The 288,358-nt window shown below is 40.6% G+C and overlaps 1 protein-coding gene across 4 annotated transcripts; it reads right to left on the reverse strand.

Moving 5' to 3' along the window:
* Positions 1 to 75,993: 75,993 nt before the first annotated feature.
* LOC148025130 (embryonic stem cell-specific 5-hydroxymethylcytosine-binding protein) lies at positions 75,994 to 210,477 on the reverse strand. Of its 4 annotated transcripts, none has more exons than XM_087694853.1 (8): positions 210,227 to 210,477; positions 200,878 to 201,034; positions 178,706 to 178,791; positions 171,284 to 171,396; positions 134,432 to 134,497; positions 121,829 to 121,941; positions 121,679 to 121,744; positions 75,994 to 76,984 (listed from the first exon to the last, which is right to left on the reverse strand). In XM_087694853.1, exons 1-8 carry the CDS (start codon positions 210,352 to 210,354, stop codon positions 76,592 to 76,594), a joined length of 1,122 nt encoding a protein of 373 aa, XP_087550979.1. In that variant the 5' UTR covers positions 210,355 to 210,477; the 3' UTR covers positions 75,994 to 76,591. The 4 variants fall into 4 exon arrangements, with proteins under 4 accessions (XP_087550979.1, XP_087550975.1, XP_087550977.1 ...); XM_087694849.1 differs by having other exon boundaries at positions 75,994 to 77,026; XM_087694851.1 differs by having other exon boundaries at positions 75,994 to 77,023; positions 210,227 to 210,474.
* Between the last annotated feature and the right edge of the window lie 77,881 nt (positions 210,478 to 288,358).

The raw sequence follows: 288,358 nt of genomic DNA on the forward strand, positions 1-288,358 counted from the left end.
TCCTGCAAGGGTTTTTTTAACGTATGGGAGGATGCCCAACGGTTTGACTCTACTTTGGTCTACCAATCTGATAAGCCACTGTGTAGGTTGAATTCCTTGCAACCCTAAATCTTTCATTGTGACATCCGTCATTATGTTGACTAATAAGCCTCCATCAATCAATGCATCTGAAATGAAGCATCCTTCTATCCATACACTAATCTCTGGGGTTCTAGGATCTAGGAAGGCATTAGCCACATCTACTTCCTTTATAGGCTCTAGGGCCTTTTTGGTCTTGGTCGCTGTTGAAGGAGCGATCCTTAGTCCACACCTTCTTGTCAAGATGCTTTTGAATCTCTTTCAGCAGCTGGGAGACAGCATCAACACAACTGCCAGAATGTTAAGTTTGGTTTAAAAGTGTCTAGGTCCTTGACCAAGTCATAATCTTTGATAGGATCCACAGGCTTCTCTAGCCTACTGGGGAATAGGGATACACCTATTTTCATCTTTTCTTTTTCTTCTAATAATTGCAACATCGGCACTTTTTCTATTTCTGGAAGTGCTTCTGGCTCTTCTATCTCCTGGACCTCTGGTCCTGTCTTTGGAACTATCTCTGTAACTCTCTGTGGAGCTATAGTGCTCTGTACTATACTGTTCTGTTCTGTACTGCTCTGTCCCTCTGTAGGTAGGTTGAACTTCATAGTCTTGGCAGGAGAATCATTTTCATTCTGAACCACTGGTTCCTTCTTCTTTGTGCATGTAACAACAGAAAATTCTAACTCTACCAAATTGGAGGCAGGCTCTTGTACCTTCTGTTGGCTATCAGTGGCATTGGCCTTTATAGGGGCTGGACTAGGGTCCTTTGTAGTGTGGCCTTCTCCTTTGCATTGGCTGCATAAGGGCTTGTAATCCACATATCGGCTAGGGTTTGGAAAATTCGGGGAGATATGTCCATTTTCTCCACACCTATAACATTCCACCTCTGATCTCTGACCACTGCCACACCGTCGGCCTCTGTAACTTTGAGAGGGAAGCCTCCTCGGACCAAAATTAGGACCAAACTCCCTAGGCTTTGGTCCAATATCCTGTGTTGTCATTTTGGATTCTAGCAAGTTGAATCTTGCATTTTCATCCTTCTGCCTTTGTTCATGCATCTCTTTCAGAGAGCAAATATCCTCTGTATGGTTCTTCCGTAAACAGTAGGAACAGAAGGCTCTAGGAATGGTTGGTTTTCAGGTGCATTCTGTGGCTAAATGTCCCGCTTGATGACACTTTTCGCACCATGTATTAGAGCACATCACATCTCTTCCAGCTCCCACAGGAGTGGATATATTGGCGGTATTCACCTTCAGCATCTGTAGGCTCTGTAATCACATCCATAAGCTCTTTCTTGATACTTACAAACTAAGTTGGATAAGTAGTCCTTCAGATTTTCACCTCCTGAAGTACTTGTAGTAGGGTTTTGGGAAGCATCTGTAATTACTTCATAAATTGATTGGGTCGATCTAGAAGGTCCTCTGTTCTGACTTTGATTCAGAGCTCCTGTTGAGACTTAGGGTTGTTGATTCCAGTTGGCAGGGTTCCACTGTTGTTGAGTCGCCATTGGGGGAATTGTTTGAGGCCACTATTGTTGTGGTTGAACCATCATTTGAGGCACTGTCGTCTGCGGTGACTACACTGGATTAGGTGCATTATACTGCGGTACTGTTTGCATCTGGGGATAGGGGTAGGGAACTGTCCCTGGGACTACATTTGGTGGGTATACCATTCCTGGCATGGGAGGAGGTAAGACTCCTCTTCCCAGGGTCATTGAGAGCCTTGCTTCAACTTCATCATACAATCTTGCACCTTCCACTTCAGCTTGCAGATTGACTGGTTTTCTCAATTCTATGAACTTGAGAACTTTTGGTTGTAGGCCCCTGAGAAACACTCATTTTTGGATTCCCTCATCCAAATGATGGTTAGTCCATCTCTTCATGATGGATTCCATTCGCGAGACATAAGCTTCTACTCTTTCTCCAGAGAACTGACTTAAGTTCATGAACTCCTCTCGCATTCGCTCTTCAAAACCTTCACGCTTGAATTTAGTGAAGAAGACCAACTTCAGGTCGTCCCATGTGCCAAAAGTTCTTGTTGCTTGTCTCTCATACCACTGAAACGCCGCATCCTTGAAAGTGGCGGGGAAGATTGCTAACCAATGCTCAGGGGTTCTGGCATTGTTAGCCACACATGCTACCATGAATTTTGCTACATGAAGATCAGGTTCTTCATTGTACTCTTCCTTAAAAACTGGCAATGGGACTACATTTGCTGGCCTGTCATCAATATTTTCAGGACGAATCTGACTCGGAAGGGGACCTTGAGTCGCCATGGGGACTTCTGTAAAGAGTGCTTTTAGGGCATCCAAGGAGGCTTCTGCTACAAGCTCGTTCTCAGCTTTGATTTTTGCTTTCTCTCTTCTCACGTACCTCTGGACTCGTTCTAATGCTTGCCTTTTTATTGCGTCATTCATCAGGGGGTTGGCTCTAAAAAGTGGTTATGTACTCGATAGGATAGTATCAGAGAGGGCTTCAGTCTTTGATGGATTCTCTAGTCAACATCTCTTCTACTTCCTTCTTTTCAACATCTCTGAATTCAGCTTTCAAACCACTACAGAGGGGAAGATATTCTGTTCTGAAAGTATCAAAACTCATTCTTCTTAGGATTGTTGTTGCGTCATTATAATAATGCCAGCTTCTGAGGGTTTCAATAGTGTATATTGTGAAAAACACTCTGTCTATCAACTTCCAGTGGGTTGCTAATTGGACAAACAGAAGATTGTCAGTGCACCAAGCATTCCACGTATCTTGCAGTTGAGCATCCACGAACAAATTCCAACTCTTTTCCTTCTTGTTTTCATGAACCTCTATAAACCAAGACTCCTGAAGCTTCTTCACAATCTCCCACTTGATGATGTGTGGAAACTTCTCAATGAATGCCAAATCTTCCATGGATGGTCATTCTCTCTGTTTCTGCTCTTCAGTTTGGTCCCAAACAGTTTTCCACCAAGATGCAAGTTTGTGCTGCTTCAACAGGAAGAGGAAACAGTCCACCACATAGAGCATGCATCATGATAGTGATATGTTTCCACCATTGTGGGATGAACTTCTTGTGGAAAGTGTCTTTGATTATGAGAAATTCCAACTCTTCAGTGGAAGAAGGAACTTAGAAAACATCCATTGAATTCTCCTCTTCTTGACAATGCCATTTCCTTTATTTTTAGCCCCTTTTGGTGCTTGTTGATGGCAAGTTTCCCCGGGTTCAGTGGAAGAAGGAACTTAGCAAACATCCATTGAATTATCCTCTTCTTGACAATGCCATTTCCTTCATTTTCAGCCCCTTTTGGTGCTTGTTGATGGCAAGTTTCCCCGGCTGCGCACCAAAAAAATGGAGCCCTAAGAGGAACACCAAGGAAAAGGGAATTCTCTTGCAAGAAAATATATCTTGTAACACCAACAAGATTTTATTTCATTCTTTTGATCATCAAAACAAAGAAAACATCAATTCTTCACGCAGCATCATAGTAGGTATCTCCCACGGATTTGATAGAATCAACCATAATCTTCAACATCTTCATAAAATCCTTCAATAGAACAAAGAACACAAAGGAATACACCATCTTTGAATGGAAACCAGTCACATATTATTCATCTTCAATGTCTTCATAGCTCTCTCTCTCAATCTCTTATATACAGTTATACTGTTTTGATAGAATTGGCTATCTCTAGCTCTCTCTCTCTCTCTATCAATAGTACATCATCTCCTCACTACAATAATCTCATAATAACCCTCAATAATCCTTCTTAGGTCGTGGATGCACCTCCCAAGAGGTATATCTGATATGAAGAGTCACCAGAGCCACTACAGTGTCTTTTCACAGCTCACTACTGTCACTATCACTTAGTCTTCTCTTCAGTCTTCAGCAAAAGCTGCTTCTTCCACTTGTTTTAGCTCTTTTGAACTTAGATTCATCCTTTCCAAAGGTTAGAAAACTTTCCCAAAGTCACACATAATTTCTACAGAACACTTACAGAAGGTCTACAGAACAGTTACAGTACAGTACCAGAGCAGCTATAGTACAGTTATAGTATAGAGACAGAGCAGAGATAGAGGCTCTACAGAAGGTCATCAGAACCTCATAACTCATACTCAAACCATTCCAAACTATAAAAAACTATTCAATAAGCTTTCAAAAGATTTCAATCTTTATCAATCATCAATCCATGCTTCATACAGAAGACAATGAGAACAAAACATAAGCTATACAGAACCAATCAGAACCTATCAAAACATCATAGAACTTCATATCTCGATTGAGAATCATCATGAACTTCCAAAACATAATCAATATCATCCAAAACACTCTCAAATACTTCCATTATCAACCATACATCACTCTAAATTCATCAAAAATCAATCATTCAGACCTCAAAAACAACAAAAATCAGTCAAAAATTTAGTCTTTTTCCACTCTCAACAAGGGTACTAGGAAACCATGGCCGAGCTGGAGAAAATGGTGGAAGTGAAGCTAGAAGAGCAGAAAAGGCTAGAAAGAGAAATCAAAGAGCAAGAGTGGAGAATAAGGGCCTTAGTCCAAGGACATAATGAAAGCCTGGAAGGGATGAAAAGAAGAGTAGACAAATGGGCTGGCAAGAGTAAAGGATGCATAAGAGCCCTAGCGAGCCACCTAGTCCTTGTAGAAGGAGATAGAGTGTTAGCGGAGAGTGGGGCATAGGCTGCTAAACAATACTAGAAGCCTAACAATATGCCTTCCTCAGCACTATAATGGATGTCACAGAGGAAAAGGAGGAGGAGGCCATTGAATTCTTAAAGAAGAAATTGGAGATCACCTACAAAGTAATAAGGTATGGGCTGTGTGCTCAACTGCACGAAGAAGGGACCAACCAGCCTAAGCCGAGAAGAGCAAAGGGATTACTTGCTAAGGGAAGGGCTAACGGTTGAAGAGGTGGACCTACTAAGATTCAAGGAAAAAGAACCACAAGAGCCTAGGAGTGTAGCTAAAAGGCAAAGGCCACTTGCAGAAGCTAGGTTGGAGTTTGAAGAGGAATTAGGACAGCAACCTCCCTCTCCACAACTAGAGATGTAGCCAGAAACTGCAGAGCAAAGAGCAGAACTCAAGAGGAAAAGGGTGAGGATGTTGGAGCAGGCAAGGAGAAGATTAAGAGCCCAACCAACAATGGCCACTCAAGCACCCATCCACCACAAGCGGATTGCTTCCCAATGGATTGGAATGCAAAACTCATAGTGTGGAAGCAAAAAGAAAACTTCACCTTCAAAATCCCCTCCACCTTATACGGAGTGCTATTGACCAAAGTGGTGGAGGAGGTAATAAGCATGGGAGGAAGGCTCGATAGTAGTAGGTGGCACTAGGAGAGGGAGAAGAACCCGACACAATGGAAAACAGAGGCACCCGAATACTGGAAATATAAAGTCATGGAGGTGCCCTGGACAGTCCAAGGCTACAAGTCCCAACCAAAGTGGCAAAGGAGAATTTAGGATGGCAACATAGATGCCTGGATGTTATTTTGCAACACACTACCCTTCGAGAGAGATGACCCCACATATATGCTGTATCCAAGAAGGTAGGGGTGGATTTCAACCCTGACATCCATGGCAGATACGATTTTCCAAATATATATAACATAAATGCCACCAGGCCAGAGGATGCCCTTAAATTGATCTATGGGACTCAATTGTCCATTTTCTCAACAAGTTCACTTTTTTCCTAGATCTTGCATTTATTACTACTTGTAATTACCTAAGATTGCTTAGGGTGCTACTTAGACAGGAGCCTATGCCACAGGAGTGCCACCTCCCACCACTCTTTTGTTATCTCAATGCCGGCATAGATAGTTGTGTAATGGCTAGGCTAATAATGCACACTGCCCTCCTATCCTCTTTTTATGTAGCCCTCTTGGAGGATATGAGTGATAGCCATTTCACTAGCTGCAACCATCCCTTCCTATCCACCACTCCTCTTAATACTCGACTAGGTCTAAAAGGACAGATCCAAAGTAGACAATTTCTTAGCAAATCCATTAAGCCTCCAACCCCTCCCTCTCATATCTCTAATGACGAGGACTAAATCTTCGTCTATTTATTATTATTTTTTTTAAAAGAAGAAGAAGAAAAAGGAAAAGAAGAAGAAAATAAAAGAAAGGCCCAGAAGAGAAAAGACAAAGAAAAGAGAAAAACAGAAAAAAATAAGAGATCACTAGAAGAAAATCACAAGGGAAAGAAACCACATCATTTCACTACATGTAGGCCACATTCACTGCCCCTAGGGGTCCTCAAGTTGGGAACACACAGTGGCTTCAGTAGGCCGGCTCTGTCCCCAACCTCTAGCCCATTTTGATTTCCCACATCACGCTTAAGGCCCATTAAGGGCAGGACATACCTAGGGAGGTCACCCTCGCCTACGATTAGTTAGACCTGTCTCCCTAAGCCACATTCACCACACCACCCTTATGCACAAACTGGGTCCTCAAGTGTGGGATAACACCCAGGCTTGACCCAACTCCTAGCTCCACTTGCACGAGCACAAGGCACCACATGATTAGATAGACACACCCCCAAGTAGTGCACCTTCTTTTCTTTATAGGTAACTCCACACAATGCAAGCCATTGACGTCGAAGGCCCCATCATCATCAACACACATGACCACCTATCAATCTTCCTCAATTTAAACCCGCACGTGCCATGGGATAGGCACTCGTCTTGGGGGGGGGGGGGTAATGTTACAACAATACAAGACATGTTATATACAAGGATCACAGAACCAAAAGAAGGCAGAGAAAGGCCAAGGAAGCCCAAGTCAAAAAGTGAATGAAGAAGCTCATTCTGCCCAAGTAGGAAAAGTGGAGGAGAAGGCAAGCTCAAAAAAAACATAGGAGACCACTGAATATTCTAGCAAGGTGCTCTCAAGGATGAAAGCACTAAAAATTCTAGTAAGGTGCTCTCAAGGACAATGAGGGAGAGCACCAAATATTCCAACAAGGTGCTTAGAAAGAATGTGGGAAAGCACCGAATATTCTAGCAAGGCTCTCTCAAGGATGAGGGAGAACCTTGCAGGGCTCTCACAAGGAAAGTGCAGGGCATAATGTAATTCATTTTATAAGAGTGCCGAGCTCTCTCCTGTGTAAGTTGTAAAGTCTAAACAGACATAGGTGAAGGGATAAGGCAACTAAAAGGAAATAGAGAAAGAGAACCTTGGCAAGATTCCCGATCATGTAAAAAAGGGGATGGGTGCCCAAGGGATTTAGGGTTTTGTATATAAACTCAAAAATTGAATGAAAGGCTCATTCTTTGGTGTGTGGCAAAAGTGATATCTTCTTTTCTCATTCTTGCTTGCTTGTGTGTGCTTGAGAGAGGGAGTGTGTGAGTCTGTGAGGGTGAGGCATCAAGGAGAAGAAACTCTCCATCATCTGATCTCTTCTTCTCTTCTCTTCCCTTCTCTTGTCTCGCGCACGGCTATGGAGGATGGAGCTTGAAGGTGGAGGCTTAAGGTTGCTTGCACTTGCATCTCAAATCATGGAGCTACGAGGTTGCTTAAGGGAGGAGGCTACTTGTTTGGGCATCAAGGTAATCTCACTACACCCTCATAGAATCAAAGGTGCATCAGCTAGGTGAGAGATATCCATTTGTGCTTGCCTTAAACACTTGAAGCAATAAACGGTACGTGAGTCTTGGTGGTTAAGCGTGAGCTCCCACTACACCATAACAAAGGGAAGTTGGATAATTATGCAACCAAAAAAGTGAAAGAGATCCTCAATAACCAACCCTTTCTTATCATGCTAAAAGGGTAGGGCAAAAATTTTTAAGCTCGATGGCTCCAAGAGAGCAATCGAAGAAGTGCATAAGGAGATTCACCTTAAGCCCAATGCCTTCAATCTTCCTCTACATATACCCAATTGTAAGTGCAATCTTGTTGAGTTTACTTTCCAGTATGAATGAAGGCTAATGTTTTTTTTTCATCTTGTAATTGACAAAACCATTCGATGTCAATCGACTTGTATCCATCAAGCCTCGACGAGAAGTGGCAACTAGTGGAATGTGTGGTAGATGTTCTAGATGTCATCCACGACAGCGTTGGTGAGGAGCTTTACATGCGAAAGGACCAAAGTGGCACTGGTTGAGAGAGGCATATTCTTTTACAATCATTTTTACATACCACTTTCCTCCAATGAGCAATGGGGAACCTATTCTAGCCTTCCTCTTCCAAATTTAAAGATCAGAGAGTGGATGCTAGCAAATTCAAGGATAAGCAAGAGTTATATGTGCAAAATTTTTAACGAGGTGCAAAAATTTCTGAAGCCCAACATTGCAAGTACGCAAAGTAAAATATCCATATTTATGCCTATAGCAATTTTTGTGGATTTCTTCTCTAGCAGTGAAGTCCAAACCTCAAGAAGCATATTCCTAATGAACTGGCCATACGCAAATAGCATCGTAGATTTTGTGGGTGCATGCTAGGATACAAAGGTGCAAGATAGAATCTCTTGCAAGGTACAACTAGATTATGTTGTCTGCAAGTATATGATTACTACTCAAAAATTCATCATGACATTCTCGTACAAAAAATGGTACTATGTTTGTGAAAAATTGGTGGCACTAGACCAAGACATGAGTGACTTTTATGGAGATTCAATACTAGACATTGATGTTTGGCTGAATGGTGAACTATTGATCATTATGAAGCCAAGGTCAACATACACATTATGATAATTGAGAATGGACCTACACAACAAAGACATTTGACTTACTACTTCATTTAACTTCTATGTTAATGATAAAAAGGTTCATTGCTATTTGCATTGCTTGTTTTGCTTTACATACACACAATCAAATGTTTGCATCACATTATCTCTAATAACTCTCTCTTGATGTCTTCCAGGGCCCAACAAGAAAGGAAAATAGAATTACATGTAAAAAGACAACAAACAATGTTGCATATCTGCATTAGAAAGCCATTAGGTCAACTTGTGTACATGTATTAGTAAAGGCCATTATATAAACCTTTTTCTCATAGAAACACAAACATTTTAGGTGCCTTTTGGAGACAAGAAAGAATTCTATCAGGAAATTGTAATCAACATGTCTAGCAATATGAATGAGAATTCTTTTTTTGCATTTCCATTTTCTCATTACAATGTTAAATTGTACAATGTGATGAATGGATGACCCATTGCAAAATTACAAGTCCCTCGAGAGTAGGGGCCAAAATATCAAGCACGGGGCAACTGCAACCTACATAGCAAGATTGTCATGGGTGGTAGGGTTGGGTTTGGGATTGCGGCAAGGTTGGGATTGGGATTTGGTAGCAACAAGGATAGGGTTAGGTTTGGGCTTGGGAGGGTTAATGTGCAATGGTGTCCTACATATCACACCACCACAAAGCTTCCAATCTTGACCCACTCATCCCCACCCCATCTAGCCACTCATTCAATGGTTGCGATCCGCTCTCCATAGCATGCCTCGATTGTACCCATCTGCCATATTAGCTTCAAATTGTTGTGTGGCTTGTTTATACTCATGCATGACCACTCATGCTTCTTCACTTTGCCATCGCGCTTGTGCCTGTGCTCTCTCTCTCTCTCTCTCTCTCTCTCTCTCTCTCTCTCTCTCTCTCTCTCTCTCTCTCTCTGTGCTTTAGTAACTACCCCCTCCTCACAGTATATACAAGATACAATGAACTGAAGGTGATGATCTTGAACTTTTTAGCATTAAAATGGGAGTATATTCATATATTAATATCCTATGCCAAAAGAAAGTTACAAAATGTGAGCTTCAATTGTAAGAATAAGGTTGCATTATACAAACCACTCACATATGGAAGATTAAATATAGTGTTGAGGATTAGAAACATGTTGACACACGTTTTCCACCCACAAATCGCATCTTAATCGGGCTATTATGAGACTCACATAATTTGGCTACTCTTGTATGCATAAGGTCTTGCTGATTACCATGAAGGGTCTCCATGTAGACAACAAGCTTGCATGTAGACATAGGGACACAATCCCCAAGCTTATTCTCGATTATACCTTCAAATACTCAAGCTAACCTTTAAAAAAAAGATGTAGATACTTACTATCAAGCATTTTTGTGGTAGCCTCTGCCAACAATATTTGCAAAGTAACATATTTTGCTACAAATGGTATAATATAAGGCTCCAATGATCCCTATTCAATCATCAAAGAAGATAAGAATTCCAAAGCACTAGCATCAAAACTAGGATAGAAGAAGCCAATGAACACAAACAAGAAATGCTCTTGATCAAGCACTTATTGCTCATGATAGGAAATGAAAGTGACTCACAAATCATCAATCCTCATGGAAGGAAATCCTCTCAAAATAAAGGGGTATAATTGTCTATCATCTTGTAGTGCCATCAACAACACTAGGGGATCAAGACAATGTACATAGTAGAGGCAAAGGATAAAGATTGCGTGAAAGAGGCAAGGAGGTCTAGCACATCTGATGGATCTTGATTGGGGATACTTAGGGTTGGGGGCTAAGGATCTTGGAGCAGTGGTACTTGGGGTTGGCGCTAGGTTTGGGGCTAGAACTAGGGCTCAAGCTCTAGCTTGTGTAGGGCAAGGGCACTTGGGGCTCCAGTTGGGCTCATGGGGTAGGGCACTTGAAATTAGGGCTGAGGCTTGTGGGGAAGGGATACTTGGAGCTAACATTAAGTTTGGGGCTCATGCTCGGGCTTGTGGGGAAGGGGCAGTTGGGGCTCAAGCTCAGACTCATGGTGTGGAGGCACTTGGGCCTGGGTCTAGGACTCGAGCTCGAGCTCGTAGTATAGGGGCAAATTGGGGCTAGGGCTCATGGGGAATGGAGGCATCTAGGCCTAGGGCTTGAGCTCAAGCTCCTACTCAAGCTTGGGCTCAATCCTAGAGCCTAGAGGCTCAAGCTCGTGGTGCAAGGGTACTTAGACTTGGGCTTGATCCTAGAGCCTAGAGGCTTGAGCTCATGGGGCAAGGGCACTTAGGCTTGGGGCTGGGGGCTCGGTCTCAAGGTCATGGTCGTGGGGCTCAAGCTTGGCATGGAACTTGAGCTCAGGCTAGGCTTGGGACTTAGGCACATGAGGCTTAGGAAAGTGGGGCTTGTCAAGCCGGGCTTTGAGCTTGGATTAGAGCTCAAGCTCTAGGCCTCAGTGGGCTTGTGGGGCTCAACAGGCTAGGCAAACTCATGGGGCTCAAGAGGATAGGGCTATGTTCAAGGGTCAAGCTAGGGTACTACTTGTACTCCTCTTCGCAAGCGTTGACATGGCCTGCTAGGCTTTGTCTTGGGCATGAGCTCTTATGCTACTAGTGCTCTCTCTGTAAGTGTATATCTCTCTTATGTCTATTAGGGGATCTTGACTTAGGTCCTCATCTTGATGAAGAGATAGGGTAGTAATAATTTTCCGCATGCAAGGTTCTAAGATCTACATAAGATTCAGAATCCTATCATATTGCAATCACAAGTGGCACAAGCTATTGAAATCTGTAGGCATGACCATCACCCTATGGGCATGGGCCAATGTCTTTGAAAAATTTGATGAGAAAGTCTTCAATAATCTCCTAAACTGTGAGAATTGTTGAGATGGTCCATCACATGTCTATGGCCCAACAATCACAAATTTCTCAAACCAACCTTTGAAAGGGCAAGCTATTATTGTAGGGTGCATTTGCCTCTCTATCTTTCATAACTCACTAAGAATTGTGCTACGAGCATGATATCTTCTACACTTTCCACAGGAGGAGGGCGATGGGCATGCCATGAACCTTGAATCATAGACCCTAAAGAGTGACCACAAAGCCAGAGAGACTACTACATTACATTTATGGACCAGTTGTTGGTGGTGACCCTCAATGACAAGGATACTAGATGAAGGCCATCACCAAGTGATAGAGGCAGCCCTTGGGCAAAGGGTAGCCATGAGCCACTTGCTAGTGACCCTTGATGACAAGGACACTTGATGAGGGTCACCACTGAGCCATAGAAGTTTCCCTTGGGAAAAGGGTAGTTACAAGTCACCTGATGGCAACCCTTGATGGCAAAGATACTAGATGAGGATCACCATCGAGTGATAGAGGCTACCCCTAATAAAAGGGTAGCCACAAGCTACTTGGTGGTGATCCTTGATGACAAGGACACTAGACAAGTGTCACCACGAGGCAATATAGGGTTGCTCTAGGAAAAGATTTGCCACGAACTACTTGGTGGTGACCATCAAAGACTGAGACACTAGATGAGGGTCATCGTCGAGTGATAAAATCTACCTCTAAGCAAAGGGTTGCCATAAACTACTTAGTGGTTTCCATTGAAGGCCAAAACATTGGATGAGGATTACAACTGAGTGATAGAGGATGCCCCTAGGTCAAGGGTAGCCAAGAACCACTTGCCAATGACTATCGAAGGCCAAAACACTAGGTGAGGGTCACCACTAAGCAATATAGGCTACCCTTAGGGAAAGGGTAGCCAGGAACTGCTTAGAGGTGACCATAGAAGACTAGAACACTAGACAAGGGTCACCATTGAGTGATAGATATTGCCCCAAGAAAAGGGTAGCCTGAAAGACAATAACAATTAACATGCAGTGAATAGGTCACAAACAAAATAGCCTTTACCTGTCAATAGGTCATAGCAGGATTGGCACTATCGTCATAGATTCACTTATTTTAGGGTGGCCTCATAGTGTTGATGAGCCTAATGGGGAGGGTAGGAAAGGTTTAGCAATAGAAAACTAGCAAACTCATAGCAGCGGTAGGTTTGGTGGACCCAGTGGAGGACATAAAGGCTCAACAAATAGCTGGTTGGGTGAGCGTTAGAACAGAGAACCATACAAAATAGGGCATAGAAAATATGCATGCCTTTCACAATACATTGGGAAATTTGATCACATTAAGATAGATGACATGCATATGCACAACTACTATGTCCTGCAATTTATTATAGAGAAAGATTGTATTAATTTGAGTGAATGATGAACATTATGCTCATTATTACATATTATAACTTTTCACAATGAGCATTCCCTCGACGATTCAAGGTTTCCCCTTTTTGTGATAAAGGTGCTAACTAGGTTTTATGGAGGCTATCCCCTTCTAACGAATGAGAAGGAAATAATTTTGGTTGGAAAAATATTTGCATTATGGGTGTTTGGTATCGAGTATGGATGCCAATATTTAAGGGCTTCTTACCACAAATCATGTGTTGGAATAAGCAGTCCATGGGTCTTAGCGATTGAGCGTGAGCTCCGTCTACATTTTGATTCCATTGCCAAGACCAACGGATTCAAGCTTGAGCACTTGCGACCTCAAATCAAGCATCGAAGTAAGGGTTTCATCCCCAAACCAGAGCTTGAGTTAGATAGGAGGTTTCGGGTTTTTAATTTGTACTACAAGTAAGTATTTTTGGTTTTTGATGATTAGTTGAGTGGGAGAAATCATTTCAGTACTTTGCTTTTGATTTTTTTGCATTTAGAGTAGATTAGGATCGAGAAATTAGAGTGGAAACCTTAGGGTTTGCTACTATAAAACATGCCCAAACAGGGCATAAATAGGGAAAAAAATAGAAAAAATGAGTGATTAGTTGTGTTGAAATCACAAGGGGAGTGATCAGGAAGATTAAGGTTGTGTCCAACAAGGGTTTAAGACCCTAAGAGGCAAGGGAAAGCCTCATTTGCAATCCTAGCTTTGAGAGAGAGAGAGAGAGAGAGAGAGAGAGAGAGAGAGAGAGAGAGAGAGAGAGAGAGAGAGAGAGAGAGAGAGAGAGAGAGAGAGAGAGAGAGAGAGAGAGAGAGAGAGAGAGAGAGAGAGAGAGAGAGAGAGAGAGAGAGAGAGAGCTTGGAGGCCATGAGCTTATGTTGGATTGATCAAAATGTGCCAGATGATTCGGGTATATGAGGCCTTTGCCCTACACCCATAGTTGATTTCTAGAAAGTCTTGCTAGCTATCATAGCTCGAGTCACTTGATTTAGATCAAATCGTAGTTAAGAGTGTGTTTCAGTTGTCAAAATTGGACAAGTTTACCAATCGATTCCTAGAATTGAAAGTCTGATTCCGTAGAATCGGACACTTGGACCAAAGACCTTGTACGATTTTGAAAATCGGACATTGCCATGTCACCACTCAGATCACCTCCTCTTGTCTAATTTTGAGAATCAAACCCATTGCCTAGCCGATCGACCCATCCGAACTCGTCTTTCGACCCACTGCCTCTGGCTGATCGGATGCTCGACCCATCGTTCGACATGCTACCTTTGGCTGATCGGACAGTCGACCAGTTTGATCCCAAAAATCATATATCCAAATCAAACCAGTCACCTTGTCCGATCGGACACACCCTATTCTATTGTGACAATTGGACATACCTAAATCAAACATACTTGAATCAGACCATTGGTAAATTGGACCCTGCACAATCGAACACACCCCAATAGACAAATTTTGAAATCTGACACTTCCTGGGGATGATGTAGAGTGTGACCTGCACCAAGAGAATTCACTGAACACATTACAAGTAATTCTAGACCTAAAAATCATAGCCGAACGGCCAGGAACAATGCTGACGTACTTAACAACAAATTCGACACGCTTAGAGCCATAGGCTGACCAACAAACCCCAACTTGAGCCTGAACAAACTGAAGGACACGTCACAGATCCTAGCAAGCAGCAAGAAAGGCCAGGAATCGGCGAGCTTAGAGCTGGTCTATACTTAGGCAATATAAGAGAAGGACTTGGTACACAAGTCTAGATGCTACTGAGTGAGCCAACTTCAATAGCCATCGGGAAGAGAGTCTAGAAAGCGTCACCTGGCACTCACAAGGAATGTCATAGGGGTTACGATCTAAGTCTTTTCGAGTCTGCCCCGAGCGGAAGTATCCGGCCGTTCCCACTTAGGATCGACCTGAAGTCAGGGTTCCTTTTCTATCAGCAAAGTCTCTAGGAAGTAGCTAGCATCGAGCTCCAGATGAACCACTTTGAGTAGGAACAACAGAGTCGAAGCGGATTTACGCTACACTTGGTTCATGGAGAATGGGAAACGAGAGGGATGAGAAGCTCGACCTCTCTGCCCCTAAGGCATAGTCCCATTCCACTCCCCTAAAATAGCATAAATCGGGGTTCTAACTCTACTGACTCTAGGGTCTTCACAGTATTGTTTTTGCGTCTTTTGAGAAAAGTTCCTAGCTAACCAGGACCACCCTTCCGTAGGACGGACCCAAGTCACGTCCATCGCACTTTCCTTGCTTTGCTTAGTTATCTATTACCTACCACATTAAGTTTGACATGCAAAAGCAGCTTCCTTAATTAATCAATTTAAATATAGGTTCCTTCACGTAACTTAGGCACTGACACAAAAACAATATCAAGCAAGTTCCTTTTTCAAATATCTGATCTTCATTTATCATAGTCTTGGAATACATCAAGTATCATGCCCGAAGGCTATCCCAGCAATCAACAGGATTGCTGCTCCAAGTTCTGCCCGTAGACTAATACACAGACCTCGAGATCCCATCTTGAGTCACGTCGGCCTCATGTGTGGGATCCGGAGGCAAGGAATTTACAGCCAGAGCCTCCCCTGGCACCCAAGCGTCCTCCCAGCACCCACGGAGAGACCTCTCGCGTGGGATCAGTCCAAATACTCGGTGCAGCTAACAACCCCCTTGGATAGGGCCAGTCAGATAGTCGGAGGTAACTGAACCTGCCTCTCCCTCCAAGCTTTTAACCTAAAGCATTAAGTGTTTTGCCTTGAATTAGTTTCTTGAGCAAAGAAGTTCAAAGAATGTACCTAAGTGTACAATCATGATCATTTCAGAGGTTGTTTGTACGACCAATTGCTAAGGTGTGATTCCTTCTTCCCGAATGCTCCCAGCATTCAATCCTGGATCGTTCGCGACTTGGTGAGATTCCAAGGGCTTGGCAAGCTAGGTTGCTTGTTTCCCCTTTATCTTTGGGTTAGGATTTGTACCCTGCCGACCCTAATTATCCTCACCTTAAGTCTCCTTGCAAGATAGCTCATGGACAACCCCATTGTCCTTGGTTGGTCAACTTGCTAGTTATCTCCTAGATCCCTTGTGGTACTTATGTATCTTTATCTTTGATCTTAATTGATCAAGATTGTCTATCCCCTTGACCATGGTTGGTCAAGATGTTTCTATTTAGAACAATCCTACTCCATCTTAGGTATAATCTTCTTAATCCCTCTTAATAATTCTCACAGGCGCCTAAGATTTTACCTATCCCTCTTGAAGTCACCAAGGACTTTGACATGGGACTCCTGGATCTCAATCCCATTTGGTAAATTACAAGCAATGCTGAATTTTCCCAACAACTTTAATGCATGCAATGTAATGCCATGCCTTCTTTCAAATGCTTACAATTTTGATATAATCCACATGATATTCTATGCCACACATGCGAAGGTATTTTCTATGCATGCAACCTTAACATTATCCTCTATGTAATTATTTACACGATCTATAACCTTCTTGAATGATCTAACTTTATGTGATCATTGTATGAGCCTAGCTGTACTTTTATCTTTTCAACAGATTATTACATGTGCCTTAGAATCCATCTTGTGATATGGACATGTACTTTGCTTCTTTCAATGTCCTCTGGAATGCTTTTTAAGCAAGAACTTGTGCAAGGAACAATGCACTTTATGCAAGAATTCTTGCAAGAAATTTTTGGTAATTTACGATGCAACTATCTAATCAATTTCACCTATTATGATGTCATCTTACAACAAAAATTATCTTGTTCGTTGCATACATCACAACTAAGTTCATACCTAAGAAATTATCAATCGCGCAATTAATGTGATGCATGTGAGTATGATTTTCACTACGATAATTATAACCTATGATTTAATAATAGAGCAACCTGGGTTTGGAGTGATGCCATGATTCCTGTGGTATTGATGCTTGATGAACCATTTGCGGTTGCAGTGCCACCATGATTCGAACCTCCATCCACACTTGCAGGGTTTCTAGCCATCTTTGTGGAACTATGCTTCGGGGCCATACTCGAAGACACGTGTACAAGTGATACAGTTCTCGCACTCTCCTGTGCAAGATTGTCACCGCCTCTCCTTGCGTGGAAAAAATATATAATGAAGGGGGAGGGGCATATTTTTGGAAATTCTTCTTCTTCTTCTTCTTCTTCTCTTCTTCTCCTCTCTCTCTCTCTTCTTCTTCTTCTTCTTCTTCTTCTCTTCTTCTCCTTCTCTCTCTCTCTTCTTCTTCTTCTCCTCCTCCTCCTCCTCTTCTTCTCTCTCTTCTTCTTCTTCTTCTTCTCCTCTCTCTCTCTCTCTTGTTCTTCTTCTCCTTCTCTCTCTCCCTCCTCCTCCTCCTCCTCCTCCTCCTCCTCCTCCTCCTTCTTCTTCTTCTTCTTCTTCTTCTCTCTCTCCCTCTTCTTCTACTACTTCTTCTTCTCTTCTTCTCCTTCTCTCTCTCCCTCTTCTTCTTCTTCTCTTCTTCTCCTTCTCTCTTTTCCTCTTCTCTCTCTCTCTCTCTCTCTCTCTCTCTCTCTCTCTCTCTCTCTCTCTCTCTCTCTCTCTCTCTCTCTCTCTCTCTCTCTCTCTCTCTCTCTCTGTGTGTGTGTGTGTGTGTGTGTGTGTGTGTGTGTGTGTGTGTGTGTGTGTGTGTGTGTGTGTGTGTGTGTGTGTCACACAGCTAGGGGGTGCTGTTCACGGGGTAGGGGAGGGCGCTGTTGTGACGATGACGATGGCCACAGGGGGGGCGCTGTAGCGGACCAGGGAGGGGGCTGCCTCCCCTTATATGGTGGGGGGAGGTGGTAAGGGGGGGGAGACGGCCGTTAACGACTGCCACCCCCTTCCACCTGGGGGGCTGCATGCCCCCCCTTTTCTTTCTTACTCACTCACTCACTCTCTCTCCACGCCATGCACACGGAGGGGGAGAGAGAGGGAGAGTAAAAAAATTTGTTTTAGAATTAAAAAATTTTAGGGGGGGGGTTCTCATGGGGGGCACGAGGGATATTACATTGACGATAGGCACAAGACCACCTTTGACACCAAGTGGGGAGCCTTTGCCTACATATTCATGCCCTTCGGGTTGACTGACACGCTAGCTACCTTCCAGAGGCTCATGTGTGCTATATTCAAGGATATGCTTAGGAAGGAGTTAGAGGTTTTCATCGACGATCTGTGTGTTCACTCTACTTGGAAGGAACACTTAGACAAGCTTCGAGCTATCTTTGAATGGTTTCGATTATATTGTCTCTCATTGAACCCTTTAAAGTGAAAGTTCTGGTTGAAGCACGGATGCATCCTAGGGCACGTGGTGTCAAAGAACGGCATTGCCATTGAATTCTTGAAAGTCAAGGTTATTGTCGATCTTCCACCACCAACTAATTACAAGGGACTTCAATGCTTTCTAGGTCCTACATGGTATTATTGGTGGTTTGTGTTGAACTATGCATTGATTACTAGACCTCTATACAAGTTGCTGATTATATTCGAGTGGATCGGAATGCCAATGCGCATATGAGGAGTTGAAAAAGGCTCTAAACACTACACCAATTCTACAAGCCCCAGATTGGACAATCACTTTTCATGTTCACATTGACACTTCTAAATTCGCTGTAGGAGCTGTGTAGTGCCAATGTGGTGAACACAACTTAGACTGTCCTATGAGCTTTGCTAGCAGACAGCTCACAGATACGGAAATGAATTACTCAAAAAAGGAATGAGAGGGTTTATCCATGGTGTTTTTTAGCACTGTGACCATGCGGGAGGGAGAAGAAACTCGTCATGTGCAGATTGAATTGACCCCAGAGTTGGTAGAAATAGCATTGGGCTTGGCAAACAAAGTGGAGAGAAAGCTGAAAAGAGATGTATATGCCATGCTGGGGATGGATAAGGTGAAGGTCCACACTTCAGCTTGGCGGATATTTTAGATCTCGAAATCCAACTCCAGGCCAAGATGGTGCATGTATTGTTCTTTAGTCAGAGATATAACACAATCATGAGCTGCATTAATGTTCCCCTTGCTAGAGAGCATTGGAGCACGATCATTGGATGAGGTGAACCTTAATGGCTTTGTGAGAAAGACCATCGAGACCTCGACAAAGATTTTAGCAATAGGAGGACAGCCCACGGGAGGATAGTCCCCTACCACCAAGGCTAAAAGAAAATCTTCATATTCAAAGGCCTCAACCATTGGATTCGGTGGGGTCCTTACCACCATCATCAGAGAAGCCTTGGGACAAGGGCAAGGAGAAGGGGAAGGAGTTGATGAAATACCAAGTAGGTCATCATCTCACCATGAACAAGAGGCCGCTTAGAGTGAAGGGCCGGGCTCGAGTACCCATGTGCCAGAAATCATACCACGTGCAGTACAAGAAGGCAAGGGCAAGGCCCCAATCACCCCCATTCCTACTCTCTTGGTGCCCACCACTACCACCACCATATCCACACCTAGCTCTATGACCCAGGTGGATGCTAGCAACCTAATGGCCTGGACACAATACTTTATGAATAAGGAAATGAGCCAAGGAACAAGAGAAGGGACCCCTCTGGCAGGAACCAAAAGATCAGCAGGTAGTAGCAGATGCTAAGTCTAGATAAGACCTGAAGAAACAAAAGGTGGCAACTCTACAACCTCTATCCCTGCCAACAGAGTTGTCACCTGCCAAGTACAATGAATATGTCAAGAAGCTTCTCTCTCAACTAGAGAAAGCCAAGGAAGAGAAAATGATAATAGTTTGGCAAAGCTAGAAGGAGAAAAAGAGGCCATGGCTGCATTTCAATTGGAGAAAACCCGCGAAATAGTCATGGCCCAAAGGGAGATCAGTGAGCTCAAAGAATAGCTATAGGCTAAAGAAGAAGCAAAAGTTGATTGGCATGCAAGATTGGATGAAGAGACTGAAGCCCTATTGCGCCTGCAAAGACACAATGACAAGATTGTAGGGCTTTATGAAGGCTTGCAAGTAGAGATGGAGAAGATCATTAAAGCCACATAGGAACTAGAGGTGCTGAGGGAGGAAAGAGCACGCAGATATGAAGAAGAAGTGGAGAAATTGAAAAAAGAGGCAGTCTCAGAATAGGAAGAGCCTCAGAGACTGAAGAGAGAAATGGAAAATTAAAAATAGAGGCTAACAGTACTAGTTCAAAGGCAAGTAAAAAGCCTTGAGGAGATGATGAAAAGAGCACATGAATGGGAAGCTCATAATGAAGGAAGAGTCAAAACCTTGGCGCATCGTCTGGCTTAGGTTGAAAAAGATAAAGGTTGCCCAATGGGATTCAAAACATAGCAACGTGTCTTCCTCAATACACTACTTGATGTTACTCAAATGGAGGAAGGGGAGGTCATTGAAACCATAAAAAATAAGCTAGGGATTACATGCAGGCCTTGAGAGCAGGTCTGCAGATGCCATCGCAACCTATGGGAGTCAGCTTGACCCTTGAAGAGCAATGAAGATACCTATTGTTGGCAGGCTTGACCCCACAGGAAATAGGTGCAATAGGGTTCATGGAAGGGGTACAATAGGAAACCCAGCAAGGAGATGAGACTGGCACAAGCTTCAAGATGGGGCCTCATGAAGAAGAGCTAGCCACACAGCCTCCCTTCCCACCATGGTCGGAAGACCAGCAACAAGCAGACATATCGCAAGAAAGAAGGGCCGCACTTAAGGAAAAGAGAAAAAAAATGGTGGAGGAAGCAAGGAGAAGATTGAATGCTAAACATGTACAAGTGCCACCCGCACCTATTATTCCACCGAGCTAGGATAATTTCCTAGTGAGATTCCATGCTAACTCGAAAATCTGGTAACAATAGGAAACTTCCAAAAACCCCTCTGATCTAAACTTCCAATTCCCTGCCAATTTGCACAAGGTTCTACTGATCAAGGTGGTGGAAGAAGTGATTAACATTGGAAGCATGCTCGGGGAGGAATGGTTAGTTGAGAGAGAATGGAATCCCACCCTTTGGGGCACCGAGAATGTAGAATTTTGACAAAACAAGGTTTTTGAGGTCTCGAGATCAGTGTCGGGCTATGAGTGCTAGCCTACATGGAGAAGGCATATCTGTGATGTAAATATGGACACTTGGATGGCTTTCTGCAATACCCTCCCATTCGAATGAAACAATCCGACATTCACGCCATACCCCCAAAGGATGGGAGTGGATTTTGACCCCAATGTCCACAGCCGATAGAACTTCCTCATAATCTACAATGCGAATTGTACTAAGCCTAAAGAGGCCCTTGCCTTCACCCCAGAAGATCTGTATGACTCCATAGTCCGTTTTTGTGGATGAATTCTCCTCGTGCCTCGACCCTGCATTCATCACTACATGTAATTACCTTAGACTACTTAGAATACGACTTAGGCAAAATCCCACTCCGCAAGAACGCGGCCTTCCACCCCTCTATTTTGATCCCAATGCCATAGATAGTTGCGCCATGACTTGACTAATAATGTGCACTACTCTTCTCCCTTCATTTTGTTTATCCCTTCTAGAAGATATGAATGATAGCTGATTTACACGTTGCAATCATCCATTTCTCTTTACTACCACTCAGCAAGTCTGCTTGAACCTCAAAGGGTACTTGTAGAGTTGGCAATTCTTGAATAAATCTCTTAGGCCCCCTTCTCCACCCCACTTGAATGACAAAGCTTAGCTCTCATCCTGCCTATGTAATCCAAAAGAAAAAAAAAAAGAAAGAGAGAGAGAAAAGAAATGAAAAGAGAGAAAGACAAAAAGAAAGAAAGAAAAAAACAAAGATGAAAAGAGAAGAAATCACAACGAAAAGTAGTTTACCCCACATAGGCCACAATCACTCCACCCAGGGGTTTTCAAGTTAGGTGTGTCTAGTGGCTTTGATCAACTAGTTCTGCCCCTAACCCCCTAGCCTCATTTTAATAATTCTCCACTTCACACTTAAGGCACATCAAGGGTAGGACATACCTACAGAGGTAACACTCGTCTATGGTTAGACATGTCACCCTAAGTTACACGCACCGCATCTCTCTTATGCACAAATTGGGTCCTCAAGTGTGGGACAACACCGAGGCTTGCAGACCCAACTCACAGTTCCACTAGTGTGAGCACAATGCACCACATAGTAAGGTAGACACTCCCCCTAGGTAGTTCACTTCTTATCTTTTTTAGGTAATGCCGGATGCTGCAAACCACCAACATCGGAGGCCCCACCATCCACTCGATATACCCTCGGCCTCCAACAACACAATCATTGCCAAGCCTCTCAAACAGCAACAATGCACACAAGGCCCCATCACCAACTAGACAACCACCCTTCCAAGAACCAAGCCCTCATCACCAAAGACTTGCAAGTGCCATGGGACTAACACTCGTCTAGGAGGGGGGTAATGTTAACCCCAGCTTGAGATAGAAGAAAAAGAAGTAAAATACAAATGCAATGGAAGAAGCAAGTCAGAGAACAAGCAAGGCACAAGGGCGGCCTAAAAAATTAATTCAAAGGAAAAAGTGCATTTCTAAATGCAAGGTTCCCTAAAAGTTATTGTAAAAGAGCGCTAGGCTCCCTCCTGTGTAAAATGTAAAAGGTAGGCGGGCATAGGCTAAAGAATAGGGCAAGTAGAATGGAAATGGAAAAGAGGACCTTGCCACAATCGCCAGTCATGTAAAAAAGGGATGGGTGCTTGAGAAATTTTAGGGCATGTATATAAACTCCAAAAAGTGAATGAGAGCTCATTCTTTGGTGTGTGGCAAAAGTGGACTCGTCTTCTTCTCTCCTTCTCTTCTCTTTTCTTGCTTGTGAGTGCTTGAGGGAGAGAGTGTGAGTGAGTGAGGGAGTGAGTGTGTGAGGGTGAGGGATCTTGGAGAGGTGAAGCTCTCCATCATCTCCTCTCTTCTCCTTCTCTTCTCTTCTCTTCTCTCGTGTCGCACATGGCTATGGAGGCTTGAGCTTGGAGGAGGAGGCTTAAGGATGCTTGAGCTTGCATCACGAATCATGGAGCTATTGGAGTGCTTGAGGGAGGATGCAACTCATTTGGGCATCAAGGTAAGCTAACTACACCCCGATAGGATCAAAGGCATGTCGGTTAGGTGAGAGATAGCCATAGGTGCTTGCTCTCTATGACAATCAACAAGTCGCAGAGGCAGACTCTATCCATTGTGCTTTATCTAAAAATCCTAGTATTTATGCATGGTCAGTTGTATGTTGCATTTTCAAGGGTGAGATCTTTGCATGGTGTGAAAGTCCTATTGAGTGACAAGGATGGAGACGTGACCACAAACATTGTGTGCAAGGATGTACCTTGAAAGGTACAGTGATGTGTGTTTCTGTTGTTGACCACGTAGGGTCATTGGTTTGGCATATGTGTGAATTGCTCTTCATGCCATGTTTGGTTAACACGCACTCTTTTGGAAGTAGATTATTTTTCATATTTCAATATTTATTCAACTTTTACAAATGTCTACCCTAGAGTGGGGCTATTACCTGGTTTTTGAATATCAAAAGGAGCTATAGTGCACATTGTATGCAATAACAAGCGATGATATCTTAAGAAGGATACTTGCAAGAGTTGTTGAGCATTTACGTGATGCTGTCAACATAGAAATTAAGCTATTAATTTTTATTAAAGTTGCACATTGTGGATACATGCAATGTTTTTGGGTGCATAGGTACGAGGTTGACCACAAGAAGAGGTTTCAGCGCTCTCACACAAATAAGATACCAAGGTTTTGATGCTCTCACTTAAGCAGTCCAAAAATAGTAATCCTCCAAAAAATAGTAGTTGGACTTGTGCCTTGAACTTTCTTTGACATTCTTTGACTTGAGTCTTCTAAAAATAATGTTAATATTATCCCCCTTTGAGAGAGTGCTAGTCCCGTGGCATTGATGTCAAAGATAGATGCAAAATGTTGAAGTTGCGATGAAGGAGTAATGCATGCTATTGATGAAGAATTGTAATTTGCTAAAGAAGATATTGTTCCTGTTGATGGCACATAGAGTTTTATAGGGGCGGTTGTGGATGACAACTAAGGATATTGTTGGTGACAAGACTTGCAAATGAGTATTTTGGCTTGTAGTATATGTGATTGATGGTCCTTCTTTGGTTCTTTGGTTGATGATGGCTAATGAAGCAAGGAATCTTACACTATTAAAGATGCAAAGTAGTAGCATGGTTGAGGGAAAGTAAGTTGTTGAGGAAGATGTGGGAGAGACACCATAGATGAGATGGATAAAAGGTGGAGTCCAATCCAATAAGCTCTAGAAACACATGGTTCTCTGTTGGATCAAATGCAAGTGGTAGTTGATGAAATTTCAATCCTTTGATCAAAGTATCTTTTCTGGATTGCCTCAAAGGTGACTTGTTGGCATTGGGATGAATGAAGTGGAAATGAAAAAAATGCAAGTGAATCAAGAAGGCATGTCTAACCAACCCTAGGTATGTCCCAACCTTAATGTGTTGGGTAAATGTGGGGGAAAGTGAGAAATGAACTAAGGGGCTAGAGATGAAGCCAATCGACTAGGATCATGGCCACACATCTAACTTGAGAACCCCTAAGTGCGGTTTGGTGTTCCTTTTCTTTTGCTTTTTCTTCATTTTTCTCGTTTTTTCCTTTTTGCCGCATTTTCTCTTTTTTTCCCTTTACCTTATGTTTCTCCTTTTTTTGCCCCTCTTGCTATAAATAATCACACTGCCATATAGCAAGGCATATAGTCTTACAAAGATAAAGGGAAGTATGAGAAAAATGAAGGTGGATAAGAAGATAGTAAACATGGCTCACAAGAATGGAGCTATGCACATGAGCGTACATGATGAATATAAGTAGTGAGTTGGGACATGGAAAGCCCATTGCTTTATTATTGTGATAAAGTGATGGTTGAAGAACCCGAGGGGGTCCACTAGGGTTTACGATATGGTACCACGTGCGTGTAAGGGAGGGGGATTATTTACGGGAAGGAAGGTACATTTTATAAGGTAGGGTCCCATAAATAGGGGGTAGATAAGGGGTATTTTCATATATTTCTTGCACGCAGGTGACGTCTCCTTATTACTACTAGTGAATCCCCCGTGTTGAAGAAGAATTATGTGGTGGTTGGTGAAGTAAGTTGCAAGTCCTCATATGGCAGTATATGGTCAGCAGATGTTGAAGTCAAGGTATACTATTGTTGAAGAACCTTGGACCTTGTTGATGATGGGTCTATGATGTCATTATCTCTTGTGTGAAGCTCTAGAAAATTCTTTTTATTTGGATGTATCTATAGCTTTGGATTGGTAGAAGAGCTTCAATTGGAGATGTTGCCATATTGTTTGGAGTTGGGCATCGCTAGACTTTGTCATCCATTGTCACATGTTGTTATTCATGGATTCACTTGGTGAAACTTTGAGAGTACCATGCAATGAAGAATATAGAAAGAATTGATGATAGTGCAAAGGATAGAAAGAATTGATGAAAACTTTTCTAGTTTTTACAAGATGTAGTGTTGTTCCAAAAGTTAGATGGTTCTAAAGATAAAACTTTAAAATTTAAAGGCCTTACCCTACTTAACTACAACGTCAAAGTTTATCTTCACCACCCACCATCATGCAATGACGAGTTGCCATCATGCGACTTCCATTGAATAGGCATGCCACCACCATCACCACATTAAGTCCCTAGTACAACATAGAATTGACAGGCCTTGCCATTTTGACCAGATATGTCGAACTCAATAATATTGGGCAAAGGAGAGAGATAATTTGATTTTAATAAGGAGAGAGAGGGAGCAATAACCCCCCTAAGGCTATAAAAAGCCTTACGCTTTAGACTATCAGTATATTTTTGTCAAGGCCATCACATGGAGAATTTGAGAGAGAGAGAGAGAGAGAGAGAGAGAGAGAGAGAGAGAGAGAGAGAGAGAGAGAGAGAGAGAGAGGCCTTCCTTTCTTTTTGCTGACTCCTTGGACATTATGGAGGTCATCCTCCCTTTCCTTTTAAGACTCACTCTCTTAGTAGAAGAAATACGGAGGGATCATCACACCTCAAGCATGACTCAATATGCAAAATTGAGAAAGGTGAAGAAAGCTCTGTATAGAGACCGAGAAGTTGAACTCAATGATTATGCTGATGCAGTGTGAGGGGAGGTGGTAGGTGATGTAGCTGGTGTCTCAATCGCTCCATATCAGAGGCTATTTTCCCTTTGGCACCATAGGCATCATTTCTTATTGCTCACACACTCAATGGCCAGGACCAAGCTAGTGCAAGGAAGGTTTATGTACAATAGCCACCCCTAAAGGCTTTTGATGCATTTGTAAAAGAAAATGTTGGACTAGCTATCCCAAAAGGCTCTCCAGTGTCTGATGAGATTCTTGTTTAACCTTTAGTTGAGGCCACATAATCAAATGATAATCAAATTCTAGCTTATCCTAATCCTCTACTTTCAAATCGTCCTACTGTTCATAACCATGGAAAACATTCACCTCTTCGAGATACTTTTGAACATGGTTAACCTTCAGTTGTGCTAGCCAAGGAGTCTTCCAAAGCAGCCCTAATGAAGAAAAAGAGGAAGTCAATGTAGTTTTATATGTAGAGGTGCTTTAAAGAGATTAAGAAAGCTAAGATGGCAACCAATCAATTCATCCCAAAGGCAATATTTATCAAAGTTATCAAGGATATTTCAAGGAGGCTACATAGGGCTTTATCATTGATATCATGAATGATGCTTATATTGCTATTGCCTATGCACACATGATCACATTGATAAACAAGGACTTCAGTATAGTGAGCAAACTAAGGTATAGGTTTGACAAAGTATTGAATCCCTTACCCTTTACTAATCATAAAGCCTTTGAAATCCTCAATATTTCCCCAAAATTGTTTAGAAAGGAGAAAGAACCTATTGTTAAATATGCTACTTATATCCTACAAGAATTATAGCTAAGAGAGAGACTACCATGGAGAAGAAAAGTAAAGAGAAGGTTGAAAGTGAGGATGTGATTTGCAAGAGAAAGATTGAGTCTCTAGGTCCTATTAACTATGAGAGGATGAGCAAAGTGTTTGGCCAAATGATTGTTAATGTTTCTTGGCATACAAAGAAAGAGGATTACCTTAACATATCTTCAAAAGGCAAGAGCATGTTATAGAAGAAAGATATTTTGCTATCAAATTTGGCGGTTTGTTGTTGTTTGAGGTAAGGCCTCTCTTTGTGTTTATTGACTTTTTCAAAGTTCATTGCACATTTATTTTCTTATTTTGGAATTTATTTCTATACAAGGTATACATTGCTTCTCTCAACAATGATATTGCTACAAAAATATTTATTGTTGATCCACTTCTCTCTATGGATCTAATTTCAAAGTCTGGTTCAAATATTGCATGCTTTTTTCAAAATTTTGATAGTGCCACACACTCCCATATCTTTTTTTCGTATGTTAAAAGATAAATCTCTTAATACATACTTACTTTTGGTGATTTATTTTCATATTTGTTGTTGCTGACTAATGTTTACTTTACAGAGGACATTCGAGTCTAATCTACTTCGATAATCTTGCTCAAGATGTCATTCTTTTGAATTCATTTTTGGAATTCATGGCATGGAAAAAATGTATCATCAATGGTTTTGTTTTACTTTTTATTTTTTCTTATTTTCTAAATTTATTATAGGTAGGCTCTTTAATGATTGGCTAACAAGTTTTCATTTACAATGATGCTAGACTTGTTACTATCCACTTGGATGCTAGTTTTGAAGACATTGCTAACTCTTAGAAACCTTTCAAGTTTCTTCTTTAAGAGGTTCCACTACAAAGTGACACACACATTTGCAAATGGAGAGTCATTGTGTATGTTTGTAGGATAATGGACTCAAAGTTACTCAACATAGATGGGGTAAATGTAAGTCTTTTGTCTTTTTCTTTTAAGTTAAAATTCTCTTGTGATTTCAACTTAGTTGTAGCATGCTTTGTTTTAGTGCAAATATTATCCTTAGTCATACATGCGGTGGGTAAGGGAGAGGTGTATTGTGATAATTTTGGACAAGGCAATAACATTAGTGGACCCTGACTCCCCTCTTCCACCTAAATCTTCTAAGGATAAAGCAAAGAGATAGGTGAAAGTTACAAGTAAGGGTAAAGGTACGGCCAAGTCAACCACCGAAAAGACTTCCGTTGCCTGTATAAAGAAATGTATACCTAAGCTTCATCATTTGAAGTTTGTGTAAGAGCATGAAGAGATTGAAGCTCAACTGAGAGTGAAGCAGATAGTGTAGAGTGTAAGAGCACGAAATCCAATGCAATAATTTGAAGTGTAAGGTGCAAGTAAAAAGTACAACCCTTAAACCTTAGGGTTGTGAGAGGGTGTTCACACTCGAAGCATGTGAAACATGATAAAGTACCTAAAACTGTGTAACATAGGCACATAAAATAAAAGGAATAAATCTGGGGGAAAAACCTCTCATACGAAGAGTAAAAAGTGCCTCAATGTCCTATTGAAGATCACCGACACTCCTCTGTGAGCATAGGCATGAGTCAAACCCAACAAACCCCCCTAGAGTGAAGAGTGATCAAGATACAAGGGTCATCTACCAAAGGAGAGAAAATTTATAGCATTGCGAAATGCTTCAAATTTGTCACAAGAAAGAGCTTAGGTGAAGATGTCTGCCACATTACTAGTGGTAAAACAGTAGACTAGGTTGATATCACCTACATGTAGACTCTCTTTGACAAAGTGATAATGGATCTCAATGTGTTTCCTGTATGCATGAAATACTGGGTTCCGTGTCACTGCAATGGCACAATGACTGTCAGTGAACAAAAGAGTAGGTAGGCTCCATGAGCCAAATATATCTAAATCAGCTAACAAGCATCTAAGCCATACGCATTCAACTCTGGTAGTGAAAGTTGCCTTCTTGTATTCATCTTCACATAACGATGTGACAATAATGAATTGTTTCTTCCTAAGCCAAGAGATGCAAGATGAGCCAAGAAAGAAACAATTGCCACCACTATTTGAATGATAAGAATCATAATCACCAGCCCAATCAAAATCACTGTAAGCATGTAAGTGCAGTGGTCCCCCCTTGTCTAAGTGCAGTGGTACCCTATAAGTAATGGAAAACACACTTAATAGCTTGCCAATGTGACATGCGTTGCTGATGCATATATCTGCTCAACAAGGCTGAAATTGCAAACTATATGTCTGGCCTAGTGTTGCATAGGTAGATAAGACATCCAACTTCTAGAGCATATGTATGGATATCAAACAAGTCACTGTCATCATGCAATGACAACTTTAGTTCAAGTTCCATTGGTATACAAACTAGCTTGCAATCCTGTAAGCCAAACCTCTCAAGAAATTTACCAATGTATCTCGACTGTGACAATCCAATGCCTCTAGCATCATGAATGAACTGAATGCCCAAGTAATAGTGCAAAAGCTCCAAATCTGACATCTCAAAAGTTTTCTGCAAATTTTGTTTGAATGCTGAAACTTGATCAACACGTGTCCTTGTAAGTAAAAGATCATCAACATATAGACATATGACCAATAAGGATCCCCCCTCTTTACATATGTAAAGGGTAGACTCTGATGAGCTATTTATGAACCCTTGGCTGCATAAAAAGGCATCAATCTTTGCATACCAAGCTTGAGGAGCTTGTTTCAAACCATATAAAGCATTTTTTAGCTTACAGAACAAGTATTCGGATCTTTCAACTACAAAACCAATGGGATGCTATACATTCACTTCTTCTTGAAGTTGCCAATGTAAAAATACAGTCTCTTTATATCTAGCTAATGCACAGTCCATTCATAATGGGTTGCCAAAGCAACCATAGACCTAATGATAGTAATTCGGGAGGTAGGAAAAAATGTCTTCTCATAGTCAATGACTTTCTTCTATGCATAGCCCTTGGCCACAAGCATGGCCTTATATTTGTCAATGGATCCATCTGCATTCCTTTTCACCTTATAGACCCATTTTGTATGAATGGCTTTCTTCCCAATAGGCAAAGACACTAAATCCCATGTTTGATTCTTTATGATGAAATCAAACTCAACTTGCATTGCTGCCATCCAATGCACACTATGTTGTGTATCCCCAAAACATTCAGGCTCCTCATTATCAAATGTATTCATTGCCATAACAAACTCCATGGTATGTGCTTGCATTCTAGTATGAGCTTGCCTTCTAGTACGACCAGCAATAGGAGCATCCAAATGACTATATTTCATAGTCTACAAATACCATCTAGGCATTTGTCTAGCCTCCTGACTGTGTACAAGCTCTTGCTAAATTTCAGATTCAGCACCTTGTTGAATATTTAAATTAGCCATGAGCTGATTTTTTGCATTACCTAATCGAGCAGTTGGTTGAACATTAAGTTCACTTGGTGAAGCTCCAGCTATATCACTAAAAGAAATGGGCAATAACCCTTCAAATACGTCATTGGCAGCTTGATACGTGTACAAAACATCAAGGGATAATTCTAACTTTCATCCAAATCCACATTCCTACTAACAAATACCTTTCTAAAGATAGGATCATATAATATATATACTTTTCTCTCATTGTTTACCCCACAAAAAAGTATTTGACAGCCTTGTTATCCAACTTCTTCATGAGTACCTCGAGAATGTGTGCATATGCAAGACACTCAACAGTACGAAAATGCCCAACATAAGATTTCTGGTTGTTTCAAACCTCAAAAGGCATGATATTTTTTAATGCCTTAGTGGGGCGCCTATTATTCAAGACATGGCAAGCACACATAACTGCTTCCATCCAAAAACTGTGTGGCAAGATCTTTACTTTCAGCATACATCTAGCCATCTCCATGAGTGACTGATTCTTCCTCTTTGCAACCCCATTCTGCTGTGGAGTATAAGTAGTGTACTGATAGTGGCTCTGAAAGAAACATCATGGGAAAATAAAAAACAATGTGTTTTTTCCAAAATACATCCTTCACATAAGTGCTCAGAAAATCTCTCCAAGAGAGGTAAGCCATCAAGCATCTGTGTATGCTGCGAAAGCATCAAGTTACCATAGTTTACATGCCCTATGCAAGCATACCATAACTCTGCCTGTGACATAGCAAGCATCAAGTTACCATAGTTTACATGCCCCATGCCCCATGCAAGCATACCATAACTCTGCCTGTGACATAACAAGAGTAAGAGTGGATGCTAAATAGACCTTCGATTGATCAATTGAAAAAACATCCAACTCATATAACCCATGACATAGTGTGCCAGTCAAAGTCATGTGTTCCTTATCTCTCACCATGTGTGCCAGTCAAAACCAAAGTCATGTGTTCCTTATCTCTCACCATGTGTGCCAGTCAAAACCAAAGTCATGTGTTCCTTATCTCTCACCATGCATCTGTCATCATCAAAGGTTACTTGCAAATCACACCTTGCCAAATAAGAAATAGATAACAAATTCTTATTTATACTTGGCACAAACAAGCCATCCTGCAAGGGGAGAATAGAGCCATCAATGGCTGTCAACACAATCTCCCCAATACCTCTAATAGTGTATGATGCATTGTTGGCACACTATACAGACTTGCCAGACGAGGCTACAATAACAAAAGCAAACAAATCTCTGCAAGAGATGTGATGTGCTTGGAAGCACCACTATAAAAAAACCATGTGCCTGCATCCTTAGTAGAGCTAAATGCTCTATCAGCCCAAGAAGAGTCATAATTGCATGTGTAAAAACAATAGTCCCTATCTACAACAAAGGACGTTGACTCAGTAGTAGTAGAAGGTGCATCAAAAACATACATCCCTGATTCCTTCTCCTTGGCTATGCACTTTCTACACTCAGTGATATAGTGGTTTGGCTTCTTACAATAGTGGCACTTGCCATTTTTGGCTTGCGTGCCCCTTGTTTCTTATTGCCATGTGAAATACTTGAAGTCCTGGAGCTCTATGGAGCATTCTTTGCTTTGGCTGCCCTTGCCCTCGACCCTTGCCCTTCTGCCGTGCCATAAAAGCCTACTTAGAGGCTACAACATGCACACCACTATTCTTTTGTGTCTCCTCTTCCTCTAAGAACAAGCTGACCAGTTGAAGGAAAGTAAGTGGCTATAGGGAAATCCTCGTGGTGAGGTTCAAGGTCATATGAAGGCCAAGTACGAGGGTGGCAATGAATTCAAGATAGTAGAAGTAGATATCATATGTGTATCTTACTAATACTCATCTACATTCAGAAGCTGCTCGCACAAGTCCTGAATTTTATTTAGATAATCATGAATAGAAAGACATGTGCATCTCATTCTTTCCAGTAAACATCTGCTCTAAGGTCAACTATGTTTCTCGTGAAGAAGCTGTAAATTGAATGTGAGGGATAATAGACCGTTGAACTGCCAATGCAATTAGCGATAAAGCCTATGCATCCAATGTATCCCATACCTTCTGTGCTACTTACCTTTGGGGAAGTAGCTGAGTTGGAGCACACTGAATAGGCTGAGTTGCCCGTTGTCCACGTCCTCCTAGAGGCGAAGTAGCAGGAGTCACAACTCCAGGCAACTTCTTCACCACTGTTGACATAATCCCAAAGATTCTTCGTTGCAATCAGCACATTCTTCATCATGAAGGACCAAAGAAATAGTTGTCACCATCCAACCTATCCTCTTTGGATATGTAAGCAAATATGATAAATAATATTGATCAAAGAACAAAAGAACAATGTGTCAAGCTGGATCAACCTAGAAATCTCAAAATTTCCAAAAATTATAGTAAGTACTTTGCTTTAATTAGAAAGTTGAAGCACACTCTGCCAGAACTATATGAAATGCACGCTATCCAAGGTACAATAAATGCTCAATAACACTGAAGATGCAAAAGCCCCAAAATGTATTATCCCAAAATGTACCAAATCAGTCTATTTCAGACTATCACAGATGTACATGTGTCAGCCAGTGAGCTAACTGCAAAAGCCCCAAATGTCTTACCCAAATGCATGAAAACTCTGCTGTAATCGTGTCCCCCACATGTATTGAAGCTCAGAATGCCTGCCCAGGCAAAAGCCTCACCCAGAGAATTAAAGGGAATAAAAAATTGATAAATTTTTCTTGTTTGTTACCTCTGATATGGATTGAGCTGGCTGTGAAGGTGACTAAAGACCAGTGGTGGCGGGCGGACCTGGTGGGCTCGAGCAGATTGCATAGGAGTTAGAGCAGCTGGCAGGCAAGATAGGCCAGGCCAATGGCGACTGCAAGCAGCAGGCGGCACCTATCGGAGCTAATGGTAGATTGGGGCAGTGTAGAGGGCTACACGGACAGCCGCAGGAGGGAGCTGCCTGGTAGCGCCTATAGTGGAGTAGACGCAAGAGGCGAAGGCGCTCCTCCTTAGGCGGACTTGGTGGTGCGTAGCAGGTGCCGTTCGACGGACTTGGCAGACAGGGAGCGCTGCTAGAGGGCGGCGCAGTCAAGCACTGCCTGTAGAGGGTGGCCTGATTAAGTGAGCGACTGCTACAGTTAGAAGCGCTGCAGATGCACGTTGGAGGTAGACTAGTTTGCTGGTGGTGCCTATGGGCAAACTAGTTATCGGTGATGCCTATGGCTGAATGCCAAGACTTCTGGAACTGTGAGCTCGCGGCTCACTGGCAGTGGCGAAGAGCTGAGCTGAGTAGAGTGGAGCTCTGACACCAAATGTGAGAGGAGGAAGAGATTGAAGCTCAATTGAGTGTGAAGGGGACAGAGTGTAAGTGCACGATACCCAATGCAATAATCCGAAGTGTAAGATGCAAGTGCAAAGTTCAACCCTTAAACCTTAGGGTTGTAAGAGGGTGTTCACGCTCAAAGTATGTGAAATATAATAAGTGCTTAAAATTGTGTGATATAAGCACATAAAATAAAATAAATAAATTTGGGGAAAAAACTAATACGGAGAGTAAAAAGTGCCCATTGTCCTAACTAAAGATCACTGACACTCCTTTGTGAACATAGGCATGAGTCAAACCCAATAGTTTGATCCATCTATAAGAAGGTGCTTGTAAAATTTAAATTTTTCTAGCAATGAGAAAAAATAGCCTATTGTAAGGAAAGTAGTGATGATGAATGAAGGTGACCAAGAAGAAATTGTGCTAAGAAAGGAGAAAGCTAAAGACTAGCCTTGTATTTATTCATTGTACATTTGTACTATAGTTACATTGCCTTTGTACATTTATACTTTCGTTTTGTAACTTAGATATAATGAAATTTGTGGTTCTTGCTCACATGAATTTTGTATAATACTTATGAGTATCTATTGTAGAATACCTTCGGTAACAATTTTTGTGAGCAAGCGCAAATCCAAGATTGTTTATAAATTCATAGTTCAAAACTCAAAATGTTAGGAGGAAAATACCTCATACAATAGAAAGAGCATTCAAACCTCCTTCCAATTGTAGTCCCATTAATTTTGAACTTATACCTAGGAGTTGCATTATCTAGAAAAGTTGTCTCTACATCCTTTAGACTCTAGTATTGAGTTAGATTAACCTCTTTTGCTTCTTGTCCAATTACTTGCACCTCTAGTTTTAATGGTGTTAACAGTATTTTGAGAAGGCAAATTGAAAGTGCAAGTGCCAGATCCTATTTTTTGGTGGATATTTATTTTGTGAAGCTTTAGTGTATTATTTTGGGTGCTTGTGTATCATGGACATCATCAGAATATCATGGATGCATTCCTTTGTGAGAGCTAGGCTCATTCTCGTGTATTTTTCACACCCGCAAGTTAAATTGTGGAGAGTTGGGTTCTTAAGTGTGAGTATATGTGCAAAACGAAGGTGTGTGTGTGTGAGTATGGTGAGTGAATGAGTGTGTGTAGTCAGTATGTGGGTAGATGTAGGGTGTGGGGGTGTGTAAATAGAGGCGTGTGAATACAAGTGAGTGAATGTGTATGTAATGTGATGGTGTAGTTGTTGTGTTTGTGTGAATGTGTGTGTTTTTGTACATGTGCGTTAGTGTGTTTGATGAGTGAAGTGTGCTAGTGTGTGTGTGTGTGTGTGGACTTATGTGTGTGTATATGTGTGTAGGATGAATGAGGGTTAAGGAAGGATTTTTAAATTTAAAAAAAGTAAAAAAGAAGAAGAAACTCACCTGACGTGGAGTCACGCCACACTACCGCCAATGCTGTCGCTGCTAGCCTGTAGCCGCCGTGTCGCCAAACGCCAACCCAACACCACCAGTCATGTCACGCCGCCGATCTCTTGAGCCACGCAGCCGTTGGCAGGCTGTGGCCGCCTCCAGCCACAACCTGCGCCAATGCAGCCTACGCCAGGCTGTCGCCAACCTCCACCCACAGCCCGCGCCAATGCAGCTATCGGCAGGCTGTGGCCGCCACCAGCCTGACTATTCGACGCCAGGGTGAGCAACCAAGTGGAGAAGGAGAGAGAGAAAGGCTAGTCACCAGGCTCCTGCCAGCCTCCTTCGCTCCTGTGCCAATGCACATAGAGAGAGAGAGAAAGAAAGAAAGTTATATTAACGTCTTCTAAAGACCAAAACTGGCCTATGAAACAAACTCTGATATAACGGATGAGGTCTAGCTATCTAAAATAAAAGTGCTGAATGAAAAGCTAAAAACTAGAAACTGAAAATACGGTGCTGTGAGTGTGATAAGTGTTGTGTATGTATATGTGTGTATGTAGCTCTGGTACTCCAGATAATGGTTACAAAAGGGGAACAAATATCGGCTGTGATAGGGGAACAACTGTCGGCTGTGATAAAGTGGTGCGATGTGTATATGTAACAGATGCAAGGAGATATACTATCCTAGGATGTAGTAACAGTCATTGAAGTCACTAATAGCAGGTGATCCCTCTTGGATACAGGATGTGGTACATCGGCGGTGGAGAAAGAGCAAACTAGAGAGAGAGAAAGAGAGAGAGAGAGAGAGCGCGCAACACTGAGCATGTTAGATATATATATTTTATCTTTTACGTTGACCTCCCCGCCCCTCTTTTTTCTTCCCTCTTCCTCTTCCATTTCTTATTCTTCCTATTTATTCTCCTTACTGACTTATCTTCTTCTTCTTCTCTTCACTTCTCCTTCTCTTCGTACTCTTCTTCCTATCCTTCTTCTCTTCTCCTCTCTTTCTCCATCTACCTCTTCATTACCTTCTACTTCTTCATTACCTTCATCTTATCCTTATTTTGACTATCCTTTGCCAACGAAAAGCTTAACAACCAAGAAGAGTGCAAACAACAAGGGCTTGAGTTTGTGCTTTGTGTTTTGCATTGTGTTTTTGAGTTTGTATTTCTATGTTTTTCTTCTACTCTACCCTATTTCAATCTCAATCCAACAAACTGGTTCCTTCCGAGTTGGCTTTCCTAACCTAGTCGCATGGGTTTCGGAATGCTAGCTACAAACACGGATGATCGGTACCCCGTCGGTCCCATCCATGCCCATGCACAAGCCTCTTATTCTACCACACGGTGGGAGTGTGAGAACCTCGGCGGTTGCACCGTCTTAGGTCCCGGTTCGTGCACAAGTCAAATAATGATATTGGTTTGGGAGATGGGTGCCTGAAGTGCCATCCCACACTTGAGGACCCAATACCGTGAATAGGTTATGGTGCAAATATTAAGTGAGTGCACGTGCTTACATAGTCTAATACATAGTTAGAAGACTTCTCCATGGGTGCTTCTGTTGATGATGATGCTTGATGAAGCAAAGAAAATTGAATAGATGATAACGGGAAAAATTGTCATGGCTAAGGGAAAAGGAGTTAGTAGGTGTCCAATCCAATAAACTCTTGAAGAACACGGGTCTTTGCAAGATCAAGCACACATGGTAGCTGATGCAATGGTTGGCTTTATGTTGAATAACCTTTTCCACCTTGCTATAGGAAGTGAGGATTGATGACATTGGATAAATCAAATGAAGGGATGAAATATGTAGGTGACTCAAGGAGACATGTCTAACCTAGGCAAGCCGAGACTCCCTTGGTATGTCCCGACCTCAATGTGCCCTAAGCAAATGTGTGGGAAAATGGGAAAAGGGCTAGGGGGTTAGAGACGGAGCCAGCTGACCGAAACTATTGGACGCATCCAACTTGAGGACCCCTAGGTGCAGTATAGTGCATGTGAGTGCATATTCCTTGTTTTTTTGTTCCCTAAAGAAAGGTGGATGTACAAGTGAGTCACTCCTCAAGGAGTGGCTGCAAGGTGAGTGAAAGACACCCTTTGCTCAAAAGATATGGCTTAAGAAAGGTTCGGAGATAAATGGGTGATTATGGATAGAAAGGATGGGTACATGGGCAAATCTGTTATCCACCATATCCTCAAGTAAGGCTACATAGTAAGAGGGAAACAATATAGCTCGAAGAAGAAGCCTTGCCATGGTAATGAGGTCAATCCATGTGTTGATGTCAAAGAATAAGTGTGGCAAGCCATCCTCATAGGGAGTCGGTGGCTATTGTAAGAGCTTGACTATGAGGTAGAGATAATTGCAAGTGACTATGAATGCAGGATCTGGACAATTTGAATACAGTTTAAGAAAACTATCAAAAGAGGGTAGCAGATCACACAATTGGAAGTGATAGATTTTACTCTCATGAGGAGCATTGATATGGGAATTTTGGGAAAGTTATGTTTGCCATGCTTTGCAGCATCATAGTCCCTTCCATAACTTCTTCGGTAAGGGAAATGGAGCATATCTGTCTTTTGATTTGAGTAGCAAAAGGCTAAATGGGCCATTTCATTTGCTTCAAAGATAGGATATCTCCATTCTGGTTGAAGATTCCACACCCCTTGTGGCTTCTAAGTGAGATACTCCCTCTTGTTCTTCTACTTGGGAATCTTACAAGCTGCTTTTAAGGCTGACCTATCCTGTTTCGTCAACCACTACTTAGTGATCTTCTCTCCTACTTTAATAAGATTTTTCACTGTACTGAGTGGTAAGGGTGTTTTGAATTTTGCATCTTTGTAGACATTGAAATAAAAAATGATGGTCTCCTCCTTCTTTTGCATCTCATGATAGGTCTTAATGGGCTCATCTAGATCCTCTCTTTATGCCTCGACACCTTGCATGTCAATGGGATACTCTAGCACATCCTAAGGGATAGCCCTAAGAACTTGAAAACAATCCTATCAAAGTGCTCTTGGACCTTAGGTTCCTTGTCCGACATTGTTGGGGGTTCTTGTGTTTCCTCTGCTACTCCCGCTTCCTACTCTGCAAAATCTTGAGGATCCATGTAATCATTAGAAGGAACCATACCTTCAAGAGACTCTACTACAATAGGGTCTTCGGCAAGCATCTCATATTGTAAGTCACATGGCTCCCTAGATACTGGCCGCACCATTCCTACATCCCTCAATTCTTGATCATTATAGCCCATGTCATGCAAATGATTAAGTATCTGGTTTGGGTTGAAGGTCAACAACATGAGCTCCTTTCCTTGGTCAAAAGTGGCCAAGGCACCAATAGTGGTTAGACTAGGCTTTGAGTTCCTCCACATCATCTGTGCTTTTGGATGATATAGTCCAAATAGCCTATTGATAAAGCCCATGCTGTAATGATAATGCATGTTTATAGGCAGTTCCATGAAGCTTAAACTGGCGTTCCTTGTGAAGGGAATGAGCCAAGTCTATGAATAGCTATTGCAACATCTCCTCATAAGTTTGGTTAGCTTTCTCCTCAACTTGATTAACAGCAGTAGTCAGACTCGTGACGATTGTATTGTGCAAACCTGTGAAGGCCATCTTCATCTGTACTTAAGTCTAATGTGCTTCTGACAACTCTCTGGTGAGAGAGCTGCTATCCTTGCATGTTTCTCCTCTAGTTGGACCATAAGATCAGCAACCTGAGCATGGATAGTTTCTTTCATTTTCCTTATGGTCTCGACTTCTTGCAAATGTTCCCTCAACCTCTCCATCTCCTTGTTGTTCTCCACAATCTGAGTTTGTAAGTCGTGTAATTATTGGGCCGAGTGCTTAAAAAATTCTTGATGAGATGATCTCTCTGCCTCATACTTCTTTTGGAATTTCAATTTCTCCAAAATTGCTTGGTCCTTGTCCTGTTTCAACTCCTCACATAAGAGCTCTAATGTGGAAAGACCACCCAAATTCAATGATGTCCTTCTTGGGCAGTCTTTTGAAATAGTGGTAGTCTCAACATGTCGTAGCTTCTCCACACTAGAAGTAACTATAATTTCTTCATTCTGTCTACCCAATTCCAACTTGTTTATCTTAGTTTGCATGGTTTGTAAAGTGGTCATGAGTATCTGAAAATTTCCTGGATCAATCACTGATTGTTCTTCTCGAGTCTTCCCCTTCCCTTTATCAGAGTCTCCTAGTTTCCTAGCAACGTCTTCCTCATCTTCCTATGGAATGAAGGCTTTCTTCCTTCTCATGTCCTTATCGGGTGATTCATATATGGTTGTGGCTCGATTCCCCTTTTCCTTCTGGAGAGCTTCCTTCAAGTGTTGTGCATCCTTTAGAGACTCCTTGATCACTGTGTGGTGCTCTTTTTGGAATTTTCCTTTCTTACTCCTCTTTTGACCCATTTTCGTAAGTGACTTCTCAAAACTTTGCCCTTTTTCCTCTTGTGGTTGTTTATCTTCGGTGAACCCATCTCAGCAAGCAGGTGCCACCTGTAATGGCTTGGAGAGTCCCAAGGTTGACTGATGACCTTATTGAGCGCACCACCGTAATTTATCATGCATAGCTTGGTCTCAACAGTGGTGAGCCTCCCTTCAGGAGTTTTGGGAAGAGTCTTATGTGCCTTGGCAAGGGATTCACAAATCTGATCCAACCAAAACTTATTCAAATCCTCATTAAGTATCATGTCTGATAAGATATCTTCCATGAAGCTCTTGGGTATTCTTCATGCACGAGTGCTGGTTTTGTTGTAGATAAACAAGAGGTGAAACACATGTGCAGTGACTCTAAGATCCAACTCCTCAATGGTAGAGAACAATATTGAGGAGGTGCTCATTCGGTTACTCAAGGAGTTCCGTGATGCATTTGCCTGTAATTGAACTCCCTTCATTCTTTGAGTATTTGTTCATTATACCTTGCTTATGTAGTCATTTGTCATTTAATTTCATTCTTATGAGCATAGATTCGCTCATTGTGTACATATATTGTGTGCATTTTGTTAACCTTAGTTTTTCGCTTAGAGTGTTTGATCATCAAATGGTATCAAGGTTGGTGCTCTTGACACCTAAGTTTGCATAAACTTTTAGTCTTTCAAAAGTACATGAACTAACATTTGGTGTCTCAATCAACCTTATTAAAGCAATCTCCATGAGAGCCTTGATACAAATGTCCAAACCATTGATGAACTAGCTAGTGATACCATTATCCTTGACTTTGATAGCCACTATTGAAAGGTGAGAAGGATCGAAGCTTGCTTGGAAGAGCTTTGGTGGGAGAGCAAGAGCAAGAAAGAGAGAGAGACCAAATGAGAACTCCAATAGTCACAATGTGTGACCAGGCCTTCCTTTATTCAAAGTGTCACTAAAAGAATAAAGAATAAAGTGACAGTGAGGAGTGCCCGCCACCTGCAGTGTGTAGTGGCATGTACTATTAGTATAGTAATACACGTGTGGCTAGGTAGAGGTACCTTTACCCCCAACAACCTCCCACTTAAAGGAAAATCTGCCCCAGTGAGGCGTGAAAAGAAAAAAGAAAAGACAGTATAAGTACACATGTACAACGAGGAAAAACGACAGCTATCCAATGCCCATTAATTTGTTGAGGAAGGAAAAGTGCTTAGTAGTGAGGCTTTTCGTGAGCAGATCTGCAAGATTTTCATCAATGGAGATCTTAACAAGGTCAACAAACTTATCCTCCACGACCCCACATATGAAGTGATACCTCACCTCAATGTGTTTCGTCTTCGCATGGAAGATCGGATTCTTGGCTAGCTAAATAGCACTCATAGAATTCGAATGCAGCGTAGGTATAGAATCAATCCCAAGGTCATGAACCAAACGGCCCAACCATATAGCCTCCTTGCAAGCCTCAGTGGTTGCAACATACTTGGTCTCAGTGGTAGTAGAGAGAGCCATACACTTCTGAACCCTGGAAATCCAAGAGACAACACCTCCAACATGGGTGAATAGATAGCCAGAAGTGGACTTCCTACTATTTGCATGTCCTGCATAATCGAAGTTTGTATAGCCCACAACTCGTGTAGCTTGGCTACAATAGCAAATACACATATTTGTTGTGCCCTTCAGGTATCTCATGATACCTTTGACGACATCCCAATGTTTCTTGCTAGGTGTAGCCATGTAGCGTACCACACCACCAACTGCAAAGGCAATATCTGGACAAGTGGCTATTATGGCATACATCAAACTACCCACGGTTGATGCATAAGGGATCTTGGCCATCTCGACCATTTGCTCATCTGTCTGCAGACAATTGTCTGCGGACAATCAGCCTATGAGACCTTCACATAAGAAGGTAATGGATAGCCAATAGGCTTCACGTCCTGCATGTGGAAATACTCAAGGACTTTATGAATGTACTCCCTTTGCGAGAGGTAGAGTAGTCTCTGATGCCTGTCGCGCTTAATGCGCATATATCAAGAATGTGAGAGGCCTGTCCCAAATCCTTCATCTCAAAGATCTTCTTCAAATGAGATTTAAGAGCATCCAACTCATCATGAGATTTCCCCGCTATCAGCATATCATCCATATAAAGTATCAAAATAACCAGTGAGCCATCACAGGTTTTCTTCCTGTAAAGACACAGATCCATAGCACTCTTGCTGTAGCCCTGTGACTGCATAAAGGCATCAAACTTATGATACCACTCCCTAGGTGCTTGCTTCAAGCCATAAAGACTTTTCTTCAACTTGCGCACTAGGTGCTCCCTGCTAGGTTGTGCAAAGCCCTTAGGTTGCTCCATGTAAATCTCATCATGCAAATCCCCATGTAAGAATGCAATCTTAATATCCATTTGATACATGTCCAAGTCAAGCTGCATGACTAAGGCTAAAATCAAGCATAGAGTGATCATCTTGACCACAGAAGAAAAGACTCCATCAAAGTCAACTCCATGCTCCTATTTAAAACCCTTAGCAACAAGTCTTGCCTTATAAGCTGGCTTGGGGTGACCAGGGGTACTTTTCAGCTTGTACACTCACTTGCATGGTAGATCCTTCTTGCCAGCATGCAAGGAAACCAAATGCCAAGTCATATTCTTATGTAGGGAGTCCATCTCAGACTGCATAGCCCTCTTCCAGGAGTCATTGTCACCCCTACACATAGCATCATTATAGGTGAGAGGCTCTCATGCATCTGTAACCAAGACATAATGCATTGAGGGCTCAAATCTATCAGGTGGACGTCAAGCTCTAGTAGACCGTCTCACTGCAGGTTCTGTTGCATGTCTAGCATCTTGTCCAATGCCCTAGCCATGTCTACCAACTGTTGCTGCAAGCTATCCAACTAGCTATGTAGGAGCACATGGCTCCTCCAAGAATATAACCTTGAGTATCTCTACCACCTTCTCAGGCTGCCTATGCCTCTTGTTTTCATAGAAGACTACATCATGACTACAAATGACTTTCTATGCTTGCGGATCCCAGAGGTGGTAACCTATCTTGCATGCATCTCCATAGCCAAGGAAAATGCATTTGACAATCTTGGGATCCAACTCAATCCGCTTGTCCTTGGGCACATGGCAAAATGCCTCACATTCAAAGATACGTAGATGTGCATAAGGCGGACCATACCTCCTTTGTGACCTGGAAATCCAAAACACTGAAAGGTGATCTATTGATGACATGCATAGTTGTACTGACTGCCTCAACCCAAAAGCTCCATGGTAGGCTTGCATGGCTAAGCATACTACGTACATGCTCCTGGATGGTTCTATTCATCTGCTTAGCCAAACCATTCTAGGGTGATGTAGAGGGGGCAGTCAACTAACACTTAATACCCCTCTCGTTGCATAGCTGCTCAAAGGCATGTGACACATATTCTCCCCCATTGTTAGTCCTAAGGTATTTCAGCCTCCATGCCTAGTCTGGTTCTCAACCAATGCAAGCCATCTCTGAAACATAGCCAAGACATCTGACTTAAGCTTAATGGGGTATGCCCATACTTTACGCGAAAAAACGTCAATGAATGTCACAAAATACTTTGCACCACCCATAGACTAACAGGGCACGGGCCCACAAGCATCCGAATGTACCAATGCTAGGGGCTCACTCATGCGTGCCCTACCAGACTTCTTATGCATATTCCTAGTTTGTCGGTCATAAAGACAATGCTCACATGAATCAAAACATGCATAGTCAAGGGGAGGTAAGTACTGCAAACAAGAAGGCATTTTCATTCCCTTCAAGGACATATGGCCCAAATAGACATGCCAAAGAGATACATGTGGGATATAACTAATTGACAAAACATGGATCAACAGAGAACCCATCAACTACAAGAGGATAGAGGCTGCAAGCTTGGCACCTCTAGTAAGGACAAGTCTACTACAGGTGATATTCCAGGTAGAATCCCAAAATGAAACATGAAATTTAGCATCATCACGCTGCCCTACTGACATAAGACTACATGTAAGCATAGGTACATGACGTACATCTTGTAACAGAAAAGTACTACTAGTAGAGAATTGCAGCCGTATATCCCCAATGCCAACAATAGCAAGTGACGTGTCATCACCCTAGTGAACTAAACCAGAAACAGTGTGGTAGGAATGGAACCACTCACGGCATGGTGTAACATGAAATGAAGCACTAGAATCCAAAAGCCAGCACTGCACATACATAGAGTGAACCTCAGTCAACGGCGTAGCATCACAAGAACTAGCTGCAAGTATGTACTCCCCATTGGAGTCATCAGTCTACATGGCATTTATCTCCTCGATTTTCACACTGGATTTCATAGGCATAATGCTGCAATCAAAGGACTTTTCCTGTACTTTGTCTTTCCCCTTCTCTTTGCACTTCTCATGCGCAACTCATGACATTATGGGTGTATATGGCCCTTCTTACCGCAATGATGACATGTCACATTAGTATTTCTCCCACCAAACTTGCTGTGCGACTTATCACACGACTTAGACTTGGACTTCTACAAGTCACTGCCACGTCCATACCCATGGTCATTCTTTCCATTACCATCTCTTCCTCTAACAGTCAAAGCATGCGACACACGAGAGGCATCCAAGTTCTTACGGTTGATCTCTTCCTACAGAAGAGCACTCTCTACATCAGGTAAGTTCAAAATAGTAGCAGGAGCACATAAGGCAGTGTGGAATACATTCCATGACTCACTCAAAGTCCCAAGAAAAAAACAATGGAGTAACCTCATCATTAAAGATAATGCCTTATGAATTCAAGTTCTTAAGAATATCATGGAACTAGCTCACATTGCCATATTCTCCTTCATGCGTAGGTCCATAAGCTGCTTTAGCCAATACACCTGACTTGCTAAACTTTTCTTGTCCCAGAGGTTCTTAATTTTATCCCAAAGGTGCCAAGCACTCTGTGCTTCCTCAACCACATTGTAATGCACATGTTCAGTGAGAGACAAGATGAGGGTGGACTTACATAACTCATCAAGCTCATCCCATTCGTCATCAATCATAGTTTTAGCCTGCTCGCCATGCATCCTTAGTGGCTTGATTTGATATTTCTGCACCAATGCCTACCAAACTTGGCTCTTCCAATAGGCATTATGCCACAATCTTGAGTGACTCAAACTGAAAGTTCCATTCTCCTTGAAAAAAGTGTCAACCAAGTACATGCCTTTATAGCTTTTTGGATAGTATCACTGTACCTCACTGTGCATATGGGATTTTGGACATCTCTTCCTAGAGCTTCTAGAGCATACATCTTTGTTATATCTCCCATACAAAGCCACTTATGGGCAAGCCTCTTTTGGGCACACATTTGGCCTCTATGGGCATACATACCAATCATTATTTGCTAATCTCAACACCCCCCCTCAAATGATGAGTTCCTACACTTGCTGGCTTTTGCCGCCCCTTCATGATGACATGGTCCAGGAGACTAGCTCATAGGAAGCCTAGTCAAGTTAAAGCTCGAAACTTTACATCTTTGGCAAGGGTTTTGTTTTACAAAGCAAATCCACTAAGGGAAACAAAAAAAAATCCACTACGAAAAATAAGGATCCACTATGGGAAGGTTTTGTTATCGGCGGCGGAGAATATTTTCTTCATCTTCTTTGGCATCCTTTGGTCCTTTGCTCGATCTTCTTAGTCTTCTTTGTCTTCTTGCTCTTTTCTTCTATTGTGCTCTTTATCCCTTTTGTTGATGTGTGGTACATGATACTTCTCTTTTTGCTTCAGTCTTATTGGCACATTTTTTCTGCTTAATGAACTTGAGATGGATACACATGAATACATTGATTTGGCTTAGCAGATTCTCTCTGACATACATGGCTTGATGATTCATTACATTGGTCTTGGGATACATAGGATTTATTTTTGGCTTATCGGCTATATAGCTTATCATTACATTGACATTGGATCTTCTTTCAAAACCACACATCTTCTTAAGGTGATTACATAAATCAATTCAAGTATGGAGTGAATAGGGTTGCTTGGACCACTTTTGAGAGCAATAGTGTGAACACACATTAAAAGAATTAGCTTGAGTGTGAAAGGAGAGATTGAGTTAGGTCCTTTTTTTTTTCAACTTAAAGACTTAGACTTCAAGAAATAATAGAAATAAAAAAAGAAATGGAGAGAATATCGAGCTACAGGCGGTGAGCTGCTTCAGAAGGTTTTTTTTTTGTCTACTCCTCTCGGTCTGATCTGCAAGCATCTACGATGGTAGCATCAGCCTCTCTCCTCTGTGGACTCCTGTTTCAAGGATTGCTACAGGCATACTGTCACTTTGCCACATGCAGGGGGCGCTTCAATCAGGGAAATGAGCTTAGCTAGACTCATCTAACGGACCTCCTCTTGCAATAGCAGAATCAGAACTTGCCGCTTTCGATTCACAGAGCCCTTGTCTTCTTCCACGCTCACCTATCTCAAATGCTTCAGGTCACACTCGTTACCGAGGAGCATAGTCACGATGCTCATGTTTGAGTGGAGCCGGAGTTATTCCAGCCATCTCTGAATGCTCTCGAAGGTGATCTTTCTGGTTATGTCGTAGACGAGGAGAGCTCATATGGCTCCCTTGTAGTACACCGAGGTCACAGCCCAGAAAAGCTCCTGGCTCACTGTGTCCTAGATTTGAGCCTTGATCTTCTTGCCATCGATGATGAGGCTTTGCAATTGAAACTCAATACTTCTCAATCTATTACACCCACTTCTTCTTTCTCTTCTCTCTAATGTGAACTCCAAACTGAGCTTCTTGAGGAGCATCGGAGCACCTTCTTTCCCTTCACATTCTTTCCTCCTGATGCCTGATACAGACTCCTTTTTCTTGAGCTAATCGCTCAGCCCACGGTCAGCTTCTTGGCCTTTGCGGGGGTTCCTTTCTTACCTTGTTCTTGAAAGGTCTTTTGAATAAGCTTCGGTCTATTTTTGCCCTTTGGAGCAAGTCTGAAATCCTCCTTGGACTCCCTTGACAACAAAGACGAAAGATTGTAGATTTTTTCCTGGGCTGTTGGGTAGATTCTTCGAGTGGACAATGGAAAACTAAAACCAAAATCTGTTTGTTCATCAAGCCCAATAGAGAGAAGGATTTCTAAGCCTCTTTCTTGGCCATAGGTGGCCTAAGATATGGATATGGTAGAGGGCCTTAAAGTAGGTTCAACTCCTACTATCCATTTACATTAGAATGTGGCTAACTAATGATGCTAGAACTAGCTCGCCATGCTAGCTTGCCATGGCTCTGATACCATGTTAAAAATGTCGGATCTAAGCTAGTTGGCTATGGTGGACGCAAATCATAGAACCGATACATGATAGAGAGAAGAGATTGTAACTCAAGTGAATGAGGTTCCAAGATAGATTAGCTTGGACTCATAAACACAATCTTGAGTGAGTCAAACTAAAAGTTCCATTCTCCTTGAAAAAAGTGTCAACCAAGTACATGCCTTTATAGTTTTTTGGATAGTACCACTGTACCTCACTGTGCATATGGGATTTTGGACATCTCTTCCTAGAGCTTCTAGAGCATACATCTTTGTCACATATCCCATACAAAGCCACTCATGGGCAAGCCTCTTTTGGGCACACATTTGGCCTCTATGGGCATACATACCAAGCATCATTTGCTAATCTCAACATATAGGTCATTTCATCTCACGTATTCAAAAGATTGAGCTTGCAAAGTGCATGTAGCAAGGAAAGTTAATTGCACCTAGTTACATATGACTTATTCATTGATAGAGAAATTACAAGGAAGAATTGGTTAAGGGTTATGAATGGCATAATCATGACATTAAAAATTGTGCATCCAAGAGTTAAGTAAATTTTACATAGAATCACTCTTTGATCCCAAGGGGAAGAGCAGATATGTGATGGAAATATTATCGCAACTATTCTTGCATTCTTTGTGAAGAATACAATTGGGTTTTTTTGTTGGTTGATCGAACAACATACTAAATGCTTTTACATTCAACTGGTTGTTAGTTTGTTGTTTGGATGATTGTTCCAAGTGCTTGTGATTTATGCTAAATGCATGGCAAGGGTCTGGATGACAAGTTGCCATGGGGATAAAGGAATGTTTTCCTAGAAACTGATATTAGGACTAAATGCCTTGTTGTGCTGGATTCTTAAAGGATTTAATTAAGGAAGGATATATTGCACGGGTGGATCACCTCCATGATCGCACCACAAATTAACGTGAGAGGGCATTGCTAGATCCAGGGGCCAAAGGTCGAGTGGTGAAAAGGCCAACTACAGGAATGATGTTTCGCTCCTAGAAAGCTTGTGGGTTAGGTGGAGCTCTGTCCCCCTTGCTAGGTCTAGAATGGAGTTGAAGACCTCCGTGGCTCCCAACATCTGGGCATGTTGGGAGATCCTATTCTAGATAAAGGATTAAATTTGTGGTGCCATGAGATTTGGACCAGTTACTTTTGCAGGGCAGAAGAGATACTTCTGTTGGATAGAAGGGATACATAATTTCTCCTGTATGGGCAGATGATAAAGATTAACTTGAAGATAAGTTAAGGAACTTGTTTGAACTTGTTTGTTAATAGATTGCTTGCTCTATTTTCATGTCTGTGCTATAAGTTATGCAAATGAACCCTATTCTCTAAAAGGCTTAGTTAATGAAGTTGAATTTAAGTGTCACACATAAATGTGGTAGGACCTAATTAGAAAACTAAAGCTATTATGGGAAGCGGGTGGGTGGAACCTTCAACGGATCTATCCTATGGCAGGGTGGTCCCAAAGAACTGGGAGGCTTCTCATAATATTTTACCGTCATTCAACCTTTAGGTATTGTTAGGCTAAAATCCGATTCATGCTATTTTAGGGGACCGGAATGGGACTATGCCCTATGGACAAAGAGGTTGAGTGGCGCATCCCTCGTTTCCCATTCTCTTTGAACCAAGTGCATCATGGGTCTGCTTTGGCTTGGGTATCTTTGCGTAAAGTAGGATGTCCAGGATCCGTGCTAGAATACTGTTAGGAGACCTTGGCCACTAGGAGCCCAAAATTCAGGTCAATCCTAGTGGGTTCGACTATGAATGTTCTGTTGTGAGGCGAATTTGAGAAACCCTAGGTGACAAAACCTGGAACATTCCATGGGAGTGCCGAGCAGCAACACTTAGATTCATTTCTCGATAGACCACTAAAAGCGTGCCTGGACAATCGATGTGGGCGGGCACCTTACAGTTGGTATTAGAGCAAAACTCCATGATAATGCAAGATTGATGTAAAGTCTGTAGGCATATTCTAAACAGAGTAACCTAAGTGGTATGACTTGATTGTCAGGCACCTCCTGCACCCACAATAGCTGACATGCAAGAGAAGAAATTTCTTCTCAAGAAAATTAAGGCACCCAAGTTTGATGGAGAAGAAATAAACGTCACAATAGAGGCAGAGATATGGATTGAGTTGATGGATGATTATTTCTCTGCTTCGGGAACTACTTCTACCAATCAAGCAATGATAGCCAAACTTAAGCTAGTTGGTTGGTGGAAGCAATGGTGCAAGGATCAAGGTATTTTATAGCCATTGTCACTTGGGCTCAACTAAAAGATGTTGTACGTGGACAATACCTTCTGCCAACCTACCAGACTTTGAGGATGAATGAAATTTTCAAGCTCAAGTAGTTGGAATTAAACTTGAAAGCTTACTACTCAAAGTTTGTAACCCTACTAAAATATGCGCCACCTATGGATATTGCATAGCAAGTATCCAAGTTTTTCCATGGCCTAAACACTCCTCTGAACCGCCGTCCTGAAGCAATGCGTCCAACGGACTTGCAAGATGCATTACTCCGAGCGAATCCAATAATCCAAGGACTTAAATCGGGCAATTGTAGTAAAGATGGCTCTCGAGATTAGGGTAAGAGATGCCATACATGCGGAGAGATAGGGCATATCCGTAGAAAATATCCCTACCGTCAGTGATTCCATTGAAATGAGCTAGGACACATACAAGCAAATTGCCCTGATCTAAGTCCAGGAGACATTGAACCTCCAAGAAAATGAAGCTACACAGGTGCAGTCTATGCATATATAGAGGAATCAAATGAAGACGAAGACCTAGAACCGACAACACCTCTTTAGGATGACTAGAAATCCTAGAAATTTTGTCGACATGAAATACAACTTGTATTGGAATAAACTTTAGTCTTGTAACTACAGTTAACCTGAGTAATATGAGTTACATCTATTTTGAGTCTAGAACTTGTAAATGATTAGAGATACATTGGCAAGGAATGTCAGTTATAAATTGCAATGAATTTTTATTTAGTCGTTCTCAACTAATATAGATTGGGTCTTACTAGAATGTCGAAGCTTGGAAAGTATTCTTTAGTATTACAAGAAATGCCAATTGTCCAAGGAGCTCAGTCCCGAACTAAGAAGAGGACAATCAGGAAACGTAGTTTTTGAGATAAAGGACCACTCCAATCTACTAAAAGAATCCTAGGACAATTTGGTCTAAAGAAGAAAATCCTACCAAAGACAACCAAGAATCTTGTGACTACAAGTGATAAAGTTTCGCGATGTTTCTATTGCAGGGAGTTAGGTCATTTCAAAAGGGAATGTCCAAAGCACCCTAAACACCGATGCTCCGAGTGCCACAACATTGGACATAACTACATCAATTTTCCCAACAGAGCTCGAAGAGAACTTGAGCTTACAAGAAATGAGGTTGTACAAGCTCCAGTGATCGAGAATATACCGGGTGCTTAGGAAAAACCTAGAAGATATCCATGAGATGTAACTACAATAAATTTTCTATTGTAATCAAGACTCCGATATATCAAATACAATAGGTTGTTGTTTCAAAAGACCACATGCCTATGAGTAATAAGAGTAGCGCAGCGGAAGTGTGATGGGTCCATAACCCACAGGTTCCATAATGATGCCCTTGGTTTCTCTCGAGATGAGGACATCTCGATTTCTCTAAGGGGAGGAGGATGTAATATTTCCACAGAATAAAAGTTAGTTGGTTAGTTTGAAAGTTAGTTAGTTGATTAATTAGTAAGATTACTAACTAAAGACTAACTAAATTAAAAAAAACTAACTAACGTTAATAATTAAGGTTTTTTATTTAATTAACAATATATATTAAAAAATCAAGAGTCGTAAATTTGATATTTTTCTCGAACTGACAAGGACCATAGCCACCCTTCATGGAAGTGACAACGTGAACGAGACTTATGAGCTATATTAATCACTAGTATTAATGTGTATAGTTTGGATGGTCCAAAAATATTAGGTTTTAGGCAAAACTAGTATATTTTAGATATTATCCTAAAAAAGATATAGAGAATTCTAGAACTGAATGTCATTTAAAAGAAAAGACAAGTGATGTTATAGTTAGTTTTGGAGATTTTATAAAAAGAAAAAAATAAAGAGAGGTTTGTGAAATTACGCACACCACAATCGTAGTCTACAGACAAAAAATAACACTTCGAACAGAGAAAAGAAAAATGAATGAACTAAGAGCTTTCTAAGCAAGTGTCTTGGGATTTTACCTCCCTTTTGAAGCTAGTGGAACCATCAGATTTATGATCTAAGCATCAGATCACTGATTTTTCCAAGATCCCCCTCCACAAAGAGCTTCTCTTCTCAGCCACAAGCCTTTTCTCTAATTCACTATAAATATGAGGCATGGGGAGGCACAAGAAGCATAAGGAGACCCCGAAAGGCTGCGAGAGAGAGGTAGAGAGAAAGATATCCCTCCAAGAGGTTACGAGAAGGAGCTTGAGAGCGATAAAGAGATAGAGAGAGAGAGAGAGAGAGAGAGAGAGAGAGAGAGAGAGAGAGAGAGAGAGAGAGAAGGAGAGAGAGAGAGGAGTTATCTCGAGAGGCTGCGAGGGAGAGAGTTAGTTTAATTTTTCCCTATCTCCGTCTTTGGCAACATCCTAAATGCTTTTACATTCAAGTGGTAGTTGTTAGTTTGTTGTTTGGATGATTGTTCCAAGTGCTTGTGATTTATGCTAAATGCATGGCAAGGGTCTGTGATGACAAGTTGCCATGGGGATAAAGGAATGTTTTCCTAGAAACTGATATTAGGGCTGAATGCCTTGTTGTGCTGGATTCTTAAAGGATTTAATTAAGGAAGGATATATTGCACGGGTGGATCACCTCCATGATCTCACCACAAATTAACTCGAGAGGGCATTGCTCGATCCTAGAAAGCTTGTGGGTCAGGCATAGCTCTGGACACCCCTTGCTAGGTCTAGAATGGAGTTGAAGACCTCCGTGGCCCCCAACGTCTGGGCATGTTGGGAGATCCTATTCTAGATAAAGGATTGAATTTGTGGTGCCATGAGATTTGGATCAGTTACTTTTGCAGGGTAGAAGAGATACTTCTGTTGGACAGAAGGGATACATAATTTCTCTTGTATGGGTGGGAGACAAAGATTAACTTGAAGATAAGTTAAGGAACTTGTTTGAACTTGTTTGTCAATAGATTGCTTGCTCTGTTTTTGTGTTTGTGCTATAAGCTATGCGAACGAACCATGTTCCCTAAAAGTCTTAATTAATGAAGCTGACTTTAAGTATCACACATAAATGTGGTAGGACCTAATTAGAAAACTAAAGCTATTAAGGGAAACGGGTGGGCAGAACCCCCGACGGGTCTATCCTATGGCAGGGTGGTCCTAGAGAACTAAGAGGCTTCTCACAAGATTTTACCGTCATTCGACCTTTAGATATTGTTAGGTTAGAACCCGATTCATGCCATTTTAGGGGATCTGAATGGGACTATGCCCTACAGACAAAGAGGTTGAGTGTCGCATCCCTCTCGTTTCCCATTCTCTTTGAACCAAGTTTGGCATGGGTTTGCTTTGGCTTGGGTATCTCTGCATAAAGTAGGATGTCCAGGATTTGATGCTAGAATGCTGGTAGGAGACGTTGGCCACTAGGAGCCCAAAGTTCAGGTTGATCCTAGTATGTTTGGCCATGAACGTTCCGTTGCGAGGCATATTTGGGAAACCTTAGGCAACAAAACCCGTAACATTCCATGGGAGTGCCGGGCAACGACGCTTAGATTCGTTTCTCAATAGACCACTAAAAGTGTGCATGGACAGGATGGGCGGACACCTTACACAATGGAAGAATATGCCATACTGTAGTCAAAAATGGTGCAAACAGTTTAAAACTACTTGCTATTTTCTGCTATAAATAGCCAAAATACCACCAAAACCAAGGTAAAATGACCATGAACTGATAGCTAATGATGCTGCCTACCAAGTACCATCAAAAGTACATAAAATTAAGATGATTCAACATGAAAAATCCACATCGGTCCATGCATAACTGTTTGCTGTAATAAATTACAATCAGGTACAACAAGAGAAAACTGTAGGCAAAATGAATGCATCAAGTCAATTGTTGACTGTCAAAGCAATCTAGCGTCAAGCGGACATAAATCAGCATCATGTGACAGTCATACGGACATCGAGCAAACACCCAAGCATGTCAAATGAATCCGTCAGTAAGCCGGCACACCTCCTTTGTGATAGGGCAAAGTGTACACAACATTGGCAAAACCTGACACAAAGAGGTGTATGCTCAAGGAGTGCAAAGCCCAAATCAGCCCAACTACATCTATGAGGACCATGGCATATCAACTATGCAACATCCAAGTGAAGATCCCAATCTCAAGTATCTAAATGCCCAAGTAGCATAAACCGCCTGCTCAAAGTTTGTCAAGCATATCAGGATGCTCTTAGTAGAACAAAAGCCATAAATATCAAGCAAAGAAGCTCAACAAGGGCATATAATAGCACCACTCCAGAAGATCCAAGATCAAGCATCAATAAGACCTCATGAGCATATAAACCATGTAGCATCTATACATAGCATCCATAGACATCAAGTACATCCAAACTGTAACTCTGGCAAGTTGAGAAATAGCCAAAGTAAGCTCCACGCAATCAAATGTCAAGCCAAAGCAAGGCTCAGTAGCATCCAACTCTAAACAATGTAATGAGCATGTAGTAGTGGCATAGGCCAAGCGTGTCAAGACCGGTCCAGACATAAGCAAAGTACATGCCATAGGTATATCAGAGATGAAGATCCAAATGCTATGCGAAGCGAGTTCAAGCTCAACTAATGATTCGAGAGAAAATCCAAGCTTTATGTCAATCCTCGAGAGTCACTACATCAATGTATATATCCAAGACATAGCCTGAATGCAATAGGCATATCCAAACATAAGCAAAAGAGCTTCAGCCCTTAATATTCCGACAACAAATAAACGTCCAAAATTGAGCAAACAGTGGCTCAATCCAAGCTCAAAACCATAGACAAACCATAGGCATCAAACCATAGGCATACTTTCCCATATGTATAGGCACCAACCGGGAATAATCGGGCATCAAAAGACTATGTAGCATGAGCATAAAGTGTAATGACAGGGGGCTATCTGTGGACTATGTAAAATAGTCAATGACTAAGAAAATTCATCCCCAAAATCATCTCACATCATAGGCATACATTCCCCTAGCATTCGAGGTGCATTCGGGACCAACTGGGCAACCAATGTCAATGCCAAAGTGGTCCAGACATAAAATGCTAATGTAGCATTGTTGTGGGCTGCCTGTGAACTATATATAACAGTCCCAAACCTAAGTAAATCACATTAATGCTCAATTCCAAGGCTTGGGATCAAATGCCAAGCATAAACCAAATGTATAGTGCCCAAATGAGACTGCCAATGATCGGAATGAACTAGAGGAGATCAAACAACTGATCATATCCTGTAAATGCACATGGAAAAATGGCACAAATCTTCTTGGGTTGTTCATGTTTTTGAGCTGGGCAGAGTGCTAGGAAGCTCAAGTGGGTGCCAAAGAAGGCACACAATAAGCCTAAGGTGCCCCAATAAAGCCTATGTCAAGATATGGAGCACTGGAGCTTCAATCCTGCTGCCCCCTTTCACTTCTCAGACTGGTAGACCTGTAACTAGCATGAAACCCTAAATAAAATGAAAAAATATCTTGTTGGAATGCCCTGAGGGTGCCCAAAGGGGCCAAGTAGGTGCTCGGGAAGCTGGTGAGTGACGGGAGCTCCGGAGAGTCAGCTATGGCTGCCGAGAAGGAGACCCAATGAGTGTAGGTAATCAACAGGAAGCTAAAGGAGTCATGAACTAAGTTGTAATGCTCAAGCAACCATACCCTAATACCAATTGAAAGATGAGAAGGATCGAAGCTTGCTTGGAAGAGCTATGGCGGGAGAGCAAGAGCAGGAAAGAGAGACACCAAATGGGAACTCCAATAGTCACAATGTGTGACCGGGCCTTCCTTTATTCAAACTATCACTGAAAGAATAAAGAGTAAAGTGGCAGGTATTGTCAGTGTAGTAATACATGGGCAACTAGGCAAAGGCGCCTTTACCCCCAACAATTATAAGGGCTCAAAAGTGGTGTATAGTAAAATTTCACAAATAGTCTTCATATTTATCCAAGTATACACTTTAAATTCTACTCATGAAGAGCTTCAATGTGATATATGGGCCAATAGAGTTCAGATATGAGGTAAGGATGTTATATAAAGATTCCTCTTATCCTTAGGAAGATTACCATTACGATTCTTGGTTACCCTAGGGAAGATTGTTGTTATGGTAATCTCCCTTAGGGTAAAAGGGATCTTTTGTATAGCATCCATGTCTCGATATCTAACCCTATTGAGACATATATCATTATGAGGCTCTTGATGAGTATAACCCAAGGATGCAAGCTTTGATAAAATTGGAGCTTGCCTACATAGAATTTATAGTACCCAACTTTTTGAGAATATTCTACCATTGAATTTCATAGAGGGTCCATTATTACACCCAAAAAACTCAAATGAAAATATCCTTAACATATGTCTTTCTCATTGCTATTAACACCATTGACCTAAGTTCTTGTAAACAGGCATCTCAATTGAGGCAAGCAATTTATGAGAATAAACAGCTCTCAATTAGGAAATCATTAGGAATTTGAAGCCTTTATCATAGCCTAGATCAAGGAACGTTTTTATAAACTTCTTATGATTTGTAGGAGTGATATTCTCTATGTGAGCTAAGAATCTACACATAAGCAATGAGATATAAATAAAGCAATAAATATCACACTATATCCACTTTTTAAAAGCAACTAGTCAGTTAAAAGAGTAGAGAAAAATCATATATTTCACATCTTTCCCCACAATAGGAGCTAGAATCATTGCCACGAGTCTTTTCTTCTTTCTCAATTCACTTTTTCATATGGTTAATTTTACATTTTTCATCTTTTTAATTAAGTGCTTTAGTTACTTGGACCTAATCAAGATAACAAAGTGGATCTTTGATGGGTGTAATTAGTGTACGTATTTCCCTACACTGATAGATTTTTAATCTTCATGAAGCCTCACAAATGCACAATTCACAATCTTGTCCTTTGATATGCTAGCCACCAAGCATGTGTGTTTTAAGTTGCAAAATTTAAAACACATACTTAGGCACCCATACATCAAGATAGCACTAGAAAATTGAAACCATGTTTAGAACTAAACCACTTAGTGATATTTTGCAAGCTTGATAGAGCATAAATTTTACTCACTTTTGTAGATTCAATTACAATACAGTGGACTCATATATGTTTTCTCTATTTTTGTCAAGTCTATCATTGATTGCTTATATACATTATATTATAGGATGATTTCCCTTCCACAAGTAGCACATCCCTCCTTGACATTCCATGTTAACCTCATGCCATATTCCATCCATTGTGAGACCATCTCATCTATCACCATCATATCCTCTCTAGAACATTTTATAAAGAAAGAATGAAAGCATCCTTCTCTACAAGATACACCCCCCCCCCCCCTCCCCCCCCCTTTTCCAAAAGTTTTCTTCAAGTCCCTAGCTATAGCTTAAGATATCATTCTACAAAAAGGGATCGTTGGAAAATCAAAACAACTAAACATTTAAGTTCTTTTAAAATGCCCTCCCTCCTATCCATACACTCCTCTTGATAGCATCCACAATTGCTATCAATGGATTGAGTGTATGTGGGACAATATGCAAGCATGCTTCTTCATATCCTCTAGGTTGGTGATCTTCGATGCCCCCAATCTATCTCAAGGTTGGCTTTCTATCTCCATCCATTTTCCACCACCAATGTAAAATTGAATTTGCTTCATGCTCACATTATAAAGTGTACTAGAATTCAGAAGATGGCAATCCAATGGAATAAAGAAATATTTCTTGACTACTTGTAATCTTTCTTCCCTCTCATGAGATTTCAATTTTGACTAGGTTCAAAAGTCTTTTGTATTAAAACCCAAGAGAATCAAGCACATGCAAATAAATTTCTATGTTGAACATATACATGTATAAACATACATTTATGGGTGATTTGTAAGAGGCTTAGGGGCCATAACTACCATTGTCCCAATGCATACTGACACGACCTCCCTTCATGGTGTCATGCACAAATAGCAAACATGGAAAAACTAATGGTTTATAGATGCCACAAATATCTAAGACAATTTGGTAAATTTTCCAAGTTACTGAGTTTAAAGGGAGAACCTTTTTCACTATAAAATCCCCTTAGACTGATATCAAAATGGCACATGAACAATGCCAAGCATATCCTATCTAGATTACTACATCAATGGATTAATTTAACATCATTTGTATTACACTTTCTTCAACCTTTCAATTTAAGACCCTTTCAATCATACACTCATATTTTGACATCTGCATAGAATATATTTTTATTTAACAACGAGAAGTATATAACTACCATAAAAATCATTATTTCCACAAGTATAAGACTCAAAAAAATGTTGCATATATTCAAAACATTTGTGCATGAAATGTTGTAATTATTATTAAAATCTACATCTATTACTAAGATTGGCATAAGGTTGGCTATGCCTTCCACGAGCATGTATGACCATCCTCTACTATATGTATTAGGTAATACAAAAACATTTTTGGACATAAGGATATTGAACCATAAAGATCCAATCTTTTATACAACCACACAAAGGTCATTGACATCATAGCCAAGCCTACAATTCCAAATAGATCTCAAGTGGGTGGTTTTGTCACATGTGACACATTGGTAGTGGGAGCATATGGCATGCAAAAACTTTGCGAGGCCTAACCCTTTCTATTGCATCGTACAAATGTAGATAATGTAGCATCCTACCATCTAATTCATCCCTATGTTGATCATAATCATAGCCTTGAATTACTTAATTTCAAGTGGTTGATGCAAAAAAAAGGAATGTTTTACTTAGACATAGAAAATGTATTTCTTTAAAAAAGCTTAATATCCAACTTCTTGCCTATGTAGCCACATTTCTTAATCATCACATGAACCTTAGAATAAGTAAGCTATTGTATTATGCCCATAATAAAATATTCAATTAACCACATGCAACTAATATCTAACTTTGCTCATTTAACAATAGCCTTTCCTCAACTATGAGGCTTTTTCATTTTGCTTACTAGTGGTCATTAAAGTTGTGTACCCTTTTAATGGACCTTATTGTGGTTTTCATCACACACCCACACATACACACAAAGGATATTGCTACTACAACATTCAGGAGAACAGTTTGGGTCATGTAGTTCCACTTGAAATTTGTGCATTAGTTAGCAAAATATGGGTTATGGTAATAGTATTCATTTAAGGGAGGTATTTAAAACTCACACTTGCTACAATGCCTACTTCAACTATAACACAATACATCATATATACACCACATGAATAGGGCTCACCAACTTCTTGAATGGAGAAAATTGAAGACCAAATGCTCCAAAAAAGTTCCAAATGATGTGGTATAAGAAGCATGCACTAGGAAGCCCTTAACCAATCTACTATTGATAGCTACATTCCATTGACCACCACCTAAGTTTCTTGGGTAATGTTGACTTGGATCTTCTTTGCACATTGCAAGTGGCACATATCAAGAAATGTCATGTAGAAATTTTCTATAGGTATTTGTGCACCATTGGGTTGGAAGACTCTCATGAGTCTCCCCCATCCACCATGCATGGAGAAAGAAGGGTCTCATGAGAGAGGCATCTTGCGGGGTGACAATATCTTTTTGTTTTCAAAAATCATACTTGTAACCTAAATTCTATTGCCCCAATAAATATGTGTTTTTTACCACGTGGTTATCTAAAGAAATGAGATGTTGGATTTATGAGATGTTCACACAATATAAAGTCCTAAAGCATCACATATAGTTATTGCATATAGATCTAAAGGAGGAAAATTATAATGCAACAAGATGCTTACATTTCATAGAATAATAAATATTGCAAGCAAGCATGGATAATTGAAACTACAAACTAATTAAGGTGTTACACAAGCATCCACCATTAAGTGTTGACAAATAAGGTCCAAACTTTTTCTATCAATTGTTTGATGGTGCAAACGGTTAAGCCTTCAATCTTGGTACTCAATCAACTTGGAAGTTGGAGGTTTTGAATACCCAATGAGTAATGGCATTGTATTACCCAATGTTTGCAATTTTCACTTTATATCATATTGGTCAGTCAATTATGAGCAAAATGGTAGTCTATTGCTTGGATAACTTTTGAAATTTGTAGTTTATGATATGCTATCTTGCCTATATATAGAAGTTTTTGAAATCTTTTCATATGGCATGTGTGATGATGTTGATATTTACTATTCCAAGCATGCCATATCCATGGTGTGCAAGCTATAGCAACATGCTACCTTTGAGGGTGGGTGATAAGGAGCTTGCACTTGTCTAAGGGGGGGCTAATGTTAATCTTGAGTGAAGAAGGATGCAATGTAAAGTCGAAGTCACAGTGTCAAAGTGTCAAATTTTATTCTTTAAAAGAATTATATGTAGAGCTTCAATATATTATTTTAGGTATTATCCATCCGTAATGTGCAATTGTCAATTACTCCAATTGCAAATGAGGCATTTTTATTATTCTTGAAATATTTTTCAAAATTTTGGCTGATTCCCATGCAAATTTTAAAGATGTATTAGAAGAATTGCAATAGATGTGAAGCATTGTGGGCATGCAACTTCAATAATGTTGGCTTGGAGTTTGAAATGCAAGCCAAGTGAGAGAGAGATGATTGAGTCATGTGTGGTTGAAGCTCTTGAAAGAATAGGAGTTCCCGATCATTGAGCCTTGATTTCAACAACACTTCACCAAACACTTGCACATTTTCCCTAAGAGAATCTCTTTGTCAATGTCTTCTCTATTTAAAAGAACTTGGAGAAGTACAAGAACATTTTTTATGTCCATTATTACCATGAGTTTACATTTCCCTAGCAAGGCATAAGGCATGCCCCTGTATGCATTAAGCTTTAATTGATTATTTTCTGGCTCATAAGTGGAGTGACTTCGACAAGTGGGTCAGTTGAGTTTAGCTTGTTGCTCTATTGCTCATACCAACTATATCATGTGATTGTGATGGCTCTAAAAACTGGCTCTAAAGACTGGAATGTCAAGATGACTAGAACATTAAACTCATCCATTGAAGATTCATGCTCCAAGTGACCTATAGAGTTCTTGGCTCGACACTTGTTAAAACTAACTATATTTTTCTGTTCCAATGTTTCAATTTCCACATTGTTTAACATATTGATGATAAAAACACAATATCTTATGAGGCCCTTGAATTTGATATTTCCTTTAAGACCCTTAATTCAGTGTAGCAATATCAAATCATCTCTTTCAAAGTTTCTCTATTGCACATGCTTGTCAAACCAATTCTTTCAGTTGTCATTTTTAGTGATGAAGACACAAGTTTCCAAGAGGCACGTCTCCATTAGATGTTCTAATTCAATAAAGAGGGTAGCCCAAGCTTTTGTACCCTCCGACCATCTTTCACTACTATTCATGAATGGTGTGATATGGGAGTTGAAATGGGTTCTAAGTAGTAAACATCTTGTGTCTTATTTGATAAGCCAACACAGGTACCATAAGCTTATAATTTGAGTCACTTCTTTTGTCCATAGCTTATAAGTAGTAAACATCTTGTGTCTTATTTGATAAACCAACATAGCTACCATCTTGTGTCTTATTTGATAAGCCAACACAGCTACCATAAGCTTATAATTTGAGTCACTTCTTTTGTCCATAGATTCTACTTTTCCATTAGCTTGAGGATAGTGCAAAGAAAAATTTCTATGAATGACTAGGATTATACATAGTGATTTCTCAATAACTTGATTTACAAAGTGCATTCCTTGATGGCTCACTATCACAGTGGGGCAACAAAACTGAAGATGACTTGCTCTTAAAAGAACTTGGCAATGGTCCTAGCATTTTGAATGGCCCTAGCCTTACCCATTTAGTCATGTAGTCTATAATGATGATGATACATTGTGCTTGCAAGTACTAATCTATGTGCTTATTGGTCCCATACAATATAACCCATTTCTCAAAGGGTTGGTGGGTAATGACTAGTATGAGTTCCATATTTTTTCAATAGAGATTGGTGTTCTGGCCTCATCACATTGCTTCATGAGGCATGTCATGTCCTTAAACAAGGTAGGCCACCACAATTGTGATTGAATCACTTTTCTAGCCATAGTGTTGGCATCAAATTGGCCTCATGTTACCCCTTCATGTACTTCTTGAAGCGCATCCTCCATTTTGTGCTCACACATACATCTTCTAAAAAGAGACCATCCTTTCCTAATCTAGGAAGTTATTTAGCAATTATTTGCTAGGGTCTAGTCTTGGTGAGAAGGTGGGTGAGTCTTACCTTTTCTAATGGGTGTTTAGGTAGTCCATTCTCTAATATATATACAACATCATTGACCCCATAGGTGTGACATTAACTTTAAAGAAATGTGTCTCCTAATTAGTTTCAAACAAGTGTGCACACAGGAGATCATCATCGATTCCAATCACTTTTTCACCACTTGTTATTCTTATCCATATAATCTTATTTCATTTGTGCGCAATCACTATGAAGTCATCCTATAGTGCATAGTTTGTTTACCAAGTAAAGGATCATTATGAAGTCAAATTTTAGCAATGATTGATGCCATCCAGCTATGCATCCTATAGCACATGATTTGTTTACTAAGTAAGGAGGGCTTAATGGTCTACAAAGAAGGTGAATGGGGTGGCAAGCAAGTAGTGACAAAATTTATTGATCACATTGACCACTCCTAATTCCTCTCTTTCCAAATGAAAATTCATGATGTGCTTATTAGGTTGGTACAATATTGCTCCAATGACTACTTCAAATGCATCAATGTGTGCATGGAACATAATGTTCCAATCTAGGACTTGTAAGATAGGTGCTACTGTACGATCTTTTTTCAAAACTTTGTATACAGCCCAGAATCCTTTGGTCCAATCCCAAACAATGAGGAGCTTGTAAAATGGTCTTTCTATCAAAGTGTAGTTTAGTATGAAGTGCCTATAGTATCTTGATATGGCCTAGGAAGAACTATGTCCCCTTTGAATTAGTGGATGGAGGTAAATCAAGGACCGTTAAATTTTGCTATTATATTAGTTGTAAATCAAGTATGCAACATAAGCAAGTTGGCAAATGCTATATAAGCTTAAGGCCATTCATTCATTCATTCATAATTTGTAATGTTGGCCGAGTGAGAGGAGGGATATGGAGAGAAGTGAGAGAGATGGTGAGAGGGAGAGAAAGAGAGAGTTATAGAGGTTGAGAAGAGAGAGAGAGATAGAGAGCGAGATATAGAGGGGGGAGTGAAAGAGAGGGGTAGAATTGTGTGTGTGCATGTATATATGAGAGAGAGAGAGAGAGAGAGAGAGAGAGAGAGAGTAAAAGGTTAGATAGAGGCAAGTTTATAGGGATATAATGAGAGTGTGTGAAAAGAGAGATAGTAAGGAGAAGAGTAAGAGAGTGAGGATATAAACAATCATGCTCATGGAGCTTCATCGCATTTTCTCCTTCAATAAGACCCCCTTGCCAAATCTTGCTTCACCCACTTCAATGTAAGACCCATAACCTTATTCCCATCTTCTCCATAAGAACGCCGTGCATCCCCCCTCACCTTACTACTAAGCCTAATCTCTTCAGCCAAACTTCTCTCCCTCCAACCCAACCTATACACTCTTTGAGCTTGTTCTTACACCTCAATGAGCCTTGGTTCAAGGGAACAAAAGACCAATAAAGTTTGAAGGGAGAAGGAAGCGAGGGAGTGCTAAGAAAATGGCCCCAAGTGAGGAAGTGCTAACAAGATAGCCCCAAAACATAGAAACATAAGAGCTAGATAAGGGGTAGCCTGTATGAGTGATGTCCCCATTACACCATCTCAAGCCTAGATCTTTCCCTTGCCATTTTGAAAAGTATTTTGATGCAATAGATCAAGACTATTTGAGACCCAGGATCCTTGTGGATACCTGAGAACCAAGTGGTTGGATGAAAATATGGATACTTGGGAGAAATTTCCAATAGGAATGCCCCTCATGTGATGGTACCTAGTCCATGTTTTAACTACTAAACTATGGGATTTTTATATTCATTGTGATAGAATGATTGATTGGATGAATATCATAATTAAGTTTCACGTTTGAAAAAATATGAGAGCCAAAATGCATTAAAAATGGCACTTTGTTAATCACTAGATTAAAGAAAGAGCCAACAAGAGTTTGCCATGTGTGTAAGAATATGGTATTATTGTATGCTTTGCTTTTGAGCTACTAGTCCATTTTGTGGATTTCTCATCCTTTTTAATCAAAATCTCTAAAATTTAACATCTTTTGATAGTCCCAAAGCTCATAGAGCTAATAAAAGCTTACAAAAAAGGTAATATAAATGAGATGCAATTAATACTATCTATTTTATAACTTTTGAGAGAAATTTGAATATTCTTTTTAACACCCATTATATTTCATTAGTCTTGTTGATATTCGTTCTGAGTTCATCGACCTTTCCTCTTTGAGTTTCTTTCTTGGCACATTACCTATGCTCCCATATTTACATGATATCCATAAGGCATCCTTCTCATTCAAAAGATTATTATAATGTCTTTATGTAATGTCCCCATTACATAGTTTATTTTAATAAATAATATGCGTATACATTCCAAAAATTGATTTATGTTGAAAAAATTGGTAAAGATTGCACATTTTTAAAACTAGCTCTAACTATGAAGATAATTAAAGGAAGGCTTGGGAAACCCTCCCAAGATAAGCTTATTAAAACTATGTTTGTAGTATAGAACAACAAAAAGAACTAGCCTAGAGGATAGTCACTTGGCAGTTAAGTGCACTTGGGTGACGACACCTCCGAGATGGGTGACCTCCCGGGAAGCTTTTCCTACAAGCTAGTGAGAGCTTCTCGCGCGTAGCCAACAAAGCCTTCATAGCCAAGTATGCCAAGGCCAAGATGCCAAGGTCTATGCCTTGATTGCCGTCGGCTTAGTCGTGAGCCTTGGAGTGATAACCCACCTGACGACATGATGCGTGGTGCTCTCCGTATCTTTATCTCCATGCTACGTTCCAAAAGGGAGCCCCTCTCTGACATCATCGATGATGTCATCAAAAATACTAAAAGCAAGTGTTCTCTCTTTACCTCCCTCCCCCCCCCCCCTGGAGTACTTTAAACAAGGAAAGAGTATCACGTCATAACAACAACCCATGCAAAAGTCTCTCTGCTAGTTGTTGATGCAATGAAGCTTTGTTGCAATCAGTCGAGCCTCTCTCTCTCCACACCTATGTGGAAGCGCTACTCAAATCTATCAAGCTTCTTCCATGGCTCCCAAGAGACGTTAAGATGCTGAGGGAGGTGATGCGAGGAAGTAGACACTACAATCAGCCGAGCCTCTCTCTCTCTCCACACCTACACGGAAGCGCTGCCCAAATCCATCAAGCTTCCATGGCTCCCAAGAGTCGTCAAGATGCTAAGGGAGGTGATGCGAGGAAGTAGTCGCTCCTAAGGGAACTCAACACGAAGCTGAAGCGCAAGTGGAAGTTACCCCCGGATCCATTCAACTCGAAGGACTGGTTATTCCACAACAAACAGAGGTTGCAGTCATAACCCATAATCATGATGGATGGCTAAACATAGATAATCAGGTTTAGTATATAAGAATATGATTACTTTTAAGCTATTAACTCTACAACTTCCTAATTTTTCTATTTTATGTTATTTCTTTTTTGCATCTTATGATAAAATGAGGGATAAGTTAGTAATGTTAGAAAAGCCCATAGGATAAGTCTGTTACATAGATTACAATTAGTTAGAATGTACTTAAACTAACAAAAACATATTGGTATTATCAATTTCTTTTTAAGAAAGAACACAAGAATTGATGAGGGGGATAGATTCTATCATCATATACATTGGAATGTGTGTTAAAAATATTTTATGGTAATGACTACTTTTGCATTTGTAAATGATGAATTATGTCTCTTATGATTCGGTGCTTGTATCAGTCGGGTGGATTGTGGTGGTTCAGGACGTTGGGGTTCCCAACACAATGCTCCCTAACACTCTACGGAGTGTGGAAAAACTCACCTGCGGGTGGGGGTCCTATGCTCCCAAGGGAGGTAGGTCTTCTTAATTTTTGATCACTCGAGCACCTGAGAGGGCAAAGGGCCGAGTGATAAGTGCCCCTGCTATGTAGAACGGCTCTTGAGGCTCAGGGAAGCTTAGAGGGGCTCTGAGCTAGTAAATTCCCTATTGACCACCATGAACGGAGTGTGATCACATACAGCTCAATCCTATGAGATTGGAAGGTCCTATCCTAGACTAGACAATGTCTTTTTACGGAGAGATGGTTTTGTACCACTCTGTGGAGTGATGGTTTTGCTTATTATTATGAAATAATATTTAATTTTAGAATTGTTTGTTATGTGCTAAAGATTGAGTTTAACGAACTCGCTTTAATTGAGTAATAAAAGGAATTTATTTATTTTATATCCAAATAGCGTGGTAGTATTAGTATGCTTTGCTAATTAGAAAACTAAAACAAACCCAATCGAGGAAAGTGGGAAGCTTCGATCCTGATGATCAAATGCCTATGGCTGAGTGGGCCCAATAAGTCAGGTAACTTTCCAACATTAGATAGAACTGATCAAATAGTGACCCTCCCAATATCGGTAGGATTGGTTACCAGGTTTAACATCGTTTTAGGGGGACCAAAGCTGAGATTTTACCTTATGGGTAGAGGGATCAAGTTACACTCTCCCCTATCTCTTACTCTCTTTTTGAACCAAGTGCAGTGTTAACCTCACTCCTACCTTTGATTGATTACAAAGTGGTCTTTTTTAGGTGGGCATTTGATTGCTATTACGGGTGACTTGTACACACTTCCCCTGTGAAGTAGATTTGAGATTCCCATGTTCAACTAACTCCTAGGTTTCCCATGGGGAGACTTTATGGTGATGTGCATGGATATGAATTTTTCTCGACTACTAAGAGGACTCCTATAGGTCTATTGGAGGAGGCACCTCACACGTGGTGTCAAAGTCTAGGTTTCAAAAAAGCCAATATTTGGTTCCGTCAGGAAAAGATGTATATGGATATATTGAAGATTTACTATTGTCAAGCCTTCATCATTGGGAGACTCCTGATGAAGTAATAGTAAAGAGCTTCAAACTGAAAATAGTTGAAGACATTCAAAAGTTATGAATCCTAGAAGGATCTCAAGAATAATACACTTATCATGGTTTGTACCCTTACATGTCTTTGTAGCTTGTTTTAAAACATCAAATTTACATATGATGAAGGTTTATGGCTAACTAGAAAGTTTTTAGAGGAGGATTTGGATCATATTCTAAGACTATCCTAGAAATTTAGGAAATGCGACCATAAGGGTGATTTTATGCGATGCAATGCATATCCTTAGTCTTTGGCTATATCTTACAATATCTCTCAATAATCTCTTAGTATGGGTTTTGATTATAGGAAGTACAACCTCAAATATGATACTTGGGATCATTTAGATTTCGATGTTGATTACATTCCATTTGCTGAGCCAAATGTACCAACAGTCGGGACTTTGGAGACGGACTTCTATTGTTTCAGAACCTGTAACTCGCTTCGCGATAATCTCTCACCTTGTCTCTCAACACTCTACTATAACTAACCAAGCATCCTCCTCTCCAACCCAAGAAAGCAAGAACACAAGACTAGCTCGAGTTGTAGTGAGGTCACCTAACTTACCTTCTTGCATTTGATGACTCGAAGGCTCGAAGATGGTTCCACGACCACAATCAACACAATCCAATGCCGTCACTCCTTCGCATCCACCACCAAGCACACCAACGAGTCGAAGAGCTAGTAGAGATAAAGAGAAAAGCAAGAAGACGACGAAGAGCTTCACCTTCCCTCAATCCCTCACTCAACACACCTCTCACTCTCTCCCTCTCATTCACTCTCAACGCAATGGAAGAAAGATGATAGAATGGAAAGATAGAATAGAAACCTTCAATAGTCACACTAATAAAGCTTCTGCAGCATGGATGTGCCAAAAGGTCAATACAACTGAGACCTCCCACCCTTATATAGACCAAGGATTAGGGTTAGGGTTTGCATTTGCATTTTGCGTTTAGGGTTTCCACAACTATGAATTAGGATTTGCACCCTCTCTTGGGCATCCTACCCACTTAATGGGCTCTAGGCTAGTCAAACATCATTGTATGCTTCAACCTTAGCCTAAATAGACCAAATCTATGCTAATCTAATCACAATTCCATATGCGCAACCCAGACAACACTTGCAGGTGCAACAAATACAATTGCAAGTGATAAATACAATCTACACGGCCAGCTCTCACAAAGGAATATATCCATGATATTTTTATGATGTCCATGATACACAAGTGCCCAAAATAATACACTGAAGCTCCACAAAAATAAATATCCACCAAAAAATAAGATATGGCACTTGCACTTTCAATTTGCCTTCTTAAAATACCGTTAACATTATTTCCCCCTAGACAAGTACCAATCCCATGGCACTCACATCATAGTAGCATGCAATAGTTTGCACCAAAGATACTGAATGCTGGGAACAATCGATGAAGGAGTGGTGGTCGTGATGGTGGAGAAATGAATGGTGCTAATGAAGATTATATATCATTTCTACTACAATTGGTACTAATGATAGTGTTGGTACTAGGGTAGATGGTGATTGAGGTTGTTGCTGGTGACAATCATGTAGAAGTTGGTGATTCTGAAGATTCACTTGAGGGTTGATCATGTTGATAAAGACAACTTGAATGGTCATGGAAAATGATTGGGATATTGCAAAAGATGGGAGATTTGATGTTGATGTAGTAGTGATGACGTGTGATCCTCCACAAACTTTGAACCTCCAAAGTAAAACATCTCATGTTGATGTAGTAGTGATGACGCGTGATCCTCCACAAACTTTGAACCTCCAAAGTAAAAGATCTCATGTAATCACTCCCTAGGGGAAAGTGCTAGTCTATTGTTCGTGCACAAGACAAATAATAATTTTGGTTTGGGAGATGGGCTGAAGTGTGGTCCCACACTTGAGGACCCAAAACCATAAATAGGTTATGGTGCAAATACTAAGTGAGTTCACGTGCTTACATAGTCTAATACATAGTTAGAAGACTTCTTCATGGGTGCTTCTATTGATGATGATGCTTGATGAAGCAAAGGAACTTGAACAAATGATGATGGGAAAAAGTGTCACGCCCGAGGGAAAATGAGTAAGTAGGTGTCCAATCCAATAAACTCTTGAAGAACACGGGTCTCTGCATGATCAACCACACATGGTAGCTGATGCAATGGTTGGCTTTATGTTGAAGAACCTCTTCCACCTTGCTGGGAAGTGAGGATTGATGGCACTGGATAAATCAAATGAAGGGATGAAATGTGTAGGTGACTTAGTGAGACAGGTCTAACCTAGGCGAGCCAAGACTCCCTAGGTATGTCCTGACCTTGATGTGCCCTAAGCAAATGTGCAGGAAAATGGAAAAAGGGCTAGGGGGTTAGAGACGGAGCTAGCCAACCAAAGCCATCGGATGCATCCAACTTGAGGACCCCTATGTGCGGTGTAATGCATGCAAGTGCATATTTTTTTTTCTTTTCATTTTAAAAAAAAAGGTGGATGTACAAGTGAGTCATACCTTAGGGAGTGGTTGCAAGGTGAGTGAAAGATACCCTTTGCTCAAAAGATATGGCTTAACAAAGGTTCAAAGATAAATGGGTGATTCTGGATAGAAAGGATGGGTACATCGAGCAAATTTGCTATCCACCATATTCTCAAGTAAGGCTACACAGTAAGAGGGAAATAATACAGATCGAAGAAGAAGTCTTGCCATGACAATGCGGTCAATCCCAGTGTTGATGTCGAAGAGTAAGTGTGGCAGGCCATCCTCATAGGGAGTCAATGGTGGCTACTATAAGAGATTGACTATGAGGCGGAGATAATTGCAAGTGACTATGAATGCAGGATCTAGGTAATTTGAGTACAGTTTAATTAAACTGTCAAAAGAGGGTAGCAGATCATGCAATTGGAAGTGATAGATTTTACTCTCAATGAGGAGCATTGATTTTTGGAATTTTGGAAAAGTTATGTTTGCCATGCTTTGTAGCATCATAGTCCCTTCCATACCTTCTCGAGTAAGGGCAATGGAGCACATCTGTCTTTTGATTTGAGTAGCAAAAGGCTGAATGGGCCATTTCATCTGCTTCAAGGATAAGATATCTCCATTTTGGTTGAATCTTCCCTGAGTGAGATATTCCCTCTTGTTCTTCTCCTTGGGAATCTTACAAGCTACTTTTAAGGCCGACCTATCATGTTTCGTCAACCACTGCTTAGTGATTTTATCTCCTACTTTAATAAACTTTTGCACTTTACTAAGTGGTAAGGGTGTTTTGAAATTTGCATCTCCGTGGACATTGAAATAAAAAATGATTGAAGGGAAGATGGAAGCTCTAAGTGAAGATGGGACATGCTACAAAATCTAGCATGAAATGACAATTTGCTTGGCAACAACACTTACTTTTACTGCAAGATTGTTAACACAACCTCTTAGGCAACACAACACAACCACCTAGGCATTGTGATAATCAATACAAGGTGTGCTTATTAACAATAGGATAAATACACCAATAGTGGTTGCTAAAATGGTGAGTGTGGAGAGTTGCATGAACAAGGGCTATATTGATATTTTGAAATGGAAAGCTTGTTGGCCACTAACTACAATCAATGTTGGCAATGAAGAAGGACTAGCAATAAAACTTGGGAGAATCCAAAGTGAAAATGTGTTATCCCTTAGTTCTTTGTTTGAAGCAACAGAAGAAGGATCTAGCAATAAAAGTTGGGAGAATCCAAAGTGAAAATATGTTATCCTTTAGTTCTCTATTTGAAGCAACTTCTTGAGCAAATTGTCCTTCCAAACTTTATCCATTTTGTTCTAAATCAAAGTTAATTAAGTCTCCATAAAATTGTAAATTTGCTAAATGCTTGAGGAAAAGTTTTGACTTCATTTTTGAAAACTTAACAAAAGCAAGGGAAGGAATGATGATGGGCAAGAAATGGAAAAAGCACATGAACATGGAATGGCAAAGAAAGGTGGTGGCTATACTAGGAATAACTAATATCATGTACTCTTGTAGAGAAGAGGAGACAAATAAACACTATAGGTTGACATTCAGATTAATGATGACTTTGAATTATATTCATATTTTAATTGACAACTTACCACCTAATTTCACAATTGCACATTACATTTTACAAGTGTTAATGTGCATGAGAGGATGCTGGAGTGGCTCAATTAACTGGCAACATTGCAACAAAGCTTTCCCTTTCACTACCTTCAAATTTGATATATTTGGTAAACTTCAAAACTTGATAATTCTTTATGTGGGTCTCTTTACGTGAGTTCCTTGGTACAATAGGTGGGTCTCTTATTAGGGAAATGGTGTTGATAACAAAGAGAAAGAAATATGGTACCTTCAAAACTTCATAATTCTTGATATGAGTCCCTTGGTAGCATAGGTTGGTTTCTTGTTAGAGAAATGGTGTTGATAGCAATGAGAAAGAAACATGCCAAGGATATTTTCATTAGAGTTTTTTGGGTGTCATAATGGACCCTCCATGAAAGTTAATGGTAGAAAATTCTCAAGATGTTGGGTACAATATTTTTTTTGTAGACGAGCTCCAATTTTGTCAAAGCTTGCATCCTTAGGTTATATCCATCAAGAGCTTCATAATGATATATGGGTCAATAGGGTTTGGAAATTGAGACATGGACACTATATAGAAGATCCCTTTTACCCTAAGGGAGATTGCCATAACAGCAATATTACCCAGGGTAACCAACAATTGCAATGGTAATCTTTCCAAGGATAAGAGGAATCTTTATATAACAGCCTTACCTCATACATGAGCCCTATTGCCCCATATATCACATTGAAGCTCTTCATGAGTAGAATTTAAAGTTGTACACTTGGATAAATATGAAGGCCATTTGCAAACTTTAAATATACCCCATTTTTGAGCCCCTATAAATGCCATCAAAGTCAAGGATAATGGTACCACTAGCTAGTTCATCAATGGTTTGAAAATTTGTACAAGGGTGTCATGGAGATTGCTTTAGTAAGGCTAATTGAGACACCAAATGTTAGCTCATGTGCTTCTAAAATGCTAGAAGTTTATCCAAACTTAGGTGTCAAGAGCACCAACCTTGATACCATTTGAGGATTAAACACTATAAGTGAATACTACGGTTAATAGAATGCACAAAATGTATGTACACAATGAGCAAATGTATGCTTATAAAAATAATGAAATTAAATGACGAATGACTACATAAGCAAGGTGTAATGAACAAATACTCAGGGAACTAGGAGAGTTCAATTGCAACATAGTTGAATGGAGGATCAAGGCTCCAAGTGAAGATGGGACATGCCTTTATGAAATCTAGCATGAAATGATGATGTGGTTGGCAACAACACTTAGTTTAACTGCAAGATTGTTAACATAACCTCTTAGGCAACAAAACACAACCACCTAGGCATTGTGACAATCATTTCAAGGTGTGCTTATTAACAACAGGAGAAATACACCAATAGTGGTTGCTAAGATGGTGAGTGTGGAGAGTTGCATGAACAAGGGCTATGCAAAGGAAACTTGTATTGACATTTTGAAATGGAAGGCTTGTTGGCAACTAACTATAATCAATGTTGGAAATGAAGAAGGATCTAGCAATAAAAGTTGGGAGAATCCAAAGTGAAAATGTGTTATCCCCTAGTTCTTTGTTTGAAGCAACTTGTTGGCCAATTTTCTTTCCAAAAATTATGCATCTTCTTCTAAATCATAGTTAATTAAGCCTCATCACATTGTAAATTTGACAAATACATGAGGACAAGTTTTGAATTCATTTTGGAAAACTTAACAAGAGTAAGGGAAGGAATGGTGATGGGCAAGAAATGGCAAAAGCACATGACCATGGAATGGCAAAGAAAGGTGGCAACTATACTAGGAATAACTAACATCATGTACCCTTGTAGAGAAGGAGGAGACAAATTAACCTTGTAGGTTGACATTCATATTAATAATGACTTTGAATTATATTCATCCTTTAATTGACAGCATACGACCTATTTTTGCAATTACACATTACATTTCACAGGTGTTAATGTGTATGACAGGATGCTAGAGGTGGCTCAATTAACTGGCAACATTGCAAAGCTTTCCCTTTCACTGCCTTCAAATTTTATATATTTGTTGAACTTCAAAAATTCATAATTCTTTATATGAGTCGGTTGGTAGAGTAGCTGAGTGTCCTATTAGGGCAATGGCGTTGATAGCAAAGAGAAAGAAATATGTTAAGGATCTTTTCACTAGAGTTTTTTTGGTGTCATAATGGAACGTCTATGAAAGTCAATGGTAGAATATTCTCAAAAAGTTGGGTACTATAATTCTTTTGTAGACGAGCTCCAATTTCATCAAAACTTGCATCCTTAGGTTATATCTATCAAGAGCTTCATAATGATGTATGTGTCAATAGGGTTTGGATATCGAGACATGGATGTCATACAAAAGATCCCTTTTACCCTAAGGGACATTGGCATAATAGCAATCTTCTCCAAGGTAACCAAGAATTGCAATAGTAATCTTCCTAAGGATAAGAGGAATCTTCATATAACATCCTTACCTCATACATGAACCCTATTGGCCCCTATTTCACATTGAATCTCTTCATGAATAGAATTTAAAGTTGTATACTTGGATAACTATGAAGACCATTTGCAAACTTTTACTATACCCCATTTTTGAGCCCCTATAATGGCCATCAAAGTCAAGGATAATGGTATCACTAGCTAGTTCATCAATGATGGCCATCAAAGTCAAGGATAATGGTACCACTAGCTAGTTCATTGATGGTTTGAAATTTGTATGAGGGTTGCCAAGGATATTGCTTTAGTAAGGCTGATTGAGACACTAAATAAGGCTGATTGAGACACTAAATGTTAGCTCATGTGCTTCTAAAAGGTTAAAAGTTGAAGCAAACTTAGGTGTCAAGATCAGCAACCTTGATACCATTTGAGGATTAAACACTACAAGTGAATACTAAGGTTAATACAATGCACAAAATGTATTTACACAATGAGCAAATGTATGCTCATATGAATGAAATTAATTGACGAATAACTACAAAAGTAAGGTATAATGAACAAATACTCAAGGAACTAAGGGAGTTCAACTGCTACATAGCTGAAGGGAAGATGGAGGATCCAAGTGAAGATGGGACATGCCTCTATGAAATCTAGCATGAAATGATGATGTGGTAGGCATTAACACTTAGTTTAACTTCAAGATTGTTAACATAACCTCTTAGGAAACAAAACACAACCACCGAGGCGTTGTGACAATCAATACAAGGTGCACTTATTAACAAGAGAAATACACCAATAGTGGTTGCTAACATGCTGAGTGTGGAGAGTTGCATGAACAAGGGCTATACAAAGAGAACTTGTAGTGACATTTTGAAATGGAAAGCTTTTTGGCGACTAATTACAATCAATGTTGGAAATTAAGAAGGATCTAGCAATAAAAGTTGGGAGAATCCAAAGTGAAAATGTGTTATCCCTTAGTTCTCTATTTGAAGCAACTTCTTGAGCAAATTATTCTTCCAAACTTTAAATACATTTTGTTCTAAATCAAAGTTAATTAAGTCTCCATTAGATTGTAAATTTGCTAAAAACTTAAGGACAAGCTTTGACTTCATTTTGGACAACTTAACAATAGAAAGGGATGGAATGATGATGGGCAAGAAATGGCAAAAGCACATGAACATGGAATGGCAAAGAAAGGTGGTGGCTATATTACGAATAATGATATATGGGTCAATATGGTTATAATAGGAGAATATTCCTTTTACCTTAAGGGAGATTACCATAACACCAATCTTCCCCAGGGTAACCAAGAATTGCAATGGTAATCTTTCCAAGGATAAGAGGAATCTTTATATAACAACCTTACCTCATACATGAACCCTATTGCCCCATATATCACATTGAAGCTCTTTATGAGTAGAATTTAAAGTTGTACACTTGGATAAGTATGAATACCATTTGAAACTTTAACTGTACCCCATTTTTGAGCCCTTATAATGGCCACCAAAGTTAAGGATAATGGTATCACTAGCTAGTTCATCAATGGTTTGAAAATTTGCATAAGGACTCTCATGTAGTTAGCTTTAGTAAGGCTGATTCAGATGCCAAGTGTTAGCTCATGTGCTTCTAAAAGGCTAAAAGTTTATGCAAACTTATGACACCAACATTGATACCATTTGTTTGAGGATTAAACACTATAAGTGAACACTAAGGTTAATAGAATGTACACAATGAGCAAATGTATGCTCACAAGAATGAAATTAAATGTTGAATGACTACATAAGTAAGTTATATTGAACAAATACTCAAGGATCTAAGGGAGTTCAACTACAATATTGCTAAAGGGAAGATGGAGGCTCCAAGTGAAGATGGGGCATGCCTTTGTGAAATCTAGCATGAAATTTGTGATGTGGTTGGTAAAAACTTCATTCAACTTCAAGATTGTTAAAATAACCTCTTAGGCAACAAAACACCACCACCTAGACATTGTGACAATTATTACAAGGTGCGCTTATCAACAACAAGACAAATGCACCAATATTGGTTGCTAACATGCTATGTGGAGAGTTGCGTGAACAAGGGCTATGCAAAGGCAACCTGCACCGACATTTTGAAATGGAAAGCTTGTTGGTGACCAACTACAATCAATGTTGGCGATGAAGAAGGATCTAGTAGTAAAAGTTGGGAGAATCCAAAGTGAAAATGTGTTATCCCTTAGTTCTCTAGTTGAAGCAACTTCTTGAGCCAATTGTACTTCCAAACTTTATGCATTTTGTTATAAATCAAAGTTAGCTAGCCCTCCATTAGATTATAAATTTGCTAAATACTTGAGGACTAGTATTCACTTCATTTTGGACAACTAAACAAGAGCAAGGGAAGGAATGATGATGGGCAAGAAATGGCAAAAGCACATGAGCATGGAACAGCAAAGAAAGGTGGTGGCTATACTAGGAATAACTAATATTATGTACCCTTGTAGAGAAGAGGAGAAATTAACCCTATAAGTCGACATTCATATTAATGACTTTGAATTATATTCATCTTTTAATTGACAACTTACTACCTAATTTTGCAATTGCACTACATTTTACAAGTGTTAAAGTGCTTGAGATGATGTTGGAGGTGGCTCAATTAACTGGCAACATTGCAAAGCTTTCCCTTGCACTACAAGTTTTATATATTTGCTGGAACTTCAAAACTTCATACTTCTTTTTTGTAGAGTAGGTGGGTTTCTTGTTAATATGTGGTATTTTGTAATGATAAAGTGATTTCAAAGGTTGGTACTCACCCAACGTAACCCTTTTGAAAAGAAATGCCTATGACAAATGTTAAGAAAGAAGAATCCAAAACTTGATGCACTCTGAATCTACATATTCTCCAACTATCTAAGGATTGCCTACAAAATAAATACCTATTAAAATATTTCAAAGTAACATATGATAGGGTGGAACTAAATTTTAATCAACCATACCAAGTAAGCAAAAAGACACCCATTACACTAATTACTCTTTTGAAAAATCAACCCTTAGTATGGAGAGTAGACAAGAACATCTTATTTAAAGGTTAGAAGGCAAAACATCATATGTAAAGGAGAAGGATTTTTGCCTTCAAACCCCAAAAAAGGCCTTTTGTAGGAGAGAGATATTAATCTACAAGTCCTCTAGTAGGAGAGAGATATTAGTCTGCAAGACCAACCTCTAAAAAAACATGCAAATTCTAACACAAGTTGCCTCCATAAGAATCCCTATTGTGGAAATACAATCAATCCTTTCCTTTGACAACAAACGGTTTTGCTTATCCATCGTAGAATACACAATCTAAGAAGGTCAAGTTGGCAAATATTCATACTAGGTGGCCCAAACATGACACATAGATCACCAATTAGAGCCATATTATGAGCTTTCATGATTGCTCATGGCATGGAACAAATCTAACACATTGAAGCACTTGGGGAACCTGTTCTTTTCTTTCATAAATGGTTTGCTTTTTGTGAGCCAAATCTTTTTTTTTTATTCCTTCCTTGCAAGGACTTTCCTCATTACAACCGAGAAATCAAAAGTTGAGCTAGGGTATTCACAAAATTAAAAAGTGCCTCCCTGCCATCTCAAACAAAAGAGAGTTGCTTGCATGTTAAATACCATTCAGAGCACTCCTCTTCACCTTTTAGCGAGACTTACCTGCCTAAAACGAGTGCCCCATTTTAAAAGGTTGATTTGTGTCTTGTGTTCAATTGAGCTTATTCCTCTCTCTTCCTACTCAGCAGTGTATAACCGCTCTTTTGTCCAACATACACGCTATACTTGGAGAGACTATCCATGATGTTATGCAATGCGATTAGCTTTGTGGAAGGAAACCTGCAAAGCCTTTCACGATAGCATACATCATGGCGTCAATGCACCTCATCAGGTAACAGACGTACTTGAAGCTTTCTTCTGTACAACAATGTCTGACTCCATGAGGTAGTACGACCTGCTACAAGTCTTAAACCGGAACAATTGAACCGAGTCAGATTGTGTTTGTCCCTGACGAGCCAAGATAGCGAGCTCTACTGCTTTCCGAAAAAGTTGAGCAATGTCTTTTGCTTCTCTTCTCCAGCCGTTGCTTGTTTCTTGGCTTCGGGAGAAATATCTTCAGGTTGCTTTCTCTTCAAACCTTTTCTGCCGAGATTAAGAGAGGAACCTGTCGCAATCTTTGATTCACTTGGACTACTCTTGCTTTCCTTCACATTGAAATCCTTGTTTTCAGCTGATTCATCGGGATGCCCTGCCTTTGCTGAAATGTCCTTATCTGGTTCCATAGCGGCAACAAAAGCCTTCATTTCTTGTTCATCCATTAAAGACCCACTGGGGAACTTGAGACCTTCCTCTTGAACTGGTTCTTGTTTTTCTGGAGCTGTTTTGTAACATGGCTGGATGGAAGTCTTTTGCTTGCTGAAAAGCTGTGTTAATGAGGATTTATAGTCTACTTCAGTCTTAATCTGCTGGATCATAAAGCATAGGTATAAAAATCAGACCCTCCCCGCATCTCTGCAGAATCTTTAGACAATATAATGAACATACAATCCGTACTGATATGTTCCATCTAAACATGTAAGCCAAATTATGTGCTCTCTAGGATTTCTTTATTTTGGTTGTGTTTTTTAAGTAAAGTTGTAAAACAATCTATAGAAGGCAACCTGTGTCGTATGACCCGAATGAGAGAGGAAAACGCAAGGACCTGACTATCCTGCTTGCATATTAAAGTTGCCATTGCACCAACAACCGTTGATTGCAGAAGCAAGAAAATTGACCAAATTTTTCCAATTTCTAAGACCTAAAACTAAGTGCTTTTAGCAAGCTGTTTCATCTGCAAACAAAGGGCACATAGAACTAGGAAAAAGATAATTGTTCAACCTAATAGCTTGTGCTGTACTAAAGCCCACTTACAGATTCTTTAAAGATATGCAGCGTACATGTTTCCTATTTCTGGCACAGAAACATGAGTTCTACTGGCTTGCTAACGGGCCACTGACTGACAATAGCACCGCTTTAGATGCAGTGTTTCAGTGAAATAGACTCCATCGATGTGTTCCAGATCCTGCTTTTGTAAAAAAGCTTTGTAGAGCACCACACAAGCAAACATGCATAAGTGCGGAGAGTCACAACGACCTTAATAAGCAAAGAAGAGTCAGTTCATAAAGATGTAGACATTGGCCGCCCCATAATTCAAGGATAAAGACATGCATCATTGAAACCATTGACTGATGACTCCTAGCTGTTGTAAAGTAGAGTGTATCCTGACTAGATCATTCATGTATGTTGTGATTATGACACCTTTAAAAGCATCCTTTTGTATAGAATAAGGATGGATCAGTCTTACGACGCTCCTTTGATTGTAGTGAGATAAGTGACCTTGTTTCTTGGGAAAGGAGATTCTATCATAACACCTCAGCATTAACAAACAAGTTTTAAAAACGTCAAAACACTATGCAAAGAAAAGAAATAGAAACTTGGATCCACTAACTCTCCTGATTCACCTCCTTATAATGCAAGTAAATTTCTATTTACATTGTCTCGACTTTCTTATCTGACTTTAAAAGGAAACTTTCAAATAGTACCTATACCTTGGCTTGCTTCATGCCACCAATCTACTCTATGGCGATTTGCATCCACTAGACAACCAATTTCATCTATCACATGTGTGCACATGCACACACACACTTCCTTTTTTTTCCCCGTTTTGGTTGGTGAAACCACTGTTCATTTACTCATAAAGTAAAAATGGTGCAAGAGAATAGACTTCATTTCCAAATATTACCAAGATTTAATTTCCACCAGGTCAAAGATTTATCCTAGTGAAGCATTGCCATGCTTATCAATCTAAGGTGTAGGTAATACACTGCTATATGCCTGCATGAAGGACATTTGTAGTGTTTTCATTTCCAATCCACCGTTTTTTCCTCTTCAACCATTTAAGGCATTGACAAATAAAGCTGCAATTTAAGGCCAATTTTTCTCCAAATGGGTCCATGATGCAGAATAAGAGCATGGGTGTGACAGACAACCATAAAAGATACATATGATCCTCCTCTTCAACCACATCATCAATGTATGCTCTCACACACACACACACACACTCTCCGTGAGAGAGTGTGTGTCTGTGTGTGCAGCTTTATGTTACCTTAGTAGTCATGCCATAGGGCTCCCAACCCATAGACCCAAGTTTGATTCTTCTTTTTATCCCTATCTCTAGATCACCAGAGAACTCAAGACCTGGTCACCATGCATTCAAACTACCACCTAACCTTCTCTTTCTTTTTCTTTTTTGGAAAACTAACCCTCTCTCTTTCTATGTACTGGCATCCCTACCACGACCTGCCAGTCACCCCCACCCCCTCTCTTTGCCCCACCATCCCTGCCACTCCCACCTCTTTCTTTGCCTTGTCCCACAATCCCTGCCCTGCCTCACCAGCCACTCCTGTCCTCTCTCTCTGCCCTCTCTCATGTCTCCTGCCCTGCGCCTACCCTGCCCATCACGCTTGCCCTCTCTCTCTGCGTTGTCGCACCTTTCCTGCCTTGTCTCTGTCACACCCTGCCCCACCCTGCCCCTGTTCACTGTGCTGCAAAATTCCCTGTTCAAGAACCCATGCCAAAGAATCCAACTTGCACATTTAAAAACAACATACCAATCTGAATTAGGATCAAGGCATACACTCAAACACTAGGAGCTACCTTTAGTCTTCATGAGGCATGTAGTAATTGGTAACAGTTGATTGCCAACTACATCAATAGGGCCAAGAAAGAAGCTGGCAACGACCTCAAGACAGTGAACCGATAGCTTGTAGAGAGGATCAAGAAGTTGGAGAAAGAAGTGTATCACTCCATGCGAGAGTCACCAGTCAAGATGAAGAGATTAACACTCTAAAAAACAAGCTGGAAGAGGCTCCTGAGTCCTATGTTAGAAGGAGAAACATAGCTCCATGTCATTGATGAGCTTACAAGAATCAGAGAAGTCCATCTACAAGAGGAGGAAAAGACAAAAAAAGATGCCTCTTCTCGGATAGAAGTGCTCGAAAAGTCACAAAATTTACAAAGGCGACAAAACAATGGATACTGATGGTGTAGAAGGGCAAACAATAACTAACAAACTCCACTCCCACCAGTATAATCATAAGTGACACTTTGGAAGAACAATGAAAGAGGTTCATATGCAACTAGTTGGGTTAAAAGTCTGTGAAATAGTGGAGGAGGACACCAAATAGTTAAAATGGGAAGATAGGCATCAATGAAACCCCACGCACATCAGTCTAGAGAGTAGATAAAAAGATCAAATAAGCAGAATAAAATGGATAAGAGCTCAAAGGGACATGCTCGTACATTCCCTACATCGGAGGCTAAGAAAGACTTCTTCACACAATGCATGACATTAAAGGGAACATGTGTGTTTCTGGGAGATAGCCTTACCCCTCCATAGCAAGCCCACATGAGGGAGTCTATGCCCAAAATTAAGGCAGCTAGAGAGGAAGGTAAACTGGCCTTCTACAGGGAAGGAAGAGTTGTAATCTTGGAGAAGTGCACCAAATGATGGTGCGAGACCTATGGAACACATCTGAAAAGTAGTAGGGAATTACAATGGCTCACTATGACTGCACATGGGTGTATTCGAGGAGACTTATTAGCGACTGTGACATTATCTTCTATTCAGAGATACACCAGGGAAGCTCCCATGTGTGATTGGATAAAGTTGGGACTCAACACATAGGATAGGGACATGGCAACCGTAGCTCAAATAGGGTGGAAGTCTTGTTTAGAGAGCAATAAGTGATCACGAATATTCCAGTCCGTAATCCTAAATTCTTAGAGCTCATGGTACTACTACTAGGGATTAAATCAATGGCATGATCCTTTGGCCTTTCAAGTGGTAACTCTCCTAGCAAAGACACTGAGAAACAATATTTATATTCCTTTCAAAGTGCTACGTGCTCTTTATTCAACTTAGATACATTACGCATTGATTCATTATCATCATGACTTTTGGTAAATGTGTTGAAAGGTGATTTTCAATTATTTGGAAATGGCCAAAGCTGATACAACATCCATAGACTTCCCTTTCAGTTTTACATCCAAAGGATGGGCCTTGCCCTTATGTTGAAGGGTTACCACCTTCACATATGTATCAACCATTGCATGCATCCTATGGCAAAAGGGCATACCAAGCAGTACATAACATCCATCAAGTGGTGCAACAAAAAATTCTTCACTCTCACATAACTCTAGATATGTAAACAAAGTTTCCCAATGATGGGTGTGACTTGCTCAACATGGCCACAACATGTGATTCCACCCTCCACCATAGGTCCCATCTCATTCTCTCTAATATCAAGTTTTGCAGCCATGTCTATAGAGATGAAGTTGCATAAGTTTCCACACCTACTCTCCTAAATCCAAGTGTAATCCATGTAGAGGTATCCTTTGGTAAACGCAATATCTCCATCCATCTACCAAAGAGGTGGTTGGGTCTAGGTCAATGTGCCACTTCCTCTCGAAGTGAGCCACTACTTTGATCCTCTGTATGGAGCATCAAATGAAAGTTGTCCAATCTAGGTCCTCTCGCTAGAGATGACAATCTTCCTCAATCATCAAACCAAATATCCTATCTATTCTAGTAGTAAAGACTACTAGAAGAATATCTCCTCTAGAGAAGATAGAAATCCAAGTTTGAGAGGTAGTCATTTGTTGCCATTCCATATCTATCAACATTAAGCATAACATTGTGTGGACCAACATCAATGCTATGTGTCCCAAATATGCTAGGAGCACCAGATACATTGCCAAACATTCTCATTTTTGTGAACCGTGGACCACACCAACATGGCTATACATAGGATTTTGCATACCGCTAGCCATATCTGGATACATTAATCCATACATTCCATGCATGCCTTCCTGCATACCAAATGCATTTGTGCCATACATACCAAAAGGAACAATACCATGACCAAACATTGCATAGAACATGGAGCCACCATCATAGTACCTTGGATGACCCACATTTGGATATGTTTCTTACTATCCAAATGGCATAGTGTTGGCGTTTCCAAGATTGCCATGCATCTACTATTCTTGCCCTAGAGCAAGCATTTGCATTTGCTCAGTAGTGGCATTAGGTGCATTTTGATGATATGTTGCCTCTGTTGGAAGAGAGGGGAAGAGTCAGAGTGGAGCGGAAGATGAGTCTCAACTCATTGTTGTTCTTCTTTCATTATTCTTCCATCATACAAACTGAAAGAGACTTACATACATAGGTATGACTAACCAAGACTAACTGTGGTTAAGTCATTGACTACACTGACTTATTGAATGTTACACACGTGTACTGTATACAGCTGTATTCAGCTAATGTCGGTCACACACATAAAGATAGACTGATTGAAGAGTAGCGGGAGCTTGATATTCTAACACTCTCCCTCAAGCTCAAACCATTTGATAAACTCGAAGTAACTGTTTGAAATATATGAATTTTTCTTTATCAAGAGACTTGGTAAATATATCTGCTACCTAGTCCTTAGTCTTCACATGAATCAAGTCAATCTGCCTGTAAAAACCATTTCTCTGATGAAATGGTAGTGAACCTCAATATGTTTGGACCTAGCATGGTAGACACGATTGCTAGCCAACATAACACTGTTGAGATTATCACAATGCAATCTCACTCTGTTTTTCAGATGTATTCCCAAGTCTTTCAACAGTTTCATCAACTAAACTGCTTATCAAGCCGCTAAGGCAGCTCCTCTGTACTCAGCTTCTGTACTCGACAATGCAACAGTAGGCTGTTTCTTACTCTACCAACTATTCATATTGTTGCCCAATCCAAATGCATAACCACTGGTTAACCTCCTGTCATAGGCAAAACCAACCCAATCAGCATCAGTAAACCCTATTAAGTCAAGGGATTTTCCATATGCATAAAATAGCCCATAATCTTGTAGTACCCTTTACATATCTCATGATCCTCCTGACTGCATCTAAATATGGTTAGCGAGGCCTCTGCATAAACATACTAATCAGCCCCACTGCATAACATAAGTCAGGACCGGTAATAGTCAAGTATATCAAGCTGCCCATCATCTGTCGATACATGGTCACATTCTCTATGTCATTCCCAACATCAATCTACAGCTTGACATTCTGATCAAGAGGTGTCTCCATAGGCTTGCATTCAGCCATACCATACTTTTGTAACATGTTACGAGCATACTGCTTCTATAGCAACCATATACCTTGAGGCGTAGAGACTACCTCAATCCTAAGAAAATACTTTAGTTCACCAAGGTCTTTGACTCTGAATTCAGCCTGTAAACATGATTTAATTTCAGCAATGCCCTCTTCATCATCTCCAATGATGATAAAATCATCTACATAAACCACCATAAACATATATTCATGATCTGTCTTCTTCGTGAACAAACTGTGATCTGCATCATCCAATCTAAATCCATGTTGCTGTAAATAACTGTTGATCCGAGCATTCCATGCCTCTAGGTGCCTGTTTCAATCCATATAAAGCCTTTTTCAGCTTACATACATGTGTAGGAAAGTCCGGGTAAACATAGCCTTCAAGCTGCTCCATATATACTTCCTCAACCTAATCACCGTTCAAGAAAGCATTCTTGACGCCCATTTGTCATAATTTTCAGCCTTTGCATGCTGCCAAAGCAATGGCAGTTCTGACTATTGCCATTTTAGCCACCGGACTGAAAGTCTCTCCTCATAGTCAAGGCCATATTGTTGTGCATGCCCTTTTGCAACCAGCCTGGCCTTATTGCGTTCTAACGAACCATCTAACTTGTACTTAACCATGTACATTGTACACCCATTTGCAACTAATGGGAACTTTGCCTTCAAGCAACTCAACCAATTCCCATGTCTCATTTTCAGCCAGGGCTACATACTCCTCATCCATGGCAGCATACTAGTTATCATCTGTAACTGCATCATCAAACTTTGAAGGTTCTTTGTAACCTGTCACACTAGCCATATATGCATAATAGCGGGCTGAATAACCAGTGTATGTAAACCTGTCAACTAGTTTTCTGACTCTCTCAAATCTCCGTAATTGTGGCTCACTTTGAGCTTGCCTCTCATGAGGCGGTACATAACGACTCTGCCTTGCTCCAGGCATCATAACAGACGGAATGCCCAACTCACTATCCAAACTGTTGTTGTTAGATGACTCGTAACTTGCTGTAAGTGGACCTGTCACATCCTCAAGTATCTTTTCTTTTCCCTTATCCAATCTCCCCCTTACTGACATATCCGTATCAGTGGACTAGAAGTACAACTCCGCAAGCGTTCTAACCAAGGACTTACTGTAGATGACCCATCACCTGTAGGACCACTCATAGATGTACTCACTGTAGGTGTATTTTTAGCATTACTAGTGTTGGCCGATCCATCAGTAGCCATTGCAACAGGATTACCATACCACGATGCCAGCTCATCAAACACAACATCTCTACCAATCACTTGTAAGCTTTCCGGTCTTGTGCATAACCAAGGAACACACTCTTGATAGCTTCAGGATCCCATTTCTTTCTCTTTTCATCAAGAACATACACACATGCAATGCTGCCAAATACCTTCAAGTGTGAAATGTCAGGCTTATGATCATACAACCTCTCATATAGAGTTACATCATGAATCCCTACTGTAGGGGTTCTATTCAACATATAGACAGCAGTCACTACTGCTTTAACCTAATAACCATTTGGCAAATTCTTCTCATTCAGCATAGCTATTGCCGATTCCATCAGTACCCTATTTTTCCGTTCTACTACACCATTTTGCTGCGGTGTATAGCTGCAAGTCAACTGTCTTCCGATCCCATGTTTAGCAAGGTACCTGTCAAAGTAATTAGAGACATATTCTCCACCTTCATCTGATCTAAGACATGAAATTTTACAACTCAACTCATTTTCAACATGCTTCTTGAAGTCCTTGAATGCATCAAACACATCATCCTTATATTTCAATATGTAAAGCCAAGTATACCTGCGCTTAAATCATCAATGAAGGATACATAGTAACAAGCACCACCAAACGAAGCATTATGAGACGAACCCCATACATCTAAATGTACCAACTGCAAGGGTCATGAGCTATTCCGTACATGTCTCATAAATGGAAACCTTGCCTGCTTTCCAAACTAACATACATCACATACATGTCCAAAGTCATGATACTTGAACTTAGACAGTCCAAGCACAATCTCCTTCTGCTACATAGATTTCAGCTTTTGTATATTCACATGGCCAATCCGCTTATGCCATATCTCAACATCCCGTATAGCACCATCATCATGTGCAAACATGGCTGCTTTCAATTCTGGAATTGACGCATCAAGAGTAAACATTCTGCAATCTCTTCGGTCTCTAGCAATAATTTGTAACCATTACCATATTCTTCAACAAAGCATCCATCTCTATTGAATCTCACTTGCAGATTTTGTTCTGCCATTTGTCCAACTGACAAAAGGTTCTTGGTTATTGTAGGTACATGTAGTACATCATGTAGGCTCTTTTTCTTGCCATCAGGCATCAACAACGGAACAATTTCTATGTGGTGCTGAATGTCATGTTGGGTGTCATCCCCAGTACACACATAACCATGTGAATCTGCAACCATCTCATCAAACCATTCTCCATGGGGTGTCATATGATTTTAAGCCCCTGAATCAATGTACCATCTCTCATCTCTGTTTTGCCTAGATGCATTCTTAGATACATGCTGCATGGTGTTGAGAAACCCTTCACCCGCAATTTGCGTTTTTTGCATTTCTACATTTTGCATTTAGGGTTTGCAGCCCCAAAAAGGGGCGCCATCCTAGACTGACTATGCCTATTTATAGGCCACTCTCTCATTCATTCCTCACGGCTGATTGATTCAGTCCGTCACCTCTTCTCTCCAGCCTCTCCAGTACCCTCACATCCCTTCAGGAGGACATTGCAGTTCGTGGTTTGTGGTTGTCTTCATTATCTTCCTTGTGCTACGGCACTCTTGTTCCCTTGTATCACATTCACTCCATGATTCGGAACTTCATCTCCCCGCCAACCCTATTGTCTCGCCGGTACATCATCTTTTGACATGGTATCAGACTCGATCCGCTCACCTAGCAGCGAAGATCCTCCACTCCAGTGAAGGCAAAGACCGGTGGCGGATTCAACATCCGCTTCTCTTCTTCTTCCGCTGCATCAAAATCTTGTTTTTGCAGGTTTCAAGTGTTTTCAACTTGCTGCCCACACCCCTTTCGTGGAGGATATCGCAGTCTCAGTTATCCCTTGTTATCATCTACAGTCTGGCGCCTATTTCCAGCCTTCCACCCGCAGTTTGCAGTTGTTTACAGTAGAACGACTGTTGTTGATCACTATCCATTCAGAAAACAATCACGTTTTTGCAAATCTCAGGTATTTCAGCTTGCTGCCCACACCCCGGATGTGGAGGACATCGCGGTCCAAGCTGGCCATTGCTGTCTACAACAGTTTGGCACCTATTTCCAGCCTCTCACACACTGTTCGGAGTTGATTTCAGCATATTAACTGCTACTGTTGTTTTTTTCCTGCGTTTTTAGTCTTTCTCTCTATTGCAAGTTGTCCTGCCTACGTTTTTAGTCTTTCTCTCTCCTGCTGCCTGCATCTTTAGTCTTTCTCTCATCTGCTGCCTACGTTTTTAGTCTTTCTCTCTCTTTTTGCCTGCGTTTTTAGTATTTTTCTCTCCTCACCTCGTTTTTCTATTGGTTGCAATCTCTTACTGCTGATAGCATCCTCCTCCCACTGGCAGCTCACTTCCAACCCTTCCACTGTCCTTCCACCCCTTGAGGCAAATATTGCTGTTCGTGCTTCACACTGCCCTCACACCCCTTGAGGCGGACATTGCGATTCGGTGTTCATGGTAGCTGACCTCTTCCTTCTTCAGCAAGGCGCACTGGTATCCATGGCTTCTTTACCAACAGATAACCAGACTACTGGGTGCTCCTACTATGGCATCTCCGGACACACCACCAATGCTTGCCGACTTCGACCTTTGCTCCCCACCCCCCCGAGTATATGCATCTTCCACCAGGCACTCCTTGTGCCACCTCTCATTTCTGGGCCACAGAGATCGTTCTACATCGGCTATCAAAGTACTATGCTCAAGGCAATAAGACGCATCCGACATGCCCTGAGTCTTTTCGGGCACATGGGGGATCAATTAGCGCTACGACCTCCTGGAGATCGTCACAATGCCAGCAGCAGTCTTCTCCCATATATTTTCAGGTACAGTGGCTTCCACGACCTACGGATTTGCAGTCCACTCCATCGAGAGACAATGATTGTTTGATACCGTCTCCTCATCAATCTACTCCTTCGAGAGACAGTGGCTGCTCGACTCCTTCCTCTTCTTCGGCTACCCAGTTTGCTCCACTGAGAGACAACAACTGTTACCCACATCTTGCTCATTCTAAGCTCTACGCTTCCCCACCCTCGACTACTCATGTTTGAGAGGCTACCTCTGGGAGCTCTTCAGCACCCCAAATACCTTCTTCGGCATGACCGGCAGCACTTCCTTCGGTCATCCGACATTTCGGAGTCCATGATCCATGAGTTTTTGGATTCCCTATCTACTTCAAAGAGGGATTCAGAGGGGAACGTTATTTCTTTGCCCTCAGAGGGGACATCTACTTCTTCTTCGACTTCAGCGGGAGCCCCTCCATCTCCCACCTTAGAGGGGGAACCTACTCCACATGAAGTTCTTCACCCATTCTCTCTACTTTCTTAGGGTGGCTGTCTTTGACCAATCATCTCTTATACTGATACCCAAGATCTTCAAGTACCACCTAGATCGAGACCTCGAAGGTTCAACCGCGACTTGGTGACGAGGCCTTCGTATTCCTTCCAGCATGGATGCACGGAGCTAATGGCTTTTCTCCCGAGGTTGAGTTTCGGGTTCTCCAGTTCACTCTATCTACTGTTCTTTACTGCAATTTACCTTTCAAGTGGAAATCTTGGATCTTCGGGATCCTCTACATCTTCTTCCTCCTCTTCTCTTCTTGCCTTGGTCACTTGGTTAGCATGGAGCCACCTCCTGAGATCGAGTACAGACATATCCTTATGGTTCTCGGCATTACACAAAGTCCGGCATTCCTCCTATGCATTGCATGTTTTCATCATCTTTGTACTAGGGCACTTGGGCAAGTGAACAATTTCCCCACGAGGGACATTGTCCAAGTGGCACCTGCTGCATGAGCATTCTTGAGCATGTAGCATTGCATCTCCACCTCACTCTTCTCTTGTTCCCCTTTTTGGGCCTGAGAGGGGGTGTTGAGAAACCCTTCACCCGCAGTTTGCATTTCTGCATTTTGCGTTTAGGGTTTGCAGCCCCAAAAAGGGGCACCATCCTAGACTGACTATGCCTATTTATAGGCCACCCTCTCATTCATTCCTCACGGCTCATTCATTCAGTCTCTCACCTCCTCTCCAGCCTCTCCACTACCCTCACACCCCTTTAGGAGGACATTGCGGTTCGTGGTTCGTGGCTGTCTTCATCATCTTTCTTATGCTACGGCACTCTTGTTCTTTTGTATCACATTCACTCCATGATTCGGAACTTCATCATTCCATTCATCAGAGTTTCTTCTCTCTTCTCTTCTCTTCTCCATGTTTGCCGAGTTCACTCCATGTTCCTCCCCGCCAACCCTACTGTCTCGCTGATACGTCATCTTTTGGCACATGGCAAACAATTTGTCAGTCTGCTCATCATGAGCACCGCTAGAAGATGCAAAGTACCCATCCTGTTTGCCCTTTGCCTTCATATCTCCCTACTTCTTTTAACAATCCTTTGCAATGTGTCCATATCTACCGCACTAATGATAGTCCTTATCTCTGTTTGACTGATCATTTGACTCCCATGAACCAGATCCACCACCTCTACCATGGGGTGATCTCCCCCTGCCTCTAAAGTCGCCAAATCCACATTAACCCTGTGTATTTGTGCCATGCTAGGCATTTTGTTGATGCTGTCTATAAGCATTTCGAATGTCTCCTCGACCTCAAAAAGAGCCTACATCACAAAGAACAGACCCTGGCCGCCCTAGGTACGCATGAAGTGACCACAGAGCTCCCGACGAGCCCTGGACTCGCCCTGCACCTGATCTCATCGGCTGCGGAGGGAATGGATGATGGAGGTCCATAGCTCTGCTAAGGTCGCAAGTGTTGAAAGTCTCTCTCCGCCGAAAGCCACCTGGCATCGCCCCTTCCAAATATGCCATCCAGTAAGACTCCCTATGATCTCCCATATCTCCGAGCAGTCTGCTATGGGCTCCAGTATCTAATGGATGGGTAGAGTCTCCAGACCAACCACAGCGCATGATCCTGCCTCGATCATGAATATCGTGTCCTACATCCCAGCCTCATACAAAAGGTAACGGCCCTAGCTGACTACCTGCCAATAGAAAGCTTCCCATGAGATACACCCAAGACTGGGTGCTATACGTCAAAGGATACGGTATGCTCCTCTCCACGCGAGCTGCGCCTCCTTACAAGACCAAAGGCAGTGCTTTGGGGTTTCCAGAGGCTGCTATGTGCAACGCTTACAACCTCCCTCTTGCATCTGGGCAAGCCAGCTTCCCACCGCCAAGCCTCCATGTGCCACTAGCCATAAAAAATACAACACCCTCCTCGGCCTCCAACTATCCCATAGGTGGCACCAAAAGATCCGTCGGAAGGACTCCGTGATGCTGTGCTCCGCCCAGTGCCTGCTGCGTGACGGCGCCCAGTCCATATCCTCCTGCATCAGTACATGTCTGCCAATCCTGACACTATACTCTAGGAATCTGGCTGGCTTTTTGGTGACCGCACAGGCCAGCCATAGCCACTCTCCTAGATCCCACTCCAACTCATCAAGTGGTCCGCCCTCCCAGATCCAAAGCCGCCACTCCTTGAGCTCCTTCCAGAAAACATAGGGGTCCAGTCGCCAAGTTTTTCCCTAAAGACCCACCACCCGAATCCTTCTCCATGAAAGGGTGGCAATCCCCTCATCCTGCTGCCCTCTGTCAAGGGCCAAACATCCCCCCTCCTGAACCGTGAAGGTCCCCTGGGGGGCGCCACCCACTCTACTTGCCACCTGAAGGGAGATGCCTGCTGGAGAGAACCTAGCTGCCCATACCTCCCTGGGCTCTATCGGCTCTCGTATCGGGGGGGCAAGCCACTTTGGAGCTATTGCTGCGTCTATCTCTCTTCTCCTCAACTCCACTCCTCTCGTGCAACCTGATACTCGCTGCAGCAGCTGCTCGTTCGCCATCCTGTACACCTCCTGCCATGTCCTGATGGAAGGAGCCGGGCTAGCCTCCCACCCAGCCCACTGGATGTGGGGGCGCTCACCTATCTGTGCCCCTTCCCTATCTTTGACCTGGAGGTTCCTGATCACCGGCTAACAGTCTATTCCTCCTGGCAACCTGGGGGGCCCTGGATTAGGGCCTTACGAGACCCTACCACATGCAGAGTAGGCTCCGAAGAAAAGGTGATCTGGGCTGACGTGAAGATCCATCTCAGGGACAGCCTCGACTCACCGCCAAGCCTCGGTTTCCAATACTGAAGGCCCTTCTGCAATAAGACCTTCCAAGTCTACCCCCCTGGTGTGAGACCGTGGACAACTAGCTTGCCCAAGAGGGCCATACTTTGATACTCTGGGTCTATGATCCCAAGCCCTCCCTCTGATTGATGTCATATGATGGTCGCCCACGCCACCTTGGCCCTGGAGTCCCTGGAGCAATCAGACCCAAACCAAAGAAAATTCCGCACTAGGAGGCGAAGTTGCCCTACGCACGATGAAGAGAAGAACCAACACGAGGCGATGTATCAGGCCGTCACTAGGAGGACCTGGTTAACTACCAAGGCTCGACCGGCTAGTGAGAGGCGAACCATGCTCCAGTAGGTCAGTTTCCTCCGAATAGAATCAAGGACAGGAAGAAAGTGCTGGGCAGGAGTGATATCCAGTCCCACCTAGAATACTAGGTATCGGACGGTCTGCTCTCTGCTCACCCATCTAAATCCGAGATAGACACCCCACTCCGTGCTGGAGTTCGGGTCTGAGGAAACCAACCGACTTTTGCCAGTTGATTTTCGCTCCCGATGCAACGCAGAACACATCAAGAGCCAACCTCATTCTCTCCAGCAACACCTCATCGTCCTCTATGTAGAGGCCTATGTAGTCTGCGTACTCTGAGTCTAACAACTCAGTCTCCTCTCTCGCTGAAAGTTGGAGGCCGCATAATCCGCTCACACATGACCTGAGGAAGTGAGACATCGCCTCTGCGAAGAGTAGGAACAGGTATGGGGCTAGGGAACAGCCCTGTCGGACCAATCTCTCTAGCTGAAACTCCTCCCCTCGCCTTTCGCCTATGAGAACCCTGCTGGTGGCCGATCTGTATAGACTGGAGACACCGCGAATCCAAGCATGGGGGAATCCCAACTTCACCATGGTGCCCTCTAGGGAATCCCAGTCCACCCTATCATAAGCTTTCTCGAAATCCAAGAGTAATACTGCCAGTCTCTGCCCACTGTGCTGCACCCTCTCTGTCGCCTCAAAGAAGGTAAATACATTGTCTAGGATGCTCCTATCCTGGACAAAGCTTGTATGTGTGTCATGAATGATATCTGGAAGCACGGGCCATAATGGCCTACCAATCATTTTTGCCAGTGCCTTATAGGCCACGGACAATAAGGTGATCGGTCTCCGCTGGGAGAGCTCCAACCAGTCTCCCCCTTTGGGAAGAAGACTGATAAGGCCTGCCGAGAGACTCCCTGGCATCTGTCCTGAGGTGAAGATCTCCTAGAAATCCCTCAGTAGGGGGTCCTTCACCACTTCCCAATAGGTAGTGAAGAAAGCCTTAGAGAGGCCATCCTCCCTCGAGCATTTCTGCCCATCCTGTGTATGGAAAGCCTTCTCTAGTTCCTTCTCTGTGAAGGGGGCTAGCAGGGAGTATCCTATCTCCTCTGTGACGAGGGACGGGATGTGATCCCATACCTATTGTCTGCATCTCTATCCTCTAGCTGAAGTTGTCTCCTGCTGGAAGAGACGCGTGTAATAGTCGGTGGCAATCTCCATCACCTCATTAGGGCTAGAACAGGTCCTCCCATACTGATCCCTAAGGCTGCGTATCTGGTCTCCCGCGGTACGGGGCTGGTGCACCTAGAAGAACTCCCTGCACATCATGTCCCCCTTCCGCGCCGAAAAGGCTGCTGAGGTGCCGAAAGAGAACTCTGAGCACCTATCCTCTAGGCCAGCAATGGTTGCACGCGCGCGCACCTCCTGTGCGTGGAGGGTGGGTCCCCATGGTGCCTCCTGCAATAATCTCTGCGTGGCTGCAAGGTCCCGCTAGAGTGCTCTTTCCTCCTCCCAACACTACTGCCTGGCCTGTACGGCTGCCTCTTGGCAGATTCTGCTTGGCTTGGCTAGGACCTCTGCAACCTCCTCTGCTATCCGGTCCCTCCTGTCCCACTCTCTAGTCCAAACCTTCTCTATCTGTCTCGACATCTCCTCACTCCTATAGATCAAGTCAGGGATCCGACAGGATCGTGTATCTAGGGCGGATGATGGGGGGTCAAGTGTTAGGAGAACCGAGCAGTGATCGAATAACGTGGTGCCTCCCCACTCTCCCAAATAAAACCTGTCCAACCGCTCCAGCAGGGCTCCACCTAGCTGCCTGTATCCCCAGGAGAAGTCCAACGACCTCTCCCTCTTGTGGAAGGCAGGGTCTTTCCAGGCATCACGTGCTCCGACTGCAAGCAAAAAGACCTCCCATGCCTCATACTCCTCCCCAGCCATGACCTGGTAGTTTCTTCCTCTACCCTGCTGGTCCTCCAAAGCCTCCAGGTTGTTGAAGTCTCCTCTAACAATTCAAAAGTCCACCTCTGGGAGTCCAGATGCAATCTCCACCCAGAACCTGCTGCGTGCCCTAACCTCTGTAGGGACATAGACATTGAGGACTCGAATACACGAGTCCCCAATATCCAATCTGATCCATAAAACCCTTCATGCCACTATCGTCCCGTAGTCTCGTACACAAGTGGTGAGACTCAGGCCAATAGAGGTGCATATGCCTCCACTCCTGCCATGGGCACCTATGGCGTGCTCCCAGTAAGTGTGCGAGCTGCCCGGAAGTACCTTCCCAACCCACTGAGCCTGGGCGAGGGTGAGCTTGTGCTCCTGCAGAAGCAAGATGTCGATCCGTCCGGCAAGGGCAGGCTGCAACTCCTACCGAACAATCAGCTTCTTGGAGCCACGTGCCCCACTATAGTGGAGACTGTTCACATTTCAGGATGCAAGATGTAAGCTCATGGGGAAACCTATGACTGACCGAACAGGCATCTGTTCAGTGTGGATGCTGCAGATGAGAAGGAGAGATTGTGAGGCATGCAAGTGCGCTTTGCCACTGGTCTAGATGGTGAACTCCAGTCCCCCATGGTGGACCATAGGGGTGATAGATGCTCCAGATGCTACTATCAATGCATCTATCAGGCATGCTGAAAATCGCGACTCTGTACACTAGTAGAAGCAGGCCGCCTGTGCGGGGGGCCACTCGATCATGTCCCTCGGCGCTCTCCACTGTGGGGGGGGCTCGAAAGATAATGCTAAAGTGCGGGACGTCGGCACTAGCCCACTAGTTAATGTCCATCATGCAACCTGGCCACTGTTGTGCAAATAGTGCTAATCCTTCATCTCCCATCCACTGGGAGATGTGATCCACCACCTGACTCTTCAACTCCTCAATCTGTGTAGTCGTCCACTCCTCTGAGTAAGATGACTAAAGAAAAAAGGCGTAGTTTGGTCCATCCGATGGTACTAGTAAGTGGACCTTGCCCCTCCTTGACTTACGAACCACGAAGATCCCCACCTCTAGAGGTAGTGGGAACTCTCCGCACTCCGCAACTCGCAGGTAGGACCATGGGCCACTGCGGAAGAACTCTTGTGGCAACAATTGTGCCTGTCTCGGGAAAGTGTGGCGGGTGGCGGGGGTGGATGAGCTGGTGGCTATGTAGGAGGGGAAAGACTACTGGTGTGCAGAGGAGGTAGGTGTGTGTGGCTCATCACCTCCTGTGGAAGGAGGGGGGTGGGTCTAGGGGGGCTCACTTGACCTGGGTGTGGATTAGGGGGTGTGCTCGGTAGGGGGGGTGATGGGGGGGAAGAGGATCAAGATATGGTGGGATGACTGGAGATGCATGGCGGCGGGGGGGGGGGGGTGAGGGGTCTGTGGGAACTCAGGCAAGACAATCTGTGGCGCATGTGGAGAATGTGGAGGGCTGCGGCCCTGTTGGGTGGGGCGGACAGGGGGGGCTGTGGAGTGCTCTGCCGAGAGAGGTCCACTCACCCGCCAACACCCTACTGACGAGGCTGGGTTTGAGGAGTTGGCTACGCCCCCCCTTGCCGTCTCCCTCTCTGTCGTCTCTGGACCCGTGTGGAACCGTCAAAGTCCACCTGCGGACCTGTGGACAAGCCACCTTGGCTCCAAAACACGTACAAACTGCTACCTGATGCCCAAAGTCGTGGCAGTGCAAGCACTGCCCTGGTTGCCCAATCACAATGACCTGCTGCCTAAAGGAGTGCCCGCCTGCCTCAATCTCTAGGAACTGTGGGATATTCTTGACCTCTTTCACTACCACCCGTACTTTTGGGACTCCTGCAGCTGTCATTGCATCCGCGAAGGACGTGGGAAGAACAGTGCCGAAGAGCCGTCCAAAGTCTTCCACCAATTGGTGATACTCAATCGCCAGGCCGGGAAAAAGAAGGGTGACCGGGTGCCGAAGAAACCTATTGTGGAGTGCAAACACATAGTAAAGCCACTGTACCAAGTGACCATGTATATGACCCCCTTAGTGGATGCATATGGTGAACTGGCGAGTAGCTCGCGAGCTGCGTCTATCGAGCTGAGGCGGACCATGAAGATCCCTTGGCCCAACAGGACCACCTCCATGATCTGCGCTGTGCCAATGCGCAGCGTGGAGTGAAGCTAGTCCCGAAGCTAGGCCCGAAGCTAGGCCCTGGTTGGGGAATGTCCTACTACCTAACCATAAATCGTTGTTTCTATTAGCTCCAGCTCTTTAGCTCGGACGGCTAAGAGCTGCTCCTCAGAGAGGACTACACGCAAGGTGTTTGACTGGGGGGCACTCGCTGAGTGCACCGACGTCTGACCATAGGTTTCCATTGCGCGTCCCTTTTGAGAGAACCTACCTATCACGCTGCTGTGCTACTGAATGGGGTGTTGCTAAAGAGGAAAGGGAGCAACTAGAGGGAAAAGAGGGGGTGTCAATGGCGAAGGGGGGATTTTTGTTTTCAATGGCGGTGGTGTGGCAGCCTGACAGAGAGCCAAGCCTCCCGGCAAGACAGCACGCCGGGGGGGGCAGGGCAAGCTCAGGCAGCGTGCAAGGAGCTGGTGATGGAACCCTAGCGAAGGCGAGAGGGATAGGCGCAGGTGATAACGAGGAGAGTGGTGCTATTCTTGTCAATGGCGAGGGGGGGTGTCGCTAGCGATGGCGTTGTACTGGCAGGGCACGACGAACAGACGAGGCGGGGCACGACGATCCGAGGGGCGGGGGCACAGCGACGTGACGGGCAGGAGAGCTCCGAGCTATGATATATATTCTCAATATAAAAGCCACCAATGCCCTCGAATCACCTGCTGTTTATTGCAGTAAACAATCAGTTTGCACAGGTCTGTGCTAAATATCTCAAAATCTGTGAGGAATTTGAAAAAGCTTTCTTCTACAAAGTTGTAGACCACGTCGAAACAGTTGGGACAAAAGGGCCGTTTTTCCAAAAACCATTTCTGCAACAGAATATAGCTTTTGCAAAAAAACAGGCTGCAGGCACAGTCTCCTTTGATGATGTTTTTTTCAAATTTGATGTCTTGATGTAGAATGGCCACTGCCAAGCCTTCAGGTTTCAGGCGTTCAAGCTCTGATACCATGTTGGAAGAGAGAGGGAGAGACAGAGTGAAGCCGAAGATAAGTCTCAACTTATTATTGTTCTTCTTTCATTATTCTTCCATGATGCAAACTGAAAGAGACTTACACACATAGGTATAACTAACCAAGACTAACCGTGGTTAAGTCATTGACTATATCGACTTATTGAATGTCACACACGTATACAGCTGTATCCAGCTAATGTCGGTCACATACATAAAGATAGACTGACTAAAGTGTAGCGAGAGCTTGATATTCTAACCTCCTCTACCTTTGGAGATTCATGCTACGTTGAGTTGAGAGGATAATTGTTAGGGGTAAATGCACCTATGCCTACACCACCTTGTATTTACTACACTTACTATGATTGCACGCTTGTACATTGCAGGTGGTGGATGCCCATCATTGTCACTTTATTCTTTACTCTTTCATTGACTAATTGAATAAGGGAAGGCCGGCCACACATTGTGACTGTTGGAGTTTCCAGATATGGTATCTCTCTCTCTTCCTCTCTTGCTCCATCCGCCATAGCTCTTACTTTGCTCTTACATCTGCTTGTGTACTTTCACTCGAGCTCTACCTTTCAACTCGTATCAAAGTAGACATTCGAGGAGCTTCTTCACCCTATATTTCAATCCCGATTTAAAGTTTCAGCTCAAGGTTTCATGGCAGCCATTGTTTCTTTCTCCTAAGATATACACCGAGTCTTTTCTTCTACTAGTTTGTTCCATCTTGCTCCTAGCTTATCGAGGAGCTTGTTAGGGCTTAGCTAAGCCTTGCTGAGTACTTATTGAGTTGATAAGCAACCATTCTATCCATTTTGAGTAGATACAGAGTATGTTGTAGAAGTTGTGGATAGCTTTGATAGCTTGACAACACTTTTGTATTTTGGCCATAACTTTTGCATACGATATCGGATTCAAGTATTCCATAGCTAGAAATGAAGAGCATGACGAGAGCTACAAATCTACAAATCTAAGCATTCATAGAGCCGATCTTGTGCAGTTTTCGGTTCTCTATTTTACTCACAACAAAACAAAACAATTCTAGCTTAGATAACAAACAGTAAATTTCATAATGTATGTTTGATTCTTCGAGGATGCTATTTTGGTGCCTCCGTGGTATGGTTATGCTTTGGGATGCTACTTGGATTGTTTAGAGATTAACTCAATTTTACGGAGGTTTATTACTATCATAACAATTTGGACAGCAAGCATACAAGAGTGATCTTTATGTTTTGAATGCCTATTGTGCCTATATGATATTTAAGGTATGCTACATATATGCAATGATGTCTAGCATTGATATATGAGCCCTGATATGGTTATGACATGTTTTGGTACTTGGATTTGACGAGCTTTGATTAGTTGCTTTGAGTTTCCATACTTATGAGTATTGAAGCTTCAATGGGTACTTATGCTCTTGGATATATTTATGATATGCTTGGGCTTCTTGGATACTTTGACGTATATGTCTTGAGCTTTGCTTGCTCACTTGGAATTTTGGATTTGCTTCTAGTGGGACACACTTGTACTTACTTGGCAAAGCTTGGTTCTTTGAGACACTAGGACTCTCGGTTCATGTATATACTCTCTTGTATGCTATTGCATGCAATCACCTCCGCTTGTGGGCTGATTTGATTCCGTATACTTTGGATACTAACACTTACTTTTGTTAGCAGTTTATCAATGATATATATACTTATAGAATGTATGGTTTACTAACACTTTGAGTTTATGACAATCTTTGGTACTAGTGGTTTATACTTGGTCATTGCTAGTTGCATTTTTTGTATCCCGATTGCTACTTGAATTTCCCTAGCAATGGGAGATTTCTTTCTTGGCTATTTGCCCACAACTGGATTAACATATACTACCATCTTCATTTCAGCATTGCTATGATTACAATGGAGAAAAAACATTGTACTTTGGTAGTCTATTGCTGGCAATTGATGGACAACTCTATAATTTGATATTCCCTCTCATTTTTCCCTTGTTTTGGTTGAGTTTTGGTAACTAATTGTAGTTATTTACAATAGCCCATTCTCTTCGATTTGATTTGGTATACTGTCATCATGGATGGTTCTTCGAATGATAGTGCTATTTTCAATATTGAAAATTTTGATGGCATAAATTTTATCTATCGGAAGACACAACTATGGCAGATATAGATTCAAAAGCAGATTAGACCATTGAAAACCAAGAGTCTAAAGCCCAAAGGCATTGATCAAGATACTTGGGATGAGTTGGATGAGCTATGTAAATCCACTCTTGTATCGTCATTGTCTAAATAGATTTATTTCGATATTGTGGCACCTGGGGATAATGCTTGGCAATTATGAAATAAAATAAGCAATCTTTATGGCAAGCAAAGTCCTTCAAAAATGTATTGGCTGAAGCAACTCAAGAATCTTTGCATGAAGGAAGGGACTAGTGTATTCGCGCATTTGAATGAGTTTCACTCAATTTTCAGCTAGTTGACTTTGCAGGGCATTGAGTTTAAGGATAATCTCCCTCGTTCTTGCTTGTCACACTTTCTAAGTCATGGGACACTTTCTGTACAACCATGTGTGCTAATATGCCTAAGGATGGGTTGAAACTTCAAGATGTTGAGGATGCTTTACCAGAGAGGAGATAAACAAAAAGAATATAGATACAACTTGTACTTCTCATGCATTGATTGTTAAGGACAGACATGATGGTAAGAGTGGTAATGGCCGCTATGGTAGAGACTCACAAAGGACCGAGTTTCGCGAATAGTCTCATAGTAAGTCCCATGGTCGTAAGGCCTCTCTTACATGTCATCACTATGGGAAGCAAGGTCATATTCAGCCCCAATATCATAATATGTGCAATGGTAAGCACAAAGAGAAAGGCAAGGACAAAGTGCAAGAAAAGTCTGATGATCGCAGCATTGTCCTTGTGAGTCCAATGTAAAGATTGAATAGCTAAATGTAGTGTAGCCAAAGTCAAATGATAAGTACATCTTAGCAGCTTCCTCTCTTTATACTTCTCAGTTGACCGATACTTCATCTACATATTCTTAGTGTTGGCTATATGATTTAGGGGCTTCCTTTCATGTTACCTTGCATAGAGATTGTTTTCAGTCCCATTGCAACATGACAAGTTCTATGCAAATGAAAAACAACTTGACATTGGATATTATTTGCATTGGAAATGTACCACTACACTTTCGTTTAGGCAACTCTTTTACTTTACATAATGTATATCATGTACTGGCTTTGATGAAAAGCCTTCTATTTGCTGGACAATTGGATGATACATGCTATCATATATCTTTTGGTGATTTTGCATGAAAGTTTACCCATGGAAATCTTATCTTTGCTTAAGGTGCCAAGGTTAGTAGCCTCTATTCTTTATTTGTATCTCGGTCTCTCTTGCCCATGTTTTGGCTATGGTTGACATAACACATGTATCTTTATAGCATCGCCACCTTTGGCACATATCCTTAAAGAAAATAAAAATACTTACTTGTTTGCAGCATCTTCCACCGCTTGCTTATAAATGTTTTGATTATTGTGACCATTGTCTTTATGGAAGACAGACATGCAATTCCCATAAGAAGTTTGGCATTATGCGTATAGGTGAGCCTCTAGCTCTTGTGCATTCTGATGTATGTGATTTTATGCCATGTCAGTCATTAACCAAAAATCGGATGTCTTATGTACCTTTCAGCGTCGACTTGCTCTTGTTGAGAATTAGTTTGGATACTGGTTAAAATGCCTGAGATCTGACAATGGAAGTGAGTATGTGTCTGAAGTATTTGAGTAGTTTTGTGATGAGAGAGGTATTAAGCGTCAGTTGACCACCTCATACACCCCACCCTAGAATGGTGTTACCAAGCGCATAAACAAGACCATTCAATAAAGAGTCCAAAGAATGGTTGGTTAGATAGGCTTTCTACAACTGTTTTGGACTGAGGTACTTCCTACTGCTATGCGTTTGATGAATAGATTTCCATGCATTGCTATTGGATTTTAGGTTGCAAAGGAGGTATGTTTTGGAAAACCTCTCTCCTATGCACATCTTAGAATCTTTGGATGTGAGGTTTTCTACCATGTATTCAAGGACAAACACAATAAGTTGGTTCCTAAGTCAATGAAATGCATGTTTCTTGCTTATGGGGATGCAAGTGAGATGGGCTATCGCCTATGGATTTGTAGGCTCGAAAGGTTATCCATAGGCATAATGTTGTTTTCCATGAGGAGAAGCATAAGCCACTTGAGCAGGTAGTTGAGATACATAGGGTAATCTTTCAAGAGGAGCCTCTTACTGCTATATCGCCAACTAGACAACCTACAACTGATGCTCCAGTGACCCATGACCATGATGTTAGACAAGATGCACAAGTCTCACAACGTGTTTTGCAATCGTCTACTAGAGACAGATGTCAACCTGATTGGTTTGCACCCTCCATGGACTACGTTATGGTAACAAATTCTAGTGAATCTTCTACTTATGAGGAGGCTATGCGCAAAACTCTTGGGAGAGGGCTATGCAAGTCTAATTCACTGTAGAAAAACCATACATGGGATTTGGTCTCTTTGCCCAATGGGAAACATGCATTGCCATGTAAGTGGGTGTAAAAGTTGAAGACTATCCCTAGATGCCCCAAGCTAGCATACAAGGCCAGATTGTTTACCAAGGGTTTTAAGCAAAAGTATGCCGTTGACTTTGACAAAGTCTTTTTGCCTATAAAAGTATGCCGTTGACTTTGACAAAGTCTTTTTGCCTATAGTCAAGATGACTACCCTATGATTGATTTTGGCCTTGGTGGTGCAATTAGATCTTGCCCTCTATCAAATGGATGTGAAAATGGCTTTTTTGCATAGGGATTTACATAAGTATATCTATATATACTAGCCTAAGGGCTTTATGAAAAAGGGAAAGCAACACCTAGTGTGCAAGTTGAGAAAAAGCCTTTATCGCATTAAGCAGACACCTAGGCAATGGTACCATAAGTTTGATGCTTTCATGTATTTACAAGGATATACTCACAATGATATGGATCTGTATTTATACACAAAGAAGGCTTGTGATGGTAGCCTCATTATCTTAGTACTTAATGTCAATGATATGTTGATTGATGGAAGAGCTCATGATGAGCTCGATACTTTGAAGACTTATCCCAAGAAGAGCTTTGAGATGAAGAATATGGGATATGGCTCATATATTCTTGGTATGTGTATCATGCGCAATCACTCTAAGGGGCTCATTTACCTGTCACAGCAAGAGTACATACAGTAGATGCTTTAGCAATTTCATATGCAAGATATTAAGACTATTGAATGTCCCTTACCTTTCCATGTGAAGGTCAATCAAGTCGATTGTCCCCAATCAAATGAGTAGAAGGCCAAGATGGTCAAGATCCCTTATGCATCCGTACTAGGCAATTTGATGTATGCCATGATAGCCACTCGCCCTGACATAGCATTTATAATGGGAGTTATAGGACACTATATGGCTACACCTGGCTAGCAACATTAAGACGCCGTGAAGGGTATCATGAGATACCTTTAAGGCATTGAAGATATGTGCATTTGCTATGGTGGCAAAGATACTACATTCATGGGTTACATTAACTCTGACTATGCAGGACATGCAGATAGTAAGAAGTCCACCTCTAGGTATGTCTTAACCTTTGCTAGAGATGTTTCTTCTTAGATATCCAGGATGCAAAAATACACGACCTTATCTACTACTGAGGCAGAGTACGTTACAGCCATTTTGAGGCTTGCAAGAAAGCCCTATGGTTAGATCGTCTGATAGCAAACCTTCATATTATTGTTACTCCTACATTGTATTTGGATTCTATAAGTGCTATTCAGTTGGCTAAAAATTTGGTCTTCCATGCAAAGATAAAGCACATTGACATGTGCTATCACTTCATCAAGGAGGTGGTAGAGGGCAAGTTTGTTAAGATTGTCAAGATCTCAACTGACGAGAATTGTGCAAATTGGCTCTCTAAAAGTCTCTCAACCGAACATTTTGTCTTCCTTAGGAATATGATGGGCATAGGATGAGATGATGTCTATTCCTCACCCTGTTGTACTTCATATACATTTATACTTTATCACTTTTCTTGTTCTCTTCTCATTTGAGACACATTTACCTTTAAGTGGAAGATTGTTAGGGGTAAAGGTACCTATGCCTATACGGCCTTGTATTTATTACACATACCCTGACCGCACACCTATACATTGCAAGTGGCAGGCGCCTATCGTTGTCACTTTATTCTTTAAGGGAAGACCGGTCACACATCGTGACTATTGGAGTTATCACATACGATGTCTCTCTCTCTTGCTCTCTTGCTCCATCTACCATAGCTCTTGCTTTGCCTCTGCTTCCGCTGGTGTGCTTCCAGTCAGACTCTACCTTTCAATAATTTCCCTTTTTTTCCCTTTCTATCCCTTAAAGACTACATAAGCTTAACAAATGTGGGTCTTTAGTGAGTTGAGGTAAAGTGCCCACTGCTGCAATTAACTGTGCTTTGAATTGAGCATTAGAGTTTGCTTCTTCTTGCTGACTTTCGGCATCATGTGGCCTTGGAAGTGCCCGCTTCATGATCAAAACCAGCATTTCAGCATGTTGCCCATGTTGTGAGCCCTTTCCAAGATTGAGCATTGCAATGTGCATTATTTCCATTGCCTTGAAACTCTTCTGAAAATGATGCATCATCAAAATGAGATTCTTCACTGGTAAATGAAGATATGGTTGCTGATTTTTATTATAGTTGAGAAGAATTTTTGCAATTTGTTTGCAATTAGGTCACTTGGGCCCTCCTACTCAAGAGAGTTGATGCATCCCAGCAATGAAACCATCAAAGCAACATTCCTTGACAGAGAGGGTGGTGATCTACTTGATTAACCAACCATTTGTAGCAAGCAAGAATTTAACAAATAAACAAAACCTTACTAACCAACACCAATTGGCTCCAAAACTAGCATTCCTTGCAATAGTTCTTTAATTTGTATTCCAAGATTTTGTTGTACACCCAAGAGAGTGACCAAATCCCCGAGGAGATGAAAGACCTTGCCACAAACTCCAAGAAATTGGCTAGGAGTTTCCAACTTCCTCTTTTGACCAAGCACAATCTCTTACAAAAATCAGAACATCTAGCTGCCCCAAATGACCAGCAGCAATTTCCCCAAATTTGCCCCTTGATTTAGAGTGCTTAGGGTGCCAAATTGGGTCTTTGATCCTTGCATGCAACTTCCATGAGCTGTAGGATACTGAATGTCTTCAAATCTATTGTAATTACAATAGAAGGGTTTTGTGCATGTCTGATTTCTTCATGCATACATCTCAAGACAGCTGGTAAAACCCTAATTACTACTAAAATCTGTCTGGAACAGCAAATCAGTGCTGAGAATGCTCAAATTTGCAGAGCAGGAAGACATGAGCAGAAGATGAGAGAGAGAGAGATCTTCACTTCTGGGCAGAACGCAGCCCCAATAACAGTTACCTGCTGTCCAACAGCCCCAAATCAGGTCGCCTGCTATCCTTGATGCCAAAAGAACTCTTGTTTGGTGTCACAAAGGTTATAAATGCTGTTGCCTACAGCCAAATGCTCTCTTACAGTCTTCAATCTTTTCAAAACACCAGCTGCCCAACTAGAATGGTGTCTCCTTGACCTCCATCCTGCCCAGATTGGCTTCCCACAGGCTGCCCTAGCCTTGCATGGCATGTTTTCTCTCCGTGTGCCAAGTGGAAAACTTGCCCACGTAAACAAATGCCCTAACACAGAAACTCAAATACAATCGTACAACAAAACACAAATTGATGATAGTACACAGATAGGGTTAGGGTAATTCAGAGACAAATGAACACAGTGAATAATGAAATGAATGAATTTGAATAGAATGCAGTGCTCAAAACAGCAAACACACTATCCAGTGAATGAATACTGCCCTCGAACTTGTTAGAGATTTATTCATTCCTTGGACTGGCATTGTTAGGCTACTGTTGTCCATTTACTTCTCTTAGGTACAGTTACACATTTCCTATCAGTTTGGGCATTTTCCAACAGTTGTCACGTGCAGGCACTTTATTCCAGGCAGGTCAGGCTGGCAGCAGTGCCACCTGGCTGATTGCAAATTTTCTGCATATTTTATTGTGCAGTCAATTATATCAGCTGCTGGTTGGCCAGATTTAGCTAGCTGACCTGGTCAGTTTATTGGCCTATTTTATGCTGTTTATTGGCAGCCTTCAGTCAGCCCACTTGACTTGCTTGTTTTCAGGTGGAGAGAGAGAGCAACTCGGGGAGATACTTCAACAGTCAATTTCGACATCTGCCTTCTTCATTTCAGCACTCATTTACTACAGATTTCTCTGTTCTATTATCTGTTTTCTCTCTCCCTCTTCTCTCGTGTTCATTGTTTTTAAGTCTCGTCCGTACGCTTCCGCATTCGCTGCACTCTAACATGGTAGCAGCATTGAAGGGCTGATCAATTGTAGCCAGACCCGAGTGCAAGATTTCAGTGTGACAAAAGTTTGTGTTTTCAGTGTTTGGAGACAGGTGTGAACAGATGAAGCGTAGGAAAGGAGCAAAGTTGCTGTTTTCTTGGAAGTTTTTGCTGTTCAGCAAGGAGAAAAGATTGTGTTTTCAACCTTTGGGAGAAAATTTTGAGTTTTTATCACCTTCGGCAATTGAAACACATCAGATTTTTAGGCTACTATGGACTATAAGGTTCCCATGTTACTAGCTCTTCTTTCAAATCGAAAGCCGGATGGGGAGAATTAATGCATCTGGTAGGTAATGATGCTTGCCATTTTGAAGTCGTATGATTTGGCAAAGCTTGTAATTGAGGCTGTAGACCGTCCTACAGCTTGTGATCCCTCTAAGCTTTCTATTGACGAGAAAGATAAATTGCTCAAGGTAGAGGCACATTGGGATAAACTGAATGCTTGTATTTGCTCTTTCCTCTTTCGCTTTTTCATTCCAACCATTGTTGCTCAATCGAGCAGTTGAACATGGCTCGAGAGAGATGGCAAGAGTTGGATGCAATATACAATCAAATGACCGTTATGAAGTGCATGTCTTTGGAGGATTAGATACGGACTTTGAGTCCCAACAAGTCTTCTTCTATGCAGGAGCATGCTAGTAAGCTTTGGCGATTCTAGATACAAGTCCATAACGCATGGAAGGTGATCACCTTGGAGGACATGGCAATGACTCTTCTTTCTTAGTTATCATCCCGATTCAATGCATTCTATTCTACCTCAATTGCTTTTAGGTGAACAGATTATCCTTAAGTGGAAGGAATTGGTGCCAATGGTCTTGGAACAAGAGGAACAACTCAAAGGTCAAAACACTCCTAAGTCAGAGGTGTTGATAGGTCAGTCATCCCAACAAAAAGGGAAGAACAAGAAGAAGAAGGACAGGAAGACCAAGCAAGATAAAGCCAAGGATTCTACTTGTCACATCTATGGCAAGCCAGGTCATTGAAAGAAGGAATGCTCTGATAAGGAAAAGCAGGATACCGAGAAGGAGAAGACTACAAAGGACTCAAGAGCGGTGGTTGCTCCTTCATCGGCCATCTTCCTCCATTTGGAAGTGATTGAGGATGCTCCTTTGACAACCACTAATGCAATGATGTTGGCCCCTAGCCTCATGAGTGGATTGTGGATGGTAGTGCTTTCTACCACATGACTCCAGATGGTATTGCCCATGTACGTTCAATGCATGGGTGACTTCTCATAGGTGATAGTTCTTGGGTCCCTATCAAAGGCAAAGCTACACATCAAAAGTTCTCTATGTGCCGGGTTTAGGATATCATCTTCTTTTAGTGAGCAAGATTTGTGCTCTTGGTCTTACAATAAAGTTTGATAAAACTCCTTTCGAGTTCTTGATGGAGCTTCTCAATAGGTTCTTTATATAGGTCATGAGGAGAATGGAGTCTACAAGATGCATACTTTATCAACCTTTACTTCTCTTCTTCTTCTCAAACTTGGACTGAAATATGGCATGCCCAGTTTGGCCACCTCAACTACAAGTACCTTCGGAAGATAGCTTGTGGTTAACTTGTGCGTGGCTTGCCAAAGATTGGGGTGAGTCACTTGCCATATGTATCTTATATTTGTGGCAAGTAACATAGAGATACTATTCCCAACAAACCTTCCCATGGGGCTAAGGCACCCTTGGAGCTTGTTTCAATAGACTTATGTGGACCAATGAGAATGGAGTCCCTTAAGGAAGGTTTATACTTTATGCTAATTCTTTTGATTATTTTAGCAAGATAACTTGGACATACTTCTTGGAGCTGAAGTTAGAAGCATTCTCAACACTTTAAAATTCGGTTGATCTTAGAGGAGAACAAGTTTGATAGGAAATGCATTTCGATATGAGAGGGGAGTTTGTCTCCTAAAAGCCAACCAAGTTTTATATAGATCATGTCATACACTAGGAGTTTGCTAACACGAATACACCTCAAGAGAATGGCATCTAGAAATGGAAGAATCACAGTGTCATTGATATGGCATGGACTATGATGCAGCATCGACAGACACCTCAGTATCTATGGGCTAAAGCAATGGCCATCACTATCCACATCCTTAATCAATCACCTATAGTGCCCATGGTTGGTATGACACCTTTTGAGGCTTACTTTGGTCAAACACCGGATGTGTCTTATTTCAAGGTGTTCGGGTGTGATGCTTATGTTCGCATCTTGAAGAAACACAGGGATAAGTTTAAGCCAACTTCCAAAGCTTGTAGTCCCAAGGATACATCCTTTATGATCCTCTTTCACAAGAGGTATACATGAGTCGAGATATTAGGTTTGTGGACTTTCCAATTGTAGAGGGGGATGTTGAGCATCCCATCCTTGGAGATCCAGGTAACAATTGGAAACCTAATCCGGTGCCTTTAGATCCTTTGCCTATTGAGGCTCCACAATCAGTGGAGAAAGAGATTGTTTCACCAATGGATTCACACCTTGATTCGGCACTCGTGGACATTCTCGAGACTTTGAAAGAGAGACAGTGGTGAGGGGAGTATTGGCCTCGTCTGGCCACATGATACACTCCGTGATGTAGGGATTAAAGAAGTCTTTGAGGAGTGGATGGCCCATAGGGATCTCAGAGGAACCAGACATACTTTCACCGAGCTTGTTTGTACTAATTACTATTTAATGTCTCGTGCCATGCAAGATAGAGAGGTCACCTCTATGAACGAGGCTTTGTAGTCACAGTCTTGAAAGAAGGATATAGGGTAGGAATTGGATGCAATTGAGCGAAATGGCACTTGGCTTCTTGTGCCTCAGGAGTTGGTCCACTCATAGTGATGGTACTTGGAGTTAAATGGGTCTTTAAGACCAAGTATCATAGTGATAGTACTCTTGATAAGCACAAGGTGTTGCTCATTGCAAAGGAATTTGCACAATGGCTAGGGGTGGATTTCCATGACACTTTTGCACCAACAACTCGGATAGCTACCATTAGGGCCATTCTTACCTTAATCAACCATAGAAGATAGCAGGTTTATCAACTTTATGTGAAGTCTGCTTTTCTTAATGGAGATTTGAAGAAGGAGATCTATGTTGAGCAACCTCATGGCTTTTCCACATCCAATGGCAAGATGTGCAGGTTTAAAAAGGCTTTTTACAACCTTAAATGGGCTCCACATGCTTGGAACAAGAAAATAGACTCATTCCTCCAAGACAAGTTAGGATATCGTCATTCCTCTTCCAATCCTCAATTGTATGTCTACACCTTAGCTGGAGGGCATGCGTTATTCGTGCTTTATATTGACGATGTCATCTTGACAAGTGAGCTCCACTTCTTTCTAGGTCATGAGATTTGACGACTCCAAGGGGGGTTTTCATCTCCCAATAGCGTTACATGCAGGATCTTTTGACTACGTTTGAGATAGAGAGGTGAAAGGCTCTTTTGTACTCCCATGGATCTGAACTAGAAAGCTACAACCCATGCAATTTCACCAATGGAAGATACACCCCGCTACAAGCAATTGATTGGGTCATTGATCTTGCTCCTTAACACTCGAATTGATTTGTGTTTTCCTATAGGTTTGCTTGCAAGCTTCATAACTGAACCCAAATTGGTTCATTGATAGGCTGCTATGAGGATTTTGTGGTTTTTGAGGGGGACCCTTGATCTTGATATTCATTATCCAATAGATACTAGCAATTTGGCTTTGGTTCTTAGACGCTATGGATGGATTCAGATTCGGCCAAAAGATATTGATCACAAGAGATTAACTACAAGATATAGCTTTACTTTAGGTGTCAGTGTTATCTCGTGGAACACTAAGAAGTAGCCCACAGTTACTCTTTCTTCTATGAAGTCAGAGTATAGAGTAGTGTTTTCTACCACATGTGAGAAGTGCGGCTTTCGCAATTACTAGGAGAGCTTGGCTGCCCACAACTCGTCGGTTCCACGACCCTTCATTGCGACAATGAGAGTTGCATTGCTGATATAGTATCATTTCATTTGAAAGAAGATCTTGGATGAGACCATTGATGTGGTATACTACAAGACAAAGGACAATTTGGTAGATTTGTTTACAAAGGTGCTTCCTCAAGTCGTTCTTCCATAGCAATCCACATCCCTAAGCCTTATGCCTTGTCCAAGATTTAAGAGGGGGTGTTAGAGATTTATTCATTTCCTCGACTAGCATTGTCAAGCTATTGTTACACTATTAGTTCTCTCAGGCACAATTAGGCATTTCCTCTCAATTTGGGAACTTTCCAGCAGTTGCCAAGTGCGTGTGCTTTATTCTGGGTAGGTTGGACAGGTGGAATTGCCAGGTGGCAGATCACAAATTTTGTGCATATTTTAATGTGCAGTCGGCTAAATCAGCAGCTAGTCGGTCATATTTAGCTGGCGGACATGGTCAGTTTATTGGCTTATTTTATGCTATTTATCAGTAGCCTTCAGTCCGCCCACTTCACTTGTTTGTTTTCAGGTGGAGAGAGATCAGCTTAGGGAGATACTTCAACAGCCCGTTTGTACATCTACCTACTTCATTTCAACATTCATTTACCGCAGATTTCTGCATTCTACTATCTCTTTTCTCTCTCCCTCTTCCCTTGTATTCATTGTCTTTAAGTCTTGTTCATATGCTTCTACCTTATTGTCTTTAAGTCTTGCACATCTACCTTCTTCATTTCAGCATTCATTTAGTGCAATTTTCTGCAACTGTAGGAGCAAGGGCTGGCAACAATCAGCTGATCAGCAGCAGTCGGAACCGAGGCTGGAAACCGTAGCAATCTGTAGTAGAAGGCCGGACAGTAGGCGCCAAGTGATGGACAACAATGGTGGGCAGCTCTGGCTGAGATCTTCTCCGTGAATGGGGTGTGGACACCAAAGCTCTAGCATTTGAAAGCTGCAAAAACGAGATTGGCTGAATGGTGGACAACCTATCTATTGACAAAAATTTTAGGGCCTCCTAAATCCATGGTAATCTTGTTGGGTATTTCACTCACGCCTCACTTACGCCTACGCTCACATAGGAGTGTCACTGATCAATAGGACACTGGGGCACTTTTTACTCTCGGTAGGAGAGGTTTTTCCCCCCATAATTATGATATTATTTAGTATGTGCTTATGTCACACACTTACGGACACTTACCGTGTTCAAGTGTGAACACCCTCCTACAACCCTAAGGTTTAAGGGTTGTACCTTGTACTTTCAGTTTACACTCTTTCAGTCTATCGTATTGGGTGTCGTGCTTCACTCTCTACTGTCTACTGGCTTTTTGTGCTGAGCTTCGATCCTGTCCTCCCTCACGTTTGGTTCAGGATCATTTGAACAAAATTCAGGACTTGCGAGAGCAACTCATGAATGTTGATAAGTACTATTTGGATGCACAAATGATATCTAACACTTTGAACTCATTACCTCCTTCGTACTTGGCTTCTCATATGGCCTTAAACCTCACCATGAGGATTGCCACGCAGCCAATCACTTTTCTTTAGTTAGTCAGTTTGCTTCTAGAGCAGGAGCAAACACGGAGGAATAGTGGTATGGATACTATAGCCTCTGAGCACGCTTTTATGGCTAGACAGAAGGGAAAAGGAAGCCGAGTGAAGAATACTCCGCAAAGTTCTGGGACTTCTAGCACATCACAGGAAAACAAAAAACAAGGGGGCACGCAAGCCAAAAAGGGCAAATGCCTTTATTGTAAGAAGCTAGGCCACTACATCACTGAGTGCAGAAAGCGCATTGCCAAAGAGAAGAAAAATGAGTCAAGAATGTTTGTTTCTGATGCTCCTTGCACTGCTACTGAGTCCACGTCCTTGGTTGCAGATAGAGACTATTGTTTTTACACCTACAGTTATGACACCTCTTCAGCAGATCGAGCATTCAGTTCTACTGAGAATGCACGCACTTGGTTTTTTTACAATGGTGCTTCTAGGCATATTACATCTCGCAGAGATTTATTTGCAACTGTTCATGCAACTCTAGTTGGCAAGTCTTTACAGTGTGCCAACAATGCATCATACCCTGTTAGAGGTATTGGGGAGATTGTGCTCACACCCATTGATGGCTCTATTCTCCGCCTACAAGATGCTTTATTTGTGCTAGGCATAAAGAAGAATTTGCTCTCTATCTCTTCTTTGGCACGTTGTGGATTGCAAGTCACATTTGATGATGACTGATGCATGGTGAGAGACAAAGAACACATGACTTTGGCCTTGACAGGCACTTTATGTGATCGGTTATACGATTCGGATGCTCTTTCAGTTGATTAGTCAGCATATTTGACATCCATTCTTACTCATGCTATGATACAGGTAGAGTTATGGCATGCTAGGATGGGGCATGTGAACTTTGGTAGCTTGATGCTCTTACAATGTACGCAGATGCTAGATGGATTACCTCCACTAAAGAGACCTCCTGAGCACTTGTGCGAAGGATATATTTTGGGAAAAAATCATTGTTTTTCGTTTCCCCGTGATGTTGCTTTTCGAGCAACAGCTAGGTTGCAGTTAGTGCATTCAAATGTATGTGGGCCTATGTAAACAGAGTCATTGGGAGGATGTTACTACTCTGTGACTTTTATTGATGACTTTACTCGATTTTGCTAGGCCTACTCTTTAGTTAAAAAGTCAGAAGTGTATGATGCATTCTTGACTTTTATTGCACTTGTTGAAAACCAGTCTGGTTGTAAAATTAAGACTCTCCATTCGGACGGAGGGGGGGGAATACATGTCCTCTATGCTGAATTCCTTTTTGAAGCAGAAGGGCATTGTCCATCAGTACACCACTGCTTATACTCCACAGCAGAATGGGGTCGCAAATGGCCAAATGTATGCTGAAGGCAAAGAGCTTGCCTCACAGTTTTTGGATGGAAGCCATCATGTGTGCTTGCCATGTTTTGAACAGATGCCCCACGAAAGCTTTGAGAAAATTACACCTTTTGAGGCTTTGGAATAGCCGAAAACTCTCTGTTGGACACTTTTGTACCTTTGGGTGACTTGCATATGCACATATTCCAAAGGTACTCAGAAAAAAGTCAGATAACAAGGCTGTGAAATGCATTTTTCTGGGATATAGCAGTGAGAGAAAAGGCTACAGACTTTATGATCCTGTTTCTAAAAAGGTATTTGTCAATAGGGATGTACTATTTAAAGAAAAATCAGAATTGTCCCTGGCTGGTTTAGACACATATTAGACTGCCCGTGATGTATTTGAAGGGGTGCTGCCCATTACATTTGGTGATTCAGTTGGAGTTTCAGCAAGTGAACTCAATGTTCAGCCAGCTTCTCCTTTGGAAAATACAGAAAATCAGCCATTGGCTGATCTGAATATTCAGCATAGTGCTGAAACTGAAATTCAGCAAGACCTTATACACAGTCAGGAGGCAATACAAATGCCTAGATGGTGTTTACATACTATGAAAGATAGTCATTTGGATGCACCCATGGCTGGTTGTACTAGAAGGCAAGCTCGTCTGCATGATACTGCACATACTATGGAGTTCGTTATGGCAACAAGCACCCTTGATGATGAGGACCCTGAATGTTTTGAGGATGCACAACAGAGTGTGCATTGGATGGCAGCAACAATGAAAGCTGAATTGGATTCTATCACTAAGAATCAAACATGGGATTTGGTGTCTTTGCCATTTGGGAAGAAAGCCATTGGAACAAAATGGGTCTACAAGCTGAAACGGAATGCAGATGGATCCATTGACAAATACAAGGCAAGGCTTGTAGCTAAAGCTAAAGGCTATGCACAGAAAAAAGGCATTGACTATGAGGAGACATTTGCTTCTATTTCCTGTATGACGACCATTAGTTCTATGGTTGCTTTGGCTGCTCATTATGGATGGACTGTGCATTAGTTGGATATTAAAACTGCATTTTTACATGGGGAACTTCATGAGGAAGTATATGTACAGCAGACCATTGGTTTTGCACTTGAGGGCTTGGAACACTTGGTCTACAAGCTGAAAAAGGCTTTGTATGGTTTGAAACAAGCTCCTAGAGCTTGGTATGCAAAGATAGATGCTTTCTTGCTTAGCCAAGGGTTCATAAACAGCTCATCTGAGTCTACCCTTTACGTATGTAAAGAGGGGGGATCCATGCTGATCATTTGTCTTTATGTTGATGATCTCTTGCTTACAGGGACACATGCTGATCATATCTCAGCATTTAAACAAAATTTGCAGCAAACTTTTGACATGTCAGACTTGGGGTCTTTGCATTATTACTTGGGCATTCAGTTCATACATGATGCTAGAGGTATTGGGTTATCACAGTCAAGATACATTGGTAAACTTCTTGAGAAGTTTGGCTTACACGATTGCAAGGCAGTCTGTTTACCAATGGAACCTGGACTTAAACTCTCATTACATGATGACAGTGATTTGTTTGATATACACACATATACTCCAGCAGTTGGATGTCTTATTTACTTATGCAACACTAGGCCAAACATACAGTTTGCAGTTTCAGCCCTGAGCAGATATATGCATCAGCCACACATGTCACATTGGCAAGCTGTTAAGCGTGTCTTCCGTTATTTGCAAGGTACTAGATCTCTTGGATTGCTTTATGCCAAGGGGGGACCACTGCAGTTACACGCTTACAGTGATTCTGATTGGACTAGTGATTATGATTCAAGTCACTCCACTAGTGGCAATTGTTTCTTTCTTGGCTTGTCTTGCATATCTTGGCTTAGCAAGAAACGGTCCATTGTTGCCACATCGTCATGTGAAGCTGAATACAAGGCAGCTGTCACTACCACAGTTGAATGCGTATGGATTAGACACTTGCTTGCTGATCTGGATGTATCTGTTACGAAGCCTACTCCTTTGTTCACTCACAGTCAGTGTGCCATTGGAGTGGCACAGAACCCAGTGTTTCATGCACGCACGAAACACATTGAGATACACTATCACTTTGTCAGAGAGAGGCTACATGCAGGTGATATCAGCCTTGTCTATTGTCCTACCACCAGTAATGTGGCAGACATCTTCACCAAAGCTCTTCCTCGTGGAAAATTTGAAGCATTTCGCCATGCTTTAAATTTGATCTCCTTTGGTGGCGAATGATCCTTGAACTCTTGATCACTCTTCACTCCAAGGGGTTTTAATGGGTATTTCACTCACGCCTCACTTAACACCTACACTCATATAGGAGTGTCGGTGATCAATAGGACACTAGGGCACTTTTTACTCTCGGTAGGAGAGGTTTTTTCCCCCAGACTTATGGTATTATTTAGTATGTACTTATGACACACACTTACGGGCATTTGTCGTGTTTGGGTGTGAACACCCCCCTACAATCCTAAGGTTTAAGGGTTGTACCTTGTACTTTCAGTTTACACTCTTTCAGTCTATCGTATTGGGTGTCATACTTCACTCTCTACTGTCTATTGGTTTTCTCTGCTGAGCTTCGATCCTTTCCTTCCTCACAAATCTTACCAAAGAAGCCCAAGTGTTTACTCTAGAGAGGTCAGAGCATTGCACAAAGGGTGAACGCCAGCTGCCCAATGGCCTACTAAGTCCTACAAAGGCGGAGAGAAACACAATGGACTTTTTTCTTTTAAAGAACTTTTGTTTTGTTTTCAAAAGATTTATCATTAATTGAATGTTTTCAATTAATTTTTGGCCTATTGAGAGTTCGTGTCCCAAAAGAGAATCATAAGGAATGGTCAACTCCAAGACCTTCACAAAACAAATAAGCTATCCCTACCACTAGTGGGTATCGATGACAAGGAAAAGAGGAATGTGGGGAATATGTGGTAGAGGAAGAAAAGTGGCTGCAAGCTAGGTAAGCAAAGCAAGCAAGGGAGAGTTTCCTTGGAGACTGCCATGGAAGATGCTATGGATATGGTGGATCCAAAGTCGACCACTTCAAATATTAAAAAGGGATAAATGCACATAGATGCATGTTTATAAGAATAGAATGCCAATGCACTAGAGTTATGCAAGAGGCAATGCCAGTGATCATGCTCATGCAAAATGTGATGCAACAATGCCACTTGGACAATACCCTTGCAGAGAAATTGTTCACTTGCCCAAGTGCCCTTTTACAATCATGGTCTTCCTAATGATCCGGATGATAATACAAAGTACAAAATAAATACATAATGTTTGAAGCAAACTATAATTAGCTCCCTATCACCATCGAGACTAGAAAGTTGCCCCCTCTCAAAGTGAAAGGGAAAGTTGGAGGGGTCACCCTCTCCCCATTAGTCTGAAGCAATAGGGAAGCGTATACCCAAGCTGATCCTGTATATAGCAAGTACTAAAGGATCACCCAATTGACCATCTTGGTCAAGATCCTATTGACCATTCATGAAAATCAACTCCCTGCTGAGCAAGAAGGCAACCTCAACGTTGTAGCCATAACCAAGCTAGATGGGTCCCTAAGGCCCTACTCAAGGCACATACTGGCAACAAATGGATATGACTGCCGAAGGTCTCATGTACCACACCCATCACACCCCAACTGCCTAAGGTCAAAAGGACCCAATTCCCACTGTCAAAAAGTTAAGAATTGCAACCACCAACATTGAGCGCTATATCTCAAGTAGTCTACAAAAGAAAAGAAGCGCAGATATCAAAGACCAATTTCACAAAGAGTCCACACTTTGAACTCTATTAGATGAACTGTAGGGAGTTGTAGATTGCTCTCCCATGCAACTAAAATTGCCCCATCATCACACCATCTGTCACTAATTGTGAAGTAAAACCAATAGCTACAAGTGTTGTGCCCCATCAGAACTCTCAAATCAATCCACAAAAGGTGGTTACAAGAAACTCATCTGACTCTAGCAATGTACTTCACTCCAGCTCAAACCATGGACAAAACCCAACCAGCTATTCCCAATAACCAAACTAGCCCAACAAAACCATATCCACCCCTAGGCCTACGACTCTCTTATAATCTTATAAGGGACAATCCCTCTTAGAACTAGCTTTATACATGGCCAAAGATTACCGATGACAAAATAGTCACATGTATTCCAAGGCTGAATAGCACCTTCACTTTGTTTGTTCGTAGCTATGAACGACTTAGCCGAGACCTCTTAGACCAGAAGATGTGAAATCTCTACCTTGATCATGGAAGGAATTTGGATTCATATTCACTAAGTCCTGATCGATTACTGATGATTAGCTCATAATAACCCAAATCTCATGAGAGTAAGCCTTAAAAGGACACCTAATTACCTCCTTCAAATGTAGCCGCATAGAGATAACACATGAGGATCTCGCCAATCTCAACTGTCTAACCCAATTCGAGTCCTTATTTTTAAAGCAATGGTTTATCTTAGGAGCACAATGGGAATGAGTGCACTGCCAAATCATGACCAATGAACACTTATATCACTCCTGAACTTGGTTTTGGGTCCTTGCCTTAACCCATAATAGACCATTAGAAAATAGCTCATGGTAGATTAGTATATGGGATCAAATCCTTAGTGAGAAAGAGCTACATATTGCCAACCAAATAGATTTAAGCAACCTCCTCATCGATGTCCTAACCTGCATTACATGTCCATATACACCCACAAGATATGGATCATTACACTACATTTAAATACAATCCTTACTTCTACCGCTAGTTATTAAAAAAGATAGTTGGGTGTCCCTTTGTATATAAATAAATGCTTATACACACCAACGTCATAGTCGAACACACACTGTACTACCTTCCCCATCACATTCTTTGTGCAATCATGGGAAGTATTGCAATGGGTAAAGAAGAGGAACTTTGCAACTTGCTTCGCTGAAGTGCGAACTTTTTAGTTTTATCGCTCAAGTGCATGTTTTTCTAGTTTTATTAGTGTAAGTTTCTATAAATATGTGTAAATGTATTTTTTCATAAGACGCTAGGATTTTGGACATGGCAAGCCAAGGAGAAAAAGCTACGTAGGAAAAGACAAGCAAATCACTATTTCCATTTACCAAGAATGGAGGCCAAGAGGTATCACCAACTACAGGATCAGTAGATTCACAATCTAAGGGAAGTGATAATCAAGAATCCATACAACAAACAGCTAGTGGATCGATGTGGACTAGGCATCTACATGGAAAAATTCAAAGAAGAGCTAAATTATGAAAAGTGCACACAATTTCTCATGACCTATGACATTGACACACACAATGGGGTAGTCATGGTGAATGATGATAATGGTCAACAACAAGTGGAAATCCCACTCATTCCAAAAGTGGTCCATAAAGCCATGGGCGTACCAAGCAAAAAGATGAAGAGGCCAAAAAGGAATGTCTATGCAATATTGGGGATGGATAAACAAAAGGTATTTAGCAACGACAGTGTAAGCTTGGTGGATATTCCAAACCCTACTATGAGGATCTAAGCAAAGTTAACACATGGTCTGCTCTCTAACAAATTGATACAATTCCATGATGAGCACGATCCAAGTGGCGATACTAAAATGTGTGGTTGCATGGACAATGGATAATAAGAACCTTACTTCTATTGTAAAGACCACCCATGACACAAATACATGTTCGAGCAGAGAGAACAACATCAGAAAGAATCTCTTGCGGACCCAACAAGGCCCTACAAAAGTCAACAGTCATCCGAATAATAGAGGCAAGATCGGTCACCATATCACCTTGCCCATCCTTTAAGCGCACAAAGGCACTTGGGTCTCATGCACAAGACTCTGAAAGATCTTGGACCCATGGCGGTAACAAGCACAGAAGCAAAGAGGAAAAATTTGTAGCCAAAGCCATATTAATAGGATTCGGAGGTATGCTATTAGCAATCATAGAGCAACAGAGAGGAAAAAGTTGCAGCCCAAAGCCACATTAATAGGATTCGGAGGTATGCTAGCAGCAATCATAGAGAAGGACATCAAGGATCCGCAAGCTCAAGTGGAACAAACATCCCCAAAATCCCCAAGCATATCAATAGCAGAGGTGTCATTCACATATGCAAGAACATCAAAGCATGAACCCCTGAGACCTAGGGGAATAGGAAGTCAAGACTATAGCTAGAAGTAGAGGAAACTACCAGAACGCTCGCAGCAACAAGACAAAAGCTCAAGATTCCACAAGCACCCAACAGGAAAGCATCATCCGTATCACCATGGAAAACCTAACTAGAGAAGAGGAAGTGACATTAACCAAACCTCACAATAGCTTTTCGCAGGCTCAAGTGCTAGAGTGACCACTAGAACTAAGAAGCAAAAAATTCCATGACCCGTGATGCATGAGTCTAGAAACCCAACAACAACCACCAAAAACGCACCCAAAAGAGTCAAAATCAGCCACCTCCGAAAAGGAATGGGAAAGTTCATCACTAAAGTATCAACCAAACAAGGAAAGGCTACGTCCAAAGAAGAGAAAAATTTAGAAAGAGCCAAAGAAATCGTGGAAGGAAGAAGAGGAAAGAAATCTAAACCAACAAGAGGAGCAGGAGCAACTCGGAAAACAAGGAGAGCAGGACATAGCCCTAGCCATTAGAAGATCAGTTGAATAACCCTCAAGAGTAAAAGAATTGGTATTGACAAGTCCCAATTTGAGAAGCTCATCCAAAATGGATACCAGTGCAGCAAGGTCTTTAACAAGGCTCTCAATCATGGGCAAAGGCAAGGCTCCACTAGAAACACGCCTTCCACCAATTATGGCAACCACACCTCCCATCTTAATCCCTACGACAAAAGACTTGGCTAGAAGCAAGCTAAACAGCATGGTCTATGAGCTCGCTACGCAAGTGGCTGCAGTTTCTCAGGCAAGTTCAAAAGAGGCCACAACCACCACAGGCACAAAGAGATCGGCAATTCCAAACATCAAGTCTAGTCAAAAAGCACAAAAAACATTGAGAGTTAAAGGATCGTCAACTTCCATGCCTACACCAAGCCCAGCATAAGGCTTTGAAGAGCTATTGAAGGAGCTAGAAGAGTAGAGGGACCAATTATATGAGGAGCAAAAGAGAGCATTAGCCACATTGGAGAGGAAAAAAGGGCTATATCTACAATAGAAGACAAGAGAAATCTTTGGCCGTGCAAAAAGAAAGCAATGACAAAGAAAAGGGATATGAAGAGTTGCAAGAGCAATGTGAAGTCAAAAGAAAAAATGGAAAGCAGCTCTAGAGTCGGTATGCCCAAGAAACAAAAGAGAAGGCCAAGGTAGGAGAGCTAGAGGAGGTGAAACAACTACAAGGGTGGCTGATAAGAGAGTTGGAAAAAGCAAACCAAACAAGAGAGGTGGCACAACATAAAACTAGCAAGCTTGTGGAGTTAGAGAATGAAATTTGAAAAAACTATGCATAACTATACACCACTTCAAAAGCAACTAGAATACAAAATGCAGTGATTTTCAAACAAACTAGGAGGGAACAACAAACCATGCTAGAAGCCCTAACAAAGTGGCAAAACAAAGGGCTAAAGCAGGTGAAGAAGAAGATAAATCAATGGGAGGAGAGAAATGTCAATGCCACGCAAGCCCACCCTCTTAGCTCAAACCGAGTATAAGAAGAAGATAAATCAATGGGAGGAGAGAAATGTCAACGCCATGCAAGACCTTGCTTAGCTCAAACCGAGTGTGAAAACCTTTTTTTTATCAAGAGGACTAGAGCAATAGAAGAGGTGATGCAAGCACAACAACAAAGCTTCACCACACACATTGCTTGAAGTATAGGAGCCATGTGAGGACACTATGGACAATCTAAATAAAAAGATACAACTCGCCACACAAGCATACAAGCATAGTTTGGAAATAGGAGTACCTTGACTCAAATAGAGGATGACAAATGAAGAGTAGGTGTTGAGAGATTGTGGGAGCAATGGGACACTTAAAAATTCCCCATGTTGCTCTTTTTTAACTTTTCTCGTGGACTTAGAAAGGTGCTACAACTCTCTATAATGCAAAAGGTAATCCTGGTATCCTTATGACTAGGAAAAAATCGGTTGGAGCAAAATTCAAGTATCTAAATGTGGTACTCAAAATCACCCGACCATTGGCAGGACAAAGTATTCAAGGTACCAAGGATTGTGAAGGGTTATGACTCCCAACCAACATACAGAAGGAATATCTTGGATGGCAATATGGAAGCATGGCTTGCATTCTGCAGTGATCTACCCTTTGAAAGGAGGATCCCAAGTACATGCCTTATCCTAGAAGGCAATGGGACACTTAAGAATTCCCCATGTTGCTCTTTTTTAACTTTTCTTGTGGACTTAGAAAGGTGCTACAACTCTCTGTGTCCAGGTATCCTCATGACTAGGAAAAAATTAGTTGGAGCAAAATTAAAGTATCTAGAATGTGGTACTCAAAATCACCTGACCATTGGCAGGACAAAGTATTCAAGGTACCAAGGATTGTGAAGGGCTATAACTCCCAACCAACATACAGAAGGAATATCTTGGATGACAATATGGAAGCATGGCTTGCATTCTACAGTGCTCTACCCTTTGAAAGGAGGATCCCAAGTACATGCCTTATCCTAGGGAGCACAAAGTTCACTACCACTCCGAAAAGCATCATAGATATGATTTCCCCTAATCTTCAATGTGAATACCAATAGGCCCAAAGATACAGAAGAACTCGATTCCCTCTTTCAAATGGTTCATGGAGGATTTCTTAGCTTGTTCGAACCTTACTTTCATCACCACGTGCAACTACCTGAGGTTATTTCTACAACTACTTAATCAAAAGGTCGTAGAAGAAGAGGGTCTAAATCCACTCTTCTTTGATAAAAATACAAGAATAGATAGGAATGCCATAGTAAGACTACTTCTTCAAGCTACACTATTACTGGCATATTTTTTCGAGCTATTAGAGAATATAAACGCTAACAAGTTCACTAGTTGTAGCGACCCCTTCCTTTCATCTACACCCCTAGCTGTAAGGGCAACATTGAAGACCTACACGATGAGCAAGGCATGCCTTGAAAGATAATTGCGACCACTCCCTTGGCCAACATTGAGGAACCAAAGGGAGACAAAATTAAGTTTTCTTTTTTTTTTAAAGGGGACGAAAAAAAAGGGATAAAAGCAAACAATAATCTCATTACAAACACTCACAGTCACATCACCTAGGAGTCCCAATCCCCTAGCCCTTCCCCGCTTCATAGACTCAGGGCACCTCCAGGGTAGGACAATGTATTTCCACAAACCAACGATCTTTAACCACCATTGTGTTTGCATATTCCCTAAATCCAAGATGACTTAGAAATCTTGAAATATACATTTACTGATGGGCAGCAGGATTATTGCAGCACCTTGTGGCATCTCATCTTCACTAGAAGTCATATCCTCATTGTCTATCCCATGCATCCATGATAGGTCTTTCAGCACTATCTTCTAGACTAACTTCCATGTGCACATCAACATGGTCGTTAATGCATGGTGAAGATGATTCAGACAAGTGAGTGATTTTTTAGGCAATGGAGAAGACACATAGTTAGAAATATCATGCTCAGAATCAACTCAAAAAAGGTGGAATGATAGTTCCCACACTGTGTGCACTAATCCCTGTCCCGTCCTCAAATCCATATATAACTTGAGTTTACCAGGATGTTTGCCCAATATAAAGTTGTACATAACAACATTTTACATCTTATTAAAATTTTCTTCTTGACATGATGATTCACCATGCTTGTCTCCTTTGAAACACCCCTAACAGCTATCATGATATGATCCAGTCTTCCTCAAACTGTAACAACTGATCCAGTCTATGTTGAATAGATTTTTAGAACAACGCTTAAACTCTAAAGGCTCTCTACAGCAATTCTCAATGAACGTACCACAAATTCCATAAGCACTACAATCTCTAGCCCGTATACCAATTTAAACAGAGTCATCCCTGGAGAACAATAACATCCACTTGGCAAGCCTTCCTATCAGTTGTGGTTTATTAATGAGATACAGTAAAGCTTGACAATCCATATGAAAGATAACTTTGTTTACCATACCTGAATTTAGCAAATAATTTCCAAACATCAAATCACATCAGTGTGCAGCTATCTCTCAAGCAAACAAGGATATGAGGGAATAGAGTCAAAGCAAAATGGGATTTGTATGATCCTGGAGTATCACTTTCTTTATTTTGAAAGCTAACTAGGAAGAGATGGTAGCATAAGCCAATATGAAGGCAAGCATCAGTTTAGAATTCCAAAAATACCAATCTTTGTTTTTCCTGAAGAAAGAGAATTCTATTGAAACACACCTCAGTGAGAGTCAAAGCAAAATGAGATTTGAATAAAACAGAGTCGTTGTACTTTTTTTTTTTTAAGAGCAAGATCCTTCTATGAGTTAAAATCCACAAGGAGGGTTACAATGACTCTCACAAAAGGTACAATATTTGAAAAAGGCTAGCTCTAATGGGTAGGTAGTGGTGTGAACAGCCATACTAGTAGCTATTCCCATGTTATTGCCATTTGAATGTGAGGCTGACAAACATGCTTAGTGAGCAGGCCAACCGTTTGGACTGACAAAAGCTGAGATAAAGCGCTTTGTAGCATTGTTTGTTCTGTGTACAAGTTAGTCAGAGAAACTGGATGAAATGGCAAAATAGATGATGACTTTAAAACTGCAATTTACAAACGTAGTTATTGGATTTCTAAGCACAAAATCAAGTCAATTCAAGCTGTATATCAGTGACAGTATCCAAGCCATGTGACCATACCAAACAATAATGACATAATCACAAATCTCATGTCACCAAACAGCAGGATCAGTCTAACTTGCCTGTTTTATGCACTCAGATCCATCAAATGATGCCTTGCCCATTGCGGAAGTAACAGGGTACCAAACCTGAAGAGACCACCAAAAATATGCTTACAGACTCAAACTATTTCCTGTATATTTACAAACATGACATGCCCTGGTAACACTAACCAAGTCTGGAGCCTCATAAGGCTCAGTGAGTTTCTGAAGAGGCAATTCAGAAATATCTGTATTCAGCCAAGAATCCATAGCCTCCTCGTTGCCTAAAATGACTGGCATTCTATCTGCATAAACCATTCTTGGCATTGGTACAGTTACTGATTCCCATAATATAATTGATGAATATCCTTTTTATCCCTCCTACAAGTACCTGTATCTGTGCTAAGATATTAAAAAATACAGTTTACATAAATCCTGCTTCCATCTATATTAGCATCCATAAACAGGAAAGTAACATGAAACAAAGCTCTCTCATGGCCCCTTGGACCTTTAAAGGCAAGTACACGAAACCCAGGTGCGAACAAACTGTGAATATGAAAATGAGAGCATGTGAGCACTTTTATGGTTGGATGCCACTCTAGGTGGACCAGTGTGGCAAAACAAAGGGTGCGCTATGTGATCCTTTTGAGCTCGATTGTCATTTTCAGGTGGTTGAGGGCATGATTTCAGCAATACAATTTTGTAAATACCTTGGAATCCTCTTCTTATTAAAAATAATATTGGAGATTCTAGCTCAATTGTATAAACATATCTAGATCCACGAGTTAATGAATTTGCTGATGTCTCTTCCATCCAAATCGCCCAATGGATTCCACTATCTCAAGGAGCGTTATATGATTATACAGAAATCTTGCTCAGTAGCTCTAGATCCATTACTTTATGAATTCACTTAAGTATTTCCATCTGAATTGCTCAATTTCATTCCATTGTCTCCTCGTGCAACTAACACCACAATATAGAAAGCTGGCCCAGTAGTCATCCCATCTTTCATGAGCTTGACAGGTTTTTCCCAAAGAAGGAGACAACATATCTAGAGAGTTATATGAGTATATTGTGAAAGGATTTACAGTGCCAAGAAGTCTCTGTGGTCCATACAGTCTTTGCAGACAAGGACAGCATAATGTGCTTCTGCATAGATTACACAAAGTGCTCACTAAGTAATCATGTTAACATGTATTCTTTACTAAAATTCCTCATAGTCGGACTCTATGGTCATAAGTTTTAGAACAAGATCAATCTCAGGTTTGGGTATCATACCAGATTTTTATACACTGCACATTAGTTTTATCATGAGAAATCCATCTATTTGGGAAAACACCTCTGTGGGATTTCGGTCAAATCACAAGCAAATGCTTTGAAGTTGGTTGAAGACCAACATCAAAGGCGACATTGTCATTGTGCACTTCTGAAACAGTTGCCTTGCATAAATCACTGAAATGCAGCCATTTGTATTAATTTGGAGCATGTGGAGTGAGATTTGAGGTCTTCTATCATAGGAAATGCATGGGAACATTAGAAAAATCGAAGGAAGAGCAAAAGAAAACAAGGCTAAGGCCTCCCAAAGCAGATCAAATCAGTTGGAATTGAAATTTGTGCATATTAAACATTGTTTGCAACACATTACACATTATTTATTGTGTGCAATAGTGTGAGACCAAGTTTGCATCTCTAGTTGCAAGTCAATTAGAATGAGGACATGTATTTACATGCATTACACTTGTAAAAGTATGGATAAATAGATTTGTCATGCATTTTGCTGAAATTTTATTTCAGCAAGGGGTTTCAAGACATCACCATTTTTTTCAAGGAGGTGAGCTTGTGGTTGTCTCATGTAAGCACACATTTTCTTAAGTGCTCCAATAAGTTAATTGTTAGTTACTTTCCCAAAGTGCTCAAGTGAGTAGAGAAAGTTTAGAAATATTAGTGAGACATCACTTTGTGAATACAATTGCAAGTGATGCTACAAAAAAGTAGTTGTAGTTTTACCTTGAGGCTTTTCAATTCGAGCTAAGCTTGGACATAGCTCAATTGGGGATGGCTATAGGCATAATCCTTGTGAAGGAGCTATTATGGGTGATTCAGGCAAAGTGCATGTGTCATGAGGACATGTATTTTTGAAACCTCACTTAACATGTGGATTAATTTCTAATCACATGATTAAGTAAACGTTACACACGTGAGGTGTAACTGGGGTTAGAGTAAATTTACAAGCCCGAGACCCGAAGAAATCACGGGATGTCAAAGGCAAAAGTTGCTATAAGTTATGCCGCACAGGTACTTGGTGGTATCTAGTGCCAGTTGTTAGCCTAGGTCATCCATTTGGCCATAAGTGTCAGTTGGTGACACTAGAGAAGTGGCATTTAATGGTAACTAACGCCAATCTGATGGTCAAAGATGGCGCAAGACACTCGTGAATGGAAGTTGCTGTGAGATGGAAGGATCGAGGTGCAGCCGGGATTCAGTAGACAGTGTGAAAGTGAGAGACAGAGTTGAAGCACGACACCCAAGAGAATAGACTGAATGAGTGTAACCAAAAAGTACAAAGTACAACCCTTAAACCTTAGGGTTGTAGGGGGTGTTCACACCCGACACACACTAAGTGCCCAAATGTGTGTAACATAAGTACATAAGTACATACGACAATAAGACCATAAGTCTAGGGGAAAAAACCTCTCCTACCGAGAGTAAAAAGTGCCCCAGCGTCCTACTGATCACCGACACTCCCATATGAGCGTAGGCGTAAGTAAGGCATGAGTCAAATACCCAACAAACCCCCTTGGAGTGAAGAGTGATCAAGAGTACAAGGATCATCCGCCACCAAAGGATATCAAATTTAAAGCATCGCGAAATGCTTCAAATTTGTCACAAGGAAGAGCTTTGGTGAAGATGTCTGCCACATCACTTGTGGTAGGACAATAGACAAGGCTAATATCACATGCATGTAGCCTCTCTCTGACAAAGTGATAATGAATCTCAATGTGTTTTGTGCGAGCATGAAACACTGGGTTTCGTGCCACTGCAATGGCACTCTGACTGTCAGTGAACAAAGGAGTAGGCTCAGTAACAAATACATCCAAATCAGCTAGCAAGCGTCTAGACCATACGCATTCAACTGTGGTAGTGAAAGTTGCCTTGTATTCAGCTTCACATGACAATGTGGCAACAGTGGATTGTTTCTTGCTAAGCCAAGAAATGCAAGAAGAGCCAAGAAAGAAACAATTGCCACTAGTGGAGTGACGTGTATCATAATCACCAACCCAATCAGAATCACTGTAAGCATGTAATTGCAGTGGTCCCCCCTTGGCATAAAGCAACCCAAGAAAACGAGTACCCTGCAAGTAGCGAAAAACACGCTTGACAGCTTGCCAATGTGACATACGTGGCTGATGCATATACCTACTCAAAGCTGAAACTGCAAACTGTATGTCCGGCCTAGTATTGCATAGATAGATAAGACATCCAACTGCAGGAGCATATGTATGTATATCAAACAAATCACTGTCATCATGTAATGACAGTTTCAATCCAGGCTCCATGGGAGTACAAACTAGCTTGCAATCCTGTAAGCCAAACTTCTCAAGAAGCTGCCCAATATACCTTGACTGTGATAGCCCAATACCTCGAGCATTATGTATGAACTGGATGCCCAAGTAGTAATGCAAAACTCCCAAGTCAGACATGTCAAAAGTTTGCTGCAAATTTTGTTTGAATGCTGAAATCTGATCAGCATGTGTTCCAGTGAGCAAAAGGTCATCAACATAAAGACATATAATCAGCATAGATCCCCCTTCTTTACATACGTAAAGGGTAGACTCAGATGAGCTGTTTAGAAACCCCTGACCAAGCAAGAAAGCATCTATTTTTGTATACCAAGCTCTAGGAGCTTGTTTCAAACCATATAGTGCCTTTTTGAGCTTGCATACCAAATGTTTTGAGCCTTCAACTGCAAAACCAATGGGTTGTTGTACATAAACTTCCTCCTGAAGTTCCCCATGTAAAAATGCAGTCTTGATATCTAGTTGATGCACTGTCCAACCATAATGTGCAGCCAAAGCAATCATAGACCTGATAGTCGTCATACGGGAAGTAGGAGCAAATGTCTCCTCATAATCAATGCCCTTTTTCTGTGCGTAGCCTTTAGCTACCAGCCGTGCCTTGTATTTATCAATGGATCCATCTGCTTTTCTTTTCAGTTTGTAGACCCATTTCGTTCCAATGGCTTTCTTCCCAAATGGCAAGGACACCAAATCCCAAGTTTGATTCTTAGTAATAGAATCTAATTCAGCTTGCATAGCTGCCATCCAATGCACATTGTGTTGTGCATCCTCATAACATTCAGGCTCTTCATTATCAAAAGTACTTGCTGCCATAATAAACTCCATGGTATGTGCCGAATCATGCAAACGAGTTTGCCTTCTAGTACGACCAGCCATGGGTGCATCCAAAGGACTATCTTGCATAGTCTGCAAATACCATCTAGGTAGCTCTCTAGCATCCTGACTGTGTGCAAGCTCTTGCTGAATTTCAGTTTCAGCATGATGCTGAATATTCCGATCAGCCAATGGCTGAATTTCTGCACTTTCCATAGGAGCAATTGGCTGAACATTAGGTTCATTTTCTGAACCTCCAGCTGAATCACCAAAAGTAATGGGCAGCAGCCCTTCAAAAACATCACGGGCAGCCTGATATGTATCCAAACTAGCCAAGGATAATTTTGATTTTTCATCAAAAACAACATCCCTGCTAACAAAAAACTTCTTTGTAACGGGATCATAGAGTCTGTAGCCTTTGCTCTCATTGCTATATCCCATAAAAATGTTCTTAACAGCCTTGTCCAATTTTTTTCTAAGTACCTGTGGAATATGGGCATAGGCAAGACACCCAAAGGTACGAAAGTGACCAACAAAAGGTTTACGGCTGTTCCAAGCCTCAAAAGGTGTGATGGTCTTCAAGGCTTTGGTAGGGCATCTGTTCAAAATATGGCAAGCACACATGACTGCTTCCATCCAAAAACTATGAGGCAAGCTCTTTGCCTTCAGTATACATCTGGCCATCTCCATGAGTGACCGATTCTTCCTCTCTGCTACCCCATTCTGCTGTGGAGTATAAGCTGTAGTATACTGATGGACTATGCTCTTCTGCTACAAAAAAGAATTCAGCATAAAGGAAATGTATTCCCCCCCTGGGTCCGAACGGAGAGTCTTAATCTTGCATCCAAATTGGTTTTCAACAAGTGCACTGAAAGCCAAAAATGCATCATACACTTCTGACTTCTTTTTTAAACAGTAGACCCAGCAAAAACGTGTAAAGTCATCAATGAATGTCACAAAATAATAACAACCACCCAATGACATGGTTTGCATAGGCCCACAAACATCTGAATGCACCAACTGCAATTTGGTTGTTGCTCTGAAAGTAACATCACGAGGAAATGAAAACCGATGCATTTTCCCCAAAATGCATCCCTCGCATAGGTGCTCAAGAGGTCTCTCCAAGGGAGGTAAGCCATCCAGCATCTGAGTACGCTGCAAAAGCGTCAAGCTGCCAAAGTTTACATGCCCCAAACGAGCATGCCATAACTCCGCCTGTATCATAGCAGGAGTAAGAGTGGATGTCAAGTATGCCGACTGATCTACTAAAAGAGCATCCAACTCATATAAACCATGACACAAAGATCCTGTCAAGACCAAAGTCATGCATTCTTTTTCTCTAACCATGCAACGGTCATCATCAAAGGTGACCTGCAAACTACAACATGCCAAAGAAGAAATAGCAAATTATTCTTGATTCCAGGCACAAACAAAGCATCCTGCAGGCGGAGAATAGAGCCATCAATGGCTGTGAGCTGAATCTCCCCAATACCACGAACAGGGTATGATGCATTATTGGCACACTGTACCGATTTCCCAACGGGAGGTGCACTAACTGAAGCAAACAAATCTGTGCGAGATGTAATATGTTTAGAAGCACCACTGTCAAAGAACCAAGTGCCAGCATCCTCTGTAGAGCTAAGTGCTCTATTGGCCCAAGAGATGTCATAACTGCAAGTGTAAAAACAATAGTCTCTGTCCACAACAAAGGACGCGAACTCACTAGCAATGGAAGGAGTAGTAGAAACAGACATTCCTGACTCCTTCTTCTCTTTGGCAATGTGCTTCCTGCACTCAGTGATATAGTAGCCGCGCTTCTTACAATAATGACATTTTCCTTTTTTTGCTTGCGTCCCCCCTTGTGTCTGATTCTGCGATGTGCCCGAAGTGCCAGAACTCTGTGGAGCATTTTTCACCTTGCTGTTTTTGCCTTTCTGTCTTGCCACAAAAGCCTGCTCAGAGACTATAGCATCCACACCACTATTTTTCCGTGTTTGCTCCTCCTCTAGAAGCAAACTAACCAGCTGAATAAAAGTGAGTGGGTGCTCAGCAATCCTCATGGTGAGGTTCAATGCAGTATGAAAAGACAAGTACGAAGGAGGTAAGGAATTCAAGGTGGTGGATATCAACTGTGCATCCGAAAAATACTCATCTACATTCATGAGCTGCTCCCTCAAGTCCTGAATCTTATTTAAGTGATCCTGCATAGAATCACCCTCATGCATCTTCAGAGTTTCCAACTCTTTCTTGAAGAAAGAGATCCGAGTCTCATTCTTTCCTGCAAACATATGCTCCAAAGTCAACCATGCATCTCATGAAGAAGATGCCGAACGGATATGAGGTATGATGGATCGCTGAACTGCCACAGCAATCAGCGACAAGGCCTGTGCATCACGTGTATCCCAAGATTTTTGAGCTGCACTTCTTGGAGGAAGTGGCTGAGGTGGAGCAGGCTGAGGTCCCCGTTGTCCATGTGCGCCATGGGGAGGAGAAGTAACGAAAGCTACAACTCCCGATCGAGTTTCCTCTCCACTGACATAATCCCATAAATTCTTGGCCACTAATACATTCTTCATCATGAATGACCAAAGCAAATAGTTGTTTCCGTTCAATCTGTCTTCCTTGGATACATACGTAAAGACATCACCTCCCTGATTTGCCATGATGACAAATTTCCAAAGACAAAATGAGCAATGTCAAAGCAGTATAAACTGGAAACCTGCAAATTTCCAAAAATTGCAGCAAACACGTTTCTGCAATTAATGTGCAAGGGCGTACTCTGTCAGAAAAAAAACAGTCTTTTAATGCACGCTTCCCAAGGTGCAAACAATGCACTGCAACACTGTTATATCAAAATCCCCAAAATTTTTGCCAAATTTTCTGTCAAAACAATCTTTCTATGACTGTACCAGCAGTTCATATGCAACTGTCCCCAAAATACACAAAAGCCCCAAAATTTCTGATGATCCAGTCCAGAAATTTGCATGAAATTTATCCCACACCTCTGATGTGCCTGCGGTCCCTACTGGGTCTAAACCTCCTCTGCCAGAAATTGATTCTGGACTAAAATTAAAAATTTGTTTTTAAAGAAAAAACACACCTGACATGGTCAGGGCGGACAAGCAGAGTGACAGGTCTGACGTGGACTCGTCAAACGGGCGGGCAGTACAGTCGCGAGCAGGCATTGACTCGTCAGACGGGCGGCAGGACAGTAGCGAGCAAGCGTTGCAAGTGGCTGGTTGTCAAGCGGGCTGCAGGACAGTCGCGAGCTAACATGCACTCTGTCAGACGGGCGGGCAAGACAGTCGCGAGCAGGCGTTGACTCGTCAAATGGGCGGGCAGGACAATCGCGAGCAGGCGTTGCAAGTGGTTGGTCGTCAAGCGGGCGGCAGGACAGTCGTGAGCTGACATGGACTCTATCACACGGGCGGGTGGCTCGCTGTGCTGAGGAGGTAGTGCCTGCAGCTCGCGGGCGTGCTGGAGGCAGACTTGCTGGAGGCAAGGGGTGCCCAGGCCAGCTGGTGACTGCACAGGCAGTTTAGGGAGAAACTGACGAGGACTGGCGAGCAGGATCAGGCGGTGCTAGCGGGCAGACGAGCTGCAGGTCGAGCTGCTGAACTGGTCGACTGGGCAGAGCTGGCGGGCAGACGAGCTGCAGGTCGAGCTGCTGAACTGGTCGACAAGGCAGAGCTAGCGAGGGCTGCAGGCGGCAGACAGAAGACTGCTCTGATACCAAATGTGAGATGGAAGGATAGAGGTGCAGCCGGGATTCAGTAGACAGTGTGAGAGTGAGAGACAGAGTTGAAGCATGACAGTGAGAGACAGAGTTGAAGCACGACACCCAAGAGAATAGACTGAATGAGTGTAACCAGAAAGTACAAAGTACAACCCTTAAACCTTAGGGTTGCAGGGGGTGTTCACACCCGATACACACTAAGTGCCCAAATGTGTGTAACATAAGCACATAAGTACATACGACAATAAGACCATAAGTCTGGGGGAAAAAACCTCTCCTACCAAGTGTAAAAAGTGCCCCAGTGTTCTACTGATCACCGACACTCCCATATGAGCGTAGGCGTAAGTGAGGCGTGAGTCAAATACCCAACAGTTGCCTAGCCAATTTAATTATTGGCTAGTCAAATTATTTTTTAGGGCACCGAGATATTTATTAGATTAATTTTTAATATTTTAAGGTTGAAAATTAATATTTAAATACGGAAAATGCCGGAAAAACCATTTGGGAAGACTGCCACTTGTAAAAAATGCCCATGCAAGACTGAAAAACGTCTTTAGAGACTAAAGAGAGGCATTTCTATAAATTCAGCCTGCAAGAGAGAGGGAGAGGAGGTTGTTGGTCTGACTTGCAGCCATTGGACAACCTTCTGAGATTGCCAAGGGCAGGGGAAGACCAATCAACAGCAGGAGACCACATCTATACGCTGTTGAGACAGGACAACAGCAGTAAATGACTGAATTTCTTCAGTTCTTTGCATCTACAAGCTGTTGTGGCAGGGCAGCAGTTGCATTTGACTGATTTTCAGTCATTCTTCGTAACAAAACTCTAAATTTTCTCTCTCTACAACTTTCCCTCTCATCTCCCACCCATTTCTCAGCCTTGCTCCGAAGATCTCAGCATTTGGACCCCTGGAGGCTAAGAAATTTCAGATTTCTCTACTGTAAATCCTAATCTTCAACAGCAAAAATTGGGGTTTACAAGCAGCTTCAAGAATCGTGCCAGAAATTGGAAGCTCCAAGACTTGGATTGAACAGGGTTGAAGCTCTTTTTAGCCTATGCAAGTGGAGGGACCAGCAAATAATTGAATTTGGAACATTTTCCATCTCCATCAAAGCGGGTGAAGACCAATTGAGTGCATGAATCAAGAGGCAAAATAGATTGAAGGCTTGCCGGTCACTTTGGACAGCAAGGGGAGTTGAAATACCGAAAGGGATTGGGAGAATCCCATTGTTAATCAACTTTTTCTTCAATAAAGCTAAAGAAATACCGAAAGGGGCACCAATTTTGGGACCAATCAGGTGTACATTGTCCAAGATCAGTAGGTAAATTTTTATTTTCAAATTTGCATTTATTGTTTGCTGATGTAATTAAGTTGTAATCAAGGACTTACCACCCATCCACGGAAGGAAGGCTCGTTTCAGCATGCATATTTCTCTCATTGGTTTTTGTAGAACAAGCAAGAGACCCGAATCGCCTGGATGTGACACTTTTGTCATTGAGGTATCTTTGCCCGTGGATCCATTATTATACTTTTGGAATGCACTCCAAGATATTGCTTCCATTTGTACTATCAGCAAATGCATGTTTGTATAGAATGTAGATTTGGGATGAGCGCATGATAGAACAACAGCATCATAATATGAATTGTAGTTGGGAAGTTAGTTACAGCTAGCCAGAGCTTTTATGCTATTAATCTCATAGCCTTCATTCATGGACTTGTATTGAGGGCTTTTGAATATATTGGTTAACTGTTTTGGTGCACCTAATTTGTTGATCGCAAGTGTGAGCTTTGAGGATAATCACACAACTAATATGTGTGGGCTGATCTCTCATTGTGGCAACTGGGTCTATTTGGATTTGTATCAGGTAAAGCATATATATGCTATGCTTAGTTTAACAACTGAATGGGATGGATTTTTAAAATGCATGGCCATCTCTGATGTGAAAAGAAGTTGCGGTATACAGTTGCAAGGCGTCGAAGCACTAATGCTACTAAGAGAAAGCAATTAAGACTTTCTTTGGCCAGCTTTGAGATAAGAGATGGATGCTTTTGCAAGGAACTAGTAAAAACTTATACATTGTTGTTTTGTAGGATAATACCAACTAAGAATAAGATTTCTAAAGTACCATTTTTTATAAGTAGTGTTATCAAAGTCAAGTGCAAATATTGGTGCCTCACCTAAGATCTCTGTTAAATATTTTCCCAAAAGATCTATAAAGCTCAAGTTCTAACCAATGGATACAAGTAGCATGCGTATAGCAAAGTCCATATATTGAAAATTTAAAGAAGATTTACTTTTTCTAAAAGAGTTGGCAAGAATATAGAGGTGGAAGGACTTATCAAGTTGAGTGGATTGTTGAGTTTTCATGGTCTAAGGGAAAAGGCGATGAAGTAGCTTCTAAAGTATGTAAAATAGTTAAGGGAAAGGATAGACTTAAGGATAGTAAAAGAACACCCTCCAATTACATGAAGGAAAACGATATGTTAAGAAGACTAAAGGAGATTAAGAATTGAGAAGCATTGATTTCCCAATAATCAACATGTAAATCGTGAATGTATTGACAATGACTTATTGCTTTGAATAATTGGATAATCAAAGAAGAATGTCACATTGTTGCCAAGATCATTATCGATGGAATCAAGTCTCACTTTCCTCCCTTTGAGCTCTTAGATACATTCTCTATTGTGTACCCTCAATTTTGGTAATAACCTAATTATGAGAATATTTTCAATCAGAATCTAAAGGTTTTAAAAACCTCCTAATTGCAATTAAAAATAAACGGGTGATATTTCTTTCTCACCCCTTCTTGATGGCAAGCTAAAAAGTCACTAAGTACCTTTTTTCTGATGGCTACAGAAGTCCATGTGGAGAAAATGCCTACAAAAGAAGACAATATGACTAGTTTTATGGAGAAAGTTAGTCCAATGTCCTAAGCTCAAATCTAAGATTTCAGAATATAAGAAACCTTCTCAATGATATATTAGGGAGTATGATGGTGATGTGGGAGCTTTTTCCAATAGCTTGGAACAAGCACAAAGGCCTGGCCTGCAATTATGAGTATCTCCCTAGCAGTCATCGTATCTCATTTCTAGTTAGCTCTTCAGCAGGATAGCCATGACGAATTTCACAAATGGTGTATCAAGGAATATTGCCACTGATGGGAGTTCATAGCTCTTATAATTTCATGGTTCATTTTGGACAGCTAAATATAGCCACACTATGGTTTTGCTGGATACATCCACTGTAGAGACTCTCTCCAAGATATAGACAAAGATTGTTTGCACTCTACAAGCGTTATAGACCACCTGATTTGTTATTCACTTAAACCTTGTACTAGACTTAACTTTGTGCTTTATATTTGTTACGTCTTGAAAGTACATCACAGGGCTAATCTTGTACTTTGCCTCAAGATATTTTGTTCTGAGGGATTAATGAATAGAATTGTCTAATCTTTGGAAATTAGGTGTGTTCCCTGGCAGTAAAACAATATACATAAACCGTGATTTAAACAGAAAAAGAGGACATCCTACAAGGGGCAGAGGATAACAATTCTTATAAAGGTTTAGGTAATTACATAACAGTGTTACTAGTACAGCATACAATAAGCTTTCTGTCACTAAAAGAGAAGCTTGATATGTCTGCAAGACAGTATCTACTTAGGCAATTATGTAGCAAAGGACACCCAAGAGAGACTATTTCAGGCAGACCCAGAAATGATGAAAGAAACCTAAGGACACATTAGAGATCAGCAATGTGGTCCTTTCTAGCTTTTTCACTCATTTATAAAGCAGCTACTCACATCATAGGCTAACCTAGCAGCCCCCAGCTCATGTTCATTATCTGTTAACCTTTCAGTGAGTTTCTAGCCCCTTCGCTGTCTTCTTTCAACAAGTAGAGGGGGATTTTTATTTTGGAAGTGAAAACCATATCATAGCAATTTGGCGAGTCCTGAACACTGAAAATAGATTTCTAAAACCTAGAGGAGAGATGATAGTGGCTTGGGGAGTGTCATCCGCTTTTGGACCTGCCTTGGGATATGGGCATCAGATTTATCTAGACACTAGCAATAATTTAAAGTTTCTCGATATGACTACTAGAATTCACTCCAGATTTCTCACATTTAGAGTGGCAGATGAACCTGAGATGGGAAATTCGATTTCTCTGGATATTAGTCGCCCTTGAAAGGATTCAAGGGGAATCTCTAGGGAGATTCCAAGAGGATGAGGAAGAGGCGATTATGAGTTAAACTGCCAGGTTCCTTTCCCGGGACCAAGGACTTGGGAGGATGGATTACGTCGTCATACAAGCCACCAATGTGCCATCCCCCCCCACCCAAAAAAACAACCACCAAAAAAAAAAAGAAAATGAAGCAGGAATGCTAGCCTCTTCAGGGACCAGTCTGGATTGCCACTATACCCTTGTTGTATCAGTATCGGTGAGATGTAGTCGAGCACTGGTCTTTTGTATTCTATGTATAATAACAGTTTCAATAATTTGTAAAGGATGTTTTTTTCAAGCTATACATCAATTTCCAAGTTGTCACTAAGTAGTCTAGATTTAACTTATGCTACTGAGGCTGGGACTGAAGATATCTAAAGCATTTGTCATTGTTTGGATGCTTAAAATTGAGATTCTCCATAAAAATCAATCAAGGATAGAATGTTACCATGTAGCCACTTTAAAGCTTTGGAAGATCGAGTTGTTAGGATGGTAAATGTATACAGCACTTCACCTTTATAACCAACAGAAAATCACAAGTTAGATAAATGGTCAAACTGCAACTAGTCTGATGAAAATGTTAACTTCATCTTGACCCTTCAACACTCATCAATTAAACATTACAAACACAAGTAGAAGTTATCTTGGTAATATTTCTCAGTTTAACAATCTCCTATTACGCACATCCTTCATCAGCATGAAATTGGCTACTAATCCTTCTTTATAAACGTGCACATAAATTCATGCACATTGCATTCTTGACCCTTTGATCATACTTGTTAGGTATGAAAGGTACGATACCGTATAGTATGATAAAATATGGTACTAAATAGTACCTTCAGATTTTATAAGGTACAGTATAATACTAGTACCGAGAAAAAAAACTTGGTTATTTGGGACTATGTATGATAGAATAGATGTTTAAAGTCTGAATAGCAATGCTATTAGAGTATGTAAGATGAATACTTGAGGGTAATACACCAAAACCTTATGCTACATGCACATGCGCTACCGTTACCTGCAACTTCAAGTACATAGATGGAAATGGACACAATGTACATGCACGATCGTATTACAAATTAAAAGAAGTGTAGGCTTGATAGAGAGAAGGTTGAGAGAGGGCCCGTGAGAGAGAGAGAGAGAGAGAGAGAGAGAGAGAGAGAGAGAGAGGGGGGACACTCAAAATGACCTGTTCTAACTACCATTGGCTACAAGGCTAACAAATCTCACTCAGCAATTCCAATTCAGATCTTATCAACAAACGAGAGAGAGAGAGAGAGAGAGAGAGAGAGAGAGGCTCAAAATGACTTGTTCTTACTACCATTGACTACAAGGCTAACAAATCTCACTCAGCAATTCCAGTTGAGATCTTATCAACAAACCAAGTTGCAAAACTTGACTAAGAATTTACAAGATGCTTCCTATAAGTCACATAAATTTTTCAAGGCTTACATGTCTCTCCTGCTCAAGGAAATATGGTACACCTCCAGCATGCACACGGCTCAATGGTTACAGACCTACAATCCATTGTGTATATGTGTAGAGAATATTTCCTTGACCTTCTTGATACTTCATCTACTCCTACTTAGTAGACCACCCAGACCCGTTCGGCTTTCTGTGCTCTAGTCAGGGATGAAGTATTGCTAGATAAGCACGATGATTTGGACAAAGATATCTTAGAGGGAGAGGTCATGGATGTTTTGTTACATCTACCCAAGGATAAAAGTCCAAGATGGGATGGCTTGACTAATGAATTTTTTGAAGCCTATGCTGCTACTCTTGCCAAACCTTTGACAACCATATGCCAACAAATCTAGGATACTCGAATTATGCCTACCTCATCCAAGTTGGGGTTCATTAAGCTAATTCTAAAAGTGTCTTCGCTCTCGATGTTGAAACAATGGTGGCCAATTTCTTTAGTGGAATCTATGTACAAAATTTTCACTGAAGTCATGGCTAATGGTCTCCATAAGCACCTCCCTACCCTTGTACACCCTAATCAATATGGATTTATCAAGGGCCAAAATATCTTGCACAATGTACTAAATGTTCAACTGGCCATTGACTATGCCAAGCACTCCAAGCAAGAAGTCATGCTGATTTAATTGGATCTTGAAAAGGCTTTTGATTATTTGGATTGGTCTTTTTTGGTAAAGCTCATGCATGTTATGGGTTTTGGTCTACGAATGTCCTGTTTGATATACATAATCAGCACGAATGCCTCTTCGCGAGTCATCTAAATCGTGGGGTCACTAAGCCATTCACTCTTGCAAGATCAGTAAAACAAGGTTTCCCTTTGAGCCCCTTGTTCTTTGCCCTAGTGACCCATCTGGTCCTTTCCATGCTTTCTCACTTGGTGGCCATGGGACATCTGCCTGCTCTCTCCCTTCCCTTTGGCAAACGTTTAGTGAGCCAATTGCTAGCAGATGACACATTCATGATTCTCAAAGCGAACGAGAGAAGGTACCTTCACAAGGTACTGGATGCATGGAAACTTTTAGGCCAAGCCTCTAGTCTTTGTATTAATGTAGCCAAATCCTCCCTCACCAATTGTACTAAACTAAATCTACAGTCTTTGCAATGACTGTAACAGCAGGGCAGTCGTTACAATCATGCGGCATTTGCATTACCCCCTAGGCATTGATGTTCAGCCCAAGCAATAGTTACAATGGATTTCTCTGAAAGTGGAGGCAAAGTTTCTGTACTGGAAATCATAGGCTTGGCCTTTCCATGTTCGCCCCTTAAAGTGACACAATCCATTATGCTTCCTATGCTTACATATTTTTTGCCGCTTCTGCCTTGGATTGCCTCCACATTGAGGGTTATAACTGGGCACATTCACTTTATACTATGGAAAAACGACACTTTACATGCAAGTATCTCATGGATCTCTTGGAGCCATGCTTGCACTCCTAAAAGTATGGGTGATGGGGCTATTTTGGACGTGCACACTCGCATGGTTGCTCTTTGGTGGTCTCTCTTCTGTGCCATGTGCAGTAATCAACACCCTTGGGTCTTTATTGACCGATTCTTTTTGGAAGTGTAGGTATTTATTGCCCACTTCTTTTTGGAAGAGCGGGTCGTGGTTCATGGTAACACGACCATTTGCAGTTTATGATGGTAGGTTCTTAATGTTGACGCCTCCTTTTTCTTATCCTCTTGCTTATTGCTCGCCCAGCTTGTTGGCTCATGGAACCTGGTCCTTCAAAAGGCCACTAGCACCCTGTGGAGGATTGTTTGGTGGCTACCTCTCTCTTTAAATGGAATTGCTGGCAGTGTCCAAGCTGATTTTGTGGGATAGGAAGCAAGACCCTCGCCCTAAATTTAATCGCATGGCTCGCATCCCTCAAGGTTATAGGGACTTGTGGAACCACCTTTCAACGATAATATAGCCTAGAGAGCCCTTCCCTGCCCTCATTCCCGATTCACCCTCACAAGATTGGGATACTGCAGGTTGACTCCAGCCAGAAAAGACTTCGGCGAATCACCTATACCATCTTATGATTCAGGACCACCATTGGCTAATCACTAAGGCCAATACTGTCTGGGGCATACACAAATTTCAGCATCGATGGAAAATGACTATGATCATAGTTTTTTCATACGGCAATCGTACGTCATACGCAGACAGGTATGAAAGTATGATTGGAGTACGATTCACACCTTGGGGCTGAATCATATGTTGCCCTAATTTTAATTTTGAAAATTTGTAAAAATGTATCTAAATCTAGTATTTTGTAGTAAATTGAGTAAGCAAGCTAACAAGCTGAATGAAAACTAGAATCCCAAGTGTTCTAACACCACTTGCACTTGCATGTAAATTGCCCGCTTCTATTGCTTCATAGTTGTTACAATTTCCCATTTCACTTTTTTTCCTTCTTTCCATTTGTGTTTGCCTAAAGCAAGAGAATGGAGATAAGGCCTCCTCAGATGGAGACATTATAACTAATTTAGTTCACTGAATTGTCAATTTCAGCTGTAAAATCATGAATTTCAGAAAATTTTAAGCCAATACTAAAGGAGAAAAGAGTGTTTCTCAAACATTTGAGTGTTTAATGGCTGTTAATGTAGAAAATTTCTGAAATTTTCAGATTTCTAATCAGAGATTTCAGAGATCCTTAGGCTAATACTAAAGGGAAAAGGAGTGTTTCTCAAAAATTTGAGACTTAAACGGCTCTTAATGTCTGAAATTTCTAAAAAGTTTAGAAATTTCAGACTTCAATCCAAGAAATTTGCAACAGTAATTAGCTACTTAGAGTTGAGAGTCAAGACGAGAGAGAGAGAGAGAGATGCAGTGAAATTTCAAACAGGCAAAAACAGCACATGTAAAAGATGAGAGAGGGATAAAACACCAAGAAAAATCATTCAACTTTGGGGCGGTCAATATCGAGGCTGAAGCTGAGTCTTTTTTTTTTGCAAGTAAAATGTGGCTGATTATATTACTCAAAAAACTGATTACAACAAAGTGCTGATGCTCAACAGACTAGCTGGAGCTGATGCAAAGTCACCAATACATCATGTATACAAGCCTCTCAAGGCAGTCTTGGGGGGGGGGGGGGGGGGGGGGGGGGGGGGGGGGGGGTATATCGCCAACTAGGGCTGCCTGCCTGCATCACGAAGAACAAACCCTAGCCGCCCCAACTACGCATGAAGTGACCTCCGAGCTCTTGATGAGCCCTGCACCTGATACCATCGGCCGCAGAGGGAGCAGATGATGGAGGTCCAAAGATCTGCTAAGGTCACATGTGCTAAGAGTCTCTCTCTGCCGAAAGCCTCTTGACATCGCGCCTTCCATATATGCCATCCAGTAAGACTCCCTATGATCTCCCATACCTCCAAGTGGTCTGCTGTGGGCTCTAGTACCTGGCGGATGGGTAGAGCCTCCAAACCAACCACTGTGCACGACCCTGCCTTGATCATGAATATCGTGTCTTGCATCCCGGCCTCATACAAAAGGTGACGGCCCTAGGTAACTGCCTGCCAACAGAAAGCTCCCCATGAGATACACCCAAGGTTGGGTGCTATACGGCAAAGGATGCGGCATGCTCCTCTCCACACAAGCTGCGCCTCCTCACCTGACCAAAGGCAACGCTTTGGGGTTTCCAAAGGCTGCTGTGTGCAGCACCTTACAACCTCCCTCCTTCTGCATCTGGGCAAGCCAACTTCCCACCGCCAAGCCTCCATGTGCCACCAACCATAAAAAGTATGACACCATCCTCGGCCTCCAGCTACCCCATAGGCGGCACCAAAAGGTCCGTCGAAGGGCTCCGTGATGCTGTGCTCCGCCCAGTGCCTACTGCGCGACAGCGCCCAATCCATATCCTCCTACATCAGTATATGTCTGCCAATCCTGGTAGTATACTCTAAGAACCAAGGTGGCTTCTTGGCGACCGCAAAGCCTGGCCATAACCACTCTCCTGGATCCCACTCCATAGCTCATCAAGAGGTCTACCCTCCCGATCCAAAGGCGCCACTCCTTGAGCTCCTTCCAGAAAACATAGGGGTCCAGTCGCCAAGTCTTCCCCTGAAGACCCACCACCCGAATCCTCCTCCACGAAAGGGTGGCAATCCCCTCATCTTGCTGCCCTCTGTCAAGGGCCAGACGTTCCCCCTCCTGACGGCGAAGAAGGTCCCCTGGGGGGCACCACCCACTCTACTTGCCACCTGAAGGGGGATGCCTGCTAGAGAGAACCTAGCTGCCCATACCTCCCTAGGCTCTATCGGCTCTCGTATTGGGGGGGGCAAGCCACTCCGGAGGTATTGCTGTGTCTATCTCTCTTGTTCTCAACTCCACTCCTCTCGTGCAACCTGATACTCGCTGCAGAAGCTCCTCGTCCGCCATCCTGTACACCTCCTGCCATGTCCTGATGGAACGAGCCGGGCTAGCCTCCCACCCAGCCCACTGGACGTGGGGGCGCTCACCTATCTATGCCCCTTCCCTATCTTTCACCTGGAGGTTCCAGATCACCGACTGACAGTCTATTTCCTCCTGGCAACCTGGGGGGCTTTGGATTAGGGCCTTACGGAGGCCCTACCACACAAAGAGTAAGCTACAAAGAAAAGGTGATCTGGGGGGGATGGGGGAATGGGAGGAGGTTTGGGGGGGGGGGGGGGGGGGGTGATGATGTGGGCTGACGTCAAGATCCGTCTCGGGGACGGCCTCCACTCACCGCCAAGCCTCGGTCTACAGTCCTGAAGGCCCTCCTGCAATAAGACCTTCCGAATCTACCCGCCTGGTGTGAGACCACGGACAACTAGCTTGCCCAAGAGGGCCATACTCTGATACTCTGAGTCTATGATCCCAAGCCCTCCCTCTGACCTATGTCGTATGATGGTCGCCCGTGCCACCTTGGCTCTGGAATCCCTGGAACCATCAGACCCTGACCAAAGGAAATTCCGCACTAGGTGGCGAAGCTGCACTACGCATGATGAGGAGAAGCACCAACACGAGGTGATGTACCAGGCCGTCACTAAGAGGACATGGTTAACCACCAGGGCTCGTTCGACTAGTGAGAGGCGAACCGTGCTCCAATAGATTAGTTTTCTCCGAATAGAATCAAGGACAGGAAGAAACTACTGGGCAGAAGTGATGTCGAGTCCCACCTGGAACCCTAGGTACCGGACGGTCTGCCCTCTAGTCACCCATCTAAATCCCAGGTGGACGCCCCACTCCATGCTGGAGTCCGGGTCTATGAGAAAACCAACCGACTTTCACCAGTTAATTTTCACTCCCCCTGCAAAGTAGAACACGTCAAGAGCCAACCTCACTCTCCCCAGCATCAACTCATCGTCCTCTATGTAGAGGGCTGTATCATTTGCGTATTCTGAGTCTAACAACTCAGTCTCCTCTCTCACCGGAAGTCGAAGGCCACGTAATCTATTCACATGTGACCTGAGAAAGTGAGACATCGCCTCTACGAAGAGTAGGAACAGGTATGGGGACAGGGGGCAGCCCTGTCGAACCGATCTCTCCAGCCGAAACTCCTCCCCTCGCCTTCCGCCTATGAGAACCTTGTTGGTGGCTGATCTGTACAAGGCGGAGACCCCACGAATCCAAGCCTGGGGGAATCCCAACCTCCCCATGGTGCCCTCTAGGAAATCCAAGTCCACCCTGTCATAAGCTTTCTCAAAATCAAAGAGTAGTACTACCAATCTCTGCCCACTGTGCTAAGCCCACTCTGTCGCCTCAAAGAAGGTAAATACATTGTCTAGGATGCTTCTATCCTAGACAAAGCCTCTCTGTGTGTCATGGATGATATCTGAAAGCACGGGGCGTAGTCGCCTACCAATCATCTTTGCCAGTGCCTTATCGGTCACTGACAATAAGGTGATCGGTCTCCACTAGGACAGCTCCAACCGGCCTCCCCCTTTGGGGAGAAGACTGATAAGGCCTGCCAAGAGACTCCCTGGCATCTCTCCTCAAGTGAAAATCTCCTGGAAGGCCATCAGTAGGGGGTCCTTCACCACTTCCCAGTACGTAGTGAAGAAGGCCTTAGAGAGGCCATCTTCCCACGGGCATTTCTGCCTATCCTGTGTATGGAAAGTCTCCTCTAGTCCCTTCTCTGTGAAGGGGGCTAGGAGGGAGCGTCCCATCTCTGTGACGAGGGACGGGATGTGATCCCATACTTGCTGTTTACATCTCTGTCCTCTAGCTGGAGCTGTCTCCTGCTGAAAAAGACGTGTGTAATAGTCAGTGACAATCTCCATCACCTCACTGGCCTAGAACAGGTCCTCCCATACTGATCCCGAAGGCTGCATATTTGCTCTCCTGTGGTGCGGGGCTGGTGCACCTGAAAGAACTCCCTGCACATCGTGTCCCCCTTCCGCGCCCAGAAGGCTGCTGAGGTTCGGAAAGAGAACTCCGAGCGCCTGTTCTCTAGGCCAACAATGGCTTCTCGTGCGTGCACCTCTTGTGCGTGGAGGGTGGGATCGCCTGGTGCCTCCTGCAATAATCTATGCATGGCTGCAAGGTCCCGCCTGAGTGCACTCTCCTCCTCCCAGCACTGCTGCCTAGCCTGTATAGCTATCTCTTGGCAAACTCTGCTCCACTCGGCTAGGACCTTTGCAACCTCCTCCACTATTAGGTCCCTCCTATCCCACTCTCTGGTCCAAATCTGCTCTATCTGTCTCATCACCTCCTCCCTTCTATAGATCGAGTCACGGATCCGACAGGATCGTGTGTCTCGGGCGGATGCTAGGGGGTCAAGTGTCAAGAGAACCGGGCAATCAGACAACGTGGTGCCTGCCAACTGCTCAATCTCGCCTCCACAAGAGCCTCCCCACTCTCCCACATAAAACCTGTCCAACCGCCCCAACAGGATTCCACCTAGCCGCCTGTATCCCCAGTCCAACGACCTCACCTCCTGTGGAAGGCAGGGTCTTTCGAGGCATCACGTGCTCCGACTACAAGCAAAAAGACCTCCCATGCCTCCTGCTTCTCCCCAGCCATGCCCTGGTAGTTTCTACCTCAGCCCTGCTGGTCCTCCAACGCCTCCAGGTTGTTGAAATCTCCTCCAACAATCCAGAAGTCCACCTCTGGGAGTCCATCTGCGATCTCCACCCAAAACCTAATGTGTGCCCTAACCTCCGTAGGGGCATTGACACTGAGGACTCCAATACACGAGTTCCCAATATCCAATCTGATTCATAGAACCCTTCCTACCAATAGAGGTGCATATGCCTCCACTCCTACCGTGGGCACCTATGGCATGCTCCCAATAAGTGTGGGAGCTTCCGGAAAGTACCTTCCCAACCCGCTGGGCCTGGGTGGGGGTGAGCTTGTACTCCTACAGCAAAAGCAAGATGTCGATCTGTCCGACAAGTGTAGGCCCTCAGCGGACCATAGGGGTGATAGATGCTCCAAGTGGTACTATCAATGCATCTATGAGCCACGCTAAGAATTGTGACTCTGTACACTGGTAGAAACGGGCCACCTATGCCGGGGGGACACTCAATCACGTCCCTCGGAGCTCTCCACTGTGGAGGGGCTCGAAAGATAATGCTGAAGTGTGGGACCTCGACACTAGCCCACCTATTAATGTCCATCATGCAACCAGGCCACTGTTGTGCAAACAGTGCTAATCCTTCATCTCCCATCCACTGGGAGATGTGATCCGCCACTTGACTCTTCAACTCCTCAATCTGTGTAGTCGTCCACTCCCCTGAGTAGAAGGACTGAAGACAAAAGGCGTAATTTGGTCCATCCGATGGTGCTAGTAGATGAACCTTGCCTCTCCTTGACTTACGAACCACGAAGATCCCCACCTCTAGAGGTAGTGGGAACTCTCCGCACTTCGCAAATCGCAGGTAGCACCATGGGCCACTGCAGAAGAACTCCTATGGCAACAGCTATGCCTGTCTCGAAAAGGTGTGGCGGATGGCAAAGGCAGATGAGCTAGTGGCTGTGTGGGAGGGGGAAGACTGTTGGTGCGCAGAGGAGGTAGGTGTGTGTGGCTCATCACCTCCTGTGGGATAAGGGGGGGTGGGTTTAGGGGGGGCTCACCTGACCCGGATGCGAATAAGGAGGGGTGCTCGGTAGGGGGGGTGGTGGGGGGGAAGAGAATCGAGGGATAGTGGGATGGATGGAAATGCATGGCGGATGTGGGGAGGGGTGTGGTGTGAGGGGACTCTTGGAGCTCAAGCGAGGCATTCTGTGGCACGCGTCGAGAATGTGGAGACTACAATCCTGTCGGGTGGGACGCACGGAGGGGCGAGGGGAGGGGGGAGCTGTGGAGTGCCTTGCCGAGGGGGCATCGCTCACCCGCCTAGACCCTGCTGATGAGGTTGGGTCTGAGGAGCTGGCTGCACCCCCCTCCCCTTGCCATCTCCCTCTCTGACAATCTCTGGACCAATGTGAAGCCGTCAGCGTCCACCTGCGGGCCTGTGGGCGAAGCCACCTTGGCTCCAAAACACGTACAAACTGATGCTTGATGCCCAAAGTCGTGGCACTGCCCTGGTTGCCCAATCAAAATGACCTACTGTCTAAAGGAGTGCCCGCCTACCTCAATCTCTAGGACCTGTGGAATATTCTTGACCTCTTTCACTACCACCTGTACCTTTGGGACTCCTGCAGCTATCATTGCATCCGCGAAAGACGTGGGAAGGATAGTGCCGAAGAGCCATCCAAAGTCTTCCATCAACTGCCGATACACAATCGCCAGGCCAGGGAAAAGAAGGGTGCTTAGGTGCCGAAGAAACCTGTTGTGGAGTGCAAACGCCTCCAGAATACAGCCACTGTACGAAGGGACCATGTATATAACCCCCTTCGTGGACGCATATGGTGAACTAGCGAGTAACTCGCGAGCTACATCTATCGAGCTAAGCGGAACCATGAAGATCCCTTGGCCCAATAGGACCGCCTCCAAAATCTGCACTGTGCCAATACGCAACATGGAGTGAAGCCAGTCCCGAAGTTGGGCCGTGGCTAGGGAATGTCCTACTACGTGACCATAAATTAATGTTTCCATTAGCTCCAGCTCCTTAGCTGGGACGGCTAAGAGCTACTCCTCAGAGAGAACTACGCGCAAGGTGTTTGACTGGGGAGGCACTCGCGCTGAGTGCGCCAGCATCTGACCATAGGTTTCCATTGCGCGTCCCTTCTGGGGGAACCTACCTATCACGCAGCTGTGCTACTGGAGGGGGGAGTTGCTGCAAGGGGAGGGAGCAACTGGGGGGGGGGGGAGACAAGCAAGGACGGCGGCCAAAGGAGAGGAAAACGAGGTTGGGGCGGGAAGGACAAGTGCAAGGGGGGGGATGGGCGGAGGGGCGACGAACAAGCGCAGGATGGGGCAGTGGTAACATGCCACAGGCAAGAGGGGGCCCTAGCGATGGCGATGGGGAGGGAATAGCGGCCCTAGAGATGGCGATAGCAATGGTGACTGGCGCTGGAGATGGCGATGAATCCAACGGGAGGTGACACGATGACTAGACGGGGGAAGGGGTAGCATGCACGAGGTGATGAGGGTTCGAGTTGTCGATTATGAATTTTCGTGAGTTGAAGCTGAGTCTACCTGTTACACAGTCCACAAGCAAGTTTTCTATGTTTTGGGGCAAGGAGAAGACAAGTGACAGCAAGTGACACCTTCCAAGGTGAAAGCTTAAAGTGTTTTTTAATGTTTTTTGCCAGGCAACAGCCTTTTTGGCAAAATTGTGATGTTTATTTCTTTCTCCAATCTGTTTTTTCCTAAAAAGTATGTCAAGTATAAAACATGATTTCATACTCCTGTTTTAATATGTTTTTCATATGTCTGATTGGGCAACCAAACGCGCTTAATAAAAACTTGACTATGATGGAGGGTGGTCCAATAAGACACTGTACAAAAGTAAAGTCTTCCTTTGGCCTGTCATGGTTGATGGGCTGCCTCTTGCCGTGGCAAAATGCCACATCTCAAATGGCGCTTTTTTTTTCTGCTTCACCAAAACTCCTCACCATTGGTTTCTTTCGTGCCCTTTGGCACAAAAAATCCAGTCCCTATTATTTACTATTTGGCAAGATGTGGTTGGCATGTCACTAAGCCCCTTTGATTATTTGAGCCTTTACTTGGCCCCAATATCCTTCTCCAACACAACCACAATTCTATTTCCATTCCTCCATTTCTAAGGCTGTTGACACAATTGGACAATCTGGAATGCTTTTGTTTTTTATTCCACATTTGGAGTCAACTCACCTCGCCAAGTTAAAAGGTGTTCTATATTGGCAACTTAACCTTATTCAACACATTGATCTTTTGTCAACTGGGTTTATGCATGATGAGCTAGAGCCATCTTGCATCTTGTAGTCGTGTAATCTTGTACTTCTTTTGTAATCAATACAATTACCTATTATGAAAAAGAGAGAAAGAGAGGCTATCATCTCATGATTAGAGATTGCTCATGGTTGACCACCAAAGGCAATGCACAATTGACAATTACACAAATCTGAAACCTAATAGAAATTGACAATGATGAAGGGATAGCTCAATCAGATGCCATTCAAATGTAAGGTATTCATTTGGACAATGCCGGTGGGCGGTCTTCCCCTTGCATCAGCCCTTTGTCGCAAAGGTATTTCCAATGGGAATTGTTTCTTTTAAACCACTACAAATGAATCACCCCGTCACAAATTCATCTCCTATTCTTTTGCTTGGAAAATTTAGGCCCTCCTTTCTGACATTTGGCATCCTGTGGTGGGGACTAGGTTGCTTCCTTTCGATTGGGTCTTTGGAAAGACTAAATATCATGGTCTTGCGCAACCCCATATGAAGATTATGCTTCACTTTCTCAAATTCTAGGGTTGTTGGCATATTTGGGTCACTTGCAATGTGTTCATCTTCAATGCCGCCTTGGTCATCCTATGTCATGTTGTGAAACTTAAGGGACTTCTATAGCAGCAACTTGACCTTATTCAACATGCTAATATCTTGACTAGAGATGATCTATTATCTTGGCATCGAGCGGTCTCTTCAATGACCCTGCCCTGACTTTTGTACCTTCTTGTGTTCTCTTAGTCATGTGACTTCTGTACTCTTTTGGTCATTTGATAATACAATTACTCATTATGAAAAAGAGAGAGGGAGAGAGAGGCTTGGAGGAGAGAGAAAGAAGAAAGAAAGAAGAAAAAGAAAAAAAATAAGAAAGAACGAAAGTTGAAGACTTGGGGGAGAATGGCAAAAGAAGCCTTGTTTTTTGGTACTAAATTGTACGAATATGTAGGATGTGGGACCATACGGATCAGTATGTACTATGTACGGAGACAACCTTACCTTTCATGCAGATGTTTTTAAGGAACTTAGTGTTATCATAAAGGCAAGTCACTACAACAAGGTCTAGGAGTTATTAAGAAGTAACAAATTTGGTGGGACCAAACTACATAAAGTAAGCAAGCAAGCTATGTTAGTCTTTATCTCCATCCATGTTTCTCTATATGGGACCCTAATAACCCAAAGGGACAGATCCTCTTGTGGAATCCTTATTCTCCTTTCAAATGATTGTTCATTGTTGCCATTGTTCTTGGAATGCTCATATTGATTACGAGTTGATGCATGCAAATGGCAATCCTGCATGCCACACCTACCAAGAACACATACACCAATATTCACCCCCTATTTACATGTATAGACGCTAAGTAGAAGTCAGATATGTCTTCCAAGTGACAAGTCGGACTTCAACAAGGTTCAACCCATGACCTTAACAGGGCATTGTTAAAACAATACCGCTCTTAGAATTATGCGAAGTCTATTTAAGTGGCTAGGTGGATGGGACGTGTTGCTCTCCTTGCCAAGATAAGGATTGTAAGTGCAAGTACAAAATCAGGAACACTAGGTCAAAGGGTGCCAGCAGAAAATGGATCATCAAAGAGTGATAGACAGAGGGACTCGCATGTACCTTCCTTCATTAATGCTAGTCCTTTTAAATAGGCTTAAGGTACATCAGTTTAGGACTAGGGTTGGATGCCCCAAGAGCTAGCCCACAACCACCTTTCCACCTCCCTAAAATGGAGGCTGCACCTCTTGATTCTCTTGACCTTTTGGCTATATAACGTCCTCTTCAAACTAAAACTTATATAAAATACATGATTGCTTGCATCATTGGCCTTAGCATGCAACCATGCTTGTGAGTAAAGTTCTATTGGACCATAACAGAACTGGCAATCCCTAATCTATCCTTGCATTCTCAACACCCTCCTCAAGGGTAGGTTGTGCTTATTGTTTACATCACATGAATGAACAGCCCCTCCGTATTCCTAATCTAAGAGCAGCAAGATAGAACTCAAGGTTTCTTAAAACCACCTACATTGAAGGTAAGGTTGTCTAGAGCCAAAAAAGAAGGCCACAACAAGGAGCAAAAGTCAAAATGAAAGATTATGAGAAACTAGGACAAGACGAGGAGATCCAAGAGTCAAGCACAACTAAGAGGAATTGAAGGCCACAAAGATCACAAGCAAGGAGAGCATGAGTCCCAAGCTCCAAGAAGAGATCATCATACATCAACTGATCAAATACCCTTTTAAAAATCCTTGTAGTTGACCATAGGATTGCATCCAAGAAACCAACCGCCCACCAACCAAGGGGGGGACTCTATAACCATTGGATGTTATAGAAGCTAGTCTTTTTTGGCTTGCCTTCACATCCCTTTTGATTGTAAACTTTGTTTTGATATTCGGTTCTTTACATGTACTTGGACTTTCACTTTGCACGCATGTACTTTTTCCTGCATGTGAAGCACATGTTGGAAGCTTGAGATTTACATGAGTTTTTGGAGAGAGAATGCCTTGGCTCAATGGCTTCTTCGCATACATGGAATTTTGAGACCTACATTGGTCCTTAGAAGTACCATGGCTTTCTCATACAATATTGGATTGGGATATTCAAGATGTGACTTGTGTGATTGTTGGCTTTACAACATAATTTCATTTTATGAGAGTTGACTTGATACAAGGTTTTATACTTGGATTGACATACATCATAGAAGCATGATTTGATACAATGCATACAAGGGCCATATGCATTGTGCTCCTTGGTATTGTGAAAACCATGCTTTTAGTGTTCCCAGTTTGATGATACATCATATAACACATCATATGCTTGTACTAATATATTGTACCAATACATCATAGCATTCTTCACATTCAATATGGCTAGATACCATGCACCAAATGAGCTCCTGATCTCCATAAAGACTACTACAGGCCTTAAGATAAATTAATAGAACTCGAAAAGGCATTTCTTTCAAATGCTTCCAATAACAATGTGCATCTACTTATTTATGTCATTTTTTCCATTATTGTTGTGATGATAATTTGATTCAATATTTCTCATTTAACTTATACACTTATGTTCTATGAAGAAATCTTATGAATACGGGAAGTATTCTACCATGTTTCCCATTTGTTTTATATCCTTTATTTTAAAAAAGGAAATAAAAGGTTTATTTACATGTAACAAAATGATACAAATTGGAAACGTTTTTTTCAACTATCAAAATGAAAACTAACTATTTTACATGTGCTTTACTATTAATACACCTACATCTCTCCTATTATGTTACACAAAACATGTGAGCAACTTTGTTGCTGAAGTATCCTTTGCCCTACCATAATGTTGTGCTGTACAAGCTCAATGTAGGACCATTGGACACCCTTATTATTTCAAGGACTCAACGCACAAAGCCTACGATTATCTCTCATTTTGTCTACCACACATGCAAACACAACGAACTAGCCTACCAAGTGATAGATTGATTCGAGGAAAATGTATCAAGCACACTTATTGGTACTTACCACATTGTAATCGCAATGTTTTGACAAGTGTTGCTCATGATCCACATTTGTGGAAATATTTATGATGAGAGCCTTCTTGAAGATGATGAAAGCCCCAAGGTATGAAAGATATTTCTAGGATTTTCATTAGGCTTAATGCTAGAGTTTTGTTATGCTTAATGTATATATGACTTTAAGAGTTTCATATATTGATAAAGAAAACTTTTTTGCTTATTATGCAAATTGAAATTGAAGACCTTGATATCTTTCTTGGAAGAGCCAAGGGCGCCTGTTTGTGAAGACAAACAACGACCCTTACATCCTCTTTAAGACCAGCTGTTCATCTCTAAGAATGATGCCTTGTGGGTGGAGTAATCTGAGAAAAATCAGTAGTAGTATAGACTACCTATAGCTGCCACATAGTATTGATTGGACTTGGAGGATGTTCATGGCAGGAAAACTCATGAATGAAGCTAAGGTTTTGAGAATCAATTAAAGCTGCAGCTAGTAGCCATAACCAGACCAGAAATCCTTGAGAAAAAAAATTGCCTAAAGAGAATTATGACCTGATGAAGAAAAGTATGTCCTGCAGCCTTTAGCTATGGTAGAATTTACCTTTTTCTAGCTACAGCTATGAAGTTTGATGATTATGAAGGTAACGAGAATACAATAGGTCGCACTATTGTGTTCAAATTGATAGACAAGTCAACTCACAAATACGTTTCTTCCTTAATGCTAGTGCCTTTCAATAGGCTTGCTATACATCAGTTTAAAGTCAAGTACAGGTTGGGATAAGTTGGATGCACCAGGAGCCAGCCCACAATCGCCTTTCTACCTCTCTAAAATCGAGGTTGCACCCCTTGATTCTCTCCACTTCTTGCTCGCTACGTGCTTGCATCATTGGCTTACTATACAACCATAGAAACCATTCCCCATATTTTCCAGTTTTTCCCTTGTTCTCATGTCCCTCTTAATAGGGTATCAAGTTATTTGATAACACACTTGCCTTCTCATAGATTTCGAAAAAACTTTTGGATGTTCAGAACCCTCCCTACTCTGAGAGGATTATTCAGTTTTGCGCTTGGATTAGGTTTCGGGCACCATGGACTATTTGGAAAAGTTAGAATCATGTGGTCTTTACTAATTTTGCAAAAAACTCCATTATTATCTTTAGGGAATGTCTACCGCAGTTGGTTTATAACCATACTTGGATTAGGATGCTAATGGAAAAAAATATTATACTCGTATGGAAAATCATAAAATGACTTTTTTGGGTTGTACAAAATGAGGTCTCAACTGAATTAAAATGTCATTTTTGGCTTTTGGCTATCGCTTTTGCCCTTTGCTTGTACATTTTGCTTAAAATTTATTGTGTTCAAACTTCAAACTTTAAAGTATTTGCAATGCCAAATTGATCTATCATGATTTATCTGTGTATTGAAATTATCTCTCATGTTTTAACAATCAGCCTGTGGATTGGACTTGTAGTAGTAAAGGAGAATTGTGTTGCATGTATTTGAGCTTCCACGATTGGACTTGCAGCCACTTTATGGTACATGTATTGTTCATCACAGTTGATCCATTTCTTAGAAGGCACTACCTTCATTAAGAGTTCACAGTAATTTATTGCCTTGTGCACAAGGATTTGTTTAGTTTGCTCTTGGGTGCACATCCTACTCTGCATGATCTATGGAGGACTTTGAAGCATACAGAGAAGGTGCGTGCTACTCTAGATCTTATGGAGGCTCTAGCTACATTGTGTTGAGCCCTTCTCCTAAGGTGCTCTTTGCGGTACAACCATTGAGTATCTTATGGATAGAGAGGGCACCTTGACGCATCTCTCACAGCTTGGAGTCAGTATTCTTCATCTTACATTGGTCATTATTTCTGTCACAGATCTTGCATTGGCAACATCTTTATTCAAAAATTACATATACAAGTTAAAGAAAAGATGAAGGTGTGCAGCTAGGGTGGAAAAGCATGTGCTTTCAGTATATGCCATGTGGGATTTAGTTGGACCCACCTCATGCACGATCTTTAAATTGTGAATATCTTGTTTTGCATACTAAGACTCATGCAACAATCAAACAAAAAGAGATAAGAATGCAGCCTTGTTGGCATCCATTGGGGCTTCATTTGCATGTTAGTGATCTTGTGGTGCAAGGACCATTGGGGTCTCTTTTGCCAAGGTGGACTTCTCTTAGCATCATGAAAGTAGCTTCCTAGTCCACCAATCCACCTAGCCAGAGGGAGGATGAGAGGAACCATGCTTGAGAGGGGACAACAGTGCCTTGACTAGAAATACTTGACATTCTCTTTGAGAAGGGCTTGGTGATTGGTTTCTGTTGGGTATTCTAAACCAGCCTTCCTCCTCAAATAGGGTGGTAAATAACCTAATTAAGTACTAATTACAACAAGCATAAAATTCACATAAACTGAAAATGCACACTTTATCACTTTAATCTTGTACATTAGATACCCTATTGGCCCCAAAACTAGTGCACCTTGTGGTATTTCTTTATCTTATATTGCAAATGGAAGGAGTACAATTGAGATCCTCTAATCTTCTCCGCTAATCCGAGTGTCTCTTGCTGTCAAAACTAACTAGCAAACCTCCAAACCAATTTGCCCCTTGATTTGCTTGGAGATTGGTCTTCACCCTGCTCCTTGAAAGACAAATCTAGCCCCAAATCTAATATTGGCTAGCTAGCCTCTTGAATCTCCCCGAAACTCCTCAATTTCAGTTGTTGGAATTCAAGTCCAAGGCCCTGAATTTTGAGCGCACATCTCGAGTCTACTGTCAAAGCTCTAATTTTTGTCCGCTAGTAGAATTTCCAACAAAGATTGACTAAAATCTTTTATTCTAATGGCTCAAACTGCTGAAAAATGTTGAGATAACTTGAGACATGACTAGGGGATGACAGAGAATTCTGTGGAGAGAGAAATTTCAAAGTTTCGTCGTGAGAAACGCTGAAAATTTATTGTTATACCCAAACAGCCATTGAAGTTGTTACCTATAGCTTAGGACCACCAGAAAGATTGTTGCCCCCTCCTATATGCTGTCACTTGCACCATAAGGACCTTGGGCTGTCATCACTTGCTCGAGGAGGGCTCCAAATTGCTGTCACTTGCTGTAGGACTAGTCCATGGTGGCTCCAAATCAAATCAATATCTCTTTGCTCTCTAACAATCTCCTTCCTTCTCACAATGGCTAGAATAGACTTCCACCAACTATTAAAAACCTTTTTTCCACTTGCACAGGCAAGTTTTGCCAAGTGGCAACATCCTAATCCCATTTTTCAGCATTATTCAACTTATTAAATTAACCTTCAAAATATTAATTTTGAAAATTAACCTAATAATTATTCTAGAGCTCAAAAAATAATTTCACCAACTAATAATTAAATTGGCTAGGCCAATTTGTTTTCCAAGTATCCTTGAGCAATTATTGACCCTTAGTCTAGCATTAATTAATTAACTAATGCCTAGTCTCTAATGTCACCATTGACATTAGTGACCAATAAATTGATCTAGGCCTAAATTTGACACCGGATACCACCTAGTACCTATTAGGCTTAAATCTGACACCGGATACCACCTAGTACCTATTAGACATAACAATTACAACTTTTGCCTTTGGCACCCACTATATCCTGGAGGTCCTTGGCTCGTTACTATAAAATAATTACCATATGTATCACATGTTCTAAACAATCTTGCACATTTGATTAGAGTTATCAGCAAGATTAAACCATCTCAAAATTTCACGTCCCCGTGACATATTCCAAATACCACATTTGGTTGAAGACTACCGAATGGTCTTCTTGAAGCTCTGAGCACCTCTTGCTTGGACCGTCTTAGACATTTGCAAGCTATTATTTGTGAGGAGTTGTTTATTCATCTTGTGCCTTATTTTTTAGTCTTCTTTGTACTATCTCCAAGAAACATCTAGTCTCTCCACAACCAAGTTGACTTACTTCTTTCTATCATTGTATTCTCTACAACCTTGGTACTCAAGCATTAATTGAGTAGAAAGAGAGGGTATTATAAATATGCATGCTACTCTATAAAGTGCATCTAGGATCCTCTAGTGAGGTGCTCATAGTGATTCATCTTGACTCTCTCCAATCTCATACCCCTTGTAGTATATATAAATGCATCTTGTTTAGCACTCATATGTGACACAATACATATTGTTCACTCTCTTTTGGTTGGTGCTTTACACATGGATCCACCTGATGCAAGTGTTCTTGGTGGCTTGCATTGGGGTAACTCTTCTATGTATCTTCGTCATTATTGAGTCACTTTCCAATTGTCCTCATTGCTCTTGTTTGTCTACATTGTGATAAAACTCAAAACACATAAAAACATGAAGAACAAACGAGAACAATAGAACTAAATCCACTAGAGTAAAACCAAAGCAAATATAACAGCCATCACCATCGCAAGGAGGAAGCAAGAACAAAGCAACCTGTCTCTATATCCAAGAGCAATGATCTCAAACCCAGGGACAACCGCAATGGAATGCAGAAAGTGACCGCACAAACAGGGAAGGCTTCATATATAGGTGTGAAAAACACAAGTGGCCCAAAAGAGTGGCTGCACAGTCCTCCTAAGGTGGACACATCAGGCACAATAATGACCCCTAATACCCTCTCCCAACCCATAGTTGTAACAATTAAGAGGAAGAAAGTGCACCATGGAGGAAACAATATAAACCTCTGCTAGATACACCATGGAGAAGCACAAGGAGTTTGAAGCACCACAAATAGGCCAAGCGTATGAAGAAGATGTATAAGCCATCGCACATCAAAGTCACAGGAGCTGTCGAAAAAACCCACCATATGACAAATGCAGAAACTCTCTCATGTGCATAAGCATGCCTAATGGTTCCCTCATATATGCAAGTACAAGAAGCATAAAGTACGAGCAAACATGAACTTGGAACACATCATCCAAAATGTCTCTCATGATTCCTCTATGCTTTAGAGGCGCAAAGAGCCCACAAATGTAAATAGAAAACTCAAGAACATACATCCAAATCCATAGACCACAACCCTAGAAGAATCACTATAAAAGGAGCCAACAAGGCCCTCTCTCATTGTGATAAGAGCATCAAGATGCCCTCTCTAAACCTCCACACATGCCCTCTCTGGCTGAAAACATTTACAAGTAGAATCTCGAACATTAGAAGAGCTCACCAGGCTCGCCAAAGGTGATGCGGGTGGCTGCTAGGGGGCCAAGAACACACCAAATGGGAGTGCCACTCTCCCTCATGCCTCTCTCTCAATGAAAGCAGGAGAAGAAGAGTAAAGGATCACATCTCAAGACAAGTAGTCCACCTCAACCATTGACAAGCAAAGAAGTATTTGATCATCCAAAACACACGAGACCACAAATGACAACAAACAGAAAGCTATAGCCCAAGATTAAAGAGATGGTTGCACGAAAGAGCAACTTGAATAACATTAAGATGTATGCCTACAAGTATTCAAAAGAGTCAACGCAACCCAAGAGTATAAACACATGTGAACAAGGGCCTTGCATAAGCTTTAATAACAGTCGATGGCTGCTGGAAAGGAAGAGATGATGACACGGGTCATCAGAATGGAGCAATGGTGAGTAGTAATGCCAGTGGAATGGCAGCGAACACCCAAACCTGCCAGTTGTCACAATCACCCCAGCATACATGAAACAGGCCGACGCCACAAAGCCACCACCCTACAAGAGACGACCAGCACAAAGAAATGGACAATATACTATCAAAGCAAGAGCTGAGAGGCACCCGTGACTGCCAAGGTGCTCCAGGTGGAGACCCAAGCACAGCCTTGGGCAGCTTGTCCAAGAGTGATGAAGCAAATAACCAGGTCAACACAAGCAACACTGCAACCAAATGCACTAGCCAACACAGCCTATAAGAAGCTCTGAACCAAAATTAACACACAAACTTGGAACTCCAATGCAACAAAGATCAAGCAAATCTAAAAGTCTGATACCATGTATGATGTCAGAACGACAAAAACACAGATGCAGAAGAAGATTGAAGAGAATAGACATGAAACACAAAACACATAAAGACAAACAACAAATGAGAGCAAACAAGGTGGTCAGGTATGTTAGGTACTATACATTTGATACATGTCCAGAACGAGTACACACAGTACACATCAATGATAAGTCCATTGAATACACTCATAGTTTCTGTTTCAAATATTTCTGAAAAATTACAGACCATTGATCTGTTAAGCACAGTGCACCAAATGACAAGTCCAAATACATGTTGGCTCCCAAGTTGCAAACTTGAAGGCTGAAGTAAAAAACATGCTGTATTGAAATGAAAATATTAAGTATCTAGAGTGTTGCATGACTTATATATGACTCTGCAAGCAGGAGGCATTCACAAGATGCATAATGAATCCTATATTGTACCAGTCACAAAGTACAAGGTGGTGTTCTTTACAACAACTAAAGATGAATGTTTTCTTTTGAATGCCTAGGTAAACTTTTTATAGTCGTATTGAATGTGGCGTACAATATGCCACAATGCAATACAGTATAGAAGAGCACATCATTTTTCAAGTTCGCACACAGATCATCCCATAACCATGAGAATGAGAAAAAACATATGTACTATCTTCTGATGCTAAAATTAACTTATGAGCCAAAACCATGCATAATGCTGATTGTCACTAGACATTAAAGTGTGACATGCTAAAAGATAGTCAATGATTTACTGTGAAAAGAAGCTAAGGTGATGTACAAGACGATATTATGCCTATGTAGGGATACAATAGGAGGATTGTAACAAACCTTTTGTATATCAATTATTACCAAACCATATTGGTTCAATGATTCCAAATCAATTTGATGCTCATGTACTTTGAAAGGCGATATGTAATATTTAAGTATTTTAATATATGATTAAATGTTCATCTTTCTATTTAAGAGTGGCCAATGACCAGAACACCCTATAATTATAATTAGGTAGTCATTGACAAGATGCCCAAGAGAAATTAAAAATTTTAGTTCGCACACAAATCATGCACCAATGAACTTATATAATGAAGCTCTCCAAAAGCTAAATTTAGCACTCCTAAAATTAAGGAGGTTACTATTTTTGAAAGTTGCTCAAATGAAAATTTTGTTCGTGTCAAAAGCTTCAAAATTTTGCAAAGAACAATTTTGTATTCAACAACTATCTCAAATTCTTAACCATTTGAGAGATTTTTAGAGTAGAAGGTTTGAAAGTTTCTTTCTCTAGAAAAGTGACATGTGGCATCTGAAAGAGGACATGTGACTTTTGAATTTTTCACTTTTGAGCATAAACCTCACACCTATATATTGGAGGTCTCTCTTTTCATTTAAAGCAAGCTCTCATGCTAAAATTTCAGCCATATACATTATACTCTCCTGTCTATCTCTCATCCAAGAAACACTTTCTACTTAGCTTGATCTAATTAAAGCACTAAAGAAGAGAATCAACTTGTTGCCCAAGTTTGCAGAAATTAAGGTTTCGCCCTATTTTTCAAAATTGCAACAAATCAGCCCTTTTGTATATGGTTCAAGCACTTGGTGCCCATGGTTTTGTTTCAATAAATTCCTGAAAAGGGGGAGGAGTCGGTTCCCCTCTCAACGTGTTGTCCACAGCTCTCTCTCTCTCTCTCTCTCACATACACATTTTTCATGGTAATAATTGATCAAGTTGGTTAAGTTCAAAATATTGGCATTCTCACGTTCTTTCCTGCACTTACATTGGTATCAGAGCAAGGACTTCTTCTTTGCAAGAACTTTTCTCGATGATAAGATCTTTGAACCCAATTTTCTCACCATGTCAATAGGCAAAGAGGAGAATTTTGGTGGATAGCCAAAAGGCTCTCAACACCTTGTATCTGTGTGCTTCTCTGATTCTGAGAAGATACAAAGATACAAGGAGCTGGAAATTGATCCAGAAATTCAAGCTTTGATGGAGAGAAGGACTAAAGCATGGGTTGAAGCGAAGGTCTTTGAAGATTTTCTTACTGAGAAGGCCCTTGAGACAGATGGTATTTACAACTACGAAGGCCTACCTCAACATGAAAGGTATCAATGTTATTAATGCAACTAAGTCTACGAAAGATAACATATCACCTATCACTCAAGGATCCACCCAAGTGGTGACTTCAAAGTCTCATCATACACAAGCCACATCCTCTTGTCCCAATAATCCCTCCATAGAGAAGAGCATGGAGAAAACCAAAGAACCGGTTATTTCCATGGTAGGTGAATCTCCAAATATGCTTTTAGCAAAGGAAAACGATACTAAAAGAGACTTCAAGACTTGAGAGAACAGCATCAAGTTTGATGTTTTCAATGGTAAGAGAGATTCTCAAAAAGTTATATCTTTTACTAGACAATTTGATACTGCTTTTGGGAGTGAAGATTATACAGAAAAATAAAAAATTATAATGGGTTAAAATGCATCTAAAGAATGTTGCTTTGAATTGGTGGCTTAAAGTTATTCAAGAGGAAAAGGAATCTAAGTCTTAGAAAGAGGTTAAGACATAGCAGCCAGAAACGTTAAAAATATTTAGAAACAAAACGTCAAAAACGTGTTTCGTAAGTTTCTTTCAAGAGGGGGTAAAATAAGAAACGCAGGTTAAAGGAAGAAAGCAAGGACAAATAACGTCAACAACTTTGTTCCTACTCAAAGTAATGGCCGAAACCTCCGTTGTTTCCACTGCAACGAACCCGGTCACTTCAAGAGGCAATGTCCCAAGCTCAGCGGAGGACATCGTCAAACGCCTTCCCAAGGTGCAGGCCGCGGTCAAGGAGCCATTTCCCGTGGAAGAGGAAGAACCACTTGCATTGCCAATAGGCAAAGATGCGAAGAAGAAGAAGAGGAAGATCCGACTATGGAAGCTGAATATAGGGATTTTTAATAGTTTTGACTGGGGAAAGAGATTCTAAATCTCTATGGAACTCTCTCTAAAATAAAGAATGGCTAATTGAGCTTGAGTGATAATAGAGTCAATTGAGAATAATACATTATACGTTACATATCCATGATTCATTATTAACTTGTTACTTATGTCAAATTTAGTCTTTGAACAAGCTATTCTATGATTTAGAACTCAAATATTATGATTCGTACATATCATACAAAGAAAAATTGAAATTAACACGTAAATAGCCTATCTATAATATGGAGTGAGTCAAGTTGCAACATCATGATTCTCATTTCAAAACAAACTGACAAAATGCCAAAAAGGAGAATGAATCATAATATATCATAAATAACTCATAAATGAGACTAAAGTCGTATAATATTCAAATCTCAAGATAAGAATAGATATTAGATTAACAAAGTTCAATAGCTAAACAGAATTACAAAAAATCAGTCTCTCATCCAAAATCTTGAGCCCTTGCGAGCTATTACACATCATCATCATCATGTTTAACATTGCCCAATGGTTTTTGTCAAAAAAACCATGTTTTGGGTTCCAACTTACCAAAAAATAAATAAAAATAAAAACGCCCACGTTTTCTACTCTCAAAAACGTTTCGTAAGTTTCAAATTCAAAGAAACGCGTTTCTTAGCTGCTATGGTTTAAGGAGATGTTCAACAAGATGTTTTTGCATTCATCCTTTGAAGCTGATGTGCAACAAGAATGGAATGAGCCAAAGCAAAGCCATGAAGACAATGTTGAAGCATATATCAATAAGTTTGCAACCGTTTCTCTTAAGTTTATATCTCTTAATGAAGTTCCTTCCAATATGGAGATGAGAAAGTTTATCCATGGATTACATTCGACGATATGGCGAGCTGTCAAGATGACAAAGCCTAATACTTTGGAAGCAGCCCGAGATGTAGCTTTAGAAACTAAAGGATTGCATTATGCCATGGATGCTTGGTAAAGCCTGAAAAGAAGAACCACAAAGGAAGAATATCAAGCTGTTTGACCAAAAAAAGGTAAATAAACAAGAACGAAACCATAAGGATGGAGGTAGACCACCTTTACCATCCAAAAAGAAGCTACTATATCAGCAATTAACAAAATATACAAAAGAATGACGATGTTTCTCTTGTGGAAAAAAAGCACACATGACTAGTCAATGCCCCAATAAGGCAAAGAAGAAAAACCAACCCTAAAAGACACCTCAAGCAAATGTTGTACCTAAGGAATCCTTACAACAGGATGAAACTCCGTCAGAGAAAGAGAAGCTTTTTATGACTTGGGAAAAGATTGCTAATCAACCTGTTCTCATTCATTTTGATGCAGGGGCTACATATCATTATATCAATCCCCAGATTGTTGAAGCTCTACATCTACCAAAAAGAGATTTCGAATACCAAAAATATCAAGTGCTGCTTTTCAAGGAATGGAGTCTAATGTTACTTCCATTCTTGGGAAACTACGAATTGAGATAGGAGATTATGTAGATCATGAGAGTTTTGTCATGGGAGCTCTTGGTCATTGTGATGTTATATTAGGAATTCCTTGGTATAGAAGAATAGATCCAACCATTGGTTGGAATCAAAATAAGTTTAGATTCCCTTTCAAGGGCAAAAATATATCTTTTGATGTGGGAGTTAAAGAAAACTCTATTTCCATCTTATCCCTGTACAAATTTGTAAAGCAATGAATAAGTCTATTTCTTCGTACTTGATTTTTATTAAAGATTCTAAGAAAGAGTCTAGAATTGAAGAATTCATCTCAGATATGAATGAGGACCGAATGAGTTTCTTAAAAGGAGTATGAAGATTGTTTTATAGACACTTTACTTGACGAGTCACCACCAAAGAGGCCAGAAGATCATCACATTGATTTCATTCTTGGGAGCTCACCTCCAAATAGGCCACCCTATCATGTGAATTCAACACAATAGAAGGAGATCATGAAGCAAGTAAATGAGCTCTTAGAGAAGGGTCTGATAAGGCCCAGTTCCTAACCTTTTTGCTCTCCAATATTCTTAGTGCAGAAGGATGGATCTTAGCACATATGTGTGGACACAGGGCCCTCAACAAAATTACAATTCGGAATAGATTTCCAATTTCAAGAATTAATTATATCTTGGATAGATTGGATGGATCCTAAATATTCAGTCGGATTGACTTGAAGAGTGGCTATCATCAGATAAGAATTGCTCCTCAAGATATTCATAAAATAGCATTCAAGGCAACATTTGGTTTGCATGAGTTTATTGTGCTACCATTTGGTTTCACTAATGCTCCTGCAACCTTCAATAGAATGATGAAAAGAATCTTTAGTGCACATAGGAAGTTTACAAGTACTTTTTTTAATGATATATTGATTCATTTGAAAGATGAAAAATAGCATAAGCAGCACTTGAAAATAGTATTTCAAGTACTCCACAAACAAAAACTTTATATCAATGGCAAAAAGAGTGAGTTTTTCCTAGAGATTCACTACTTGGGTCATAGTGTATCCAAAGATGAAATTCGGATGGATCCAGAAAAAATCAAGGCTATTCTAGAATGGCTAAAATTGACTAGTATTTATGAAGTTCAAAGTTTCTTGGCATTATGCTCTTATTATAGGAGATTCATTAAATCGTTTGCAGTGATTGTTGGACCATTGCATCATTGAACCAAGAAAGCAATAGCATTCCGATGGACCAAACTAGATAATGAAGCTTTTAAAACTCTAAGGTTCTATATCAACAAAGGACCTATTTTGATTATATCTAATTTGTCGAGACCTTTTGTGGAGAGGGATGTTTTAGGAGACTACATTGGTGCAGTTTTAAAGCAGGAAGAGCATGCAATTGCTTATGCAAGCAGAAGGTTGCAAAATGTAGAAAGAAATGCTACTACCTATGAAAAGGAGTTGATGACCATCATTCAAGCTTTAAAAGATTGGAGACACTATCTTTTAGGTGGAGAATCTCAAATCAAGACAGACCATGACAGTTTGAGACATTTTCTCAACCAACCAAACATTTCTCAAAAGCATATTCAATGGGCCAATTATTTAGCTCAATTTAACTTTCAAATATTGCATATTCCTAGAAAGCAAAACAATGTAGTTGATGCCCTATCAAAAAGACCTTAAATTTATGCAATATCTATGATTCATTATACAGATTTTACCAATATGAGAGACATGTATGCTTCTGATGAAGATTCTAAAATCATCTAGGAGAATTTATAACTTGGTAAAAGGATAAACTCTTATGTTATTAAAGATGGGTTTCTCATAATGGAGAATAAGTTATATGTTACTAAAGATTTCAGGCCTAAAGTAAAAGAAGAATATCATGCAACATCTTACATGACTCACCATAGTATTCTGGTCACAATCAAGACACTTAAAATACATTTATTTTAGTCTACATGACTTTTGCAACCATTATCAATTCCAAGCCAACCTTGGGAAAGCATTGCTATGGATTTTATTTTTGGCTTGAAAAAAATAAGCAAACGGTAATGATGGTATATCGACTATTATTGACAGGTTTAGCAAACATACTCATTTTCTTCCAGTCAAGAAGACTCTCAAGTCTCAACATATGGCCAGAATATTTATTCAACAAATCTTTAAGTATTATGGGTTACCATAATCCATTGTGAATGATAGAGATCCACGAACCACTAATCTCTTTTTGAAAATTTAGATACAAAGCTTACCTTTTCTTCTTTTTATCATCCTCAAACAGATGGTCAAAGTGAGATAAGCAATCTCACAATATTGAATATGCTGAAGTGCTATTACTATGAAGCCAACCAACAATGGAAAAGGTATTTGCCTTTGAAAGAATATATCTATAACAACACAGTTCATATTTCTACAAGTAAAGCACCATTTAAGATCATATATGAAAAATTACTCTTGTTACCTATTCTTAAAAAGACCAAGGAGATATATTTCATGTCGATAAGTTCGTGCATAATATGGATACAGCATTCATCCAAGCTAGACGAGCTATCCAAAGATCTCAAGAAAAACAAAATAAATCAACAATTGAGCATCAAAGGCAATTGATTTTATAAAAAGAAAATTAGGTGTAGGTGTAGCTAAAATTTAACAAAGCTCGACTAAAAAGCTCTAATAACCCTTTGGTTCAAGACAAACCATGCACCGATAAACCTATATAATAAAGCTCTCCAAAAGCTAAATTTGGCACTCCTAAAATTTACAAGATTACTATTTTTTAAAGTTTCTCAAATGAAAATTTTATTCGTGTCAAAGACTTCAAAATTTTACAAAGAAGAATTTTGTCTTCAACAACTATCTCAAATTCTTAACCATTTGAGAGATTTTTATAGTAGAAGGTTTGGAAGCTTCTTTCTCTAGAAAAGTGACATGTGACATCCGAAAGAGGACATGTGACATCCGAAAAGACAAGTTTTCCTACACTTATCATTTCCAACAAACACTTATTATTTGTCACCTCTATTTTCCACTTTTGAGCACCCAAGTCCCACACCTATATATTGGAGGTCTCTCTCTTTATTTAAAATAAGCTCTCATGCTGAAATTTCAACTCCATACTTTGTACTCTCCTATCTCTCTCTCATCAAAGAAACACTTTTTACTTAGCTTGATCTAATTCAAGCACTAAAGAAAAGAACTTCTCTCTCTCTGGTGTAGCATTTGTGTCTAGTACCCCTATATTCATGGTTGGCGAGCTACTCTCATCTCCTAAACTCTCTGGACAGTCACCCCTCTCCATGTGGCTGCTATGTGTGGAGTCACTATCTTAAAAAAATTGATAAGTTGTGATGGACATCCCCCTCTCTGTATGGTTCCTACTTGTAATAATGATGTACATAGCCTCAAAATCTCAACTAGGAATTGGCCCAAGCAATACTAGTCCAAGGACTCTATGACTAGTCCAAGGGAGGTGTCTCCTCCAAATAGTGTGGGTTTACTAGCTCAAATTGTACTATAGACTTTGCCTTTGCAAATATGGTCCTCCTCGCTCTCCACGGCATCCTGGCATAGTCTATGAATCCATTTAGCTTTGGGAGTGTGGTTTACCCTCCCAGTCTCAATCTCAAGCTAATGAGAGAATACTCTAAGTTAGCTAATGGCTACTACTCGCATATCACGTGGCATGTATATATCTAGGTATCCAAGTCTCACAATGAAACCATCCATTATAGTCCTCATAAAGTGATCCCCATAGTAGTGCATCTTCAGTGGAAGAGGGGGGTGATTTGAAATCCATGTCTCTTATACATTGGTAAAGGTCCCGTCGCATGATCGAATTCTTCTTAGTGTGGGAGAGGTATATGAAGGGTGACTCAAGGTCATACTAAAAGAAGGAAGGTGGTCGATGTCGATCCCATATGCTATGAGCCACTACTTGACTTGTGCATACCATGAAGTTTCATGGCTTGCCTAAGCTAGTTGTCTAGATGTGCGGTGTCCGCCAGGCTCATTCCAAGGCACATCTTTTTGTAGTCCATCAATAGGTTTTCCAAATGACACCGCCCAGCGCTCCCTTGGAACATCACGGGGTTTGTCGCTTAGACCCCACTCAATCTACATCGCAACGGAAGAGTTCCGGCTGAACCAACTAGGATCGACCTGAATTTTCGAGTTCCTAAAATCAGATGGGTCTCCTAACAACTAGCTAGTGTCAGTAATTTCGAGTTCCTGCTTCTACAGGATTACTCGATCTAAAGCGGACTTGTCATTGCACTTGGTTCAAAGAGAATGGGAGACGGAGGGAAGTGCGGTACGTCAATCCTCTTGCCCATAAGGCAAAAATCCCATTCCGGCCCCCTAAAACAATGCAAGTCGGTTCTACCTAACGACTAGTTGGTCAAAATGCCATCTTCTTATTTCTACCACTGATTTAGAAAAGTTCCCAGCTAATCGGAACCACCCTACCGTTGGACGGACCCGTCAGGAGTTACGCCCACTCGCTTTCCTTTAATGACGGAATTCTCTTTAGTTTTTTAAGTACCTACAACACATTTATTGGAACATATACAACCAACTTCCTTAATTGGTCCGTTAAATGACAACTTTCTTCACGTAATTTATCTCACAGACATGTATACAATTCAAACAAACCTTGAATAAAACAAACTTCTTTATTATATTGGAAGCTTATTACAATTTTTATCTTTCCGACCTTGCGGAAGATACACAGAATTCAACGAGTGTATTTACTATTCTGCCCACCAAGATTCCACCCTTGTAACTAGTATTTAGAGTTCCAAGATCCCATCCTGGGTCACAAAGGGGCTTGTCAAATTCTAGGAATAATGTGAAATTTACGACCAAAGCCCCCCTTGGCACCCACATTTCCTACTGCTCAAGACTATCCCTACGGACAAACCTTTCGCTACGGAGCCGGTCAAAGCCTCTCAAAGCGATAACCATTACCCCCTTGGAGTAGGGTCTCACAGCTAGCTTGGGAGTAGCCTAGTGCGATCTTTCCTTTTATCATGTTTATCAATGTTTTCAATTAGAGATCTAGATTCTAGCAAACACAAACAAATCTTTCAAACATATATCAAATGATACAATGACAATCACACCATCGTGCAGTTCACAGCTTCCATAGCCAAGGTAGACCTTATCCTAAGGTAACCTTATATTCTAATGAGGATTCTTCTCCCCATAAAGAAGTGTTGAGTACATCTCTTACAATATGTTAAGCAAGGCATGAATTTCTGGTTTGGGCTATCTTACCCAACATAAGCGAAATTCCTTAAACAAATATATTGTGTCAATAACTTACTGAGATGACTTACAGATTCTTTAAATAGAGTTTCACTTTTTAAGTGTTAGTCAACACTTAACCTTGGCGCATTTGACAATAATTATATCAAGTTATTTTACTAATCTTGAGTGCCCATAAAGTCATACGTGCAATAACCTCTTGCAACTATTTCCATCATGATTCTACAATTTAAAGTCTCAATTAATCTAACTACAAATCATAGCAATTAATCATTTATGCGTGTACTAGTATGCTTTTTAGATGAAACTGTCAATTGGTGGAAGTGCAAAATATAGAAGCTAATATTTTATGTAATTATTTTATGTGGCCAAATAATAACCTAGTAATGAATAACCTGGTTAGACACGACGACATTGGAAATTTCATCTTTGCTTATCCAAAATATAAAAAATATGCTAGTTTTGTCCAAAAATCTAGTATTTTTGGATCATCCATACTATACACATTAACACTAGTGACTAATATGGCTCATAACTCTCGTTCACGTGGTAACTTCCGTGATGGGTGGCTACAGTCCTTCAATCCAGAAAAAATATAGGGTCACGATCCTCAGTTTTTTTTAATTAAATAAAAATTATTAGTTATTAAAGTTAGTTAGTTTTTACTTTAGTTAGTCTTTAGTTAGTAACCTTACTAACTTACTAATTAACTAACTAACTTTCGAACTAATCAACTAACTTTTAATTCCTTGAAAGTATTACACTAGACTCTCCTAAGTAGTCTATTTGAATGCATACCACGTACTTTCTGTATGAAGCTGATGGTCCGAAAAAGGGCCTCCATCATCAAGGGGACTGCAACAAGCTTCGATCTAACGATCTCATGTGGTACTAATGGTTTGGTATGGATCATCCGTGAGAGCATAACATGTAGTCTTACAATCTGTGTTCATAGGTATGTAGCTAGGCTGGGATCCAAATAGACGCACCATACATCATGGCTATACGGCCAATATATCGAATAGCCACATCCATGTGCGAGACTCCTCGAAGTGTGCTTGGTGGCACAATCTCTCCATCGTGGCCAATGTTGCATATACTCTTCTGAGACGATCGTGACCCCTAAGTAGACATATTAATCCACAACCTCCACCTATCCTGCTTGTAGGGTGAAGACTAATCTCCTCCTCATTAGGGCTGATGTGAGAAACATCAAGATCTTGGTTTTCCCAAGATTAACTATCAATCCACAATGTATGCAAAAGTCATAAAGCGAATGGAGATGTTGTTGTAGATCATCCTGTGACTCAGAGTCAAGAACAATATCATCAACATAAAGCATAACAAAGACTAATATATCTGCTATGTCCACCCCATCACCTCCTCCTCGTGTGATGTGGTTTTCTATCTCGTTGATGTAAAGTCCAAAGAGTGTAGGGAAAAGGGAACATCCTTGCATTGTTAAAATGCATGGATCTAGAGCATGGCTATGTTGGATGATAGATGTAAACAAGACTCATGAAGACATAGACATGACAATTGTTTATTACACAAGTGAATTACGTTCCAAGATTGAGACTTGGACTCATAAAGAAAATCTTGTATATGTAGACAATGACATAGACACTTGACTGAAAGGACAAAAGTACTATGACATTGCATTAAAAATGAAAGGTAACTATAATGCTTTATAGCTTTAGGATAGGTAGCACTTTCCACCATTGTGCTTATGGGATTGAGTAAGCTTGCACATCCTTAGCTCAATTACTCCATACAAAGGAGCTACACTAGGTGTGATTGCCTAATTCTCAACACTCCTCCTCAATCACAACCAGAAAGGCACAAAGTGTGTAGAGGCTTTAGTGAGTCACCACCTGCAAAGTGTGGGCACACCATAAACATGGTAACATCCAGAGGCTATAGTAAAACAAAGCTAAGTGTGGATACCAAAAACATGGTGGATGTCCAAAGGCTGTAGCAAGTGCTTCACAAAGTATACAAAGGCTGTAGTGCCAAGTTACATGAGGAGTTTACAAAGCTTATGACAAAAGCATTAGGGCAAGGTTATACAAGGCTTCAAAAAATTCTATCAGAAAACTGGGAACAGAAAGACTAGTGAGGCTTGTCCTTCTGCTCTTGATGGTCTTTTTATTTTTCTTCTTCTTCTTTCACCGCTACAAGATAGCCCTTCTAAGACCTCTTTCTAGCATGACAAAACTTCTCAGTATGTCCGATCTTTTTGTAGAAGTCACAAATTAACTAGTCCCTTTTGCCTTTGTTCCTCTTACTGACATACAACACAAGGTTATACAAGGCTTCAAAAAAGTCTATCAGAAAATTGAGAATAGAAGGACTGGTGAGGCTTGTCCTTTTGCTCCTGATGGTCTTCTTATTTTTCTTCTTTTTCTTTCACCGTTACAAGATAGCCCTTCTCAGACCTCTTTTTGGCATGACAGATCTTCTCAATATGTCCAATCTTTTTGTAGAAGTCACAAATTCACTGGTCTCTTTTGCCTTTGTTCCTATTGCTGACATACAACAGTTGTCCATCTTTTGTAGTTTCTTATTTTCCTTTAATATTCTTTTTTTCTTCTAACAAAGAGGCCTTAATATCAACCAATTTAGGGTTTGGCATGTTGATTAAGGTGGTTGAGACATTGTCATAATTTGGAGGTAAACTTTTTAACAAGACACCAATACATATATCTTCATCCATTTTCAAATTTATTCCTGCAAGCTAAGTTAGAAAATGATGGGATTTTCAAGCTTGAGGTTGAAAAAGCTATGGTGATCATATGGGGAAGCCTTTGAGTGGAAGAGAGCTTAGGTATGGGTCTTCAGTTGCCCTATGGTAATCATCAAGATCGCGACCTACACGCAGCACAACAGCAGTACGAACAACAACACGCACAGATCAGCCAGCGAGCTCCAATTTCTGCAATACTAGCCTCCAGAGTGCTCAATGTTGAGGTTTAAGGTGATAGAAAGTTGCCTCCTGAGTAGAGCAAGAGAGCCATAAAAGGAAGTTTAGTGAGATATGCCGTTTGAGGTTTGAGAGATATGAAAGCTCCAAGCAGGGTAGATGTAGGCTGAGCTATCGTTGCTAGGAAGGAAAAAGTGTAGATGAAGTTGGAAATGAAGTCATCCACTTGGACTGAGCTGGATAGAGATGAAGAGGAGCTCAGAGAAGAGATTTTAGAGCCGAGCATGCTCACCATGGCTCTAATACCATGTTAAAATGCATGGATCTAGAGCATGGCTATGGTGGATGATAGATGTGAACAAGACTCATGAAGGCATAGGCATGACAACTGTTTATTACACAAGTGAATTAGATTCCAAGATTAAGACTTGGACTCATAAAGACAATCTTGTGTATGTAGACAATGACATAAGCACTTGAGTGAAAGGACAAAAGTACTATGACATTGTATTCAAAATAAAAGGCAAGTACAATGCTTTATAGCTTTAGGATAGGTAGCACTTTCCACCACTGTGCTTATGGGATTGAGCAAGCCTACATATCCTTAGCCCAACTACTCCATACAAAGGGGCTACACTAGGTGTGATTGCCTAATTTTCAACATGCATCACTCCAATCATGCTAGAGACCACGTCTGAAAGTCCACCTTGTCATCTAACCCAACCTACCACCCTCTCGAATCATGTGATGTGGTTTTCTATCTCGTTGATGAAAAGTCCAAAGAGTATAGGGAAAAGGGAACTTCCCTGTGTCGCTCAAATGGTGCTACAAACCATGTCTGAAAGTCCGCTTGGTCATCTAACCCAACCTACCACCCTCTCATATAGTGTAAAGATGCCCCGAATCATGTCCGATGGGATCCCTAGTGTCTACAGCCTCTATAGTAGTCTATCTTGTGGAGTTGTATCCAATGCAGATGTGGTTAAGTGTAGAGAATCCCCATCTAAATCCAACCTGTCCTACTATCCTCAATCTCTCTCTTTCTACATAGGCGCTCAACTCTACCCCCATATAGATATAATGTTAAGCATGATCCACTTATTTGGAAAGCCTTCCACTAGAGCCATGTTGAACATAAAAGCAAGGAGGAAGATTGAAAGCAACAAGTATCATAGTGAGAAGGAAGCAAGAACAAAGCAACCCTCTCTGTATCCAAGAGCAATGATCTTACACCGAGTACAAGTGACCACACAAACGGGGAATGGCACATATATGATTATCTAGAAAGAAACGCGTTATCACAACAAACGCAAAGGTAGAACCAATGTGGAGGAAATTTGCTTCAAATTGGTGAGTTTGCATTGGAGCAAACTTTCTAGATACCATTTGGCTATTGTGGGACCAAGAAAGGCTAATTTGTGGCATTTCTAAAGTGAAGGATGTTCTCACTCCTCGAGGTACAATAATCAATCATGACTTTCCCTCAACCTTAAACAGTGTACGCCTTGGACAATCACTATACGCCTTGATTTGATTCAGATTATATTGAGCCATTTCAGCACAATCCTTGTTAAAATGTAAACATAGATTACAAGATTGAAGCATTTTCCACAACATAACGAATTCTTCTCTTTATGATATGCAAGAAAAAAAATGCACGATATTTTACCTAGGCTCATCGGCCATTCTCTAGCATCGAAGACTGACCTATCTATGTTTTTCTCAAAGCATCTAGAAACGAAAAGGTTGACTGGACAAATAAATGAACTATAGAGAATATGCTTTGTGAGTACACCTCCCATCCTCAATTTCAATGGAAATATTTATCTTCCACAAATTGAAGACTAAGGCACATGGCCACCACATATAGCCCATTCATGTTGATCTATGATTATGAGCTAAAACTACCAACTGTTGTTGGATGCAAAGGAGTGAAAAAACAAAATGCAATCCATAGCTTATTTCTTGCAAATATGCATTGATGATAACTATTGCAAAGGAAAGCATAATACAGCCAAGATCCAGCTACATTCTATGAAAATCAGCTTCATGCTCCTTAAGAGCTCCAATAAAGCATGTGCCTTTGCCTTCAAGATTGAAAGACTCTTATATAATGAACATTGAAAAGTAAGCAACAATGCCCCTAGTGAGATTTACTGATGGATACCCAAGTTCATATTGTGTTCCGTATGTAATTTGAAAAGACACTTGGAACAAGGTGAACAAATTGTAATGATCGACAAAGTCCCACGCCTAAAGGATTTTGTTCACTACATTTTGCTAGAACCGAAATGCCCTTGAGTATAGGATTACATGATTCCAAAAGAGACTGTTTATCTCTGATATTGGTTAAATCGGATAGTTGCCTTGAGATGAGCAACATGGGAGTCAGTTCACTTGCAAAAGAGTCACTTCCTTGACTTTGTTCCTTAGGATATTAATAAGGATAGAAGTCATTCATAAGGGAGGCAATGTTACATCCTTGAATATCCAAGCTCGGTGTTTGTAATGTTGATAAACACCACTAATCATCAGGTCACTATGTGTGAATGCGCCCTAAATCTTGGGGCAAATAAGAGATCTTAGAGTTCGAATGCACCATAATGCTAGGGTGGTTAAGAAGTACTATAAAAGGGCTCAAGAGTCATTTGTGCCACATCTTGTTTAAGCACTACACTTCGAACTCTAGACCCAAGGCGACTCCATCCACACACTAGGATGGTGTGGATTGATGGTTTGCAATATGATGTCCTAGAATCATAAGTGGGCCTATTTTGGCTCTATCGAAGGGAGGTGTGTAAGATGAGCATCCTTTTGTGCTTCTTTCTATGCATGTATGGCTTCTGTCATGACATGTGTACACATTGGATCTATGTGCAAATTCACCAATCCTATCTTGACTCCAAAGGTAAAAAAGGACTACATTGATAAGCAACCATTCAAGAACTGATTCCATGAAGAAAATTTGTTCATGTAGCCTAGGCTCAGGCTAGGGGCAAATCATAAAATCCAAATGTTTCCTATTTGTTGTTACTCCATCCTAGAAAACATGAAAAGAAACCAAAAGCTCAATTTGTGACCCTTTTTCCTTTTATAACGTGTGGGTTGATCGACTTATTGGATTCCCGTTGAAGCCATACCTACAAAAGGAAAAGCTTTGGGATGTCTTTCCATCTAATTTGGTAGGGAATTTCACCATCGCTCATTATGCAGTAAAACACTATGGTAGGTTTCAAATTTCCCACTCCTGATAAGACATCAGTTTGAAATAAGACCCCACATTCGGGAGATGTTTTGTCAAGTTGCAGTAAATATTTAATGCATGAAGATGATGGAATAGATTGTGCCACCAGCCTTTTGACCATATATTAAAAATGAGACAAGAAGTGAAACATCAACATTACAAGCTCCAAACGCAAACATCACTAGAGACAAAGTACAGAGAAAACACCGAATGACACAATTCCTTTTTTGACCAGTTCAGGTATTAAGATAGCCCACCTTGAGCATCAGTCCAGCAATCAAATAAAGCAGCAAACACAAGTGGTCGTTCATCCTTGAAGTGGATATAGTATGGCTGCTTCTTTGCCCCATCTTTTTTCCATTCGTAAAAGCTGTGAGAAATCATTCATTCAATAGCCTTTCATTGGATTGAACCATAGACATTTGAGGATAAAATCTCTGATAAAGAGCTCTAATTCATAATGAAGCACACAAAACATGTTACCTCACGGCCATCTTCTCTAGGAAACAACTTTGTTCGAAAGATGTTGAAGCTAAATGCACACATGACTTTGCCACTTTAGATGAATCAAAGAGAGAGTATGCAAAGATTTCCTTTTAGGACACAAAGACAAAGCTGTGGTTGTTTGATATTCTAGTCACCCTGATGTTGATGTATGGAGTTTCCTTTTGGCAATCAAACCTACATAATGGATGTAGAAAGGTGAAGAGACCACAGGTCATGATGCTTGCCAGAATCATATGCAGCAAAACATGCAGCACCACGTGAGATAGTAAGAGTGAACTTAGTGGCTTCGGACAAAGATAAGCTCTACAATAGCACTTTCTGCAGCTACTATTAGAAGATGGTGTCATGATCAGTCTGGAATACCTGGATGTACACATGCATTTAAGTTATTGTAATACAGTCCAGCTCTATTAGTCAATGTTGACATCAAATGATTGTATGATAGACCAGCCATATCAATCAATGGTGATAGGCAAGGCTCTCCCCCCCTACCTGGGGCAATGCCTGGGGAAAAAAAATCACTCTGCATGAGATCAGAGTGAAAATATAAGTGTGCCTTGACACCACTGATGTCCATGCTCTTTGTGCTAGCTTTTAGAAAGGAACTTTGTGTTTGTGCATAAGCCAATACTTGCTGACAGCTCCATGACCCTAGGTTTTGATTCCGAAGCCCAAGGTATCCTTTATGTAGTATTCTAAGTTGCATAACCCAAACCTAGCAAGCTCTAAGACCCCTTGGAAAGAAAGAGAGGTCCAAACCAAAACATGTCAATAATGACAGCACTAGTGAACTTTAAGAAGGCTATTGTGGTCTTGATCAAAGAACCTTGCATTTTGGATCTGAATGATCTTGTATGACTGCATAGGCACTATACAAGCTAATGCTGGGAGAAAAGGCTGTGATGCTTCAATCCAAGAATGCTTGGTTTTTCAGGATTAAATTATCATTTTGAATCCCATCATGGCCATTTTGTCACACCTACATCGCTCCTACTGAGATTGATGCTTGCATTTTATGCATAGTACTAGTTTCCACATTCTGTTTTCATGACTAGTAAATCTTAGAGCATGTGAACTATGATTTGAGTGACTGCCTTCCCAATCACCTATGCAACCTTAATGTGAAACTATAATCTGCTATTTTGTGGAATACTTGCCCACAACATGGTTTTCACATCTGATGGGGTCTAATTAGTACCATCTGATACTAGTACAGTATTCATTGGACTAAAAAATCTTGGGCATATCTCCAATGCTACCCCTAATGAAAAAAAAAATGTTTATATAATTTTCAGTCCTATACTTAATGTTGAGACTCAAAATAATACACGCCAAATATTTAGAGTGCTTACACTAGCAAGTTTACATATAGAGAGCTTGAGGGTAGAGAGGATCAAGAGCTTAAGAGCAGAGGTATGGCGAAGGAGAGCGTGAGGGAGTAGGGGGTAGAGAGTTTGAGAAGAGAGAGTTTGAGAGTAAAGAGGTTGAAAGAGGTTGAAAGAGGTTGAAAGTTGGGCTTGAAATTTGAATTTGAAATTAGAGAGGGAGAGCATACATATTACCTTAGGGGCCCCAAGGGGGCCACAGCTTTTTTTTTTTTTTTGTTGGGGGGGGGGGGGGTGGGTGTGGGTGGGGGTTGGGCAAGAGAAAGAAAAAGATGTATTTATCTCTCTAGTAGGCCAAAACGGCCTATGAGACAAAGAAATGAGTACATAATAGTAGCATGTGGTGAGATAGCTCTCAAGCTAATACTGAAAAACTCTGTAAAAACATGCTGGCTCACTGAAGTTGCCTCTGTTTTTTGTCTTGCTCCTTAAAAGCTTCTCTCTATATCCCCGGATCTCCAATAAGAACAGTCCTAGGCATCTCTGATACTTGTACTCCACCACCCTGTGGAGAGGCTCAAACCCCTCTTGAAAAAGGCAATGAAATCTCCCTTTGATCTCATAATATATAGTACATCTACAATTAAAGTGCTCCTCAAACTCAATCTCCTAGTGGCATTACTAGCAAATGAGTGCCTCAAACGCATGTATATCATCCTGTCTCAATCTTGAGCCGGTGTAATGATGTCTATATCTGTCCAATAGCACTGTGTATCCCATGGGAGAGGTGGACATCCATGTATGTTGGCTTGACAATGAATCCCTCTGTCCATATATATAGGAAATGATATTGATTCTCTACCATCTTCATACCAAGAGACTCTAAGGGATGCATCCATGTACGATCTGCATCAATTTTCACAATATCTGCCGTAATAACTTGATTCCGCTCTGTACGCATTAGGTTTAAGTATGGGCAATCCAAGCTGTGCTGGAGCGGTGGAAGTGCATCCATCTCTAATCCATGTGTCCTGAACCATGACTGCATCTCCACATACCAGCAATGTGTATCCCCACTCTCTGCCAACCATTTGGAGGAAGTCAATGCCAATCACAGATATCTATGTCTAGGGAGCTCCCATATTTTTTGTAAGCAAGTCACGACTTGCAATAATGCATCTGTGATACAAGTGCTGCTCCAATCTTTGCTCTAATAATCCCATAAGGTACCAATGGTTTGCTTTGTATCATGCGAGCTCGGAGCAATCATCACTAGTAGCCTCTCAATACTCTTCCAAGTCATTTTGCAAAGACCTAGTCCCCATATTGGGGTTCCGTATAGCAAGGTTGGAGTAACCAATGTACAAAATAGTGATAATTTAGTCTGGGGATCTTGGAATTGAGCATATGTACATTTTCCCTGAAGTGCTCCGAGTGCCGCATAACCTCTATCCAACCTAGCAGCTGCTGCATCTCACAATGAAAATGTAGATCCTTAAATGTGACTCCCAAATATACATAGGATCTAGCATACTCAGCCATATCCTCGCCAAGCATAAATTGTTATCTTGCTCGGGTCACCCAAGCCTGTGTGGTATTAAACACCATCACGCTCTTCTTCTTAAGTTTCATTGTTAATCCTTTATCCATGCAAAAAGCTTGCAATATATCCATGTATCTCTCCAAGCTCTCAAGGGAATCCGCGATCAATACCACATCATCCACATAGAACAAGATGGGCATTAATATGCTAGCCAAGCTCGCACCATGTCCTCCTAATCTATCCACATATTTTAAGAGAGTAGGCAAAAGTGGGCGTCGCTACTTCACCTTGATGGTACTATCCATCATATCAAAAAGCCCTCTTGGAGCATAAATCCTTATTGTGAGTGACTCGTAAAAGGCATAAGTCCCCCACTATAAATATTCTCAAGTGCCAATATTCTATCGTCGTTGCATGAGGCTGGCTTGGGGCGCATCATCAAATGCTATGCCAAAATCCACATGGTAATAAATTCTCTTCCCATGTGCCCTACCTTCCTCTATAATAGCTCTGAGGGTCAATATATGATTGAGGATAGTGAACTCTCTCCTAAAGTTTGCTTACCCCTGTGCTCTATACCCATGTCTCAGCCCGTGTGCTAAGCTCATGCTCTAAAAGACAGCCATACATCTTAGCCACATAGAGACCATAGCAGCCAAAAATGTCAAAAACGTTTAGAATTGAAATGTCAAAAACGTGTTTCATAAGTTCCTTTCAAGAGAAGGTAAAAAACTTGGGTTTTTTTATAGGGATTTTTTATAGTTTTAACTAGGGAAAGAGGTTTTAAACCTCTATGAAACTTGCTCTTAAACAAAGAAAGGCTGATTGGGCTTGCGTGACAATATATGAGAGTCAATTGAGAATAATACGTTACATATCTATGATCCATTATTGACTTATGTCAAAGTTAGCAAGCTATACTATGGTTCACACCACAAACATTATGATTCATACATATCACACAAAGAAAATTGAATGATTTGTGTCTTTCCATTCTACAATCTACGAATCGCATCTATCACCACCCCTCTAATATCTAGTGCTGTGATCGGGGTGCCCAACTCCCTTTCTTGAAATATCTCCCATACCCTCTTACTATCTCGCCCCAAAAACAACTCGTATATCTCTGCCTCCAGGTAGCGAACTATGCTCCTTTCTTTCTTCGTGCTAGGTGTCGAAAGATCAATCAAGCTTGCCTATGTGTAGTATCTCCGGTAGCTATCTCATGCTTTAACTTTGTTCATGTCTTACAACACTTGTCATCATACCAACTATTTTGTGGAGTAGTACTTTGTGGCAAGGTTGAGTTCATCCAAAGAGCAATATGGGTCCATAGAAAACAATCCATCATATACTGCAATTCTATATACATGAGCCATCTCCTACAAAAACTAGTATCTAGGATATCTAGAAACTAGAGTGACGAGTGAGCTCTGCGTGCAACCTCTTCTTCTCATTGTAAAAGTCAAATATGCATGATCCATTGCTAAAACAATAGATCTACCTCAAAGGGTAAAGTCAATGATATTTGTCAATAAAGAAGTTGATCCCATCAAATAGTTTTTTGTATTTGATTCCCCCTTGGGATTCCAACATGTGAGCCCTCCTAAACCTGGCCATTGTAGCATGCTGTTAAAAATGGCTATCATGTGTGCACTCCCCAATGCAATGAAATGTCTACCATCCTCTGTTATCTCCCCTATCACATCATGATCTTTACATGCTTGTATCCTTTAGGGCAATCTCTCAATATGGCACCATGCATGTCATACATCACTATCTAGGCAGTACCTGTGCGTGCATTAAAATCTCCGGCTAGCAACATATCTCCAACATAGGCAAACTATAAAGTATCCTCATACAATGGCATGTAAGGGGACTCCTTTAATGCATCTCCTAATGGTGCATACCTAGAACTAGCTAGTCGAAAGTAGCAAACTACTATGTATAACTCTCAAAGTCCATCTCCACATACTTAGATCCATGAGTATTGTGCCTCAATATCTCTTTATATGGCATGTACTCAATCACGAAGCACCTCTTTGAACAATATAGCTACTCCTCCAAACCCTCTAGCCTCCCTCCCCGTTGTGTGTTGGTGCATCTCAATATACATGACGATATCTACATCTATATCCTCGTACCTCTGGTAAATGTCTACCCTTGCATTGGTGCATCTCAATATACATGACGATATCTACATTTCTAAAAGTGTCCTTAAAATAGCCAATATCCTTGCCATCCACGGTGATGTTGCAATCTCATCATCCTTGCCTCTTTCACTTCATGCGATGGCTGGTCTTTGGCAAATCTGGCAAACTAGAAATGCTTTTATATTTGATTCGGCCTCATGCATCCATGGCCATGTGGATCAAGTGAGAGGCTTGCTTTTATGGAAAATTTCTTCCATGATTTCAGCTGGCCTCGTAATTGGAGAGGTGGCTGCCCCGTGCATGGATACTATTCACTACACCCTCTTGACACAATTGTTCATGTGGTTTTACTGCTTGATAATTTTTAGAGAGTTTCTACTCATGTAGTAGGATGTTCTGATAGCTTGATGGTTTCATGTGAGTTGTTATCATTCTGCTTAGTTGTCCTGAAGGCCTGATGTAAATATTTCCATACATTAATATACAATTATTCATGAAGAAAAAAGGACTAGGGATGTGTACATGTGTTGTGAGAGAGGAAGCCTAAACATCATCATCAACTATCCCAAAAGTAACCCCAAAGGTCACAAAAACGCACTTCAAAACAGTTGGACAGTTTGGATCAGATGCCATCAGACATGATTGGACGTGTCATACTGGACGGGACGAATCAGACTATAATCCATCCATCCATCCATTGGACATGGACAAGTAGGGCCCAAATGGGCAGTTCTTAAACCCAACTTCATGCCTCGGGCACAAGGATTCCCTTATGAATGCTTTAGGTACAAGATTCTTAAAATACTCATGAAGTGGACTATTTGAACCAAGAGAAGAGTCATTAACCTTTTAAAGGCTCGTAGGCTTAGGCTGCATTGGTGGTCAGTCTTTGCTGAGAGACACTTCTCATGGTACACAAATTGATTCATGGATAGAAAGGGCATCCACAGATATTTGATAGAAAGGGCATCCACAGATATTTGGCACATTCAAGCAAGTATATTTCATAGCATTGGTCTCCAACAATTTTCGTGAAGTTGAAGAGAAAGGTACAGGTGTGAGAGGGTGGTATTAGTGCATATACTTTCACTGCCAAATCATCCTAGGCATGTGTTAAGAGGGAGCTTCTCACTAAAGTTTGGCGTAACCTGCCATCTGTTGTTGGAGATCTCTGTTGAGGATAAGTGCTTGATTGGTGAAGGGGCCATCGGGTCTCTTTCAGCAAGGTGGACAACTTCTAAGTTCTAATGGCATGACGGCACTTCAAAGTTCACCTAGGGAGTGTTCAAGAGGAGGCAGCCAGTGCCCTGAGCATGAAAAAATTTCTACCTCAGTACTTTGTTTTGTCTTTTGTTAGAAATTCTGAACTGATGATGTCATGAGTCTAGCTTTTACCACATTTGGTGGCTTCCAGCATAATCTACTTCTTCAGAATTGTGTGGCAACTGATCCTCACATAGGTTTGAAGGTCATCAAGCTCTTTTTAAAACTCTTGACCTATACTAGGTGATAAGGGTGGTGGATGAAAGGAACATTGAAAATCCTAATATGTTAACTACAAGCATGGCTCAAAAAGCAGCACTGTCAAAATGTGGCAGTGGACCAGTGGAACAAGTCACCTATGGGGCTCAATAAAAGTTGATAGCAGTAGCTCTTAAGTCACTTATAGCTCATTCAATATATTCACACACACACACACACACACAATTTGCTTTGTATACAGGTTTCTTTTCTCCATGGCTCATGTTCAAAGGTTTCTGTAAAACACAGTGCTATGTATATATGAAGGGGGTGAACTTTTCACTTTTCCTACTAAAATAGAAATGGTTGGGCAAGTAACATCCAAAGAGAGGAAGCAACAGACAAGCTACCATAAACATGAATGACAAAACAAGCTTCAAAGTGAAAACAAACATGCATCATAAACAATCTACCAGTCACTGCATGAATAGTGCAATATCCTAGAGCCGTACAATATATTCATTACATAAATGATGCATCTCATATGACGATGACTCTTAAATATGTATTTCACACGAAACGCCCATTTACGGATACACAAAGTTTCATTTGTGCATCACTTTGCAAATGATGAATTAGCTAGCAACATAAACAAATGTCATAAATATTACAACATCAGAGGAAACGTACCCTTCAACAGCAACAAGGCATCGGCTTTTTGGCAGAAGCCTACGGAAAGAGGCTTTTTCCTGAACAGACTCTGATCGAGCATTGAACTACAAAAGGACAACTTACAGATTGAACTATGGTTATTCTGAGCCAACATATAATATGCATCAGCATTAACAGGTTGAACCAACTTTTAAGTCATAAGCATGCATGACAATAAGGCTCTTTAAAGAAGAGAAAAGTTGCCTTTAACTGGTTCCCATAAAGATAGCTCATCCATCTGACTAACGCTTCAAAAGATATAGCTTAAAACCTACTTAGAGTTTGGGCACATGGCAACTGCCATGTAGCATTTTACACCGGCCAATCAATCAAACAAAACTGGAAGATTATGGTGAGGTACTGCAAGAGAATCACTAGCTCAATACTTTTTTTGCAAAAAGGAGGTGTGGCTAGGCATATTACTCCGCACCAAAAACAATGAAGTACAAATGCTCAAAAGTCTAGGTGGGGCTGTCTACAAATCAGAAACAAGTCAAATTTACAAGCTTCTCAAGGCAGTCTAGGGAGGATGTTCTATCACTTCCAAGCTTTAGTCACTGCACAAGGGCCCACAAACATTGAGCATCGCTAGCATTTTCACTTAGGACATTTCAAGTATAATCCTCTTCATGAGCTATCATGACAATAGATGGTGAATAGCCTGTCAAAAGATGATGTACCAACAAGACAGTAGGGTTTGAGGGGAGGAACACGGAGGGAACTCGGCAGACATGGAGAAGAGAAGAGAAAAGAGAAGAAACTCTGATGAATGGAATGACGAAGACCTGAATCATGGAGTGAATGTGATACAAGGGAACAGGGGTGCTGAGACTGGAGAGAAGAGGTAACGGACTGAACGAACCAGCCATAGTGAATGAATGAGAGAGTGTCCTATAAATAGGCACAGTCAATCTAGGATGGCGCCCCTTTTTGGGGCTACAAACCCTAAACGCAAAACGCAAAAACACAAACTGTGCGTGAAGGGTTTCTCAACACCCCCTCTCAGGCCCAAAAAGGAGAACAAGAGAAGAGTGAGGTGGAGATGCAATGCTACATGTTGAAGAATGCTCATGCAGCAGGTGCCACTTGGACAGTGTCCCTCGTGGGAAAATTGTTCACTTGCCCAAGCACCCTAGTACAAAGATGATGAAAACATGCAATACATAGGAGGAATGTCGGACTATATGCCCATACTCGATCTCCGGAGGTGGCTCCATGTTGACCAAGGGACAAAGAAGATCGACCCTGTAATCTCAGAATACCACCTGAAATTAAACCCTTTGAAGATAGTCAAGAGACTAGATGAGCTGTAGAACCCGAAACTCAACCTCAGGAGAGAAGCCACTAGCTCCGTGACTCCATGCTGGAAGGAATACAAAGGCCTAGTCACCAAGTCACTGCTGGAGACCCAAGGGCCTCGATCTAGATAGATTCTCTAGATCCTGGGTATGAGTAGAGGAAATGATTGCTCAAAGGAGAGCCATTCCTCGAAAGTGAAAGGTGGGGGTGTGTGAAGAACTTCATGGCACATAGGGTTCCTCTCTGAATCGGAAGGAGTAGAAGTAGAACCCTCCTCTAAAGCTGAAGAAGAACTAGAAGCCCCCTTTGAAGGCGAAGTAAGAAAATCCCCCTCTGAATCCCAATCTGAGAGAGAAAGGGAATCCAACTACTCATGGCTCATGGACTGCAAAGCAACTGATGATGAAGGAAGTGCCGCCAGGTGTGCCAAAAAAGGTATCTGGGGCATGGAAGAAGAAACCGGAAAGCACCCAAAAATGACCTCTCGAATCTGAGTGGAAGAGGGTGGGAAAGGAGGAGGCTCAAGATGAGCCAAGGATGGGGAACAATCACGGGCTCTTAGGAGAGTGGACAGTGGAGGAGATGTGGGCCGCGGAAGCCACTGTACTCGGAAGTGGGTGGGGGAAACCTCTGCGCAATGTGGTGGTCTCCAGGAGGGCTTATTGCCTCAAAAGGTCTTAGAGCCTCCGTGTGCTCGAAAGGACTTAGTGCGCGTCGATTGCGGCTTATTGCCTTGAGCATAATACTCTGATAACCGATGCAGAACGATCTTTGTGGCCCTGAAAAAAGAGGTGGCACAAGGAGTGCCTGGTGGAAGACACATATACTCTGGAGAGGTGGGGAGCAATGGTCGAAGTCGACAGTCTTCGGTGGGATGACCGTTCATGCTACAGTAGTAGCACCTAGTAGAAGGGCAATCTATCGGTGGATATGCCATGGTACCAATGTGCCAAACTGGAGAAGGAAGGGTGGGTGGGAGGAAGGATATCTCCCAATGCACAGTAGAAATGATAGAGAAATCAAATGTTGATGCCGAACCCACCACCAGTCTTTGTCTTCTCTGATGAAGAGGATCTTTGTGGGCAAACGCAGCCAAGGAAGGCTGGATCTAATGCAAATGACAATGCAAGAGAGAGAAAGACTAAAAACGCAGATGAGGAAAGAAAGACTAAAAACGCAGATGAGGAAAAAAAGACTAAAAACGCAGGCTGCAGGAGAGAGAAAACAGCAAATGCAAGCTGCAAGAGACAGAAAGAAAAACCAGCAGTAGCAGTTAGCATGCTAAAATCAGTTTTAAACAATGTGTGATAGGCTGGAAACAGGCACCAGACTCTTGTAGACAGCAATGGCCAGCTTGGACTGCGATGTCCTCCACGTTTGGGGTGTGGGCAACAAGTTGAAATACCTGAAATCTGCAAAAACGAGATTGTTTTCTAAATGGAGAGTGATCAACAACAGTCGCTCTGCTGTAAATAGCTGCAAACTGTGGATGGAAGACTCGAAACAGGCACCAGGTTGTAGACGACAGCAAGGGCCAACTGAGACTGATTAAAAATGTAAACTCACATTGAAATTTTTTATGAATCGATTCAATATTTGATCGAAGATTAATCTAATACAATGATATAAATCTTCTCTTTATCCCCTCTCTCTATCTATACATGTGTGTGTGTGTGTGTGTGGTGCGTGTGTGTGTGTGTGTATGTGTGCGCGCGCGCGCTTGCTTTCAACCATTAATAGGCATATTGCATAAGTTGCACGGGCATTAATGGTTGAAAAGAATATGCCAAAATATTTTTGGTCTAAACCTGTTTATATTACTATCGATATAATGAACAAAACTCCTACAGTTGCAGTTCATGAGATGATCCCCAAAGAATGCTTTACAGGCAAAAAGCCCCATGTGTCACACTTGAAAGTGTTTGGTTGTATTGTATATATTCATGTGTCAAATAAGCTGCGAAAGAAGCTTAATTCAAAGGCTGAAAAATGTATTTGTATTGGATATTCTTTTGAATAGAAAGGATATTGTTGGTATAACCCTATCACAAGTGAGTTCAAAGTGAGCAAGGATGTTATTTGTTATGAGCTGAGCAATTGGTATGCATCTAGTTGTAATACATTTGATGATCATCATCATCATCATGATAGTTATGTGCAGAAAGACACACAAGAATCACGTAGTCTTAGTAGACCAAAAACATCATCTGCTATTGCATCAACAGTTCCTTGGTCTAGGATACTAAAGAGCAGCCCCACATCTTCAGGTGCATCTACAAGTGTTGCACGTAAAGATAGAGAAAAGAATAAAGTGTCAAATGGTAATGATGCATCTGCTAGTCATTTGGGGTTTCATGGACATTCCAATGGTTCAAAGAGTTTGAATGATAATCTTGGTATTCCTTCAATCAAGACACTAGGTGTACAAAGAGCACATGGTAATGTAAAGGCTCCATTGAGTAATCCAGTGATACACGGGTCTAGTAGAGTTAGATATCCTATTAAAAGATTTGGTTTTAAAGATTATACAGCTCACTATTATACTTATATGGTAAAGGTGATTGAGGATATTAAGCCCACTTATTTTGAGATTGCTATTGGTCATACCCACTGGGATGCAACAATGGATGAGGAGATGGCTGCATTAGAAACCAATAAAACTTGGAATCTAGTACCATGGCCAAAGGGCAAAAAAGCTATTGGCTATAAGTAGGTCTACAAAATTAAGCATAATACAAATGATTCTATTAGAAAGTATAAGGCTAGGTTGATTGCAAAAGGCTATACTCAAATATAAGGCATAGATTATGAAGAGACATTCAATCCAGTTGCTAGGATGGCAATTGTTAGATATGTGATTGCTTTGGCAGCAACCAAAGGTTGGAGTTTGTAGCAAATGGATGTCAAGAATGCCATCCTGCGTGGTGAATTGCAAGAAAATGTGTATATGAAGCAACCAGTAAGTTATGAGGATTTAGAGTATCCCACATATATGTGCAAATTAAAGAAGGCGCTCTATGGACTAAAGCAAGCACCTAGAGCATCGTTTGATAAGATTGAAGCCTATCTTGTCAACATTGGCTTTTTATGTTTCTGATAATAATTTTGCTCACTTTACGTGAGAAAGGAAGATGCAAGCTTAGTCCACATAGTCATCTATGTGGATGACTTGATTATTACAGGTAACATTGATAGTGGGATTGCTGAATTCAAGGACCTCTTGAAAAAGTAAGGACCTGAGGCAGAGGCATCGAGTGGTAAGGACCTGAGGCAAAGGCATCAATATCCAACCATCCATCGCATAATATTGTACATTCATATTTTACTCATGTCTTCTTAAAGGGCTCCAATTAAGCCTCTATGGATGATTTTTCCTTCCGAAGCTCGCATGTGTGTAATGCACCTGCAGATGGATTTTTCCATTCACACCCTATGCGGCTCACTATCCTAATTGTCTTCTTCCATTGATGTGTAATGGCCGTACTAAAAGTGATAGCACACCAAATAAATAAGTGTGTGAGTTATCTAGTTGTCTCCACAATTGCTTTCCTCTCAAATCTTGCATGGACACTTGCATGATGTAAGGAGTCTCTTTGCCTACTACCACTATAAGAGGGGTCCTTTTTACACTTGGACATGATACGAATATGAATGCATTTTTTTTTAATGAGCCACTCACACCTCCAATTTGGCTAGCACCACTAGGCCCACTAGCCTCTCCTTGCTTCACTTGTGCTTCATTAGCTCGATGTGGTGTTGGATGAGAGAATTCATCCTCTTCTAGCTCAATGCCCATACGCTTTCAATACCAAAGATGGAGACTTACTATTACTTCCGCCGGCATATTTGCACAATGCCCGATGTCTTTGTCGAAAACACACGTCAAAAAGTCTTCCACATACATTATGCTCCCCAACTTCTCCAATCCACAATTGTTACACCAATACTTCTTCGATCCACCGGAGCCCTTGTATCCCTTGATTGGAGTGACATGCCTCCAAATTGGATCCAGCGCCATGATTAGGTAATGGGAAATTGAAACTTAGAAAGAGAATAAGTAATGAAAACTTAAAAGAAGATTGGAGGAGGAGGAGGAGGAGGGATGGAACTGTGAGAGTGCGCTGCAAAAGAGGGAATACGAACATGGAGGGAGAGAGAGAGAAAGCAGAAAATAAGGAAGAGAAATCAGCACTGACTGAAATGAATGCTGAATCCAAACGGGAAGGCGGAAGGAGACTAATCAGTCCCTGCACACAGCCCACAGCGTCAGTGAGGGCACCAGATCAGGCTGATGATGATGGCAGCACCACCACGGGGGAGAAGGAGTGTCGGAATCTGCAAGAAGACAAGTGATCAAGTGGGGAGGGGGGCTGCCTATAAATAGGCAAAAGGACAAACCCTAACCCTAACCCTAAAATGGGCGCAAACCCTAAAAATGCCTTAAAATGGACACCCCACATCAGTGGCCAAAAAAGTGGCCGGGCAGCCAGTGGCTGCCCACTAAAAGAGGCCAAAAAGAAATACACATCCTAAGACAGCCAGTCAAGAGTGACTAGCCTCCCCCATCATAACATATGACAGACATGTCAGAGCTCCTAATGTCCTCATCTGACTCTGACTGAGGCTCACAGGCAGGAGATGACAAGGCATGACAAACATGACTGCTAACAGGAACTTGGAAGAATAATAAAGAAAAAGAAGGATGGAATAAGAAGAAGAAAAGAAGGAACTTGAAAGGATAAGAACTTAGGAGGAAGGAAAAAGAAAAAGAAGGAAAGAAATAAGGAGCCTAGGAGGAGGAGGAGGAGGAGGAGAGAGGGAGGCCGGAGAGAGAGCTGCAACAGATAGAGCACTAGGGCGTAGGAGACGAACATGCCGAAAACCAAGCAAAAATGTGAAACGAGGCCCGTTTTTTCTCTCAATAACCCATTGCCCATTTTCCGACAAGACGTCGAAATAGCATTTTCCCAATCCCGTTTCGGGCCAAAACGGTCGTTCCATTTTGACACTCCCAAAATGCCATTTTGGGATACTATGATTCAAAGAATGAGACAACGTAAAGAAGACACTTGAACATTGTGTTCAATGAATTGCGTGAGTATAGGTTGGTTATCAATGACAAGAAAAGCGTTCTTTTTGCATGAAATTCACTTTTTGGGGCATATTGTATCAGCTAATGGTATTTACATGGGCCCTGCAAAGATTGAGGCAATACCATCATAGCCACGTTTGAGAAATGTGTATAAGATCCACAACTTCTTGGGTTTATGTTCTTACTACAAGAAGTATGTACGCAAATTTGCTAAAATTATATCTCCATTGCATGCCTTGCAAAAGAGGAATGTGCCATTTAGATAGATAACAATGGAATTTTCAGCATTTGAAAAGTTGAAAGAAAGGGTGACTTCAAATCATGTGCTTGTGTCTCCCAATCTAAGGAAGTCATTCGTGGTTCAATGTGATGCATGTGGTAACAGCATTGGGGTTCTTCTTATGCAAGATGGCCGTGTTATGGCTTATGAGAGCTGAATTCTTCATGGTGCAGAAAAGAATTTGCAGGTCTATGAGAAAGAGCTCTTAGCGGCAATTCATACACTGCCTACGTGGAAACATTATTTGTTGGGGGATGATTTTAGTGCAGACAAACCATTAGACTTTGAGGTACTTTCTGACACAGACAAAGTTGATAGAGAAGCATATGAGATGGGCAAATTTTCTCTCTAAGTTCCATTTTCAAATTGTACATATTGATGGTAAAAGAAATGTTGTGGCTAATGCACTGTCACGTAAGGCACAAGTTTCAGCCATCAGCATGGTTTATCAAATCGAGTTAAATGCCATAAAAAAGCAATATGTTGTTGATTCAAACTTTGCTAATGTTTATGATCAGCTTTGCAATGCCTAGAGGCATGAGCACTTTGTGCTAAGAGATGGATTTCTGATGATGCATGGATGACTGTGTATCACAAAGCAGTTAAGGCCCAGAGTTATCACTGAAAGTCATGCTCCTCCGCATGCAGGACTTAGAGATATTGATGCCACATGTAAGGCAGTGGAGCATTATTCTTATTGGCTATCCTTGAGGCATTATGTAGAGCAGTTTGTTAGGATATGCATCGTATGTCAAAAGGTAAAGCATGATAGGCAAAAGATGTCAGGTTTGTTGTAGCCCTTGCCTATTCCAGATAGACCTTGGCAAAGCATTACAATGGATTTTATTTTTGAGCTTTCTAAGATACCTACAAGGAATGATCTTCCTAGGATAATTGTGTATCATAAAGCAGTTAAGGCCAAGAGTTATCACTAAAAGTCGTGCTTCTCCGTACGCAAGACACAAAGATATTAATGCCACAAGCAAGGCAATGGAGCATTACTTTTATTGACTAGCTTTCAGGCATGATGTAGAGCAGTTTGTTAGGATATACATCCCATCTCAGAAGGTAAAGCATGATAGCCAAAAGATGCCAAGTTTGTTGCAGCCCTTGCCTATTCCAGATAGACCTTGGTGAAGCATTGCAATGGATTTTATTTTTGAGCTTCTAGGATGGACTATCATTTGCAAGTTTAGTAAACAAGCTCTTTTCATTCTAGTGAGAAAGAAAATAAAAGTTGATCATATGGCACATCTTTAAGTATCACGGTATGCCAAAGTCCATCGTCAATGAGATTGAGACCCTCGGATGACCAATTTATTTTGAAAGGGGTTGTTTGAGAATATGGGTACCACGTTGAAATTCTCGTCATCCTTCCATCCACAAATAGATGGTTAGTCTGAGGAAGCAAATTCCACAGTATTAGATCTTTTGAGAGGATACATTTCAGACCACAAGATACAGTGGGAGCAATATTTACCCTTGGTTGAGTTTACCTACAATAACACAATGCATAGTTCCGCGAGCAAAGCTCCATTTGAAGTGGTTGAGGGTGGCAAGAAGGTACCACCTATCTTATAAACTAAGGATAAGATCTTTGAGGTTGATCATTATGTGGAAAACTTGGATGCAGCCTATGCAAAGATAAAGTATGCACTTCAAAGATCACAAGAAAAGCAAAAGAGGGCAGCCAATCATCATAGACGTGCTTTGCCATTTGCTGAAGGCGATTATGTATTGCTACATTTTGAAAAGGCAAGGCTGAAAAAGATGAAAGGAAGAGAGAGACTATATCCGAAGTTGAATATCAGATACTACGGGTCCTTCCAGATGTTAGAAAAGATCAGCCATATAGCATTGAAATTATCTCCATATTGGCAAATACACAATGTCTTTCAGTTAGAACCAACTTCAGTTCGAACTCAATAGGTTTAGCAGAGTAGGGATTTGGAGTATTAACTTGATGCTCAAGGGGGAGGCAGCACTTCTACTCCTCCAGTTGTGGATAGCTCTCATATGTAGTGGATCTCGGATATATTCAGCATGCATCCAAGGTACTGTGCTGACAATATGTTTGTCATAGGGTCACTACTCAGTGTACTAGTCATTGTGAAATGTATACAAATGAGTTGAGTTTCACCCGGACACTGAAACTATACTTTTGCATCAATTCATGATCAGTTTCGTATAAACTTTTGCCTCAATTTTAAGATCAAATTCTGATCGGTTTCAATTTATTTTTTTGATCGGTTTGAGAACCATTTATGGTCACTTTGGGATCAGTTTTGCATCAATTGTTAGTCAGTTTTTGCAATCAGTCTATGATTAGTTTGAGCTCACATTTGCAACAGTTTGTGATCAGTTCTCAAATTAGTAAGTGATCAGTTCATGATCAAATTAAGCTCAGATTTCAACGGTTTACAGCTGGTTCATGGACAGCAGCATGTTACTAAATGCCTTTGAGAGTTTCAGTCACGGTTTATGATGAAAATATACTTTACTATGGTTCTAAAGTTAGAATAGTTGAGAAACATGAGTTATGGATGCGTCCAATGGGTTTCTAGCAACAGTTTTGGATTGTTTTTCAGATTTATATCATGATAATGGTTGTTGGACATTTTCAGTAAGATTTGGGGCATGTGGCATGGTTAGACAACAATGGCCAATGTTGTGACGATGATGCCTTATGGCAATTCTAGTACAGTATGTTTTTCCTTTGGCACAATGCAGTGCAATCAAGGATGATTGCAAGGATTTCAACGGGGAGATCTATCATAAGAACGTGAAATTTTGAGATGCTTTAATCTTGCTGCTAAGATTTGATTCAATTATTAATCAAATGTGCAAGGTTCCTTAAGCACATGTGATGCACATGGTAGTTTATTTCATAGTAATACGCCAAGGACCTCAAGGATACAGTGGGTGTCAAAGGCAAAAGTTGTGATCAGTTATGCCAACTGGGTTTTGGTGGTCAATTGGTATCAAATTTAGCCCTACAACAATTGTTTAGCCAATAAGTGTCAGTGGTAACACTAGGGACTAGCATTAATTAATGAAATAATGCCAGTCTAGGATCAACACAGATTCGGGATCATTCCAAGTTGCAAATGGCCTAGCCAATTTAATTATGGATGGTCACATTTATTTTTTGGCAAGGTCACAAAGCTGAAATTAATTTTCAGAATTATTAAATTCTGAAAAATGGGTTTAGAAGGCTATGACTTGGCAAAAATGCCATGCAAGACTAAAAAACGTTTTTGGGGGCTAGGTCTTAGTCATTAAGTTAGTTTGCAGCTTGGAGAGAAGGGGGGGGGGGGGGGAGCTACTAGTCCATTTTCTGATCAGAGAACAACTATTTTTTGCAAGAGACAGCCTATCAAGAGATCTCAACAGGAAGGGGACATCAAGGAGACACCTTCTAGGGGCTAGTAATAGCATTGCTAACCAAGTGATAGCATTTTAAAGGTCTGTCACGGGGACATGAAATTTTGAGATGCTTTAATCTTGCCGATAACATTTGATTAAGTTATTAATCACATGTGCAAGGTTGTTTAAGCACATGTGATGCACATGGCAATTATTTCATAGTAACAAGGTAAGGACCCCAAGGATACAATGGGTGTCAAAGGCAAAAGTTGTGGTAAGTTATGCCGACTGGGTTTTGGTGGTCAGTTGGTATCAGATATGACCCTTCGACAATTGTTTAGCCAATAAATGTCAGTGGTAACACTAGGGACTAGTATTGCGAATCTAAGAGACAACAGAGGTTGGAGACCACTCCAAGTAGCAAATGGCCTAGCTAATTAAATTATGGATGGGTACATTTAATTTTAGACAAGGTCAAAAGGATTTAAATTAATTTTCAAAATTATTTATTTTAAAAAATTAATTTAATGGTTGGATAACACTGGAAAATGGATTTAGAAGGCTACAACTTGGTAAAAATACCCATGCAAGGCTGAAAAACGTTTCTAGGGATTGGATCTTAGCCATTTAGTTAGTTTACACCTTAGGGGGAAGAGAGAGAGGGCGGGTTGCTGATCCCTTTCTTGATCAGAGAATAGCAATTTATTGCAGCAGACAGCCATCAAGAGATCTCAACAAGGAGGAGAAAGCAAGGAGATACCTTTCAAGGGCTGGCAACAACATTATTAGTTAGGTTACAACATTTTGGAGGTATTTGGCAGTAGGTGACTGCATTAAATGCAAACAGCAACAGGCACAATTAAGGGTTTTCTTGCGAAGAAAATCAAATTTATCTCTCATCTTGGCTCTCTCACCTTCTCCAAACCATTCCTAGGAGATCTCAACATTTCACAACCGTTGTGAGCATATCTCAGCCACATTTGTTTGGACAGCAAGAGGATTTCTACTATAAACCCTAATTTTTTGCAGAAATTAGGGTTTGACAATCATCTCCGGACCCGTGGCAATAGAAGAAGGCATCGTACATTGAATTTAGAACCTGAAATTTGTGTAATTGTCAAGGAATTCTGATGCCAAACCATTCATTGTAAATTGGAGCGGCATTTGACCAATTTGTAGTTCCAATTGTGCAAGTCCTAGGTGAAAAGTCAAGGGGCAAATGGCCCTAATTGCTTGCTAATTGTTATTACAGCAAGGGGCTTTTGAAACAGCAAAGGAGATTATAGAATCTCAACTTTTACTCATTCCATTAGCAATCAAAGTTAAAGAAATATTGAAAGGGGCACCAATTTTGGGGCCAACCGAGTATCTATTGTCCAAGATTGTTAAGGTAATGTGTGCATTTCAGCTTATGCTCAATTATTAAGTGTTGCAATTAAGTACTTGATCAAATTTTACCACCCTATCCTAGAAGGAAGGCTCGTTTCAGAATCAATCACTATATATATACAATGGCACCATAGCATATCAAGCAAGACATCACAATCCTCAAGTGCAATAATAAAGAACTCTTTGTTGTCCACATCTCATTGCTGTCCATCACAGTTACCTTCCAACATAACTGAGATATACGCAATCCCCATACAGTATTAGCTTTAGTAACCAGCCATTGATGATCTTTAATCAGAAGATGATACACCTGGTTAGCTGAGGCCTTTTCCAAATTCAGCCGGCTTGCAAGGTCTCAGTCCTGCCAAGGACGATTCGAAGCAAGGGCAGGAAAGGGTTGTCTGCTCTAGAGCACCATCAAAAGCTGTCCCCATAAATCACGGTATCCACGAGGGATCCTGAAAAGCCTCTTGGCTGTACAAAACGATATCAACATATTGCGACTGGCAAGGGTGGCATTTGCAAAACTGAAGTCAAGCCCAAACGTGCCATGCGGTTAAATTTTGGTCTGAGCTCATGTTTGCCTTCCCAAGAAAGTAATCGCGAGGCTGCCAACAATTCCAGTTGAAAAGAGTTAGTAGCTAAGCAATCCTTCGCTGGATGCCACTAAGCCTTCTGGAGAACCAATTTCTAGGAACATACCAAATGAGCAAGCAGGGATGATGAAGGACTAGAAAACCGAGAGTCTACATTGAGAACATGCCACCAGGAGCTCCGAATTCGGGTATTACTATGCACAAGCCCGTGATCCTCAAGAAAATAACGGGCGACGGGTGATGATCCAAGCACATGGCACGAAAAAGAGACCAACGGAGTGCCAACATATGAGTTTCGGCGTCCAAAATAGCCCCACCACCCATGCGTTTGGGGGTACATGCATGTGACCAAGAAATCCATGAAATGCCTGCCTGCAACAAGGAGTCCTTCCATAGCATGAAACGAATGTACTGAGTAAGAGCATTCAATATAGTAGTAGTCCAAGGCAGCAATGGCAAGAAATATGTGAGCATTGGCAACATAATTGTCTGAACCACTTTGAGGCGAACATGGAAGGGCCAAGCCTATGACTTCCAATACAGAAACTTAGCTGCCAATTTCTATGAAATCCACTCTAGTAGTTGCTTTGGCCGAACATCAACACCCAAAGGGTACCCAAGATGCCTGACAATGGAACCACGGGGAACAACCATTCCCTGTCAGTCCAATGACTGCAAATCTGACTCTGTGCAACTCAGCATGGCTGATTTCAAAGCATTGATATGAAGACCAAAAGCATGACCAAAGAGAGTCCAAACATCTAATGCTTTGCGAAGATTATCCTTGTCTGCACGCAAAATCATAAAGCTGTCATCAGCCAAGGATTGACTAATGAAGTGCTGTCCAAAAGGAAGAGAAAATCCAGCCAACTAAGTAGAAGCTGCCATATGAGATAACATCGAAAGAACCGGATGAGAAGTGTCTCTCTCTCTCTCTCTCTCTCTCTCTCTCTCTCTCTCTCTCTCTCTCGTACTGTTCTTTCCAGACAGCTGTACTGTCATACAAATGATTGTAACTCATGGTCTCATAGGTCATCTTGGCCCTTTGCAGATGTCAATATATCATTTCATTTCATTTCTCTCTCTCATGTGATGACCTGCTCACCTGCACACCATGATGTTGGGCCTTCATAACCTGCTCATGATGATGCTGGACCTCTCATGACGACCTTGACCAGCAGGTGACATGCTCTTAGATTTGTGAATGACCTGCGTGAGATGATGCTGGTCCTGTGAGTGACCCGCTGACCTGCATGTGATTATCCTGGACCTGCACAAGACCTGTTGACCTGCATGCCATATTATCCCCTCTGAATCTAACCTGCACATAAGGATGCTACAGCTCCCTGCAAGAGTCAATACTGCTGGATCACACAGTTTATTGTCATGGGGAAATATAGTGTGCTCATGTTGCAGTTTAACATTCTAATGACCTGCACATGAACTTGAGCAGTACATGGTACGCTCTTGGACTTGTGAATGACCTGTGCAAGATGATGCTTGACCTGTGAATGACCAGCCTGTGTGTGATGAACCTGCTTGTAATGAACTTGGACCTGCACATGACCTACATATGATTCTACAGCTCGATGCAAGTGTCAATACCACTTGATTACACAGTTTTTAATCACCGGAGTATATTGTGCTCATGTTGCAGTTTAACATGATCAGATCAGTGCACATTCAGTTTTGACACAGTAACACAATCCAGTGCGGGGTATTGCAGCCATGAATGCTCTCCCCCAGTATTAAATGCTGACCTGAATGCAGTCATGAAAGATTATGTGAATCTGGACAGAGTTGCAGACACAATGAACATATCCAGGACATATCTATAGAGATCAGTCAAGCAATCACTTACAGTGAATCAGTTGTGACAGTGTAAAGCAAATTATGTAATCATTCACAGTGAATGCAGTAAAACAGAGATTGCTCTAAACTGATTGAATTAGCTCTGATACATAATCCTGATACACTGCACACCGAATGTTGAACTATCCAATGCATTGTATGGTTTAAAAGCAGTATTGATAGTTGTAGTGAATACAACTATGCCCCCACAAGAACAGCAGTTGCAATTGTGTCTGAAATATTGCGTAAGCCTTTATGGACTATGTTACCTACAAATTTTTAGGGAGGGCGAACAACTGATGATACAACAAAATGCAGACACTGGAATGTGGATCACAAATATATGAGGGACGTCTCCAATGAGGAACTGCACAGCCAGCAATGGAAACAGTGCACCACACCTCTTCCAAGAATTCAAGACACAAGACCTATGGCCACAGAGTCTGCAATCACATTGTCTCCCCACAGTCTGGCAGACTTGAAAAGACCTCTTGTACCATTAATGAAAGAAAGTATGAAGAGATGCTTCTCATCATTTGCACAGAACTGTGAATTATGAGACAAAATGGAGAATGTCATACGAGAAAGGGTTTAGGCTGAGATATTAGCCGAAATGAATGCAAAGAAGGAAGCGCATGCAAAAATCAAAAGAATGATGCAAAGCCAGACATCATCTGAATTGGAGCAGATGCATGTAAGCCAGAAATGTTGGAACTAAAGAGGAGCTAATTGCATATAAGAAACAAGAAGTAAATCTAAAAGAGGAACTACAAAAGGAGAGGGATGCATGGAAGGCTTGAAAACAAGAGGTCCATTCATAGGTGGAAGTGGCAAACAAAGGCAAAAAAAGCCGAAAAGCAAATAGAGGAGGCTAGTCCATGGATTGAGGTAGTCAAACCAATTAAGGGAGCACCAATGAATAAGGTGGAAGTAATGAAGGCTTGTCGTGGAGCTCGTTTTTTTTGCAGTCGCCCAGTGTAGGGAAGCACGAGAGCCCATTGATTCACCTCCCAGCCATGCTAAGGAAGACGCAGGAAGAAGCGCATGTTGAACCCTGCCAGCCGTCAATTGCTCATGAGTTATACTAGTTTATAACTCACTTACTTAAGGCCTTGTTCCCACTTACTTCCTAAGCCCCCCGAACCTCGTACGGGTGCCCAAGTCCCCCGGACGGTCATCCCTCTTGTTGTTTCCCCATAAGTTACATTCATTAATGTAACATTTCCTCCCCCTTAAGAATCAGTTCCGTCCTCGAAAACAATACTTGGAAGGTCTAACTGAAATTTGGGAAACCCTTTCCTTAAGGTGCTTACTCACTCCCATGTTGAGCTTTCTTCTAAACAATCTCTCCATTTTACCAAACATTCTTGGTAAATAGTATGCCTTGTTCGCCTATTACGAACATTTAGAATTCTTTCTGGTTCATGCAGAATAGATTGGTCACTGAATAGCTCCTCAATCTTATCATTTAAGACTCGATTATTCATATCACCCAGTTTCTTTCTTAGCTTGCTTACATGGAAAACTAGATGTGTTTTACTACCAGCAAGTAGTTGGAGCTTATAAGCTTGTTCCCCCACCCTCTTAAATATTGTGAAAGGACCACAATACCTGGGTGAAAGCTTTGGACATCGTCCGATTTTCATGGTTTTAGTTTGTCCAGGCACTTTAAGATTGACCAATTCCCCTTCTTCAAAGGAGATGTCTCTTTGGTGATGATCTGCATAAGCTCTAGCTCGATCTTGAGCTTTCTTAATATTTTCTTGAGCAAATTTTAACATACTATTCATATCCTCCAAAAAATCTTTTGTTGCCTAAACCTTTTCCTTATGCAATCCTACTACATGAGAAGCTCTGGGCTAAAACCCATACATTAGCATAAATGGACTATATCCAGTGGAAGAGTGTTTGGCACTATTATATGCAAACTCTGCTATCGGCAAATACTCTTCCCAATTAGTTTGCCTTTTACTTACATATGCTCTCAACATATCTTCAAGGATTTGGTTAACTCTTTCAGTTTGCCCATTAGTTTGCGGATGCTCCACCGTGCTCATGCTAAGTTTAGTATCCAACTTCCTAAATACAACACGCCAAAATTGACTATCAAATTTTCTATCCTGATCAGAAACTATATTTTCCCTAAGGCCATACAATCAGTATATGTTCTCTATGAACAATCTAACCAATTTTGGTGTTTTAACATCAATTGAAGTTGGAATAAACCTAGCCATTTTGGTTAACCTATCCACAATCACCCACACAGAGTCGTGTCCCCCTCTATGTCCTGGGTAACCCAACAATAAAGTCCATGGAGATACTCTCCCATTTTCCCGAAGGAATCTCTAATGGGTGGAGAAGTCCTCCCATTTTCAATCTTTCAGCTTTATTAACCTAGCACTTATTACATTTGACCACATAGTCAAGGGTGTCCTTATTCATTCCAAGCCAATAGAACTGCCTTTTAATAATGCTATAAGTCTTATTAACTCCTGGATGTCCCGCACTAGGGGTATCATGACACTCAAAGAGTATCTGGCGCCTTATTTCTTCATCTTTCAGGACACATACCCTACCCTTGTAGAGTAAATAACCATTATCAATGGTAAAATTCTTCCACTTGAATCCCATTTGAGCAACCCCTAATGCTCCATTTCCTTGTTGAGCATCCTCAGATGTTCCTTCCTCACTGGAGGCCCTTCCATTTGGATCCCTATTAAAAATTGCCTCCCATATGTTGGAATATGCCAATTGGCATCTCCCTTTTAAGGATTCAAGCAAATCAGAAGAGAATTGAGTAAAACTCAATTCACTTATGATGGGCATTCTGTTAAGCGCATCAGCCACTATATTGTACTTTCCTTTCCTATACCTTATCTCATAGTCGAACTCTTGGAGGAGTTCGACCTATCTGGCTTTACGCCCTTGTAGATCCACTTGGTCATTAAGCCACTTAATGCTTTCATGATCCAACAAGATCAAAAGTTTGGCACCGTATAAATAGTGCCTCCATTTCTTCATTGCATGTACTATTGCATACAGCTCCCTCTCATAAACGGAATAATTCCGCTTTGCACAGTCTAATTTCTTGCTTTCAAAACCAACCAATCGACCCTCTTGTAATAAGACCGCGCCTACAGCCTTGTCACTGACATCAGCTTCAACCACGAATGGTTTATTGGAATCCACAATTAATAGTACTGGAGCTGTAGCAATAGCTACCTTAAGTTTTCAAAACTTTCATTTTGGTATCTTCCCCAATCAAAGCTCTTCCCTTTGGTCCGTCATTGGAACAGCTATCTTAGCATAATCTTGAATGAATCTACCATAAAATTCGGATAAACCTAGGAAGATCTGCAGCTCTTCCAGGTTCCTTAGAGATGGCCATTCAATAATTGCCCTTACTTTTTCTAGATCCATTTTGATTCCCTCTTTCAAGATAATATCCCCCAAATATTTAACCTCTTATGCGAAGAATTCACATTTAGTTTTCTTCGCATAAAGGGAATGGGTTCTTAACAATTGGAATACTAACTGTAAGTGTTCCAAATGTTCTTCTCTTGATTTACTAAAGATCAAGATATCATCCAAGAAGACTACTACAAAGTGTCCTAGATAGGGCCATAACACACTATTCATCAACTTTATAAATGTAGCAAGTGCATTTGTGAGGCCAAAAGGTATCACCAAAAAGTCATAATGCCCATATCTAGTACGAAATGCCATCTTAGGAATATCATGGGCCTTAATTCTTACTTGGAGATAGCCTGATCTTAAGTCAATCTTGGTGAAGAATTTTGCCCCTTCTAATGTTATCCTAACCTCGCATCATACAAACAATATATTGATGCTCACTTTTTTGTTGGGGAAGTTTCAATTTTTTGACAAGTGCATAACTTATGAAATTGTGGATAGCAAAGTCATCAATCATGACTCTAACCCTCTTCCCACCTATTGATCCATGCACTCTAAGTAAATCATTAGGCCCGAAGGTAGGTTGCCACATGGAAGTTGACATACAACACCTGTGTTGTACATCCTTGTGCAAGACCTCTAAAGATTTATATATTTCATGCCCCTTTAATTCCAAGGTCTGCACTGCATGGATTTGTTTCTCTTTTCCCTTGCCCTTGTCCTTATCCTTTCCTTTATCTTCCCCCTTCTTTCTTTGAGCGCAATTCCAAGCAGCATGGTTAGGGGATAGGCAATTGAAACACGGCCTTTCTTTTTTGGCCTTATCAAAGTCATCTTGACTTAGCTTCGGCCACACATATTGTCCCTTTTCAAAGGGTTGTTTCTTACTCTTAAGGAATGGCATTTTCCTTTTGAATTTGCTTGCAAATTTTGAGGCCTCAAATTCCTTAGTCTTGGGCTCTGTGCCGGTGGGACTAGTGAGTGCACCTAGACGCGTAATATCTTCATTGATTAGCCTCCTCAAGCGTCTTAGGTGAACTTCTTTTCACTTCCTTTTTACAGGTCTTATCTAGTCCCCTTATAAATCCTCATCTTTTGAAATTCATCTATTCCTTCCAATTTGAGGATTATCTCACGATACTCCTCAAGATATGTCAGCAAAGGTCTTTCCTTTTGTCTGACAAAATCCCAATCTTCCCAATTTCTTTCCATTTCATTCTCAGGAAGAAATCCTTTCAGAAAGACTGATTCAAATTGAGCCCAAGTTTCAGGTATTTTATTTGCCTCCTTTAAAGTTCTCCACCATTTATATGCCTTTGGCCCCAAGGTTAAACTGGCCTCCAATGCTTGAAGATGTGGTGGAGTATTCTTTAATTTGTACAAATCCTCCCATTTTTGGAGGAAGTTAAAGATAGTGTCTTTGTTTCTATCTTTTCCCTCCCCATGAAACTGAGGGGCTTTCATGTCTTTTAACACTGGGCTATCCCTCAACTTTTGGTGGGATTCCCTTGGGTCTCGCATGGTCACATCTACATCTTTCGATGAAGATGGAATATCTAAGGCCCTTGCTTTATCTTTATCCCTTTCGACCCTTTCTAACAATAAGGCTAATTAGGATTTTATTTCGGTGAGTGCTTGAGTTAGCAACTCCATTTGAATCCCCTATGCTTGCAAACAAGCAGTTAAATCATCAAATTGCTCTCGTGTAGCAAAAAATTATTCCCATTATTCTTCTCGCATTCTAGTTTCATGGGGATCCACCATAGGGTGGTCCCTAGAACTAGAGCCTTCTGTTGCCCCCCCTCTCTCTTTCCCCTCCATCTATACACTGGAATTAGAAAGAAAACGTAATAAATTTCCAAACAAAGGTAGGGCACTTCCCTGTATTGCGTCCGCTTGATTCCTTGGCAAAGGGCAAAGACGAGTACGTTGAATTTCAGTTTTCAGCACGCAGCACGCTGGAAATTCCTGAAATTCCCTACTGAAATTGCCTAAGGGAGTGTCGACTTGCTGACCAATGCGATGTCCAAGACTGTAGGAAGCTTCTGCAGCAAGCCGGTTGAAGCCTGGACAAAGTCGACTAGCAATTTCCTACTCTTCACGCGTCCCCCGACCGGCGTTGAACGGCTCTGATACCAGTGTCAAGGAACTCTTTTTTTTTGCAATCGCCCAGTGTAGGGAAGCACGAGAGCCCATCAATTCACCTCCCAGCCATGCTAAGAAAGATGCAAGAAGAAGCGCGTGTCGAATCCCACCAGCAGTCAATTTCTCATGAGTTATACTAATTTATAACTCACTTACTTAAGGCCTTGTTCCCACTTACTTCCTAAGCCCCCGAACCTCGTATGGGTGCCCAAGTCCCCCGAATGGTCATCCCTCGTGTTGTTTCCCCATAAGTTATATTCATTAATGTAGCAAGGCCACCTTGGAAGAGGAGGCCAAGAGAGCAACCATGGTATTATATGTATGTGTAGTAGGATGGAAGGAGAAAAGTAGCCCTCAAGAGGATGCTAAGACTCATCATCAAAATTCGGGCCTCAAATCTATATCTATTATTAGTGCTTGGAGGGTGGGGAAAGAGAACTCTTGACAAGGACTTTGATCCTTTGCTTTGGAGACATGGAGAAGAACACCTCTCTCTCCAAGAGAAGAGCTCTTAAAGGTTAAAAGATACACCTAGATGAGGACCTTAGCCCAACACAAATACTACATCATAGGGAGCATAATAGTATTAGAGGCCTTAAAGAGGGGAAAATGGGCTGTTTGCAAAGATGGGCATGTCATCATTATAAAAAAAGGGCCCATGTGACAATGCAAAGCCGATGAGACACTTAGAATGTCAATGTGGAACTGAACTGAAGCATTAGACTTGGATGCTAGATACTTACAACTTCCAAAATGTGGATCTAGCCATGTACACAAAGACACTCCAGTGCACTCCTAGAGGGTCTCTTGCTAGCTGGAAAAGGCCTATCAACGGTTGCAACAACCATGGCAACCTTCCCCCCTCTCCCCCCCCCTCCCCCCCCCTCTCTCTCTCTCTCTCTCTCTCTCTCTCTCTCTCCCCCCCCCCAACCTCAAAAACGTATTTCCCATTGCATGGGCAATTTTTGCCAAGCAACACCCTTCTAATCCCATTTTCCAACTTATTAAAGTAATTCTCAAAATTGATATTTTAAAACTTATTTTAATAATTATTTTAGTGTCCAAAAAATAATTTCAACAAACCAATTAAATTGGCTGGGCTAATTTGTCTCCCAAGTATCCCTGAGCAATTATTGACCCTTAAATTGGCATTAATTAAACAATTATTGCCTAGTCTCTAATGTCACCCCACTGACATTAGTGGCCAATAAATTGGTATAGACCCAAATTTGACACCAGGTACTACCTAGTACCTAATAGGCATAACTTATTACAACTTTTACCTTCTACATCAACTCATATCTCTTGGTCCTAGGTCCCATATTATGAAATAATTAACTTGTACCTCACATGTGTAAGTTACCTTTGCACATTTGATTAACATTTAATCAAATGCTAAGCAAAGTATTAAACTTTCAAGTCCTTGTGACAGCAAATTTTGTGTTTTTTCAACCTCCAGCAATAAAGTAATCTCAATGATCGGGTGGAGGAAGTCCTAGCCGGCTGTGTTTTTGGAGTCAGAGGAGAACAACCCCAAAAGCATGGCAAATTCAAGGTGGGAGAAGGATGTCTAGCAACTTAGACATGGATTTCCAGGTCATTACAGACCACAAGGTCCCTATTCTACTCACAATTCCCCATGATTAGAAGCTCAATGGAAACAACTTCAACATCTAGAAGGCGATGATGGAGGTTATCTTGGAGTCCTGTGATCTTGCAGAGTTGGTGACCATACAAATCAATGTCCAATGGTCAAAGAGCCCAAAACTCTTTCTACATCTAAGAAAGCTGATTTGGAGAAGGCATAAGTGCACCACGACACGACGAATGCTTGCATCCCCACTTTCATATTTCTCTCTTGCACACTGGCAGTCATTGTGCATATGACGGTTGTGTGGCTGATATGGCTGCACTTGGAGCAGCTTTACAACAAGCCGACACCCATAATGAAAAGTTTTTTGTAGGCTTAAATGAAGCCTAATAAAATTGTCTCAGCAGCTCCAAATAAGCAGCCCTTAAGAGGTAAAAAATAATAGCAGCAAGTGCATAAGACATGCACGACAGAGTTTAAGATGACAGCAAACAAAGATCCAGTCACAATGGGCCTAAGTACACGAGTGTCTCAAAAGAGGAAGGCAATCCAGCCAACTGTTTCTAATAGTTACCTTGCCCTTTCATGCATTTGTGATTAGCCTGGGACCCATTAGGGTACACCACTCTACAAGCAACACAATCACTTGTCTCAAGAACCTCATGCCCAATGTCTTTCATGTGTCACATTATGCAACTTATTCATATCACCAATGTCGTGGTGATGTGGTGCACATTGATCTGTTTGAATCACAAAAAGGTGGTGTCATTTCAGTTTCTGCACTATCATTTTAGTCTCTGCACTATCCATACAACCATATTGACAGCTATGACCTGTAGAAGATCTCAGAAAATGTTTTAGGCACAAAATGTAAGGCATGGCCAAGGCATGAACAGTGGACATTCACTAGTTTTCACAAACTGTTGTGTACAGGGGTGCAGTGCATAACATTATCTAGTGATAAGCTTATGACATGGTTGTGTAACACAAGGTTCTATTTGGGGACCATTAAACAAGCTTGAGAAGTACCTGAAGATAGAATCATGTAGCAGCTAAGAACAGTGGCCATTTATATAAATTCTCAAAATACGTATCCATTCCTATGAACAGCATGGAAGGGCATCTTACCATCCGAAAAAAATCTGGTTGTTCACTTTTCTTGGTAAAACTTGGAACCAACCCCCATTTCATGCAATGCACCACTGGAGCATCTGTGCTTTCCACACGATTGTATCGTACAACAGGCATGTAAGATCCAGGTGACACATTGTACGATGGATGATATCTGCCAATTATATTTCAGAGAGAAACTTAGAGCTTTGATGAATTGCAAAGAAAAAACCAAACACTAGTCAAAGTTTGCCTTGCATGGCTGAAAATTCAAGGGCCATAAACAACCACATAAAAATGGAAGACTAAATCACTGTTCAAGTTGTTCCACATGAAAGCATCGTTCCTGCAATTTGAACACTACTTACACTTTGTAGGGAATGTTCAGGAATGTCTACAGCACACATGATTCCTCATTGACTGAACTTAGTATGAATGTAGTCATTATATGACATTCCAGATAAAAGTCAGTATGATAAGTGCAGTTGCAGCTAAACTTTTAAAAAGTATGGGATTTGATACCTAAAATAAGATGTCATTCAGATTACAATGTATGTGCCAACAAGATTACAATGTATGTGCCAACAAGATACTGATAGGCAAAACATGTCATTCAGGTTACAATGTATGTGCCAACAAGATACTGATAGGCCAAACTGCCTATCCAACATGAATCCACATCCTTGTTTTCCCCTCCAAACAAATGAAGTTCAGATTGTCTCATATGTTATCATCCTTAACAAGCACACGATGACCTCTCATACCACCATGCTTTGAAAGCATGTGGCATGTGCTTCATACTCTACTGCTAACGAATCATTCTGGATCTTCTGAAGACCTCCAGACCTGGTCAGAAATTGATAGAAGATCAAGTATTAAAAAAGAAAGATAGGGGAGTGTTCAAGTCCTGACAAAAGCTGAGGATTAATGGAGCAGGTGGGCAACCAGATCCAGTGACCAAGCAAGCAGACAGCAAATGCCCCATCATCCCACAGGGTCCCATCACAGACCAGAAAATGCCTCATCATCAGACCAGCTCAGGTCAGTTATCACATTGAGAAATTTGACTACATAAGAAATGCTGAATTCAACCAGCTGCCCTCAATGGCTATTGTACTGGCCATGAAATACAACTCTGTTATTTCAGTTCATATGTAACTTCGTCTCTGCATTTCTGCTGCATAAGTGATTTGTGAGCGGTCATTTATTTGATATAGGAACCTGTAATTGTTCCCCAGACCTGTGCAGCCATCATTCATGTCTGCTCATTAATTTCCCCCCATTTTCATATTGGACTCTTTGCCACTTTTTGTGCATTGGGGTAAAACCACCATCATGGTGTTATCCTTACCCTCATTGACTAAGCCCTCACTGTCTAGTTTTATATATTCATCATCTTTCTCCTCCAATTTAAAATCTCCACTGGAGTTAATATCAAATAACACTCACTGCCAATTACAAAACCACTGCATGTATTCAAACCCATATACCACCTGCTACAGTTCTCAAACCAGCTCATTCACCTCCTACCACAAGATCCACAGATATAGAAGCATTACTGAGGAGCAGCAGATCAGATACTATAGGACCAGTTGTGGAGACACCTGACAAAAGGGCACCCCAAGCCTACTGCCCACTACCAGGTCTCAATAGTTTCCATGAAGATACGAAGGATGTTTCCTTTCTGTTTATTCAAGAGATTCATAAAAATATTGGGGTAATGAGCATCCATATCATTCACAACGGACTCCCACTTTACTCATGGACAATCATTGGATGGTTCCTTTCTGTTTATTCAAGAGATTCATAAAACCCTTGGGGTAATGAGTGTCCTTATCATTTACAATGGACTTCCACTTCACCAATGGACAATGAAACCTAGCTGTTGCCTTAAAAGCAACATCATGAGGAAAAGATGAGAAACTCAGAAACACAAGAACACAATGATGATACACTGAACTATGCTATGAGAAGAAAAGGTAATATAGCAGAGCCGAAGCTCAGAAGATAACTGCATTGTCCTGTCTAAATCAGGCGACAGACCTATGTGAAATTGCACATTGAACGGAGTGAAACACAATCCTCTAGGTAGTGGGCTATCGAAGTAATCACTGGAAGATGAAAGACAATTGTTGAGGGAGTGGACCGTAGTCCTCTGATGCCGTCAGAAATGTGGAAGATAATCACTAGCTATCAAGGGAGCAAACTGCAATCCTCTAATGCCGAGAAGTGGCCTGGCCAGCAAAACACAAATCCCAAAGTTTCGGAGCTGTCAAACGCAAGGAGGGCAGCCCAGATGCTAATGGTAGGTGGATATTGATGATGCCTAGTGATGGAGGATGAGCCGGGCTGCAAAAACGCACGTCCTAGTAGCCTCCGTGACATACAAGTGACACCAAGTGATGGAGGAGAAGCCACGCTGCAAAAAAGCAGGTTCCAACAGCCTCTGTGGATAAACAAGTAATGGAGGGAGAGCAAGGCTCCAAAAACGCAGGGCCCAACAGCCCATGTGATAGACTAATAATGCCAACTGATGGAGGAGCCAAGCTACAAAAACGCAAGTCCCAGCAGCCCCTATGATGGACGAATGATGAAATCACTAACGCTCGATGATGGAAACTATCACCAAAGGCTAGAATGCTGACGCCAACCTGGAGATGATGACATCAAACAATGAGAAGGCCTCTAGACTGAAAAACGCAGGTGAAGGTGGAGCGTGATGAAAAAGAGTGCCAACGCCAAGCAAAGTATGGTAACACCAGGTAGAAGATGCCCCAAACACAAGGCCTAATGATGGAACAAGGCGCCTGAATCAAAAGAGGAAGGGTGAAAGCAATCACGAACCGCAATGTTCTCTTGAAGGGGTGTGAGGCCAATGGAAGGGGTTGGTGAGAGGAGAAGTGGTGGGAAAAAAAAAGAAGGTGGTCAAGAATGACCGAAGAGAGATGCGGGGTGGTAATGAATGAAACTACTACCTATTTATAGGCATAAGCTATCTAGAGTGGCGTACCACTATGTGGGCACCCACTGAAAAAGTTGCAAAAATGTGGACACCAACCCTTTTTGGAGCTCTCAATGCGAAACTCTGAATGAAATGTGTGAACTGAACAAGTGATTTCTCAACACCCCCTCTCAAGCCCAAAAAGGGAGAAAGAAAGAGGAGCGAAGATAGAAACGATGAAGAGTTAGAGGATCTCGGAGATCCAAGATTTCCACCTGAAAGGTAACTTGTATTAAGGAACAGTAGACGAGATGAACTGTAGAACCTAACTCTACCTCGCGAGAGAAGCCACTAGCTCCGTAACTCCATGTAGGAAGGAATTCAAAGGTCTCGTCACCAAGTTGAACCTCCAAGGCCTCAATCTAGGCAAGTTCTAAAGGTCTTGGGTATCAATAGGAGAAATGATTGCTCAAAGACAGCCATCCCAAAAGAGTAAATGGTGGGTGGCGAACTTCATAATGAGGAGGTGCCCCCCCCTAAGGGTGCGGTGCAAGGGCCCCCTCGGAAGCCAAACAAGTAATAGCCCCTTCTGAGGGTGAATAAAGTATAGCCCCCTCTGAATCCCCCTCTATGAGAAAGAATCTAAAAACTCATGGATCACGGACTCTGAATCATCTGATGACGAAGAAAGTGCCGCTAGTTGTGCCGAGGAAGGAATCTGGGGTATTGAAGATATCAAAGAACTCCCAAAGATGGCTTCTCAAATCTAAGCAATCGAGGGTAGGGAAAAGGAAGGCTCGGGTTGAGCCAAGGCGATAGTCATTTTCTCTTAGTGGAGCATACCATGGAGCCGAAGTAATGAAAGGAGTCGAACAATCACTCTCTGGAAGGAGCCAATTGCCAAGGGGACGATATCCAACAATCATTGTCTCTTGGGGGAGCGAACTGCAAAACCATGGGTTGTCAAGGTGGCATTCCTAAAACCCTAGAAAAAGTGGAAGCAACCTCCATAGCTAATTGTGGCGGTTGCGAGGAGGCCTTGATAGCAGTCAATCCTCCTGTGGCTCGAAAAGGCTTAGTGCACATCAGATGCGTCTTATTGCCTTGAGCATAAGAACTCGAAAGCCGATGCAAAATAAACTATGTGGCCCAAAAGGGAGAGGTGGCCAGAAGAGGAGCACTCAATTGTTTGTCTATCTGCCTGTGAAGAAGTTGTAGCACCGAAGTGTCAACCTGTAAAAGAGAGGGTGGGTGGGAGAGGAAGAGAAGGATATCTCTGTCTCCTAGTGATGCAACAGAAATGAAGGGGAAAATCAATAGATGATACCGAACCCACCAATTTGTCTCTACCTTCTTTAGTGAACAGCATCTTTAGCTCTCTAAGCTCCTACACTCTAATACCATGTCAAAAATAACAAGTATGCTCTAATACCATGTCAAAATAAGCGACGGAGTAGACACAATAGGGTTTGTGGGGAGTAACACAGTGTATACGGCAAACACTGAGGGAGAAGAGAAACTCAGAAACACAAGAACACAATGATGATGCACTAAACCATGCTATTAGAAGAAAAGGTAATACAGCGGAACCAAAGCTCAAAAGATACCTGCATTGTCATGTCTGAATCAAGCGGCAACACCTGTGTGAAACTACGCAGTGAAGGAAGCGAAACACTTTCCTCCAGGCAGTGGGCTATCAAAGTAATCACTAGAAGGTGAAAGATAATTGTTGAGGGAGCAGATTGCAGTCCTTAGATGCTCTTAGAGATGTGAAAAATGATCGCCAATTGTCAAGAGAGCCAACCATGGTCCTTTGATATCGCGGAGTGACTTGGGCAGCAAAACACAAACCCCAGAGTATTAGAACTATCAAACGCAGGGAGAGCAGCCCACATGTTGACGCTAAGTGGATAATGATGACACCAAATGATAGAGGATGAGCCGGGCTACAAAAATGCAAGTCCTAGCAGTCTCTATGAGATGAGTGACGCCAAATGATGGAGGAGAAGTCAAACTGCAAAAATGCAAGTACCAGCAACCCCTGTACTAAACGAGTGACGCTAGGTGATGGAGGAGGAGCCAAGCTACAAAAATGCAAGTCCCAACAGCCCATGTAATAGAGGAATAACGCCAAGTGATGAAAGAGAAGACAAGCTACAAAAACACAAGTCCCAACAGCCCCTATGTGATGGACAAGTGATGAAATCACTGATGCTCGATGATGAAGACTATCGCCAAAGGCTAGGATGCTGACACCAACCTGGAGATGATAACGCTTTTAGACAAGGAGAAGGCCTCCAAACTAAAAAACACTAGACAAGAATAAGGCCTCCAAACTAAAAAAACACAGGTGAAGATGAAGCCTAATGGAGAAGGGTACTAACACCAAGCAAAGTATGGTAACGCCAAGCAAAGTATGGTAACGCCAAGTAGATGCAATATCCTCCTGAAAGGATGTGAGGGCAATGGAAGAGACTGGTGTCATGAGGACATGTATTTTTGAGACTTCACTTAACATGTAGATTAACTTTTAATTGCATGGTTAAGTAAATGTTGCACATGTGAGGTGTAACTAGAACTAGAGTAAATTTACGAGCCCAAGATCCGAGAAAATCACGGAATGTCAAAGGCAAAAGTTACTATAAGTTATGCTACATAAGTAGTCGGTGGTATCTAGTGTCAATTGTTGGCCTAGGTCATTCATTTCGCCACAAGTGTCAATTGGTGACACTAGAGAAGTAGCATTTAATGGTATTTAATGCCAATCTAATGTCAAAGATCATAAGATGACACAAAGACACTCCGGAATGAAAGTTGCCTAGCCAAATTAATTATTAGCCAATCAAGTTATTTTTTGGGCACTAAAATAATTATTACATTAATTTTCAGTATTTAAAGACTGAAAATTAATATCTAATTATGAATAATGCTGGAAAAACCGTTTGGGAAGGCTACCACTTATCAAAAATGGCCATGCAAAACTGAAAAACGTCTTTAGAGGTTGAAGAGAGGCATTTTAGTGTAATAGTCTACAAGAGAGAGGAAGGAGATGTTGCTGGTCTGATCTACAGCCATTGGAGAACCTCAATTATTTGCATCTACAAGCTGTTAAGACAAGGCAACAATAGTAAATGATTGATTTTCTTCAGTTCTTCGCAAAGAAAGTCTAAATTTTCTCTCTTATTAACATTCTCTCTCATCTCCCAATCTTTCTATATCCTTGCTCTAAAGATTACAACATTGAGATTACCAAAGACTAAGAAATTTCTGATTTCTATATTGTAAACCCTAATCTTCAACAGAAATTAGGGTTTAGCAGCAGACTTGGAAAGCATGCCAGAAATTAAAAGCTCCAAGACTTGGATTCAACAGGGCTATAACTGTTTTCAATCAAATTCAAGTGGAAGGACCAGCAAATCAATGAATTTGGGACATTTTCCATCTCCATCAAAGCAGGTGAAGGCCAATTGACTGCCTGAATCAAGGGGCAAATCAGATTGAAAACGTGCTGGTCATTTTGGACAGCAAGGGGGGTTGAGGAATGACTAAAGAGAGATGTGGGATGGTAATGAATGAAGTGACTACCTATTTATAGGCATAAGCTGTCTAGGGTGGTGCACCATTGTGTAGGCACCCACTAAAAAAGTTGCCAACATGTGGACACAGCTATCAATGCAAAACCCTAAATGAAGTGTGTGAACTAAACAAGTGGTTTCTCAACAACCACTTGGAAAAAGTTGCCCATACAAGTGAGAAGAGGTTGGTTAGAGGCAAGAAGAGGTTGGTTAGAGGCAAGAAGAGAGACGGAGAAAAGATTCTGAGTCCAACTAGCTAAGGGAGAGGCTGTTGGAGAAAGCGTCACCTCAAAAAGGTCATCCACAACTACTAGAGGCAGCCCTAGAATCAAGCAACAACAGCCCAAGGCCTCCATGCAGTAGATGATAACATTCAACGAGGGGTGACTATGTTTCTTAGCTTCCTAGATGTGGACAATAGCTCTAGGGCAACAATAAATTTCAGCCTCTCCTTGCAATGAAACTCTAAAAATTTTCTCTATGTAAAACATTCTCTCTCATTCTCCATCCATTTCTCATCCTTCCCCCAAGGAAAATTCCAACACTTCCAACCATTGAAGGTGGAGATTTTAAAGTAAACCCTAATTAACAACATGGATTAGGATTTGACAGCCAGCTCAAGAAATATGCTCAGATTTGGAGGCCTAGGACTTGAATTTCAACAATTGAAATTGAGTAATTTCAAGGGATTCAAGAGGCCAACCATCCAATAGTGAATTTGGGGCCAAATTTGTCACCCAAGAAGGACAGTGAAGGCCAATTTCCTAAGCAGACCAAGGGATAAGATTAGTTTGAAGGCTTATTGGTCATTTATACAACAAGAGGCGATTGGAGAGCAAATGAGATTCAAGGAATCTTAGTGTATTCCATCCAAATTGTAATACAAGATAAAGAAATACCGCAAGGGGTGCCAGTTTTGGGGCCAACACACTATCCATTGTCTAATATTAATGATAAAGTTGCATTTTCGATTTATGTGAATTTTATTATGGTTGTAATTAGAGTAAATTAGGTCATGACCACCCATTCCCCGTAAGGAAGGCTGGTTTCAACTGGACTTCTCAGAATGCGTTCATTTTTTATTACCATTATGGAGTGCAAAGTCATATTGCTTGACTAAGAAGCCTTCTTCACTAGCAGTTTGCTAGTCACACTAAGAGCTATCTACCCATTGGTACTATACTTGAGTTCTCATGCTGATGTGATGGATTCCATTGCCCACTCTTGATCATCTCTAAGTTCTCTGATTTTTGTTTTCAGTTCAATTTTCAGTGTTCTTGTGTTTATGTTTTATGGTTCTGCTTCCATTGCCACACTCACACATAGGACTCTCAGATTTCATGTATCTTCGCTCAAGCACTCACATGAATGCTTCAGATTCTTGCACAAAGTCCATCAAGCAAGTCCCTTTGCACTCATTACTCTTGCAACTGTATATGCATGTGCTTTAAGTCCTCATCTCTCCTCCTCGTTTTAATGGCAACTCTCTAGATCTTCTACATCTAGCTAAATGAAACCTAAGTACAAGTTTCTCGTCAATTCAATCTGGACACTCAATCAAGTCTCGACCTGGTTTCATGATTAGTCCCAGCTCAATTGAGCTAAATCTGGTTCTAATTCTATTTATGACTGGGCTTGGGCACTGTCCTAGCTCAATTAAGCCTAAGTCAGACCTACTAAACTTGAGCCTAGGCATCAGTTCTGCTTCATTCAATCTCATTTCTCTTTTGATTATGCACAAGTCTGAGTGTAAATTCAATTCAATTTGATGTTTGAAATTAACAAGCTTGTTTATTAAAGGGCTGTGGCATGTTCACGTGCATTTTGACACTCATTGAACTCAATTCTCATGTCTCTACATTCTAAACCCAAGAATAACACTCCTAGAACCTTTTTAGCTGTTGTATCAAACCCTAACCTTGAAGCTTTCAAAATATACCATGCATAATCTGCCTAAATTCTTTGTCCAAACAGATATTAAATCTTGTGTCAGAAAAAATATGTGCTTTATCACCTAAACACATTAACTTCTGATTATACACTTAGCTAAGTTAATCTAATCTAGGCAAGTCTACGTGCAGCCCTAAGCTGATGGAACAAGCTTGCAGTCTTCTTCACCAAGGGTCAACTAATGCACATTACTATTAAGCGAAGCTGAAGTCATGAAAACGACCTTCTTTCCTGCAACTTGAACAATTGAAAGGAGTCGCTTAAACATCTAAAACTTGGATGAGATTTCTACTAAAACTCTAAAGAATCTTACTAAGACACGTGTATGCAGTTGCATTTTCCGCATGGTCACATAATTTTGATGGACCTCCTTCAAACATTCATTGCCTCTTTCGGACGTTCATAGATTATTGTCTAAGAACAGGAGAAATTAAGCTAATCATTCATTCAGCACTTTGATATATTCTCAGGGTGAAACTATCGTCTAAGAACAAGACTAACAATCGGCACGTGTATGCAATACATTTTCCGCATAATCAAATAGTTTTGATAGACTTCCTTGAAACATTCATTGCCACATTAAACCGTTCGTAGATTATTGTCAATGGGTCAGAAATAATGCAGCGTCTAAGAATAGGAGACATTCAGCTTATCATTCGTTCAGCTTATCAGGATGAAATTATCGCATGAAGACACAAAAAATGGACAAGTACTATTGCTGCAAGCTTGACAGGCCATCCAGTCGATCGACATCCTAGAAAATAACAAGCCACATTGTTTTTCGACTGGAAGAAACCCTAGCCTCTGGCATCACTCCGTGATTCATGAAACTTGAAGAGAAAAATTATTCACAAGGCACAGCCTTGTCCCAATAAGGGCTCGATCATTCAAACAAGCCGACCTTACTGAGTCGATAGTTTTGACGGAGCCATGAAATCCACAGGAAGCAGGAACGTCTTCCGGCCGCAAGGTGCAACGAGCTCTACCACACATCGCATGGCCTTCTGACGCTCTCCTGTTCTTGTTCATGCACTACGTTCCATTCTTTCGACAGTCGAAAGAATTTACGTCAGAAAGTACTTTGTCTTTGTCCTTTTAAATATAGAGATATATATACACTGGTGGCCCCCGGTGGTGGGAGTGGGAGGAAAGACTTGCTTTGAACAAGGTGATGTTAAATGCTAGTAGGCACTCAACGTCTACATTCTTCCCGTGTTTCACATGGGTGTTTTTGTGTTTTACACTATCATTCCAAAGCACTTTTCATATGGCAAGAGGATCCACAAGATGTTGATATAAGGAACATAATCCAAACTTTGAAAGCTTTGGCAACTTACATTAATACAATATTGAATATACGAACATGTAATATGTAAGCAAGGCCTCCTTCCTCCAAAATCCTAAATAAATCATTGCCCTCTTTCCTCCTCAACCCCTATTCAATATTAAAATGCCCTCTAAGCATATACATATAAAATATAACTCCATGTATAAAACTATGTTTGGCATGGAATAATGGGAAACACTAGTGTGAGGACTACAATGATAGCAACCCTCCGTGGACCCAAAACAAGTAGAAAAGTGAGAACCCCCCCTTTTCGGGGATGACCACCTCTCCCCTCGCTATCTAGGGGTCATGGTCTCCCTTACTTCCCATTTTCTCGATTTTAGGACACCTTGTTGTTCAAAGGGGTCTTGTTATATAAAAGTAAATATTAGAAACTACCAAAAGTTAACAAATCAGCCAAAAAATGCCCTTGATGTAGCTTTTGGTTAATGTCCTTGAGTAATACACGTAGCAAGATGTCCTCTCCATGCTACACCACAGTCACAATCCAACCACTTGGTAGGTAGTTGTCGATGGCCTTCATGAACCTCATGTACCTAAGATCGAGCGTTGAAGAGTAGTTGCTAGATCTTCTCAACAAAGTCTAGTTTAGCTCCTACCTTTGCAAATCGGTGAGCTCCCTTTACAAGTCTACAAGCTAGATACTTAGCTAGGCCATTGATCCCTGGGCCCTAAATTGAAAGCCTTATGCCATGTGAGCAATTTATGCCATGTAAGCAATTGCTCAATGAGCCACTTTCAAATTTGTGGTGTGTCACAAAGGGTTGGAAGATGAAGTGAGGTGCACCAAAGTGGTCACTACTACAAGAGTCATATATTATACCTCCTTGGGCTGCTATTCAAGAAGGAGGGAGGCTCCTTTGGCAGTTAGCCACTTGGTTCTTATTGAGTACAAGGACGAGCTTAGCACTAATAAGGAATTGGCAAGTTTTAGCTTGGAAGATATGTTACTAAACCATCTCAACCTTCACAAACCTCACGTGCCTGCCTACACTGCCTGGACATAAGTCAATTGCCTTTAATTGTAGCATGTGTGCACGCTTCTTCCACCTCAAAGCCCTACTCAAATTCATGGCCTGCAACAACTCCTTCTATTGGCCCCTACTAATTAATCAAATTCACCCATGTGCCCTTTATTGCCCCATACTTGGCACCACTATTAGCCTGGATGGCTATGGATAACCTACTTTATGAATGCTTGATAGCAATCATTGCTAGAGGCTCGAGATGGCACATGGCATGAGAGGTTGCAATTGCAAGGGGTTAGAATATATCAATGCATTTATGTTCACCCCATTTAGAGCTGGGTGAAATAAGAAGTAGTATGTAAAAATGTAAGTAAGAGAAAGAAAGTTAGTCAAAAGCATTGGATGAAAAAGAAGATCAAATAAAACCTCCATATGTAAGAGACTTAAATGATTGCAAAAGCAAGTATTACAAATAGGTAGTCGAAGAATAATGTAAGAGAGGGCGAGAGAAGCTTGGACCGATTGCCTAGTAATAGGCCTAGAGTATAGAAAAAAGACAAGAGGATAGACATGCTCACATAATATAATGCCTAACAAGTCAACTAAAAACTAAAAAATAGTCTTATAAATGGAGAAAATGGTTTAAGTTGAAACATGACATGGTGAAGCATATTTAATAGCTATATTTGCCTCTTTGTTATTTACTTTCTTGATGAGCAACTTCGAACATTCTTTAGGGAAATGATGTGGTACATGTGTCTTTCTTCTTTGGCTTTACATCATCCTTCTTTTGTTTGTTATATGAAGAGGCATTGATTTTACCTCTTTGACCATCAACTCCACACACACACACACATGTACCCTTCATCTTATATGAGAATAGAAACTAACTCTTAGAAAGCTAGAGTATCTAGATACCCTTCATCATAAGGTAGAGAGCAAAGCAAAAACTCTAATAAGAAACTCTAATGGCCTATTAAGAATAGTTTGCACAAGCTAACTAGCATGTAGTATCTCATCCACAAAAACCAAGTACTCCAAATATTTGATATCTACAATAGAGTCACATTCATTCATACGCTTAGACTCTAAGTACTTCCACAAAGAAGTAACTAATGCTTGGTGATAAAGTTGAGACGAGTAACAAGTATATCATGTGCGTTCTTAGCAACCTTACAAAAGTAGAATAAGTGGAGCAATAGTACATTTAACCAACAAATCAATGAAAGCATGTGCTCGTGCATCTTAGGCAGGCATATCCCCATGGAGAGCATGTTGGTTATATGTTTATTAAAAACCAAAGGAGCATCTAACAATATCAATGGCTATTTATCTTCCACAAATGAACGTGCATCGTAGAAAGCCTGATCCACATCACCAAGAGCTACAACGACAACCCCAACATGTCATTAGGAATGATTAATGCTCCTCTAATAGAACCATCACTTCATGACCATCCCTCACATGAAACCCCATGATGCTGCATTTCAAGGGAATGACATTCGCCTAGGAGGGTAATGTTAACTTTCTTTTTGGAGAGCAAAGTTGAAGAAAGAAAGAAGATAAATATTTTTAAAGATCAAATTTAGCAACACATGCGATGGGATCCTCATCAAATTGAATTTGGTATACTTGTAATTCTTAAAAATATGTCATGTTTTAATTTAGCTATTCGAGATCAAGGGCTCACTTCCATACAGATTGTATCACTACTTAGTTAGGAGAGAGTCCAAGATTAATCCTTGAATGTATGCATGCAATAGAAGGATTAATCAAGAGCCCAAGAAAGGAATAGGGTGCCCAAGTTTTGAGGAGAAACCCTAAATTTGAGTCCATGTGTAAAAGGTTGAAGAGGCCATTCTTGTGTGTGCCAACTTTGAGACCTTTTCTTGTTGCTTCTATCTTGTCCATTGGAGCAATGCTTGCCAACTTTGAGAGCTTTTATTCTTGCTTCTATCTTATCCATTGTTGCATCTTGAGAGAGAGAGAGAGAGAGAGAGAGAGAGAGAGAGAGAGAGAGAGAGAGAGAGAGAGAGAGAGAGAGAGAGAGAGAGAGAGAGAGAGAGAGAGAGAGAGAGAGAGAGAGAGAGAGAGTGTGTGTGTGTGTGTGTGTGTGTGTGTGTGTGTGTGTGTGTTTAACCTCTTGAAGCCGCCATTGGTGCTTGGAGCAATTGCAAGAGTGCAGGAGTGACATTGAAGGCTCGAGGAGCTAATATGAGAGTGGATACTAATTGAAGAAGGCATTGAAAGCTACATGAAATAAATGTATATAAGGAAACTCCACCTTGCATCTTAACTACATGCAAGAGAAAGAAACATTGACCATTTTGTATTTTTTCATGTTCTTGATTTTGTATTTTCTTTGCATCCATGTGTATTGGAGGAAGAAATCATGATCTTGAAGCTTGAGAACCACCATATGAGAGGTAAGAGGGTAGAGATAGCATTCACAACCCTTGAAGAAATAAGGTTGCTCTAGTTTGGTCCCAATTTTGTTTGTCCATGACTCTATACTATCGTCTTTGGGGGTTTTGGGGTATTTCCATCACTATTGGATTCATAGAAGCAAATCAATGCGCATTTGGAGGAAACCATGGAGGGGGAGCAAAATAAATTGTGTGATAGGTAAAGGGATTCTACAAGGCAAAGCAAGGAGAGGATCCATCGTAGCATGAGGGATATATTAGATCACACACACACACACACACACACACACACACACATAAATTTTTGCATGTCAAGTGATATCAAATTTTGACAATGCATTCAAGAACTCATTAAACATGAATTGAGAAAAAGGAAAACTATCCACTTGTAAATGCTAGTATACTTTATGTGCGAGTTGAAAAACTAGTCAAATTAGTCCTTTGAAATATAAACCAGTCTATTGGGACTAATAAAAGGAGTGGTTTATATTTTATTCAATTAAGAGACACACTCTACTAGCTTATATAGTTTGCAAATGCAAGGCCCTCCTCATAAAGCACCTCATGCATAATGAGAAGCATATTCATTTCGTCCCGAGGCTACTAGTTTATATTTTATTCAAGTAAAGGGCACACTCTACTAGCTTGTACAGTTTGCGAATGCAAGGCCCTCCTCAGAAAGCTCCTCATGCATAATGAGAAGCATAGCTACTTCTTCTTGAGGCTATCTTTTGATTTCCAATAAGCTCTCTAAGCTTTTATCTTAAGCAATATTTAAATTAGTTTTTATTAGAGAGTATGTAGCTTATTTCCCTCTTAAGTTGCTCATTTTGTGTGCTTACCTTAGAACCAATGAATACCCACCCTTAGATACTAAGTCATCATTAATGTGAAATATCATTCTCTCTCATCCTTTCATGCTTTGATTTACTAGAGAGTCAAGAAAATCATAGATTCTATTTTGTAGATGCATTGAATTATTATATACATGTTGAAGTCGTGGGATTTTGGTATTAAGAAACATATCTTAGGTAGTTTAGGACTTAGAGCAGTATCTTTAGTGGTGATGAGCTTCTCCCTCATCCCCCAAAAGAAGTGCAAACAAGATATATGCATGCATTATAGAGGTAGTCCACTCTATTAGTCCAAGTTTTGTATTATATGCCAATTGTACAAGTAAAGAGTATTAAGGTATGCATCTAATACATTTGGTGTATCATTCGATCGTTCATAGAATGCAATTTGGTAGGAAATATCAAGCTTGGAGCAATAAAGTTGACTACCTCTATAATGCTTTTTCATCTTGCTTGTGCTTTTTCTTGGGAAAGAAATAGAAAAACATGTTACCAATAGAGATATTGCTAAGATTTGAATCTCTTAGCAATCATGTCCAAGTTCTCCCTTATGTATTAATATGCTAACATACTAATCTACCAATTAATATACTAACTATAGTTTTCTAAACTTAATTCTTATTTTCCTTTATGAAACCCAAAATTCTCTTTATTGTACATATAACTCTCACTTTGTCCATCATACATATGCCCTCTCAACACACATACATAGACTCTTACTCTCTTGCTCACTCTTTCATTGGCTTGCCCTCTTTTTCCCTCAATGCAAGCATACATAATAAGAGAAATATAGGAAATCCAAAAGACTAAAGTATGTACTAACAAAATAAGAAAAAGGCCATATATTACATATCCATAAGAGATCACTTTACCTGTTAGTTAGAGAGATCCAATTGATAGTCATAAATAGTGGGTAATGCGGTTTTGGCATTTCTAGGCCCATAATACTCTGAGGGGCACAAGGCTATGTGAACAATATTGACCACGATAATGCCACATGCTTTGCAAAAGAATTGATTGGTGTGTGGACAACATGCTAAGAATTAAGGGGCCCCCATGATTTTTAGTTCGTAGAGGTAGGTGGGCGAATGTTTCATTGATAATAAATGGCGAAGAGTTTAGAAAATTGGAAGAATGTTGTAAGAAAACCCTATTTTAGTTGTGTTGGGGTGAATTTTAGGCCAAAATATGTAAATTTTTGTAGTATTGGCTATTTTTTGAGTTTTCAAGCCTAAAAACTTAGCCCATGACCAAGAAAACCTCATAAATGCTAAAATTCACCCTAATTTTTAACCTTCTTGGACAAAATGGTGATTGAAGAGTTTGTTGGGGAAATGGGGGCAGGTTTTGGCAATTGAGCTCTTCATGTTTCTTTCCATTTCTTCCTAGATATGGTTGAAAAATGCCTTTGGGGATTTTCGAGGTGTCATCATAACTTCTAGATTTAGTGAGGCGGGGCCAACCGTGTAGAGGGTGGGTTTACTTGAGGAGTGGAAGAAAGGGTGTGAAAGAGAAAGGAGTGGAAGAAAGGGTGTGAAAGAGAAAGGAATGTTGTTGAGGCAAAGTAGGGAGGTAGTCTATGGTAACACAAGGAGGTGTGGGTGGGTGGGTGTGTGTGTGTGTGTGTGCACCCCACTATATATATGATTTAAAAAATTGTCATTAAGTAGTATCCATGTTTGACAAGGTAATCAAGAACTAACTTGATATGAATTGAGAAAAGGATAAGTATCTAAATTCGTCCTTGTTTTTCAAGTATTTTATATATGCAAAGTCTCATACATCACATATGTGATGTGCCACTTGAAACTAGTTGTCTCAGGGCACGATGTTGTGGTCCATTAGGAGGCAATTCTAAGTGACACCACTGAATACTCCTTGGAATGATACGGGGTTAATCACTTAGGTTCTTTGAGTCCACATTGTAGCAAAAGTGCTTTGGTAGAACCCACTAGGATCAACGTAAATCCGAGTTTCTAAATGAATAGGGGTCACCTAGGGGCTCACTAGCGTCAGACTTCGAGTGTTTGATTGGCACAAGATCACTTGAACTGAAGCGGACTCGTGTTGCACTCGGTACAAAGTGAGTGAGAAATGAGGGGGAGTGCAACATGTGGACCCCTTGCCCATAAGGCATAGACTCACTCTAGGTCCCCTAAAACGACATGGAGTCTAGATTCCTATTCAATTTCTGCTTGGGTGAATGTAATTTCCTAGCTAGCCCAATTCTTGAAGGAAGCTCCTAGCTAACTGGGACCACCCTACCATAGGATGAACCCATTGGGGGTCATGCCCTCCTACTTCCCTTGATGGGAATTTTTAGTTACCTAATTACCTACCATGGCTATATTTGAATACTTAAAATGAGCTTCCTTAATTAGCCTTTTGTAGCACAAGGTTCATTCATGTAACTTAGGGCACAACACAAAAACAAGATCAAATGAACATTGACTGACAACTCTTTTATTATTTGCAAAGTTTTCTAATTATAATTTTCCTTTTGCCCACACGAAAGTAACACCAACCCAAAGGTTTGGTATCCTCCAAGATTCTATGACAGACCATTTTGGATCACTTAGGGTTTAGCTAGATCCTAGAAATTAAGGACTTCACTAGCCAAAGCCCCCTTGGCACCCTTATCTCCTCCTACCTATCTCCCCATGGAGCAACCTCTCATAATGGATCTGGTTTGAGCTTGTCAAAGTAGTGATTTTGACCTCCTTGGAATAGGGTCCCTATAACTAGCCTTGGAGGAGGCCTACTACATCCTTCCTTCTACTTAACTAATTCTGACTAGATTCAATCACAATCCTACCTTATAATCATAAACAATTCATTCTTGATGCATCGGTAGATCATTGCAAGCATAGTCAAAATCACATTTAGTATTTATTTAAAAGTTGATTTACCCTAGAAGGCAATCTCTTGTGTTGTTCTTTCCCTTGGGGTCCATTCGGGCTTCAGCCTAGACTAAATCTAATGTGCTTACCATTATGGAGTAGATCATCAATACCTTTAGGATGTTTTTTCAATTTTGAACTTTGTCAGAGATTGACTCTCCCAAGATAAATAGTCCATTTTATCATTGTAATAGCCTGAGTGGGACGGGGTTGCGCTCCTTTTTCACATCCATAACAAATTTATCTTTAAAAAAAAAAACAAACCATAATACCAAAACAAACCCCACACAATAAAAAAAAGAAAAACCAAAAACAAAAAAATAAACATATAAAAACACACAATAAATATAAAAAAAAGCCCACATTTCAAAAACAAAAGAAAAAAAAAAAACAATAACACCAACAAAAAAAAAAACAAATAAACACACAAACAACCCCATATAAAACCTACATTAAAAAAAAACAAATACTAATAATAATTAAATATATAAATAAATTAAAAAAACAAAAAACAAAAACCCACCAACAAAAAAAAACCACAAACACCCACTTACACACAACAATAACTTTTTTTAAACAAAAAAAAAAACCAACCACACACACACACGAAAAAAAAAAAAAAGTTACATGCTTCCTGTCGCGTCGTCGTTCTTCACGGCCTCCTCCCTTTTCTCCTCGCGCCCCCGACATCTTTAGCTTCACCTCCCCTCTGCCGGAGCGCTTGCCTCCTCGTTCTTCTCTTCACCTCCCCTCTGCCGGAGCGCCCACCTATGCCAGAGCTCCCGTCTGCGGTTGCTCCTTCAACTTCTCGCGTCCCGCCTGCCCCTCCAACTCCTCCTCTCTCGCCGGCTGCCTCTCCACCTCCTCCGCCCTGCCTGCTCTCGGCCTCCTTCTCCTTCCATCTTCTTCCCCCTCTCTGCTCTCTCCCCCACCTCCGCCCGACCTTTCTCCTCCTGCCCGCCTCCTCCTCTCCAGCTTCTCCACCCTCCTCCGCCTTGCCCTCCTCCTCCTCCTCCTCCTCCTCCTCCCCACAATTAGCTGGCCTCTCCAAAATTAGTCGGCCCCTCCAAACTGGCCTCCCTCCCCCCTCGGGCCCCCCTTGGTCCAAAGTTAACCCAACCCTAGTTAGCTTAACCCCCCCTACCCCACCCCAGTTAGCCTAACCCCTAACCCACCCCCCTTCCCCATAGTTACCCTAATCCCAATTACCCCTACCCAAGCCCCCTTTCCCACCCGTTCTCACTTCTCCCTCCCCTACCCCCCCTTCCACCCGTAGAACCCCTCCCCTCTCCCTCCCCTGTTCCCACGCAGTGTGACCCTTGTGGTGTGCGTGTGTGTACAAGTGTGGCTCGTAGGCGTTCATGCGCGAGGACACGCTTTTGATTTGTCCGTGCAGTGGTTGCAGCCGTTCCTATGCACTTGTAGTCATTACCAGCCGTTCCTATGTAGTGATGGGTATTTCAAAACCCGCAAACACCCCTAACAACAAATATAAAAAACACATAAAAATGCACATAAAACACAAAAAAACCTAAAAAATTCACTAAAATTCATTTAAAATCTAAAAAAATGAGAAAAAATTCTTAATTTTTTTTCAACATTATTGAAATCATTTGGAATATTTTTTAAAGTGGGAATTCAAGAAAATAAATTGCAAAAAATTCAAAACTTCAAAATTCTTCAAAAAATATATGTAAAATGAGTAAATTTTATTAAAAATTCAAAAAAAATTCCAAAAAATTTCACAAAATCCATTGCCATTTTTTCCAATAATTTCTCAATTGAAAATGCTTCCATAAATGGTCAAAGTATTATTTGAAGCCAAAATTCTAAATTTAATACTTCACCTCATGAAAATTTATTTTAAATTCCAAAAATCAGCTGAAAAATCATGGATAAATTACAACACATTGTTGATACTTGTTGGATTACTGAAATCCCACTCTTACATTCACAACATATTCATGTGTCATATGTTCTATTTTAATCATTAAAAAAATAAAAACAAATACAAAAGAGAAAAAACACACACACATAATGTACAAAATACAAACACACCTAAAATACAACTTTAAAAAAAGAAAAAAAGAAAAAAAAACACAAAAACATTAAGGTGCTTTTTTTTTTCCAGTTAGTGGGGTTTTTTTTTTTACTGGATTCCATGCATTTAGAGACTACTCAGTGCGCCTTCAGTCTATTGCATACACACCCCTACCAGGTATTTATTTTTGAGATTTATTCATTTTCATTATCCCCTAACCACAGTTAATTGCTAAAATAAACTTTATTCACCCACTTTTTCATGCCCACACGCGCTAAACACACAATGTTTCTAATAACTTAAAAATCAACCCGCCGTTCACTTTGCACGCACTATGCGCGTTTTAGAGGCACCTTAATTTACAATAAACAATGAACCAACTGTTACAAAAAAGGCACGCGTTGGCAAAAAAGCGCTCCACATCACCATTAATTTCTAATTAATGAATTTGCATTTAGAGACCCCAGTCTGGGAATTGCAGTTCGGGTTTCGTTTAAGCACCGCTTCACCCTAATAAATTTTAATTAAAAATTTAAGAAGGAATCACCATTTTCTTATTAAAGTTTGTAACCTAATAAAATTTTACCCATTTTTAATAATTTCTTAAAATGAACCCTTCATTAAAACCATTTCCCCTCACTGCACTTTTTTTCCCTTTTTTAATAAACACGCTTTGTGGGATGGACGCGTAAAGTCCTCTTAGCTGAAATTGTTGGTCCAAGTTATGGTTAGGCCCTGATTAGGTTTTTTATGGTATTATGGTTTGCTTATGTGCTACGATTACGGGCGCGGTTTGTAGTTTTTTTTTTTTTTTGTCTGATATGGGATCTTGGGTGCTTTCTTATTGCATCGCATGAAGTTTTTGGTCGCATATGTATAGAGGTCATGCCAAATTTTTTCTAGGATGTGGGTTGTTTGGGGTGGTTAATTGGTTAGTTATGTCTATATGTGTGTTCTTCTTTTGCTTGATTTCTTTTTGATAGCTATTTGGTTGTTTTGCAAGTATTCTTTGTGATTGTTTTTGTTTGTGGTGTGTGTGTTTTCCATCTGAATGGCGCCTTACACTCCTCCTCCTATCCAGTATGTCCCATTAATCAGTAGGGATTATTCGTCCCTACTGGCTTTTGAGCTTATAGCGAAAGCAGGACTTGCAACTTTCGTGGTTGCTTCATTCCCATTTATGCCAGATGATCCATCCTAGTGCGATGAGTTTCTTACCTCATACAGTAAGAAGTCGGGCCTGATTCGTGGTGCTTCCATGGTGTTGACACCCCGAGGGTTAGGGAAGGCTTTGTCTCTTCCTTACAAAGGAGAGCCCTTTGTTACAGCCGGACAATTATTCTCCAATGATGAGATTTTCAAGCTGTTACAGAAGCAGACCAAAGAGATTCTAGATGTCAAGAAAGTGATAAACACTTTCCCATCCCATTATTTGTCCAAAGAACTCTTCACAACTTCTAGGATGGTGTTAAAAGGGATGGCCATTGATTGGAGTACTTACCTGCTTACGAAGATGGACCAACATTTTGTCAAAGTAACCAAAGGGAATGCCACAAATGTCACTTATGGTTCATGCTTATATGCTTTCTTGACATACTCAAGCCTTAAGAAGGGTGTCTTACCACCTCCTCCATCTGATCCAGTTCCTCCCCCTCCACCTTCAGAAGAGTCGGAACCTATCGACATAGAGGATCTTGATTCCCCTCCTCCATTGGTCATTTAGCGGAAGCACTTGAAGCGTGTGGCAGATAAAACTCCTTCAGTCATTCCTTCAGTCATAGTTCCTACTACATCTGGTTGTGACCTCCCTGTCTACCTCACATGCAACAATTTATTCAGGGCACACAGAGAGGGTTCTTTGGAAATATCAGTCCCTTCACTGAACAATTTAGTATTAGGAGATGCTATTCCATTCCTTTGTAATGACATCCAGAGTTCTTAGAAATTGTTTTGCAGAGGCTATTCATAGAAAGAAGCTGTTTTGCAAGTTGTTTTGTATGTCAACTATTTGGAGTTGAGGATAGAAGACATGTTCTAGTGTTATTCTTCAAAAGTGACTACTTGCCTTGACAATTCATGGCACTCAATGATTGATTTTGTGGTCCTGAATCAATGATAGAATATAGCTTCTACTTATGTGCAGAGCACTAACCAACTGAGGGTGGATCTCCTAGCTTATCTTTCTAAGAACCATCCATTTGATTCATCCTTCTTTGATGCCTATCATAGACGATCTGTTTTAGGTCCCTCTGTTCCTAGCCTATTGTACTATCAACAAATGGCTCATCGCTATGATACTTATCTTTTCCTTTATCAATCCAATTCAACAGCTATCTTACCTCTCCTTTTCCAACCTTAGGGTTTTCCTCAAATTTCTATATTTACATATTGTTCTTTCATTGAAGATCGAGTCTTTTCCCCTTCTCTGCCATGCCCTTCTCGATCTATCCATATATCTCATTTTCCTACTTATCAATTGATACCTTTCCTAACTGATTCACTTAAATTTTCAACCACTCCTTCTTTAGCCTATTCCTGCTTTTATGATTGTGCCTACCCATCTCTTCATCCTCTTTTACTTATTCCACTTCCATCTCCTGCCACTTCTATTTCTCAACCCCCTCAGTTGGTTAGTGGGTACGATGGATTTGATTAGCAGATTCCGAGAAGAAGAGGATGGAGCTCGACTAATTCTCTCATGGGACCACAGATCAACTGGTCATTAATTCCAGGGGATTGGACAACTGCTAGTCAAGCATACTAGAATTACCTCCATTTTGCTCACTAATATTCACAATCTTTAGATCCTTCAGTGAGATTGATAGCTCATTTTGCTCGGTATCTAGCATGTATACATAGGCATTTCCATAACGATTAAAAGGCCATTCCAAAGCTTTGTAACAATGCCAATGTGAACATTGATTCCCAACAGTTGGATGTCCTATATTTTCATGCCCTATGTCTACCTAGCAGATATCTTGTTTTGCTAGAAAGGATGTGCTACCTTTAGTTCTTTCAAAATCCTCCAAAGACATTTGTGGATGAGTCCTTCTCCATGGATCGTTTTCGAAACCACCAAGCCTTCAAAAGGGATTATCTTCATTGATGCCTTTGCAATGTATTTTGGATGATTCTTAATGATACATATATCTCTCTTTTTGGAGGTGTCATTCACATGGTTGTGTTTTTGTGTGTGTTGTAATAATTTGTATGTGATGAGTTCGTATTGGTTGAATAATTTGTTTGAGAGCTCTTTTTAAATTATTGATGATGATGGTGGATGGAAAGTCTATGGTGGAAAGCTGAAGAAGAACCTCTTATATCCTTTATAAATTTTTTATGACTTTTAAATGATTATAAGATGTGTCAACGAATAACGAAGTTTTTCTTTAGTAGTTTTTTCTAGAGATACAGGTGATAAGTTGGGATCGTGGTTTGGCGAGATTATTGAAGATACAGAAGAAGATCAAAATTGAGCTCTTTAGTGAACTTAATTCTTCTTTTCCTTAGGTCGCAAGGATGCTTCCTTTCTAAGTGTGGGGATATGTTGAGAGTGGAAAAAGACTAAAATTTTGACTGATTTTTGTTGTTTTTAAGGACTGAATGATTGATTTTTGATGGATTTAGAGTGATGTATGGTTGTTAATGGAAGTGTTTGAGAGTGTTTTGGATGATATTGATTATGTTTTGAAAGATTATGATGATTTTTAGTGAAAATATGAAGCTATGTGATGGTTCTGATAGGTTCTCTGAGGTTTTGATTGGTTTTGTATACCTTCTGTATAGCTTCTGTTTTGTTCTGATTTTCTTCTGTATGAAGCATGAATTGATAATTGATGAAGATTGAAATCTTTTGAAAGCCTATTGAATAGTTTTTGTGATAGTTTGGAATGGTTTTAGTATGAGTTATGAGGTTCTGATGACCTTTTGTAACCCTCTGTAAACCTTTTGTAGAGCCTCTGTCTCTGCTCTATCTCTACTCTGTATCAGTTATGTATCTGCTCTGTTCTTGTTCTGTAAATCTTCTGTAGAATGTATGTGTGACTTTGAGAAAGTTTTTTAACTTTTTGAAATGATGAATCTAAGTTCAAAAGAGCTAAAACAAGTGGAAGAAGCAGCTGCTGAAGACTGAAGAGAAGACCGAGTGACAGTGACAGTAGTGAGCTATGAAGAGACACTGTAGTATCTCTGGTGCCTCTTCACATCTGACATACCTCTTGGGAGGTGTATCCATGACCTAAGAAGGATTATTGACAGTCATTATGAGAGTATTGTAGTGAGGAGATGATGTACTATTGAGAGAGAGAGAGAGAGAGAGAGAGAGAGAGAGAGAGAGAGAGAGAGAGAGAGAGAGAGAGAGAGAGAGAGAGAGTCAATTCTATCAAAACATTGTAACTGTATATGAGAGATTGAGAGAGAGAAATATGAAGACATTGAATATGAATACTATGTGATTGATTTCCATTCAAAAATGGTGTATTCTTTTGTATTCATTGTTCTACTGAAGGATTTTATGAAGATGTTGAAGATTATGGTTGATTCTATCAAATCCGTGGGAGATATCTACTATGATGCTGCGTGAAGAATTGCTGTTTTCTTTGTTTTGATAATCAAAAGAATGAAATAAAAGCTTGTTGATGTTACAATATAGATTTTCTTGCACTAGAATCCCCTTTTCCTTGGTGTTCCTCTTGGGGCTCCACATGTATCTTTCTCTCATAGCTTCCTTAATCTTCCCCTAAGTGATAGTTCTTTCTTAGATGCCTAGTCTTTACACCACTGCTTCCAGCACAAACAGGCTTCTCCTGTTAGTTTCAAGTCGGTGATCATTGCTTGATTTGAGAAAGCGATTTCAGTAGTGGTAAAGTAATCTTCCATGGATTCTATCCATGTCTTTGCCTCGGTCTCAATATCCTTTTCTTTGCCATCAAAGTCAGGTGGTTTGACTTGCTTGAGATGGAATTTCTTCTCTTGAGCCATTGTAAGACTTGGGATAGGCATGACACCTTGGTTTTTAAGCAAAAAATTCCATGATTAATTTTCATGCTCTTAATACATAATTATTTCTTAATGCTCGCAATACTAAACTTCAACAGAGTGTTTTGAAGAATCAAAATTCAGTACAATGAGTATAGGAATCATAAAAGTAAATTGAGAGTTGTTTTATTATAAGAAATATAAGCCAATATTTACATTGAGTAAGAAATTTCTATATGGATAAGGAAAGATAAGCTCTTTTATTTATATTTCGAGGGTATTACAACTCCACCTACACCCTAAGGATGATAATTAGCTAGATCAATAGGGGGAAGACCTTCTATACAGAAACCACAATGATGGAATGGCCTTGTACTAACACTCTAGTAGGTCAATCTCACTCTTGTCACTTCATTATAAGCATAGCTATCCAGGCGAATTGCTTGATTGCAGGTATACGAAGTGGGATTTCTCGTAGATAGAGAGTATAAAAGCACATATGACCTTCAGATTCTCCATCCATTGGATTCTCTTTAAGTTTGTATGGATGTAGTGGAAATGATCGATACTTATGTAATAGTAATACCCATTCCAAACCCATCTTCTTTCTTAGTATAGAGTGCAAACGGATCATGCAACTGGTGTAGGATATGCATCACCTCTCTCCTCCATTTGTAATCAAAAGAGTGTATCGTTGATCTGTACATGGCTCAAAATAGTAGAAAATGATCCCAAGCTTTGATACTTTGCCAACATAAAAACCACATTAGTACAATGAAATTTTTTGAAATCCTTAACTCAGGTTAATAATTTTTGCATAAGTCTTTTTTCCACACAATCATATCTCAATTTATTCTTTAACATCAAGTGTGATATCCCACCTGAAAGTAGCTTTCATGGCACAATGTTGTGGTCCATCAGAAGGTAATTATAAGCAACGCTACTTAGCACTCCTTAGAACAACATGGAGATAATTGCTTAGGTTCTCTTGAGTCCACATTACGATAGAAGTACTTTGGTTGAACCCACTAGGATCAACCTAAATTTGGGTCACCTAGGGGCTCATTGGCATCTGTCTTTGAGTATTTGCTTGGTACAAGATCACCTGAATCAAAGCAAACTTGTGTTGCACTTGGTTTAAAGAGACTGAGAAACGAGGGGGAGTGCAAACATGTTGAGCTCTTTGCCCCTGAGGCATAATCTCACTCCGATTCCCTAAAATGACATGAAGTCATGAGTCCTATTTGATTTTTCCTTGGATAAATGAAATTTTGTAGCTAGTGCAATTCTTGAAAGAAGCTCTTAGTTAACTGGGAGCACCCTACCATAAGATGAATTTGTTGGGGGTCACACCCTTCTACTTCCCTTTATGGGAATTTTTAGTTACCTAATTATCTACCATATTATATTTGACCACTTAAAATTAGCTTTCTTAATTAGCCTTTTGCAGCATAGGGTTTGTTCATGTAACTTAGGGTACAATACAAAAACAAGATCAAGCAATTGTTGACAAACAACTATTTTGTTATTTTTAAAGATTTGTTATTATACTTTTCCTTGTACCCATACAAAATTAATATCAACCCAAAGGTTTGGTATCCTCCAAGATTTCACCTTATCAACTAGTATTAAGGCCCTAGAAAGACCATTTTGGGTCATGTAGGGGTTAGATGGATCCTAGAGTTGACATTACTAGCCACAACCCCTTGGCACACTTACCTCCTCCTACCTATTGACTACCTAAAGAGTGACCTCTCGCAACACCTGGGTTGGTTTGAGCTTCTTGAAGTGGTGATTTCAATCCCCTTGGAATAGGATACCTGCAACAACTAGCCTTGGGGGAGGCCTAGTGCATCCTTTGTTTTATTCAACCTAATTTCAATTAGGTTCACTTACAATCCTACCTTACAATAATAAGCAATTCATTCTTGATTCATCGACAAATCATTGCATGCATAACCAAAATCACATTTAGTATTTTTTTCAAAAGTTGATCTACCTTAGAAGACAATCTTTGAATAGTCTTGGGCAATTATTTCCCTTGGGGTCCACTTGGGCTTCAACCACAAAGTAAATCTAATGTGGTTATTATTATGAGATCAGTCATCAATTCCTTTAGCTAGATGTTTGCTCAAATTCAGACTTTGTCTAAGATTCACTCTCCTAGAATAAAAAGTCCATTATATCATTGTAATAGCCCTTCATGATCAATGCACAATAGTAATCTACCTAGAAAACATGTTACAACATACAACTTCCTGAATGAAGGAATAACCCTAGACTACACATAATTTTTAGGACTTCCATATAGCCATGAAGCACACACCATAATTGACTACATGAACTAAGTATCTTGTATATTACAGGCCGTCACATGTTTTTTGAATGAAGAAATGATAGTAAATGACATGAGACTTTCACAATTACCACATAGATAGTTAGCATACATCATGATTAGCTACATGAACACACTATCCTAAATATTTCATATCACATATTTCGTGATTGAAGAAACAATAGTAAACAACATCAAAGTTTTAGGATTACTACATAGACAGGTAGTATACATCATGATCAACTATAGGAACATAGTATCCCAAATATTGCAGATCACATGTTTCCTAAATGAAAGAACATGAGCAAATGACATCAGCTTTTTAGGAGATAGAGACAAACTTTCAAGTTTAGCCATGAACAACTCTAATAGGGCATCATCTTGAAGGCTTTGTATTTCTTAAGAGAGATAGATCCAGAAAGATACAATTTACGAAGAACCTAATTGATGTACATTTCTTTTTCTTTTCCTAAAAATGCGTATTGGCTTATTAATTCCAATATTCATTCTTTAAGATAGTAGTGAATACCATCACTAACCCAGTTTGAGTTGCAAGCTAACTATCCTTTCAAACAATAGAAACTTTGTGCAACTTATGAGGATTAGGGGAACTTGGGCTTGTATGGTGGAAATTGGAATTCTATCTTCGCTTGTGTTTTCTATCTTGGCTCCTGTGATTCTCAAGCTTTTCCTCTTTAGTGCCATGACGGATATGCACCTTTGATGGGCTTCGACGGACTCGATGAGATTTCGCTTAGATGGAAAAAAGGTCTTCTTCTTCTCTATCTTTCTCTCTCCTTTCTCTCTATCTCTATATTCTCTTATCTTCTCTCTCTCTACATCTTATCTATCTCTTATAATCTCTCTATATCATGCTCTTCTCTCTCTCTCTCTCTCTCTCTCTCTCTCTCTCTCTCTCTCTCCGCTCTAAATCAATGTGTTAATATTCCCCTTTGTACCCTCACAAGTCCTATTACTCTCGCCTTTATATAGTCTAAGGGGGAGGGTACCCCCCCCCTCTCTCTCTCTCTCTCCACAAACCCTCTCAGAGCCACTAGATGGCTAGTGTAGTCAACATGGCCGCCATGCCTGTCATCGTAGAAGGAGAAAATATTCATTTCCTATTGTCATGATGATGGTGATGATGTTGATGATGATGATTGTAGGGGGATGGCTAGCTTGGCGGAATGTGGGGTAAAGGCGCCTCTGCCTAGCTGCCCGTGTATTACTACACTGACAGTCACTGCCATTGCACACTGTAGGTGGCGGGTGCCCGTCATCACCGTCACTTTATTCTTTATTCTTTTAGTGACAGTTTGAATAAAGGAAAGCCTGGTCACACATTGTGACTGTTGGAGTTCCCATTTCTTGTCTCTCTCTTTCTTGCTCTTACTCTCCTGCCATAGCTCTCGGGTGCAAGCTTCGATCCTTCTCACCTTTCAATTGGTATCAGAGCACGGCTTTTGACTCTTGAGCTTGGCTCATGGCATTCTTAGCTTCCCATCGACTCCCCACTTGCATTGGGTCTCCTTCTCGGCAGCCATAGCTCATTCTCTTGAGCTCCCGTCACTCCTCGGCTTCTCGAGCTTCTTCCTGGCCTATTGAGGCACCATCAGGGCATTGACATTGAGGTATTGCTTCATTATTTTAGAGATTTATCTCAGTCCACATGTCTAGGTAAATAGGGTTTTCACAGGTTGTGGGCAGCCCTAGCTCACACCTCTTGGAGCTTCCTTCACTTGGATCTTGCTTCCAGCCTATCAAGGCTTGCTGAGGCTTAGTGTAGGCCTTTATTTGGCCCCCTTTGGGCCCATTGTTGACACATAGGACAGCAAACCTCCCTAGCTAGCTCACGTTTTTTTTACGCCTGTTTCAAAATCTGGCCCAAAAATCACTCTTTTTGTCATATCTCGGGCATTCGGAACTCGATTCAGGAAAGGTAAGAGTCTAAGTTAGGGTTTTGGCACGCTCCGGACATGATGGTGATGTCGGATTTGCCAAATTCTGATGAAAAAACATTCTACAACATATTTCAGGTCTGAGATAGCATGTATTTGTATGCCTATGGCTTATGTGATGCTTCTACTGATGTCTATTGATGCCAGATCACTTGTGGATGCTATGTCTCTTATGTGAGACACATTTGGAGCTGATTTAGCTTAGCCATTGACTGTTTTGAACAATCCAATATCTGTCCAAAACAGGGCAGCCACCTGTTACTTCAATTTTATGCTTACAAGTCTTAGCATTTTATGCCCGATTATGCTCGGTTGGTGCCTATACATACGGGAATGTATGCCTATGGTTTTCCTATGGATTTGAGCTTGGATTGAGTACTGATTTGCTCAATTTAAAGAGGTTATATGCTATTGGAAACTTCAGGGCTAAAGCTATTTATGCTATAGTTGGGTTATGCCTATTGGTCACACGGGATGCTCCCAGCTACTCGATATGATGTCATGATATATTTGGACTATGCCACATGTCTTGTTTATGCTCCAGAATGCTTTTGAGTTGAGATTAGAGCTTGATTTGGGTTTGATTGTCACTTCTTTGCAGCAATTGACATTTTATCTATGACATGGTTTATGCCTAGGCTACCCAGTATGGGTTATGATGTCTTGGTGAATGCTTTATGCTTTGGCTGTGGATGGTAGTTGTTTAAGCTCATCTCGACATTCATTTGAGTATTCCCTTGAGAAATTGGACATTGACTTGGATTTTTCTATTACGACTTGGTTTTTTCCATTATGACCTTGGATGCTATTGAGGCATTGTCTTGGTTACCTGTCTTTGGTACTTTAACTTGGTTTGCTTGAGTTGTTGAGCTCGTTTATCCGCCTTTTGAGCCAGTGGGAGCATCTTGTATGCTTGATTGACATTGAGCAGGAGGTTTATCCTATTTGAGCATTTTGCAGATACTTGAGACTTTGGGATCTCTTACACTTACATGTTGCATGGTTCATGCATTGATATCTTGGAATTGCTTTTGACCTGAGCTTGGGCTTTGCACTCTAGTGAGCATACACCTACTGGTGTTAGGTCTTACTAGTGTTATGTATACTTTGCCCTACTGTCCAGGGGGTATGCTTACTCACTGACGGATGCTTTGGTGACATGTTTGGGTGTTTGCTCAGGGTCTTGATGACTGTTTGGTGCTGATTTATGCCTGTTTATGGGTGGTCATGTCTTGACTGTCATTTATTGACTTGATGTAGTGATTTGGTTATCAACTGACTCTCACAGTACCCTGCTGTCATTTATTACAACAAGCATATAACTCCGGACTAACATGGATTTTTCATGCTGAAATATTTTGAAATGATGTACTTTCACTAGTACTTGGTGGGCAGCAGCTTTGGTTACACTTTTCTCGCCATTTTTCTCTCGATTTTGGTGATCTTTTGGTCATTTTTTGTAGTAAACAGCAAGTAGTTTTAAACTGTTTGCAGTCTTCTAGCCTGCATTAGGGCAAGTTCGTCCATTGATCATGCTATTTTCAACATCACTAAGCTTGATGGTATGAATTACTCTTATTGGAAGAGCCAGATTTGGCAGGCGTTGGTGCAGAAATCGCAGATCAAACCTTTGAGGTTGGCCGGCATCCGTTTGCAACTATGCCAGATGAGGAATGTCTTGAGCTTGATGAGTTATGCAAGTCTACTATTGTATTATCTCTCACAGAACAGGTTCATTACATAAAATCAAAAATCTCTATGGCAAGAAAAGTCCAACGAGTCAAATGTATTGGCTGAAGCACCTTATGGATCTATGCATGAAGGAAAATGTGACTATGTCTGCTCACTTGAGCCAGTTCCATGCTATACTCAAGAACTTGACTTCGCAGGACATTACTTTTGTGGAGGATGTCACTCCTCTTTTCTTGCTTGGTACTCTTAATGAGTCATGGGATGTATTTCGCACTACATTATGTGCCTCTACTGCTACCTTGAAATTATCTGATGTTGAGAGTGCTCTTCTGCAGGAAGAGGTTAATCGTACGAATTCGGATGCCTCTCGTGTGTCACATGCTATGACAGTTAGAGGCAAGAATGATGGGTATGAAAAGCATGGCAGTGGTAGGCTGTGGATGGGATTCTCAGAAATCTCGGTCCAAGTCTCGTGGGAAGTCACGTAGCAAATCCTGTGGCAGGAATGCAGATGGTACTTGTCACCATTGTGGGAAAAAGGGCCATATTAGGCCACAATGCCATGAACTGCACAATGAAAGGCACAAAGATAAGGGGAAAGACAAAGTGCAGGATAAGTCTTCTGATCACAGCATAGTGCCTGCAAAGTCCAATGTTAAAATTAAAGAGATCAATGTTATGCAGCCTGAGGATGTTGATGATGATGATTATATCCTTGTAGCTTCTTCTAGTGCTTCACAGATGATAGAGATACACTCTATGTATGCACAATGTTGGCTCTTGGACTCAAGTGCGTCCTTTCATGTGACACCTTGTCGAGAGTGGTTTCATTCATATCGTACTGTTTCGGGTTCTGTGCGCTTAGGTTATGACAACTCTCTTGATATTGTGGGCATTGGTGATGTTAGGCTGCAGTTTCCTTTTGGCAGCAGTTTTGTTATGTAGGATGTACGTCATGTATCTACTTTGACATGCAGTCTCATGTCAGCTGGACAGTTTGATGATGCAGGTTATCATGTATCTTTTGGAGACTCTGCATGGAAGATCACTCGTGGTAGACTTGTGATTATGAGAGGTGCCAAGGCTGACAGCCTCTATCCCTTGATTGTATCCGCTTCTTCCCTTGATCATGTTTTGTCTGTGGGTTCTATCCCACATGTATCTCTTTGGCATACCCATTTGGGCCATATGTCTTTGAAGGGAATGAAAATGCTTTCCGGTTTGCAGTACTTACCACCCCTTGATTATGCATGTTTTGATTCATGTGAGCATAGTCTTTATGGCAGGCATATTAGGTCTACGCATAAGAAGTCTGGTAGGCCACGCATGAGTGAGCCCTTGGCATTGGTACATTTGGATGTCTGCGGGTCTATACCTTGTCAGTCTATGGGTGGTGCCAAGTATTTTGTTACTTTCATAGATGATTTTTCACGGAAAGTTTCGACTTATCCCATTAATCTGAAATCCGATGTCTTGGCTGTGTTTCAGAGATGACTTGCATTGGTTGAGAACCAGTCTAGGTATAGGCTAAAATGCCTAAGGACAAATAATGGGGGTGAGTATGTCTCACGTGCTTTTGAGCAGTTATGTGATGAGAGGGTTATTAAGCGTCAGTTGACACCCCCCTACACCCCCCACTCCAGAATGGTTTGGCTGAACGGATGAATAGAACCATCCAGGAGTATGTACATAGTATGCTTAGCCACGCAGGCCTACCATAGAGCTTTCGGGTTGAGGCAGTTAGTGCAGCTGTGCATATCATAAACATATCACCTTCTAGTGGTTTGGATTTTCAAGTTGCAAAGGAGGTATGGACTGGAAAACCTCCCTCTTATGCGCATCTCCGTGTCTTTGGATGTGAGACATTTTGCCATGTGCCCAGGGACAAGAGAAGTAAGCTGTTGGATCCTAAGAGTGTCAAATGCATTTTCCTTGGTTATGGGGATGCAGGTGAGATGGGTTATCGTCTATGGGATCCGCAGGTGCGAAAAGTCATCCGTAGTCATGATGTAGTCTTCCATGAAGACAAGATGCATCGGCAGCCTGAGAGAGTTGTTGAGATCTGCAGGGTCATATTTCAGGAGGAGTTGAGAGCTCCCACACAGCCAGTTGGACAGCCTATAGCTGCAGCAGATGCTCATGGTTAGGGTGTTGGACATGCAGCTGGGCAGGCAGCAGAGCCTACTGTGAGAGGTCTACTAGAGACAGATGTTCACCTGATAGATTTCAGCTTAGAGCCTTTTACTTATGATGAGGCTATGCGCAGCAGGGGTGACAGTCACTCTTGGGAGAGGGCTATGTAGTCTGAGATAGACTCCTTACATAAGAATGAGACTTGGGATTTGGTTTCCTTGCCTAAGGGGAAGAAGGCTTTGCCATGGAAGTGGGTGTACAAGCTGAAAAGTACCCCTGGACACCCCAAGTCAGCATACAAGGCTAGATTGGTAGCAAAGGGTTTTAAGCAGGACCATGGTGTGGAATTTGATGAGGTCTTTTCTCCTGTGGTTAAGATGACCACCCTGTGCTTAGTCTTGGCTTTGGTTGCTTAGCTTGACTTGGATTTATACCAGATGGATGCCAAGACAGCTTTCTTACACGGGGACTTGCATGATGAGATTTATATGGAGCAGCCTAAGGGCTTTGCAAAACCTAGCAAGGAGCACCTAGTGTGCAAATTGAAGAAAAGTCTTTATGGCTTGAAACAGGCACCTAGGGAGTGGTATCATAAGTTTGATGCCTTTATGCAGTCACAGGGCTACAGCAGGAGTGCTATGGATCCGTGTCTTTACACAAAGAAAGCTCGTGATGGTTCTTTATTGATTTTGGTACTCTATGTGGATGATATGCTGATAGCAGGGAAAGCTCATGATGAGCTAGATGCTCTTAAGGCTCAGCTCAAAATGAGCTTTGAGATGAAAGATTTGGGACATACCTCTCACATACTTGGTATGCGCATTAGATGCGATAGGCATCAGGGGCTCCTCTACTTATCACAGAGGGAGTACACTCATAAAGTCCTTGAGCGCTTTCCATGCAGGACGTGAAGCCTATTGGCTGTCCATTGCCTTCTTATGTGAAGGTATCACAGGCTGATTGTTCGCAGACACATGAGTAGAGGGCCGAGATGGCCAAGATTCCCTATGCATCCGCAGTGGGCAATCTTATGTATGCCATGATTGCCACTCGTCTAGATATTGCCTTTGCAGTTGGTGTTGTGGTATGCTATATGGCTACACCTGGAAAAAAGCATTGGGATGCCATGAAGGGTATCATGAGGTACCTGAAGGGCACTGTAGATATGTGCATATGCTATGGTAGCCATGATATAGGAGTCGTGGGTACACTGACTTTGATTATGCAAGACATGCAGATAGTTGGAAGTCCACTTCCGGCTATCTATTCACCTATGCTAGAGGTGCTGTTTCTTGGATGTCCAGGGTGCAGAAATGCAGACCCTTTCTACTATAGAGGCCGAGTATGTTGCAGCCATTAAGGCTTGCAAGGAGGCCATTTGGTTGGGTTGCTTGGTTGCTGATCTTGGTATTGATGCTACCCCTACACTGCATTCGGATTCTATGAGTGCTATTCAGTTAGCCAAGAATCCTGTCTTTCATGCGAAGACGAAACACATTGAGATGAGGTATCACTTTAAACGTGGGGTTATTGAGGACAATTCTATTGACCTTGTCAAGATCTCGACTGACCAGAATCCTACAAATCTACCCACAAAAAGCCTCTCTACAGAGTGCTTTGCCTTCCTCAAGAGGTTGATGGGCGTGGGATGGGATGACATCTTTCCTCATCCTGTTGTATATGTGTACATGTTGTACTGTTTTTTTTTTCTTTTTCTTTTCACTCCTCACTAAGGAAGATTCGCCTTTAAGTGGGAGGTTGTTGGAGGTAAAGGCGCCTCCGCCTAGCCACCTGTGTATTACTACACTGACAGTCACAGCCACTGCACACTGTAGGTGGCGGGCGCCCGTCACCGTCACTTTATTCTTTATTCTTTTAGTGACAATTTGAATAAAGAAAGGCCCGGTCACACACTGTGACTATTGGAGTTCCCATTTCTTGTCTCTCTCTTTCTTGCTCTTGCTTTCCTGCCATAGCTCTCGGATGCAAGCTCCGATCCTTCTTACCTTTCAAGTTAAAAATTTCTTAAACATTTTAACGTTATTTTATTTTATTCCTCATATTAACTTTCTAACCCCCACAGCGACCTTTTTTTTAATGGGTATGGGTAGAAAATAAAGGATATAAGGCTTAGGAGTGTTGTTTATGCACCTCGAGAGGGGGGGGGGGGGGGGGGGCTTTGAAATACTTGTTTGTGTTTTTATGAGAACACTAATCCCAAGATAGTGTTTCACACATAATCAAAAAAAGGAAAAGCCTGAGATTTAAACTCGTGAAAATGAACATGAGACATTATAGAATAGCTCAAACTCAAAGCACATGATTAGTTTCCAATCAACTCTTTTCTACATGTAAAAGGTATTATGAATGGCATGACTTTATATTTGTGCTTTATCAAAATCATCCAGAGGTTGTACTTTTAACTAGAGATCTATTTACATATAGGCATGAAAATTATCAATGATTTACACATATCCTCATAATAGATATTTGCTACCTATATGAAAAGTTGTCAAACTACATCTTAAGAAGTCAAAACCACATCTCTACAAAATGCACTCTAGAAATGTTTCAGGAAAGTGCCCAGTGTATGCTAGGAAATGCTCAAGTAGGTATCAAACCATTGGCCATGGCAACATGTGTATTATGTAAATCATGTTAGTAACCTTTAAGACACAATAAGATGGAAAAATTCTTAAGATCAATGGTTTGAATCCTGAGAACACAATTGTGTGGCAAATACTTACTATGATAAGTGTATTTTTGAAGATATATGCACAACAAAGTCCAAGTCACCATCCACAAAATGCAAAATGAAACATGGACATTTCTCTATTGTTTTGGGGTTGAAAAAGTGCTTAGACAATCTACAATTATTGGTATTATTCAATGTAGAGGTTAATTTTTCAGGTTTTCCTGGTGACATGGTTAATTTGTTGGGCTTAAAAGCTCAAAAAATGGCTAGTATATGCAAGAAATAAGATATTTTGCAATAATGTTGCCCGAAGCACCTAAAATATAAGGTTTTGGAGTAGCATTGCACCCCAGTTTCTAACTCTTGGAATTTTATTAACTAAATATTTATCCATATATTTACAAACATGAAATCATAGGGCCCCCTTATTATCATGGAGCTCTACCTCCTTATTTATGTGGTCCAAAATCTTATTAAGGGAAGCATTGCCTCCTTCCTTTGTTTGGACTAATGGAAGCTCATACAATTGTGAGTTTAATATCAATCCAAAGGTGTGGTTTCTTTGGAGAAAATCTTTGTTATCTTCACAACATTAGAATTTTATAGGGTTTTTGATTATTGTAATAGTTCATTATGGAGTGGGAATCTTCTTGCTCCATAGGAGCAAACTAACCTCAAGCAATTCATCTTGTTGTGCCACATGAGATTCTACTAGAACACTATGGTAATATAAATTTAGCATGCAATAAGAATAACTTTAAGGCTATAATCCACAACAAGAACTTCAACAATTACTATGGGGACAAACACATGTTCTAGTTGATATGATGGTTAGGCATTCCAAAACTATGAGAGACTAGACACTTACAATTTTGAAAGAAATATAGAAACAAAAAGAAACCACATTTTTGAAAGAAGTAGAGAAAACAATAAGGGTAGTCCAATGTTCCTACAAAACCTGAAATGGGAAAGGCGGAGTACCCATGGGGGGGGGGGGGACACATCTTTGCCTAGATGAAGAAGAAACTCTCTCTTCTTTGTTTGTACCATTTGATCCCCTTTTGTCTAAAGATGGAAGAACATGCCTCCTTCATTGTCTTGGTAGATTTCTAGCTTTGATCTTACTCTTCTTTCTCCTTTTCTTTGATGCTATAATCATGGATTTCGTTGTCAAATGATTGAATGAATTAGTACATCAATATTACCAAGTGGATATGCATGTAGACACATTTATACATGAAAATAGACGTAGTAGTCAAATCATGTCTATGTTTCTTTATGTGGTAGTGTATTGCTTGTTCAAGGAATATTGCTTGTAATAGAAGTGCTTGTCCTTTTTGTGCAAGTGCATTGCTTGCCTTGTGACCATTGATTGCTAAAAAGAATCAAGTATATTGTTGGGGGCCTAACCTCTTAGTTGCCACATGGTTGCCCAAGATATACTCTCTCTCATCAATGTTTGAACAACACATAGTGGATTAGAATGGATGTCTCTCTAACTATTGGATGGTATCCATTCTCTTTAAGAACATCTTGGGTCATGTATTCAACGTCTTCATGTCCTTGTTGTGCCACATGTTGACACCTTCACAATCAGATGTAGAAGAGCATCATGATACTAAGGATGTTGAAGATAGAATTGCGTGCAATATTTCCCACAAATAGTCTCACATGACTGTTGGGTTTTCATCAATGTCAAGATTGATTTGAATGTGATAGTATTTAGTTGGATTCAAATGACTATTGCATGAGAGAGAGAGAGAGAGAGAGAGAGAGAGAGAGAGAGAGAGAGAGAGAGAGAGAGAGAGAGAGAGAGAGAGAGAGAGAGAGAGAGAGAGAGAGAGAGAGAGAGAGAGAGAGAGAGAGAGAGAGAGAGAGAGAGAGAGAGAGAGAGAGAGAGAGAGAGAGAGAGAGAGAGAGATGTGTGTGGAGAAGGTTCCTCATTCCAAAATGCATCATATGAAAATTCATTTAGTAAGAGTTTGCATTTTATACGAACTTGAATCTATGCATTGATGTGTTTGTTAGAGGGCTCAAGCTAAAGTTGAGGTTAGTTTATGTTAAGACTTCAAGCTCTTTCACCTTTGGTTAGTGTGTACTTGACACTTAGCTGTTGTCCAACTGTCTCCATATGTGGACATTGAATAAGTCAGTGACTTTAGGTTTAGTAACAGTTAGTGTAGACCTAAGTGTTATATTCACTTCAGTTATGTTGTGTGATTATGGAATAATGAAAAAGAGAGGAGATAGCACATGACTACTCTCTGTTGCCTTAACCCTTCTTTGACTTTCAACACATGGTACCAAAGAAGGATGAGGAGTTCCTCGGTTTTGTGGGTGCTTTGCAGGGCTTCTTTGAGCTTGTGTTGAGCTCAAGACAATGGGTTTTTTAGCTTAGTTTATAAGGAAATTTTACCTCAGTTTGCACATGAAGATTGGTAGTCCTTTTTCCCTTGGCTTGCAATGTAGGCTTGCTCTAGACTTGGTCTAGGCTTATCTTAGCCTTTTTATAGCCTTGATGGAGGGTTATGAGCCATCACTTGCTGTTGCCCAGCCCCAAGAACAACATGTGCAAATTTAGGACAGCTACCCATACCTGTTTTTTCTCAAATCAGTCCTCTCCCACTTCTACTCCAACTCAATGGCAACTTATCCTCCTTGGTTAGTGGGAGTGAACCTCGGCATCGACTATTGGCACTTGGCATTGAGATTAACCACAATATCTTCAGTTTTGGATTGTGAAGAACAGTCTACAGGCTGTGTAAAATAGGACAGGCCCTTGTCTTGATGCTTCATGCTCCTCGATTATGCTCATTTGATGCCCGAATGGCTATGATTGATGCTGGATACTTAGGGGATGTTATGCCTATGCTCTAAGATGACTTTGGGCTGATTCAAGCACTTCATTTTCTCAGTTTGGACAGAGATTTATGTGCTGTAATACACAAATCTGAGAGTTCATGAGACAGGATGAAAATCTATCATAAATTGTTGGTAGCAAGCATTGGTTTATGTTGAAGCACTCCATGACTTTGGTTGGCATGCTAATGTTTGGAGTTGAAAACAAATGTATTGACATGGGTTTGGCCATTTATGAACAATAAATGCATTGTGTGACACTAGCTCTTGAAGACATGACCTCTTTGGATGATGAAATGATTATGTATTGATCTCTAGTTGTGGTGGCATATGTATATGACACTTTGAGGAGTTTTTTGGGCTAAGATACACCTTGTTTTGACTGTGTTTGAGCTGGCTGCAACTTGTAGGAAGGTTATTTTACTCTTGTATTTGCTATACACAAATTACTTTGTGCCCAAATTGACATGTATGGACTTTCATATGCAAAGGTAACTATCTAAAGTCTTGTAGGGTTGTTTTGAGGCATATATTCCAGTTTTTTGGCTGGAAAAGGGCTACTGGTCTCACTAAATTTTTTTTCTCATAGACTACTTGCCTGTTTACTCTCAGTTAGCTTGAATGCATGCTGAATATGCAGTGAATGCAGTTCAAGTAAATGGGTTGTAATACCTAGGTGGTTTGTCACTTGATAGGGATGTATTTGACATGTATTTTGGACTGAAATATCAATGATCTGAGTAGAGGGAAAACTGTCATTGCATTGGAAGGTTGAAATTGATCTATTAAGAAGCCTTGGTTTGTAGGTAATCAGGCAGTGTTTACAATATAGCAAATGTAGACAAAACTGACAACATAATCTAGATAGTGGGGGAAAAGATTAACAACAATAACTATGCCATATGGAAGTTCCACACAGAGAACTTCCTGATAGAAAAATGATATTGGGATTTGGTAACATGTGTTGAAGCTGAACCCAAACTTCGAGAGAGGAATCCTATAGATCGAGCACATTGAGCTTGGACAAAAAGAGCATGCAGGGTTTTATATTGACTATCACTATGTATCTTAGATGCTATGGTGATGTAGATAATGAGCTACAAGTCATCAGCAGATGCATGGAACATTTTGATAAGGTATTATGGCACAACCACAAGTGCTAGAAAGATAGAATTGAAGTAGACATTCAATAATATGGATAAAAAGGGTAGGTCTATTCAGGACTATGTCACTGAAATCAAGACTATTGCAGACCAATTAGTGTCCATTGGCACATAGGTGGAGGATGGAGACATGGTTGCAATAGCATTAAATGGCTTAGGACCTGAATATAAATCGTTTGATACTTCCATAGCTGCCCAGGTTAAAATGCCGGATTTAATGAGCTTGTTGCATTGCTCATTCATGTGAGGAAGTTAAACTGGGATTGGCTACAAGTTCTAGCATCTCTAAGAGCAAGGATGTTATTTTTTATTCGAATAATCAACACGACTGTGGCAGCCGTGGTAGAGGTTATGGCTCTGGCAAAGGATGTCAGCAGAATGTGTCTTATGTCAATAATGACTAGCATGGTTCAAATGCAAGAGGAGGTGGAAATTTCAAAGGCAGGGGGAGATCTAGCCCTAGAGGCGGAGGCTCTTGGCAACCACAGAGGATCTCTGACAATCCTAACAAGGATAAGGATTGTCACTACTATGGTAAGTATGGTCACATTGCCAAGGACTATTGGAAGAAGCAAGGCAATCAAAAGGGTATTATGCATCGTCTAGTTAGATAGAAGATGCATTTGGGGATAGATTGTTTGCTATGACATATGTGAAAGATAGGGCTGATGATAAGTCTACTGAGGATGCAATTTGGTATATTGATTTGGGAGTCTCAAATCATATGACTCCTGATGGTGATTGGTTTATTGACATGGTGCCTGATAGGAATGGCTATGTATGCATAAGAGATGACATGCATCATAGCATTGAGCATAAAGGCACAGTACCTTTAGTGATTCATGATGGCAGAAAGAAGAATATGCATGATGTATTGCATGTCCCATCTATTACTAAAAATTTATTGTTTGTGGGTCAAATGACTAAGCATAATTTGCAAGTTCTATTTAATAAGCATGGATGCTTCATTGAAGAGTTTGGTAATGGCTGCAAATTGATTGCTCGTGGTCATAGACAAGGCAGGATGCTCACTTTGGATGCCACTTTACCACAGCTGAAATCAGCCATGTTTGCTCATGGCTCAAGCATAGTTAGAGAATTAGAAATATGGCATAAGAGAGTAGGGTATGCTAATCTTCAGCAGTTGCAAATGATGCAGAAGAAACAACTTGTGACATGTCTACCCAAGTTTGCATACACTGATATTGGTCATGTTTGCGATGCTTGTCAATTTGGTAAACGGTCAAGGTTGCCTTTTGTCAAACATGTACGAAATAGTATGCGATTGTTGTAGTTGATTCACTCTGATGTGTAGAGGCCAGCACATAATGCATCTATGGGAGGTTCCAAATACTGTGTGACATTCATTGATGACATTAGCCGCTATACTTGGGTGTACAAATTGAAAAGGAAAGATGAATTGATGGCTATTTTTAAGCACTTTAAGAAGTAGGTTGAGAAATAATTTGATTGCTACATCTCTTGTTTGAGATCGGACAGTGGTGAGGAGTATGCATCACATGAGTTTGACAAATTTTTAGCTGAAAATGGCATATATAGGCAGCTTACATGCAGCTACACTCCATAGTAGAATGGAGTTATTGAGTGGAAGAACAGGGTATTGATGGAAGTTGTGGAATGATGAATGAGAAGAATATGCCACTCTATTATTGGGCTGAGGTTGTTATGATAGCCATGTATATCTTGAACATGACTCCCACTATAGGCATTCATGATGTGACACCCTTTTAGAGATTTTGTGGTTACAAACTTGATGTCAGTCACATGAAAGTATTTGGGTGTATTGCTTATGTGCATATTCCTCAAATGAGAAGTGAAAGAAGCTAGATCCGAAAGTACATAAGTGCGTATTTATTGGTTATGCATAGGAAAAGACGGCATATAAATGTTATGATCTCTCTACATGGGAGAGACTTGTGAGTAGGAATGTTATATTTGATGAGATGGCTACTTGTATGCATTACCTATAGTAGTACCGTCTAATATGCCTTCTACACATGCTTCTACAATTGATTTGTAGCAAAGTACTGCATTGACAAGTCCTAGTGTGACAAATGTATCTTCCTCTGTATCTCCATGGACAGGAAGATTGCATAGTTCTAGCTCACTGTCCATTGACACCACTGTTAGAAGATAGGCACAAGAACCCACTGTAAGCAAGGGTGCATAAGGGAAGATGGGTGTGAATAGCCTTAGGGGTAGGGGAAACCCTAACCCTAGCTTGGTAGAGGCTATATAAACAACCTATGGGTCACTATCAAAAGTGGGAGAGTGTACCCAAGTTGTACTTGTAAGCAACTTAGTAAACAAGATGTTGTTCTTGTACTTTGAGCTCTCTCCTTCCCCTTATGCACACATTCCAATGTTGTAACTCTGATTTATCACATGGTATCAGAGCCTTCTCTGATCTCTTTAGCTTTCTATACCCTTAGCCTCACTAAGTGCACAAGAAAATCTCCATCTCTCTCATTTTTAACCTTCAAGCTCCATAGCCAGCCAGACCTCTTGACTTTGGAGGAGCTGGTGTGGGCAATAGAAGCAATTTTAGCCTTAATTTATTTTGGAGATTTTCTCCTTAACTCAGGGTGACTTAGCCTGCCACAACAAAGGCTGAGATTAGTTGACATGGTGGACGGCATTGCATGAATCGCAGATTTGGTGCAGTTTTCATAGGTGACCTGATTCAAGCTAAAGCACGTCTAGTAGAGGGCGCAATCATGGCGGCTACCTTAGGACTATTGTAGCCCCTATAGAGCACTATATTTACCTAAGAGGGTTTGTTATGATTCATCTCCTACAGCTTGCAATGATCAAAACCCTAACTGTGGGTCTTTGGCAGCGATAGCCAGGAGGTTCAAGCTTCATGCATTTTCAAAAAATTTCAATGTTTCGTCATCAACAGTGATTTGAATCACTGAATTAACTCTTCCAAAGTGAGTTATGAACCTGGGAACTTCATTTTAGTGGTTTCTCTACTCGAAGGGTCATCACCAAGACCGATATTTATTATCTCTAGCAACATGAGCTACAAGATGAGTGCTTGTAAGCACTAAGGCACATTGCCAAATCATCATTGCTGCTAATACTTATATAATCTGAATGTTTTTCATAAGAAAAATAAAACAATTAAGTACCCTGCATCAAGTTGTAAGGTTATGTGTACAACTACAAACACATAGACCATCATACACTAGAAGTGTATTGCATATCTTGAGTGATTTCTTCTTCAGTATATTGGTCAATGAAATTAGAGGGATGAGTATCATTGTACTCTCCTCAGAATCATCAGCAACAAGCACTGAAATCATAGACCGTCCTTCTCCTACACAAGGGTCATCCACTGGACTATACCACAAAGAGAAGCCCAAAGTTCAGTCTAGGTTGAACTCAACATTGAAGCCTAAAAATACCATTAAACCTTGGAAGAAGATTGCCCCTAAGAAAGGACCACCAAAGTCATATTTTGAAATATTACACATGTACGATTTTGAGCCCTTCTCCTCATTACAACATTGAATTGCTTCCACATTTAGTGGCAAACTTGTAAGGGACTAGACACTGCCCTTGTTCTAACAAGTGGTAAGACCTTCCCAATGGCCACAACATATACTGATGTCCATCCTCAAATTTGAAAATTTGATGGCAAAGATTTCCACCCATAGCAGATACTTATCAAGTATAAAATGATGGAGAGAGGGTATTGGCCTCTCATTCAAGGCACTAGAGCTATTAACTCAGCAAATCTAGTTGATATAGAGGATGACCAATGTGCCCAGGCAATCATTATGTTACACTTAGATGAGTCATTAATTCATCATGTTGATAAACTAAATACTGCTAAAGAAAAATGGGATGAGCTTGAAAAGCTCTATGGAGCCACTGGTAAAAATACTAAAATCTTTCTTAAAATTGAATTCTTTAGCTTGGAATATCGATTAGGAGAAGACTTGGGAAAATTCATCTCTCACATGAAGGGACTTATGGCACAGCTTGCCTCAGTACAAGCTCCAATACATGAAGAAGATGCTATAGCTATTCTCCTAAAAGCTGTAAAACAAGTGTTTCCTACTCTTCTAACCACTCTTACCAACATTCCAGATCCTACATTGGCAAGTACCATCCAATCCTCTTTGGATGAAGAAAAGAGAAACCATAAAGAAAGCAACAACAGTCAGGCATCTTCAACTTCCCATGATCAAGTATTGGTACATATAGCTCTCACTAGATGTTCTTTTTGTAAGAAAAATGACATCTTGTAAACAACTGTTGGAAGAAGTATCCCGAGAAAATGAAATGTAACAAATGCAAGAAGATAGGGAATATCACTAGTAAATGCCCCAACACTCCTGATGTACCCAAAGAACTGGTGGCCAATTATGCCTCCAATTCATTTGAAGATTGACTTTTTTGAGTTTTTAAACCATCTACCTATTGTAGCTTAATTTATAAAGGCATCCCGAATGTTTAAAGGGGGGGGGGGGGACATCTTACATGCCTTGTAATCAAATGCCACCCTGGCATTGAGGGGGGGTGTTAGAAGATAGGCATAGGAACCCACTATAAGCAAGGATACATAAGGGAAAATGGGTGTGAATAGCCTTAGGGGTAGGGGAAACCCTAACCCTAGCTTGGTAGAGGCTATATAAATAGCCTATGGGTCATTATTAAAAGTGGGAGAGTGTACCCAAGTTGTACTTGTAAGAAACTTAGTAAACAAGATTTTGTTCTTATACTTGGAGCTCTCTCCTTCCTCTTGTGCACACATTCCAATGCTGCAACTCTGATTTGTCACAACCACTATGTTGGAGAGGGGAAGATATGATGTGATGGATAGCAAAGGGAAAGAAAAAGTCTTTGAGGATGCATCTGGTATGATGACACCTAGCATGATGACTTCAGGTAGTCTAGACAATGAACTTGGTATTCCAACTATGTATACACTTGGTACTAGGCAGAATAGGTACATTCCACCTCATGAGAGAGGGGAATCGAGTAGTGCACCATAGCTTAGACGCTCGCAGAGGGTTAGGTATCTTGTGGATAGATTGACTTACAGTGGTTACTCTGCGAAGCATTATGGTTATATGACAAAGGTTATGGAAGTTAAGGAACTTGCCACTTATACTGAAGCAGTGATGGATAAGAATTGGTGCACATCTATGGATGAGGAAATAAATGCCTTGGCTGAAAATAGAACTTGGGATCTTGTTCCATTGCCAGATGAAAAAAAGACAATTGGTTGCAAATGGGTTCAATGCAAGTCGGATGGCAGTGTAGAGAGGTACAAAGCCAGATTGATTGCTAAGGGTTATGCTCAGCACTATGGACTAGATTATGAAGAAACTTTTAGCCATGTTGCCAAGATGGCAAGCATACGAATAATGATTGCATTAGCTGTTGCTAAAGGCTAGAAATTGCAACAAATGGATGTCAAGAATGCTTTCCTCAATGGTGACTTGGAAGAGGATTTTTATATGGATTAGCCTGAATGATATGTACACCTTGAATTTCAATATTATGTATGCAAGCTAAAAAAAGCATTGTATGGGCTGATGAGAGCCTGACATGCAAGGATTAGTGATTACTTGCAGAGTTTGGGATTTACAATTGACCGGGCTGTTGTTCATGAAAAAAACAGACAGAGACTTGGTAGTATTGGTTATTTATGTGGATGATTTGATAATCACAAGTGATGATGACTTTGGGATACAAAATGTTATGAGAATGATGAAATTTGAATTTGATATGAAGGAATTAGGTGAGCTTAAGTACTTCTTGGGTATTGAGGTAATCAAGGCTGAAAATGGTTTATGGTGGCTGATGTAGAAACACCATGTCATGGAAATGTTGAAGAAATATGGCATGACTGAATGTAAACCGCTTGATACACCTCTTGATTAGAATGTCAAGTTGGACATTAGCGTTGGAGCTAAAATTGACGATGTGACTATGTATAGGCAAATGGTTGGAAGCTTGATCTACTTAACCATCACCAAGCCTAATTTGAGTTATGTTGTTGGGCTCATAAGTCAGTTTATGCAGAATCCCAGAAAGCCACATTTGGATATTGTTAGACGAATTATGAGATATGTAAAGTTCACTATAGATTATGGGTTGTCCTATGAGAAATATAAGGCCTTGAAATTGGTTGGATACACGGATGCAGATTGAGAAGGATGCTCATATGATCACAAGTCTATGAGTGGTTATGCCTTTGGCTTTGGAGGTGGAGTGATAAGCTAGAGCAACAAGAAGCAACCAATGGTTGCATTGTCTAGCACTGAGGTAGAGTACAAGGGTGCTGCATTGGCGGCATGTGGGATTGCATGGCTGCTCAAGCTTATGGCTGATTTGGACATATGGGCGGATGCTCTAATGACTTTATTTTGTGACAATATCAATAGTGTACTTTTGGCAACAAATCTAGTATACCATGCCAGAACTAAACACATTGAGGTACACTACCATTTTATCAGAGAGATGGTTCTTATAGGTAGAATAGATCTTATGCATGTGAAGACGAATGAACATGTTGCAGATATCTTTACCAAGTCTTTGGGTAAAGATAAGTTTAGTGTTTTTCGATAGCTACTTGGTGTATAGATGCTGTCTTGAGCTTGAGGGGGAATGTTAAGACTTCAAGCTCTTTCACCTTTGGTTAGTGTGTACCTGACACTTAGCTGTTGTCTAGCTATCTCCATATGTGGACATTGAATAAGTCGATGACTCTAGATTTAATCGCAGTTAGTGTAGATGGTCAGTTAGACCTAAACGTTGTATATCACTTCAGTTATGTGTGATTATGGAAGAATGAAAAAGAGAGGAGATAGCACATGGCTACTCCTTGTTGTCTTAACCCTTTTCCAACTTTCAACAATTTATGGATGGTACTAGTAGGACAAATATTGAGACATATGAGAACATTAAGGTATGATTATCCTAAATACACATTGCAATATTGCATAATAAAGAAAGCAAGAAAAAAGTACCACATAATCTTTAAGCATCATTAATTGGCTAATGACTTGGAAAAGCAAGGTACACTATGTATAGTATAGAATATTGCTGAAGAGTCATATACATATCAAGCTTGTAACAAACCATTGTGCACTCAAAAAAGAGGTTAACAAGATCAAATAGGGCTCCCTAGTTTTTTGGACAGAAAGTTTGATTTATCCTGGGAAAGACTTTAGCAATCCTATCAAATGATGGCAACAAGAAGACTTTGAGGCATGGCATTTATGCATGGTTTCACTCATGGATCCATCATTCATGCCTTTCAGTAGTACAATAAACATATGTAGATAAGATCATAAAAAAATTTATAGCACTTGGTCCTTAGCCTCTACATGGATGTAGTAAATCATACTATTGCTTTAATAAGACTACCCCATTTGTCATCACAAACATAGTACTAATAAACATTATATATCAAGCCTCTTGTTAGTTTTGAGAAAGAGGAGGAAGGAACCAATAAGTAGAAAGGTAGCAGTTTTCTACTAATAGTAATATTAGTAAGAAGAGGAAGTGATAATGGGATGTGGATCAATGCAATAGAGAGAGAGAGAGAGAGAGAGAGAGAGAGAGAGAGAGAGAGAGAGAGAGAGAGTGTGTGTGTGTGTGTGTGTGTGAGTGAGTGCACATTGTTTTTGCTGGGTGGTCAATTACCCTTATTCTTCATTATCTTCAATTATATATGACTTTTAATATGTACTATGAAGTGAGTAAGCCTAGAGTGGAAGCACGCAAGTAGAAGCAATAACTATGGTGGAGAGAGAGAGAGAGAGAGAGAGAGAGAGAGAGAGAGAGAGAGAGAGAGAGGATGTGGGAACTCCAATAGTCACAATTTGTGATTAGCCTTCTCTTTATTCAAATGTCTTTGAAAGAATAAAGAACAAAGTAATAATGATGGGCACTTGCCACCTATAGTGTATAAGTGTGCAAGTATTATTAGTGCAGTAATATACAGGTGGCTAGGCACAAACACCTTTACTCCCAACAATTCCCACTTAAAGGCGAATGTGCTCCTAGTGAGGAGAGAATAAGAAAAAAGTGACAAAGTACAAATGTACATAAGTACAATGAGATGAGAAAAGATATCATCTCATCCAATGCCCATCAACTTCCTAAGGAAGGCAAAACACTCTGTTGAGAGACTTCTTATGAGAAAATATATAGGATTTTCGTCAGTGTTGTGAGATCTTGACAAGGTGAACAAACCTGTCCTTAACAATGATCTCTTTTATGAAGTGATAATGCACCTAAATGTATTTTGTCTTTGCATGGAAGACTAGATTCTTAGCTAATTGGATAGTACTCAAAGAATTCAAATGTAGGGTATGGACCACATCAGTAATACCAAGGCCGTTAGAGAGTCTCCTTGCAAGCCTCAGTGGGACATAGCATACTTGGGCGTGCATTTTTGCACCAAGGATATCCAAGAAACAATACCTTGAGTAAAGGTGAAGACAATGACTTCCTATTGTTTGCATGTCTTGCATAATTAGAGTTAGTGTACCCCATGACTCTTATATCCTAGCCACCATAACATATGCACATAGCTGGTGGTGCCTTCAGGTACCTCATGATACCCTTGATAGTATCCTAATGTTGTCTACCAGGTGTAGCCATATCGCATGCCACAACTCCCACTGCAAATGCTATATTAGGATGAGTGGCTCTATTGTGGCACACATCACACTGCCCATGGTGGAGGCATAAGGGATCTTGGCCATCTTGGCCTTCTACTCACCAAATTGTAGACAATTAGCTTGACTAACCTTCACATGAGAAGGTAGAGGACATCCAACAGGCTTACCATCTTGCATATGAAATTACTGAAGGACTTTCTAGATATACTCCTTCTTGATAGATAAAGGAGCTCCTTAGTGCAATCACATGTGATGCACATCCCAAGAATATGTGAGGCTTGTCCCATTCCTTCATCTCAAAGCTATTCTTGAGCTAAGTTTTCAAGGTATCTTGAGCACTCCTAGCAAGATATCACCCACATAGAGGATTAAAATCATAAGGCTACCATCATGATTTTTCTTCTTTATAGACACGGATCTGTTGTTGAGATATTAACAATCACACCTAATGTAGTCCCTTTGTATGAGGCAGTTTGGGATGAAGACATGCAGGCTGTAGGAATCCCATATGCATAGAAAGGGAAAACTATACCCATCCAACACTTATAAAGCATTGTACTTGACTACCACTTTTTATAGATGAATGAATACATGATGATACTTTTCTTTATCAGTTAGTGTCAGTCATGTACTTATCAGTCCTACACAAGATTGTGTTTATGAGTCTAAGATTCCATCTTGGAACCTAATTCACGTGTGTAATAGTTGTGGTCTTCAGTTAATGTCATCATGAGTTTAGTCTATGCTTACAAGCCGCCATAGCCATGCTCTAGATCCCGTGTATTTTAACATGGTATCAGAGCTCTGTTGAGCATGGCCCAACTCTCCTTTCACTCCTCTCAGCTCCTTTCCATCTTTGCTCAGCTTATTTTGAGTACTGGACCCTATCTCCAACTTCATTTGCATTCTTATCTTCAATGAAGCTTCCATGGCAGCCATAGCCAGCAACACCCTGTTAGCTTGAAGCTTTCATATCTCTCTCCACAAGCCAAATCTCTCTGAACTTCCTTCTGGAGAAGTGTTTCTCTACTTCCAGAGCTCCTCTCTGCCACCTCAATCATTGAGATTGGGCAACTATAGCTTCAACATTGCCTCTTTTTAGAGTCACTGCCATAACTGTGTCTGTGGACAGCACCTACGTACCTTTGTTGGAGTAGCCATATCTCATCAACCAGGCCATATCTCTTCAAGATTTCTTCTCGAGGCTTATTCCTTCAGGTAAAGGTGCAACTTCTTGGCACAAAAATCAAGGAGATTGATGCACACCATACCCGTCATTTGCATTTTTCCAAATCTGGGTGCAGTTTTGACAGTGACCAGTTTGAAGGCTTAGATCTCTCAACTCGGGCAAAACAAGTACAAACCCTCTTAGGGGGAGTTAGAGCCATTAGTGAGGTCCTCTATCTTAAAGGGTTTGAGTAGATTTGACCTGTGGAGCTCGTGAGAGCTTATTTACCAGTCATTGGTCCCTGTTTTGATAGGATGGCCATAGCCACTTACCTTCAAGATCATTTTTCCTTCATTTTCTTTCTCCTGCCACTTAAACCAAGCCAAGGCCACTCTAATCTGAAGTTTTTAGAAACTATTCAACCATCAAATCAGCAAGGAGGGGAAGCTATGAAGAGTTTTTGAAGATCATCAAGTCAAACTCAAGCAACAAACATCAAATTTCAAACTAGTATATTTTGATACTTCGCTGCCATTGCTTGTGTCTTTTGACAGATACAAAGATAAACTCATTGCTGGTTATTTTCAGTCATTTGAAGCTGATTTCCATAATCGGAATGACCAAATCAAATCTTTTATGAAGATGCTTCTCATGAAGAGTAACATTACTCTTGTTGTTCAATTCAGCTACATCGAAGACTTGTTTATTCCACTTGCAGGGATGGATGAATTTACTTGTTTTGAAGAGCAATCGATGGATTTATTTGAAGATTTTGAAGACATTTTTGCTGCCTCAAAGGCAATGATACCTTTTCTTGAGGGGGACATGGACATAAAGACTGATGCAACTATTGCAAGCAAAGTCAATGAAGAAGCAGATCAAGAGGACCAAAAGAACAAGAATAAGAAGAAGAAGCAAAAAAATCATGAAAACTTTGAAGTGGTAAACAAAGTGAAGTACAAGTACAGGAAGCTAGACAAGAAGAACTACAATGAATCAAAGATCTATGTCAAAAGAAATCCTAAAAACCTCAAGGGCCTCACGATCCTTGATCCTATTTTTTACTGACTTTTTTAGACTTGTATTGCCTAGCCCAAATGTCTTTATCATAAGCTCGTAAACTCCTCATGTAGCCTTGTACTACAACCTCTGTAAGGTCCCTGCTACAGTCTCTGGATGACCATCATGTTTGTGGTACCCACACTTAGCCTTTTCTGCGATAGCCCTTGGTGTTTTGCCATGTTTATGGTGTGCCTACACTTTGCAGGTGTTACTTTCACTAAAGCTTCTACACACTTTGTACTTTCTGGTTGTGATTGAGGAGGAGTGTTGAGATATTAGCAATCACACCTGATGTAGCCTCTTTGTATGAGGCAGTTTGGGATGAAGACATGCAGGCTGCAGGAATCCCATATGCACAGAAAGGGAAAACTATACCCATCCAACAACTATAAATCATTGTACTTGACTACCACTTTGTATAGATGAATGAATACATGATGATGCTTTTTTTTATCAGTTAGTGTCAGTCTTGTACTTGTCAGTCCTACACAAGATTGTGTTTATGATTCCAAGATTTCATCTTGGAACCTAATTCACTTGTGTAACAGTTTTGGTCTTCAGTCAAAATGTCATCATGAGTTTAGTCTATGCTTACAAGCCGCCATAGCCATGCTCTAGATCCCGCATATTTTAACATCTATAGCACTATGGTTATATCCTTATGAATGCATGAAAGCATCAAACTTGTAGTACCATTCCCTAGGTGCCTACCATAAGGGTTCTTTCTCAACTTGCATGTTAGGTGTTTCCTACCTTTTTCTTCAAAGCCCTTAGGTTGTTGCATATAGGTTTCATCATGCAAGTCTCCATATAGAAAAGTCATCTTTACATTCATCTAATAAAGATCTAGATCTAGCTAAGCAAGCAATGCCAGTACCAAGCGTAGGGTTGTCATTTTGACCAGATGAGAAAATACTTCATCAAAGTCAACACCGTATTCTTGCTTGAAACCCTTGCCTACCAAGTTGGCCTTATAAGCAGGCTTGGGGAGTCTAGGGATACTTTTCAGCTTGCATGTCTACTTGCATGGCAATGCTTTCTTGTCATGAGGCAAGGGAACCAAATTCCATGTATGGTTAGTCTATAAGGAGTTAAACTTCGATTGAATAGTCCTATCCCATGAGTGACTGCCATCTTTGTGCATGGCCTCATCATAAGAGAATGGCTCACATATATCTATTACCATAATATAATCCATGGAGGAAATAAAGGGCTCAGGGTTGATGTCTAGATCTAGTAGAGTACCTCAAAGTAGGCTGATCCTACATTAAAGGCGGGGCCAGGCCACTGGAGTATCAAACACTGCAAGTTGTCTAGTTGGCTATACGGGAGTAGAATGCTCCTCTTGAAAGATCACCTTGCATATCTCAGTTACTTGCTTAGGTTGCTTATGTATCTTCTTCTCATGGAAAATGATATCATGGATGCAGATAACCTTGTGTGCCTTTGGATCCCATAGGCAATATCCCGTCTCATCTATATCCCCATAACCAATAAAGATTTATTTCACGTACTTAGGATCTAGCTTATTGCACTTGTCTTTGGGAACATTGTAGAATATCTCACAATCAAAGACATGCAAATGAGCATATGATGGAGGTTTTCCAGTCCATACCTCCTCTGCAAGTTGGCAATGAATAGGAGTGCAAGGGAAGTTGTTAATCAAATGTATAATAGTAGTAATTACCTTAGTCCAAAAGTGCAATGTTGTGGTAAGCCTACTTGGCTAAGGATAATGTGGAATCTCTCCTAAACTGTCCTATTCATGCATTCGATAATACCATTTTGGGAAGGGATATAAGGGGTACTCAACTGGTGCTTATTACCCTACTCATCACAAAACTACTCAAAAGCTTTTGAGACATACTTACCCCCATTATCTGACCTTAGATATTTCAGCCCCTATACCTAGATTGGTTCTCAACAAGTGCAAGTGAATGTTTAAAAGGTAGACAAGACATTTGATGTTTGCTTAATAGGGAAAGCCTAGACTTTATGTGAGTAATCATCAATGAATGGAACTAAGTACTTCACACCACAATGCATGGGACTACATACATTCGAATGAACAAGAGCCAAAGGCTCACCCATGCACTTCATGTCGGATTCGTTAATGTATACTATGTGTTTGCCAACCATATAAACAATGATCATAAGACTCAAAACACTTATGCTCTAGGGGCGAAAGATACTACGAACTAGTAAGCATTTTCACTCCTTTCAAAGACATGTGCCTAAGGGGATGCCAAAGAGATATATGTGAAACTTAAGCCATAACCAAAACATGGTTAATTGACCCAGATACAATCAAAGGATAGAGAGTACTAGACTTAGCACCACGTACAATAACAAGATTCCCACGGAAAATCTTCCTTGAGGAATTGCCAAAAGAGACAATATAACTTATATCATCCAAGGTGCCAGTAGAGATACGGCTCTTTGTGAGAGCTGGTACATGACATAGATCATGAAGATTGAATATGCTGCTTGAAAACCAAAATGCAACTAGACATCACCAATACCAACAATCTCTAATGCTAGGTCATGTCACGTGCCTACCTGACAATTCCTTGGTAGCACGCTTTAGTGGTCCATTGAGGAACTATCCTAGACGGCTTCACATGGCACTCGTGAGAATGCACAAGGTCTATCGTCTAGGTTTCCTAGAGTCCACCCCATAACGGAAGGTATCGGCCATCCCGAGGATCAACATGCAAGCTCGAGGTCCTAATTTGACAACTTACATATGAAAGCAGCTTCGTTAATTAACCCGTTATCACAAGATCCTTTGCATAATTTTACGGCACAACATAAAGACAGAGAAAATAATCTTTTGGCAAAATATATTTATTTATTAGTTTGCAAAGTTATTTACAATGTTTTTTCTCTTTTGCCTATGCAGAAGATAAAACCTCAGCTCATCAGAAAATCCCTTCTGTCTGTGCAGAAGAAAACAAACCCTCCAAGATTTTCGTCCCTTCACTAGTATTGGGGACTCCAGGAAATTTCTAAGAGCGATCGAGAGATTTACGATCAGAGCCTCCCTGGCACTCTCGCCTTCTCCTGCCTAACAGATTCCTCACCAAGCAAACTCTCGCCATTGGGGCCCGGTCAAAAGCTCCTCGTAGCGGTGCAAAACAATCCCCTTTAGAGCAGGGTTCTGCATTTAGCCGCGGGGGAGGCATAGCATGATCTTTCCTCTCATTGTCTTGATTATATATTTACGATCATATCTAATTGCCGCAAGCACAATTAATCCTTTGTGTGCAACTATCAATGCATGCACAAAAAAAAAACAGTAGCAAAAATTATCTAAATGATTTTCTATAAATTATTATAAAAATCATATGCATCTGTTTATCACTAGCAGAATGAAATAGAGATAGTCACTTTCATGGAAAAATTATAAAATATTTCCTTCTCTAACACCGTTTACCTTTTTTCAGTTATTATAATCACATGCATCATTAACGAAATAATAATAAATATCACAAAATAAACTATAATTATGATATTTTCTTAATGATCGCATATATTCCTTTTCCAAGTGAAAGAGTCTTTTCACTGAATATTGAATTATTATATTACTTAGTCTATTTTCCTAAGCGGCAGTTCATATGCATTTTTTAAAAAAAGTGTTTATAATAATGTAAAGCTAAATATAGCGATAAGCTTATAAAATATTAATTTTTTCCAAACCGACAAGATGCTACGTCTATCAGGTTTGTAGTAAACACGGGTTTTGCCAATTTCTACCGTGACATTTTCTCCATCGGTCGCATTTCTTGCTTCTTTTGCTTCAAATGGGCTTCTTGAATTTTTGCAACCTCATGGAGCCATGGATGTTATGGGAAATTAACGTGGTAGTTTAGGGAGAGTTGGTGGTTGTCTAGAAAAATTTTGCCAATGTTTGCTTAGTGATATGGCTGTATGGAAGAAAGACGTAATAGGGGGTAGAGAAAATGGAAATGATGTAAAAGAGGGGTATTTTCCTCCTTCAAGGCTCAAGCTAGAATGAAAAAGAGATGTAGAGAAAATTTTCGATCATCACGAGGTCTTCCTTCTTGGTTTCTTTGTGAAGGAGAGGAGGTGTATTTATAGCCATGACGGGGAGCATGCAGTTGACTCATTCTTTTGGCTACTTGTCAAGAGCTAAGTAAGCTTTATAAAAAATGCTTTTTGATTGCCTACCTGTTGGATGGTGGCATGGGGATGCTTTTAAAATGCTTTCTCTTCCTCCAGGAGTAAAAAACGTCATGATTTTTGGCTTATTTTTTAAAAACGTTTTTTTTCTTCAAAAGGGCTTCATCTAGTGGTTTTTGGCCAAGTTAGCTTATGACTTATCTAGTTTATAAAGTCATGCCATACTCTTTGATACTTAACTACTCAATATCATGCTCGTTCTTTGTCTACTGATTAAGGCTTTTGCAATTTGTATTGCTGTTACAAACTCTATGCGATTTTTGGTACATTAAATGGAATTGGGAATACTAAATCAAATATAATGCAGAAAATATTATGACCAAGCTGTCGTAATATTATTTACGAGGTGTCTTCGCTTCTTGTTGGCTGGGTTCATTGAGGCATCTTCTCATGTCGGATTGCAGAATTGATTTAATACAAGACTCAATATTATGTGCGGTCACTTATATGATAACTCAACGAGTAATTTTTAAAACATTTTAAGCTCGAATTTATTTCTTGATATGAAGTGTTATGGCGAAAATATTACATCCTCTCCTCCTTAGAGGAATCGAGATGTCCTCATCTCGAAAAGAACTAGGAAAACTGTTTTTCTAGAGCTATCTCTTCTGTCCAAGTGGTATCCTCCTCAGGATAATCTTTCCATTGGATAAGATCCTCTCTAATGGTTCTGTTTCTCAGAGGTCTCTCTTTTACATCTAGGATCTTATCAGGTTGGAGTTCAAGGGCTCCTTGACTAGGCATTACGATGATCTTGATTTGCCACATATGCTTTCAGAAGATTAACGTGAGATACATTGTAGACTTTCACATGATCAGGAAGTTGTAGTTTGTAGGCATTAGCTCCTAGGCATTTGAGAATCTTGTATGGTCCACAATACCTTGGACTCAAGTTTTTGAACTTTCCCAATGACAGAGAACTCTTCTTTGGGCGTAGATGGTGAAAACCATGTCTCCCTCTTGGAAGATACACTCTTGCCATCCTAGATCAGAATAAGCTTTTTGGTACTAGCATTTTCTTAGAAGTCTCAACCTTTAGGATTGGATAAGAGAAATTCAGTGGCTTCAAACAATCTTGCCCGTACAATGCTTGAAGTGGAGTCATTTGAATACTCTGGTGATATGACACATTGTAGGAAAATTCTACTAAGGGCAAATACTGTAGCCACCTTGTCAGTTATCTGGAACAGTAATGTCTCAGTATATCTTCAATGACCTAATTAACCCACTCTGTTTGACCATCAGTTTGGGGATGGTAAGTTGTGCTAAAGCAAAGCTGGGTTCCAATTGCTTCAAATAGGCTTCTCTAGAAATGTGATGTAAACAGAGAGTCGCGGTCACTAACGATCTGTTTAGGCAATCCATGAAGCCTAAAGATTTCTTTCATAAACGATCGTGCAATATTTAAAACTTTATAGTTGGTCTTGATTGTGATAAGATGAGTGATATTTATCAGTATATCCAGAATCACCATGATTGAATTATATCCTCCTTGAATAGAAGGTAAGCTAACTATAAAATCCATACTAATGAACTCCCATTTTATCTGTGGAATGTCAAGTGGATGGAGCTTTGCTTGGCATTTTGACAAGCTCAGCTTTCACCCGCTGGAAACTTAGGCATTCAGTAACATATCTAAGTACATCGTACTTCAATATTTCCCAGTAGTAACTTTTCCTAACTACATTAAGAGTTTTTGCATAGTTAGGGTGTCCTAAGAATGGGGAGTCATGGGCTTCCCATAATATCTTCTTTTTCAGCAATTGATTGAGGGGAATGCAGAGCCTTGTCCTGAAATAGACAAGTCCATCCATAGTGAAATTTTGGTATTTGACTTTGAGCTTAGGACCAGTGTCCTTAACTAGGATTTCTCTAAGCATTAGCTGATACTTAGGATCCTTGTCTGCCTATTCTTTGGCTAGCTCAATGATTGGATTGCTAGGCATCGATATCATGGTAGCTAAAGTCTCTCCTTTAGATGGCTCTTCCATGATAAGTGCATTCAAAAAAGCTTTACAACTTAATGCATCAGCAATCACATTCACTTTCCCAGGTCTGAACTTGATTTCAAAATCAAATTCTTGCAAGACTTTAATCCACCGACGTTGCCTCATGTTGAGGTCTGGTTGAGTGAAGATCCATTTGAGACTTTTGTGGTTAGTGACCAAAGTTAACTTGCTTCCAAGCATAGTGTCACCACATTTTGAGAGCATGGATCATAGCTAACAACTTGAGATCATGGGTGGCATAATTTCTCTCATGGATTTTCAGTTTCCTTGAGGAATAGGCTATTGGATGACCTTGCTACAAAATCACACAACCTAGTGCAAGAGAACTTGCATCTGTTATGACTTCAAACTCTTGACTTAGGTCAGGTAGCTTTAAAATGGGTGATGTTACCAAACTTTTCTTGAGCTGCTCAAAATTGGTTTGCTCAATGGGCATCCACACAATAGCAGTTTTCTTTTTTAGTAAATCAGTGAGAGGTGCATCTTTTAGGGTGTAATTTTTTATGAAAATTCTATACCATCTAGTCAGTCCTAAGAAACTTCTCACTTCCTTAACTGTCGTTGGAGGTTGCCACTCTTGAACATCTTTAACTTTGGTTGGATCTACAGAGATTCCTTCATGAGATACTATGAATTCGAGATATTCCATTTGTCTTTTGAAAAAGGCACACTTCTTTTTCTTCTCATAGAGCTTGTGCATCCTCATTGTGCCCAGCACAATGCACAATTGTAGCTCATGGTCTTCGTCTCTCTTGGAGTATGTTAGGATGTCATCAAAGAAGACTAAGACAAACTCATCAAGATAAGGTAAAAAAATGTCATGCATTAATCTATTAAATGTAGCAGGGGCATTAGTTAGACCAAAAGACATTACAGGAAATTCAAAAGGACTATATATGGTATTGAAGGCAGTTTTGGGGATATCTTCTTCCTTGATCCTTATTTGGTAATAACCAGATCAGAGATCAATCTTGGAAAAGATTCTTTCCCCTTGCAGCCTATCAAGTAGCTAATCTATTCTTGGGATCGGATATTTATTCTTGATTGTTATCCGGTTTAGACCTCGGTAATCAATGTAAAGGCGAAGAGTTACATCCTTTTTCTTTTGAAACAATATTGGGGCTCCCCATTGAGAATTACTGGGTCTAATGTATCCTTGATCTAGTAACTGCTTGAGTTGCTCTTTCAGCTCAATTGCTTCACGAATATACATTTTATACGGACTCTTAGCGATTGCAGCGGCTCATGGTTTAAGTCTGATCTCGTGATCGACTTCTCTTTGAGGTTGTAATTTAGTTAGCTCTTTTGGGAAGATGCCATCATATTCCTTTAGCCAATATGGCTCTCCCTCGTCTTATTTATTTTGCTCAACCTTATTTAATTTTATGAGATACATAGGTAATTCTTTTCTTAACCATTTTATTATGCAAGATGATTTGGCTAGTTGAGGTTTGGGTTTTCCTGCCTCACCTTGGATCATCATTGTTTCCCCCTTTTGGTTTTGAAAAGTCACCTAGCCTTTTCTGCATTGAATATGTGCATCATACCCAATAGGCATTCGTAGGCCCCTAAATTCATGATCCTAAATCCCATTTCAAAGAGATTGCTTTCTAAGCTAAATGCCACTTTGCAAGTTTATTGAGTAGATAGGATTTCTTTTCCATTAGCAAGTTCCACAAGTAACCTAGATGTAGGTATTGTGTCTATACCTAATTTCTTGGCACATTTTAGTGACATGAACGAGTGTGTGCTTCCACAATCAATCAGAACTTTAAAGGACTCACCCTCATATTTTGCTGGTATTTGAATCACTAAAAATTGGAGATTTGGGCCTTTCTTATGGAGGGTGGTGTGAACTGATACCCTCTCCATATCTGCTTCCATAGTTGGGTTTCCCTCTTCTTCAAGATCTTTAGGAATTACAGCAGATGTTTTTCCTTTTGCAATTGAAGCTTGGTTTTGACCTCTGTATTGTCCTTGGAGAGGAATTTGGCCAAGCTTTGGGCATTGTCTTTTAAGGTGACCTAGCTCATTATAGTGGAAACAACTAGGTACTCTTGAATTACTTCATGAAGGTATGAAGTTCCTGACTGCATTTGTTTTAGCCCTCTTTCCTTGATCAAGTGGATGCTGACCTTGGGCTCGCTTAACATAGCCTCGTGAAGTCCCTTTGTTTTGATTCCAAAGCCTATTATTCCTTGGCTTTGATGGAATTTCCTGAATAAGAGGTGTTGCGCGAATCAAAGCATCTTGCAGATTAGTTGGGCGCATAAATTCAAGGCGTGTGTTCAGAGGAGCATTCAATCCGTGATAAAACTTAGACACTTGCTAAGCAATAGTCGTGGAAGGCACATATTTAAGCAGTGAGATAAACTTTAAGTAATATGCCTCAAGGCTCATTCCTAGCTGTCTTAAGTTAAAGAGCTCATTCATTTTTAGTGTGCGATAAGCTGGTGGCAAATATCGACCATGCATAGCTTCTTTTAGCTTTTTCTAGGTCATAGTTGTCTCAGTGAGTCCCTGATCTTTACACCACTATTTTCACCATAGACGTGCCTCACTAGTCAATTTCAACTTGGTGATCATAGCCTGATTAGTAGGGGTAGTTCCCACGGCAGTAAAGTAGTCCTCCATGGTCTCAATCCAAATCTCTACCTTGGCTTCAACGTCTTTGCCCTTGCCATCAAATTCCAGTGGCTTAACCTACTTAAGGAGATACTTCTTCTCTTGAATTTTAGTCGGACTAGCGATAGCTGTATTACCCTGGGTTATCATAAGTTTCACGAATTAGTTTAGTGCTTTAAACTTTTCAGCTTTGTTTCCATATTAACATATCTAACTAGTTTTGTAAAACAATGATGGACCAAAGAGCACAATAATTTTACAAAATCTAGTCGTTGTTATCTTTTATTATCAGTAGCTATATGCTATATTTTTACAAGTAAGGGATATTTACAAATGGCAGGTGTTTACAAGTAGAGATACATCAACATCGATAGGATAGGCTAGATGCTATGTACATTTTCCAAATAGGATATCATTATATCTTTCTTTTTCAGGGATGAATATCAGTTACATTCATGTAAAAGAAAGTAGGCCAATTGCTGTCTGTGTTTAGAAACCTATAATGTGGAAATGACAGATCTAGAAAACCATGGATACGATAATCTTGATACTTGCAACATCCTTGGATTATAATCATGTCGACTGGAATTACCTTCAGTACCTTGTCATAGACATAACGGTCTAGACGTATATGCCGACCATTAGTAATCATAAGTGGATTCCTTCTGGACGGACAAAAGATAAAGGCCTCAACTACTTTTGAAATTTCCATCCATTCAAGGCGTTATAGATTAGTCTACACATTGAAGAATCGATCGGCCTCAATGTAACAACAATGTTTATCCCATAACTATCTTCTTTCGCGATTCACGGGGGATGGATCGTATAGGCGATCGAGTATCCTCATCATTTCTCTTCTCCACTCATCATCTGTGGCATTCAATGCAAATGTGTACATTGCTTAAAAAACGAGGAACTGGTTCCACACTTCATTATTTTGCCAAAGTTTATCCCTTAACAATCAACAGACTGATAATTACTTAGAAGAGTTAGTCTTATAAACCATAGATATTTTTAATTTCAATTATGCTTTGATACCACGTGTCATGTGCCTACCCAACAATTCCATGGTAGCATGTTTTAGTGGTCCATTGAAAAACTATCCTAGACGGCTTCGCTTGCCACTCGCGAGGATATCATCTAGGTTTCCCAGAGTCCATCCCATAACAAAAGGTACTGGCTATTCCCACGATGATTAATCTACAAGCTCAAGGTCCTGATTTGACAATTGAGGTCTCGGTGTATCAGCTAGCTCCATCGGAGTATCCCACAAGGGCTTCTTGTGTGACGAGAGCGATCGTAGTTACCCTTGGTTCATGGAGTGCAATGCTTTTTTCTAGCAACTGTTAGGATTCAAGTAACCTCAACGGAGTTCTGGCATAGTTGCCACACCTTTTCCCTAAGATAATTTCTAATCAAGGTTTTAAGACCTGACCCTAGGTAAGTCAACGCTCGGCTCTACCTAATTTTTCCTAATTAATGTTTCGTTCAATCTCTAGAAAGAAGCTCCCAACTTACCGGGACCACCCGTCCGTAGAACAGATCCGTTAGGGATCTCGCCACTCACTTCCCACAAATGGTTTTCTTTAGTATTCTAATTACCTATCACATTAAGTTATGATATATGAAAGCAACTTCATTAATTAAGCCATTATCACAGGTTCGTTCGCATAATTTTACGACACAACACAAAGATAGTGAAAACAGTATTTTGGCAAAACATATTTATTTATTAGTTCGTAAAGTTATTTACAGTGCTTTTCCCCTTCTCCCTATGCAGAAGATAAAACCTCTGTTCATTGGAAAATCCCTTCTGTATATGTGCAAAAGAAAACAAACCCTCCAAGATTTTCGTCCCTTCACTAGTATCAAGGACTCCAGGATCCCATCCTGATTTGCGTGAGGGTCAAGCAGTTTCTAGGAGCGATGAGAGATTTATGGCCAGGGTCCCCCTGGCACTCCTGCCTCCTTCTATCTAAGAGATTTGTCACCAAGTGACCTCTCACCATCGGGGCCGGTGGTCCAAAGCTCCTAGCGACAATGCAAAACAATCCCCCTTGGAGCAAGGTTTTGCGTCTAGCCGTGGGGGAGGCATAGTGCGATCTTTTCTCTTATTATCTTGATTATATATTTATAATCAGATGTAATTGCTGCAAGCACAATTAATCCTTCATGTGTAACCATCAATGCATGCATAAATAAAAAAAAGAAACAACAGCAAGTGTTTTTAGCATGGGAAGCAGCAGCACCAAATTCTAGGGTTTCTCTTTTAAGGTTCCACCTTATTATTAGAGTTTCGCTTCCTACTTGCAACTCTTTTTTTCAAATTCGTAAGTTATTTTGTAAATCTAAGTCTATTTTATCCTTATGAAAACTTGGTATTTTTGCCCTAAAAGATAATATGGGCATTTATACCTATGGCAGGCAATTCATGTGTTGCCTGCCCTAACCCGCACTTAGCACGATTTCAAATGCTTTTCCAAGTATGTTTAGACATTAGAATTTGTATTGACAAATTCTTATCAATGTCCAACAAGTCCTACAGACTTCCAATATTTATATAATTTTCTGATACTGATAGTTTCAGGATTGTCGAGTATTTTATAGTTGTTTTTGCTTCAACATTCTCGATATTTTAGGTAAGGTTTTCTTACTGATTTATATGTGAGTCAACTCATGATATTGACGCTCTTGCTAATGTAACATTGCGTATATTTTTAGCAAGAAAATAATTTTTATTTAATTCTACTTATATTCTATTGTTTAATCAAGGATGTTCGACCATTGTCAAACTTTCAATGTTATCTAGAAAGATCAATTTCCATTTAGCTATGTTGTAAGTGTAATGTTGATTGTTTTTTTGAAAACTTTATTCTAAGAAATGTATAAATCATAACTGTAATTTTTCTTTCATATTTCAGATATCAAGTTATATTACTACACACCTAATTTATGCGCGTCTGGTATATATTTTTCTCTACAATTTTCTATTTATTTAATGTATTGATTATTTCATGATATTGTCTAAATGATTTTTTATAAATTCTTATAAAACTCATATACCTTTGTTTATCATTAGCAAAATGAAATAGAGATAGTCACTTTTAGAAAAAAATTATAAAATATTCCCTTACCTAACACTGTCTATCTTTTTTTAGTTATTATAGTCACATGCGTCATTAACGAAATAATAATAAATATAAAAAAAACTATAATTATGATATTTTCTTAGTGATAGACATATATTTCTTTTCCAAGTGAAAGAGTATTTTCAATGAATAGTTAATTATTATATTACTTAGGCTATTTTTCTAAGTGACAGTTTATACACATTTTCTTTAAAATATATTTATAATCATTTAAAGCCAAATGTAGCGATAAGATGATAAAAAATTAATATTTTCCAAACCGATGAGATGTTATCTCTATCAAGTTTGTAGTAACGGGGGTTTTGCCAATTCCTACCGTGTCATTTTCTCCATCGATCGTGTTTCTTGCTTCTTTTGCTTCAAATGGGCTTCTTGAATTTTTGTGCCCTCGTGGAGCCATGGATATCAGGCGAAATTAACATGGTAGTTCAGGGAGAGTTGATGGTCGTCCAGAAAAATTTCATCAACATTTTGCTTAGCGATATGGCTGTATGAAAGAAAGGTATAAGAGGGGGTAGAGAAAATGGAAACAATGTAAAAGAGGGGTGTTTTCCTCCTTCAAGGTTAAATCTAGAATGGAAAAGAGATGTAGAAATTTTTTTCCATCATCAGGAGGTCTTCCTTCTTGCTTTCTTTGTGAAGGAGAGGGGGTGTATTTATAGGCATGAGGGGGAGTATGCAATCGACTCATTCTTTTGGCTACTTGTCAAGAGCTAAGTAAGCTTTATAGAAAATGCTTTTTGATTGCCTACCTGTTGGATGGTGGCATGGGGATGAATTTAAAATGCTTTCTCTCCCTCCACACGTAAAAAAGTCATGATTTTTTGCTTATTTTTTCAAAAACGTTTTTTATCTTCAAAATGACTTCATCTAGTGGTTTTTGGCCAAGTTAGCTCATGACTTATCTAGTTTATAAAGTCATGCCATACTCTTTGATACTTAACATACTCAATATCATTCTCGTTCTTGTGCGTTCTTTGTCTACCAATTAAGGCTTTGGTGATTTATCTTGCCATTACAAAATCAATGCGATCTTTGATGCATTAAATGGAATCGTGAATACTAAATCAAATATAATGCAAAAAATATTATGATCAAGCCATCGTAATATTATTTACAAGGCATCTTCTCTTCTTGTTGGCTGGGTTCGTTGAGGCGTCTTCTCATGTTGGATTGCAGAGTTGATTTAATGCAAGACTCGATATTATGTGCGATCACTTATGTGATAGCTCAACGAGTAATTTTTAAAGTATTTCAAGCCCGAATTTGTTTCTTGATATGAAGTGTTATGGCAAAAATATTACAGGTCATTACCCAAATGGAAAGATCCAATCATACTATAATAGGAGTGAAACCACTCTCTATGAGGTGCCACATGAAAAGAAGCCCCTAAATCTATCAAGCAACACTGAGTATATCCTAAGAAAACATTAGTCAATTGTGAAGTATCCAAGGAAGAGGTTGCCAATATAAGATGATCAGGCATATTAGGCTGCACCACATTAATCTTCTTAATCTTAATGCTAGACTGGCTAGGCGTAATGGTGTGACTATCATTATTTTTTTGCACTTTACCCTTTTTCTTTTCCTTATGCCTGTCTTCATAGTTTTTATGGCACTATGGTTGAATATGATCCACTTTTCCACAATAATGACAAGTAAGACCGGACTTACGGCCATAGGACTTATTGTGAGACTGTCCATGTGTCCTAGACTGAGAGTCTCTACCACGGCTATTTCCATTCTACTGGCCTCTCACAGTCAATGCATATAGGAAGCATCCACATTCTTTTTGTTTAACTCTTATGTCAAGAGGACAGTCTCAATATTTTGCAATTTCAACCCATCCTGAGAACATAGAGCTATATAGAAAGTGTCCCACAACTTAGGTAGAGTATCAAACAAAAATAAAGAATACAAAGTATCCTTAAACTCAATCTTTTGTGAAGCTAAATGGCTAATGATTGAGTGAAACTCATTCAAGTGTGTAGACATAGAAGTGCCTTCCTTGATGTGAGGGTCCGCAAATTGATTTAACCAATATATTTGAGATACAGGACTCTGCTTTGTCAGATTCTTAATATGTATCCAAAGCTCACATATAGTCGAATTTCTAGTTACAACATTATAGTGAACCTACACAGAGAGTGATAAAATGATAGTGGACTTACATAGCTCACCCAGCTCATCCAAATCCTCAGTTGTAATGTTTTCAGGTTTAGCACTCCTATTTTTGAGTGGTCTAAGTTGTAACTTTTGCACTAAAATCTACCATATTTGGGTCTTCCAATAGGTGTAATTGGTCCCATCCAGTTTTCCAATATTGAAGATAGTATCACTACGAGAACCACTAGCAATAATGAGACCAAGCAAGTACATAAAAGAGCAAGATAGGTTGTTGTAATACCTTGCAAATCAACTCCAAAACCACTAATAAATCAAGCGAGAGACTGGAGATACTACTAAAGTAATGAGCTATCCACAACCTGTAAGTAAAAGACTTAAGTTTAGGTGATTGTCCTCAAATATAATGCATAGAATCGAAATGATAGGTTGTTGTAATAAATTACTGCAATATGCCAACAACCAATTGTGAGCAATCAAGAAGGAAGAAGCCAAGATCAACCGGTACTCAAGATTGTCACAACTGCAATGTGTCAAAAATATACATGCAATAGGCATAGACATCATGCACAAGGTAGGTCTCAAAGGTAAATGAAGAGAATTTCTAGATGCATAATCCACCAAGTAAAGCTTAATACATAACTCGGAAGCACATAAATACTATTGACAACACCTTGATAGACATAAGTACTATGTACAAGCCAAGAGATCAAATCAGCACAGATAAGGTAATTGCATTTAATAAATATCAAGAGAGTATGTGCATGTCACAACAAGTCTCATTATCTCATTGTAATAAGCTCAAGCTCACTTGTATAAACCAAATGCTATGTACTACATTCAAGTGTCAATGTGGCTCAATACATAAAGCCGAGTAGCTCCAACTGAAGCAAAATTCAAATGCCAAATGAGCAAGCAAAGCTCAAAACATCATGTGAATGACAACCATGTATCTCAGCTTAGGAGAATGTCATAAACATATCTATAGGCATACATGACAACCAAAGTGTCAGTACATCCAATACGTGGTACATGAGTAGCTTCAAAGCATAATAAGCATAATGTTTATGAGAAAATTTCTTACTATCCACTATGAACAACAAGGATATGACAATCAAAATTGAGTGAATGTGAGCTCAATTGAAGCCCAAAATCCTTTTAAGACATGTGTCAAGCATCCCCAAGTGTCAAGTGAACATTCGGGCACCAATGCCAACTCCCCAAAGCATCAAGCGACAAGAGGCATATACTTTTTTCAAATAAATGACATAAAAAGCATCCCCAAAGTATCAAACATGCATGATAAAATTTATTATTTTCTTTCCAAACTAGAATAGTTTTGTTCTATGTAAAATAGAGAATAGAAAAATACACAAAATCAACTCTATGATGCCCAAATTTGTAGATCTCATCGCATTTTGTGTTTCTAGCTATAGAATACATAATGTATGCAAAAGTTATGGCCAAAATACAATAGTGCTGTCAGTTGCCATAGATGTCCATGACTTCTACAACATGCTCTATATCCACTCAAAAATGGATAAAATAGCTACTTTTAATAAGCACTTGAGAAGGCTCAACTAAGTCTTAGAAAGCTCCTTAACAAGCACAGAGAAAGCTAGACGAGAAGAAGGAAAGACTCAATGCATACCTCGAGAGAAAGAAACAATGGTTGCCATAAAGCTTTGAATCTAGGTTGATGAAAAGGATAAGGAAGCTTCTCCAATGGTTGGCCAGTTGAAGGGAGTGAGCAGAGAGTGGGAGTATGAAAGCAAAAGCAAGAGCTATGGTGGAAGAAGCAAGAGAGAGAGAGAGAGAGAGAGAGAGAGAGAGAGAGAGAGAGAGAGAGAGAGAGAGAGAGAGAGAGGGATGTGGGAAGTCCAACATTCACAATGTGTGATCGGCCTTCTCTTTATTCAAATGCCACTAAAATAATAAAGAATAAAGTGATAGTGATGGGCATCTGTCACCTGCAGTGTACATGTGTGCGGGCATTGTCAGTGTAGTAATATACAAGCGGCTAGGCACAGGTGCCTTTACCCCTAATGCACTAGTGCAAGGAGTGGCTGCCTAGCCTTTGGCTCCAAACCTTGGCCATTAGCCTTTACCCCAACAATCTCTTAGCCAAAGGCCTTTAAGGAAGAATAAAAGTCATGATAATACTACCCAATGTGCATCAACACTTTTTGTATGCAATAGTTCTTAGAAGACAAAATCTTCACATGAAGATTTGTAGTAGGGTTGTCATCCGCATTAATCTTGATAAGCTCAATTCACTTGTCCTCAAGCATCTCTCTAATGAAATGCTACTTTATCTCATTGTGCTTTGTATTTTCATGAAAAAAGTGATTTCATTTCAATTGTATGGCCCTTTGCAATGCCTAGATCTCCCACTAGACAAATAAGCCATACAACCTTTTTGCATGCCTTAGTGGGTGCAATATACTTAGCCTCAGTGTGCTAGATAAGGTTGTACGTGGTCGCAAATAAGAGATGCATGAGATCACATATATTGTGATATGAAGACAAAACTTGTCGTAGACTTTCTAGAGTCCACATTCTCTATAAAATTAGCATAAACATATCCAAGGAGGATAGATGCAAGGCTCTTTCCAAATCACATGTACATATCTCTAGTGCCAATCAAGTATCTCATGATACTTCTCATTGCTTTCCAATGTCTATTACTAGGGCTTTCCATAAACTTGCAATCACTCGTATTGCATAAGTAATGTCTAGACATGTGGCAACTATAGCAGACATTAACCTACCAATTGCAGATGCATAGGAGACCTTGGCCATTTTAGCTTTCTACGCATATGATTCTTCTCTTGGATAAATTTTAAATATGGAGAAAATGAAACACTGATAGCTTTTCCCCTTTCCATGTTGAAACACTCAAGTACCTTCCCAATGTACTTCTTTGGAGACAAATAGAGAATCTTCTTGTCTCTTTTGCACATATCTTGTATGTCAAGAATATCACATGCATTTCCAAGTCCTTCATGTCAAAGGTTTTAAGTAACCTTTTCTTCAATACATCCATATCCATGAGTACCTTCCTAACAATAAGCATGTCATCCATATAAAGTATCAAGATAATAAGGCCACCACAACCTTTCATGTGTATAAGGAGTGATTAGTATCATTCCTATTATATCTTTGAGACCTCATGAAGGGATTGAACTAATGATACCACTCCTTGGGAGCCTATTTCAATCCATATAGTCTTTTGTAGAACTTGTATATCAAATGTTCCTTACCTCCCACAGCAAAGCCCTCTAGCTGTTGTAATTAAATATCCTTATGCAAATCCCACATACAAAAGTTGTCTTAACATCCACCTACATCCACCTATACAAGTCCCATATCTTTCTTGGCAACCAGTGCAAGTATCATATGAAGAGTTGTCATCTTGACTACTGGTGAGAAGATCTTATCAAAGTCTATTCCCGTCTCTTGCTTGAATCCCTTGGCTACCAACCTTTGCTTATACTTAGGCAATGCATCAAATGGATATGTTGTTAACTTGTAGACCTATTTGCATGGTCATGCATGGTTGCCCTTAGGTAAAGGAGCCAACTCCCAAGTAGCATCAACATGACATGAATGCTCTTTGCAATCTATAATCATGACATAATCAAGAGACAATATGTATCTCTTTTGGTGGGCTAGAGACTCTTGTAGATTGTCTCAACACTTGCTCAACCTAAGCCCCTAGCTTTTCCAATTGTCTATATTGCCTAATGTGAGATTTCCCACTTGCCTATGGTACTCCCACCTCAACATTTGTTGGCTATCCAAGCCCTACATCAAGTGGGGGACATGTCACATATACTGCTCATATGGTGTCTATCCATTCCCTTGGAACACTACTCTGCATATCCCAACTATCTTGATGGGCTATTTATGCATCTTATCCTCATCAAAGATAACATCATGGCTGTGTACTATCTTGCTAACTTTAGGATCCCAAAGATGGTAACCCATCTCACTTGAATCTCCATACCCAAGAAAAATACACTTCTTGGACTTAGGATCAATCTTGTTCTATCAATCCTTAGAGATATGCATGTAAGCCTCACAACCAAACACCTCCAAAACTAGTTTCTTGCCAGACCACATCTCTTTTGGAATCTTGCCATTTAATGGCTTCCTAACCGATTGATTAATCAAATGAATAGCTATCTTAACAACTTTACCCTAAAAACCATAAGTGAGACGAGTATTTGAAAGCATACTACGAACCCTTTCTTCGATGGTCCTATTCATTTTTTTAGCCACCCCATTTTAAGCAAGTTTTTTGGAGTAGTTAACTCCCTTTTAATGCCACACATATCACAAAAGTTTTGAAATGCATGAGGGTTATATTCTTCACCATTATCAATCCTTGAGCATTTTATCTTCTTTCTTGACCCGTTTTTTTGCATAGGCCAAAACTTTTGGAAGGCATCAAAGACATCACTTTTCTTAGGCATAGGAAATGCCTATATTTTCCTAATGGCATCATCAAAATGAAAGCAACAAAATAATATGCCCCACCCAAAGAAACCATAGGCATATGCTTGTATGCATCACTATATATCAATTCCGAACATTTGGATCTTTTAGGACCAATGCCATTTCTATATGACATTGTGGTCCATTTTCCCTTGATGGACATGTCCTTTCCTTCTAGCATCATATATAGGAAACTACTCCCGATGGATAATAACATGAAATGATACTCTTGAGTCAAGAATCGAATCTTGACACATACCATCATCAATAGTAACTAAGCATGCATCCCCAACGTAGAGACATATAGCACATCATCATCATCATCATTGATTACGAGCTTGGCCTCTTCAAAAATTTCCTTCTGTTTCTCCTCTTTCTTCCCTTGTTGTGACTTTGTTTCTTTTCTTTATTATTGCTTTTCCACTTGAAATAGTTCTTTTTGATATGATCCTTGTTGTTGTAGTAATAACATTCCATGTCTTTCCTTATGTGAGACTTACTCCTTGAGCTCCACATGTCATCACTTTACTTCTTTTCTTTATTATTGTTTGTTCCACTTGAAATAGTCCTTTTTGATATGATCCTTGTTATTGTAGTAATAACATTCCATGTCTTTCCTTATGTGGGACTTACTCCTTAAGCTCCACATGTCATCACTTTACTTCTTTTCTTTATTATTGCTTGTTCCACTTGAAATAGTCATTTTTGATATGATTCTTGTTGTTTTAGCAATAGCATTCCACATCTTTCTATGTGGGAGACTTACTCCTTGAGCTTCCCCATCACAAGATTTCCCCCTTGCATTGGATCTTCCTCTACTAGTAAGTGTATTAGAGTATTTAAAGCTTGCATTATTTTTCCTATTCACCTCTTTCATAGATAAGCTGCTTTCCACATTAACACAAGTCAATCCATAGAAAAATGTTGAGTTACTGATTACAGTTCTAAAGGTATCCTAATTTTAAGACAAAGAAACAATATAACACTCATGTAGAGTTGCACACAAGAGAGACAATTACATTGAGAGAGAGAGAGAGAGAGAGAGAGAGAGAGAGAGAGAGAGAGAGAGAGAGAGAGAGAGAGAGAGAGAGAGAGAGAGAGAGAGAGAGAGAGAGAGAGAGAGAGAGAGAGAGAGAGAGAGAGAGAGAGAGAGAGAGAGAGAGAGAGAGAGAGAGAGAGAGAGAGAGAGAGAGAGAGAGATGTGTGGTAACTCCAACAGTCACGATGTGTGACTGACCGTCCCTTTATTCAAATGTTACTAAAATAATAAAGAATGAAATGACAGTGACAGGTATCCATCCCTTGTAGTATACAAGTGTGCGGGTACTATCAATGGAACTAATACATAGGTGGCTAGGCACAAGCACCTTTACCCCCGATAAATAAAAGGCCCAAGGAGTCCACAAATTCATTTTATGGAGAAGTGTTCATGGAAAATGTGACTTCTTTTAAAGATAAAGAAATCTCTCAATAAAAGGTGCTAATCATGGAAAAGGAAATGATAAGTTTGTGGATCGAGGATAAGCACTACAAGATATAGGCCTTATACCGATGTTCAAAGTGACAAAATGTTCATAAAGAAAATTTACCCCATCGTCGCAAAAAACGTCGATATTAGCGACGCCATAGAACAGTCGCTATCAACATCGTTATTTGCGTTGCTATCAAATAGCGACAATGATGACGACACTTTGCGATGCATATTGCGACACTAATAGCGACGCCTACAGTAAATTTGCGACGCTAATAGCAATGATAACATGATTTTTTTTTTTTGGTGGCAGGGCAGCTACGTGCTTTATTTGGGCCATACAAAAGGGTTTTAGTAATGTGTACAATGCTCGTGTAAATGAAGGTAAAGTGTACTTGAATCATAACACTGATACATGAAATAAATACAAGATCGCGTAATGAAAGCGGCAGTACAATCGTTGCAATATACTACTACTACATAGAAAATATCTACACAAATCACGTGACCAAAAAAGAAGAGTACGTGAGCTCCATGGATTCAAGGGCGAGCTATAGATCCTCGCCATTTGAAACCTCGTCCCGCCGCAAAGGAGCATCGAATGAACTCTGCAAAAAAAGAAATAATTACACATCAATCCACCATACAATAATGAATTTTAATTAAAATTAGTAACTACGGACAAGAGAGATGAGTGACTTATTGGACTGCCGCATCCATATAATCGGTCGATCAATGCAATGAGATTGTGTCTTTGCATATCGAGTCTCTAGGCCGGTGGGATCGTGGTTTGTAATGGAGTGCTGCAAAGAAAACAAAATACAACTGTTAGAAACATGATTGTCAGTATAGGGGATATTGCAAAAAAATAAGCAAGCTGAACAATAGAAAAACTTACAAAGTCCTCCAAATATGTCCTGTGGCCGCCACTCCCAAGATGATGGACAACTCCTGCCTCCAGTGGTGCCCTCATTGCTTTGCCTTGCTATCTCCAACGTCTTGGAGAATCTATAGCATTCTCCTTAAGTCGGTGCCAGTCATCCGCGTCTAGCTACTTGGGCTTTGAGCCCCCACTCTTAAGTCCCTTGCATGCGTTCGATTGTCTATGTGTGACATGTACGTACGCATGCACTCCATCATCCAGCCTGTGAAAAACTGATCTGCTATGGCAGGTACCAAAAAATCCTCATGTAAGGATGCTACTATGTAGTCCTTGCTCCCCTCCGGTATGTTCTTCCAATGATCTAAGACGTGCCACCGAAAAACTTATTGGCATAACTCTCTCATACGAGCCATCACTCTCCTCTCCTCATCATTCATGATGATGGCTCTTATCCTATCATCTACAAGGTATTCATATCCATCTGGGGTATGTCTAAGATGTGTCCTCTCCCACCTGCGACCATGCTTTTGGGCATATCCAGGAGACCCCTGTACATTTGGTATAACTACGGGGGTAATATCTCTCAGAGTAGCACACATAGGGGTACCATCTGTAGACGGTTGAGCAAAAGCTGAAGTGACTGGAGTATACGTCCCCATAAGTGTGACAAATCCCATAGGTGGCGCAACTCCAGCAAAACGACGAGATGGAGATACTACGTCGGTACCTCCACAACAACCACCTGAGCCACGCTCTCTCAAACCGCCACGAGAGCGAGGAGTAGTATCCGTATCCCAATCCGATCGCGGGCTCACTGCATCCATATCTCTATAACATCCCCCAGAACCACTCGCTTCGTCCAGCCTAAGTCTAGAGCATCGACCTCGTCTACTGGAAACTGAAGCATCAGAACGTACTGAAGTAGATCTAACAGAACGGCTTGATGGTGTCTAAGACAGCTCTTGGTCCACCATATCTCTGAATTGAGCCATTTGATCTAGAGACATACGCGTGAAGATCTCCTATAGCTCCTTGTCGCTCATCCCTCGACTCATCGTGCTGATCTAAATATCCATAAAGGTCACCTACACAAACAAAAAATGATGTTAGCATAATCAATATAAATCAAGCAAAGCACAGTAATATAAATCTTAAATAAATGATCTTACTTAAAATGCACATATTATGTACCCTTATAAGCGATTTGTCAACGAATTGAGTAGGTGGATGCTCCAAGTATGAAGTATCCTATGGTCCCATGTCAATCTCCTGACATAACTCCACATACACTGGAAGGTCAATAGACATGTCACCACAAAAGGATGAGTCCACCTCGTTCTCAAAGAATTCTTGGACTCATGTATTTCCATCATTGTTACCCGATTCTGGCTCCTCTACATGCTCCAAGCTTTTGGTGGCCTTCACCCCTTGTAATATCGACCCCTCTATTTACATACTATCCTCATCTACGCTCGAAACATCACTTTGATTGTGTACTTTCGCATTTCGGAGAGTTGAATGTATAACATACCACCATCGAGGTTGTCGGGGGTTTGGATAGAAAATTACATGTTCAAAATCACGTACAAGAGAGATTTAATGTGACATATAACATGTCATAATAAAATTAAAAAAAACATGAGTTCATGCACCTATTCACAATGGACTGACAACATAAACGTGTCGCGTAAATCTGTCCATTTTTTTTCAAAATCTATTTCAAGAAATCTAGATGGACCTCGTCGAATTGTTGCTCCAGCTCCTTCAAGTACCACTTTGAACCATTGCACATCGAATAGGATCATGGAGAAGCTATGGTAATCCACCGTGATAATACTTTGCAAGTTTCCAAAATACTCCATCTCATCTATAAATGTGTTTGGATCTATTACTTGTCATCAGATTTTTTGCTTGAACTTTGCCATGATACCACAATCTGTTGTGGAGTGCATTTTATTAATATACTCGATGCGGAAATGTCGTTCGTGCGACTACGCCGCACTATATATTTTATACTGTATATTGAATTACTCAATTAGTTGTCGTATATAAAATATAGATATGACAAATCCTAAACACGTCGTCACCTTTGGACTACCTCCCCTCGAGAATTTCCACTCCTCGGTTGAGACCTTCGTTCCTTCGCGAGACGTTGCGGTCAAAGCTCCATGCAATCATCGTGTTGACATAAACCGCGGTATCTCCTCCATATCCTTGGGATATCGAATTGGTCGATGACGGGCACTATGTCAAAATTCAGATCACGCTTCTTTTCGATATTTCCTAGCTTGCTCGTACCTAGCGAGCCACGTCTCCATGGAGGCATGGTACAACATACAAAAGCAATTCACTTTCTCCTCCATTGCAACATCCATTATTTTTTCTACCCCATTTCCAACCACTACATCTCTGATCAGTCTATCATCGTCCTTTAGTGATCATAGCATACTGTTGTCTGAATCCACTGTTGGTAGCCATTGTAAAATACGCACTAACGCCTTAGACACCAACCAACCTTCAGCCATGCTACCTTCTGGCCAAGCTCGTTGTCACACAAAGCCTTTCAAGGTTTTCATGAAGCGCACTTCATCTAGAAGATGCACAAAAAAGTGGATTTGTATCATGAGCATGCTGGTAGGTAGGTATTTCTCAAAGAGAGAGACCATCTCCATTGCTCCCCGCCTTGCGGATTCAATATAGGACATCTTAATCTCCTTCTATGAGATCCATTGCACTAAAGTTGACAACCTGTAAATCGCCCCTCGTATTTCTGGAGTAAGGCATCCTGTGATCGCGATTGATAGTACAAACTACCACAAATGAGGAAGCATTATGAACAACGACTACACTCCAAATAGCAAAATACGCAAGCCACTTACAATCCATTCGTAGTACAAACTTGATATATCTCATGCCAATCATGGGATTTTAGCCTTGATAATTGATCGTCTTTAGAAAACAAGAACATGAGAGAATACATCATACTCGTTGGAGTGCGGATAGACTTGACTATTTGCTTTACAATGCGCTCTTCTTTAGTGGACAAAACCCAAGGAGCGCGAGGTAGCTGTAAGCAACTATTAGCATTTAACTACGGCTAAAGCACCTCTATCTTGCTTATCTCTTTCAAATCCATTCGTGCCCCTATAGTGTCTCTCTTTCCTGTGATATGGTCCCATAGTAAGCTGCCCACGTTCTTGAAAGTATGCATGGGATCCAACAAGTGGTTGATCTGTAAGTGGGTCCAATACGAAAACTCATAGAAAAATGAGAACCGTCACATTCCGTTTGGATATGACTCTGTGTGGACCATTTTCAGCTCGTACCAGCTTTGGGCATTCATGCGTGCTAGAGGTCGTTCAAGAAAACCTTCCCTGAGTTCATGACCCTCTGGCAAGAAAGGGGAGTAACCTTGATATACCATCTTCTTTATGGTTTGTGACATTCAAGAGTCTAATTGTGGCCCACACAATGGATATGCATGATAACTTGATGTAACCAGACTTGTCCCAACACCTCTATCCAGTGAATACAAACTTGAATGAGCTATGATAGATATTACCAAACGAGAATAGAAGCCTACTTACCTGAGTACTCTTCGAATCCCGGAAAGTCATGTATGGTCCACATGAGAATGGCTCGAATATTGGCAGATCGTTGACCATCACGCTTGCTCATATCTCCCACGATGACCTCCTCCTCCCACAAAATCTCAAGCTTATCGACTAATGGATGAAGATACATGTCTATATTTTTGACTTTGTAGCAGCCGGAAACGAGCAAGCTAAGGATGAGATGTCATTTCTTTGTAGAAAGCCATGGAGGGATGTTGTGGTTGACAAGGACTATAGGCCACACACTATAAGAAGTTGAGCGCAGATCGAATGGGTTCACGCCATCCATAGGAAGACTGAGCCGAAAATTCCTTGGCTCTCGGGCAAAGCCTCGAAAGGTAGAGTCAATGTGGCTCCATGCGCGTGAATCCACTGATATTCGTTAAACTCCATCTGTGGATCTATTCTGTGCATGCCATGTTGTCAAGCTCGCCATGCAGAACGTACGAAACATGTGGTTTATGTGGGGGATAAACGAAAAGTTTCTAAGAAAATTTTAAGGGATGGTTTGTCCTTGCAAGTCCTGTCAATGCCTATGAGCACTACACTTTGGAGATGTCTCCATAGTCTCGTATTCTCCTCAAAATAGTATGCAATTGTTGATACATGCATAGATGCTGTTGGACATGCCTCCATAGTCTTGTATTTTCCTCAAAACAGTATGCAATTGTTGATACATGCATAGATGCTATTGTAGTCCATGCCAAGCTTTCATAAAACATGTCGCGTATCATCATGAGACTCAAGCATGGTATTTGCAAGTAGTAATATATGATACTTAGTAATTTGAAAAAAATCATAAAACACCTTGAAAAAGCACAAATATTTTTTATAATAGTACCGAAAAGAACTCAATGAAGTGTACGTACAAGGTACCTGAACAACTTGGTTACACTTGCATCACTCCACCCGTATTTTGCTTGCACACTTAGGAGTGCAAGTAGTGTCTTTAGGCGAGATACTTGGTACCCATCATGTAAAGGTATGGATGCTTCCTCTCTAAGTGGATCAGATGTCTCAACATCCATGGGCATCAATGCATCAATCATTGTCTCCATCTCAGCCTAATTCAAGATTATAGGAAAGTCTGGAAGACTGCCTGTCTCCTTTGGTATTGATGATATAGATTGGGTAGTACCTTCCAAGTGGTGGATTGGCTTAGGCACTCCATCCATCGCATGCCCACGAACTCTTCTAACTGGCCACAAAGGGTGCACTCCTCCTTGGGATGAGACGTCACCTCCCTGGATGGAAAATTTGCTAGCCACACCCAATATTTTTGTATATGATATTCAATTAGTTTACGAATACAATTTTGCGAATAATACAATGCATGATTGATATACATTTTTCTTACCGTTTACTCAAAATCTGAGATCACCTGATCAATGATCTCTGATTGAAACTTGCCAAAGTGTCGTACGTGTTCTATAGACAATCGACGTTTTTGTCTAATTTTCAGCGTACATTGAGAGTAAGGACATGGGACACACTGATTAAGATACGTCTCGTGATCTTGAACATCATGACCTTTATCGTTTTCCGTTTGGTCTACGTTACGACAAACAATTTATTTTTGTTATCATTCTTTTTTTCTTTTTTAAATTGTTTGAGAAGGGATTTCTTATCTTGTAACTCAACAAAATTAACGTATGTAAAGTCTCTACCCACCCACAAATTGTTGGAAACCGGAGTTGTAGCATTGGAATGTGTGCACAAGAGGGAGAAGAGAGCTCAAAGTACAAGAACAAAATATTGCTTACTAAGTTGTTTAGAGTACAACTTGGGTACACTCTCCCACACTTGACAGTGATCCATAGGCTGTTTATATAGCCTCTGCCAAGCTAGGGTTAGGGTTTTCCCTACCCCTACGGCTATTCACACTCATATGCCCTTATACTCCCTTGCTTATAGTGGGTTCCTATGCCTGTCTTCTAACACCTCCCCTAAATGCCAGGGTGGCATTGGATTACAAGGCATGCAAGATGTTCCCCCCCTTCTCGGGATGCCTTTATAAATCAGGCTTACAAGAATGTTTTAGGTAGATGATTTAAAGAGTCAAAACAATCGATCTTCAGATGGATTGGAGGCATAGTTGGCCACTAATCCTTTGGGTATATCAGGAGTGTTGGGGCATTTACTAGTGATATGCCCTGTCTTCTTGCATTTGTTACATTTCATCTTCTCAGGATACTTTTTCCAGCAATTGTTTACAAGATGTCATTTTTTCTTACAGAAAGAACATCTAGTGAGAGCTGTATGTACCAATACTTGATCACGAGAAGTTGAAGATGCCTGACTGTTGCTGCTTTATTTGTGGTTCTTCTTTTCTTCATCCAAACAGGATTGAATGCTACTTGCCAATGTAGGATCTGGAATGTTGGTAAGAGTGGTTATAAGAGTAGGAAACACCCGTTTTACAGCTTTAAGGAGAATAGCAATAGCATCTTCTTCATGTATTGAAGCTTGTACAGAGGCAAGCTGTGCCATAAGTCCCTTCATATGAGAGATGAATTTTCCCAAATCTTCTCCTAATCGATATTCCAAGCTAAAGAATTCAATTTTAAGGAATATTTTAGTATTTTTACCAGTGGCTCCATAGAGCATTTCAAGCTCATCCCATTTTTCTTTAGCAGTGTTTAGTTGATCAACATGATGAATCAGGGATTCATCTAAGTGTAACATTATGATTGCTTGAGCATGTTGGTCATCCTCTATATCAACCAGATTTGCAGAGTTTACAACTCTACTGCCTTGAATGAGAGGCAAATACCATCTCTCCATCATGTTGTATTTTATAAGTACCTGCCATGGGTGAAAATCTTTGCTATCAGACTTTCGAATTTGAGGACGGACATCAGCATATGTTGTGGTCATTGGGAAGGTGTTACCATTTGTTAGGACAAGGGCAGTGTCTAGTCCCTTACAAATTTTCCACTGAATACAGAAGCAAATCGGACAATTTGAAATCAAAGTTGCAATGAAGAGAATGACTAAAAATCATATAAATGTAATATTTCAAAGTATGACTATGGTGGTCCTTTCTTATGTGCAAACTTCTTTCGAGGTTTAATAGTCTTTTTAGGTTTTAATGAAGTAAACCTAGACTGGACTTCAAGCTCCTCCTTGTGGTATGGCTTAGTGGATGAAGCTTGTATTGGACAAGGTTGGTCTAGGATCTCAATTCTTGTTGCTGATGATTCCGAGGAGAGTACAATGACACTCATCCTTTTGATTTCATTGACCAGTGTACTTGAAACAAAGTCACTCATGGTATGCAATACACTTCTAGTATATAATGGTCTATGTGTTTATAATTGTACACATAACCTTACAACAATATACGAAGAGGAATAAAATACACTAGATTTTAGTGAAGGCCCAGCAAGCAAATACACTAGATTTTAGTGAAGGCCCAGCAAGCAAATGATTAGATGATTCATGATTAGTGTTTAGAAACACTAATGTCAAGCTTAGTGAAGTGCTTGAATGGAACCCGGTTGGAAGTTGGCTTTCCGATGCACTTAGTGATGTCCATTGAGCATGCCCAAGAGCTTTTGAATTTGGAATAAGATTCAAAGAATATGCTTCAGTGATTAGAATCACTGTTAATGAAGCTCAGAGTGAAAAAAAAGACAAAATGTCAAGCTTAGAGCTTGCTGGCTATGGCTGGCACAAGATGCACAGTTAGGGTTTGTTAGAGATCTCTCTCCGTAGGGCAAATTTCCAGGAACCCTTGTAGATGAGGATAGCCCACTAGGGGGGCTATCAAAGCCCCAAGATAGTTGCTGGGATCGCGTCGCCTGTTGCGTGCACATCAGTACAGATTTCACACTGTCAGAAAACTGTACCTGTTTTGGAAACCACGCAATGTCTGGCTCAGTCGTGGACAATGTTGGGGGTAGACCTAACGAGGAGTTGTGCCCTGATGTGGGGAAGAGATCTCCAGAAGAAAGCATGAGCTGATATGGCCTCCTTTGTCCTCCCCAAGTCCTCCAATGGAGGTAGGTTGTAGGCAACTATGGAGAAAAGAAGGATAAGATGAAGGAGATGATAGCTCATGTGCACTTAATGGTAGCTGAGAGTATAGGAAGCTGAGGGGATCAGAGGAGGCTCTGATACCATGTTGGAAACCAGAGTTGCAGCATTGGAATGTGTGTACAAGAGGGAGAAGAAAGCTCAAAGTACAAGAACAAAATCTTGCTTACTAAGTTGCTTAGAGTACAACTTGGATACACTCTCCCACACTTGATAGTGACCCATAGGCTGTTTATATAGCCTTTGCCAAGCTAGGGTTAGGGTTTCCCCTGCCCCTAGGGCTATTCACACTCATCTATCCTTATACTCCCTTGCTTATAGTGGGTTCCTATGCCTGTCTTCTAACACAAATTAATATATATCAGAGTGTTTCCTGTCTCGTGATATTGCACCGGACCTCATCGGACCTCGCTACCACCACCACTGCTGCTGCTGCTGCTGCTACTACTACTACAAATAAGAAAATAAGAAGTTAAAGAACAAGATCTTACCCTCTTTTTGGTTTTTACCCATTCATTCTTTTCTCTCCCTCCATCTCTCTCTCTTTTTCTCTTTCTTTATTATGTTGTATGTTTATTCCCTCTCTCTCATTCCTTCTTTCTTTTTCTCTTCTTCTCCTTCTCTCATTTTCTTTAACTACACATACATACATACATACATACATACATACATACATACATACATACATACATATATATCTACTACTACTACTACTACTACGACTATGATGACTACGACCACGACTATGACTACCACAACAACAACAAATTAAATAATAACAACAACAACTACTACCACTACCACTACCACTATCACTCCACTACTACTACTACTATATCTACTACTACTACTACTACGACTATGATGACTACGACCACGACTACGACTACCACAACAATAACAAACAAGAAAAGAAGAAATTAAACAATAACAACAACAACTACCACTACTACGACTACCACAACAAAAACAAACAAGAAAATAAGAAATTAACCAACAACAATAACAACAATAACAACAATAACAACAACAACTACTACCACTACCACTACCACTACCATTACTACTACTACCACTATCACAACAATAACAAACAAGAAAAAAAGAAAAGAAGAAATAAAACGACAACAACGAAAAGAACAACTACTACTACAACAAAAAAAGAAAATGATAAATTAAAGAACTACTACTACTACGACCATCACTACTACTACTACCACAATAAATAAGAAAAGAAGAAATTAAAGAACTACTACTACTACTACTTCTACTATTACTACTATTACAAATAAGAAAAGAAGAAATTAAAGAACATGATCTTACCCTCTCTTTGTTTTTTATTCATTCATTCTCCTCTCTCTCTCTCTCTTTCTCCCTCTCTCTCTCTTTCTCTCTTTCTCTACACACACACACACACACACACACACACACACACACACACACACACATCTTCTTCTTCTTCTTCTTCTTCTTCTTCTTCTTCTTCTTCTTCTTCTTCTTCTTCTACTACTACTACTACTACTACTACTACTACTACTACTACTACTACTACTACTACTACTACTACTACTACTACTACTACTACTACTACTACTACTACTACTACTACTACTACTACTACTACTATGATGACTACGACCACGACTACGACTACCACAACAACAACAAACAAGAAAAAAAAAAAAAACAATAACAACAACAACTACTACCACTACCACTATCACTCCACTACTACTACTATATCTACTACTACTACTACTACTACGACTACGATGACTATGACCACGACTACGACTACCACAACAACAACAAACAAGAAAAGAAGAAATTAAACAACAACAACAACTACTACCACTACCACTACTACGACTACCACAACAAAAACAAACAAGAAAATAAGAAATTAACCAACAACAACAACAACAACTACCACTACCACTACCACTACCACTACCACTACCACTACCACTACCACTACCACTACCACTACTACCACTATCACAACAACAACAAACAAGAAAAGAAAAAAAGAAGAAATAAAACAACAACAACAAAAACAACAACAACTACTACTACAAAACAAGAAAAAGATAAATTAAAGAACTACTACTACTACCAGTACCACCACTACTACCACTATAAATAAGAAAAGAAGAAATTAAAGAACTACTACTACTACTACTACTACTACTACTACTATTACTATTACTACTGCTACAAACAAGAAAAGAAGAAATTAAAGAACATGATTTTACCCTCTCTTTGTTTTTTATTCATTCATTCTCCTCTCTCTCTCCCTCTCTCTCTCTTTCTCTCTTTCTCTATTATGTTTAATGTTTTTTCCCTCTCTCTCTTGTTCTTTCTTTCTTTTTCTCTCTTCCTCTCCCCCTCTCATTTTCTCTCTTTCTCTCTCAATTTACATGATTTTTAACAAAAACAAGCAAAAGAAAAGGAGAAAAAACAAAACAAAGCAAGAGGGAACAATGCACTCACCGCAAAGGCTTGAGGATGGATTTGGAGGCTCCACTTCGCGATGGCGGTTCCTCTTCACCCTCCGTACACATCCTCCTCTTCTTTGCAAACAGTGGCGGTGGCAGTGAGAAGCTCTCCTTGTTCCTCTTTCTCTCCCTCTCCCTCTCAAATGCAAGATGCAGTTTTCTCTCCCTTTCGATCCCTCTTTCGTTCGTTCGCGCAAAATGACGTGCTCGGGTTTCGGCCCGCTTTTTTTCACCCGAGTATCGTCGCTATTTGCATCGCATTTAGCAATGCAAATAGCGACGTCACTAATTTGCATTGGAAATGGTCGTCGCTATACTCCTGTATCCTTGTAGTGAGGAGACAATTTTCCTGAGATTGAGGGTTAGTAGTAGAAAAAGGTAGATGATAAACAAGAAAACTTGTTGGTAAGGAGAATGACAATGATAGATCTTCAAGAGGTCGATGACAAATTACTAGATACCCAAGGTGAATAGTAGAGAAAGTTGGATGATGAACAAAAAGACATAAATGATAAGGAGAATGAAAATGACACATCTTCAAGAGGACAAGAAGATAAAACACTTGAAAACAAAAATAGAGGTAGATGATAAAGATGAAAACAAAAATAGAGAGGTAGATGATAAAGAGAAAGAGCCCAAAAGCCAAGGGGGTGATAAACACAAAGAGCAAGGTAATGATAAACAAGAGAGCAAAGTAATGATAATATCTTGGACCTAAAAAATGAAAATTTTAGAAGGCTAAATTAGATTGTAGGGCAAGTAGTTGTCAGATGATAAAGATCCATAGTACCTCTCTATCTCACTAGAAGACATAATCTTTCTTCACATAGGAAAGACAAAGAAATTAATGATACGACAATATTAATACTTCTCAAGTATGTTAGGCTACAAAAAATTTATCATAATTTATTTTTTACTTTTTATGTCCCAACACATAATCATTCTTCTTGCAAAAATAGTTTATTGACTTAGAATGCACTCAGACACTACGATGCACACACTAATATCATGACATCTCCAAAATCCATGTTTGCATGTCATCATGTCCAAATTAACTATTGCTGTCTCATATCAACATTTTCACCTAGTTCTTACTATTTGTTTGCCATGAATTACTTGTGAATTATATAAATAGTTTTCGACTTAGAGCTTATCCAGACCCCAATGTGTGCACACTCATAGCTATATAAATTTAAAATGCCCTTTTGCGCATCGTTGGGTCTGCATAATTGATTGTAAACTCTTCTCACCATTTTGGCCTGGTTCGATTAATTTCTATTGTGTTGTTTCAAATGCTTGCTCATTATAGAAAATAATGTTTTAAGAGGGAACATACACAAACCCAATAGTGTGCACAAAGACCACAAGTCAACTTCAGAATTCCCCCTTGTATGGCATTGAATCCAAATCATCAATTTCCTCCTCTTTGCAATATTTATTTGTTTGCTGTGAATTGCTTGTAAAAGATACAAAATAGTTTTTGACTAAGAGCTTACCTGAACCTCATGGCATGCACACTCACAATTAGATAATTCTCAAATGTCCTTTTTTGCATCATCATGTCCATATCATCAATTGTTGTTGTAAACTCTTCTCATCATTTTAGCCCAATCTGATTAATTTTGTTACATTGGCCCAAACACTTGCTAATCATAGAAAATAATATTTGGACATAGAACATACATGAATCCAACAATGCACACAAAGGTTGCAAGTCAACTTTGGAATTTCTCCTTGTGCATTGTTGAGTCTGGGTCATCAATATCCTCCTCTTTGTAATTTTCATTTGTTTACCATGAATTACTTGTAATATATACAAAATATTTTTTCACTAAGAGCTTATCCCCAACTCACAATGCATACACTCACAATTAAATAGATTTGAGATGCCATTTCATGCATTGTTGGGTCTCCATTATCGATTGCAAACTCTTCTCACTATTCTGGTCTAGTCCAATTAATTACGTTGTATTGTCTCAAACACTTGCTAATCATAGAAAATAATTTCTAGACTACGAAACATAACTTGACCGAACATCACATACAAAGACCATAAGTCAACTTCGGCATTGCCCCTTGCACATTGTTGAGTCAAGGCCATCAATTTCTTCCTCTTTGAAAAATTTTACTAATCACATGTCCATTGCAATTGTGTCCAGGTGCTTGATGCTCACACTCCTATCAAATAAGATCAATAAGGTTTATGTTGTTGATCCCCTTATCTCTGCAAAAGCAAATTCAAACTCAATTGATTGCTTTCTACAAGAGGTAAAGCCTACAAAAAGTTATCATTCCATATCACAAGGGGTATATTCTTCTCCACTTAATTCTCATGCAAAGATTAGATTTACTCCTTGCTTTGATATATCATGCTAAAATACATTTTAATATGCAATTCACATTGGAGCACCTCAGTATTGAACCTCAAATTTAGGAAAAATTTCCTAATGAATTCTCTCAATGATTTCCTTGGGGATGTTAGACTGTTAGGAATTGAATATTTTGCTATTGGTGTGTTCCAACTGGACTTCAAATGACTATCAGAAGCATATAGAGTAGGTTTTCAAAAGAATATTTTCTACCCTTGAGGTCAAATTTCCAGGGTGAAAAAGGGATAAGGAGGTATTTTTTGCTACTGGTGTGTTCCAAGTGGACTTCAAATGACTATCAGAAGCATAGAGAGCAGGTTTTCAAAAGAATATTTTCTACCCTTGAGGTCAAATTTCCAGTGCGAAAAAGGGATAAGGAGGTATTTTTCTACAGCCTACAAGTCCCTCATCGGCCTAACACCTCCTCTCGTGGATAGAGAGTGATTTCAAATTCATGGAGATTTCTTCAAGAAAAGTTCATGCTTGAAAATAAATCAATAGCTTAAGTAAGTTTTTGGTTTCTAAGCATTACATAAATATATCTCTATTCCTCTTCATATTCTTCATCTTATTTTTGCAGTTCACACAAGATTGCTACAAAGATAACTTTGTTTGGCTAGTAGGGGCAGTGGCAATCAAAGTTCTTCTTGAAAGACATGTTCAACTCCCTCTTGACCCCTAGACTCCCTAGAAATTTAAAGAATACCTAAATTTTAAAAATTAGTAAGAAAACCAAACAATATTAATGATGCTCATACTTATACACAAAAGCCTAATTTACAAAAGCTCCCATACTTTGGCAAATGGTCGATGCTAAAGTGGTTGATCCAAATCAACATATTAGTCATGTGAGACCGCCTTTACATATTCATTTCATAGTCGTATGTAAGTACGACTTGTAAAGAAATATCAAGAACATGATGTTTCTTCATGATTCTGTAGACAACCATAATTCCAATTGAGTTTTGAATATGATTCGATCATCATCATTGGGGGTGGTGACTATAAGAACTAAAACCTAGTTTAGTATGCTTGTGATGGTCATTTGAAGTCCGCTTGGAACCCACCAACATAATGTAGTTCGGTATAAATAAGCCATCAAATATATCTCCTTTATTGATGTACAAAAAGATTGACTTATTGACTACTAGGTATCTTAATCATGACCTTTTAAAGCTAGGATATATGAGATTCTAATGTACAGCTTTTTAAAGAGTTTACATTATTTATGTACTTGATTTTGAATTTTGAGTTTCTAATCAAGTGTTATGGTCATTTGAGGTTTTGTCCTAGAGGTGCAATAATTTTTACACACGTCTTACACATGAACACAAATGGACACATCTTTTTGCTTTTTTAAGTCATTTGTGGAAGGCCACTACTTAATTTCCTTCCTCTCAAATTCCATAATCTTTCATCATCATTAAAGCAATCCCTCAAAAAATATATAAATGACATTTGGGATCAAGTGTAGCATATTATTACTTAGCCAAGTACCTTGTAGTGTTGCCAACCCCTAGTCTCAGGACAAAGAATGAGAGCTTACATGCAAGGTATGGAAGGCCAAGAATTAAAAAATTAGCATGTTTATTTCCCTTTTTCAACTATATTATGAAAGCTCTATCAAAAATCCATTGAAATCTTCACTTCCTACATTGATCTATACCAAATTTAGGTCATCCATTAAGGAGGCTATATGGCTACTTGCCATAGTTCAAGTAAATTCACAATGAGGGTCTCAATCAAGAAGGCTATGACAAACACAAACATGGAGATTGCTAGCATTGAGGGAATGAAATATTTAGAGAATATAGCCAAACCCTAGATAGGATCCCCTCAAAGGATTAAAAGGGTCAAGTGTTGCATTAAGGAAAGGTCACTAGCCAGTTGTGCTACTAGGACAAGGTGTATACTCCTTGAGAACATACCTAATTGGGGATTAGATAGCTGAACACTAGGTATCAACGTATCATCTTGCCAATGACGGGCAATGTAGTTTTCATGTTTATGAAAATGTTTATTTGATGGTAAGAGAATGTTTATGCATTGATTTATCGATGTGCTTAAAGGAATTATGTAACAAACCACATGGAATATATTAATTAAGAAAGGTGTGTAATACAATAGCATAAATTATGTAGACAAGTGAAAATTGCTAAGTGAGTGGGTGAAAAGCCAAAGGATGGAGGTCATAAAAACCCCATCCTCTAAATGAGAAAATTGGATTAATTAGATGGCTTTCTATACTATTATTGGGATTAGATCTTAGTGAGTAACCATCTATGTAGAAGGATAGAACCCAAGCTGTCATTATTTTAGGAGAATGGTGTGGACATTTATTGGTCCTTAAGCCATGGAAGCCATTACTACTCTCTATGAGCTAAGTGTAGTGTTACCTACTCTTGTTGGTTTCAAAATATCCATCTTAAATGAGCATCAAACTATAGTTAGGGTTACTTTTGATGTTTCCTTTACGACATAGAGCCAAGACTCCCATGTTCAACTAAGTTCATTATTTTTAATGAAACCAAGAGTTTCAATTTACTACCAAAGGATCCATGTAAGGTTTCAATGAGAGGGTGTCATAGTATAAGAAAGAGAAAAAAATACGTTTTTATAACTTGAGATCACGTAAGAGTTAAGATTGAAAAGAATTTAATAAGAATGAAGAGTTGAATATTTTAAGGGAATGATATTATTGTTTAAATAAGCAAGGTAAACTTGAGTTATCGATCTACTTGATCTTATAATATGTATCCATGTAATCATTTTTGGGATTTAAGCATTGAGGGATCTTTTTGGAATAGAGGTAATCATGAGTCTACTATCCGATTTGGGAAGAGAATTCTTCTAGTAAAAAAGAAAGATTATGCTTTTGGTGAAGAGAAGTAAATAAGAGAAATTGAGATCAAAATGATATCAAGAATTGCATGGTAGGGGGACTTGCTTGAGCTGTTGCACCAAACACACACCATACACATAAGAGGAAGCTCACTCAAGAACATAAGAAGAGCAAACTCAAATGTATCTCTACAACTCCAAGTAAGCTTTAAAACTTTCGAAGCTTCTCTGCACCCAATGCCTTCGTGAAAATGTCAACTATCTGATCCTATATGCTAACATATACCAAGTCAATCTCTCTTCCAAGTACATTCTCTCTCACAAAGTAATAGTGCATCTCAATGTGTTTTGTTCTAGCATGAAACATTGGGTTCCTACGTAGTTGTATGCTGGTCATGTTGTGACAGTGAATGACAATTGGACCATCTCCTTGGACATCCAGGTTATCCAATAACTTTTGTAGCCATATCACCTCACATGCTGCCATAACATCTCTATACTTAGCCTTTGTACTTGATAAAGCAATTATAGATTGCTTTTTGCTACTCAATGTAACTGTTGCATTACCAAGGAAAAATATGAATCCACTGGTAGATCTTCTCTTTGACATGCAACTAATCGAATTTACATTTGTGTATCTAAACACATGTACATCCTTATCTACCTCATAAAAAAGTTTATAATGTAAAGTGGACTTCACATACCTCAATATGCACATAACTACATTCAAATGAGGCTTTCTAGGCATTTGCATAAACTGACTGTCAAGGCCAATAGCATAGCTCAAGTCTAGCCGTGTGAGAGTAATGTAAATCAGACTCCCTACTATTCTCCTAAACATAGTAGGGTCTTCTATTTCATCCCCAGCATCAACATTCACCTTCATATTTTGCTCCAATGGTATTGAAAGAGGCTTATATGTCATACCATACTTGGATAACATATCCAAGCCATACTATCTTTGGGATAGCCATATACCATCATCACATTAAAAAATTCATTACCTTCAAGAATCCCATTGTCATTGTCACCTGTAATAATCAAGTCATTCACATAGATGACTATGATGACTAAACCTTCATCTCCCTTTTTCACATAAAGTGAGTGATCATCATTAGAAATATAAAAGCCAATATTAACAAGATCCTTTCCGATCTTGTCAAACCATGCTTTACGTACTTGCTTCAACTCATAGAGTGCATTCTTTAACCTGCACACATATGTGGGATACTCTAAATCCTCATAACTTACTCGCTGTTTCATATACATCTCTTCTTGCAATTCACTATATAAGAAGGCATTCTTAACATCCATTTGCTACAAACTTAAACCTTTGGGTGTTGCCAAAGCAATCATGCATCTAACAGTTGCCATTCTAGCAATTGGACCAATAAGTTCTTTAGACAACTAAAGATTGCTAGATGACTGGTTGAAAATTGAAAGAATGGAGGTTTTGAC

Source organism: Lygodium microphyllum, chromosome 15, assembly GCF_053477565.2.
Source record: "Lygodium microphyllum isolate KBCC chromosome 15, Lygodium_microphyllum_v1.1.10, whole genome shotgun sequence".
Taxonomy (NCBI): Eukaryota; Viridiplantae; Streptophyta; class Polypodiopsida; order Schizaeales; family Lygodiaceae; genus Lygodium; species Lygodium microphyllum.

What these genes read in the sequence shown, in the direction of transcription:
- LOC148025130 (XM_087694849.1), bottom strand. Translation starts at nt 210,354, where the DNA reads ATGAACAAGAACAGGAGAGCGTCAGAAGGCCATGCGATGTGTGGTAGA. An exon ending in AAAACTATCGACTCAGTAAG is followed by an intron (nt 201,035 to 210,226) that starts GTCGGCTTGTTT and finishes TATAATTGGCAG; the next exon opens with ATATCATCCATCGTACAATG. An exon ending in GATCTGAGTGCATAAAACAG is followed by an intron (nt 77,027 to 121,678) that starts GCAAGTTAGACT and finishes TTTATGATCCAG; the next exon opens with CAGATTAAGACTGAAGTAGA.